General features: G+C 37.6%; 4 protein-coding genes and 3 long non-coding RNA genes across 7 annotated transcripts; all 7 read right to left on the reverse strand.

Moving 5' to 3' along the window:
* Positions 1-4,177: 4,177 nt before the first annotated feature.
* LOC139143143 (uncharacterized) lies at positions 4,178-5,496 on the reverse strand. The gene is made up of 3 exons (XR_011554545.1): positions 4,969-5,496; positions 4,596-4,742; positions 4,178-4,362 (listed from the first exon to the last, which is right to left on the reverse strand). It is a non-coding gene; the product is annotated as an uncharacterized lncRNA (long non-coding RNA).
* An 863-nt stretch (positions 5,497-6,359) lies between these two features.
* On the reverse strand, positions 6,360-142,655 carry LOC139144197 (fibrillin-1-like). The gene is made up of 21 exons (XM_070714847.1): positions 142,412-142,655; positions 138,763-138,890; positions 96,191-96,319; positions 95,585-95,685; positions 94,881-94,976; positions 94,081-94,203; positions 90,497-90,622; positions 90,019-90,141; positions 18,444-18,566; positions 17,555-17,680; positions 17,248-17,370; positions 13,281-13,397; positions 12,974-13,096; positions 12,729-12,848; positions 12,235-12,357; positions 11,986-12,105; positions 11,699-11,821; positions 11,394-11,516; positions 10,735-10,854; positions 7,077-7,222; positions 6,360-6,606 (listed from the first exon to the last, which is right to left on the reverse strand). The coding sequence occupies exons 2-21, from the start codon at positions 138,834-138,836 to the stop codon at positions 6,481-6,483; spliced, it is 2,385 nt and encodes a 794-aa protein (XP_070570948.1). The 5' UTR covers positions 138,837-138,890; positions 142,412-142,655; the 3' UTR covers positions 6,360-6,480.
* Positions 57,214-66,044, reverse strand: LOC139144202 (uncharacterized). The gene is made up of 5 exons (XR_011554784.1): positions 65,614-66,044; positions 63,063-63,178; positions 61,820-62,059; positions 58,789-58,933; positions 57,214-58,223 (listed from the first exon to the last, which is right to left on the reverse strand). It is a non-coding gene; the product is annotated as an uncharacterized lncRNA (long non-coding RNA).
* LOC139144195 (uncharacterized) lies at positions 68,303-78,452 on the reverse strand. The gene is made up of 7 exons (XM_070714846.1): positions 77,488-78,452; positions 76,530-76,686; positions 71,652-75,479; positions 71,181-71,341; positions 70,785-70,870; positions 70,518-70,602; positions 68,303-69,998 (listed from the first exon to the last, which is right to left on the reverse strand). Exons 1-4 carry the CDS (start codon positions 78,268-78,270, stop codon positions 71,217-71,219), a joined length of 4,893 nt encoding a protein of 1,630 aa, XP_070570947.1. The 5' UTR covers positions 78,271-78,452; the 3' UTR covers positions 68,303-69,998; positions 70,518-70,602; positions 70,785-70,870; positions 71,181-71,216.
* Positions 86,822-89,093, reverse strand: LOC139144203 (uncharacterized). Its single transcript, XR_011554785.1, has 3 exons — positions 88,985-89,093; positions 88,311-88,435; positions 86,822-86,944 (listed from the first exon to the last, which is right to left on the reverse strand). It is a non-coding gene; the product is annotated as an uncharacterized lncRNA (long non-coding RNA).
* On the reverse strand, positions 119,852-132,833 carry LOC139143187 (matrilin-2-like). The gene is made up of 11 exons (XM_070713319.1): positions 132,752-132,833; positions 131,167-131,292; positions 130,860-130,982; positions 127,590-127,625; positions 127,087-127,158; positions 126,288-126,407; positions 126,000-126,122; positions 125,696-125,818; positions 125,036-125,155; positions 121,366-121,511; positions 119,852-120,895 (listed from the first exon to the last, which is right to left on the reverse strand). The coding sequence occupies exons 1-11, from the start codon at positions 132,831-132,833 to the stop codon at positions 120,770-120,772; spliced, it is 1,197 nt and encodes a 398-aa protein (XP_070569420.1). The 3' UTR covers positions 119,852-120,769.
* Positions 142,656-150,151: 7,496 nt separating the features above from the next.
* Positions 150,152-167,705, reverse strand: LOC139144522 (matrilin-2-like). Its single transcript, XM_070715220.1, has 17 exons — positions 167,702-167,705; positions 167,394-167,516; positions 166,717-166,842; positions 165,220-165,342; positions 164,525-164,641; positions 164,205-164,327; positions 163,967-164,086; positions 163,668-163,790; positions 163,379-163,500; positions 161,914-162,033; positions 160,070-161,442; positions 158,753-158,908; positions 152,574-156,389; positions 152,128-152,289; positions 151,731-151,816; positions 151,465-151,548; positions 150,152-150,945 (listed from the first exon to the last, which is right to left on the reverse strand). Exons 1-9 carry the CDS (start codon positions 167,703-167,705, stop codon positions 163,403-163,405), a joined length of 957 nt encoding a protein of 318 aa, XP_070571321.1. The 3' UTR covers positions 150,152-150,945; positions 151,465-151,548; positions 151,731-151,816; positions 152,128-152,289; positions 152,574-156,389; positions 158,753-158,908; positions 160,070-161,442; positions 161,914-162,033; positions 163,379-163,402.
* Between the last annotated feature and the right edge of the window lie 43,600 nt (positions 167,706-211,305).

Below are 211,305 nucleotides of genomic sequence, written 5' to 3' on the forward strand. Positions count from 1 at the left end.
GAAATGGCAAGACGTTTAGTTCGAGAAATGGAAAGTCACCGTACGTGTACTTTGTTAGCGATCATTTCTGTGTCACTATCAAACAAAAGTGCCCTTATTGAAAGTTGTCCAAAAATTGCAAGTTTGTAAGGTTCTTGCTCATTCGATCTCCTCATACACATTTTCGTTTGTTCCGTCGTAACTCGCGTCTGTTTGTCCACGCTGCTCAAATAAATTGGTGTTACTCGGATATAGATACTCTGCGTTTTCATCATTTGGTACACTCGCCCCTGGCATGTCATCTTCTTTCGTCTTTTCAGTGGGAGTAGAAATGCGTCTTTTCCACAGCCAGTAAATCATCACACCTAGATTGAATCAAATTCAAATCCCCGGATAGAGGTTGAATTTCCTCATACACTGATGATGTTTGGTCATTCACAACTAATACACGTTTTCGGAGGATTATTGTACGTAGCTCACAATTTTGTATTTATAGTTTCAACAGTGTTTCTAGAAGATATATTATCAAGGACTTTTACTAAAACAGCAAACACAGAGTTACGATCCTGTAAACATACTGAAACCTGCGAAAAACAATCCTATGGGCATGTAGGATATCAGCACGGTGTGTGCATGCCACTGAAGTATTGTTTACTCTCTTCCAATCACAATCATCCCTTTTCAGTGTATCATCAGTACTCTATTTCTATATTTCAGTTCTTTAACATACTCATGTGCCATGTATCGTATGACCATTTTGACGTCATACATTGAGTAAATAAGTAACTGTTCTGTGATGCATATCAATGAGAAGGAGATATTTATTAAATGAAACTTTTCATAGTAAAGTCTCACATGGATCTTAATCTTTTGTAGATGTCTATAAACGTCGTCGCTAGTAGTGCACTCACCGATGATAACAGCAAGGACGATTGCAATGCTTACAGCTATGACTGCGTAGAGCCAACCACTGAGGGACGATGACTGTTCTGATATCTAGATAGAGTAAAGTCGATTAAAAATGATTATTCGTTTAATTTGACGACATCCTCACTCATGATTCTCCACGTTGTATTTTTATTTGGTCCTACCATACAATAATGCTTCTTTGTGATCACAACTGCAGTATCAAATGCTACCCTTACAATTTTGTATTTAACATTTAATTCCATACTCACCAGTGAAACCGTAACTGGAGTTTTGTCTGATGTCACCACTGTACCTGCCCCTTGTATTATTGTCGTTGGAACGGGCTCGTCAACAACTGTAACAAATAAATAATGATGAATATTTATGATCCATAACAGTTAGTCAACCATGCGGTCTTGTTTGTCTCTCAACTTGAACATCATGATTGCTAAAGTTACAACGGTATGAAGATGGGAGGCAAGTATTCCAGCTATTCTACTGTAAATAAGAGTACATTTACAAATTGTCACACAATAGGACAATATGTGGTCAACTCTTGAAAGAATGGTAAATAATATTCTCTTTTAATAGGAACGCATTCTGGAAGGCAATTTACAATAGAACTTTGTGGCAGTCACAATTTACATTCTACTTCTTGAAGTAAGTCAATTTCAATTTGAGCACCTTCCTTCAGTTTAGTTTAATTTTGTGTTTTATAATGATAAATGATTTTGCATGTCACCATCAAATACAAGACTCCTGTTTTAACAACAAGGTATGATTATTTATTTATTTATTCATTTTTTGTGACACAAACATGAATGCAGCATTTACCCTCCATAATTCACTACAGTGACTAGGAAGTAGGTGAGGGTCACACAAAAGCATTTTGAATCTCTATTGAATCCGTTTTTTGTAAAAATATCACAAATGTATCCTCGACAGGACATATTGTAAGTTGTACAAACTGTTTAGGGTGACAGTATACAGTGTGCTGAATTAATACCTAATTACCGTAAATATTTGATGTCGTTTGCCACTGCAAAGTGATGAAATGAAAAGAAACTTATGTGGCTTAATAATGTGATTACGTTTTGCTCTGATGTGAAATGTACTTATTATCTCATTAGGGCCCAGGGCCCTGAGCAATAAAACGTAGTGGTTAAGTTTGCTATAGCCTCTTAGCACCTACCCTCAAAATTCCAAATTAGGCTTTGTACTCAAATCACTTTTTATCAGAAGTCAAAACATGATATTATTTTTCCATCATTTTTGCTATAAATATCACCAAGCAATTACAATTAATGATATATTATTGGTGAGCAAACAATTAAAGGGACAAAGTCGGCCAATTTTCATGAAGTTTGTTTGTTACGAGATACTACTTATATTGTTTGACATGTTGAAATATACTGAATGAATGGTTGACCATGCATATATTCAAACCAGTATCAGACAAATTGAATGAAACCATGGCGAAAATGAATTAATGGCGACACAATCAATTCACTATCGCGGTGGTTTCATGTACATGTCTGGAACCGGGTCGAATATAGACATGTTCACCCATTCATTCAGTATCTTTCAACATGTCATACAATATAGTAACTCGTATCAAGCAAAATTCATGAAAAATGGCCAACTTTGTCCTTTTAACATTTTCTTTATCAGAAATTCAATGACAAAGGGTTGAAACGATGGCGGTACTTAAAGAATATTCACAATCATTCACAAAGGATAATTCATTATTGAAGGCAAATAAAAACACGTTTACAAATATGGTTTCCACTGAAATACATAACTTGACAATGTCACTGACTGGTTTTACAACAATCTCCTGGACCCAATAACCATTTTAGTAACTGCGCTAATTCAGTGTTATTTGTGACGGTCCTTCTATCAATTAACAACGAGGACGCTTTGGCAATGGTGTTTCATCTATTGCCTCTTCATGTTGTCTTCTTTGTCTCCCTGTGTTACCAATGATACATTTTAAATGATGCGACTTCTGGAGGCGAATGCTGTTCTCCTTATAGCCATATCAAAGGCCTGCACAGTGGGATCATTCTGTGCCTGTGCTTGCTAAAATGTTAATCTAGTGGGTCCTAGCAGAACCTTTCGCTTAGAATGAACGTCACACCCTGACCAAGTAGAAATCTTGAGACACCAAGAAAGGAATTGACTGCAGAAATAATAATAATAGTAAATTTTAGTTGTTTGGCAGAATGACCTACAAATCAAGTAATTCTACCAGTATTTAGGTATAAAAAGATATTCTTAAAAAGACCTTGTTTGGGAAGTGACCATTGTTGCTATAAAAATTATTAAAGTCCTGACATTCAATTTTCAACCTAAAGGATGCTGACATACCAATTGCATTGATAAAGTAAACAATGAGCGTTTTATCTTGCTTCAGGGAGTGTAACAGAAACCAAAAATGGCACACAGAACAAAAATAGTGAAAAAAATAGCTACAAGTTCCATCTAGTACAGCTTTCTTAATTTCAACTTACCTGGCATCTGTAACCCATCAACAGTCTGCTTGCTGATACACATCGCATTTCTCAGTTGCATTGTGGGAAAATTTCCCCACTTCTCCACCACTGACTGCTCCCCATCATCGAAGTAACCAAGGAAAGGCCAAAATCAATCAATCAATCAATCAATCAATCAATCAATCAAACAATAAATTGTGCTGTTCCGATAACATGGTTTATAATTAAAAATAGGGTAGGTAGGTCGGCAGGGATTTTTCTATTCCAAAATATTTTTATTTTTAAATATGCACTTTTCAGGGGTTCAGGGCGATCAAGCACTGGCCACAACATTTCCAGAAAAACGTATCATACATATAAAAGGAATAAAAACATAAAAGACGTCCTCGTTCAAGCAAAAGTAACGAACATGTGATTTTACGGGTTTTTCTTTCTTTTTTTTTACCTTCAGTGTCTATGTAGCTCTAAAAAGTTTAGGGTTGGCAGGCAAAAAATAGGGTAGGTCGGGTTATCAGAACAGCACAATTTTTTTTCTTTGGCCTAATCATTACGTAGACATTGCAGTATGACATAAATGCATTTTAATCATGCAATCAGGCAAAAAATCCACAGCACAAATAGTACACAGACCTGACCCATCGTTCATATTCATTTACATTTTATGCAATTGTGCGTATAACATGTGACGTACCAAGGTGCAATGGGCTGGAGGATATTTTGTTCATTGACTTCATAATAGTTTCAACATAAAGAGTGTCACACAACCGATGCTGAACCACTGTATTTACCTCAAACTGTGACATCATTTGGATCAGTACGAGGCTTCAAGTTTGGTTGGCTCTTGCGGTGATGGTCTTCACAATTCCTAACATTGTAGGCAGTCAAAGAGGAGATCCATGAATCTTATAAATTTCCCAGTCTGATATGCTTCAGGAGTTCCGAACAATTCAATAGCATAAGCTGCAGTCTCACTTAGAAGCTTAAATTAAAAATTGGGACAGTACTTTGGTTACAATCATATTATTATCATACGCCCTGGGATGAACGGTTATTGTCAATTACTGTCAGAAAAACGTAATTCAGATCAAGACGCTTGTCAAAGCTGTATACCTAAAGTGAGGAGGTACTGTGATGCAAAGTGTAATTATAACCACAGTGCCGTGGAGTAACCGTGCTATAACACATGCTACCTAAAGTATGTTGTGTACTTACTTGAGCTGCAAGGTTGACACTCATGATTTAGAGTGATGTCAATTCATTGTGTTAATACCAAATCTTGTGCAGCATATGTATATCTCTGTTTTGATCTTCGGCCACTACTTGAGTCAGATGACGCCACAATATGGGATTACCATTATTCTGCAAGAAAGAAATATTTTTGGGTTACCACAGTTATATGTTCAGTTAAAGCAATGTAAATACAATGCCTATGTTTCATTAACCAATAACTTGTTGATGTTAAAGTGGTATAAATTTGTACTAAATCAAAAACCCTCCACACAGGAATAAACACATCTAGCAAATTCTCTACACCATAGGGGACCTTGACTCCATACATAGTATACTGCTAAATAATTTCACTTACCCACAAGCTGCGTGATTTCCGATGAACTTCTCAGTTGGCAAAGCAATTTCTTGCAGTCTTTATCAAATTTGGCCCATCCGAGAAGAAATAGACCATTCTTCCTTCATTACAAGCCTTGTATAAAAGCATGTTGTTTGGTGCACCAGAAACTCTATGCATTTTATAGAACCTCTGTGCCATGTGGCCCCATTACTAATTGATGCTATTACACCAAGGCCGCACGTTAGTTCTAAATGCCCGATGACTTGCCTTATGGTTGGGAAGATGTTGTGTTCGGTGCAACCTGTTGTTGGGTAATAAACAACACTAGCACAAAAGCTGGTGAAATTCCACGCACCATAAATACCAGTACGTGAGTTGCAAGTGAATGCAGCCTTCCTTCCTCATTCTGTTTTGCTAGATTTATCAACTCTTCATTTACTTTTCCCAAATTAACAAAACCTATAAACTCTCCAGTGTGCTTGTCAAAGACCGGCATGATTTTGATTTCATTATAAAGTAATACAACACATTTCTGATGTTCTTCAATTTGATATACTTTACTTTCAATAAGTATTTCGTCAATTACTCTGGGGTTGACACCAATTTCTGGTTGATGTAGTTAGTGTAGTCATTAAGTGTTCGATTAGATGGAATATTAAAAACCTGAATTCTTTAGTGTTTCATACGCTGCAGCTGAAGCAAACTTCACAGAAAGGCGCCACCTAATAATTATTGTATGCCAGCGCATTTGCCTTAGGTCAGTTTATCTGGCTTGCTATACTTGCTCTTCCCAGAATAAGCGTTGGAAAGTATTTTCCTTGAATTCTTCACAAACTTCTTTTGATTTTTCTCCCGGTATGGCTGTGAAACTTCAGCAAGCCTCTTGTCTAGGGGTACACCTAGATTCATTAATTGGCTGCTGAAACACTGTTGAGATTTCTTGAATAAAGTCCTTTCTTTTTGTAGGCCATTTGGTCGCTCCTTAAGTTCTTTGCATGAGAGATATCTCATATTGGTATTACTGGATGGACAAGATCTGTCATAGTCTACTTGATGTGTCTTTCTGTGCCATGTAGCTCTGAGATTATTGCGATATGACTTGCAGCTACAGCTGCATCTATTGTTCTCAGTGACAATGCCATAAGTCTTGCTTCTTATAGTCTTATAATACGATGCACCATCCCGTGATTTTCCACCAGAAGTTCCCTTCGATGAAAGCTGGTACATCAGAGTCCTCTTGAAAAGATACACGGGTCACATCTGTTTTGCTACGTACGGATCATCTCGAGAATTTTGTGTCAAAGTTGCTACAGCATATATTGCTTCCACTTGCAAATTCACACCATCTGTTTAGCATGGAAGATCAAGCAAACAGGAAAAACGCTTGGAAATGTCTGTTACACTGTTTCCATGTGTAGTAACTGTCCACTGCAAAGTGTTTAAGACTGTAACTATTTGCGCAACCTTGTATACTGCTTGTTTTAATGTATCATCGGCAATTTCTTTCACACTGATAAATGCAAGCGAGGATTAGTTGAGCGTGGAAGTCCACAAATCTGGAACATTCACAACATGTTGGTTATGGCAGAGATGTTCGAACGTGAAGGGCGGATCTGCATCACAATTGCCAGGTACTTTCTTGGAGTCATAATATTTCTGAAAAAGGTGGAAAAAATATACACAGGAGAATACTTTAATGGCGTACCATAAAATATGTTGTGAGCCAAAAAGCTGGTAATCAACTTCCTTTCACTTTATACTACTAACAAGGATTGAGAAAACACTTAAAAAGAAAGTTTAGAATATACTTCAAGGTTTTTTATTTATATACTCGTCAATCAGAGCCCATGTGGATAATTTACAAAACTGTACCATAAAATTTTTATTATAGACACAAATCATTGAAATTCAAAATTGCTGTTGCAATTATCCTTCTTATTCTATGCATTCAAGTGTGTAGAGGAGCTATGATTTAATAACATTTTCATTCTCAGAATGAAATTGCAAACTTTCTGTACTAGTGCTGCACTTCACGTTTTACATATTACATCCTGTTACATCAATGATTACACTTGGGACCGAATTTTACGATTTGGCCGTCTGACATATGATAACAACAAGCTCACCTCCTTTGTGAATGATTCTTCCTTTTCAAGGATGTGGCGTACCCTTTTGGCCTCCGAAATAGATTGAGCTTGCGAGGCATTCTGCCAGACGATGTGAGCGTGTAACTCAAACACTCCTGTAGGGCTTCCACGGACGTACCCAGAGTCTGAAAACGTAAACAAAAGACACAAACAAAATCACCACCCCGAAATTCACGGCTTTTGAAAGAAAAAAACTTCAGAATAAGGGACTAACAAATCACAAAATATCATAAATTTATTCTTTAATGAGTGAAATATACTCAGTTTGAATAGATTCAAACATGACAGGGAAGAAACTTCGTAGGCCTAACCGAAGAACCAACCTGCTTGATCAGATTTTCAAAACGGTGTCGCGACAAACATAACAGCATTCCAAAACATCACCGATAGATTTGAACTCGAGTAATATTAGAGAAAATTGAGTATAGAAAAATAAGATTTTAGGAAGATAAACCCCGCAAACTATATTTCACAGGATATTATACTTGTTGGTAGGTAATTTTCGTGTTCAAAAAACCGCACGACCGATCTATAGGGGCCGCCACCTTTAGTTTTAGCAACAAATGAATCGTCGAAAACTCGCGCGCTTTCTAACACAGGGCAGAGTAAATGACACGAAAATGGTTAATACCAATTTTCTAAACCACATGGCTAATTGAATACGTTAAATGCATTTCGATTCTGCTTATTCTGCAAATGTAAGGGAGGGTAAGTCTCGTACCACAAACAACAGATAAAGGGAAACAGACTAGAAACCGCGCAGGCCGTTTGATGTCAAAGTCGTCTCGATCCACTATGACCTTTTCATATTAAAATGAGCTTCACAGGTGTCAGACTTTTGCTAGATTTCGTGCGTGGTTGATAACTGTACTAGATTATGCGAAAAGTAGAACAATATTTCCCATTCGCTAATAACAGCGACTCACGTGACCAGACAAGCAGCACGTAGTAAGACGCAGATACAGGAAAACCGTCAGTTTGAAATGAGCTAGCTTTTAGTCTCCCGGAAGTTGTTAATTGCGCATGTCCGCACATAGTGCGTCCTTTTTTGTCACGGGCTTTTTAGTCTAGTTTGGTAGCTGCCAATATTTCAATACTTGTAAGTATGGTTTATTAATCCTTGGTAAAAATCTAGCCACGTTCGCATCTTGCAGCTGTGGTAATTTTAGCTTTACTTTCAAGTAAAATTGAACAGCCATTGACAGCGCCCCATGGTTCATTTCGAAATTCCATATATGGCGGTTTCCCATTATCTACTCTTTGTGCTTGTCACTGAGGCGGGGACCAGGCAAGATTTCCCAGAGTCGATGGCGTCGTGTTGCCTGTCGCGCAGCAACCAATTTTACTTTGTGTGCTTTCAGGGCAGAAACACTGCTTCACGCCAGCAGTTTCGTAAACACTTCCTCCCATGACGAACTTGTACAATACGATATGACTGACCATAAACCATTGAGTAAAATCTAACAGTATCTATAAAAGACATTCAAATTTGGTTCAAACACACTTATTATGTAATCATAAGAACGTGTGAGGAGTTTTTAAAACTCACCTTCCCGAGCTTAAACCTTTTCTCATTTTCGCCAGCACTCTAATTCTGCTCAACATTACAAGACAACAATACCAACTTTGCCAAGCATACTTTCGCTGAAAAATTGGCAAAAAATCCGTAAACTACCGAAGGGTGCAGGTTCGGCACTCTTCGGAAAACAGAGTCGAGAGCTACCTTAGGCGAGGCGTACATGGAGACGATTATGCAACCACTTCACACCTTGAACAATACCCGTTTCTAGTCATTTTCTCTTTGACTGTTCACAAAGTGTTTTTTCCAACATAGCAAAGTCAATTTGGTGGGAAAAGATTCGACGGAAAAAACTGCAAATCATCGACAAAAATCAAAGAAGAAAATACTCACCGTAAACACAAGTACTTATAGGTGTATCGGAAATCTTGGCTATGGTAACAAAATAACTCCAGGAGCGAAGGAAACGGCTATGAATAAAACATACTCCGCAGGGCAAGTGTCACCAAACGCTACTGTGATGGCGTCCCCGAGCGAGCGTCACATTCGCAACATACCTAAGGTACAGCCATTATAACTTCTTAAAACGATAGCCCACATGCCGCGTCTACAGACCGTTGGTGGAGGGACTGTGGTGTATCGAACACTTTTATATTAAAAACCCAATGGCTGCGAATCTTATGCATTATTTTGATAATTTTACTTTTCAAACCAAAGTTGGCTTGTGTAAATATGCTAACTGAAGGACATGTATAGTAGGCTCACGTATCGTTGATTTGGACCATACCTATGCGATTTAATAGGTTATAATAAACGCGTGCCGCACTCATAAAATGGCGCTCCCAAGAAAAGTACACAAAATGCAGTATTTCCTGCATATACACATCGTGATCATAAGAGAAACAAGCTTGGTGCCATTTACTTAAATGAACAACACACGATGGCCAACATGATGTTGTTGTAATCTTTATTTTCTCTGTCAATTGATTATTTTTTGAAAATGGCGGGAAATCTAAAATGATGTTAAAACGTTTGACTTTGTATACCAGTTTCGACAGCAAAGACAGTGTCATACACTTTTCAGTCTGTAATTGCTCTTATTCAAAGGGAACTCTTGGAAAACTGAAGATATTTTGAGATCAGTTTATCATACCTTCGCAGCTATTGAGGCTCTAAGTTTGGCTTTAAAGAATACGCTGTCTATCACACATTGGACATCAAACTGGTTCGCGGTTGGCATAAAAAATCACTATGATATCGTTAACATATATGAACCGGCAATACAGCAAATATCCAAATAAGCGTCAAATGATCCAGCAAATAATAGGTTATATATAATATGACAATATAGTCACGTGGCATAGTTGAGTGACGGGTAGCTATGGATTTATCTTTGATACGTACACTCAGGGTAGAACGTTGGAGTAGAAGAGACGGCTACAGGTACACAGAAATACTCTAATTCGTCGAATTTATCATCTGAGTAATACACAAGTTACATGGTATACTTCGATGACTACGCTAGTCTATCATAGTTGTTGGGTCATGGTCGTCTGTCGTCTCGAGGTGTCTCAAAGCGATCTTCGCAAGTTATTCGTCTGACACACTAAAATGCACAGGTTATGTTGAGTGAGAATCTGCATACGGTCATGACTTTGGTAGGCATCTATAATTAACGAAACAATTTGGCAAGGCGATAGGCAGGAAGGTCGTTCCCATCAAAGTAGAATGTCAAACAGGATGAAAGTATCTATCACCGTAGCATCCGGTCAATGCTGATGACTTAAGCAGTTGTTCAAATAATCGGCCACTTCAAAGGTCACGAAAATAAACAAGGAAAGATCATTCTCACGATGCACCACGTGCAGGGGGTCACTGTTAGTCAGTTCATTGTCAGTCGTTACAACTTAATTAAAGATTAAAGTTCTAAGCATTCGTCGGGCTATATCACAATATGGAGAAGTCCAATCAGCTTGTTTCGGCACATTCAAACCCTTCAAGAAGCCGAAATTCAAAGAGAATAGATCACATTGAGGGTAAGAATTAAACACTGGAATGAGAAGTTTGTCAGCCATAATATTTTATCAGCATATTGAACAAGAAGTCTACATCATTTACCTTGACATGTGATTCCATCGGAATGAAGGATGTAACCAACATCACAGCTGCAACTGTACCCACCGATGAAGTTTTGACATGTTTGGTCACATGGATTGGACACCAAACATTCGTCAATATCTTAGAAGATACGAAGATTACGAAAGTCAGGTCAGGTTAGGGAAGTTAATGAACATTTAGAAACTGAATTGGGAGTCTGTAAGAACGACTTATCTTAACGTTCAAACAATGTCTTGGAAGGTCGCTAGAAGCGGAGAAGAGATGTTGTATTTCTCATACGAATATCGATGAAAGCCACCATCACGACTTTGATGCCACATAATACTAATCTATCTGTCTGAAAACATAGCTACATCCTTTTACCACTTTAGTTATAGATATATTTTAGCATACGCACAGTACGCTTTCGTTTTAGACAAAACTTATTGTTGTGAAGTCAAAATATCGGTATTTGTTTTATTATGCAGCGTAGTATTTGTCCCAACTTTGAGATTACTACAGTCGATCACATTGATCGATATATTTTAAAGTACGGAAGTACGGAAACGGGTTGGAATTAAAAAGCAAAAAACATCTTCCTGTATTGGACTATGTCTAGTCAAAATCCCTTTATTATTTAGTTATTCAACAATGAATCTAATGTCAGTTCAAAAGTTTACCTTGACAATTTTTCCCGTTGGACGATAACTCATATCCATCAGGACATGAGCAAACAATTTGACCATGGACGCTTGTACAAATGTGTTGGCAGCCGTGAGAATCGCTTTCGCATGCGTCGAACTCTAAGTAACGAATTCGAAGAGATAACACAACAAATATGAAGGCGTTAGTCTACATGTAAACAAGTTGCAATGGGTTTATTCAGCCCCAGGTTCAGTAATTGATTAAGAATACATTATCCTAAAATATTAAGTTCTAAATGTGGAAAGATTATGATTTAAGAACTTATGAAAATATCACCAACCTATGCAGGATTTTCCATTGGAATCGAGAAAAAGTCCAGCTCGGCAACTACACTGGAAGCTGCCATCGGTATTCGTGCAGTATTGATCACAATCCGACGACCCGTCAGTACACTCATCATTATCTGTTATGAAGGTCAGTACAAACAAATGCTTAATGTGTGATTGGATAAATGATGTCTTGTAAGAATGATATTCCTCCTGGCGTGTTGACTTAAAAATAATGAATATGAACAGCATTGTAAAATCATTGCTTTAAGAAAGGGAAATGTATTAAGCTGATACCTACCGACACATTGACCTGCCGTGTCTTTGACGAAACCCTGAAAACACGTACATTCAAAGCTGCCCTCTACATTTCTGCATTCTTGGAAACAATGTCCATTATCAACTAAACATTCGTCCAAGTCTGAAAAAGGAAGGGAATTTGAAACATGACATTACACGTTTGGGTAATGGGTACAGTGGCGAAACCTCTATTCAATGTCGCCATTTTGTCTAAGCAGAACACACTGGGCATTTGGGTCAAAGAACTTACCGATGCAGGTCTTGCCATCGTTGCTTAATATAAAACCATTGTTGCAATCGCAAATATAACTTCCGATTGTGTTCTGACATGACTGATCACATCCACCATTATCCATCGTGCACTCGTTGTCATCTACAATACATAAGACACACAAAATTACCAACATAGGCATGTTAATCGTTTGTAAGGTGTTTTGAATCTATTTGTAAAAAGGTTTTTGAAATTAGAATGTACAGGATTTGCCATTGGAATCGAGAAAACGTTAAGCTTCTAAACTACACTGGAAGCTACCATCGGTATTCGTGCAGTATTGATCACAGTTGGATGACCCGTCAGTACACTCATTAACATCTATTACCAAGGTAAGTAAAAATGCTTAATGCGTGATTGGATAAAATGTTGCGATTTTTTTGATATCTAGTAAGAATGTATTTTTCTTTCTGGCGTGTTGACTTAAAAATAACAGCATTGTAAAAAGGGCAATGTACTAAACTGATACCTACCGATACATTGACCTGCCGTGTCTTTAATGAAACCCTGAAAACACGTACATTCATAGCTGCCCTCTACATTTGTACATTCTTGGGAACAATGTCCATTATCAACTAAACATTCGTCCAAGTCTGAAAAAGGAAGGGAATTTGAAACATGACATTACGCGTATGGGTAATGGGTACAGTGGCGAAACCTCTATTCAATGTCGCCATTTTGTCTACGCAGAACACATCATTTAGGTCAAAGAACTTACCAATGCAGGTCTTTCCGTCGATGCTCAATATAAAACCATTGCTGCAATCGCAAAGAAAACTTCCGATTGTGTTCTGACATGACTGATCACATCCACCATTATCCATCGTGCACTCGTTGTCATCTACAATACATAAGACACACAAAATTACTAACATAGGCATGTTAATCGTTTGTAAGGTGTTCTGAATCTATTTGTAAAAAAGTTTTTGAAATTAGAATCTATTTGTTGATTTTGAAACTTTGAAATTACATTTATTCAACAACTGAATAGGGATTTACACTAAGGAAATTTGACAGTAACTCACCGGAACACGATATTCCATCAGGCTGGAGGGAATAACCTGTGTCACAAAGACAAATACGTGTACCGGGAAGATTGATACAGGTGTGGTCGCAGTTATGTCCCTCACAATGATCAACAACTATAGGAAAAAGTGGAAGACCTTTAATCATTAATCACGATTAGCCAAAAAATAGCTAATGATACGTATGTTGCTACCTAACTTTACAATGCCTTTAGATGGATAATTAAGCAGAAGTAAAGTTTGTTACAAATTTTTATATTTTTAGATGCTCCTTGTGATTGTGAGTAGACAATAAATGCGATGAAAAAATGAGTGCTCCATCTTACTTTCGGGATTCATTAAAAAAAAGCACCCTATCCGTTGTTTTATGCAGCTCACACATTGCTGTATGATATCTCAGCCTTCAAAGAAGTGGAAGCTGATGATAGCTGAACCATTGTCATTCCTTTTCACTTACATTTCTTGGTCATTTTCTGCAAGTAACTTTCAGATGTATGGAGATACAATTGACGGAAGACGAGTCGTTTTTCAATTGTGTTGAGAAAAACAGCCGACTTAACGATTTGCCTTCCTTTGTAAAGAAATGGTATATCTGGTATGGTGACACAGCTTTTTGTTACAATATAACATAGGGTTCAGCCCTTTTCTTCGTACCGGGGATTACTATTAGAAATTTCCGTACGCGTCTGAAGATGCACAGTCAACGCTTACATGGTCAATAACATTACTGATTCATGATTAATAATGAGGAGGAATCAAATAGAATTAATTGTTACTTGCTACATACATTAGTAGGACCACTGTGCGTTGCGTAAAAATAAAATTTATTTTAACACCCGTTTTTCCCTCTAATGTAAACAGTAAACATTTCAAACACGCTGTGTCAGACCCGGCTGGTATAGATTTTTCGTCTATTAAATCTGTCAGAACGTTGAACATAAACTGACAATTTTACAATGACAATCCATTATGTTTTGTGAGGGGCGTATTATGCCATTATTATCGTTGCGATGTCAACCGTACTTCCAAACTTCCGATTGCAAGCTGAAAACCATCGTCCAGTCACTGTCCCTCAACACAAAAAGGGACTGTGGTTCATTCTAAAAACTATCAATTTTTGTATCCAGTTATTGCCATATAGGGTGCTCTAATTTTAATTCCAAGTATTCTTAGCGTTTGTCCTCGTTCATATAAAACCGCTGGGATAATATTATATCCCTATATCGCCAAGTGATGCGCCAAAACAGTATCGATAAGAGCATGAAGTTTAGCAGATCATCGTGCAGTTTGTTTATATCAAAGCACTCCGGGGTGTCTTATAGACAAGCAGACGCTGTTCATGCACAAAACCCTTGAACAGATAGCAACCAGATAAAGTGACATTTTTGAGTTTGGTAAAGGAGACAAGTCCGGTAGTCAAGGTTAAGCCTTTATTAAAAAACCAACGTTTCGACCACACACAGGAGGTCTTCTTCAGGGTCTAAAATAATAACATGAGCGGTATAAAAAGGATTAAAAATAAAAACGATCATTTTTGTCAACCAATGCATAGCCACTGTAGAATTGTTTGAGTAATTTTCACCAACTTTACCTTAAAATTTAGAAAAAGTGCTCAGAAAAAACATGGGAAGGTACAGTAATGAAGGTAAAGTACATACATATTACGATCAAAAGAGTTTTTCTTTTTGTTTCGTTTGGTTGTACAAAATATGCCGTCATCCTTGTCATTCCCGGCCACTATCTAACAAAATTGTAATTTACGCCCAGCATTGTGAAATAATGGTGACAACCCACTTCTTCATTTCTGAAGGTCTCCCTAAAAACTGACTGGTACTAATTAGCACACATTTGGACCAAACACCTTACAACACTTTTGTATCAACTTAAAAATAGTTCCATCAGCAGAAAATAACACAGGTTGCTGTTACTCACTCCATTAAGAAGAAAGTCGCAGTAGCTATTTCTTGAAAATTTTTAAGTCAAATGGTGTTAAAGAAGTTTATTTTTCCGACAGGAATGATTTGTCTTTATGTTGTTGTCTTTAAATAAAGTTGCAATGGAGCTTCTCACATGCGTTAGGAGCTCGGCAGCGGTAGTGTGACTATATGAGACTGTTGGCTCTGGGACCTTGTTTTGGCACTGTTTTGTATAAACGAACGTAGCACAATTAGATATTTATCAGATTATCATGTTTTACCAAATTTGGTGCCGTAATTTTAGAGTTATATACCTAATTACAAAGTTCATTTAATATGCAAATGGATCCTTAATTACCTGCACACAAATTAATGCTTTTTACAACACAGTTAGATATTTGTCGGATCATTATCTGCAGCAGATTTCATCAAATTTGGTGCATTTATTTCGGAGTTATATGACTAATTACAAAATGAGCGATTTATCAACTTGACACTGCCCAAAGCTTCCAAGTACAATTAAATATATATCAGATCAGTATCTGTTGCATATATCATCGAATTTGGTGCAGTAATTTCAGAGTTATGTCACTAATTACAAGAGTTCATTAAATGTGCAAATGAGCAGATAATTGACATGACAATAACAGTATCGTCATAATGTTATGAGATTGTCATCTGTGAAGAGTTTCATGAAATTTTATGCAGAATTTCTTGATATATATCGACACTGTCATTACTGTCGACGTCTCCATAGAAAAACAATTATATGAAAAAATGATAGTTCATAACTTCATTATTATGCGAGCAACACTAACCAAAATCTAATCAGTTCTTGCAATTAGCATATGGCACCTGTCTACCAAATCTGACTTGAATCTGTTCAGCCTTTTTTGAGTTATCGTGTAAACAGACAGATAGACAGACACACACACCGACGGACGGACAGACAGACAGACAGACAGACAGACATCGCTATGAAATAAGCTCACGTGTGTGAACACGTGAGCTAAACTCGGTGGTGTTAACTCTTGTGATATCCTGCGGTTGTAGCTGACTCAAGATACTTATTAAGACCATATTGTTTATTAATTGGTAAAGTGCAAAGCAGATTTGTTCGAAAAGATAAACAATTATGCCGTATGTTGTGGGTTCGAATCCGATTGAAAACTATCCGTATTTTCTATCCTGGGTTGGTAACACTGCTGGTGGACAGAATTGTCCCCGAGGTTATCGTTCGCCCAGTTAAAGCGATGAAATTCGTTTCTTCGCTTCGATGTAGTGTGTATGTGCGATGTATGATAGTGAGCATGCGTGCGTGAGTGCTTCACGAACTCTACAACGTGTTGAGCGGTCTCAGTCTGAAAAATGTAACAACTTAGCCGGCTATTGAACCACTCTTTTTTGGGAGTGGAGATTTAGCCGAGTGGTTCTGTCTCTGGCCTCTCAGCTAGGCGACTGATGCCGTATGTTGTGGGTTCGAATCCGATTGAAAACTATCCGTATTTTCTACCCTGGGTTGGTAACACTGCTGGTGGACAGAATTGTCCCCGAGGTTATCGTTCGCCCAGTTAAAGCGATGAAATTCGTTTCTCGCTTCGATGTAGTGTGTATGTGCGATGTATGATAGTGAGCATGCGTGCGTGAGTGCTTCACGAACTCTACAACGTGTTGAGCGGTCTCAGTCAGAAAAAATGTAACAACTTAGCCGGCTATTGAACCACTCTTTTTGGGAGTGGAGATTTAGCCGACTGGTTCTGTCTCTGGCCTCTCAGCTAGGCGACTGATGCCGTATGTTGTGGGTTCGAATCCGATTGAAAACTATCCGTATTGAAATAATATCTTGGCAAGGATTTCAGCGATTTGGTTTGAAAGATAGTGACACAGAGCTTGGTGTAACATCATTCAGTTTACATTATTCAATAGAAACTCTTGCAAACATGGTCCGACATGGTCCGAATTGGTGTAAGGTCTTTTGTTCCATAGTCCAAAATTCCTCTGTCTCGTATCAAGGAGTAACCATTGCTAAAATTTGCACAGACTCAACTTACCAACACAGGTTTTATTGTCAGACGCCAAGACAAAATTCTCGAAACAAGAACAAGTGTAGCCACCAACGGTGTTAGTACAGATGTGGTTGCATCCGTGATTGATATAGATACATTCATCTATATCTGAAAAATGAAAAGAAGGTATATACTAAGCATCTATGTCACGGCATGGATACTGGTACTGTAACTGTTTGTTTCATATTACTGTACAGTGCTTATGTTACCTTACCAGACCTTAGAGTACGTGACCTTAATTTGAAGAGAGAAATAAAGATATGCAAAAACATCCGAAGCATAAAACTTTTACCTATGCAACTCTGAGCATCGATGGAATCCACTACAAAGCCAACGTGACACTGGCAACGATAAGCCCCCTCAGTGTTGACACAGATATGTTCACATCCTCCATTTCCGAGCTTACACTCGTCAACATCTGTTTGGACGAAGTAAGCATTGAGAATGATGTTATGCAATGCACATGCAGGTTATGTTGTCGGGCTTCTATCTGCATCTTTACAAGGACTGCACTAGTATAGTGTAAATGAGCCACAGGTTATGCTTTATACATTATATCATATCTGAACCGAAGAGGTTTTCCAGCGAAATAATTTTACATGTTTTTCCAGCGAAATAAATTATCATGTTTTTTCAGCAAAATGAAAAGTAAAGGTTATTCTCGTATGGCGATATATGGTAAGATTAACTTATCAGCGATTGACAATAAAGTACAGTTAACACGATTGGAACTAACTTGGGATAATTGGATTTTCATATTTTGCAAATAATGGAATATTACAAATTACTTGTAAAAAAGTGTGTAATACAAAAGGAAAAGAAGATGTTATATCATTTGAAGATTAAATCGACATTACTTCACCATCCAATTATCCCAAATTAGTTCCAATCGTGTTAGCGCATATTAAATGTCTTCAGACGACCACAAAAATTCATTTTTGAACAGAAAGGAGACTTACATGCGCTATGAAACCTTTTGATCTGGTCAATATCTACGTGTACTGTAAATTTCTTTCAACGTTACCTTGTCATGTATGCTAGCATAATATATTATTCCAGATTTGAAAATAGTTTATTTACAAAGACGGGAATTCTTGTTTTTCATGGCGAGTCCTTCGCGTATCGCTAAATTTATATGTCAGTGGAAATCGTTGAATTGGTGATAATATCTATATTCTCACCTTGGCATGTTTGCCCATCACTCTGAAGGAGAAAGCCGTCGTCACACGTACAATAGTAACTTCCTAATGTATTATGGCAGCTATGGTTGCATCCATCCATGTTCTTCCAACATTCATTGGTGTCTTTAAGAAATGACAGTATGTAGTTTCATAGATACAAAAATTATATCATTAAGGCCAAAATTTGGCTATACTTTTTTGTTTCACAAATCTTTCATATAATAAAAGAAAGTTAGTATATTTTTCTAATGCTTGGGCCTCAGCCCTTTACATGATAGAATTTTTATACATTTACCCAGACGGAAATTTCCAATCGAAAAAAACCCAGTAATCTTCATGTATTTCCTTCATGAAAATGTCTCATCTTTTGCAAGATTTTCGTACAAAGACAGTATTGAGAATGATGTTACTCAGTGCGTATGCAGGGTAATCTTTTTGTACAAAAACACAAACTCTTGTACATCCCTGTTGCCTAAGTGATTGTGCCCACATGCATCATAAGTTCTTCGCATTTCAAGTCAGTTAACATTTTCATTTACATGTATGATATTAATCAAGAATGATGGCGTGATTTAACTTATCATGTCATCGATTAGACGTGAGCGCATAGCGTTGCTGTGTTGATTCTTCTAAATGAGAGAGAGAGAGTGTGTGTGTGTGTGAGTGAGTGTGAGAGAGACCCTATTTACCTTCACATGACGAATTGTCGACAGCAAGCTGATATCCAGTACGACAGAAACACTCAGAGCCACCGCCATATAGTTTTGACATTCATGCTCGCAACCACCGTTGTCTATTTCACACTCATTGATGTCTAGTAGAAAAAATGAACCGAGTAATTTCTGGTTTCTTGAATATGAACCTTTCTATTGAAATCAATGAGAGCTAACTGCTTAAGTTTTATTTTTACCAACAATTTGAATTATTTAATATACAGCCTTTCGTGCATGAGGGTGACTTTGATTCAACAACACTCTTACATGGACAATAATGACACAGCATTGCCACGATTTAACGACTACAATATATATTACTCAAAATCAAAATACTGTTGTAAGATGAGAAAGGGCAGCATTTCATTCTCTCGGGGTTAAAAGCACGCACTCGGTAAATACCTGCATATTATCCAATTCGTTGTCGACTTTGCTCAAGTATGTGTAGACTTAGAGTATTGAGTGGAGTGATTACAAAACAAACCTTCACATGAAGTTCCATCCCCTTCCAGGTTATATCCATCGTAACACGAACAGTAAAAACTTCCAATTGTGTTGTGGCAGTTTTGCTGACATCCACCGTTCGTGAAGAGACATTCATTGATACCATCTGAAGTAAATGGTTTTAAACAAACGAGAACAATGGTATTGGAACAAATTTCTTAGTTCATTTGATCCTCAAAACACTTCTGCAGTAAATGTTGGCCAACGAAAATCAGGGTTTTTTAAAATGTTTTTTATTGTTTTACTTTAATTGTAGTGTATTTTACGTCCGGTTTTGCATTTGTTCGTTGTGAAGTGTGTTATGGGGGACTGACCTTTTTTGGTGATTTGCACCTCCTTTGGTCACCCAATCCTATGTAGACCCTTATTTCAGTTTACGTTGGATAAATTTAATAAATGAATAAAAATAGACTAACAAAAAGTACGGAGGATGCATACAATTAATCTTACCATCGCAATGGTGTCCATCAAGGTTCAAGGTAAAGCCTGCACCACATGTGCAATAATAACTTCCGTCCGTATTGGCACATGTCTGGTCACATCCTCCATTATCATGGTTACATTCATTCACATCTAATTGGGTAAAGAATAAATATTCATAGTTCAAATTGCATAAGGTTTGAAGACCTTACTCTGTAGAGATTAAGTGCTTCGGTCTCGGCTGAAATCCTACAAGGGCAAGGCGTTTGATCTTACTACCGATGAATGAACAGAACAAGCTCAGCGCCTGCAAAGGTGTGTACTAAGAAGGAGATTGCATTTTCGAAATTGCCATGAACATTTCAGTAGAACTCTAACTGGTCAAACAAGGTCAGCTTAGAGATATCTTTGGTTCATAGTACATGTAGCTTTTGTGTGGTCGATAGTGGGGTCGATATCATTTACACAAACCTTATCCTGAGTGTAGTAAAGAGAAGGAAATACAATCTGCTATTCCGTATCGGCTACTTTTTTCTCGGAAAATATCACTTCTTCTTCTCCCTCCCATTCCCCCTCCCCTTTAGTCGATTCAGGTTTAGAATTTTACCTTATAATTTTAAGCATGGGTCTAGACTGCAATCGTACATGGATTTTATTCCACCATAGGGAAGGAAAATCTCATCCACAATATTTTCAAACGTTTGTAAAATGTGTAAACAAATCTAGATAGGCGTAACGAGGTCAGCATAGGAATATCTTGAGTTATGGTATGCAACAACTTGGATGTGGTCAATGGATGGGTAGTTTTTTAGAATGTCAATCATATAACTCACCTGTAGAACATGTAGTATCGCTGTAACCAGGGGGACACTCACAAGTATCCGGTGCTACACAAGTACCACCATTTACACATTGTATCTGACATATAGCTGCAAAGTTTGAAGTTGAGATTTAAAGTATAAATTTACGGTAGCGTAAGTGAACAAACTTTTCCAAGTTGGAAATTAAGTAAGATTTCAATAACACCTAGATCGTGAGGATGTTTGCGCTGACAGGACGTAGTCTGCACGAAAGATGCTTTTGACGCAAACTTAAATAGTAGGAAATCACACTGTACTAAGTATACAATGATGCACCTGATCATGTATTTTAGAATAATATTTAAAATCATTTTATTAATTTACAAGGCATTGCAAGGCAAATCACCTCAGTACATCACAGATATGACTGATATCAAACGTAATTCTGTGTATAATTTAAGAAAAATATCTGTCAGAATTAATCTGTGCCTCGTTCTTTCAATGAGATGAATAATAGGGCATTTACTATTTGAGGACCCAAGCTTTGGAATTCTATTCTCAAACAACGAAAATGTTTGAACAACTTAGAGCAGTTTAAGCTGTATTTTAGCTCACGTGTGTAAACACTTGGGCTAATGTCATAGCGATGTCTGTCTGTCCGTGTGTGTGTGTGTTAGTGTGTGTGTGTGTGTGTGTGGTGTGTGTGTGTGTGTCTGTCTGTTTACACGATAACTCTAAAACGCCTGGATGGATTCAAGTCAGATTTGTAACACAGGTACCATATGCTACTTGCAAGAACTGATTAGATTTTGGTTAGTGTGGCTTGCATATTAATGAAGTTATCAATATAGTTTTTTTCTGTACAATGGTATCCCTATGGAGACGATAATGACAGTGTAGACATATATCAAGAAATACTGCACAAACTTTCATGAAACCTTTCACAGATTATGATGATGATACTGTGAGTGTCATGTCAATTATCTCCTCATTTGCATATTTAATGAACTTTTGTTATTAGTGATATAACTCTGAAATTTCTGCACCAAACTTGATGATACTTGCAACAAATATTGATCTGATATATATCTGATTATACTTAGAAGCATTTGGCAGTGTCAAGTTAATAAATAGCTCATTTGCATATTTTATAAAGGTTTGTAATTAGTCATATAACTCCAATATAACTTCACCAAATGTGATGAAATCTGCTGCAGATACTGATCCGACAGATATCTAATTGTGGTGTAGAGCATTTAGTTGTGTGAAGTTAATTAAGGGTTCATTTGCATATTTAATGAACTTTGTAATTAGTGATATTACTCCAAAATTAAAGCGTTAAATTTGATGAAACTTGCTACAGATGTTGATCTGATAAATATCAAATTGTACTGAGAAGCATTGAGCAGTGTCAAGTTAATAATTAGCTCATTTGCATATTTCATGAAGTCTTATAATTAGTCATATAAATCCGAAATAACTGCATCAAATGTGATGAAAACTGCTGCACATACTGATACGACAGATATCTAACTGTATTGTAAAGCATTTAGTAGTGTAAAGTTAATTAAGGGTTCATTTGCATATTTAATAAACTTTGTAATTAGGTATATAACTCTGAAATTTCGGCACCAAAATTTGGTGAAACGTGCTACAGATATTGATTTGATAAATATTTAATTGTGCTATGAATCATTGAACAGTGTCAAGTTAATTTAGGGTTTATTTGCATATTTAATGAACTTTGTAATTAGTGACATTACTCTAAAATTACAGCATTAAATTAAATAAAATGTGCTACAAATGTTGATCTGATGGATATCTAATTGTCCCATAAAGCATTGAGCAGTGTCAAGTTAATTAACAGCTCATTTGCATATTAGATAAAGTTTTGTAATTAGTGATCAAACTCTGAGAGTACTGTGCGAAGTTGAAAAAAACCTGCTACATATAGTGATAACATATATCTCATTGTTCTGTGAAGCGCACTACTATTAACGAACCTGTTGTAAAACACGTGAGCATATTCAGTTCATATCTGGTTTAAAAAAATACTACAATCCGCAGGTTTTTACATACTTGTTGTGGTTTTTGTAATTTCTGGAGTTTTTAACTTCATTATGTTACTGAGTTTTTAATACGACTTTTATAACTTTGGATTTTAACTTGTTGTATTTGTACAGCACTTTTGAATATCGTTGATAGAAAAGGCGCTTTAGAAAATAAATAAATAAATGTAAATGTAAATGTTGTCAACTGTGCAACACATACGTGTTCCGCAAACATTCGACACCATGTTCGTCCATCCAGGACAGCAATCGTATTCGGTATGTTGGGTATATGATGTTCTGTACACAGTAGCATATATTAACCTGCAAAAACAAGTATTCAATCAATTGACAGTTTTTTTAAAATCTGGAACTCTCATATAATAGTAAAACATACATGAATGAAGTCCATTGATATTTTGTTCCTCTATATTAAAGTGGTCGATATTTGACGTGGAGATATTGATAAAACATTTCTTCAAAAAAGTAAAAGTTTGAATTCCGATGGCCCACCTAAATTCAGCTTCCGAACATCGAACGTTCGACATTGGGCCATTGTCAACAAAGCTATGAAGTACGAGTCTACGCTAACGCTGCTGTACGCCACAGTACCACTCGCGTCGGTGATCGGTCATGCCCCCTAGGGGAAAGCCGAGTCTAACTGACTCTGAGAAAAAACGGAAAACAAAGTTTGATTCCACCAGAATTCGCATAGGTGACTAGCACAGTTACGTGCGGTTGATACATAGCGGCCGCCGAGTGGTATGCATAGACGCATACCACGCGCGCGGCGTACTGTGTGGCAGACGACAAAATGTAGTCATCGGAGGCGGCTAATATTTGACACGTAAAAACTGATGTTTATGTGGTATTGGTTAAAAATATAGTACAACTGATTTAGAATAATGAAAACGACAAAAACTAATGAGAAGTTTTACAAAACTTACCTGAGGTAATGGCATAATGCTGTATATAAAGTCTTTGCAGTGTGAAGTAAATTAATTGCGTCGTTCGAACTTATTGTAGACTCCCTAGAATATCGTCAATCAGCACAACAACAAACCTTCGGGGGATTTCGGGTCAAAATCAGAAACGATCGTAAAACTTCGGGATGTGAAAAATACGCTCGGGAAATGACATGTTTTTATCGATATCTCGCGATCCGCGCGCAGTCGCCACGTCAAATATCGACCGTTGGCATTAAAAAATATGTTTTAAAAATGTTACCAAGTGGGAGTGCCTCTTTAATAGGTATCGTCATATTTATTGTCACACTGAAACCAAATGTCATACAGTTGTCACTAATTATGCATCGATTTTAGTTTCGTACTCCCTCTGTCTCTCACTCTCTCTCAAGTTCGAGATGTCGCAAATGTTGCAAGTTTAAATGTTTTGTGATATTCATCTCAAAACCAATCTACGAAATAAAGTTTTCTGTGTGATTAAGGTTAAATAAATATATCACCGAAATATGGAACTACAACAGCAGATAAGATCATTGCAATATCTTTCCAGTCTGCCAGAGAAGAGGAAGGCTGATATTAAGTTCAACTTTCCATCAAGAAATGACCGATTATAACAAAAAATTACAACTATAGTGCCCGTCTCACAACAATTTGTTTTAATTTGACCATTTCTATTCGTCACAACGAACCTGTATCTGGTACAGCGCCACCAACCAAACAATTTGCATTTAACTTTGTATCGCTCAGATGTTGTTCTAAGTATTGCCCTTTGTGTAGTTCGGAGTACTGTACGGGAACACACGTGTGTTATCGGGTCCCTGTAACAAAAAGAAGATTACAAATTCCATGAGTGAGCAGCATTGTCCATCAAACAGAGTTACTTTTTACATCATAGAATCTGATGTTAGCTCCTGTTCATATTAAATCTCTTGGCATGAATTTATCAATTAACTCTTCACAGAACTAGTACACTGGAGATTCAAAATTGACCGCAATGTACAAAAAGAGAAGTGGCAAATAAAAGAACACATACAGACTGTGTAAACTTCTAGGAATTGATGTAAGGTCTGATATTGACAACAACCGGTATTGTGAGAATATCTATTTTGGCATTCTAGACCTTCATTTCAACGATGGGGAAATGTTACAACAGACGAAGCGATACTCACGATTGTAAAAAATTGAACTTGAATATCAAGATTGTGGCCACTATTGTGAAGCACAGATATAATGACATCATGGTGACGACAAGATGCCCGAATCGGTGTTTCCAGAAATTCTTACAGGAAATATACTTCAGGAAAAAAGAAGATTATATCATACAATATGTACATTCTGGGCACTGTGATCAATGACTTTATGATTAAGTGCAGCGAATAACTGAAGTTAAGTTAAAGTAAACGTACCGTATTTGTTAAAGTGCTGTTTTTCCAACTCAAAGAAACTGTCAAGAAAGTTTAAGTGTAAAAGCAACGCCGAGCATAACATATTTCTCCCAGCCCGGATATTTTCCCACCGCGAACATTATTATATATGAACAGTATTTCAAACAAATTTTATTTGTATTTACACTTGCAGTTGTAGCAAAGTGCAAATAAAATCGCTCAAAAGCGTGTACAGGCATGCGCAGATTAGTTGAGTTGTTGTTATATTCTCTACTTTCGTTTTGTAATCCAAGTGCTACCTGTCTTATGTGGTCCGACATACAAAAACACGCCCCCCGCCGTTGCCCCTTGCATTTAAGTTAGTGGACTCTCTATTTGATGTCTTTTCATTTTTCCTACTGTTCGTTTCACGCCCTTTGGCTTTCTACTGTCTAGCTGATGATTTGTAGCTTGCAACTTCGATTGTCATGATTGTGACTCCAGGGACTTTGATGAACTGCAAGAATAGTGATATGGATATCATCAGCTGGTATTTAAAGTAATTACACATGCCTAAGTGGAGACGTTGAGCTGAAGTATATACTATGTGGATGGCAAAATACGAACAGATTTAATTAGTCTGTAATTGGGCGAGTAGTAAGCCCTGAGTGCTCCACACAAAGGCAATTTAGGAGTGCATTTGGCAGGTTGCCAACAGTAAACAATAAAACATGTTTGGCAGCTGTGAGTCATGGATTACCTGCACATGTCACATTCTCACCTACGGAATAAACACGAGCATGCGTACTCTAACATAGCTTGACCTCCTAATGTTCAGCAATGCTACTCACTGTTTGGTCGAGCCTAAAGTATAGGTATGGTCCATTTAGTACAGTGGAATTTGATTGAGTGTCCGGTTTGCCTTGCAGAGCTCGACGAGTCTACATTGTGCTTATCATTAGAAAAGTAAACATTTGCAACAAATTTAGTCTTCGTCTTTGGTTGGTGTTAGATTACAGCGCGCGGCAAACGTTTCCCATACACTCACGATCACTGCAGTCGTTTCAGCATGTCACTCACAACAAGCTTAACACTGCACTACATGCACACCACCAGTTTCTTTTAGGTGTTTACTTTTAAATTGGGAACTTTATGAAGAAACAAGTAAATTCTTTTTAAAAACAAAACTTTTCTTCTCCTCTCGATGTCAGCAATCACGACAACAGTTCCTTCAGCATGCAGTCTGTAGCATTGCCAGTGCAGTCTACTCTATCAACAAGTTTGACACGATACAACACTGAATATTGTCAACCAGAAAATGCTAAACACTCCTAAATGAAACTTTCATCCCCCTTTCTCTTTTGTCTCAGCTAAATGAAACTCTCTCAATTGACACTTCTCTGACCTACAAAATAGACTTGAAGAAAAGTGTTGATTTTGCACATGCAAGTGCAATTCAATCAACACAGTATATTTTGTGCCATTGAATAACACACCCAGTGTTTCTGAAATAATTCACTGTATTTTGGCACTTAATTTCCCGGACGGCATCATACACTGCAACGGGTTAGCATGGAGGGGACGGTGATATCTCTCTGCCTTCAAAATATTCTTTACCTTGCTAAAGAAATACAATGTTCTACTATAATAAACACTGCATAAAAACCCTATAATACTTACTGTATTAACATGGATTATTGCCTGTATTTTAGCTGGAGAGTGCCTATACAGATGAATACAGTCAAGAATCCATTTCTTGTATTCAGCAAGCCTGTATTCATGTGGATTCATGTGAATTCACGTGTATTATACTTTAATACAGGTAACTCATTAATGTGAATTTATCTGAATTATCGGGTTTTCATGCAGTGAAAACGCCCAGAGTCAGTCCGGTTGATGTTGAGGACTTTCCTCGAGATATAGATCCGACACTCGAAAAATATGCCAGTGAGTTTTGTCTGAGTTTTACAAATCAAAGTACACAAACAGCTGAAAGAAAACTTTGATGATGTGCTATAGCTATAGTGCGGTGTCAAGCTTGTTGTGCATGAGTGGCATGCTGAAACGACTGTCATGATTGTAGACTAGTCAGTGTATGGGAAACGTTCGCCGCGCGCTGTATAATCTAACATCAAAGACTCAATTTGTTGCAAATGTTTACTTTTCTAATGATAAGCAACATGTAGACTTGTCGAGCTCTGCAAGGCAAAACGGACACTCGATCAAATTCCACTGTAATTAATACGAGTCGGTTCTCCTTGGTTGCAGCCCGCTGCTCAAATATATACATTCAAGATGAAATTTTCCGCATGGTTTTGAAATTTGGAATGTGAAAACAGACGATCAAGGTCAATATGCAAAGACAAACATACAGTATCAGACTGTGAAGCCCTTAAAGGTAGGGGAATCGATCCCGGGGATCGAGTTTGTTCTAGTCTGTAAGAGGATTATGAAGGTGTCATAGCCTTTTGTGTTCCATTGAAATTGTAATCTAGTAAGTAAATTTTCTTGGCAAGACAATTTGACGCCTGAACCATGCCTTTAAGAGCCCCTGAGATCTGTTAATCAGGCTTGTTACAGGTCTTTCACAAAAAAACTACACTAAAACATTCAGACAAGTAAATATTACGAGACACCCTTGAGTCATTCAAATAGAAAAGCATTTTCTCAAAACAACCCCATAATTATATCACACAATCAACAGGATTCTATTCACAGGTAAGTCTAAGGTGCAGGTTTCACTTCTCCTCAGACTTCTCGTTCGCCTTTCATAACAAAGCCCGTGTCGATATATTTATTACGGAAATTTTCTGTTACTTCAAAAGTCTTCATTCACAAATTTTGCTGGAAACCATTTATTAAAGTCCGGTGTCAAAGTACCCTTTATTTGTTTGAGAGATCTCTAAAAGGCTCACGTTGTCAGTTACACGTGGTGTGATGTTCAAATTGTTGGTTATGCTACCTGAGTGACACTGTATAGAAAATGACTTCCACTTTGGTAACATTTGTATTTCTACACTTCTTCTTTTCTTTTCCAAGAAAGGGTTTAGAAAGTTGTTTTACATTATATTCTACTTGCTTTAATTTTTGCTTTCACCTGTCATATTGATTACAAACAATTATTTGCCACAAGCAATTAAATAAAATTGCCTTGCATTAGATGTCTATAAACATTATTGATTTTGATGATTACACCCACATTTGTGAGTTCACAGACCATTTCACAATGTCTTTAAAGGAAAGAGCTTGGCAAACAAAGTCTCCTTCGTATTTCGTCTCAAATATTTCTCTGATTTTATATCCCTTCTAATTTATATAATCACAGCCGTAGACTTTCAGATAAATTACACCTTACACCGTTGTTGTGCAGCGATTATTCTAACTCTCTGCACAAACCATACTTGTTTGTGAGAAAAACATGTGTCTTTTTTGAAGTAACTGTTGAACATATATTCGCAAATGTCGTCAGAGATTGTAACAATTTTAACATCATGACATATTATGGCTTAAAATAGTCATGAAAATTTGATCACATATTCCTAAGTTACTTGTACCGTAATACTTTTGACTATATTGCTTTCACTTTCGATTCTTCCTTTAGACGTCTACTTGAGAATAGGCAACGATCGCATTTACTTCGGCCCTTAACCTTCCACCGACCACTTGAATTCTTCAAAACAGAGTTCCTTAATGATACTTTCTCAATGTTATGATATATATATATATATATATATATATATATATATATATATATATATATTTATCACATGAACTGGCCCGTATCTCCACCTGTGTGACGTACACCAGCACAGATAAGAAATCCATATTACCCCTGTTGTACGTCATCAACCGGAACTTTTTTCCTACAATATTGTACCGTTCGTACGTGCATGTCGCGACACAGACCGATTTGTCGTGATCGATGCCGTGCTCTCATGGCATTTTGACAAAAAGGTGACCCAAAAATCCAGATATGGAACATAGAAGGCATGCCCAACGAAATTTCGAGTCGCTAAAGCTTTAGCTATTCCCAAGAATCGAATGAGGATACCGTCGATCGTTTGGCTCAGTAACGTCACGGCTCCAGTCGCAAGGCTCAATGTGGACGTCGTCGTACCTGGCGATCGCCAAGCGACGTCGTACCTGGCGATCCCGGTTGGCGATAAACCCGAAAGATACACCTCAACGAAAGTTCAACTTAATAAATGAATACCGTATAAACTTCGGGAAAGCGACATAGAAGGCACAAGTATCGACGAACAACGATAAATTTCCTTCATCACACAAATTATTCCGTTGTTTCTCGATCGGAATCAAACCTGCAGCGTAAGGCTGTAGTGAAGACATAAGCTGTCGACCTGTAGCCTACAGCGCTGTAGAATCCTATGTATTTCGAAAGTTGATGACTCGGACAACACTCACAACAGAACAAAGTTCCCGTCAAGTAACAAAATTGGGAAGTACCTATGGGTGATATATGTGTCACAGCAAATATTAAAGTCCGTATGACGAAAACGTTGACGACTGAGATGGCCACCGGCGGAGACCGGTGACGGCAGTGCCCCGGCCCACTACACAAGCGTACACTGTGTGTGTCATCGATCTGAAACTTTCGGGCTCGCCAAGGCCGTAAACTTGTGATATTTTAAAAGCCACAGCATCTCTAAGAATGATAACTACTGTTTCGATCGTGCCGTTGCATTCACTTTATAAATATAATTGTAAATATTCTAAATAACCCAAAATACTATCGTTATCCGTCGCTAGCGCGGTGAAAGCTATGTCCGCCGATGGCAGACTTGCCTTGGCATCGGTCCAGCGCGAGACAATGATTGACACGCGCACGTGACCGAATCGGAATGTCTGATTGGTGGAGACACCATTCCATGTATCAAATATTTAGCTTAATGGGATTTATGAATGAAAGTATACCTGTAAACATTTGCACATCTCCTGGGTGACTGACCGCTTTACTTTAATGTAACTAATCCGCGTAAATAAAACACAAAATCGCGATAAAGATCATGCAGTTTGTTACAATAATTTTGATCCATCCACATCAAAGAAAAATAAGAAGACTGTTCATGTGATAAATATATAATCCCATGGAATTTTTCTCTGTTTGACGTCATCGTATACTCGTGTTTTTCGCGGAGCCGCACAACTTCTCGCCTTCGGCTCGAAGTTGTACGGCTCCGCGAAAAACACTCGTATACATACCATCGGATTATAATATTATATATATATATATAATATATCAGGTGTGTTTAAATTGTCCATATTTTCCCCGTAATGATAAAAACTTGTCGAACTCCACTAGATGAGGGCACCTTCTAATTATATGATTAATTCCTTTTTTATTTTTCTTCTCAGGCCTGAAGTTTATATTTGGCGAAAATGATCATGATAACAACAAGTGATTTCCACATGACTGACAAAGTAGTGCAAACACGCGTTTCTTCCGTCCTTACCTTTCACGCTGGAAGAATCATTGACTACTGGCTCCTCCACTCAACTGAACCTGATAAAGGCGTCGATGACGTAACAGTGGAATTGGAAGGAACTTTACAGCGTGGCGTACTTCGTACTTGAAACTCTTCTTCACTTTGGTTTGACTATAACTCTCCGTTTTTTCCAACTATAGGAGTTCAACGAAAGAACTCTGGTGAGCTCAGATGCCCGATCCCGGGACGTGGTGGATCATGTGACTAAAAGCGATCATACAAAGGCACCTGAACACACATTGCGAGAAAACATGAGGCATCCATATTGTTCTTACTACTTTGAGTAACACTGCAGTGACATCCTCATGTGTATGGCTGTACAATAGCCGCTATACAATAGCGGCCGGTACTTCCCCTTCTAATTTTGGCAATGTCTTCATCGTATATAACACAGTCATAGCATAGCAGCTTTTCACTTCAATTGGAGTCGGTTGGCACCGTTTCATTTCAAGTAACCTTGAAAATCTCCACTGGACGTTGAAATATCGTTACTTATATGACAGCAAAAGCTGTAGCGGTAACATACTATTATTTATCAGATAAACAGAGATAAAAAAATGAAAGATGGAAATATTGATAGTCATACTATAAAATATTAATTTATAAATATGTATAAAGGGTTGCTATGGCAGCAGCCGTACTCTTTGACTATGAAATTGAGAGGGCTGAATCATATGTGTACTAGCCATTATCACAGACGCTCTTGTTGTATCATTACATATGAATAAGACCGAAACTTCATACCGGCCACCTATCGGTGTAACTTAAAGAATTGAAGAAGTATCTATATTCAGTGGATCGAATAGAAGTAACTAACATTACCGTGGAATCTGAGGGCGCTCTTTAAAACTTAAATCGTGCGCAAAGTCACTCGGACTAAAAGACTTTTTAAATATTATTTGGCCTACACGTTGTTGGGGCCATTTTGAAGCTTATGGAGTAAACAAATACGTTTCCACCAGCTTAGTTTTGTGAAACTCGGGAATTTATTTTTCCTATAGAAATAACACGGCAATGGCGGGCATTTTGAATTTGAAATAAATGTAATTCTTGGGTGATTTGCTTCTCTAGCGCCAAAATTTGCACGGTGATCCCTAATTTTTAAACTTGATTTGAAAGAGAACAGTGGAAAGTTTGCTTTAAAAAGTTCGAGCAAATGGTGGTTTCAATCAGGTTCGAACTCACAACGCACGGCACCCAGTCACCTAGCGGAGAAGTCACAGACAAACCGCTCGGCCAAATCCCCCATCTCAAAAAGACTGGTTCAATAACCGAGCTTAGTTGTCAAAATGTTTCTGAATGCGAGTTTGTAAGGTACTCACGCTCGTACGCTCACTATCACATATCGCACACAAACTTTTATCGAAGCGAAGCAATGAATACATCGCTTAAACTTGGGGAAAGAAAGACGGACTACCTCAATTGCAAATCTGCACGTCGTGTAAGTATGTTCTACACACCCAGACCTAAATGTTCGTAATGACCTCCGTCAGAGATCGCTCACTTGGTTAACCTGAAGATCTGAATGCCAATCAAGTCTTATGACAGGGATGCATGTTACGGTGCTGTAAATTCAACTAAAGTTATTATGATTTCAAAATTACAGCAATACATGTGCACAGCATTTTCATCGTTTTAAAGTGCACATTGTCATGTGGCGGAGTCGAGCGTTAATGGGTCGTAGGTATACTGTTCGTGGTGGTTGTTGCTATCCCGGTTGCTCGTACGAGGGACTGGTAATAGCGTACATGCATGCGAGTGGGTACACCATTATTGGATAGTTTAATCACGATTCTTCTACATGGTTGCAATGTCAAGAAAGGTTGGCTGTCTACGTGGACGTAGTCCATCACAGTCAAACAGACTGGGTTTCGCTGAAGTCTGAACGTCATAACAAGGAAAACCTTCAATTCAGCAGCATTGACAATCCAACGACACAAAGTTCAAAGTCAGCAAAACTGAACGAGACAAAAAGAGTACTCAGAGGGTAAAAAGTTCGTTACATCTATGTCCACTTCAAGACACAGTGTTTTTTCACGTGTTCACACACGTGAGCAAATGTCCTTGTGAAGCCTGTCTGTCTGTCTATTGGCGTAATATCTCAAGAACTGCTTATCGGATTAGAATCAAATCTAGGACATAGGTTCTGTTCAAGGATGCAAGATGTGATTAGTTTTTGGTAGGTGTGGCTTGCATATTGTATATTCATTTGCATAGTTAATGATTTTAGGAAAAAAACAGACAAAAAGTCAGAAAGGTTGAACAGAATTGGATTAGATGCTCATGACACATGGATTAATCAGCCATGAAAGTCATAAAGGGGTGACATGAAAGTTAATTGCTCATTTGTTCATTTGCATACTTGATATACTAGACTAATTAGGGATTACATCTGAACTGACTTGATCAAAATTGGTGATACATGAGGGTACATAAATCGTCATTGACCTGATCAAAGTTGACGAAACTTGCTATGTTCTTTAAAGTACTATGATACAACATTATTTGAAGTCATAAAGCATTTTTACATCAGCAATTTCCTTATTTCCATATGGAATGAACTTTCCTAATTAGGGATATATTTCATGACTAACAAGACCAACGTTGACGAAACTTGCTAAGTACATGATAGTAGGTCAAAACAATATTGAAAGGTATTAGCATTTTCACTTCGGCTAGTCAACTATTTGTATATTGAATGAACTTTCCCTACAAGGATATATATATATATATATATATATATATATATATATATATATATATATATATATATATATATATATATATTATATATTTCTTTATTTTTTTTATTTCAGTCATAATGACTTCCACAGCCAAGGCATTGAACGGGAGACTGTTAGAAAAAAAACAGATACATGGTTAGAGCACAGAGATAAGTTATACAAACTTTAACAAATGCTGAGGAAGCAATGTTTTGAAATATTTTTAAACCCGTCTAAACTTACAAAAAAGAAAAAAGGAGATATTCATCTTAGTAGTTTAAAAGCAAATTGTATCGGCATTTAAATTTGCTAAAAAGGGAATCACGAGCACAATTGACTCTACCGAATGGTATACGAAATAAAGGAGTATGCCTTTGTACCTTGGTACATGAAGATCAAAAACGGCAGTTAAAGCAGTGACATTAAGTTTTGCATTTGTGCATGATGTATAAAAGCATATTATCAAAATTGTCCTATATTTTGAATTTACTTCTAGTGAAGAGTACATTGATTTCTGTTGAGTTCAGCTACATGTAATCATTTCTCTTTGAACTGTTATTAGGCATTAATCATCCAGTTACATATTTTCATGTCCGAAGAGCATGCACATCAAATATTTGGTATTTGGTGAGGGGGGGGGGGGGGCATGAGTCTTATACAATTTCAATTTTCGAAAGACAAAGTTTACAGAATAACTCATGAACAGTCGAAATAAACAGTGAAGAATAGGAGATGACCCTTGTAATCAAGGTGATTCAAAATTAGCATAAAAGTGAAACTATTCAGAGAACGGGAATTTCCCTTCCGAGAAACGTAAACATCAGAACTTTGTGGCGATAATGCAGACCTTTACTACGCACTAACGACGACATTAAAGATGAGGCCAGCTTCAGTGTTTCCTGACAAAATTCGACCGTGAGTTAGTGGTAACCATCGAATTGAACGACCGTATACATTGAAAGCATGCTCAATACAGGTCCCCTGGCAAAATGATCCAAAGTATGATTTGAACTAGAAGTGCTCCAGTTTTGCACTCATTGTTCACAAATTTTGTTTGTAATCACGACATAAAGTAATTTTTCTCAAATTTTTGTATTCAGCTAGAGACGATTTTTACATGCTATCCTGCAGCAATGTAAATAAGATTCCAATTCTTTTTGAGCCGCAAATAAAGCATTTAGTTATTAAAAAAAAACGATTTTAACAGAATATTGTGAGAGAGAGGTAGCATAATGATCTTCAGTTTCTCACTTAGGTTTGATAATCGTGTGTTTTGTTTGCAAATCGGTAGTTTTGAAACCTTACGATTCGGTACACAATATTTCAAGTGTAGTCATCACTACTGTAGTTTAGTGGAGAACGAGGTCAAAAAATAACAAACAAACAAACAAACAAACAAACAGAACAATCCGACAGCATTACACCATAAAATGCTACGGAAATGTGTTTTAAGACACAAGCAGGGATACGTGACCATATTAGTCCGACTTTTCATCGAAGCAAAGGTACCAGTGTTATGTGCATTTTTGATGAATTTTACCATCACAGATTTTGACAGTGAAACGTTCTGTATCAGGTATCGTATTATGTAAAATAGTTTTTGCGATAACGATAGATTAGGTTAAGTAGCGAACTTTTCTAAACATAAGCTTACACTATTGCTTAAATTTTTTAAGTCGCTCTTATTCAAGATCAACAATAAATACGGGTAGTCCCCCGCAAACTGTAAGTTTAGAGAAGAAAATTATCGAAAATTTTTCCAATATTTTCACTTAAAATTGTTGCTATACATGTACGGTTAAGTTTTTTGCGATGTACTCCTAAAAGACGGCGAAAACTCCCTTTAATGAGAGTCCCTCTGCAATGCCATATGAGTGACTGTGATTCACTATAAAAGCTTACAAATATATATTAAGTACATAACATAGGATGCTGCCTATATGTCCGTCCCTAGGGTGGGTAGGTGTTGTGTTGTATCGATTTGCTAATAAAGGTTTATTCTACCAACCTTTGGTGCTTTGGTGTAAACTTAGCACTGCCCGTGACAAGCTTCCGTAAACGTCTTATCAGCATGCTGCATCTATTATCAAAAGAGGTCGATCGCCTAATGCGTCAAAATAAGCAAGGGTAAATTACTAATCTGTGGACGCTATCACTAGATTATCACCGGATTAAGTTTGACAAAGTCAACAACAACGCGCCAGCAAGGTATAACAGAAGATACCTTGCTGGCGCGTTGTTGTTGTTGACTTTGTCAAAGTTAATCCGGTGATAATCTAGTGACACCGTCCACAGATTAGTAATTTATCCTTGCTTACTTTGGCGCATTAGGCAAGCAAAAGCATCAGATTATAGACGCAACACAGTGACAAAATTTATCGTAAGCTTTCGACTTGATTCAGGTTGGTGAAATAATCTTAGACTTTTGTAATAGTTTCTCTTGTGTCTCTCCTACTTCATACAAACCTATTTAGACTTTGGCAGCCTAGGCCAGGTTTTCCTTTCGATTAATTGAACGCGTTACCTTTGAGTCTGCGCAGTAGTTAGTTTCTGCCGGATTTACCGACTTGGACTTCTTGCACAGCACCGGCTGGACGGACTGTGTACACAGTGACGTAAAGCAAATACAAAATGATTGACAACCCTCCCCAGTCATTCTGGCGTCCACTTCTACATCGAGTACATTACAAGCTAAGCAAATGTGGCATAGAGTTCGCACATTGACCGCGTTTTAAAACTGATCGGTTGACCATTGCAAATCATGCGAGATTACAAGAGAAAAGTTGTCGGAAGTTATAGTCTGGGAAATTAGAAGCCAAGAAGTTGAACGAAAGAGGACTGATCAAACAGACTGAAAGCTATGTAGGCTGCATCAGCGACCAGATAGTTGATATGACTTGTGTAGTGGAAGGCTGGTTTGATTGCATTTTCGCTGATGAACAGAGGCTGTGCTGACTTTGGTGGGACTGATCACACTCAACATTTTATCAACAACGCCATGTGAATTTTATGCACATATCTTCAGGGATCGAGACGTAACTCCTCCCAATATGCAAAATACGATGATGTCATCTTAGGAATAATAGATCATAAATACAAACGTCATCTCATCAATAATTTATAGCAATGCAGATTGTGCAAAGAAAGCCAAGTCTGTGATTCCGGGAGAAACTCCCTGTATAGCGTTCACCACACTCATGAGTTTCACATGAAAACAGAACACAAAATTTAATCATCTCGTTCATCCCACTCAAACATTCACAAATCACAGACGTGAACAAAGTCTACGTAAGCTTGTCAAAGGACAAATACGTGACACGGCGAAGGAGAAAAGGAAATTGTTAGTGTTACGAACCAGTGCTAACATAAAACCAAGACACCAAAGGTTTGCAGTATTCTTTATTGGCAATACATACCACAGCCAAACGTATTAAAATAAAATAAACAATGGGAAGAAAAACCCCGTACCCCTGTCCTGAGCCCAAAACACCCCTACCCCTGTCCCTTTGGACGAACATTTTGTGCAACCCCCTATGCACATTACAAGCAGCAGACTTAAATGTATTAATTGTGATTTCTTTGCGTCAGAATAACGTTCTCCAGATGCCTAAATCGTTATTTTTGTGCCATATATTATTTGTAAGAATATATACGAAATGCCGTTCAGTAGATCTTTCAACTTTCGTTGAAAACGACAAAAAAACTTTGAAAGACGCCCAAGTTAAAATGTATAAATGTCAATTGATCATTTATAATAACCGACAACGTATTATCACAACCTTGGTATCTTTTTTATTTCTCGGTTGATATCGCTTTACATTCTCTGATTATCATTAAAATACCGTCAATGTAGAATAATTAATTGACTATGAGTCATCGATTCTACGCATCACAAAAAATTGTGTCGATAGAATACGATTCGTAATGTCTATAGAGTATAGACTACGTAAAACAGTAAGAGCCGAAGTTTGTACCTAGAAGGCGTTTCCGTTTCGTCAATAACGTTATCTATTGGCCCTTTGTCCAGTGATGTCATTCAAAGGATAGCTGGTACCATGCATGTTCCGCAAAATTTCAAAACACCTGAGATTTTTAAACAAAAAAATCTGTATTTCGAGAAATGTTGAAGAAAATTTAACCACAGTACATCCCCAAATTACACAAAATCCAGGAGAGGAGAAAATTTCAAAATATAGTTACATCGATTTCAACGTTACATAGAGCAAATAGACTGTTGTTCATTGTTGTTGTATGTACCAGCTTACCATCACTAAAGGTTTCTATGATGACATCATGCAAAATCATTCTCATACACATTCCCCTGAATATCCATATATGGTATACGGGTATAATGGCAAAGACGACATAATATCAATATAAGGCTCTGCATATTACAAATAAAGGGAAAAGATGTCCGATAACTGTTTTCCATCAGTTAAATCCACGACGTCAAAATAAAACTACATATACATTGGACGCCACACAATGTTTCACCTAATGAGACTGTTTTTATTAATTTTTTTGCGAAAGCGGTAAAGGACGTGACAATATGACCAAAATTATGTTTATTTAGATGACTAAATGTCGAACATTGATACGCATGCAATTTCAATAACGTGAATGTCATTGTTGACCATTAATTGCATAAGGTCAAGCAGAGTATAAACAAGGTGGATAATTAATAATAATAATAATAATAATAATAATAATAATAATAATAATAATAATAATAATAATAATAACAAGGCAGTATTGCTGAAGGCAATGAGTACTTGGGCCGTGATAAAGTAATTTTGAGGACAATATATACTAGTATTCAAATATGGTCTTGAATTTCCTCCTGTCAATTAGGCATTTAACTGGTTATTGAACGAAGCAATGGCATGACAACGGAAAATATGTCTAGCAACTTTTGTGGAGTTTGAGGCAGGGTTCTTTATTTATAGTGGAAATTGCTTAAACTCCTTAAATATTCAAATTACAGCAAATTTCTTTTGTTCTCGATGGTAGATGTCTAATACATATTAGTATGTGCACAAATAACATGGTGTTTGTTTAACTATATTTTGGAGGAGATTTCAGAATCCGATCGTGACCAATCCCTTACAAAGTCTAATGGTGCGTCCCTAAGCGAATTGTTCTGGCATTGGGAAGCAAACTCAACATTACAGGATTTTATTAGAGCCAGTTAAAGGGCCTGAGAGGTAACTGCAAAATTTAACCAACCTCAAGTTACCATTTAATTTTCGCAGATATTCATTGCTATCTATAAATTTTGCTTATGGCAGAATAGGCGAAACAAAGGAAAGATTTTTGTTAATTCTGCCATTTTCCAAAGCTTGCCATACTATTTGAAAAAAGGGTATAAATGGAGTGGATTCCTGTCCCATCCTGAAGTAGGTTGCACCATGTTGTATTTGTAAGATGGAAGATTGCACGTGCACCATTTTTGGTGTTTATCATAATTGTATGGCAGTACTGTGGCCATATTTGGGAGGAGAACCGGTTGCCTTACAGAAATCTATCCATGTAGTTCAACTCAATGGATAATTATACTTATAAACATCGCAGAGTCAGAACATTTCCATGAACTAACTTTAATATAATAATAAAATCAAAAAATATTCTCAAAAGTTGTGCAAAATTTGCATCAACTTAATGAGTGTTTGATATAACCTACTAATCTATGAACTGCTAGACAAACTTTTGAACTGTTAATCAAGTGTCAAACATAGCACCAGAAATCGAAGCACAATCTGGAAACCTTTTTGAAAATAACACAACTTGCGAGTTTTTTCCTGAGGTAACATTAAAAACACAACTGAATTAACTATATTATCAAACAACATGTGCAATTATTACACGTAACTCTCTTGACAATTGGGTTTGGAAAAAATACAAGATTTGTCCACTAAACGAGTGGTAACCTACACATGTATGAAACTATTGGACACGTTTATCAAACATTCATTATCTATACAAGTTGAATAGTTGTTTGAATGGAAATTGTCAGTGAAACATGGTTAATTTGCCATTCTATATGAACAATGAGAGGAAGTGAAAAACACAACATAATTGGCTTTTAAGGTTATTTTTATGACAATTAGCAAAATGTCACCACAACAGATTACACTGCATTTTTACAATTGGTAGACTTGCTTTGTTTAACACTGCAGGATTACCGATTAATATACTGTCAGGAAATGGCCGAGTTAGCACTAATTTGGTGTATCCAGACGCAGATTCTGAAGTGATTGCATGCATGCAAGCTGTTGTAAAACGATTCATTGACAATGACATAGTCCCCACTTGTAATAGGAGTATTAGTCTTGATGGGGCAGGGAAATGTGGTCATTAAGAAGTATCACTGAAGTGTACATGTTGAGATCTACGGGCACGTAGGTCTATGTTGTTGTTCCCAATTTGAAACATCAGGCATGTCTAAGTTCTGGTTCTAAATCGGGAAAAAAGATCAGACCTCTAGCTGTATTGGCCAGCCAAGAAATACATATGTGCATAATAAATGAGGTACAAGATGTGACATCTTAGGGTCTAATATCTTATCAAAATTGAAGGGTATAGAACTTGTGGTTACTGAGTTATGCATATATATGTATAATCAAGCTCAAAGGTCATCAACACTGGACAAAATGCTTGATATGCGTTTAGCATATTTACGTATATTGACGTATATGGAACACAATACTAATTGCATATGCAGCGTATATATTTTTGTATATGGAACATTCCAATATGTTGATATGCGTATCGTATTTCTATGAAGATCATGAGTATACGTAATGCAGATCTTTGCACACTAAGTGTACACTGTAGTTTTGCATTTTATTAGCATACGTACTGTATACTTAATGTATTTAACACATGTACAGAATCAGTATATGTGTATATATTGTTGTATATCAAGCATTTTGCCCAGTGCAAGGTCACGTGACATTTTGAAAAAAAAACATTGTATTGCTAATTAATCCCTATATGCCAAAATCAGACCTCTAGCTCTATTCGCTTGCCCAGAATTAGATATGTGCATAATTAATGAGGTAAAGCGTGTGTTGGCATAAGGTCTCCCATCCTACTAAATATAAAGAACATAGCACTTGTGGTTACTTATTTATTGGCATAAACGTATATTTAAGGTAAAAGGTCTTCGAGGTCACATGACATTTTGTCAAAAAATTTCTACCCTATAGTTATCCCTATATACCAAAAATCGGACATCCAGCTCTATTGGCTTGCTCAGAATTAGATATGTGCATAATTAATGAAGAACAATATGTGGCGTCATCAGGTGTCCCATCATACCAAATATGAAGGGTGTAGCACTTGTGGTTACTGAGTTGTGGACAAATATATATATTTGAGGTCAAAGGTCATTGAGGTCACGTGACATTTTGTCAAAATAATTGTATTGCTAAGTTATTCCTATATACCAAAAATCAGACCTCTAGCTCTATTGGCTCGCTCAAAATTAGATATGCGCATAATTAATGAGGTACAATATGTGGTGTCATAAGGTGTCCCATCTTACCTAATATGAAGGGTGTAGCACTTGTGGTTACCGAGTTGTGGACAAATATGTATATTTGAGGTCAAAGGTCATTGAGGTCACGTGACGTTTTGTCAAACAAATTATATTGTTAACTTATCCCTATATACCAAAAATCAGACCTGTAGCTCTATTGGCTCGCTCAAAATTAGATATGCGCATAATTAATGGTGTACAATATGTGGCGTCATAAGGTGTCCCATCATACCAAATATGAAAGGTTTAGCACTTGTGGTTACTGAGTTATGGACAATAATGTATATTTGAGGTCAAAGGTCACCAAGGTCACATGATATTTTGTCAAAATTCTGAGATATCTGCGTGAACCAATGGACTCACTGATGGACTCACGGACGGATATGACCCAATCTATAAGCCCCCTGGACTTCATCCGTGGAGACAAAAAACTGTGTCACTGCATCCTTTAGGCAATATGAATACGATGAGAAACTAAATTTTTATTTTTCTTGGCCTTATACATGGGAGTCTATGGAGAACTGCCTTATACATGGGAGTCTATGGAGGTGTAAACTAAAAAGTCCTCTAACACGGCCAAATTCGATCGCATTGTGAAACAAATCGACGTGCATCTGTATGGGGTTGGGTACTATTCTTGTGCAAAGTTTGAAAGAAATTGACCAGGGCATGTCTGAGATATCTGCGTGAACGGACGGACGGGTGGACTGACATGACCAAACCTATAACTCCCCAAGGACTTCGTCTGTGGGCACTAAAAACAACGCAACAGTTATTACAGCTACACCGGCGGTAGGTTCATATCCAGAGCCCCGAACGGTCTGCCGCCGTCGCTTGAAAACAATCTCATAAACCTGGCCATATGGGCAACTGTGTATGGGCAGCTGGATGCTTGACTTCCCGGAGGCGAGCTGTCACGTTCAAGCTCAGGATTATTTTTGTCGATCAAATTTCAGTAAATTTACCTTACCTAGATAAAATTTTGTCTAAAGGCTGAAATTTCGCCGAAGTTTGACAAAATTACATCGATTTTTCAGGTTCATATCCGACATTTTTGAGTTTTGAGTGCAGACAGAAATAAGTTTTGAGGCAACATGGCTGCGACCCCATGTTGACCCCTAGCCCTGCGTACGATGCTATGTGCTACAGCTAAGACACAGCATCGTACGCAGGGCTAGCGAGAGAGTAGCCGACATCGACGGTTATTTACGAGAAGTGAATAAAAGACTGTCATTTTTGGGTATACACTGCAAGATCCGAGGTGCAAACTTTTTATAGACTACCCCTTCGCTACGTATTTAGGTGTTGCGAGTGTAGCGAAGGCTAGGAAAAGAAGTCTATTACAGTGAAATATATCAATGCGCAGCCTATTTTAGATGGGACTATTTTCACATAGAGAGTCTGGTATGGAACAGCTCGGTCTTGCCATCGATTTACATATCGTGAATAATTATGCCTTTAAGAAGAGAAAGAAAGTTGAGAGTAGTAAAAGAGAGAGGGTCATCGGAACTTCGTTTAAAGGACCAGGGACCCCTACAAATAATATAAGAACTATACTAGGGTACGTTGGTGATTGATGATAATTTTCAAGATATGTTGAGGTGATGCATGTAGATATTAAGTATGGAATAGAACAGTAAAGTTGTAAAAGAGCAGTCGCGTCGTTACTCGCCAGAGAGACACCAATCTTGTAGCGTAGTTAAGAACGTGTAGCGAGGTGTAACCAAGTCTAGGAGTAAAATTTTGTGAAAATTGGAGAAGGGGGTGTAGCGGACGTAACGAAGTGTAGCGAGGTGTTAGGGGCTGTAAGATGGTCACTTTTTATACTCGCCAGAGAGACACCCATCTTGTAGCGTAGTTAAGAACGTGTAGCGAGGTGTAACCAAGTCTAGGAGTAAATTTTGTGAAAATTGGAGAAGGGGGTGTAGCGGACGTAACGAAGTGTAGCGAGGTGTAATAGGCTGTAAGATGGTCACTTTTTACTCGCCAGAGAGACACCCATCTTGTAGCGTAGTTAAGAACGTGTAGCGAGGTGTAACCAAGTCTAGGAGTAAAATTTTGTGAAAATTGGAGAAGGGGGTGTAGCGGACGTAACGAAGTGTAGCGAGGTGTAATAGGCGTTTAAGATGGTCACTTTTTACTCGCCAGAGAGACAACTAGAGTGTAGCGTGTTACGACGTGTAACCGAGACTAGAAGTGTTTTTCTTTTTGAAAATTGGAGAAGGGTTAAGTGTTTTGTAACCTATTCTAGAGATTTATTTTTCCCAAAATTGGAGAAGGGGTGAGCGTGTGTGGATGTTTTCTTCATGATAATTCAAGTAACCAAACAAAAGGTTGCAGAGTGTTTTTATAAATTCTTAAGAAATTACTCGAGCATTTTCCGCCTGAAATTGTCATAGTCTTTCCAAATTGGCGCAAAGGAATTAATTATTTACCCTCGCGATACGTTATCGTTTTTCGACACGATAAAACCTGCGCAATTCTTCTCGAATTGGAACTTATAATACTGGCGTCACTAAATACCAGCAGTGTTTCGACAACATTGTCTTACTGGTTTACACATTTACAAATTCAGCCGGTAACCTATCTCTCTCGTGTAAGTATTCTGCGTAATATTTTCCGTTGTATTTCAACCACTTCTATGTAATATTCAGCTGTTATTAACATTGTATTGTTATATCAACTTATCGTTCTGGTGTTTGTTACCGACATGCCCAAGATACTGTCTAAATGGACATACACACACTATAACCAGGACTAACTCAGGCAAGGGACACAGGACTCAATCACGCAGCTAGACACTCACAGGCAGACTCATTGACTGGTGTATCAGTAGCTGGGCCGTGAGGCCTAGGAATGGTTCCGTATTCAATAACAAGATCATGGACGTACTACAGACTAAGACATCAATAAAAAGTTTCACATACTATTTTCTCATGTTTCTAGTAACGAGATCGACAGTGACAGGATCTTTCTTTGTCATGACAACATCCGAAAACAAGTAAGTCTTTTGACCGCAAATGAAAAATGTTGTGACTGATTCTGAGGCAGTTCACTGCTAAATTTCAAAACGAACAAATACGTGTTGGAAAACACTCGAAGCTCCGTGTACACACAATAGATAATTCTTGCATAGTAAAAATACGTAGTTTCGAATTCATTCATATTCTTCAACAAAAACAATCTTCGTCAAAGTAGGTTGTCAGTTATAAATTCCCGCACAAACGTGTCAGGGGTTGCTGGGCAAGCCTGAATGTCACGAATTTGAAGAAATTTTCGTATTATGTTGGGCCGGGCTAATTTATGTTTTTAGTGTACGTCAGGGGTTTCATCAAGAGCCGGCAGCCGGCGAAATTGACCGGTTACTCTTACGATTTCGCCGGCTACCTTTTTGGAAATTTGAACTCTTTCATTATAGCTAAAATATGTTTTTACCTTCTGAAATGATACGGACAAGTTTCATAAGATGTGTAATCAAACTTTTCAACGGCTTTTATGTGAAACAAAATTTAGAAGACGAGCGACTACTACGATCGCTTTGTACTACGATGCAGCACGGTCTTGCGTATACTGCCTCAATAAAAATCGGAATTGCAATTGACGATTCTATTGGCTACCTGAATTGCTGATTCCTATTTGGTGACCTTTATATACGCTAATGAAAACGTGCATACTACACCTGTCGGCCGTCGTTAGCTCAACTCAAAATGGTCGATGAACAAATGAAGACGGAAGCGATCGCAAGGTCAAGCTTCGCTGTACGATCCTCGGTTTTGAAGTGGACAAAGAAACAAGAGAAGGATAATACGTGGATTTAAACTGTTTTCGTAGGCAATGACCTGATTTTTTTCACGAAAATCTTTTTAGTAAGCCGATGGGCGATGCACTGCGGTTGGCGTAATTGTGAAGGAGTATAGCCAGCAGGACGTATGATATGTACTGACTGCTCTTCGGTCTATCGACGCCAATAAGAACGTCGCGCAGAGTGGTTACAATGCGATCAGACCTCTAAATTCACTTCAAAAGATTTCGTCAAGTTCAATCCAAATGTGCGCTTCTGCATGAACGTACAAATTTTCATATCCTATATTAAGGTTCTTACTTTGCATACCCATATAGTCAAATAACCCTGAGGATCTTGGATTCTATTTGCGAAATATGGTAATGATTGTCATTTTTTTATCATTATTCGTTATATAAATTATCCTTTTTACCTCCACTTTTTCATCTACAGATTCCATACCAAACATCAGGGTTCTTAATTTTAAGCATAACATTATGCATTAATAAGTTTCTAATTTACTGTGCTTAAAATATGAGTTTTTCATCCAGGATGGCATCAACAAGGGGAATGTTTCCCCTTTACCAGAAAATTTCGGGGGCATTTCACCAGTTCATGTGTTCTACTTGTACCTCTAAGGTGTGACTGACACCATTTCATGGCAAGAGGGGGGGGGGGAGTGGTCCCCTTGTCAAATTAATTGGGGGGTGCCAACATTTCAACAGAGGGGGAATTCCCTATCCCCTATCTAGATGTAACACTGTATAATATCATCTACATATCAAATTTATATCATTAATAATGGTGAATTATTATAGTTTACCTCCTAAAAGCATAGAGGCTCTAAGACTTCAGTTTTCTTTGTTCAAATTATCGTCAACATTACCACATTTTATCATTTTTAATTATGAATTATCATATTTAGGCCTAATCTCCCAGGAAAATGGCTTTTATGATATGAACACAAATTGCCCTGGAGCACTGCTGACAATTCCCCCGAAAATACTATATAGAAATTCAAGTGACTGTAAGCTGTAAAAGTAAATTTTTAGCTCATATTTCAGGGTTTCCAGCCTTCGGCCGGGAGGGGGAACACCCCTCCCGGACCCTCCCCCGATGACGACTGCTTTGTGGTCATGGCAGCTGCAAGCCGCCTACTTTTCCATTCTAGCCCCCAACTTCAAAACTTCATGAAACCCCTGAGGTAGGCTGTAGGTGTTATTCATGCTCGGAAAAGCACGTTTCGTACATCGGGTAAATATCGGACATGATGTCGCTTGAAAGATGTGTGGTTCCATGGCCATGCTTGTTAATCATATGTGTGTTACAAATGCTAGCAATGTTCACCAAAGGTGAAATAGTCTGTAAAACCTACGACCAAATCTGATAAGTAGAAGTGCCGGTCAATTTTAATTATACTGGCCGTCAGCGACAAATAAGGGACAGAAACTACGGGGCGTGGATGTGGGCCGGTGTTTTTCGAAACACCGCTACATCAAAAATAGTGGCCCTTCAAAATTTCTTGCACACAAAATTAGTGAACATCCCCTTATCCGTGCATGAAAATCAGTGACCCTCCCCTGTTACTCGAAGCATTTAGGGGTGGACCATTTGTTATCCTTGGGGGTCTGAAAGATTGGGGACATTATTGTTTTTTTTCTACATGTTCCACTGGATTTTTTTCCCTTGTGAATTCTGGCATTTTTTTTTGGGGGGGGGCATTCTTCCTTCACAGAAATGTTGTAATGCAGCGATGTTGCAAAATCAATCTGTTTGTCTTACATCAACGGACTTGTACAGAAAAAGGGACCGGTCCCCCTATTCCAACTTTCGAAAACAGGATGACCCCCATTCAAACTTTCGAAAACAGGGTCCCCCTGCGCGCGACAAAGGTAAAACAAAAATTGGAATTAAATTGAATAATCCAGTGTGTATTTATATGATTATATATATATATATATATATATATATATATAATATTACAAATGTATACAATGTGCCCTCCCGGTTATCACCATAATGGCTTTTATATATATATATATATATATATACTTCTTTAGTTCAAGATCACTGGAGTGCTCAATACTAGAGTAGAGCTAAATACATAACTCAGTTGATCAGGGTAATCTAAAAAATTACATTTCCACTACAAATTTGTTTCGTATAGGCTTCAGAGCCGCCTACACTCATCGGGTGGTTGTGATCGACTTAAACGTTTGGGCTGCTGATTGCATATGTTGTTAGGCGACAAAAAATGCAATCTGTGCCTCCACGAGAAATTCATACTCCTCAGATATCCAAAAATGTGCTCCCTCAACAATAGAAACGAATTAGTATCGACCTGCAGACACAGGAGAAAATTTCTCCTGTGCAGTCACTAATTATGCACCCTTTTGCAACAAACAGTGCCAACAAAAACAAAAGATATTGTTCCCCACCTAACAACATATGCAATCAGCAGCCCAAACGTTTCAGTCGATCACGACCACCCGATGAGTGTAGGCGGCTCTGAAACCTATACGAAACAAATTTGTAGTGCCTGTAATTTTTTAGATTATCCTGATCAACTCAGTTGTGTATATATATATATATATATATATATATATATATATATATATATATATATATATTATGAATGTTTAAAATATACCAAAAAAATTATATATATATATATGTATGTATATATACATATATATATATATATATATATATATAATATATTTTTGGTATATTTTAAACACTCAGTCATACTGTATTTTAATGGAATTGTAGTCATGTCAGTTGTAAGATACGAACTTAAAAGTGTCCATTCTAAAGTTTGAATACAGTATATTGAATGAGCTGTGAATGTACTCCACTCTTTTTATGCATAACCAGATGTCCAGAACTGTTGTAAGAAAATGTGATTGTGAAATATTAGTGCATGTTGCCTTCTAATACTGAATTCTCACAGAGAACAGAAAAGTATCAGGAACTTGTCATGCTTTTCATATGACCAGCAGATTTCATAATGATCAGTACACTGCGCAAAACAGACTTTCACTTTACAGACATCAAGATATTTCTGACATATATCTCTGATATGTTAATTTACTGCGACCGAAAGGGGCGCCGAAAAATATTAAACATCCAGATATCTCTGATATACATAATATCTGATATATGAAAGTCACGCAGCTGAAGGGGATGCTGAAAAGTATATTTTATATTTAAAGAAATGCGCCCGAAGGGCGCGCCGAAAAATTTTAAACATACAGATATCTCAGATGTATGTATGTCTGATATATTACGTTTTGCACTAGGACGGGGATCTGAAAAATATGTCTTATTATCATTAAAGTTACGCGACCGAAGGGCGCGCCGAACGATGCAACTGAATAATGAAATTTGTGGCTGACACAATGCATTTTATGTAATTATGAGCCTTGTCGAAATTAAAAAACACACTGACACCCTACCCCCCCCCATTGGGCATTTCAAAACATGGTGACCCCCTATCACCAAAGTCAAAAACAGGGTATGAAATTGAATGATGAAATTCATGGCTAGCACGATGCATTTGATGCATTTTAGGCAAGTATGAGCCCGCGTCATATTTAAAAAACACTGACCCCCAATAATATTGGGCATTTAAAATACATGTAGGTGACCCCTTCACCAAAGTAAAAAAACAGGGAGACCCCATGAATCCACCGGTCACCTAGGCCAAAGAAACTGACCAGTCCCTCATTCCGCTAATTTTAAAAGTATCCCCGAAAGTATCTTGTGCGAATTATCATATCCAAGCCCTCCCCCAGTATATTTGGTCACAGTGCAAATTCGAAAGAGTTATTTCTGCCATAGTAATGAAAAGATACTGGGCCACGCCCCAAATGAAATGGGAAAATTGGACATTTGGTATATTGGAAATTGAAAAACGGAAATGTGCATTGTGGGAAATTGAGTTTGTCAGAGAGAATTTGAATGGGCGCAAAGTTCCATCCTCTGTATACACACCCACGGCTCGAAATAAACGTTTTCGCCTGGTAGTCCACCATGGGCTACCATTTCAGGGCTCGAAATTAGCGGTAGTCCCGCGTCCACAGACTACCAACTTTTCCCTGGGGCAACCAAAATCCATGAAATGGTAGCCCATACGGACTACCAAAAGCCGGGACATAAAATTCAGCCAGTATTTGGCGTGCAATGGCCAATATCTGAACTGACGTACTTGAGTGACAGGCACTGGAAGTGATGGTCAATGAAAACGCATTTTCATTGCAATTGGATCATAATGTATCAATCACAGACAATATGTCTCCTCCCAACAGAAAGCCCATGGTCTATTTTAGCACTGCTACAGTATATCTAGTCTCGACGTGCTGAGAAAGTCGTGGTCGTTGTCATGATGACTATCAAAATTTCATACAACTCTGAGAATGAAACAAGTTGTCAATAGATTACCAAGCTTTGAGTATCACTGTTGTCCATTAGGCCAAAATAATAAAGATCGTTTCTGTCAGCTGGTCACCGCGTGCGTCATTTCAGAACCTGCGCGTCATGGCTTTTTTTGTTGGGGGGGGGGGGGGTTGTTACATAGTGATCAGTACAGCTATCCTTGATATCCCTGTTTGCATGTCCAAAATGCTAAACAGAAAACGGAAGTATTATGCAGCCAATGATAAATTACTAGAAATTCACTTCATGGGCAGAATCTTGCAAAATCGCTTTTTCTTGTCTGGTTAGTGAAAAACAATATCCCTGAACTAAAATATGCATGGGCTACCAGCCATTGTCACTTGGTTACCAACTTCAGAAAATGGTAACCCAAGTGGAATACCAGGGAAACGTTAATTTTGAGCCGTGCATTTCATGGATTTTGGTAGCCCCAGGGAAAAGTTGGTAGTCTGTGGACGCGAAACTGCCGCTAATTTCGAGCCCTGACACCTATACATATGTAGTATACATACCCGTTTCCTATATTCAATCTCAGCCCAAAGATTTTAAATTTAGAAATAGGCCTAAGAGTTTATAATCAAGATGATAAAACCATTAGAAAATTGAAAATATAGTTACATTTTGATTTTCTTTTTTGAACATGCAAATTGGTTTATTGGTTGGAGGAAACGTGCCATGGATTATAATACTTGACGATGACAGTTTTGTTTTAACATCTTCTGAAATTCTGTCATTTGTCTTGTCAGTGTGATCTGTCCATGTCGCATGCAATCATACCAGCGTATTATTTATTGGTCAACATACAAGAATGATATGCATGTATCGACAGAGTGTCTTCACTTATCTAAAATCAGTGAACAATTCAAAAAGCAAAATGTAACTGAAAATTAATTTTAAGAGGCTTTTGGAAAGACAAGAAGGGTGCATGGAAATGAAAAAGTTACATCCCAAAAGGTTCTTGCTGATACTGATAGATTTTTTTTCTTCCACATTAGCTTGCCAGTTTTTTTTTACAGAACTCATCTAAGGCAGAATTTTTTTCCCCTTGTATCTGCTGGGATTTTTTTTTCTCGAAAATCTTCCAGACCCCCAGGATATCAAATGGTCAACCCCTTAGTAAAAATGTCGGGCCCGACAGACACATCTCTGCGACATTAGCCCACAGGTGTGAACATGTTAGCTGAAATTGTTAAAAACTATCAAAGGTGCCAAGTCATGCTCTGCACAGTTCGAGCAAGATTGTTTTTAAGGTGTTTCGGACACTAGTAACGATACACGACGACACTGCACAATGTGGATCATATATAGACACGCTCATGAGTAGGCTAAAATAGCCGGTATCAACAAGCTAAATGTTAGTGATTTCGGGACTCTAATATCGATAAGACAGTACTACACTCTTAAAATATCTCGACAGCCCGGGTCTGCGAAATCCGCGATGTTTACTCGATAAATTTCGGCAATTGCGGGATTCTAATATCGATACCGGACGGTACTAGATTAATTTGCATTCAATTTATGTCTCCTCACGCCGGTGACTGCTGATCTAGGCCTATATGCCTTTATTGTGTATCTCGTTTACTCGCCTTGACATGCTGAGAAGTACTGGGAATCTTCAAGTAATGACTACACGAGACGTTCAGAGTTCGCTGGTACTATAGACTTTATTTTTCGGTAGATAAGCTTGGCAGTTGCAATCGCCCAAGATGCGCTTCTGCCATAATCAAAATGTCTTGGGTCCGCTGTGTTCCTCTTTCCAATGTTCGTTGAATTGTCTTATAATATGCCTTTAAACATTTTTAAGGCGTGGCTTTGACCTTATAGGTATGAATTATGGATAAAATGGTACATCCAATCATGAATACAAATCTAACAGTTAATGTTCAAACGTCACTTTTACATGTTGCAAAACCCATCATGTGAAATTCCCGTGTTCCTATTTTCATCACTTAAACATATAACACGATTGGAACTAATTTAGGATAATTGGATGGTGAAGTAAGGTCGTTTTAACCTGAAATGTAAGCTCAATTGTTTTTCTTTTTACGTTACACACTTGTTTTATGAGTAATTACAACATTCAGCTATATGGCATCTAATACTTTTGAGAAATTTGAAAATAAGTTAAACAAATTATCCCAAATTAGTTCCAATCGTTTACAAAGGTGACAATTGCAATGTCATTTGAACTACTGGAGGAATCAATTACATCTTACATCTGTAAGGAAGCTTCAAGTATACATCAGTGTACAGCTGATACAATGTCAATACTACCAACTGGGGATGAGATCTGATTATGATCCCATGAAGCTTCAAGTATACACATAGATGTATACTTACAATTTTCTTGAAAAAAATAATGCTTTCTATGATAATATATGAATAATATCTCTGACACATTGAAATTGGTGGGATTCAAGTTGATGACCTTGCCATTTGGCACGGAGTATTAATGTGATATTCACGATGGCTTACATCTATTTGAATATATTCCAATACATTGTACAAAACACAAGAGACACACACAGATCATCCCACAATATGACAGAGACAGAAATACATGTAATGTTGTATAAAAGCATGTTAGGAACTTTTATTTACCATTAAAATATCTGTATTACATTGTAAAAGAGTGATACACAATCAACCAAGTGTTCTTACATATGCAGGCCTTGGAAAACAATAACATATATTTTACTTAATTACAAAGGTGACAATTGCAATGTCATTTGAACTACTGGAGGAATCAATTACATCTTACATCTGTAAGGAAGCTTCAAGTATACATCAGTGTACAGCTGATACAATGTCAATACTACCAACTGGGGATGAGATCTGATTATGATCCCATGTAAATCAGCATGCAGTATTGTGATAAAAGTCTTTACTGTGTAACAAGAGAATTTCACAATACACAGCTTTAATACTTGGCTGCATATTTTTACAGGCATACCAATGAGCACATAAAGCCTAAGACTGATCATTGTACATAATCTGAAATATTCTGAGGAAAATGATGCATCATACCTATAGCTGCATAAAACAGGTTCACAAAGTTTTCAACAACTCAAACATGTTGTTTTTAACCAACTGTACTGGGGTCCACTTGACCTATTCAAAGTATAGGTTGAAATGTTTAGGGGAAGAAGAGTTATGCCAAAAAGTGACCTAGCGGCTGACAGAGTCCTGCTGTGGTGTGCAGAGAATAACTATGTGTGAGACAAATGTGTTGATGAATAATGTACTTGTCGGTTTCAGTGAGTGTTTTTCCAAGAATTTTGGAAAGGTGGGACACCCTAATCCATGATGGTTAAAATAGGGGGTCACCGAGTGAGTGAAGCAAAGCAAAGTCACTGAAGGGAAAAGTACTAGGGGCGTTTTCCAATTGATAATCAATGTCATGAATACATTCATTTCAAAACAACATGGAAACTATCTTTTAATGGTTTGTGACATATTGGTATCATTAAAAGTTTTTATTTGTAAGCAAGCGTAATGGCAGCTGATAAAGCTCAGCTGTGTTATGTAGAGACTACCTATTTCTGACACTTATGATGAAGAGGGTGGAAATCTTTGATAGCTCATTTAAGGACAGCTGTAAAAATACACAATGTCACAATAAGATCATCCGTAAGAACATGTCTGCCAAATATTAAAGCTATCAGATGAGCAGTTTTTGAGAAACAAAGTTTTTCACAAAAATGGCAAAACGGCCCCAAATAATACATGTTTGAGTCATGGCTAAGGACATGAAAAAATTGTAACAAAATGGTCGCCATGCGGCAATATTGGATCATATTGTAACACAAATTGATGTGCATATGTGTGATATAGGTCAATGTCCTTGTACCAACTTTGAATAAAATTGATGTTGAAAGTGCCCGATTTTTGGCTCCGTACATGAAATAATTATAATCAAAGTGAGACTTGAGTGGACACCGTGGGTCATCAGTATGTATTAGGGAGATGGTGCAGTGGCAAAGAATGTGAAATTTTCAGAAGAGTTACTTTCAGAATGTGCTTAGGAATACAATTCAGAATAACATTCAGACACTCACTATGTGAGATAATATTCTGTATATTCCAGAAGAGTCCTTTCAGAATGTGCTTTAGAATACAATTCAGAATAATATTCAGACACTCACTATGTGAGATAATATTCTGTATATTCTAGAAGTAACAAGTCATTGACAATGACATAGTCCCCACTTGTAATAGGAGTATTAGTCTTGATGGGGCAGGGAAATGAGGTCATTAAGAAGTATCACTGGAGTGTATATGTTCAGATCTATGGACACATAGGTCTATGTCATTGTTCCCATTTTGAAACAAGAGGCATGTCTAAGTTATGGTTCTAAATCGGGAAAAAAGATCAGACCTCCAGCTGTATTGGCCTGCCAAGAAATACATATGTGCATAATAAATGAGGTACAAGATGTGACATCTTAAGGTCTACTATCCTATCAAATTGAAGCGTAAAGAACTTGTGGTTACTGAGTTATGCATATATATGCATATTCAAGGTCAAAGGTCATCAAGGTCACGTGACATTTTGCGAAAAAAAACCATTGTATTGCTAATTAATCCATATATGCCAAAATTCAGACCTCTAGCTCTATTGGCTTGCCCACAATTATATATGGGCATAATTAATGAGGTAAAGCATGTGTTGTCATAAGGTCTCCCATCCTACTAAATATAAAGGACATAGCACTTGTGGTTACTTATTTATTGACATAATCGTGTATTTTAGGTAAAAGGTTATCGAGGACACATGACATTTTGTCAAAAATTTCTATCCTATAGTCTGTCCCTATATACTAAAAATCATACATTTACCTCTATTGGCTTGCTCAAAATTAGATATGCACATAATTAATGAGGTACAATATGTGGCGTCATAAGGTGTCCCATCATACCAAATATGAAGGGTGTAGCACTTGTGGTTCCTGAGTTATGGACAAATATGTATATTTGAGGTCAAAGGTCATTGAGGTCACGTGACATTTTTTCAAAAAAAATTGTATTGCTAAGTTATCCCTACATACCAAAAATCAGACCTCTAGCTCTATTGGCTCGCTCAAAATTAGATATGTGCATAATTAACGAGGAACAATATGTGGCGTCATAAGGTGTCCCATCATACCATATATGAAAGGTTTAGCACTTGTGGTTACCGAGTTATGGACAAATATGTATATTTGAGGTCAAAGGTCACGTGACATTTTGTCAAAGCGTATGAGATATCTGCATGAACGGATGGACTCACATGGATGACTAACGGACTGACATGACCCAATCTATGAGCCCCCTGGACTTTATCTGTGGGGACTAAAAACTGTGTCACTGCATCCTTTTTGCAATATGAATACGATGAGAAACTAAATTTTTATTTTTCTTGGCCTTATACATGGGAGTCTATGGACTGCCTTATACATGGGAGTCTATGGACTGCCTTATACATGGGAGTCTATGGACTGCCTTATACATGGGAGTCTATGGACTTCCTTATACATGGAGTCTATGGACTGCCGTATACATGGGAGTCTATGGACTGCCTTAAACATGGGAGTCTATGGACTGCCTTATACATGGGAGTCTATGGAGGTGAAAACTAAAAAGTCCTCTAACACGGCCAAATTTGATCGCATTGTGAAACAAATCAACGTGCATCTGTATGAGGTAGAGTACTATCCTTTTACCAAGTTTGAACGAAATCGCTCCAGGCGTCTCTGAGATATCTGCGTGAACGAAAAAAGTCATAAAATATGCAAATGAGCAATTAATTAATAAGCCACACCCACCAAAATCTAATCAGATCTAAGTCTCATCATGATAATACCAAATACCAAATTGCATGACATTGGACCTAAGGGTTCTTAAGTTATGAGTGGAACAAAATCTGTCTACGGACGGACGGACGGACAGACGGACGGACAGACGGACGGACAGCGGACACACACAGACATTGTGGCGACATAGGACACCTTTGGTGCTTCGCACCACGGTGTCCAATAACAAAATGGCTGTCATGCCGGCATATTGGATCATTTCGTGAAACAAATTGACGTGCATATGTATGATATAGGTCAATGTCCTTGTACCAACTTTGAATAAAATCGGTTGAGATGTGCCTGAGTTATGGCTCTGCACATAAAAAAATCGTAACAAAATGGCCGCATGGCAGCCATATTGGATCATATCACAAAACAAATCAATTTGCATATGTATGATTTATGAAGTAATCCTTGTACCAAGTGTGAGTGAAATCGCTCCAGGCATCTCTGAGATATCTGCGTGAATGGACGCACGCATGCATGGACAGACGGATGCACGGACATGGCCAAACCTATAAGTCCCCCGGACGGTGTCCATGGGGACTAAAAAAATGACAAGAATTGCCTCAAAATACAAATTTGCATATTTCACTAAAATTTGAACAATTAACCTAACTGAGGTCACCCCAAGTGAAATGCATATAAAATTTCAAAGCAATCAGATAAGCAACTTCAGAGAAATAGATTTTGTGACCAAAACAGCAAAAAAATACCTAAAATATAGAAATATGCAAATTCTGCACGAGTATCAAATTTCAAAGCAACCAGACAATTTATGTGATTTCAGAGAAGAGCGCAATTGTGATGGATGACGGACGGACGGATGATGGACGGAGGGAGAGATGGGCAATGACGTAATCTTGATAAGCTCCGCATTGCTGACAGCAGAGCTAAAAGGCTGACAAACAACAATACATATCCACTCATTAGATTAGCTCTGCTTTGCTGATAGTGAAGCTTAAAAGCAAATTCACCCCAAAAATGCTAAAAGTTGACGGATGACCAACAACAACACACACCTACCAGGGTACACAAGATAGGCTCATTCACACTAACTGCAGAGCTAAAATAGAAAACAGTTTGATTCCCTGTCTGTTCTTTTAAAGTTATATCCATTAGAATACAAATAAACAAGTGATGATTACATATATAAATCTCTATTTTTCATAAGCTTGTCTGACTGCTAAAGGTGAATTTTGTTGAAATATTTTCACTTATTGCAACATACACCTTCGAGAAAATGGGACAGGCAACTGCTGTGGTTTCTTTGTGTAATCTTAGTAATATTGAAATATATTAAGTTTATTTGCCAAGCGGTCCCAAACAACAATACTTGGTACTTAACATTGAATCTCATGAACGATCAAACTGATGTTCTGAATATGTACACTGTGCTCTGGCATAGCGCGTTGCGAGTAATGAGGGTCGATGATTGCAAGCAATAGTTTTTATCTCCAAAGCCAACTTCAGATGTAGTTTTGAGCTTTTTTTCTTGATAATGGAATGTGACTTGGTGTGCTGTATTCATAAGTTAGTCCCATTTGCAATAATCTGCAACATTCTCTGTATCCTTTTGTCCACAAGTTGACATTGCCTGAAATCCATATCGCACAAGCTTGAAGATATATCTCCTAGGGAGCCATCATTAGTTACAGCCTGGGGTCAGATGAATGTGAAGGGGTCACCAAAATATTGAAAGCTATAAGGGGGGTTATTCAAAATGTTGAGAGAAAGAAGGGGGGTTATTCAATTTTTGGTGCAAATGTATTGAAACACCTCTCAGATTGCCTACTTCACACATCAATTTCTACAATTTTTACTCAGTAAAATTACACATTGAAAATACCTCTTAGATTACACCAAACTGCACCAATGCACACTACAATTTCTCAAACTTTTCCATGCAAGGGAGGGGAGCAAGCCAAGCGGACACTTTCCCCATCAGCCCTGCATGTTCTTCAATCTGTACTTTCAAGTCTACCCTGTCGGATATCCTAGTGAGGACCCTGTTATGATACCCATACATACACAAAACTGTATGTGGTTGTATACTGGTTATAGTGTAACCTTTGACATCTATGTTTTGTTGTGACTTTGAATTTCATTTGTTGGTTTCACCTTGTTCAACGTCATGAGATAACCAATGATTATCTCGCAGGGTACACAAGGATTTGAATGGTCTTTCCTCTTGCTGTATTTATGTAAATTGTAGAAATACATGTATTGAAATTTAACTTTTCAAAATTGAGTGTGGGGGTCAGTCAAAATTTCCATGTAAGGGAGGGGGGGGGTTACTCAAATTCATCATGGTTTGGGGGGTACTCAAAATTTAGAGTTTCCGACGAAATTCCTCCAACATCTCCTCTCCGACCTGTACTCCGTAAATAATGACAGCTCCCCATGAAATTTGGGCTCCAATAGCTGTAATTTTTGATGAATTTTTCACAATTTCTTTTGATATCAACTCCAGTTTTTTGTTCTTCTTCTGGAAGCTCATTGGGAAACAAAGTGTATCATACATGTGCACATTGCAATGTTATTGACAAGTATATGTAAATCTGGGTCCTGATTGACATGTACACCCTCTGGAGCAGAAAAAGAAGTTATAATGGAATGTTTATAAACAATCATCACAAGTGACAACTAGCTACAGGTCCGTTACTATACTACAGAGATCACCATGATACTGAGGGGAGGCATGAAATAATAATTGTCTTTTCTCAGTGCTCTGAAAGTTGAATTTTTCCTCTCTATGAGCTGGATATATAATTATATAATTATATATCCAGGTATATAATATTATACCTTCAACAGTTCTGTACTAGCTGTATCTGATGATGCTTAGTATTGAGGGTTTTGTCTGTTAAGTTGGCCACTCTTTATCTGTGGTAGGTGCTATGGTTTAGGAGCCTCTGATCCTAACATACACAAATCTGTGTGCTGAGCAGTGTAAGGGTGCACGTCTCTCCACCATACTGACTAATAGGAAATCCTCTACCAAATGGAGGTGCAATCCCACTGTCTTCATCTTGAGACAACTGTCCCTGGTGGTTGGTTCCTTTCTTTGAATGGTAAAATGCTGCCTTATAGTCGGTTTTGGATTTATCCTGCTTCCTCTTCTGCATGGATATACACACCTGTTCCCTAACATAGTAATAATATAAACTCATGGAAGATAATCATGGACAAATCATGGAAGATAATAATTTCTCTTCACAAAAAGTTAGTTTATTTGTGTGTCACATATCCAAGAATTCTTGTGTAAAGGACCAATAAATTTATTTTTCTCTCCGCTATATGCATGTTTCTCTAACCTAGACATCTAAACCATACTTTTTTCCTTCTTGCTCATGTCATATGTAATACAATGTAGATTGGCAACAACCAATGTCCTGCACAGTTTAAGAATGAGGATTGCTGTCACATGCATGTTGTGTATATTCAGGATGAATTAGTGTAAAACTGATGTACCTACATAGTTGCAGCTGGCAATGTCAATTAAAATACAGAATGTATCACTAATATTTTTGTGAACCTGTGATTCTAAATAGTATTCTTGTAATTGTAAACATGCTAGACATGTGTATAGCTATAAAGACAACTAACATAAAACACTTTGTGCAAGTTACAAGATACCAGTTCCAGCACATCTTTGCAACAGCCACTTGTGTATATATACTGTGGTGCAAGGACTAAAATGGAAATTTACCTGTTTTTTGATCATTTCCATTCATCTTTCGTAATAATGTCATGATCCAAGTCCAATCCCAAGCCCTCCACTTTGTCTTTAATGCTCTTTGTCAAGGTCAATGGTATTTCTCATCCTTGATATTGCGCAGCATGCACTGCTGATCCTGAATTGTAAACACATAGACTCGTGATTACTTATAACTCTTTAAATAACAATGATAACCGGAATGATTAAAATACATTTGGTGATGGGATGTACTACAATGAATTGCAAACACTCTGTATGTCCTTAACCCTAATGATGATAAGCATTAGACACATGTAAACATTCTAAATCACGTGTGCATACCAGATGTATTCTCTCATTGGAATATACTTCATCATAACAGTTTTATGGATCCTACGAATGAAGCTACATGTATTGAATGTCTAGTCATGTGCATTTATCATATCATCTGCATTTCACTAGGCAATTCATAGAGTGCCAAGTGGCAAGAAAATTTTTTAGCAAATTCAGCTAAATAAGAGAAAATAACTTACCAAAAATGTGTAAGCAATGATTATCACAACAAAGTTACTGATTAAATAGTATGGTAGAGGTGTAATACATTTGATCTACTCAAGAGGGTATTTAAAAAAAGGACTACAAATGTGTATGACAACAGCAGTGTTTCCGCTGCCATTCGCAAGAGCGTGAAATGGCAAATGAAATGTCTGCAGATTGGGAAATATTTTCAACTATCCTTCGCCAAACTGGTCTGTGCTATTTTTCAGGGGGCTGATCGAGAGTGCAGTTAAAGCCGCACTTTTCAATCCCAGGTTCTCGCATTAGTGGAGTTCTTCTCCCAGTCAAACACTTGGCCAGTACGATGTTTGATTTCTATAACATTAATTACACAAACTGATCTCAACCTTTTATCACCTTTTGCTAATCCTGCAAACAGAGTTTATACAAGCGTTTGATTGACGGTCAGTTTAAATCGCCAACAGTCACAACAAACACTCGAATTTCCTAAAAAATTGTCTTCTAGTCGCGTTAGACTTTTAATATAACCACAGAGTCCGATCGGCAGCAACTTCACGCTGACCGCTTGGCAGTCTGTCTGCCTTCTTGTGGCCGGGGAAAACTAAAAAGTGGCATTTTCTGGAGCGTGTAACCTTGTGTTGACTGTTTGGTGTCCACTAACACAATGAACGCTGCTATAGCTTTGCGTCCTTTTAAAGGGAGGCTCCACCTTTAAAAGGCAGAGAGATTTTTTAACATCCCTGGCTGGTCATTCTTTCCTTGCTTTAGTGTGCAGTCTCAGAAAACTATTATAATCAGTAACTTATGAAGTTATATGCCATGCTTTCAGATGGCTGCATGCAATGACCTTGTTATTTTATGACAAGTGCTTTGTAAACAATGCTTTAACATAGTCAGGAAATACTGATTGCAGTATATTTTCAAAAACTAAGCAGACAACAGCAGCCAATGACAGCAAGGGTGGTGAATAAAATGAAACCAGTGTTTCAAAAACGTCACCGTAGGACACTACTGCAGCAAACTCAGAGGCAGCTATTAATGAGCACAGTGTGGTAAACTGTCAATTGGATGACGTCCTGAGCCAAACTTCATGCAAATGTTATAACCTATGCAAATACAATGACCAGCCTATCCACAAACAATTACTCAGCATCGCAGGTGACTCTGGACTATCCAGAATACACATACAGGTACCTGCTATGGAAGATGACCCAGGCCTATCCTGAATACAACAGGTACACATTTTTGAAAATGACCTGGGCCTATCCTGAATACGATACAGGTACAGACTGTTTGTATTAATGATAGGCCTTAGTCATCTCCCATTTTGTATTCTATATAGGCCAGCTGATTTATCATACATGTACATACTGTGTGCATATATGTGTATTGGCTTAGGCCATCCTCCATTGCATATATTATGTGTATTGTGGATATATGTCTGTGCCATCTTCCATACCATGTGAATGCATTTGGATTGAGGATAGGCCCGGGTTATCTTCCATACTGTGTACATGTATTTGTGGATATAGGCTGGGGTCACCTCCTGCCATGATGTGTACACGTACTGAGTAACACTGTATTGTGGATAGGCATTGGTCATAATATTTGCATGAAGATATGCCCAGGATGTTGTCCTGTTGAATGTTTACTACGCTGAACAACAAGCAGCACACTGCGACATGCTAAGTCGTGTTCGAGTACAATTAAGCAAAAAAGATAATTGCACAGGTTGTCCGCAGAGTTGCAGGGTAGTAGTAGTTACAAAAAAGAAAGTGTACCAGGAATAGTTTGTTGAATTTCCATGACTAGTGTTTTAATAAGAGAAGAGTCAGCTTTTTTTTCTGTAAGACATATAAAGTGGCCAGACAGGATATTTTAAAATACATGTATACACCCAGTTTGATTTTGAAACTATTAAGCATTTACTGCTTGGAGTACACCTTCTTTAAGTGAACAGTTGGTTTAATAATCAGACTCTGTGATTGGAGAACTGAAAGCACTTGATGATTGAGGCAGAAGCTATGGATCTTTCAAAGGAAACATCTTGAAGTTACCCTGTCAATGATGCAATACTTGTAATACATCTTGATACATTTACAAAAGTGCAAAATTAAGTCACATAAGTGTGTGGCACACAGGAAATAAAATTTGTTGTGAATGTTATTAAGAAAGCAGTTTGTTCCATAAAAAATAGTTGTTTATTTTCATTGCCACTAATTATCAGTCGGTCAGGATGAGTCCTACTTAAATTTTTAAATCACAAATGTCCAATGGACCTGGTAATGTATTACCTTGAATAGAAATGATTATTGGACCAGTTTAATGTCATCTTGCCACTGTAGCAACTGATAGGACCCACCTGAGTATATATATACAACTGTCAGTTGGATAAAAATCATAAATGCAATTACATGTAATTTTGATGGCTATAGTTCTGGCTAATCAATTTTGGTCTCAATTAGCCAGAATGGTTTAAGGGAAAATTTACCCAGTGGAAACACTGAACAGTGTAAGTACAAACCTGTGCCACAGCAAGGACCCATTGTCTTAGGAAAATAAATATATTGATGAAAGATTCCCTCAATTCCACAGGTTTTTGCTCTGCATTGATGACAACACCATCATCTCTGTTCAGTGTTGGCTCTCTGCATAGCCACACACTGTGTATATGCTTTGCAATGGAGGATGGTATTGTCACTATGTTGCTTTTCACCTGGTTGTCATTGCCCAGTATGCACTGCCTCAGCAAGGGATCTTGAATCTGATTGGGTGAAAAGAAACATTAACTTGAATCATGCAATGTAAATATTATCTCCTGCAAATTGCTGACATTAGTTTACATCAGTTCATTCTAAAACATGGCTTTTTATATGCAAGATAAGACAACTTGATTGTTTATGACTTCTGTAATTTTAATTAAACCTTCCATCACTGGTATAACTTTGCCCTAAACCCATTGTAATCACTGGTGATTGTGGACCTTTTAAAGGAAACAGGTACATAATGTAGGTCAAGACGTGTATTCAAGCAAGTAGCAATATCTTTATATATTTATTTCAAAGAAAGACCAACAGGAACAAGTCACATTAACAGGCTCCATAAAATAAACATAATAATATGAATGCATGAAGTACAATAAACAATAAACAACAAACAACAAACTATATGAAACCATTAAAAATGTACAAATTTAAGCATGGCATTCTGACCAAGCATCTGAAACTTTGACAAGATAAAGTGTTGTCAATGGCAGGGTTGGAAATGCACGATTCATTTAAAGTAGCCATACATCTTTGAAGAGCCAAGTACCTAAAAACATCGAGTTTTATACTGCGAGTTCTTGTACATGTAGTTTACTGAGAAACATCAAAATTAATATGAAACATGATTGGGACAATCATACATATTATTCACATATTTGTATAAAAATATAAATAATCTCCAATGATAAAGAGGCTAAAGGTTAAAACGCTTGCAGAATTATCCATTATTATTTCAGCTGTAAGGATGCTATGTTTGAAACAGAAGAACTTCATGAATTTCATTTGCACTTGCTCTATTTTGTCCTGTTGAATTTTTTGCCAAGGAGATCACACTACAGACGCATATTCTGAAATACTTACATGTATTAAAGTTACGTAGAGAGCATTGAGGGAGTTGATGTTGAAGAAAGTATTACAATTCCGCCAAATAAAACCGAGCATGTGAAAAGCTTAACTGATAACGAACGAGACATGTGCAGGAAATTGAAAATCAAATCTTACCTGATGAAGGATTTTGTCAAAGAGCAGTTATCAATCTTTGATTCTTGTTCCTTCTAAGTTTCACATACATGTACCTCTGAGGCTTTACGACCAGGTTACGCGAGGTATACTAACAGCTGTAGGCAAATGTCAACGAATACAATGAATTAGAATCTTGCAGATAGTCCTATTTCTCACCGTCTGTACAATGGATACTCAACTTTCTAATCATAGAAGCTATGATATATGGGTCAAAAGATCAGTAAAATCATACACTCATTCATTATGTATTACCATGCTATAGACATCTCATTTAATTGGTGGAGCAGAACCATGTGACTGACCACAAATACACAGTATGTAATGGTTTGTTTTGATGTCCATGAATATAAATAATGCTGCTAACATTGTGACTTTTCATCAAAAATGTAAATTGTCAATTGTACAAAGATCATAATCAATCACAAAAACAAAATGAAGCACTTGTGGCCCAAGTTATACATTTTTTAAAAATCTCCAGATTTGACAAATTTTTAGGGTGGCCATGACTGTGCATTGCTTATTACATGCCTTGATGTGAGTGCAAATCAATGAATTGATTGAAAAGGAACATCCGGGGAGTTAGGGGGTCGGTGAACGATGTACTGACTGGTTTCCATGGTTACCAAGGCCAGTGAAGCCCTACAATGTTTTCGACATCTAAGTAGACCCTGAATGATAGATGTAAAATATACATGTGCACACTTCTATTTTGACCTTCGTTAAAATCCGTTGATGCTGGTCAATAATGGTAAAACTGTTTGAAAATGTCCAGCATATAACTAAATGTCATACAGCATTTATAACCAGAGGCATGTAATAAAAATATTGTTGCCTGAATACATGGGTTTATGTGCCCTCGCAGCAGGAAACGATTTGCCATCCTGGTGTCTGGCAAATTGTCACCTGTTCTCTGGCACATAAACCCATGTATTCAGGCAATATTGCACAAGTTCTGGGGCTCCGTTGTCTTTCACATGGGAAATTTTTGTAAATCTTGATGATTTTCTAGGGTTTGTTGGTAATATCATGGAAATAACAGGCTCTGCCCCGACCATTAACGTTTATCTATAGGCTTTGGCAAGACTGAAAGCCAAATAAGCTTGCTCGCTAAGCCTTGTAAATTCTTGACTTTCCTCTCGCCCTTGGCCATAAATGAATAATAATGGTCAGAGCATCACCCATTATTTCTATAACATTAATTACATTAATCATAATTAATATTGTTAAAATATCTGTGATAAGGCATTTATGTACAAGAAATTAAATTTTGGAATTTCACCAAATGCACTACATGGATTATATGTGGCCTCTGTTCATTTACCTGCCAGCCTTTCCCCTGAACCGGAAGTTTACAAGGTCCCGTTCGATTGATTTCCCTGAACGCTACATGTAAACAATAATTGTAGAGCGGACTTTCAGACCTTCAGAATGAAAATGATTATCAAATCTGTGACTCCATGAAAGTTAAATATGCAATAATTTGCAAAGTTAAATATTAACTATGCACACACCGGAGTTTTTATACACCAGTTTAGCATGGAGCCAGAAATGGTATTTGTTCCTAGCTCCATGAGTGTAGGTAAGGAAACTGTGAACACACACTCATGCTTACGATCCATGATACTGTACAGCATGTAAACCATTTTACTTGACAAAAATTCGTCAGTGCATGCACTGTCCGAACATAAAGCATACGGGCTCGGCACAGCTGCTTCCGATCCCGTGAGAACAAGCTTGATCTCACCATGGAGGTAATCTCTCCTTCTACCTCCATGATCTCACAGTGTGACCTCTATCCGTATGATACCTCCTGGCCGCTGATGCCATATCGTTTTAATCAAACATCTCTGTACAGTACACTGAATCGCCAGCGTATGTAATGCAATTCAGCTCCCGTACGTATGTACGTGTACGTGTTCCACATATGAAAAAAATCTAAGACACGAACACGAAAAAGAACGTGTGTGACTAAGCAAGTACACTACGTAGCCCTGCGTACAGGTCTGTATTCCCGGCGTTACGGCCTCCGCCACGCCTGAGACCTGTACGCACGGCGATACTTATACAGTGAATCATCAGGTTACCTCAGCTGACGAAAGGGGTAAAACCCCCAGCTCTGCGTGGCAGCAGGGCAATGTTTTACCGGCGTTATAAGGCGGGAGGCCGTATAACCCCGGTAAAACACAGTCCTGCCACGCACAGCTAATATACCCATGCCGTGAATAACCTGCGGTTTCGTGCAACGTTCACTCTTTCGATCCTCGGCGGTTCTAGCGTATGACCATATGTTGACACAACTGTCACACCACATATGATCGACTATACACCGAAATCAGTGCAATGAATATATCAAATTCAGTCAATTCGAGTATAATATGATCGAGCGTACCTCTGCGTGGCAGGGCTGTGAGTCAGTGTGTTCACCGTCCCTCCACCCACGAGGGACGGTGGTGTGTTGAACACACAGTCGACTCGTGGCACGCACGCACAGCTACTAACATATTTTAATTGGCAGTACAGAAGTACTTACGTGGGAGGATGGACTTCACAACTCGAGCAAATAAGTTATCATCAGAGCTGTTACCCTACAACGGTGAGACTTGGCTTGAGTACGATGTAGCCTATACGGCGCCGCGTTGAGTTAACTTTCGCCGAGGCCAAGGGTTTCATTCTGCATCCACAGTACCGGTCACCGCGCCGACCGTGTGCGGTCAGCGAAACATAGGTCCGCTTTACACATGTATATCCTTCCATGACAAGCAATCAAGTACGCCATTCTCAGCTTTATTTCGACAATACGTCAACGAAACTGAATGTTCAAATTTTACAGAATGCTTTATACAATACAAACCAACACTTCTAACACATTAAGCTTTCAATTGTAGTGTTAATTTAGCTTCGCTACACTTCGCGACACTTGTTCTCATTTGCATACAACTTTGTATATCGCTTCTTGCACTAGATGTTTTTGAGAGCGAGTAGCTGAGGTAGGCTGGGATACGACTTGGGCCCAAGAACGCTGAATTTCGGCAGTAATTGGCTTTTTTACGTCAAGTCCAAAAATGGATTTGAAGTCACCGACCCTACGTACGGGTCTTTGCAGGGCTGTGGTGAGCGGCGCGATGTAGGGCTAGTTAATTGGGCTAGTTGACCCCAAGTGAAAATAAATGTGTTCGCGATCAAATCTTCCTATATTTTTTTCAGAATTTTCGACAAAATCATTGCTTCTTACATCTTTTGTAAAATATAAAATACTAAAATAAAAATGCGATGTGCCATGTCTCCTGATTTCTAAGATATCGTTTGTTGACCGTTCGACGGAATACTCATTTCGCAAATTCAACACTGACCGCCAAATAATCTTAATGAGATGAGATCATTCTAGACATCCTCCAAATTATCCAACCATTCGCGTTAGAGTTCAGCTCGCTTAGAGTATCATAACATTCTTCGGCCTTCTTTTAGATCGACCCTAATCTCTCCCATTTAGGAAATAAATACACAAGCTACCTTGACAAAACTTCGTGCACCATCCAGGACCAAACGCACTACAAATCTGTCTTGACGTCATCATCTCCTTACATGGTAATCGGCATACCGTATTTTTTAGCAAAGGAGACACAGAATATGTCGGAGTATTCAGTTTCAAAACGTATTACATCGTGTGATGTTGTCAAAAAAGGTAATGTTACTGCAGTGGTATAAATTACAAAACACAAAAGTTCAAATCAGTTTATTTTGAACTGGCTTTACCCAACATTTCATATTGTTTCTTATGCCAGATTTGACCACGTGCTTACTGGCGACCCCTTTACATGCAAATTTTGTGTCAAATGGTGTGTTCTCCTGGAAAAACAAACGTACGATTTCTAAATGAAGGAGGCGAAATTTGCCCTCAAAACTCGAAACCACCCCTTTATGGGGTTTACTAAGCTATTTTGAACGAGCTTCTCGAATCTGCAGCTCTATTTCGAAATGATGGTCTGGTTTTCTCAGCTCAAGGATAAGTGTTCTCCATCGCTGTGGGCATTACTATTCTCAACTGGGGGTACAGTTTCCAGTCGTAATGTTTTTCATTGTGTCCGGGATATAAAACCTTTCCTTTTCACAGATTTACTTTGATTAACACTAGTCCACATCTTGTCAGCGATTAAACATGTTTCAAGTGTAAATGTTAAATTCTGGTCTCGAGCCCTCTTGTTCGACCAAACTGAAATTACCCCTCCCACTTTGGCTCGTCCAGTGGGTGTTGCAAGGGTCGTGCCATCGCCTAGGAAACGGAGGGTGCATTAATTGTTGCATTTCGATGCACATTTTGATTATATTCAGAAGATTTTGTGGCAAAAACTCAGATAGAGAAGCATTAATATTCACATCTCACTTATTCAAGACTGGCTGAGAGCAGCACTTCCATTCAGTTAACATCATTACGCCATTTATTATGCCAAGAAAGATGAAGCCAAGACATTTTGCCCTCCCTGGTCTCAGCCAGAAATGGTTATACCTTACAGAGTTTTTTCCCACGGAATGAAAACAAATGTACTTGGGCTGAGGCCCAAGTACAATAATAATAATAATATTGGGTTCTTATATAGCGCACATATCCACAAGTACATGTGATCAAGGCGCTTTTACAATTATTATTACCCCTGGTCACTGGACCTAATATGATACCACTCAACTCCCTGTGGAGCAAACAACAGCTCACATGTGCAGCCAATAAGCGCAGCAGAGCTAAACACACACATTACAACCACTGTCCTACCAGGTACCCATCACTCCTGGGTGGGGAGAAGCAATGAGGAATAAAGTGCCTTGCCCAAGGACACAACACCACAGCCATGCCGGGGCTCGAACTCGCCATCCTTTGATCTTGAGTCCACTGCTCTAGCCACTGGCCCATGATGCCTCCAGTCGGGAATGTGTATGAGAATGATTTTGCGTGATGTCATCATAGAAACCTTTAGTGATGGTAAGCTGGTATATACAACAAGGATGAATTAACGTCGATCATCGATTTGAATTTTGTCACTTGTGGCACACAGTTAGATCAAGGCAATTTAAAAATATTTGTGACTCTTTATCGTATTTCAAATTTAGCTCGATCAAGTAATGGTAATATGCATTAGCTTGGTAACACAATAAGCCTTTCACAATGTGTCAAAAAAGTCATTTTCCATGTAATATTCTCCCCATTTACCAGTATCACACCAATGATGAACGTCTCCATCCATTTTTAGTTTAATATAAAAGTAAAGCATAAAAGATGTTTCATGTATCATACCCAAATTGGAATTACAAAAGAACTTAAGAAGTTTGCAAGAACGATATAAAATATATAAGCTATTCAATGACGTTTGCAATAAGATATGCATTTTTTCACTGAGGGGCGAGTTGGGAAACAATAAAATCCATTGACATAATGTAATACAGATATCACAGTAATTTCAAGAATATAATTACAGATTCCGAAATCAAAGGCCTACAACAACATATTTTTCTGAGGTTTTGAAAACAAAATATTCTCCCTCTGGCAAAACAGCCACGCTCTTTCGGTTTTGGTTTCCCTTTGTGCAATTAAAATAGGTTCAAAATACGATCTATCTGGGTAGTATAATGTTAATATCATTCGGTTTAAAGAAGGCTCAAAATACAACTTAATTAAGTAGTATATTGCAAATGATATTAGAGGTTAATACAAACTGTGTAAAAACTAAATTTTCCCACAACCCGTATTTTGTCATAAACGTCGTAAAAGGGTAGTTACTGTGTATTCTAATGTGATGAACAAAAACTGTGTTTTTCATTATAATGGAAAATAGACTTGACAAAAATGACTTAGTGACCCCCCCTCCAAATGAAAACCCTAGAAGATAACAATCTTAGCGATGGGAATGGTAATAAAAATGTGTTAAGTAGTCACGAAAATTTATAATATGTCAGATGTTAGCGTATTACATGAATTCTGTCCAAGTCTTGTATATTATTACTGTAGTCCCTCTGGGAAAAGAGGATGTTCTCCATATTACGTCTCACCGGTAGATGGATGTGGTTTTATTTGGTCATCGTCACTCAAGGAGAAAGAACTGAAATTGTCAATTACACGTTTATGACGGCCAATGAGAAAATATGTATTTGAATGTTTCTCCTGTCGAAAAAGTTTCATAAAGATTAATAAAAATATACGTAACTCTTTGAATGTTGAGTGACGATATAGGAGGACGTCATCGCTGACGATTGTTATGAAGTAAAGTATTTTTCCAGTTAGTACTGATTCGTCATCTGATTCATCTAAAGTATATTGATCAACTCAGTGTTATGGTTTGTGTTTTGTGTACACAGCTTCAAAACAACAAGTCAACACTTCACGTCAAACATCACAACAGAAACTACAAGTCATTTGAGACCTGAAGAGCTTGGCAATCGGCAATTAACAATTCAAATAGTGAAAGGCGTTTGCCTTTATTTTAGATAGCTCCAGGGGACTTATTTCCGCATACAAGTATGATTCATTCTAATCATGACAGAAATGAAATGGCGAGACGTTTCACTTCGGGAAATGGAAAGTCATCGTACGTGTACTTTGTTAGCGATCATTTTCTGTGTCACTATCAAACAAAAGTGCCCTTATTGCAAGTTGTCCAAAACCTACAATTGTGCAGGAGTTTGCTCAATCCATCGTCACATACAGATTTTCATTTGTTCTGTCGTCTCTCTGCGTGTCTGTTTGTCCACACTGCTGTTGTTGTTCAGATGCAGTCGTATAGATTGGGTTTCCAAATGCATAGGTGTTCATCTGAGACAGACACTCTGTGTTTCTATCATTTGGTACACTCCTCATTATCATCATATCTTCTTTCGTCTTTTCAGTGGGAGTAGAAATGCGTCTTTTCCACAGCCAGTATATCATCACACCTAGGATGAATCAAATTCAAAGTCCCCAGTTGACTTTCTTCATACACTGATGGTGCTTGGTCATTCATAAGACTGTAGATACATGTTTGACATTCCCGTTTTTGCTGCAATTTTGTATTTATAGTTTCAACAGCCTTTCTAGAAGATCAAGGACATTTTTACTAAAACAGAAAACACGATCCTGTAAACATACTGAAACCTGCGAACAACAAAACCTATGGGCATGTTGGATATCATCACGGTTTGTGTATGCCAATGAAGTATTATTAACGCGCTTCCAATCACAATCGTCCGTCCTCAGTCTATCATTAGTAATCTATTTCTATGTCAGTACTTTAGTACACACATGTGCCATGTGACCATTTTGAAGTCATACATTGAGTACATCAGTAACTGTTCTGTGATGTATATCAATGAGAAGGAGATATTATTAAATGAAATTTTCCTTAGTACCGTCTCACATGGATCATAATCTTTTGTAGATGTCTATAAACGTCGTGGCTAGTTTTATGCACTTACCGCCGAGAACAGCCAGAGCGAACAGAATGCTTACAGCTATGGCTGCATAGTGCCCACCACTGAGGGACGATGACTGCTCTGATATCTAGATAGAGTAAAGTCAATTAAAAGATGATTATTCGTTTAACTTGACGAGATCCTCACTCATGATTCTCTACGTTGTATTTTATTTGGCCTTACCATACAATAATGCTTCTTTGTGATCGCAACTGCAGTACCGAATGCTACCCTTACAATTTTGTATTTAACATTTCATTCCATACTCACCAAAGAATCGTTAAGTGGAGTTTTGTCTGATGTCACAACTGTTGCTGCCCCCTGCATTAATGTAGTTGGAACGGGCTCGTCAATACCTGTAGCAATAAATAATTATGAATATTAATGATCCACAACAGACGATCAACCAAGAAGTCTTGTGTGTCCCTTAACTTGAACATCACGCTTGCTAAAGCTACGACGGTATCAAGATGGGAGGCGAGACAGTATTATAGCTATTCATGACACGCACTGCAACCTCTAAATGAGTGTACGTTTAAAATCGTCATAGAATGAGACAAGAAGTGGTCAAGTTTTGAAAGGATGGTAAAGAAGGTACGCCAATATTTTTTTTGATAGGAACTTATCCTGTTGTCACAAGCATGGCAATTAATATAGTGCACGTACAAGATTTTGCTTCTTTTGTGCCGGTAGTCTCAGTGGTTAAACCGGTCCACACGATTCACAGTGGTCGTTCCCTACGCTTGGCTGGTACGATCCAACTGGGCATCTCAAGCACGAATTTGACATATGAGTGGACGAACGGTAGTATCCTGGCTTACACTCGGCTGAGAGAGAGAGAGAGAGAGAGAGAGAGAGAGAGAGAGAGAGAGAGAGAGAGAGAGAGAGAGAGAGAAGAGAGAGAGAGAGACCCATATTATTTACCTTTCAATTATTGTCACTTTACAATTTACGTCAGTTAGCGATTTTATAAACAAATTTTGAGATCTCATGTGTAACTCAACTCCTCTCTTTCTTATATTATTTACGCATGTTTTGCTCTCGTGAAAGTATTAAAACGCAAATATTTTATCATGCGTTAAGTTATCGTGGATATGTTTCGACCACACAGAAGGGCAGGTTTTACATGTAACTTACCACATAGAAAGTCGAATTCGTCACTAATTCCTTGGCCTCTAGGACAAGTTGCCTGTGGTCCCTTGGTCCATAGTGTTCCACTTTTCATGTTAATCAAGAAGGCACCTATTTGAAATAAAACTATCTCATCCAAAGCGGCAATTTCAAGCCTTTCTTGCAGTAGGTCAACTTCTTCCTTCGATTGACTGTCCAGCATTTCAGTTTCATTTCTGAACTGCATGCCAGTGGTATAATCAGTATAGTTCATTCCATAAACCTTGATCTTGACGACCCCATGAAGTTGATCCGTTGTGATGGAGTATTCCACCTTACTTATTTGAACTCGTTGCGGAGGTACCATAAGCAGTTGACTGAGTCTCTCTTGTAGCTTCTCTCGCAGCCTTCTCTCAGTAATTTCCTCATTTTCGTCATCAGTTTTTACCATTCCGTCAGGAAGTTCATCGTCAAATATTGACTGGTAGAAGCCAAATATCGCTTCAATCACAGGCACGCCAATTGATACTCGCCGGACTGTTAGCTTAGCTTCCTGTGAAGTAAAGTTTCCTACAATGTTGCTGGCAGTGCACGAGTATTTACCAGCACTTGTTACCTGTGGTTTACTCAGAATCAATGCCCTTGTTCCATTTGCGAGGATTTCCTTAATGGTGCTAGTGTCAGGGGTGAAATGCCACACCACCATTGGTTCTGGGTTACCACTTACATTACATATAAACTTAAAATTAGGTTCCATGCCTTGAAGAATGATGCTTTCCGATGGATGCACGGTGGCAACAGGATGTTCAAATACATCAACAAATGCTTCATCAGACAGAATAGTACTTATGTGATTCTTTGCGGCACACTGATAGCGCCCTCTATCATCTCTATTAACATCGTCAATTGTCAGGTCATTGATATCAAGATTGGGTAAAATATTGCCATCTTTATACCAGTAATACCTTGGTTCGGGATCCCCACTTGCATTGCAATGTAAAGTCAAAGTTTGTCCGGACAGGACACTTTGATTCAATGGGTGTTGCCAGATCTCTGGGGGAGACGCACAGAAAACTTTCAATTCAACTGTTTCCTCCAAGGCAGATTTTACAGTTTGTGAAACTTCTACTGCATCATCAAGTCTGAGTGTGTTGTTCATCAAAAGGGAATTAAAATGGTCTTCAGCGCTTGTGAGAAGAGACCTCATCGATTCAGCTTCTGGCAACTCAACAGCTCCATACATGTCAGCTAGTTCATGGAAAGTATATGCTACACAGTCTTCGAAAGATGCACATTGATCATTCTCGAATGTTTCTCGTGTAACATTTTCCACAGCAGACTTCCAAGGCCCAAGAATTTGGTATTGGGAAGACATTGACATCCCCGCCATACCTGCATCTTTTAGCATTTCTAGTGCCTTCATCGATTCATTTATCACAGGGTTCTCCAACATGTTCATGTCTCTCAGATGGGACATGATTTCTTCTTCAGTCATATTGGAATTAAGCGTGGCCTCCGTCATATTGTAACCGAAGGATGCTGTTGTCATATTCAAATCAGACATAGTCATCGACGCACCCGACATATCGCCTAACATTTCATCCGTCTCTGTGAGAGTCAATGATGCATTGCCTCTGTCATATTCTGATAACATAGAAACTTCATGGAGAACATCGACAGCTTCGATCAGAAATCCTATGAGTTCTGTGAAACGAGAACACTTCTTGGCAAACATGGCTAATCTGAGTTTGTTTTCATCAGTCCCCGACACATGTGGCATGTCGTTATCTCTCATAAATTCAGATTCAGCGGTTGTCACGTCAGTGGCAACGGAATCATGTGAACCGAAATTATCTAGTGACCGTCGCCGCCTATGTGGTAGTAGCAGCTCACCCAGTAGTTTCACAATTCGTACTGCTGCATTCCAGATGCTTTCAAGTAGGTTTTTGAAATCAATTACAACCTCTACCTCTTGCATACCCTGTCTGAAAAGGTCTACCTCTATTTTAACTTTAAACACAAAGACATCTGCTGTTGAAGCTGTTATTTCAAAACTGGCTCTCTTTAAGTCTACAATCGCACCTAAACCAAACTCAATGATGAAATTGAAAACCTCGACACCAACTTCGACAGCTTCCTTGACGACTTCAATGGCTGCTTTTGCCCCTTCGAGAAGGAAATGGGCTGCACTGACAGAAGCTTTGAGAACATCTAATCCTGCTTTGGCTACATCAAGAACTATTCGTGACTCGTCTACAACTATTTCTGCAACCTGCACAACAAATTTTGCGGCATCCAATGCATGGGGCGCTACACCGAGAACACCATCTGCTATTTTCAACCCAACAAATGCTAGACCTCTGATAACGTGACATCCCGCATTTCCAAGAACACAGATAGGGTCATATATCTGTATTGCACATTTATCTGTCTTCAAGCAAGGAAGAGTGATTCCCCAGGCACCACGACACTTTCCCGCTTTTAATCCTGGAAGGCAAGATCGCCTGCAAGACTTTATTGTGCATATATTGTCAACCTTGTTTATTTTATCTCTGACTGAATCTCGTACACTCTCTACTCTATCTCTGGAATCTTCGAGATCCAGCTGTGCTTGTCTTAATTTCAAAACTGCGTCATCAAATGCACCATTTGCTTCATCAACTTCAGATTTCTTTTCATCGAGCCATTGCTGTACCCTTTGTAGGGCCGATTGTTTTTCAGAGACCATCCCCTGTGCTTGAGTCAATCGACGTTTCGCCTGCTTACCAAAGTTATCAGCTGCTGCGGTCAAGGCTTCAGTCATTCTCATCGGAAAGCTTTGCGTCCCAAATCCGAACTCGCCCCCAACTGTCCATTCTTGATCAGACCAGGCCACAAATATTGTCGCTTGTGCGTAGATGTATGCATAACACACATCCCACACATTACCATCTACCTGGTATCGCACGACACTTGGGCCAATGATAACAGTAGTCTCTTTAGACACTCCAAGTACATTTACGAACCAAAAGAATCGAAAGAGAAAATTGTTACCTGCCAAAGAAATTGCAAACTCTCCACCTGCACCCTTTGAGGCTTCTACAAAGAAAGACTTTGTCTCGATCTCCTTCTGCAACACAATCAAACCTCGCACAGCACGACCTTCACCCAAAAAGTCATAAACCTCACTAAACCTGCTACAGCGTCCGAGGTTTTCAGACAATACGAACTCTACTTCAACAGCACCTATTATCAATGATTCTATATTTAGCTCTCCCTCGAATCTCAATCCAAATCCTGAAACAGGGTTTGGTATGTTTAACAATTGTAAGACATAGTTATGCATTGATGATTCAACCTTGTCTTTTACAACTCTCAAGGAACGTTCAATGTCAACAATTGAATCTCTGTAGTGTCCAGTTGTTTGTGATTTCAGTGATTGAAGTACTCCCTGCATGGTCGTAATGTATCTCTTGATCGGTGACAAAATATTTGGTATGTCAGCACTGCCTTGGGCAATAGCGACGCTTGCATTTTGTATTTTCAAAATCAAGGTTTCGGTCATTTCTCTGAGATTTCTGAAATCTGTTTGATATCCAGCGTCTGTAACTTGGTCAATTTCACTCTGAAAGTAAGTGATATTTTCAGAGAGAAGCTGGGCTGCAGGCAAAGCATCTTGGATAATCTGCAACATTGGATATTTTGACATGGTGTTCATTTTCTGTGTGACGTCATAGTTTATGAATAAGAAAGCTTCTGCATGTGCAGAAAAAAGTTCATCGAGAAATTCGTTTCCAAATGGGCTAACATGTAACCACACGTTAGCAAAAAATCCTGGAGGATCAGCATCAGGCCCACACCATTCACGATTGGTTCCTGTGACAGAATGAACATCAACACTTAAAATGACTTGAAACATGTAATGAAGTATACAAATGTGCTCTTTGGAAATTAGTGTTCGATGCTAAAAGCAGAGCGTTATAATACAAAAGATAAAGTACGTCAAGTACAAAGTAATAATACCTGTTACTTAAGTTTCATGCATCCTACAATCTTCGGACAGAACTAAAATATCCCTAACCCGACACTTTTTATATGGGTGGGACGTACCATTGTTTTCCTAGATGGCGTTGAAATTCGATAAATAATATTAGTTTTGGTGGTGACATTTTGAAACCTAGTCAGAGCGTTTGTTTGATAGCGTAGATTTTTCAGCATTGATTATGTGAAGCTTTTCTGATATTCAAAGCTTACATCGCTTGCTTGTGTTAGAGTAACTAAAGATCTGGCTGCACATTATCAACGGTGAGAAATGTACGCTATTAAAAATGCTTTGACTTGGTTTCAAAATGTCGCCACCAAAACAAATGTTATTTATCAACTTTCAATGCCACCTAGGAAAACAATACAATGGTACGTCCCAATCATTTAAAAGAGTGATGGGCTAAAGACATTTTAGTTCTGTCTTAAGATTGCAAGATGCATAAAACGTAAGTGTAACAGAGATTATTACTTAGTACTTGAAGTAATTTGCCTTATATATATATATATATATATATATATATATATATATATATATATATATATATATATATATATATACATACATACATGTGTGTGTGTGTGTGTGTACAAAAACAGCTGATGCAATTCTTGTTGTTGTTATATTCAAAGGACACTGATATTTGCAGCGTATGACGTTAAGCTCCAATGTTATAACTTCTTCAGTTACATGTATCTCAGTAGAGTAATAAGGTGAATTGATCTCCCAGTATTTGGAAATGCCATGACAAAATTGAATGCGCTCTAATTCACGTACAAATGAATTTGATACGGTGATAGGCGATCACATGTGCTCAAAGAAGTATACACGATTGCTCAATGGGTTAAAAATGCTCTTTAACATTAAAAATGATTTGTCCATACCTCCTAGTGAAAGATAGGCAGTTGCACCGGCTGATACAATACCAGTAAGCTGTAATGTTACAGGTAAACCAAGAACTTGGAATGATAATTCAATATCAATCTGACTTTCAAAGGACACCAATGCATCAATTCTCGTCTGATAGAGATGGCTCAACACCTGTCAATAAAAATAAAAATGTATGAACCGAATTTCGATTAATGCTGATTTCTTCATATATTACGAACAAGACAAAGTTGTGTGTTTTTGAACTTTCTTGTTTTAAAGTGATGGTCATAATAACAAATGCACCAAAATGGTTGTGCTACTGACTCTTACATGGATTAAAGCCGCCTTTTTCCTAATAGGGGGATATGTTCTGTAACAGAGCGATGGCAGACTACTTCTAAAGGTAAAAATGCGTGTAAGTATATAGCGTTGTCGAGTTATACAGAGAAAAACAAATATAGTCCTAAGAATGACTAAACGTTGTTAGATATTTGTCTTTACGTCTTGTGTGGACAATATGAATATGCAATTCAGAAGATGCGATCGGGGAATAATTTACATAGATGGCAACGCAATACTCATATAACTGTCGAATAAGTTTAGATTAGAGAAATTCATAATCGCAAAATGAGAGACATGCTGTCGTATATCAACATATGTTTACTAACAAAGAAACAGTGTACCGTCGAGATAAATACACATAAATACGATTGGAATTAAGTTTGGATAATTGGATTTCCATATTTTTAAAATTTCTCAATAGTGTAAGGCGCTCTTTAGCTGATTGTTGCAATTTTACAAATTACTCATAAAAGAATTGTGTAACTTAGAAAGTAAAGCAGATGAGCTTACATTTGCAGATCAAACAAACATAACTTCACCATCCAATTATCCCAAATTATCTAGTTCCAATCGTGTTCTAAGTATTGTTTTACCCTGGCCCTTGATTTTTCCATCTAGTCTATAAAATACCTGATCTAGATCTTGCACGGCCAGCATGAATACCAAGCGTCCATTTATTGACACGTCAAATAAATCTCCTGTGCTACCAATGAGAGTGTCTCTTGATATTTGTGCTTCGAGCCATAAGTTGTACCCATCAGGTTGAGAGTAAGTGAATGAATGGTCGCCATTCCACAGTGTGATCTCTGTGTCGTCTTTTCGAAGTTTTCCCTCAGAGGAAAATCCTAGTCCAACAGTTTCTACATCAAAACCATTTGACTGCAACACTCGAACTATTTCAAGACGTTTAAGGCCTTGTGTGGAACCTGGTGGAAACATCATTATGGCCGTGTTGGGATCACACAGACTGATCAGCAAACATAACGCCTGATCAGGATCGTTTGATTCCGGTAGTGCTATCTTGTCACCAAGTACTGACAGCTGTGTCTGCCTATTAAATGTAAATGCTGAATACAGATCATCGTCGAATATTGGGGCACCATTGCAGGGACTCATTGAGTTAATGTCTGAACCTTTCAGAACTTTCGAGGTTATTTTGCTCTGGGAAGTCAGTCCGTATTCGGTATATATCAAGGAGATCCAATTGGGCAGATGGCGATCCATGGAATTCAGGTAGGTACTACTGAACGAACTAGTCTGTACGAACTCCTGCATATCAAAGATAGTTATTGGGATGTCATTACACTGTGCATGATCGGATACACCCGTGCCCATATCAGGGGTCATTCGTGAGGGCACGCTTGATAAGTGGAAAGTCCCGTCGCTAGATTTTACAACCTGAACACCCTTCATTGAAAGTGGGACAGAAAATTCGGCGTGGTTGACGAAGGCGATACCATACGTGAATAAAACGTGGTCATTTCCTTTGAGTTGGTACCATTGCAATGTTGATGACAGAGACAGTGAAATTTGAGGATTGTCGGGACACTGTGATAGCTGTTCGGTATGACATCCCTTCGGTATGGTGTAGTCGTCAATAGGCAAACTTTTCAAAACTGTTTTGTACATCAACCGATAGTGGTGGTGGTTGTTTGAAATCAGTAGCACTTGATCCGGATAGATGAAAGTCTGCCGACACGACTCCAGATTTCTTTGGTGTTATTGTTACTTCCATAGAGGTCATTTGTTTCGTCACAACCGCACTTGGCGGGTTAACAATCAAGTCATCGCTCGACACTGTAACGACCAGATCCTGTGATGGTTTAGCTTGTAGAGTGACAGGCTGTGATACGCCTATCTTCAGAGAGTCTAAACCTGAGAATATTACCAAACCAACGTCGCATCTTTCACCCTCGAAACCAGTTCCCGTGCAATTGCACATCACTGCGTTAAAAACAGAGGGGAAACACTTCCCGCCATTCAAGCAAGGGTTTCTGTCGCAGATATCTGAAAACGATAAGAAACCGGAAAGACTGTAAGTAAACCAATGTAAATATGTTATTGAACGCCATCAATTAAGTTCGGCTTTAAAGAACACACTGTATGTCACGTGTTGAACATCGGACTGGTTCGCTGTTTTGGCATATAAAATCACGATGATATTGTAAATATACATGAACGCCTAATACAGCAAATAACCAAAGGGCTTTCACTAATTCAAGCAAAGTTTAGATTATGTGATATGACAATATAGTAAAGTCCAATGAGCAACGCCAGTTGCAATGGGAATGAGAAGTCTACATTACTTACCTTGACATGTGGTCCCATCAGAATGAAGGTTGTATCCAACATCACAGCTGCATCGGTAGCCACCGACGAAGTTTTGACAGGTTTGATCACACGGATTAGACACCAAACACTCGTCAACATCTTAGACAATATAAAGATTACGACGGTCAGGTTAAGTTTGGGAAGTGTAATGAAAATCGGGAGACTGAAATTGGGAGACTCTATTGAAAAATTGCGAATCACAGTTACTATTAAGAACGACTTGTCTCAACGTTCAAATAATGTCCTTGCAGGTAACCAGAGGTGGCGGAGAAATGTGAATGAAGTCACCACAGTCCTTCCATCACGACTTTGATGGCTCACAACATCAATATATTTGCTTTGTTTACAACGCACCAGAAAATTCCAAACATAAGTCTGAATCATTTTTCGAACGTTTAGAACAGTTGATCACAAAATATAGCTGTTCTGGATCTGTCATGATTTTAGGGGATTTTAACGCCAGAGTAGGATTACTGCCAGATTTTATTGACAATGATTTCTCAAATCATATACCAGTTCCACCAGGATATTCTGTTGATACACATGTTAATCGCTGCAATATGGATAAGATCGAAAATAAGTATGGTAGAAACCTCATAGATTTATGTAAAACCACAAATACAAGAATTATGAATGGCAGACTACCTGGAGATATTTGTGGAAAATTTACATGTTACCACTGGAATGGAAACAGTGTAGTAGATTATGGTCTTGCAACAACAGACATCATCGATAACTTTGAGTATTTTAAAATACACAATTTCACAATTTTCTCAGATCACTGTCAAATTTCTACTCTTCTCAAACTAACAAATTTTAATCCAAGCAGTGTTAAAGATACTGTGAATTTGTTACAAATGCCCCAAAATGGAAATGGGATAAGTTATGTGTTTTTAATTACACGGATAGATTAGCATCAGATGAGCAACAAAAAGATTTTGCAGAATTTTGAATACTAATATTGGTAATAACAAATCTGACATTAACTCAGCCACTAAGCATTTTAATGACATCTTAGATAAAGCCTGCAGTGGAATTTTTAATAGACAAAAGCAGAGAAAGAAAAATTTAAAGAGAAAGAAATCAAAATGGTTTGACAAAAACTGTGATGCAGCAAAAAGGGACCTAATAGCAACAGCAAAACTATTAAAAAAGCTCCATATGACAGTCAGTTAAAAATTATCTATTACACAAAGAAAAAGAAGTTTAAAAAACTTGATAAAAATAAGAAATTGCAATTCTGGCAAAACAACTTAGACAAACTAAACAGTCTACATGCCAACAATTCACATGATATGTGGAAATTGATCAAGTACTTAAAAAATAATGATAAAGATAATAATACTGGAGATTGTGTCTCAGCAGCAACATGGATGGACTTTTACAAAATTCTTGTTCAATTGAAAATGACAAGTATAATGATTTCCAACAGCAAATTATTGATAGTTTAACATCTGAAGAAACTAAGAATCAGGCTAATCAGCAGCTGGATAAGTCACTAACAACTAATGACGTGTTATCAGCAATTAGAAATTTAAAAAGTTAAAAAGCAGTAGGGATTGATGGGTTTTGTATAGAGTTGTTAAAACATGGTTCCCCCTTTCTCTGTAAACCCTTAGCTAAATTATTTAATGCAGTTCTAGATACATCCAACTTTCCAGACATCTGGAATACAAGCATTATGACACACTTATTTAAAAAAGGAGATAAATATGACCCGAAAAATTATAGGGGCATTTCTGTCGGAAGTAGTGTAGTTTTTTCTTACATTCTAAATGAAAGGCTAAATAGTTTTTTAGATGACAATCATATTATACATAATAATCAAGCTGGATTTCGCAAAAACCATCGAACAATAGATCACATATTTACCCTGAAGACAATAATACATAAATATATTAACAATAAGCTGAACATTTATGTTTGTTTTGTTGACTTTGCTAAGGCTTTCGACTCGGTATGGAGAGTTGGTCTTTTCCATAAACTTCTCAAAAATAACATTAATGGCAAATTATACAGACTTATAAAACACATGTACACCAACACAAAAATACACATCAAAACAAATAATTTTATCTCGCCCAGCCTGAAAGTTGAAAAAGGAGTAAAACAGGGCTGTGTTCTAAGTCCTAGTCTGTTCAATTTATATGTCAATGACTTGAAAACAAATCTAGACGAAGTAAATACTCAACCACCAGTGTTGAATAATACCCCAGTTACTCATTTTTTACGCTGATGACCTAGTCTTAATCTCTACTTCAAAAGAAGGTCTGCAAAGGGAGTTAAATACACTACACACATTTTGCTCCAATTGGAAACTTGATGTTAATTTACAGAAAACCCAAGCAATTAATTTTAGTAAATCTCCTTTGGTAGATAAACACTTATTTAACTATGGTAGTACATGCATCAAATCTGTTAAGAGCTATACATACTTAGGACTGACAATTAAATCAAACGGTAGTTTTAGTGACACAATTACAATTTGGCTGATAAAGCAGCAAAATCTTTGTATAGTTTAAAAAGGGTTTTATTGCACAACAAAAGATAAATTTTCCCTACATCTATTCAATGTTTTCATTAAACCGGTTTTACTGTATGGCTCAGAGATTTGGGGACAAGATTTCATGGATTACAAGAAGTGGGATAAATCAGCAATTGAAAAAACTCACCTCAAATTTTGTAAGAACATTTTACAGTGTAATAGACAAGCTTGTAATGCCGCTGTGAGGGGTGAACTAGGACAATTCCCACTTCTACTTGAGATCAAACTTAATATTGTTAAACACTGGCTTCATATCGTACAACTGCCACATTGTAATCTTGCTAAAGAAGCTTTTCTGGAGCAAATGGTAAACAACACTAACAATAGATCCTGGTTTAACTGTTTAAGTGCTTTAATTAAAGACAATGGAATGGACTTTCTCCTTGATAAAGCTCCATCACTTAAACACCACAAAGTTATAACTGGATTAATGAAAACACATTTAAAGGGCCATTATTTGTAACTTTTGACCATTTTTTTACCTCGGAAAATTCCAAGTTGGAGGCTCATATTTGTTGCAAAATGTTGTTTTACGAAGAAACAAACATGATTAGTGATGTTACAGCCACATAAAACTGCTAATTTTTGTTCAAACGTGTTGCCCTTCCGAGCTCGTTTGTTGACGTCTGGCGTGCTCAGCGTGCTGGTGGGGAGAACGCAGATATGGTGACGCCGCGATCACGCCAGATGTACAAGTTCACGTTTATTGTCGGATCAAAACAACATTGCGTCGTGGATTGCCAGACATCTGGCTACGCAACGTGCTCGGACAATGGACTACGACGTAAGTACCGGGCATAAGTAATGAATATTTATTTTGAAATTGCTGTAAATAACTCGCGCAGGTGCAGAAGAATGCCTACGTTGCAATTCGCGTGTCAACAGTTTGTATTTTCTGTCCGGACAAAAATTGAAATTTTCGTTGTAAAATCACATGTTATTTAGTTGTAGGGCACGTAATGTTTCCGAATAATATGCGATTCTCTGTTATTTGACAGCTATTCAACATGAGCCAGTGATCATTTCAATCAAAACTAACGGAAAAATCGCCAGAAGATACAGCTAATGGAACTTTAACAAACAAGTCTTTTGGAAAAAGTTGATCACTGATGAAAATAGTAAACTAAGCATGTATGCCAAAATAAAACGTAATTTTAGATTAGAACCCTACTTAACACAGTTGCAAGGTGAGAAAAGAAAATTGCTCACCAAACTTCGCATTAGCAATCATGATCTAGCAATTGAAAAAGGGAGACACACTGTTCCAAAAACCCCAATTACTGAAAGATACTGCAATCAGTGTAACACCAACAGTATTGAAGATGAAACACACTTTTTATTAGTCTGTCAGAAATACAAAGTCCAAAGAAAGTACTTTTTCAGTAAAATCAATTTCCCAAACGACGATACTGAAAATCAGCTTATTTCTCTACTAACAAAACAAGAGTTATCTTTTAATGAACAACTTGCTGATTATATTTTTACTTTATATAAACAAAGAAATACCTAGTTATATTTATTATTAGCTACTATTATTATACTGTAATACTTTATCTTTATTGATGAAAATTTTAACTTATTTTTGTATCACACTTTTATTGCCACAAATGTGATGTAAATCCTATATTTACAAGCAAGCAATAAAAATATTATTATTATTATTATTATATATTTGCCTGAAAACATGTCTTCAGCCTATACCAATTTACATATTGATATATTACAGCAGATGCAAAGTACGCTTTTCGTTTATGAAAAAAAAACTACTGTTGAAGAAGTCAAAATAAAATTGTTATTTATTTTATCGTGCAGCATAGCTATGGCCAAACTTTAAGATTTCTATAGGCGATAAGATTGACAGACGTACTATAGAGTATCGAAGTATGGAAACGGGTTGCATGATAAAGCGAAAAATATCTTCCTGTGTTAGACCGAATCTTGTCAAAATTCCTTTCTCAAGTTATTGAACAATGAAACTATTGTCAGTTTTATGTTAAAAATTTACCTTGACAGTGCTTCCCATTGGAAGTCAACTCATATCCATCTTGACATGAACAAATAACTTGACCACGGACGCTCGTACAAATGTGTTGGCAGCCGTGAAAACCGCTTGCGCATGCGTCGAAGTCTATGTAGCAAAGAGATAACACAATAAACACCAAGGCGTTAGTCTAATTGAAAAAAAAAGTTCGATGGTCTTTGTTCAGCCCCGGATGTAGTATTTATTTAAGAATATATAATCGTTACATATGAAGTTTTAAATGTTGTAGATTATAATTGCATAAGTGAGAACATTACCAACCTGAGCAGGTTTTTCCATTGGAATCCAGGAAAAGTCCAGCTTCGCAACTACACTGGAAGCTACCTTCGGTATTGGTACAGTATTGATCACAATCCGATGATCCGTCAGTGCACTCATCAATATCTGTTATAAAGGTCAGTACAAACAAATGCTTAATGTGTGATCGGATAAAATGCTGCGTTGTTGTTGATGTCTTGTAAGAATGATTTTTCCTGCAGGCGTGTCTAACTCTAACGTACAAAACACTCAGGATATGAACCACATTGTGAAGTCATTGCTTTAAGGAGAACTGATACCTACCGACACATTGGCCTGCCGTGTTTTTTATGAAACCCTGAAAACATGTACATTCAAAGCTGCCGGCGACATTTGTGCACTCTTGGGAACAATGTCCATTATCAACTAAACATTCGTCCAAGTCTGAAATGGAAGGATATTTGAAAGATGAAATGAGACGTATGGGTATCTGTGGTGAAGCTTCTATTCAATGTCGCCATTTTGTCTACGTAGAACACAGTATTTAGGTCAAAGAACTTACCGATACAGGTCTTGCCATCGTTGCTCAATGTAAAACCATTGTTGCAATCGCAAATGAAACTTCCGATGGTGTTCTGACATGACTGATCACATCCACCATTATCCATCGTACATTCGTCGTCATCTACCGTAAAGATATGATAATAGACACAGAATTACAAACATAGACAGATATTGTTTCGAATCTATTTCTAAGATAAATATTTTGGAATTAGAATTTATATGTTGATTTTGAAACTTTGAAATTACATTTATTCAACAAATGAATGAGGATTTACACTAAGGGAAGACGAGATGGTAACTCACCAGAACACGACATTCTATCAGGCTGGAGAAAATAACCTGTGTCACAATAACAAATATGTGTGCCGGGAACACTGACACAGGTATGGTCGCAGGTATGTCCTTCACACTGATCAACAACTAAAGGAGAAAATTGACGAGGAGTCCTATGATTAGCCAAAACACGATTAGCCTTAAGGCCATTGTCTGGGCTATTTTAAAACACTAACCGTGTAGTACCTTGTTTTCAGATTTTGTCATCTTTTGTTGCAGTAGATGGTAAAATGCAGTGCAGGGGGAAAACCGGATATTCGGTTGGCATGGCGACAATTTCAGGGTTAAAAATATGAGGAAATTTGTGGCAAAGATATCTATTGAACGAAAAGTCATACAACAACCGAATTTTTTCTGTAGCATTCAGATGTATATGTATTACAATATGAACCTAAATCTATGACTGTATAAGATGTCAATATAAATTAAATCATAGTCATCTCGGTAAGATTGAAAAATTAATAATTTCACAACTTTCCGTCAAGTTTCTACTATGACATGATTGGATGACCTTGTTTTTTGAGGTTTATTTTGTAAAGTATTTAATTTCACATATGTTGGCTGATTTTCATTGCATTCCAACCATTCTTTCAAGAGTTATTACTGCCACAAGAAACGAATGCAGTACAAAACACAATTGTTAGGAGTATTGGATTGAAATGTTTACAACATAAAGGTGATACTCATACTTCATGCAAAGTTTACGACCTCAAAATAGGGTATTCGACAAGTTTAAATTGTCAGTTAGAATTCTATTTACAAAAGCCTGGTTGTAATTGCTTTCTAAGTGAAAAATGAACTGTTAATTATCAAAAAAACATTGATTTTATAATCAGCATGATAATGAAATTCATGTGAGATTCTTTACTTGTTACGTATATGGACACCATAACGTCTAATATGGTTTGTTTTCTGGTTTAATTGCTATACCTGAATGAAAATCTTCATATGCCTAACAGTAATCCACACAAAATATAAAACAGAATCATTTGTTGCAAATTTCTTCCCGATTACTCACTGATCTGGCTTTTTTAGACTGCAATTAGTCTCAAACTCACAATTTCCACAACGCCATATTTTTACCTCTGAAAAAGCTGCTTCAATAAGCAAGCAAATGGTCACTACTTCATACATGATGCCATAACTCAACAAAGTTTTTAGGCAACCAAAAATAGCGATTTACCTGTTTTGAATATATAATTAGACTAAATAAAATTTGACCAGGAATCAGTGGGAAAAAAACGCGATTTTTCTCGATTTTAGTTAATATTTTTTGAAGAATGATATAGTTTATTTGAAAGTATACATGTCGAGGGTGACAATGAAGGAAAAAATAAAATTTGATTTTTTGAGCATTTTGACCGACAGTAGCCCAGACGATGGCCTTAAAATAGCTTATGGTACGCTACACAATTTCGTAATGTGCATTGCAGATGTTCCTCGTCACGGTGTGTGGACAAGAAATGCGATGAAAAAATGAATGTTCCATCTTACTTTTTGAGATTCATTTTATTGAAAGCATTCTACCCTTTGTTTATGTAGATCATCTTGCTATTGATTCATCCTTCAAAGAAGTGGAAGCTGACGGTAGCTGAATCATTCTCATTTCTTTTCAGCTCAAATTTCTGGTCATTTCTCGTCACGTTATTCGTCCAATCAAGATGGAGACGTGGTAAAGTTCAAAACAGATTTACGCGAATTGTTAAATAATTCAAGAAAATAAAATCTTGGCAAGGATTTCAGCGATTTGGTTTGAAAGATAGTGATACACAATTTAGTGTAACATCATTCAGGTTACATTATTCAAAGGAAACTCTTGCCAAGGACTTGGTCCAAAATTGGTCCGAAATACCGCCGTCTCGTATCAAGGAGTAACTATGGCTAAAATGCACGTTTATAGAGATCCAACTTACCAACACAGGTTTTATTGTCAGAGGCTAAGACGAAATTCTTGAAACAAGAACAAGTGTAGCCCCCTACGGTGTTAGTACACATGTGGTTGCATCCGTGATTGATATCGATACATTCATCTATATCTGAAGAATGAAAAGACAATTATGGTAAGGAATCATGTCACGTCATGTATACTGGTACACTGGATACACTGTTTGTTTAATGTGACTGTACTATTGTTATGTAGGTCATTTTCCCCCACACTCATCATGACCTGAGTTAATTAGTCTAGAACATTCTCAAGGTCACTGCCCTTAATGACCTCACAACCTTGAATTCAATTAGTCATGTTTGGAATGTTCTGGAAATTTAGTTAGTTGTGTAAGAGAGATAATTTTAGAACAGTAATTAGCATGTCAATAAAAGTTCTAGATTGTTCTTATATGCTCTTATGTAAGCACATGGGTATAAATAGGGATGTGCACAGCTTCCAGTCAGACTTTTGGGATTGTGTCTCTTGCGTGTTACTTCAAGTCTTTGGAAACTCCAGCAGTATTAATTTTCAAGACTTTTCAAGACCTTCACTGCCACGCTGGATTTATACTGTTGACTTTGTGCAACTTCAAGCCTGCAAGCCAAAGGACTGTTCATTCATCGGACTGACTGTTACAACTCTGAGACTGGAGCTTTGCCGTCCCAGCTGAGATAAGTAGCCTGTACACTTTTACAGTTTGCATTCTATCCCTGACTTAACAATTAGTTTTAATTTTCGTAATAAATTTCGTTTTATTCGGAAACTGTTGAGTTCACCTTTTGTTCGTTTTCTACCCGTAACACTATGCTTATCTTACACTACCGCTCTGAAGAGTATGCAGCCTACAATTTGAAGAGAGAAATCAAGCTATGCAATGACATCGGAAGAACAATACTTTACTTTACTTTTCTTTACTTTATTGCTCAACAACACACTCAAGGAGTGCGGTAAGGCAAAAATTACAAAACTCAGCAACACTGGATGAAGCTGCTGCTGGGGAGGAACCAACGTACAAGAAATAAATTTGGCAAGAGGTAGTTTGTTTTCGTGAGTAAAGATATACATGAACTTTTCTCTATCATTCAAATCAAGAAAGCCAGGATTATACAAACTAGTGGATGAAAATAGACTATTTCGATAAGCTCTGTAATTTGGACATTCTATTACAAAGTGAAATTAATCCTCAATTAAACACTTACAATGCTTGCAGAATCTTTCATTTGCAGGAACTTTTTGAATTGACCTTCTACCCAGTTCTATTTGTAGGTTGTGATCCGAAATTCTTAGTTTTGTCAGCCACTTCCTATAGGTAAAAGATCTTATATCTAGCAAGTAACTTTCAAATTCAAATTTTGTCTTAAATAGTCTGTAAGTTCGGAGCTTATTCCTCTGCATTCACACTTCCTTGTATCATTATGAATGTTTCTCAACCATGTTTGTTCATACATTCACATAAACTATCATATACTCCTTACCTATGCAATTCTGAGCATCGATGGAATCGACTACATAGCCAATGTGACACTGGCAACGATAACCCCCTCGGTGTTGACACAGATATGTTCACATCCTCCATTTCCGAGCTGACACTCGTCGACATCTGATTTTTATGTCAAAAGTAAGTATGGAGAATGATATCACTCAATGCAAACGCTAACATCCAGCGTGAAATAATGGCATGCTGTTGTGCTTCTATCAATATCTTTACAAGCACTGCGTTATCAAAACTGTTAATTAGTCACACGTTATGCTTCTTAACAGCATTGTATCATATCTCAATCGAATAGGCAATATAACTTGGCTTTCAAGAGAATTTAAATTTAAAAATTAAAGGTAATATACGGTAAGATTAATTTATCAGCGATTGGCAACAAAGTAATCTTGCACATATCTTCACTCGACCGCAAAATCACAAATTTTGAACAGGACAAAGACTCAAAATATGGAACCGTCTGATCTGGTCCTATATACATTTCTGTTTATCTCTTTCAACGTAATATATGCTAGCATGATATGATATTCTAGATTATGCAAAACGATTTTTTTACAATGACGGGAATTCTTGTTTTTCTTGGCGAGTCCTTCAGGCATCGTTAACTAAGTATATCGGTGGAAATCGTGGAATTGTCAATAATTTCTGTATCCTCACCTTGACATGTGAGACCATCACTCTGAAGGAGAAAGCCGTCGTCACACGTACAATAGTAACTTCCTAATGTATTATGGCAGTTTTGGTTGCATCCATCGATGTCCTTCCATTCATTGGTGTCTTTAAGAAATGACAATATGTAGTGTCATAAATACAACAATTAAATCGTACAAGCCAATCTGTTGGCGATATTTTCAGTTTTATACCATATCCATCTAAAACAAGAATGTTAGATTATTTTAACGCCCAGGCTTCAGTCCTTTACATGATTGAATTTTTGTACATTTACTCAGAAGGAACTTACCCATGGAAAAAGAAAAAGTAATTTTAACGCATTTCCTTCATGAAATTATCTTGTTTCTTATAAGATTTTTGTACAAACACAATTTATTTATTTATTTTGGATGTTTATGTGCCCAGACCTTAGAAATAAAATAACATTCGTGCGTTGGAGAAAAATGGCGATATTTTGTGCTATTTCTTCTTCACTGTCTTAATCATACTAAGGATTAACAGTTAGAAATAATATTTCTCCTTCACTATTGAAGTACTTGATTCTTACGGTATGGTGGAATCTGAGATGTAGAGAGATTGTTTGAGTACAATGATGTCCATTTTCCAATGTCAAATCATGACTTTAAAATCTGAGTCTTGCCAGGTCGACTTTGAACTTAAAACTTATATTAATACCAAAAACTTCAGGCAAAGAATAAAAATTCAGGATCGCGCATTTATTTGAATCTTATGTAGGCTTATAAGTATAGATTGTCACATAATGATGAGGCTAGCCATTCTTACTTGTAACAATTTTGTTGTCTTATATTTTATGTTCTTATGTGGAATAATATTTTAAAAATCCACAACCTGCTTCTCAAACCAAACTAAACCAAAAACATTTTAGACCATTCTAATTCTACTTAATATGAGAGATGATTCTACTTAATATCAGAGAGAGAGAGAGAGAGAGAGAGAGAGAGAGAGAGAGAGAGAGAGAGAGAGAGAGAGAGAGTGGATGTGTGATAAACCATATTTACCTTCACACGACGAATCGTCGGCGGCAAGCTGGTATCCAGTACGGCAGAAACACTCAAAGCCACCGCCATAGTTTTCACATTCGTGCTCGCAACCACCGTTGGCTGTTTCACATTCATTGATGTCTGGGAGATACAGTGAAGTGTGAAATTAGTTTATTGAGTAAGAACCTCTCTACGAAAGAAATGAAAACTTAATGCTAGTCATTGGCAACCAATGCTTCAACACCTTTACTCGAACAGTAATGACACAGAATTGCCAATATTTAACGACTGCAATATACTTTACCTAATATATGAAAGTAATATTGTAAGCTGAGAAAGGACTAAATAATTTTCTAGAGTGCATTTATTTGAGTACAGCATTTCATTCTTTCGAAGTTGAGGGCACTCATTCAGTTTACCTTACTCAATTCGTTGTAGTCATTGTTGAAGTGTGTACAGAATTTAGAGTATTGAATGGAGTTATGATAAAACAAACCTTCACATGAAGTGCCATCCCCTTCCAGGTTATATCCATCGTAACACGAACAGTAAAAACTTCCAATTGTGTTGTGGCAGTTTTGCTGACATCCACCGTTCGCCAAAAGACATTCGTTGATACCGTCTAAAGAAAAAGGTTTTAAGCAAACGAGAACAATTATTCTCTTTATTTATTTTACATAATAGAATTGCCCAGCTACAGGCTGAAATCGAGTTTAAGTTACCGAATTAGGCTTGAAATATTCTATTGGGTCCTAAATAGATAAAATAAAAATCCAGTGCGATTGGATAAAATCAAACATATTTAAAACGCAAACAATAATGTGAAAAACCAAACAACAAAGAATAAAGGAAAACAATTTATTCATCTACATTTTAGCTGATAAACATTGTAATCAAGCAATAAAAATTGCATGATAAGGGCTACAACAAATGGCATCCGATAGCAAATTCGAGGAACTTGAAGCACGCATAGGAAACATTCTTTGCCCTATCCCAATACGGAATTGAAGGAGTAACACTTGACGTGTAGAAACAGAGCGTGTCTGGTAACTAGAAACATCATTTAATAGAAAAATTTTATCAGATAGATAAGTTGACGGAGTATGTATTAGACATTGTCTACAGGCTTAAACAAGTGTTAAACAAAAAAGTGAGTGGTTTCACAGAAAAAAAAACATTGGCTGCTTCAAAACTTGAATCGTTTGAGGTACTTAGATCAGCATTAAGAAATCCAAGCGCTCTTTCCATGCATCTTGTATACTCTCACAGTGTATTTTAAGGTTTTATTTCCCCAGACTACACAGTGGCAATATATAGCAGATTGAATTAAAACATAGAACTTTTCTGAGGTGAAAAAGGTGAATTTATACAATCTTTGAAGTAAACATACCCTCTTGCTCAGAGTGCGAAATAAAGCTTCAATATGTTTGTCCGAAAAGCAATAACATTTTCTGACGTAAAATCTAAAATCTTCTCGAAAGAAACAGAGCTCTCGCTGTCATTAATGGCAAGATCGAGTCTATCACCTAACAGTGTCTGCATATTTTAATTTTTGACGAACTTCAACCAACTTGTATTTCCTTTGGCCTTTATTGTTAACCGTGCCATTGCCATTTGCCCAGCCATAGCCGAAGTGGCGTCTTTTTGGAGCGACTGGTCAGCATTTGCAACGGAAATTTCTCAGTCGTTCGAATTTAAATTCAGAATTCCTTGGGGAGTCCCTGCTAATGGTCACCTTAAACAAGCATTTATTCAGCAAAAAGCGTAGTTTAGGCGTTTTGTTTTAAGGGAAACTCAGAAACATTTACAGGAAGCGTTTTTCGGGCACAGCTTTTGGACAAATCTGATTAGAGAACACTTCCTGACAGAACGAACACACGTTCCAAACGACAAATAAGCTTGTCGATCGAATATATCGGAGACTTTTCACTGATACGCATAATTTTGTAATGATATAAAGGTCGCTTCTTGTCTTTTCTCTATCATTAAATACCTTCTGTTCTCAAAATCATTCATGAACTATATGGTATGATAACAGAATACCCTTTCAAACGAAATCTCTATGTGTCATTTATAGGTCGTACAGCTTTTTGGAGCAACAATCCGATCAGTACATACCTAATACAGAACATAGCTGAAATCATATCATCAATAATTAGTATTTATAGCGGATTTTGTGTACTAGACTGATGTTTACGACACTGACTAGGAAATACTGCACCGTCGTGTCAATTTTGTCATACTATCACACAACAACAAAAGAACAACAAGAACAACAACAATAACAACAACATCAGGCTGGATGGTTGGTTCGCCGAGTAAGAACTTTGGCGTTTTTAGCTACTATAGACTATAGTCTATAGAAGCTATTGGGATGGGTATCCGTCCGGCGTCCGTCGTCAGTCTGTATGTTATGTAGTATGTATGTATGTATGTATGTATGTTGTATGTATGTATGTATGTATGTATGTATATGTATGTATGTATGTATGTATGTATGTATGTATGTATGTATGTATGTATGTATGTATGTATGTATGTATGTATGTATGTATGTATGTATGTATGTATGTATGTATGTATGTATGTATGTATGTATGTATGTATGTCCGTTTGTGAGGCGTCCGTCCACTCAAATATCTTGAGAACCGCAGTACTTACTGATTTGATATTTGTTGAGTAGATGAAAAATATGATTTTGAGAAACTAGTTTTTTTAATTTTTTGATATTGTTGAAAATAGGCAAATTAATGCCAAAAAAGGTGTTTTTTGGTAAAAATCTTCTCTTCATAACCGCTGGTCAGACAGCTTTGTTATTTGGTATACAGTTTCCCTCGGGATAACCCAACTTAGATTTGTTCAAATTGTGATGAAATATGCAAATGTGTATTTTTAAGGAATTTTTTTGTCATTTTGGTCAAAGTTTGACTTACATTGTATGTAATTCTTGTACTGTATAAACCCTATCAATTCACCCAGAAAAAAATAATTAATATAATTTTAAATAATTGAATTAATTAGGAAATCATCAAAGCCAAAATAATTTTAGTGTGGAATTATCAGAAAGTTCAACTTTTTTTGACAGTTCATCGCGAATTGAGGATTAAAACATGTAAAGGCAACTTTCCTGAATCCCAACTTTGATATATTCTGAACCACCATTTATGTTATCTAAAAGAAATTGCTCATAATAGTTTGTCATGATAGGGTGGTCAAATAAATAGAGATAGAGAAAGTTCTAATTTCCATTTATGGTTGACTTGGTAAGGATAAAATAAGATTACTTTTTGAGGAAAAAAATAGAGTGGTCAATTAAAAGAGTGGTCAAAGTGATAGGGTTTTTATGGTAAAGCTTGGCTGTAAGATTCCTCGTGCTATTTATAGCACTTATGCATCTGTGTAAACAGTGCAATGAAAGTGTAACATGATTCCTTATAATGCTTTTGATGACCTTGAACTTCTTAAGTTTCAAACATTTGTCTCTTCAGTGTGCTTCTCTGAGTACGTACAGTCTCAACTTATTCAACAGAACTTACTTACAATGTTAATTTGAAAGTTAAAATGTGCTTGGTTAGTAGGATGAAAATACTGATATTAAAAGATAACAAGCTCAAGATTCTTTATAACCTGACAGATATGCTGTTTTTTATGACGTAAATCTTGATTTAAGCAAGTCTTGTTTACTTTAATTAGAATGTAATTAACTCTCGTTTATTATAGACTAATATAGTCTGATGAAATATGCAAATCTGTATTTTTACAGAATTTTTTTCCATTTTTGGTCAGGCCATCCTGAAATGAGCTATCAAAGATATCCACCTTCTTCATCAATACATGTGTCACAAAAGGTTATTCTCTACATAACACAGCAGAGCGCTGTCAACTGTTGAGTCGCTTGTTTTTTCAAACCGCTGGTCAGACAGCTTTAATATTTGGTTAACAGGTCCCTAGGATGACCTTAGTGAGATGATTTCATACAGTCAGGAAATACTAATTTTGTATCCATGTCTATAGTAGCTTCAGGGACTTTGGCCCTATGTTTGTATTAGATGTGTGGAAAATGCATAAAATTAATCCTACCATCGCAGTGGTGTCCATCCAGGGTCAAGGTAAAGCCTGAACGACATGTGCAGTAATAACTTCCGTCCGTATTGACACATGTCTGATCACATCCGCCGTTATCATGGTCACATTCATTCACATCTAATTGGGTAATAAACAGATATTCATCGTTCATATAGCATAAAGTATGAAGCTCTTACTCTGTAGAGATTAAGTGCATCGGTCTCGGTTGAAATTCTACAAGGTGGTTTATCGTACCAGCGGGAATGAAAGAACAAATCCAGTATTTCCATAGCTTTGTACAACTATGAAACAAACAATGAGAAGATTGTGTTTTCGACTTTGCGATATACACTTCAGTCCAGCACTATGTGGTCTAACAAGGTCAGCTGACAGATATCTTTAGTTCACAGTACATACAGATTTTCCGAAGCCGATGCAGGGGTAGACGTCAGTAACACGTTAATCAAGAGTGTGATTTAGGGCAAGAAATACTAAATTTCTAAAAATGAACACTTCCACTTCTCCCTCCCATTCCATCTCTCCACTTCTTCGTAGATTTAGCTTTTGGATTTTTCATCTAATTTTGAGCATTGGTCTCGGCTGAAATTCCGCATGGAATTTATTCCACCACATGGAAGTAAAAGTTCATCCACAGTATTTTCACACGCTTGTACAATTCTACACGGCTGAAGAGGGAATTTTATTTTTGAACATGTAATCCATAACGAGGTCGCAATAGGAATATCTTAAGTCATAGCATGTAATACAACTATTGTGTAGTCAATGGATCGATAAGAGTTATTTATATAACTCACCTGCAGAACATGTAGTACCGGTGTAACCAGGAGAACACTCACAAGTATCCGGTGCTACACAAGTACCACCATTTACGCATTGTCTCTGGCATATAGCTGAAAAGTGGTTACGAAGCTAATTACTAGAGATGGTATGTATGTATGTATGTATGTATGTATGTATGTATGTATGTATGTATGTTATGTATGTATGTATGTATGTATATGTATGTATGTATGTATGTATGTATGTATGTATGTATGTATGTATGTATGTATGTATGTATGTATGTATGTATGTATGTATGTATGTATGTATGTATGTATGTATGTACGTACGTACGTACGTACGTACGCACGCACGCACGCACGCACGCACGCACGCACGCACGCACGCATGCATGCATGTATGTATGTACTTTAAGATGGATGGATCGATGGATGCAAGCAGGTAGGCCTATGCATACTTCATACATGTACGTACGTACGTTTGTATGCGTGCGTGCATACTTGATGGAAGTTTGTCCGAATTAAAGTTTGCATATACGGAAACGTATGGGAACAAACTTTTCTTTAAAGTAAAATTTCAAGGACACCTATATTTTACAGGGCTCAGCCTACAAGTAAGACAACTATGACGCAAACTGAAATGGTAAGAAATCACACTGTGTATACAATGATGCATATGGTAATAAGTAGCCTGTTGTCAACTGTACAACACTTACGTGTTAGGCAAACATTCGACACCATATTCGTCCATCCTGGACAGCAATAATAGTCGGTATGTTGGATGTATGACGTTCTGTACACAGTAGCATATTTTAATCTGCAAATACAAAAATCAATTAAATTTTCATTTTCTTTGTCAATCAGGAACTGTCACGTAAACTAAACAGAGTCAAGGATTCCTGCGGAATGCCAAGTCCGATTCCACCTTTTCATAGCATCATCATAAGTGGTATTACTCTGAAACCAAAGGTCATACATTTATCACTTAAACATCGGTTTTTAATAGCCCCTGTTTCAAATTAGAGATATCGCAATAGTTGGCGAAAGAAGACAAAGTTGCAATTTCTTATTCCTTTGTAATGGCAACTTCTCAAAGCTCATATACGAAAAATTCTCTTTGCGATCAGCGTCAAATGATGGTACAACATCTGATAGCATCATTTCGTTATCTGTCCAGTCTGTCAGAGGAGCGGAACGTTTATTATTAATTAAAAGTTTCTATTAAAAATAATTGATTCAAAAGTTAAGAAGTAGAACAATAATGTCCGTTACACAACATTTTGTTTGAATGTGGCCATTCTGTAGAGTGTGTCATCACATACCTATATTTGGTACAGCGCCACCAACCAAACAATTTGCATTTAACTTTGTATCGCTCGGATGTTGTTCTAGGTATTGCCCTTTGTAAAGTTCGGAGTACTGTACGGGAACACACGTGTGTTATCGGGTCCCTGTAAGAAAAAGAAAATTACGAACATCATGAGTGAGCAGCATTGTCCATCAAACAGAGTTACTTTTTCGTGACAGAGTCTGGCGTTAGTTCTTGTTCAGATTACATCCCTTGACATGACTTTCTTTATGAACACTTCACTGAACTAGTACACCGTCGATTCAAAATTGACCGTTCGTAATGACAAAAACAGAAGTAGCAAATAAAAGAACACATATAGACTCTGTAAACTTCTTGGAATAGATATAAAGTCTGATATTGACAACAACTGGTATTTTGAGAATAGCAATGTTGGCATTCTAGACCTTCATTTACAACAATAGTGAAATATTAAACAGAAGAAGCTATACTCACGATAGTACAAAATTGAACTTGCGAATCAAGATTGTGGCTGCTGTTATGAAACACAGATCTAATAACCTCATGGTGACGTCAAGATGTCCGAATCGATATCAGGGTTTACCGAAATCCGTACATGGAATATACTGCAGGAAGGAAGGTAATATCATACGATATGCTTATTCTGGATATCAATGACGTCTGAACCTTGACGTAAAGGTCCTATATTTGCGCAAATGGTGTTTATCTCAAACTCAAACAAACTGTCAAGTTTTAGGTGTAAGTTCTTTGTCAGCTTTACCTTTGAGCAAAATTGACTAAATGTGCACAACTTTCAAAGGAGAACAAACTACTAACATCAAACAAACAGTCGAATGTAAACAGCCACTAATGTCTGAACCAGGGATTGAGAACTGCCTCTTTAAGTGGAAACGTAAAGCCGAGCTTGGATAGTTTTCAGTCGCATTTGAAATCAATGGAAAGTAATTCTAACAAATATTACTTGCGTTTGCACTTGCAGTTGTTGCAAAGTGCAACTTAATTCGCTCAAAAGCGTGTACAGCGCATGCGCAGAGCAGTTGCTCTGCTGAAATATTATCTACTTTCGTTTCGTAATTCAACCGTACCTGTGCTCATTTTGTGGCCAGACAAACAAACACGCCCACGCAGCTGCTACATATACAAAATAATTCATACAAAAGTGAGTTGACCAGGAGGAAGATTTGCTATTCTGACTATTAACGTGATGACATGATCGGTCGGAGCTCCAATTACCGAAATTCCACTCCGATACAAGGTCTATAATGCAATACATTTTTATGTTTCCTATTAAACATGAACAGCACTATCTCACCCGGAGGAATTAATGCAGTGTTGTCCTTATATTTAAAAGTAGCCAGGTAATTTGAGAAAGTAGACGAGTGGACTGCGAGGGAGCGTAGCGAACGAGGAGGGGGAGAGCGCGAGAGGGGGTGTCGCCCCTCTCGCAAGGCGAAAAATGAAATTTTGGAGTGGAAATGGTATTCTCTGGTGGCATCTGAGGTGACATTTGACTAATTCATTGAACATTTAGCTGAGACTGCAATTTGTGTGTCTTTGACGTGGCTCACATACAACAAAACAAACATGATTTTGTTTTGTTTGTATTATTTATGACATACCATTACTTATGGTTTTATTTGCAGTAAAGTCACCTGCAGTCTACTCATTTCATTGCTCATTTCGCATTCTTCATTACTAGTAAGTATAACCCTGGACTCACTAAAAAATGTTAAAATTTCAGACAACTAGAAGAAAAAAGAAGTTTTCCAGTTGCAATTACGGCAATTTAGGGGGTAAAATATGTAATTACATCATCATTTTTTAAGATTTCTCAACCAAATCAAACTAGAATATTGTTTTTGTCAGATGAAAAACATTTTAAGAATTAGATTTTATCTGACATCGACTTTTTGACGTGGTCCTTTAATAACATACTCTATAAATGAACCTATCTAAAATGACACCCAATAAAATGAAATATCCTGACATACCCTTAATTTAACAGTGTGTATACACGTAGACACTTATAGCGTATCAAAGGCTGTCAGAGAGAACAGCGTAAAACGGTCGGAACACAACTGCCTGTGACTGTGTAATTAACGATCGGCAACACACATGCCTGTGACTATAATCAATGGAAATAAAATATCCATTCAAATAAACAGTTGGTTCTAAAATAATTTCAATTCTAGCTCATTTTTTTACAATCTAGGAAATGCATCGGTATTGCTCTGAGAAAAACTTGATTTGTTGAGAAGATTATCATACTCGTAGTGACGTTAGCAGCCAAGGCGGCGGCGAAAACTAGCTTGCCAATCTCGTGAACTTCAAATCGGCGATCAAAATTACATCTTTTCGGTGCCTTTCTCTCACAAAGTCAGCGAAATTGAAGTTTTTCATACATAAACTAAATGTATCGTTGGAATCAAGTATACCTTTTGAACGGACTTTCTTCGGAAAAAAAAATATTCCATCGGCAAGGTGCCAGTGGCCGACGCCACATTTCTTTTTGACGCCAACTTTAAAGATGACCTTCATACTAATCAAATCAGTCACGCTGCTCGGTCAAAGCCAACACCATAGGCGCGTCCATCAGCCCGTCACACTATTCAACAAGTAAAAGATCGGGCTCAAAAAGCCACAATAATGGGTATTAAGAAACAGTTTTTTGTTTGTGCAGTTCCAAGTTGGGAAAGGGGTCGCGAAACTTCTATTCGTACGTGTGCCGTCTAACAGCTGGCAGTGCAATCCCGAAATCAATAAGTCTATAAAAATAATCGAATTACGTTAAAAGTAGCCGGGAAAAAACGCAAACAGGCGGTTATTTACCCGGCTTCTAAGGACAACACTGTTAATGACATGTAATATATCGCAATGGTAGGTCAGGAGAAGTCGCTAGTTTGTTCATTTCACCTTTCTACCGAGGTGGCGCTCTTTGCTTGTCCTCTGTCTATCTGATGGTCTGCAGTTTGGATCATCATGATCGCGATTCCATGGACTTTGATGAAACTTCATTGATAGTGATATGGATAAGTGAACTTTGTCATAAGCTAGTATTTTAAGTCATGATACACGTCTAAAGTGGGGATATTTAAGTGAAGTATATACTACATGTATATGGATTGCAAAATACAAACTGATTTAACTAGTCTGTGATCCTGACAGGCAAGTAGTAAGTACGACCTGAGTTCTCCTCAACAAGGCAAATTAGGACTACACGCTTGGCAGCTGTAAGTCATGAATTACCTGTACATGCCACCTTGTCACCTACGAAAGAAAAACGAGCATTCGTACTCTTACATGTACAGAGCCCCTGTGACATAGTTTGACCTCAAAGTGTTGCAACAATACTACTCATTGTTTGGTCGAGCCATTGAAATTTTAAGTGTGTATGGGCTCTTTAGTAATAAATGCGGGTCAGTTCTCCTTGATTAAGCCCGTCGCTCAAGTATACATTCAAATGAAAGCTTCAAACCCTTTTCCCGCATGGTTTGTTTATTGAAACTTGGAACATGCAAACATGCAATCAAGGTCAACTTGAAAAAGTAAAACATCGAGAATCACATTGTGACATTCTTAAAAGCGTCTGAGATCAGTTTACCAAGTTTTGTCAAACGTCGTCTACAAAAGCTGTACCAAAACGTTCCAACAAAATAAATAATGCGAAAAAAGACACCCATTGAGTCATTCAAATAGCATTTTCTCAAAACAACCCCATAATTATAATATTATATCATACAAATGAATAGGCTTTAATTCACAGGTATGTCTACGGTGCAGGTTTCACTTCTCCACAGATTTCTCGTTCGCCTTTCATAACAAAGCCCGTGTCGATATATTTATGACGGAAATTGTCTTTCATTTCAAAAGTCTTCATTCACTAATTTTGTTTAAAACCATTCATTAAGTCCGGTGTCAGAGTACCCATTATTTGTTTGAGAGATCTTTAAAATGCTCAGGTTGTCAGTTACACTTGGTTTGGTGTCCTAATCGTTGGTTGACCTAGTACCTGAGATGCACTGTATAGAGAACAACTTCCACTTTGGTAACATTGGTATATCTACACTTTTTCTTTCCAAGAAAGGGTTTAGAAAGGTGTTGTGTATTATATTTTATTTGTTTTACTTTATTCAATGCCGCTGAGGCATTTCGTGCCATGGCTTCTTCATGCTTTTGCAAGGTTAAAATTTTTCTAGTCCCCCCATTGTACAGTGAGTGGGGAGTCTCCCAGCCTGAAATTGTTTCAGACGTTTTGCTTTCTTTGCAGTTTTAAGTTTCTTAGGAATTTGTGTGACAAAATGTCAATTCCCTTAAATGCTGGATTTTATGCTTGGTGTCAATATGATACCTCATAAAAATCAAAGATTTTAAACAGAATTCGTCGAATCCCTTCTTAGAGGTGATCCCGTTCAGTCTATTCATTACCGACTATTTTCAACCATAGTTCACAACACAGACGCCAGAAAATTCAGAGAAAACATTTGAAGTAGCTGTATTCAAAAGAACTACTACCTAAAGTCAACTATGATGTGTAAATATTTTTGTCACAACAACAAAAAATGTAGGGAAAACTCTGAAATAAATGACTGGTGCACATTTCATAAGTGCGACAAAAACTGACTTTGGCGGTCAAAGGGTTAAAATCAAACAACTTATGACTATGACTCTTAAAAACTTCTCTTAGTAGAATTTCAATTCATCAAATATCAAGCAAAAGACGTTAAATGTGGTAATGAAGTTCGATGCTTAATCAAGTCTGTAAAAAGATCATTGATTTAATGATAACCTCCACATCTGCGAGTTCAAAAACAATAACGCAGCGTCTTTAAAGGTAAACGGTTCATTGGTACATGACATTGTACATAACCTCATCTTTAGTAGTTCGTTCCAAATATTTCTCGTATTGTTCTTCTATTCAATTTTAAACATTCAGTACCAAAGAGTACTTGGTAAATACAATGCCATCTTGCAGGTTGATGTAAAGCTATGGAATTATTGTAACTCACTGTGCAATCCGTACTTGTTCCTAAAATAATACCTGTCTTTTTATAAAGTTGTGCAATTATTCGCAAGTGTTGTCAGAAAATGTAGCAATGATACATCTTGACACATAATTGGCTTAAAATCATCAAGAAAATTTGATCACCATATTCCTTAAGGACTGATATCACCATGCATTTTACGATATTTCTCTTTCACTTTCGCTTTTTTTCTTGAGAATAAGCAGCGATCCAATGTATTCTTACCCTTAATTTCGCCCCGGTAACTTCGATTTTCCGAAAACGGAATTCCTTGCATGATACAATTTCTCAAGTTTTTATATTTTTATATTAAGTGTTTTACATTTCTCTGTTTTTGGAATGTACGAAGCAGGTTCGACTTTCAGTATGTCTACTGCTGAGGACACCTTCTAGTAATATAATGAATTCTCCTTTTATTGTTAGACTTACTCTAGAATTAAATATTCGGCGAAAATGATCATGATAACAATAAGTGATAATTAACGCGGTTTTCCGTCCTTAACTTTCACGCGGGACGAATTACTAGCTACTCCGCTGAACTGAACTTGATAAAAGCGTCGGATGACCAAACAGCGGAGCTGGAAGGAACCTTACAGCTTAGCGAGAACGTTCGTTCTTGTATCTTTTCTTTACTTGGGTCTGATTATAACTCTTGGGGCTTCCCCAAGATTTTTACAGTTCCTCAGAAGTTATTTTTAAATGATAGAGAATATTCAAGTCGGAGATTGCCTGGGAAGTTCTTGCTTACCCTGCAAAGCAAAGTTATGGGGTTTTTTAGGGGGGATTTGTTTGACAAAACGTACATTAGATTTATTTTTGGGACGGATGAAGCTCGGCATATAAAAAATCGAATAACCTTCTCCTTTCCATATCTCGCCGCTATCTATATGTCTCAGACAACACAAACACCAGTTTAATTTAAAGTACGAAATAGTACGTACACATTTTCCTAAACTAGGTGCACGCTTTTATCGATAATTTATATGTTAATGTCGAGAAGCATATTTTTCAACACTCTGAGCTTTCATTTGCGTGTTAAGGGACTTCCTCGATCATTCTTTGATGTGTTCCTGAAGAAAATTACTTTCGTTTTGTTGTCCTCTCTTCTCTCCCATATGTTTCGTTTTATATACTTGAGTTGATGGCATCAAGTGTCGACGTCGTAATTACCGTTTTGAATGTTGTCCGTGGTCAAAGCTAACGATCAAAGCACTTCAAAGCTAGCGATCCATTCGTGTACAATAAATTGGGGAAAATGATATAGTACGGAAACGATCCCTGCTTGGCCCATTTGACGTCCCAGGCATGTAGGATTAATTGCATGCATGAGAGAAAATGCCGAGAGAGTTTGACCGGTTGACCTCGCTGTTAATTTTATGCAGGAAATTACAATAACAATGCTTGGTCGAATGACGAAGTGCTTTGAGGGTGGGATCACCAGTGGTATATGGGGAGGAGTACCTTCCCGATGGTGATAAGTAGTGCAGATTACCGTCGCCTAGGTGACAGGCGTATACGCGTGCCAAAAGACACCTATGGTTGATTTCCTGTTGACCAGTCGGATGGCAGAGTTGCAAATACCTGGACTGAACCATTTGGTTTTTTGTGGGTGTCGGTGGTACTTTGACAATATAAGTAAAGATGCACATATATTGAGTTTATTGTCTTGTTTATGAGCGGCCAGTATTTCAAACAGCATAAATTATGTGCATTTGCCCTTGAAGGAATAAATAATTTTCGAATAAAACATCGCGAATGTAACTACATTCCTTAAGCTCGACGTACACTTAAGTGCCCCAAAGAACCATGAAATCGCCCGACTTTCGATTGAAGAGATGAGTTTTGCCAAACCGCGTATACAGAAAAAGTGGCAGATGACTTTATTTTTAGAATCATAGACAGTATAGCGAGATGTAAAAAATGTGAAACAGGCTCCCCACCTAACTATCCTAAATGTTTTTGTGTCGAGTTTGTGTTTGATTCGTTTCGAAAATGTGTTCCTACATTCTTATCCGATTGTTTGTGTTAATGAAATGTTTGTTTCGCTTTGGATATTTGTAGAGAAGTTTGGATTAGTGTGTACGGTAATGTTTTGTTTGTGTGGGCAAAGCTTATGGCGAGACGCAGCCGGACCTATGTTGTTACAAAAGTTGATAGAGTCGCCCTTTGACGCTTGCGTTTCGAAACCCGAGTGTGGTTTCTATCAGTCGCAGTGTAGATTCTTTCCTTAGTTTGTGTTTGTGAAAATTATTTTAATGCATTTTAGTGGTCTTGCTTTCGGATTAGCGGGGCAAGTATATTAATTTTGGTCACGTTGTGAGTCCGTTTGGTGGTTCGGTTGTTTGTTCTATATTTCTTTACTTCGGTAAATTTTGTTTTGACTGGTGTGTCTTTTAGATTTTTGCGGAGGTTTGTGAATTTTTAGGCAATAAGTACCACTGCGGGGTACGGATTTTATGTTTATTGGATCAAGATACTTACAAGTATCCTGGTTGATGTGCTTGTTCTCGTACATTTTAATTAATAGTTCGTTTACTTTGTTTACTGTTTGTTCTGGCTTGTTGTGTATAATACTGAGTGTTACGTAATTGCCTTTCGCATTCGAGTACGTAATCGTTTGTGTTGACAATAACGAAGAACCGACCCTTGTCGAAGAGTTATTTTCCCAAAATTTGTCCAATGTTTGCAAGCTGGTTTATCGCGATTCTTTTGGCACGCGACATGTTTTGTTTCCTTGTTTGAAAGGGTATCTCTAGAAGTGCGAGTTTAGAAGCTTCAGATAGCTTTCAAGTTTTTGTTTTTTGTTGTTCGTGGAGTCCAATTTGACTTTTCTTTGAATTGGTGTTGTTGCGATGTTTGTGTCTCACGATGTAGCGTAGTCACATTATACGACTTTATTTGTTGAAATCCTGAGGTGGTTTTATTCTGTTTGGTTTTGTTGGTGTCCGAATGAATTTTAAGGCTTTTGCCTAGTACTATTTTTCGGAGTTTCATAGTTTGAGCGATGATAGGTTGTTGTTGAATTTCATGTTGTTGTCGGCTTTTCTTTGGAAATAGCTGATTTATTTCCACGGCCATGTTTTCTGTTACGTTACTGTGATTGTTTATTTTGTATTTAATGTTCTGTTTCAGTTGTTTGTTATGTGTACGATTTTTGTTATTTCTTTTAAGTGTTTGTATGTTCTATGTCATTTTATCGTATTTTTTGGTAGTTCCCTTTTTGGAGTATTTGGTGGCCCTGAAAAGGGCCGCTTGGTATGGGTTTTTGTTAGCGCTTGGCGCGTTTGTTTTGGCGATGAGCCTAGCTTTTTTATGCTTCTTTTCGCCGATTCGATGTGCTTGGTGAGTAGGTGCTTGCCGCCTTCTTGTCACTGTGTGTGCGTACATGGACAGTCTGCATAGCCCTTGAATGTGGTCTCGATTTTGATCAAACTTACAATTTAGGAGTATATATCAAAACTGATAAATGATTTATGTGATTACTGTAGCTATAGATAGGCTATATTCAGGACGGGCAGCGCCCGGGGGCAGCGACGGGCAGTAATTAGTAGGCAAAACAGGTGGTTTTCACCGTGGGCAGAACTCGGTGCAATGATACTGAACTAAGCCTGTCACCTTGAAGGTGAAACAAGGACTTCAAACACACGACGGTACAAGCAACACCACAAGTGAAACGTACACATAGAAATACACGCGTTCCTACGTTGTGCCCACCCGGGCCACGCGATTAAAATATGACTGATACTGCTGGATAGTGTTAATTGGGTCGGTAAACAGTCAATTAATAGTTTAATTGACTACCTGGGTGATTGGCAGGTCGTGTCCAACGACGCATATGCAAAGCAGGCCAAAAGACAAAAGCCCCAAAGTTATTGACAGCTGGCCAGGGGTCACCATGAATACGTAATGAAGCTTCACTACGCAGAAACTGCGTAGTCAAGCCCTTCTTAACCGGTCAAACTCTCTCGGCATTTTCCGGCACGGTTATTACGTAAATACTTCAACGGATGCACTCGGGAATTAGCATCCTTGGCGTTCCAGTGTCTCATGATTAAGCGAGGTCATGGAAGGGAAGTCATTACTTTCAACCGCCAATTCCGTTCTAAGCCCATTTATTTACCTAGTTTTTAAAGTGGTGCAATAGTCCTCGGTGATGAAACTGGTTTTTTTTTGGTTTTTAATAATCTTAAATTATGTACTTTGAGACAAATGAAAAAACAACGAATCGAAGTGAATTGAAAAATAATCTCAACGATACACCGCATGAGAAAGTGTAGCACTACTGAAGAAATAATTGCCAAATCATATACATATTTTTTTCTGTGAAACGCAACGCATGTTATCCTTTAAATTTTTGCATTACTTGTATTAAATGGAAGTTAACTTGTATCACCCTGTAACTCTCAAAATAAAATAAGTCATTTTTCAACGTCATTGTAACAGACAGAACGAGTAGTTCCAAGGTAAACTACTGACCACAGGGAATCGTTGCCCGTCAATAAGGGACAAAAGCTGGATTACGAAAGAATGGGTCAACATTCAATTTTGTCTTATTCAGTTTATCATTTGTCCAAAAAAGAAAAAAATATAGAAAACCTAGATTTGGAATCAAATATAGGATAGAAATGAATAAGGGATTGATTAGTCTGAGAGCTTCTTTGTTCAATTTAGAATGATACATGAACCTAGAATATTGGCCATAGACCCAGACACGTGCATGCTCATGTTTAATGATAAATTTGAAGGTTGTCGATGTTTTTTTTTTGGTGTGAGGAAGCTACAATGTACAACTCGACAGGATTAAAACAACTACAGGTATGATCTGAAGGTACGATATTGCAGGCATGGCCAGCCATGCCATCTTGATCTCTCTTCATAGGGCCAGTTGCCTCCATTATCGTTCTTTTTATGTAGCACATCGTAGACTAACTGAACGATGATAGTATCTCTATCATCAAGGATATGTTTAAAAAGCTGGTGGAAGGCCTTATGTACAGTGCTTCGAAATCAAGACGAAAAAATTAAATTGCTTTCACTTTAAAGTGTGTGTGGAGTGGCGTATATTGTTTACTTTTCGCAGGTGTGCAAACTCGATTTTTCTCGTCTTGTATAAAGTAATTCTGCAGTTCTCTGGCTCTTTTACCTACAAACGTTCTGTTGTATCCCGAAGCCATTGGTAAGTAAAAGAGTATAATTGATTGTGGACAGATCCCTTGATTAGCTGTATGTGGATGGAATATGACGCTTGTAGCTCAAAAATTCTTATACCTTGTGACCCTTGCATGTATAATTGAGACACATATAGCAGTAAGCTTCTGTTTCTTTTTTCGATGTTTTGTATAATTCTACACGTAAATAATGTAACTAATGTAACTACGTGACGACATATTCTTCCTTAGATCGATCATGTCAATGTAGAACTCTGAAGCATTGAACAAGCTGTGCCATGGCACCATGTCACTTTCACTTTGAAGGCCTACAAAATAAACAGAGGTACATCTTGCCTACCTGTTGAAACGTCTTTAACGTCACTGTTCGAAGGACAAGTGAACACCTATCGGCAATAGTTTTCAGACCTGGGAAGTGAACCTGCAATGTCTAGGTTACATCAGGTGACCTTAATGCTTACGCACAGTCTCTGATGGTTGCTGTTGGGTCTTGCGATGCCAACACAAGTGCATGCTGACGCGTAATGCTTGCATTAAGTATTTGCTATACGGGGAATTCCTCGAATCGGACAAAAGGTCAGGGCGGGGCATCGGGGCTGCGCAGTACACCTGAAGATAAGGTGAAAGGGGGTTTGTACTTGGCATTTTCTGTTCACTGAAATTTTGAACAATATCTTGAAACGTTCTTTGAGCACCATTTGTGACAGATACATGAACCTGTATGTCACTTGTTTGTTTGGAATAGAAGTGCTTTCGTACTGTCAGCCTGCGATAGAAAACGGTTTCCATAGCAACCATGATTGATGTGTGAGACAAAGAGTCATTAGACATTTCATCGATTTGCAACATAGTTGTGTATCTACAGTTGTTAAAACGCCATGGAAGTGTTCACTACTGTTGTCGTCCTGACATAAATTAAGCGTAATTTCGGGTGAACTTTCATGTCTCAATATGAACTAAAAATATTTCACGTCTCAATATGCAATACACAACCAGATCGGTCGATTAAATTTTCAACGTTTTCTAGGATAGACTCGGAGACACACAAACAATATCTCCTACCGTGAATTGGAAGTATTTCATGTACATTTACCATAGATATCGAATTCTCATGTGTTTTGTTTGACTGGGAGCAACAGGGATCTTTATCAAGCAAGTGGTAAAATTGAGACGGCTGAAAGGCAAGCTGTTTATTCACTTGTGATCACGTTATAATGATGTGATGGGAAATGAACGTGTTAAGTCTATGACTCACACCATACAAATATTCTCTTAGCAACTTAATTATTTTTTTTATGTTCTGTGCCATAGCTCTTGTCAACGCATGCGTACTGACACGCAGTGTAACACGGTGTAAAGAAATACGAACAAAGGCGATGTATGGCTTTACAATAGTTCGATGGCGGTAATTCCCAGTCTAATTTTAGCAGTGCCGTCAACGTCTAAGAACGAGGTCACCATACTGGGACGAGATATTTAGTAAAACACAGTTGTAGCATAGCAACCTATCACTTCAAATGGAGTTGATTGGCACATCATTGAATAATCTAATAACACTCTGAAACAACCAAGTTTCGCATACTATCGGTTTCATGTCATCTCTGAGATATATGATAGGGTATTTATGTCAACATGAACAAATGGTATAGCGATTTTGTAGTTCTGTATTTTATTCGAAACGCAAAATTAGAGAGAGTATCCTTCCTAGTGAAATTGGATAAATGCTAAGAAGTTAGAAACATACGAAACGTTGAAACTTTATGCATGGTGGGATGATAATGCAAATGTATTCATAAGATAGCTTTCAAAATCACTGTAGAAATTGAGGTAACACTTAGACAGAAATGTATTCATAGACACGGGGAGTGTATTTTCACCATTTCCAGTGCAACTGCGGAAAATGTTCAATTTAACCTGTATGGTCTCAGTGTTGATCCTAAAAATCTCCATCTGACGTTGAAATATCGTTACTTATGACAGCAAAAGTTGAAAAAATGGTACACTTTTATTCATCCTCAGATAAACAGAGATGGAAAATTGAAAGATGAAAATATTGAAAGTCATACTGCAAAGCAGGGTTGATATGGCAGCAGCCGAACTCTTTGACTGCGAAATTGAGGGCGGACCATTTAAGTAAAAATCTGAATCATATGTGTACTAGCCATTGTTACTACATTTGAATGAGGCCTAGACTGAATAATACGGGTTACCGATCGGTGTAACTCAAAGAAGTGAAAAGGTAATCTATAATCAGTGGAGCAAATGGAAGTAACTCATATTACTCTGGAACCTGAGGGCGCTCCGTAAAACTTAAATCATGCGCAAATTCACCCATAGACAGATATTCGGACTCTCAAACATGAAATATTCTTTTGGCCTACCCTTGTAGGAGATAATTTTGAAGCTGGAAGAGTAGATAGTATTTCCACAAGGTTAGTACTGTTAGTACTGTTAGTACTGTTAAAATCAGGAATTATATTTTGCTTACAGAGAACCTAAGCGATCTTCTCTTAAACCCAACGTCTGTACACCCTACCAAACTGTGTAAATCTAGTCGATGGAAGGACAGCCAATTTAAGCAATTTACAAGAAAGGCATTAGGAAGTCACCCTAAAATATCGTCTCTCCGGCTAACTTGTAATGAACTGTATATTCATTTCATCAGATAACGAAAACAAAACAAATAACAAAGACAATGGAGAATTTGATCGTTTTTTCATATGAGGAAGAACAAAAAACCCAAAATTATTTGTCATTTTTCGATATCTTGCATCTTTTAAAAGAGAAAAATTGCCATTTGATTACCTTGTAGCAGTCGGATCACAACTATTGAGGGAACACCATTATACGTTACTCGTAACAAAATGATGGGCGGTCTGAATCCAACACGATAAAACTTTGTTGAAGCATACGTAAGCTTACACCTTTCAATGCAGTCAATATAGGGCGTTTTCGTTTCACTGATAATTGCTTACAGTCAAAGGCTCAATGTAATCTCTGTGAGCGCTCCAGTACAAGTTACATACAAAAGCATGATGACCAAAGCCCAACGGAACAATATGCAGTACGTCTCATGCGGTTCTCGGACAGTAGTGCCGATTTCCATAGTTACCATGGGTTGTTCGCCCTCTACCGATATCCCCACCCGCTCTCTGAGCTGCGGAGCATTGATATTGAAGTTCAAGCACAGGATCATTAGGCAATATCAGTCATAGAAAGAGTGTAAAATAATTAATTCATAAATTTATGATTTGAATAGTTTTGGTAAAAATTAAATGTTTCAGTCATTATTGTATACTTGCACAAATAACCTACTTACTGCACTCGAATCTTGAATGATGATCGGTTTCCATGCCAAATTCGCGCAGTTATATCACAGATCCTGCTATTAATAATTTTATGATTCTGAATATTCTTGAAAAAAAAAATATTCCTGTCATTATTGTATACTTACAAACGCACCCTATAACACTCCAATCCTAAATGATGATCAGTATTTATGTCAAATTCACGCAGTTGTAGCACAGACCCTCAGAAATATGGCCAATATAGTTACACTACAACAGCATCGCTCAGTAACTTGATGTGCGGTCTCAGTTTTGCCTAAGCAGACTCTCTAAACAGTATATAGGAAGGGGGCCGACTCTGACCGTCCAAGCAGTGCACATGCCTTCAAATAACTCACAATTCCTTTCTTGCTGCTTGTTGATTTCAAAAATTCCTACCACACTAGGACAAGTCATTAGGTCAGGCAGCGAACTGGCCTGGTTTTAGACCCTAGGCCGTGCGACATGTAAAGCCTGGGGCATCGAGAAATAATGCACTGTTGAGAATCCAGGCCATTTTCAGAGCCTACCCACTCAACAGGCAACGTATCTGATTTGCTTAGATTCAAAATTGGCGCGTCACACTCACATGACGTTGGTGAGGGGTGTATTGATCATTAGCATTTATTAGGTATGCTGACATCATTGAAAAAACAGCCAATAACCCCTGAATCGTGTAGCCAATTCAAGAGTTATAATAATCAATCTACCCCTCACCAAAGTCTGGCAAACAAACGATCAGCCTTCAATAGTTTTATAACGTGCGTGCTCTTTATAAATATTAAATAACATTTTTAAAAGCGTTTTCAGTAAAATTAGGGAAAATATTTGGACAACTGATATCCTTATAAAGGTGGATGTTTTTAATTGAGCCATGTCAACAATTTAAGGAGAAATGTACCTTTGAAGTAAATTACACTTAGTCAGTTGATTACCTGCCGATTTTACGATTGATACTCGTGACCGGTTGATGGTAACACTGTTCATCGAATTCGAAAACTCCTTTGCTGTTGGAGGGTGCATGGGGTAGGTAATATACATTTCGAGAATACTTTCCTACGAACCAGACTTGTACATGAAAAACAACCACTTATGAGTTTCCATTAACAGCATATGACACTCAGTGACTGTCACACGGTACGACCATCTCGATAGCTTTCAATATCGCAACGGACATAATCGTGATGTCAAGGCCAGTATTTCAAGTTCTAATTGTAACTGGCGCTCATCCGTAGAGATATGCCATACCTTGAATTATCACTAACTGTCTTTGATGGTCGACAGTCAAATCAAAAGAGGATCCCTCTATCATGCGAGTTCGTTCACTCCCGCAAAAGAAGACATTGCATACGTCTATTACATGCTGATAAGAGTCACAAACTTTAAGAGTTACCGAAGTTCAAGGTTAACGTACGTAGAGAATTTTTAAAGTTGTCACAAGAAGTCAGTTTACACCCTGTGTTCGACAGGAGACATTGGTGATAAAATGCGTGTATGATAAACTGTACTCATGGCAAGAAGAATGGATTGTATTGTTTTGTCATTTAAAAAACTCAAATTGGGCCAACGTAAATGCCTTTTGAAGAACACTTGAATTTCCTGCTGCCAGGATAAAATTTATTAAAGTTTTAAGTAAAAGAACTGATCAAGATTAATTAACCGAAATGACAACGATAGTTTGACGCTGAACTTATCAGGGATTTTAACATCGTCCTTGATTCAAGCATTACTTGCAATGACCGCATCGATCTCAATTTGGAGTAAACGTACTTTGGTTTTATGAAGCATCATTAAGTCTTATTTTGATGATTCTATCTTTATTCATTAATTTGGTATACATTATGTGAACATGGAAAAGAACTTCTTGCTTTTAACTGTCAATTGCAAATAAGGACATCCTACATGGAAAGAGTTTCCGGCTTATTGCCAAACATAGTAAGCTTTCCCACACAGTTTTCGATTACTTTTTGCCAAAGTAAGTATGATAATGAGCATTTAAGTAATGAAAGCAGAGCAAAATATAAACTTCATCACCCCCAAAAGAATAAAAGCAGCAGTCTTATAAATGAGAACAAAAATTGTACACTATACCAACAACAGAAATCAACCAATAAATAATATAATTTTAATAAAAAATAATTTTAATAATAGTAATGACCAAAGACTATACTGCTTTGCAGACTCGGGAGCTCCAAGTGTCTATGTATCATAGTGGGCCTGTGCGGGTATTGAACTGTATTCATTCGACCTCGCCCTGGTTCCAAAGGCTTGGATTTTACCACTGCGCCACAATGGTTCAACCCACCTCCACCCTTGATCTTTCACAATTTGATAAATTTTGACAAATTAATGCTTGCATTTAATTCCACTATTCGACTCGTACGGTATAATGATGGTAAAGTTTGATTTATCGCAAATCAAGTTGAAGACATTTAGCCTTAGAGAAGTTGTTGCATAAAATGTAATGTCTTGCTGCTTTCGTGAATATATCAGGCGTCTTTGCAACTATCAGTGTCGGTAATGCAAGACACTAGCCGCCGTTTCCATCTTCAATGGTAAACATTACTGCGATAGGTTGTTTTCCTAAATTCAATCAGTAGTATATAGTATCAGCTTTCGAAGACTATAAGTCTCCTTCATCAGATACTATAGAAGCAGAGACCCTCTTGTTTGTATCCCCATGCAAGTGCATGGAGCTAGCTCCATGGATAGAGTAACCCTGCTCCATGCAAAAACTGAATCACAGGACTGTGGCCAAATCCAAAGTGCACAGAAAATTATTCACTGTGAAAACACATGTAGAGAGGAGAACAAAAGGGCACATGGGGTGTGAAACACAATAAAGAAAGTGTTAAAATGAGCATAACAACGCCAACAAGTAAAACTGCGCACCAGAAAAATACAGTCATCTCGCTTGTACCTCAATCTTTGTAGTGTGCAAGAAAGAAAAAATAAGTCCCTATACCGACTAGATTCTCAGTTCTAAATTTTTTCATGCTGTCGACGATCGCTAAATTGACTTTTTTGTCTTTCCATCCGACCAGTGCCGAATGAATATCTCTTATCATACAGTCAAACAAGTTGTCTTGACCCCCCTCCCTTTCCACAACCTTTTTTAAAGAAATGCCTTGATAACTTAATTCTGCACACATCTTTAACTGTTTATCACACACCACAGTCTGGAGAAGTACCTATATTACGCTATTCAAGTCAGCAATAGACTAAAAAACTATCGTATCAAATTTGTCATTCTTTCCTAAAACGCTATCACTCCTCACTTCCAAGTCGCTAGTGGAACCTTTGCAATCTAACCACAGAAAGTTTCACAGTACTGAGACTGCTCTACTCAAAGTTCAAAATGATATTTGCTGGCCTTGTGATTCCAGAAACTAAGGTTTACTTGTCCTTTTCGATTTATCAGCTGTTTTTGACACAATTGACCAAGAACTGCGGCTACTGAAGTGAATTTCACAGCGTGGTGGTATAACACTTACATGGTTTAAATCCTTCTCACTTACAGATACCAGTCTGTGACCAGAGAAGGTGCTAACAGTAAGGTTAGGTGGCCTGATCCCGTTCATCATTTACATACCCCACCTTAGTAGTGCATTCTTTATTGTCATAGATTTTATTACGGACAACATCGTCCATACATGTCAGTATAGAAAACTGTTATAGATACTGAAGATGAGTCAAACATAAAGTAGTTTGTTCAATAGCTTGCCCATTTCAGACTTGTAATTCAATAGTTCGATACAAAACGCACAATAATGTTGGTACACACAGAAAGTCTTCGACCCAGACTCTGTGTTTGACTTCTCATTAGGGCATGAAAATTAAGATTTCATTGATTATAAACACTACTTGTATTCTCGAATTATGAGAATAGTTACACACCGTTATCATAGGCGACTTTAAATTTTCTCATCAATCTTACGGAATAATTTAACCACAGTGGCCCAGTAAAACTGATAGCCATAAGTTTTAGATAGAACACACTAAACGTGAAAGTGTCCTTAGAACTTTCTCATCAGCGTATTAGCTGACGAAAGAAACACTTTTTCATCTCCGCTCAATGCCGTCATAATCTTGAAACGGATTGGTAGACACGAATCCTGTTTTTCTCTTTACAGTGAATGTTTATCTAACTCCATTCAGACATATTAAGGACAAACGCGATGAATCTAGGAATGCACATACATTACACAGATACTTAATTTATTGTCAAGAAGGATTTATGAGGCATATGTCGTCTGTGTACATTAAAAATATTTATGAAAATACTTCCAATATGGCGACTTAATTTCGAATTTAGAGAACAGAACACCAAAATAATCGATGTAAACATTAAATAGCTTTAGCCTATAGTGTTATAAAAATAGACAGGAATCTTAAATTATATATCAACTTTTAAAAAGTATCACATGTTAAAGCTGTCAAATGCCTTTTTAATTTACTCTGTAATTTATGTACTTTTGAGCTCCAATGAAAATTACTCTCGCAAGTAATCCGCCGCCGCTCAATAAAAGAGTAAATAAATAAATAAATAAATAAATAAATAAATAAATAAATAAATAAATAAATAAATAAATAAATAAATAAATAAATAAATAACAGTTGTATCACAGGCCATCCTATTGTCAGCGATATACGAGGGTTAAAATCATTGGCAACTTGAAATACACCGCTGGACATCGGAATGGAAGGTCACGTTTTAAGCAATACAGTGATCAGAAAGCAATCTGACGTAGAAATTATTGCATATTTATACCTAGTGCCCTGCACTCCTCAAGTCGAGTATCCCAGCACTGCTTGCTGCACCGCGGCCATGATACGCCCCGCGTACGCGTGGTGAGGCATTTTGGAGTATAAAAACGGAAAAGTGAAGGACCAAGTGCGGGACACTCACACTGTATAAAATGAGACTTTGCAGGGCTTCCTCAGTGCGTAAAATATGGCACTCTGAGGGAAGCTCACGAAAAGTGTAAAATATTGGACTCTGAGGGACTGAGAGCCCTCAACGATATGAATGGGGCAAAATCATCACATACAAGCACACCCGTACTAGCTAGCCATTCGGACTTGTTTGATCGATGAAAGCCTGCAAAGATATGTCAATCATATGAAAGAGCACAAGAGGTTGCATGTAAACTATGCTGAATTTCTGCCGTCAGCACCAAGTGTCCTGAGTAGGACTGGTCGACCAGCGAGGCGTTCGGGTCCGACAAGTCACGGTTATCTTCGGCTCGGTTGGTAAAGTTTACGAATATTCTTTTTGCAAAGAAAATAAATTTCTTTACAGTTCATTCTTCATGATGTTTTGTCTGACGTGGCGCTGGAATTGCCACCGTTTGTGGCCCTCCTCCTGGCGAGAAACAGTATACCATCACAAGCAGCTCGTGCGTCGAACTTGAAGTTCATCGAAATGCTTGTAAAATCTATATGGAGACACAAATCGTCAGCTAAACTGGACCATAGAGCTAAAAAGGAAGGATGATTTTTTATCTCCATGTGTCGACTATCCTCGGTGAGCAGACTTATAGCACAGCTTAACTCGTAACTAATGGTATCTTTCAAGTTCTTAGAGAGGCTAAGACAAGCTCTTGGCAGTACTAGGCAGTCTTCACTAAGCAGTACGAGTATAAAGTATAAAGTAGTGTTGCAGACACACTCTGTTTCTACGTTATTTATAAGTGTTTTGATGATTTGTCCCGCATTTTCAAGCATAACAGGTCATATCCTATGCTTTCTGGAGCCCTGAGAACTTGGCATACCTTGTTTCCGTTCATTACAAGGCGTAAAATGTTGCAAGGTTCTTTGGACATAGCATATAAACTGCTGTGCTGATATTTCTGTGACTTAACCATGGCATTCGAGACATTTTTGACTGATAATGGGGTTAAACATTGCGGTTTGCTTTTTTTTCGGCTAAACTTTGGTGGTTTGACAGACAGGTTTATCGTCGCGTTGCTATGGTTACTTGAAGTCATGTGTTTGTTCTCAACAACGTACGTACTGAGAAAATCAGAAAATGGCGGGTACGCAAAACCAGAGTCGAATCATTTGTTTCTTTCCGCATACGGTGAACACAGCAGTAACTCTCCGACAAATGTCCTGACGTGACCTCGTCATCTACTGTAATCCCCCGGGCTTTAATCCTAGTCATTTGCACATCAACTTAATAAAACTCAGCTGACGAAAGACTATATTCGCCTTGCAATTGGCTGATGAAGTATGAGATGTTCTGCAATCTACATCGTGACAGAAAGAAATGTAATGCGTTTACAGAGAAATCTGGTTGTGTAAACTTTCTTAGTTCAACATTAGTTAAACATTCCATACTTGCTGATCACAACAGTTGTCGAAGAAATTGCGCTGCGGCAAAATTTTGGATCCCGAAATCTGAAAATTATACAGCGACCATATCCAGCCATGAAGTCAGTGTGTTGGCTCGCAAAAGACGATATGGCAATGGCAATGTCGCAATACGAATCACTGTTTTAAACTCTTTAAACTCTAGAGAGTGAATATATTGCAATCTACGATCAGGCCAGAATGCTACGTATACTTCACGTAAGACGGGGAAGAAATGCGGGATGCAATATGATCGGCTATAAAACAACACGCAGTAAACCAGCTCCGTGGAAGTGAATTCATCATTGTCCTCTTGGTAAAAAGCATAGATATTTCTGTGGTGAAGAAACTGATCATTTATGTCAGTCATCAACGATTATTTTACTCTACGTATCTAACTCTCAGACACATAACTTCGGTAGCATCCAGGTGAGGGACACCAAGGCTTAGAAAACCACCTCACATTTTCAAGAAAAAGTCTTTGCTTGTGGCAATGAACACTAGTTTCACAGTTTCTTTTGAGCAATTTATTTGCTTCGGAAGCAACGGTACGAATGTAAAGACCGGTTAGAACATAGTTTTAGTACTGTGAAGTGAAATAAATCTTCACATTATTTGGCGTTATGCATATGTCCGGGTGCCGATAACGTAATTTACTTGAAGAAATACCGACAAACTAAAACTGAGATATATGAGACATTGACATTGATAGACATTAGGGACATTCAATTGCCCTGATTTGCTTGTAAAAAGCCATATTATGTGTGTCATAACTTGCAACCGTGATTCAATTGTATATTTACCCGGCATTAAATCGTATTTACTTACGATGAGTCTATTTGCATATCTTGTGGTCGGAAATAATAATTTCGTTCTCTTTAATGTGTTTATTTATTTATTGATCTGTTTATTTATTGAAATTTGAATTTTTCTATTGATACAGTGTCCAGTTAAAAAACTATGACGACCCCTAACATTTGAAGTCTCGGGACACAATGTCCCAAACTTTGTGAAAGCTGACTGCGACACTGCCTATAAAGCCCATACAAGAGCAACACGCAAATAGTACACTTCGATGAATTTTCACATAGTACATGTAGTTTCAATGATCAACAGTGGTAAATTTGCAATTTTTATCAAGAACGATCCCCTGCTGGTGCCCGATCGTACTCAACATCGATCATGATTTGTCGACATAGTGATTTTTTGCTATTCCCATCCGGTTGAGAGCGCCAGTTCCTCAGAGTCCCCAATTTCACACTCTGTGTGAGGTTCCCCCAGAGTCCGGTATTTCACACACTGAGGGATGTCCCGGATGTTTCGCTAAGGGTCCATATTATGCAGTCTGCGTGTCCCTCACTTGGTCCATCACTTGTCCGTTTTGATACTCCTAAATACCTGGCGTTTCACGCTGGGGGACTTGACAACTCCATGAGTGGAATCTACTTTTTATTATGGTACATTAAAGACAATCACCGTGATTTATGGCCTTTCTCGATACGACGGATCGAAACGAAATCAACATAGCACCTAGCTAGGGAATTCTGGACGTAAAATTGAAACCCTGGCTGAACTTCTTTTCGTATTCGATTTTAGAATACCGATCAGTATCACTTCCGCTTTTGCTCACTATATGAACAACGTCGACAGAATTACGTTTGTTGACATCGGTATTTTATGATAATATTCTTTCATCTTCGATAACTATCAGATTTTATGAACAAAATAAGTACTTAAAAGTTTGCTCAACATCGAAACATAAAGGGTTCAAAAAATGAGCGCTAGGCACTTTGGTTATTGGTTAGGTTTTGGAGATAGGCGTTGCTATTAGCTGTCACATGTCAACCTAAGCCCTAATTTGCAGATGTGCGAGATGACCTCAAAAAGGCAAATGTTGTACTTTTGATCACCGAACGAGCCAGGTCCCCGGCAAAGAAATGACAGCCGATAATGAGGAACAGAAGTTACCGAAACACGATGACTCGGGCAATGATTTAAAGATTTTTTCATGGGATGTCCGATGTTTATCGAATAAGATTGACCACATTATAGACTCTTGTTAAACTTCGTTACGGAATGTGATCCCTTTTCTCTTGATGTACTTTGTATTGCTGAAAGTTTTCTTGCTGAACTTTTTTCTATAGTTCTGATGTTGATAATTACAATTAAGAAAGTAAACTCGGACAGCGTTGATAATTCAGGCAGTTGTAGATACGTAGTTTCTTTCTCATTGGTTAAGTTCATCATCCACCAAGCTCTATATTTGATGTGTATTTGTTAGTTGTTCCGAACACGGAGAAAGGCTTTCCCGAGGTAAATAAATTATCATGTGTGGTGATTTCAATGTAGATCTTCTTCTGAACTGAATTCTGAGCATTTTATTTTTTGTTCCCTTATTTTATTTGACGTGATACAGTTAGTTGATGGCGTAACTCGCCTCTCATCAAATGCTTGTCTGGACCATACTTATGTCACAAATTCTGAAAATTTTGCAAAGAGCTGTATTTCCGATGTCAGTCTTTCTGAACACTACCCTGTCTGTACCTGTCGTAAATTAAGTGGTCATACCAAAAATTCTGACATTCATATCCAAGTTAGCTACATATCTTTTGAACATTTCGATAAAAAGAATTTCCACATGACTTACGGAAAGTATGTAAGAGATGTCAACAGCGCTTTTGATAAATAATTCTGTATTTGGATGAAGTTTGTGAGGAGGTACTGTGATGCAAAGTGTAATTATAACCACAGTGCCGTGGAGTAACCGTGCTATAACACATGCTACCTAAAGTATGTTGTGTACTTACTTGAGCTGCAAGGTTGACACTCATGATTTAGAGTGATGTCAATTCTATGTGTTAATACCAATTCTTGTGCAGCATATGTATATCTCTGTTTTGATCTTCGGCCACTACTTGAGTCAGATGACGCCACAATATGGGATTACCATTATTCTGCAAGAAAGAAATATTTTTGGGTTACCACAGTTATATGTTCAGTTTAAATCAATGTAAAATACAATGCCTATATTTCATTAACCAATAACTTGTTGATGTTAAAGTGGTATAAATTTGTACTAAATCAAAAACCCTCCACACAGGAATAAACACATCTAGCAAATTCTCATACACCATAGGGGACCTTGACTCCATACATAGTATACTGCTAAATAATTTCACTTACCCACAAGCTGCGTGATTTCCGATGAACTTCTCAGTTGGCAAAGCAATTTCTTGCAGTCTTTATCAAATTTGGCCCATCCGAGAAGAAATAGACCATTCTTCCTTCATTACAAGCCTTGTATAAAAGCATGTTGTTTGGTGCACCAGAAACTATATGCATTTTATAGAACCTTCTGTGCCATGTGGCCCCATTACTAATTGATGCTATTACTCCAAGGCCGCACGTTAGTTCTAAATAATGCCCGATGACTTGCCTTATGGTTGGGAAGATGTTGTGTTCGGTGCAACCTGTTGTTGGGTAATAAACAACACTAGCACAAAAGCTGGTTGAAATTCCACGCACCATAAATACCAGTACGTGAGTTGCAAGTGAATGCAGCCTTCCTTCCTCATTCTGTTTTGCTAGATTTATCAACTCTTCATTTACTTTTCCCAAATTAACAAAACCTATAAACTCTCCAGTGTGCTTGTCAAAGACCGGCATGATTTTGATTTCATTATAAAGTAATACAACACATTTCTGATGTTCTTCAATTTGATATACTTTACTTTCAATAAGTATTTCGTCAATTACTCTGGGGTTGACACCAATTTCTGGTTGATGTAGTTAGTGTAGTCATTAAGTGTTCGATTAGATGGAATATTAAAAAACCTGAATTCTTTAGTGTTTCATACGCTGCAGCTGAAGCAAACTTCACAGAAAGGCGCCACCTAATAATTATTGTATGCCAGCGCATTTGCCTTAGGTCAGTTTATCTGGCTTGCTATACTTGCTCTTCCCAGAATAAGCGTTGGAAAGTATTTTCCTTGAATTCTTCACAAACTTCTTTTGATTTTTCTCCCGGTATGGCTGTGAAACTTCAGCAAGCCTCTTGTCTAGGGGTACACCTAGATTCATTAATTGGCTGCTGAAACGCTGTTGAGATTTCTTGAATAAAGTCCTTTCTTTTGTAGGCCATTTGGTCGCTCCTTAAGTTCTTTGCATGAGAGATATCTCATATTGGTATTACTGGATGGACAAGATCTGTCATAGTCTACTTGATGTGTCTTTCTGTGCCATGTAGCTCTGAGATTATTGCGATATGACTTGCAGCTACAGCTGCATCTATTGTTCTCAGTGACAATGCCATAAGTCTTGCTTCTTATAGTCTTATAATACGATGCACCATCCCGTGATTTTCCACCAGAAGTTCCCTTCGATGAAAGCTGGTACATCAGAGTCCTCTTGAAAAGATACACGGGTCACATCTGTTTTGCTACGTACGGATCATCTCGATGAATTTTGTGTCAAAGTTGCTACAGCATATATTGCTTCCACTTGCAAATTCACACCATCTGTTTAGCATGGAAGATCAAGCAAAACAGGAAAAACGCTTGGAAATGTCTGTTACACTGTTTCCATGTGTAGTAACTGTCCACTGCAAAGTGTTTAAGACTGTAACTATTTGCGCAACCTTGTATACTGCTTGTTTTAATGTATCATCGGCAATTTCTTTCACACTGATAAATGCAAGCGAGGATTAGTTGAGCGTGGAAGTCCACAAATCTGGAACATTCACAACATGTTGGTTATGGCAGAGATGTTCGAACGTGAAGGGCGGATCTGCATCACAATTGCCAGGTACTTTCTTGGAGTCATAATATTTCTGAAAAAGGTGAAAAAATATACACAGGAGAATACTTTAATGGCGTACCATAAAATATGTTGTGAGCCAAAAAGCTGGTAATCAACTTCCTTTCACTTTATACTACTAACAAGGATTGAGAAAACACTTAAAAAGAAAGTTTAGAATATACTTCAAGGTTTTTTATTTATATACTCGTCAATCAGAGCCCATGTGGATAATTTACAAAACTGTACCATAAAATTTTTTATTATAGACACAAATCATTGAAATTCAAAATTGCTGTTGCAATTATCCTTCTTATTCTATGCATTCAAGTCTGTAGAGGAGCTATGATTTAATAACACTTTCATTCTTAGAATGAAATTGCAAACTTTCTGTACTAGTGCTACACTGCACGTTTTACATATTACATCCTGTTACATCAATGATTACACTGGGGACCGAATTTTACGTTTTGGCCGTCTGACATATGATAACAACAAGCTCACCTCCTTTGTGAATGATTCTTCCTTTTCAAGGATGTGGCGTACCCTTTTGGCCTCCGAAATAGATTGAGCTTGCGAGGCATTCTGCCAGACGATGTGAGCGTGTAACTCAAACACTCCTGTAGGGCTTCCACGGACGTACCCAGAGTCTGAAAACGTAAACAAAAGACACAAACAAAATCACCACCCCGAAATTCACGGCTTTTGAAAGAAAAAAACTTCAGAATAAGGGACTAACAAATCACAAAATATCATAAATTTATTCTTTAATGAGTGAAATATACTCAGTTTGAATAGATTCAAACATGACAGGGAAGAAAACTTCGTAGGCCTAACCGAAGAACCAACCTGCTTGATCAGATTTTCAAAACGGTGTCGCGACAAACATAACAGCATTCCAAAACATCACCGATAGATTTGAACTCGAGTAATATTAGAGAAAATTGAGTATAGAAAAATAAGATTTTAGGAAGATAAACCCCGCAAACTATATTTCACAGGATATTATACTTGTTGGTAGGTAATTTTCGGTGTTCAAAAACCGCACGACCGATCTATAGGGCCGCCACCTTTAGTTTTAGCAACAAATGAATCGTCGAAAACTCGCGCGCTTTCTAACACAGGGCAGAGTAAATGACACGAAAATGGTTAATACCAATTTTCTAAACCACATGGCTAATTGAATACGTTCAATGCATTTCGATTTCTGCTTATTCTGCAAATGTAAGGGAGGGTAAGTCTCGTACCACAAACAACAGATAAAGGGAAACAGACTAGAAACGCGGCAGGCCGTTTGATGTCAAAGTCGTCTCCATCCACTATGACCTTTTCATATTAAAATGAGCTTTACAGGTGTCAGACTTTTGCTAGATTTCGTGCGTGGTTGATAACTGTACTAGATTATGCGAAAAGTAGAACAATATTTCCCATTCGCTAATAACAGCGACTCACGTGACCAGACAAGCAGCACGTAGTAAGACGCAGATACAGGAAAACCGTCAGTTTGAAATGAGCTAGCTTTTAGTCTCCCGGAAGTTGTTAATTGCGCATGTCCGCACATAGTGCGTCCTTTTTTGTCGCGCGCTTTTTTGCCTAGTTTGGTATCTGCAAATATTTCAATACTTGTAAGTATGGTTATTACATCCTTGGTAAAAATCTAGCCACGTTCGCATCTTGCAGCTGTGGTAATTTTAGCTTTACTTTCAAGTAAAATTGAACAGCCATTGACAGCGCCCCATGGTTCATTTCGAAATTCCATATATGGCGGTTTCCCATTATCTACCTCTTTGTGCTTGTCACTGAGGCGGGGACCAGGCAAGATTTCCCAGAGTCGATGGCGTCGTGTTGCCTGTCGCGCAGCAACCATTTTACTTTGTGTGCTTTCAGGGCAGAAACACTGCTTCACGCCAGCAGTTTCGTAAACACTTCCTCCCATGACGAACTTGTACAATACGATATGACTGACCATAAACCATTGAGTAAAATCTAACAGTATCTATAAAAGACATTCAAATTTGGTTCAAACACACTTATTATGTAATCATAAGAACGTGTGAGGAGTTTTTAAAACTCACCTTCCCGAAGCTTACACCTTTTCTCATTTTCGCCAGCACTCTAATTCTGCTCAACATTACAAGACAACAATACCAACTTTGCCAAGCATACTTTCGCTGAAAAACTGGCAAATAATCCGGGAACTACCGAAGGGTGCAGGTTCGGAACTCTTCGAAAACAGAGTCGAGAGCTACCTTAGGCGAGGCGTACATGGATACGATTACGCAACCACTTCACACCTTGAACAATACCCGTTTCTAGTCATTTTCTCTTTGACTGTTCACAAAGTGTTTTTTCCAACATAGCAAAGTCAATTTGGTGGGAAAAGATTCGACGGAAAAAACTGCAAATCATCGACAAAAATCAAAGAAGAAAATACTCACCGTAAACACAAGTACTTATAGGTGTATCGGAAATCTTGGCTATGGTAACAAAATAACTCCAGGAGCGAAGGAAACGGCTATGAATAAAATATACTCCCAGGAAAGTGTCACCAAACGCTATTGTGATGGCGTCCCCGAGCGAACGTCACATCCGCAACATACATAAGGTACAGCCATTATAACTTCTTAAAACGATAGCCCACATGCCGCGTTTCCAGACCGTTGGTTGGAGGGACTGTGGTGTATCGAACACTTTTATATTAAAACCCCAATGGCTGCGAATCTTATGCATTATTTTGATAATTTTACTTTTCAAACCAAAGTTGGCTTGTGTAAATATGCTAACTGAAGGACATGTATAGTAGGCTCACGTATCGTTGATTTGGACCATACCTATGCGATTTAATAGGTTATAATAAACGCGTGCCGCACTCATAAAATGGCGCTCCCAAAGAAAAGTACACAAAATGCAGTATTTCCTGCATATACACATCGTGATCATAAGAGAAACAAGCTTGGTGCCATTTACTTAAATGAACAACACACGATGGCCAACATGATGTTGTTGTAATCTTTATTTTCTCTGTCAATTGATTATTTTTTGAAAATGGCGGGAAATCTAAAATGATGTTAAAACGTTTGACTTTGTATACCAGTTTCGACAGCAAAGACAGTGTCATACACTTTTTCAGTCTGTAATTGCTCTTATTCAAAGGGAACTCTTGGAAAACTGAAGATATTTTGAGATCAGTTTATCATACCTTCGCAGCTATTGAGGCTCTAAGTTTGGCTTTAAAGAATACGCTGTCTATCACACATTGGACATCAACTGGTTCGCGGTTGGCATAAAAAATCACTATGATATCGTTAACATATATGAACCGGCAATACAGCAAATATCCAAATAAGCGTCAAATGATCCAGCAAATAATAGGTTATATATAATATGACAATATAGTCACGTGGCATAGTTGAGTGACGGGTAGCTATGGATTTATCTTTGATACGTACACTCAGGGTAGAACGTTGGAGTAGAAGAGACGGCTACAGGTACACAGAAATACTCTAATTCGTCGAACTTTATCATCTGAGTAATACACAAGTTACATGGTATACTTCGATGACTACGCTAGTCTATCAATAGTTGTTGGGTCATGGTCGTCTGTCGTCTCGAGGTGTCTCAAAGCGATCTTCGCAAGTTATTCGTCTGACACACTAAAATGCACAGGTTATGTTGAGTGAGAATCTGCATACGGTCATGACTTTGGTAGGCATCTATAATTAACGAAACAATTTGGCAAGGCGAAAGGCAGTAAGGTCGCCCCATCAAAGTAAAATGTCAAACAGGGTGAAAGTATCTCTCAAGCCGAGCATGGGGGTCCTGCGGTCATTGCTAATGACTTAAGCAGTTGAAACAATAATAGGCTACTTCAAAGGTCACGAAAATAAATAAGGGAGATCATTCTCACGATGCACCACGTGCAGAGGGTTACTGTCGGTCAGTTCATTGTCAGTCGTTACAATTAAATTCAAGGGTAAAATTCTAAGCACTCGTCGGGCTATATCACAATATGGAGAAGTCAAATCAGCTTGTTTCTGGCACATTCAAACCCTTCAAGAAGCCGAAATTCAAAGAGAATAGATCACATTGAGGGTAAGAATTAAACACTGGAATGAGAAGTTTGTCAGCCATAATATTTTATCAGCATATTGAACAAGAAGTCTACATCATTTACCTTGACATGTGATTCCATCGGAATGAAGGATGTAACCAACATCACAGCTGCAACTGTACCCACCGATGAAGTTTTGACATGTTTGGTCACATGGATTGGACACCAAACATTCGTCAATATCTTAGAAGATACGAAGATTACGAAAGTCAGGTCAGGTTAGGGAACTTAATGAACATTTAGAAACTGAATTTGGGAGTCTGTAAGAACGACTTATCTTAACGTTCAAACAATGTCTTGGAAGGTCGCCAGAAGCGGAGAAGAGATGTTGTATTTCTCATACGAATATCGATGAAAGCCACCATCACGACTTTGATGCCACATAATACTAATCTATCTGTCTGAAAACATAGCTACATCCTTTTACCACTTTAGTTATAGATATATTTTAGCATACGCACAGTACGCTTTTCGTTTTAGACAAAACTTATTGTTGTGAAGTCAAAATATCGGTATTTGTTTTATTATGCAGCGTAGTATTTGTCCCAACTTTGAGATTACTACAGTCGATCACATTGATCGATATATTTTAAAGTACGGAAGTACGGAAACGGGTTGGAATTAAAAAGCAAAAAACATCTTCCTGTATTGACTATGTCTAGTCAAAATCCCTTTATTATTTAGTTATTCAACAATGAATCTAATGTCAGTTCAAAAGTTTACCTTGACAATTTTTCCCGTTGGACGATAACTCATATCCATCAGGACATGAGCAAACAATTTGACCATGGACGCTTGTACAAATGTGTTGGCAGCCGTGAGAATCGCTTTCGCATGCGTCGAACTCTAAGTAACGAATTCGAAGAGATAACACAACAAATATGAAGGCGTTAGTCTACATGTAAACAAGTTGCAATGGGTTTATTCAGCCCCAGGTTCAGTAATGGTTAAGAATACATTATCCTAAAATATTAAGTTCTAAATGTGGAAAGATTATGATTTAAGAACTTATGAAAATATCACCAACCTATGCAGGATTTTCCATTGGAATCGAGAAAAAGTCCAGCTCGGCAACTACACTGGAAGCTGCCATCGGTATTCGTGCAGTATTGATCACAATCCGACGACCCGTCAGTACACTCATCATTATCTGTTATGAAGGTCAGTACAAACAAATGCTTAATGTGTGATTGGATAAATGATGTCTTGTAAGAATGATATTTCCTCCTGGCGTGTTGACTTAAAAATAATGAATATGAACAGCATTGTAAAATCATTGCTTTAAGAAAGGGAAATGTATTAAGCTGATACCTACCGACACATTGACCTGCCGTGTCTTTGACGAAACCCTGAAAACACGTACATTCAAAGCTGCCCTCTACATTTCTGCATTCTTGGAAACAATGTCCATTATCAACTAAACATTCGTCCAAGTCTGAAAAAGGAAGGGAATTTGAAACATGACATTACACGTTTGGGTAATGGGTACAGTGCGAAACCTCTATTCAATGTCGCCATTTTGTCTAAGCAGAACACACTGGGCATTTGGGTCAAAGAACTTACCGATGCAGGTCTTGCCATCGTTGCTTAATATAAACCATTGTTGCAATCGCAAATATAACTTCCGATTGTGTTCTGACATGACTGATCACATCCACCATTATCCATCGTGCACTCGTTGTCATCTACAATACATAAGACACACAAAATTACCAACATAGGCATGTTAATCGTTTGTAAGGTGTTTTGAATCTATTTGTAAAAAGGTTTTTGAAATTAGAATGTACAGGATTTGCCATTGGAATCGAGAAAACGTTAAGCTTCTAAACTACACTGGAAGCTACCATCGGTATTCGTGCAGTATTGATCACAGTTGGATGACCCGTCAGTACACTCATTAACATCTATTACCAAGGTAAGTAAAAATGCTTAATGCGTGATTGATAAAATGTTGCGATTTTTTTGATATCTAGTAAGAATGTATTTTTCTTTCTGGCGTGTTGACTTAAAAATAATGAGAATATGAACAGCATTGTAAAAAGCGCAATGAACTAAACTGATACCTACCGATACATTGACCTGCCGTGTCTTTAATGAAACCTGAAAACACGTACATTCAAAGCTGCCCTCTACATTTGTACATTCTTGGGAACAATGACCATTATCAACTAAACATTCGTCCAAGTCTGAAAAAGGAAGGGAATTTGAAACATGACATTACACGTATGGGTAATGGGTACAGTGGCGAAACCTCTATTCAATGTCGCCATTTTGTCTACGCAGAACACACCATTTAGGTCAAAGAACTTACCGATGCAGGTCTTTCCGTCGATGCTCAATATAAAACCATTGCTGCAATCGCAAATATAACTTCCGATTGTGTTCTGACATGACTGATCACATCCACCTTATCCATCGTGCACTCGTTGTCATCTACAATACATAAGACACACAAAATTACTAACATAGGCATGTTAATCGTTTGTAAGGTGTTCTGAATCTATTTGTAAAAAAGTTTTTGAAATTAGAATCTATTTGTTGATTTTGAAACTTTGAAATTACATTTATTCAACAACTGAATAGGGATTTACACTAAGGAAATTTGACAGTAACTCACCGGAACACGATATTCCATGAGGCTGGAGGGAATAACCTGTGTCACAAAGACAAATACGTGTACCGGAACATTGATACAGGTGTGGTCGCAGTTATGTCCCTCACAATGATCAACAACTATAGGAAAAAGTGGAAGACCTTTAATCATTAATCACGATTGGCCAAAAAAATAGCTAATGATACGTATGTTGCTACATAACTTTACAATGCCTTTAAGATGGATAATTAAGCAGAAGTAAAGTTTGTTACAAATTTTTATATTTTTAGATGTTCCTTGTGATTGTGAGTAGACAAAAAATGCGATGAAAAAATGAGTGCTCCATCTTACTTTTCGGGATTCATTAAAAAAAGCACCCTATCCGTTGTTTTATGCAGCTCACACATTGCTGTATGATATCTCAGCCTTCAAAGAAGTGGAAGCTGATGATAGCTGAATCATTGTCATTCCTTCTCATTTTACATTTCTGGGTCATTTTCTGCAAGTAAATTTCAGATGTATGAAGATACAATTGAAGGAAGACGAGTCTTTTTTCAATTGTGCTGAGAAAAACAGCCGACTTAACGATTTGCCTTCCTTTGTAAAGAAATGGTATATCTGGTATGGTGACACAGCTTTTTGTTACAATATACATAGGGTTCAGCCCTTTTCTTCGTACCGGGATTACTATTAGAAATTTCCGTACGCGTCTGAAGATGCACAGTCAACGCTTACATGGTCAATAACATTACTGATTCATGATTAATAATGAGGAGGAATCAAATAGAATTAATTGTTACTTGCTACATACATTAGTAGGACCACTGTGCGTTGCGTAAAATAAAATTTATTTTAAACACCCGTTTTTCCCTCTAATGTAAACAGTAAACATTTCAAACACGCTGTGACAGACCCGGCTGGTAAAGATTTTTCTGTCTATTAAATCTGTCAGAACGTTGAACATAAACTGACAATTTTTACAATGACAATCCATTATGTTTTGTGAGGGGCGTATTATGCCATTATTATCGTTGCGATGTCAACCGTACTTCCAAACTTCCGATTGCAAGCTGAAAACCATCGTCCAGTCACTGTCCCTCAACACAAAAAGGGACTGTGGTTCATTCTAAAAACTATCAATTTTTTGTATCCAGTTATTGCCATATAGGGTGCTCTAATTTTAATTCCAAGTATTCTTAGCGTTTGTCCTCGTTCATATAAAACCGCTGGGATAATATTATATCCCTATATCGCCAAGTGATGCGCCAAAACAGTATCGATAAGAGCATGAAGTTTAGCAGATCATCGTGCAGTTTGTTTATATCAAAGCACTCCGGGGTGTCTTATAGACAAGCAGACGCTGTTCATGCACAAAACCCTTGAACAGATAGCAACCAGATAAAGTGACATTTTTGAGTTTGGTAAAGGAGACAAGTCCGGTAGTCTAAGGTTAGCCTTTATTAAAAAACCAACGTTTCGACCACACACAGGAGGTCTTCTTCAGGGTCTAAAATAATAACATGAGCGGATAAAAAGGATTAAAAATAAAAACGATCATTTTTGTCAACCAATGCATAGCCACTGTAGAATTGTTTGAGTAATTTTCACCAACTTTACCTTAAAATTTAGAAAAAGTGCTCAGAAAAAACATGGGAAGGTACAGTAATGAAGGTAAAGTACATACATATTACGATCAAAAGAGTTTTTCTTTTTGTTTCGTTTGGTTGTACAAAATATGCCGTCATCCTTGTCATTCCCGGCCACTATCTAACAAAATTGTAATTTACGCCCAGCATTGTGAAATAATGGTGACAACCCACTTCTTCATTTCTGAAGGTCTCCTAAAAACTGACTGGTACTAATTAGCACACATTTGGACCAAACACCTTACAACACTTTTGTATCAACTTAAAAATAGTTCCATCAGCAGAAAATAACACAGGTTGCTGTTACTCACTCCATTAAGAAGAAAGTCGCAGTAGCTATTTCTTGAAAATTTTTAAGTCAAATGGTGTTAAAGAAGTTTATTTTTCCGACAGGAATGATTTTGTCTTTATGTTGTTGTCTTTAAATAAAGTTGCAATGGAGCTTCTCACATGCGTTAGGAGCTCGGCAGCGGTAGTGTGACTATATGAGACTGTTGGCTCTGGGACCTTTGTTTTGGCACTGTTTTATATAAACGAACGTAGCACAATTAGATATTTATCAGATTATCATGTTTTACCAAATTTGGTGCCGTAATTTTAGAGTTATATACCCAATTACAAATTCATTTAATATGCAAATGGATCCTTAATTACCTGCACACAAATTAATGCTTTTTACAACACAGTTAGATATTTGTCGGATCATTATCTGCAGCAGATTTCATCAAATTTGGTGCATTTATTTCGGAGTTATATGACTAATTTCAAAATGAGCGATTTATCAACTTGACACTGCCCAAAGCTTCCAAGTACAATTAAATATATATGATCAGTATTTGTTGCATATATCATCGAATTTGGTGCAGTAATTTCAGAGTTATGTCACTAATTACAAGAGTTCATTAAATGTGCAAATGAGCAGATAATTGACATGACAATAACAGTATCGTCATAATGTTATGAGATTGTCATCTGTGAAGAGTTTCATGAAATTTTATGCAGAATTTCTTGATATATATCGACACTGTCATTACTGTCGACGTCTCCATAGAAAAACAATTATATGAAAAAATGATAGTTCATAACTTCATTATTATGCGAGCAACACTAACCAAAATCTAATCAGTTCTTGCAATTAGCATATGGCACCTGTCTACCAAATCTGACTTGAATCTGTTCAGCCTTTTTTGAGTTATCGTGTAAACAGACAGATAGACAGACACACACACCGACGACGGCAGACAGACAGACAGACAGACAGACATCGCTATGAAATAAGCTCACGTGTGTGAACACGTGAGCTAAACTCGGTGGTGTTAACTCTTGTGATATCCTGCGGTTGTAGCTGACTCAAGATACTTATTAAGACCATATTGTTTATTAATTGGTAAAGTGCAAAGCAGATTTGTTCGAAAAGATAAACAATTATTGAAATAATATCTTGGCAAGGATTTCAGCGATTTGGTTTGAAAGATAGTGACACAGAGCTTGGTGTAACATCATTCAGTTTACATTATTCAATAGAAACTCTTGCAAACATGGTCCGACATGGTCCGAATTGGTGTAAGGTCTTTTGTTCCATAGTCCAAAATTCCTCTGTCTCGTATCAAGGAGTAACCATTGCTAAATTTGCACAGACTCAACTTACCAACACAGGTTTTATTGTCAGACGCCAAGACAAAATTCTCGAAACAAGAACAAGTGTAGCCACCAACGGTGTTAGTACAGATGTGGTTGCATCCGTGATTGATATAGATACATTCATCTATATCTGAAAAATGAAAAGAAGGTATATACTAAGCATCTATGTCACGGCATGGATACTGGTACTGTAACTGTTTGTTTCATATTACTGTACAGTGCTTATGTTACCTTACCAGACCTTAGAGTACGTGACCTTAATTTGAAGAGAGAAATAAAGATATGCAAAAACATCCGAAGCATAAAACTTTTACCTATGCAACTCTGAGCATCGATGGAATCCACTACAAAGCCAACGTGACACTGGCAACGATAAGCCCCCTCAGTGTTGACACAGATATGTTCACATCCTCCATTTCCGAGCTTACACTCGTCAACATCTGTTTGGACGAAGTAAGCATTGAGAATGATGTTATGCAATGCACATGCAGGTTATGTTGTCGGGCTTCTATCTGCATCTTTACAAGGACTGCACTAGTATAGTGTAAATGAGCCACAGGTTATGCTTTATACATTATATCATATCTGAACCGAAGAGGTTTTCCAGCGAAATAATTTTACATGTTTTCCAGCGAAATAATTTTACATGTTTTTCCAGCGAAATAAATTATCATGTTTTTTCAGCAAAATGAAAAGTAAAGGTTATTCTCGTATGGCGATATATGGTAAGATTAACTTATCAGCGATTGACAATAAAGTACAGTTAACACGATTGGAACTAACTTGGGATAATTGGATTTTCATATTTTGCAAATAATGGAATATTACAAATTACTTGTAAAAAGTGTGTAATACAAAAGGAAAAGAAGATGTTATATCATTTGAAGATTAAATCGACATTACTTCACCATCCAATTATCCCAAATTAGTTCCAATCGTGTTAGCTGCATATTAAATGTCTTCAGACGACCACAAAAATTCATTTTTGAACAGAAAGGAGACTTACATGCGCTATGAAACCTTTTGATCTGGTCAATATCTACGTGTACTGTAAATTTCTTTCAACGTTACCTTGTCATGTATGCTAGCATAATATATTATTCCAGATTTTGAAAATAGTTTATTTACAAAGACGGAATTCTTGTTTTTCATGGCGAGTCCTTCGCGTATCGCTAAATTATATGTCAGTGGAAATCGTTGAATTGGTGATAATATCTATATTCTCACCTTGGCATGTTTGCCCATCACTATGAAGGAGAAAGCCGTCGTCACACGTACAATGGTAACTTCCTAATGTATTATGGCAGCTATGGTTGCAACCATCCATGTTCTTCCAACATTCATTGATGTCTTTAAGAAATGACAGTATGTAGTTTCATAGATACAAAAATTATATCATTAAGGCCAAAATTTGGCTATACTTTTTTGTTTCACAAATTTTTCATTTGATAAAAGAAATTTAGTATATTTTTTTAATGCTTGGGCCTGAGCCCTTTACATGATAGAATTTTTATACATTTACCCAGACGGAAATTTCCAATCGAAAACACTGAAATCTTCATGTATTTCCTTCATGAAAATGTCTCATCTTTTGCAAGATTTTCGTTCAAAGACAATATTGAGAATGATGTTCTCAGTGCATATGCAGGGTAATCTTTTGTACTAAAACACAAACTCTTGTACATCCCTGTTGCCCAAGTGATTGTGCCCACATGCATCAAAAGTTCTTTGCATTTCAAGTCAGTTAACATGTTTCATTTACATGTATGATATAAATATGATGGCGTGATTTAACTTATCATGTCATCGATTAAGCGTGAAAGAACAGCGTTGCTGTGTTGATTCTTCTAAATGAGAGAGAGAGAGTGTGTGTGTGTGTGTGAGAGAGACCCTATTTACCTTCACATGACGAATTGTCGACAGCAAGCTGATATCCAGTACGACAGAAACACTCAGAGCCACCGCCATATAGTTTTGACATTCATGCTCGCAACCACCGTTGTCTATTTCACACTCATTGATGTCTAGTAGAAAAAATGAACCGAGTAATTTCTGGTTTCTTGAATATGAACCTTTCTATTGAAATCAATGAGAGCTAACTGCTTAAGTTTTATTTTTTTTTTACCAATAATTTAAATTATTTAATATACAGCCTTTCGTGCATGGGGTGACTTTGATTCGACAACACTGTTACGTGGACAATAATGACACAGCATTTCCATGATTAAACGACTACAATATATATTACTCAAAATCAAAATACTGATGTAAGATGAGAAAGGACAGCATTTCATTCTCTCGGGGTTAAAAGCACGCACTCGGTAAATACCTGCACATCACCACATTCGTTGTCGACTTTGCTCAAGTTTGTGTAGACTTTAGAGTATTGAGTGGAGTAATGAGAAAACAAACCTTCACATGAAGTTCCATCCCCTTCCAGGTTATATCCATCGTAACACGAACAGTAAAAACTTCCGACTGTGTTGTGGCAGTTTTGCTGACATCCACCGTTCGCCAAAAGACATTCATTGATACCATCTGAAGTAAATGGTTTTAAACAAACGAGAACAATGGTATTGGAACAAATTTCTTAGTTCATTGATCCTCAAAACACTTCTGCAGTAAATGTTGGCCAACGAAAATCAGGGTTTTTTAAAATGTTTTTTATTGTTTTTACTTTAATTTTAGTGTATTTTACGTCCGGTTTTGCATTTGTTCGTTGTGAAGTGTGATATGGGGGACTGACCTTGTATCGGTGATTTGCACCTCCTTTGGTCACCCAATCCTATGTAGACCCTTATTTCAGTTTACGTTGGATAAATCTTAATAAATGAATAAAAATAGACTAACAAAAAGTACGGAGGATGCATACAATTAATCTTACCATGGCAATGGTGTCCATCGAGGGTCAAGGTAAAGCCTGCACCACATGTGCAATAATAACTTCCGTCCGTATTGGCACATGTCTGGTCACATCCTCCATTATCATGGTTACATTCATTCACATCTAATTGGGTAAAGAAAAAATATTCATAGTTCAAATTGCATAAGGTTTGAAGACCTTACTCTGTAGAGATTAAGTGCTTCGGTCTCGGCTGAAATCCTACAAGGGCAAGGCGTTTGATCTTACTACCGATGAATGAACAGAACAAGCTCAGCGCCTGCAAAGGTGTGTACTAAGAAGGAGATTGCGTTTTCGAAATTGCCATGAACATTTCAGTAAACTCTAACTGGTCAACAAGGTCAGCTTAGAGATATCTTTAGTTCATAGTACATGCAGCTTTTGTGTGGTCGATAGAGGGGTCGATATCATTTACACAAACCTTATCCTGAGTGTAGTAAAGAGAAGGAAATACAATAGGCTATTCCGTATCGGCTACTTTTTTCTCGAAATATACCACTTCCTCTTCTCCCTCCCATTCCCTCTTTCCTTTAGTCGATTTGATTTAGTAGTTTAGAATTATACCTTATGATTTTAAGCATGGGCTAGACTGCAAACGTACATGGATTTTATTCCACCATAGGGAAGGAAAATCTCATCCACAATATTTTCAAACGTTTGTAAAATGTGTAAACAAATCTAGATAGGCGTAACGAGGTCAGCATAGGAATATCTTGAGTTATGGTATGCAACAACTTGGATGTGGTCAATGGATGGGTAGTTTTTTTAGAATGTCAATCATATAACTCACCTGTAGAACATGTAGTATCGCTGTAACCAGGAGGACACTCACAAGTATCCGGTGCTACACAAGTACCACCATTTACACATTGTATCTGACATATAGCTGCAAAGTTTGAAGTTGAGATTTAAAGTATAAATTTACGGTAGCGTAAGTGAACAAACTTTTCAAGTTGGAAATTAAGTAAGATTTCAATAACACCTAGATCGTGAGGATGTTTGCGCTGACAGGACGTAGTCTGCACGAAAGATGCTTTTGACGCAAACTTAAATAGTAGGAAATCACACTGTACTAAGTATACAATGATGCACCTGATCATGTATTTTAGAATAATATTTAAAATCATTTTATTAATTTACAAGGCATTGCAAGGCAAATCACCTCAGTACATCACAGATATGACTGATATCAAACGTAATTCTGTGTATAATTAAGAAAAATATCTGTCAGAATTAATCTGTGCCTCGTTCTTTCAATAAGATGAATAATAGGGCATTTACTATTTGAGGACCCAAGCTTTGGAATTCTATTCTCAAACAACGAAAATGTTTGAACAACTTAGAGCAGTTTAAGCTGTATTTTAGCTCACGTGTGTAAACACTTGGGCTTATGTCATAGCGATGTCTGTCTGTCCGTGTGTGTGTGTGTTAGTGTGTGTGTGTGTGTGTGTGTGTCTGTCTGTCTGTCTGTCTGTTTACACGATAACTCTAAAACGCCTGGATGGATTCAAGTCAGATTTGTAACACAGGTATCATATGCTACTTGCAAGAACTGATTAGATTTTGGTTAGTGTGGCTTGCATATTAATGAAGTAATGCAATATAGTTTTTTTCCGTACAATGGTATCCCTATGGAGACGATAATGACAGTGTAGACATATATCAAGAAATACTGCACAAACTTTCATGAAACCTTTCACAGATGACAATCTAAGAACATTATGATGATACTGTGAGTGTCATGTCAATTATCTTCTCATTTGCATATTTAATGAACTTTTGTTATTAGTGAGATAACTGTGAAATTCCTGCACCAAACTTGATGATACTTGCAACAAATATTGATCTGATAAATATAAAATTGTACTGAGAAGCATTTTGCAGTGTCAAGTTAACAAATAGGTCATTTGCATATTTATAAAGGTTTGTAATTAGTGATATAACTCCAAAATAACTTCACCAAATGTGATGAAATCTGCTGCAGATACTGATCCGACAGATATCTAATTGTGGTGTAGAGCATTTAGTTATGTGAAGTTAATTAAGGGTTCATTTGCATATTTAATGAACTTTGTAATTAGTGATATTACTCCAAAATTAAAGCGTTAAATTCGATGAAACTTGCTACAGATGTTGATCTGATAAATATAAAATTGTACTGAGAAGCATTGAGCAGTGTCAAGTTAATAATTAGCTCATTTGCATATTTCATGAAGTCTTATAATTAGTCATATAAATCCGAAATAACTGCATCAAATGTGATGAAAACTGCTGCACATACTGATACGACAGATATCTAACTGTATTGTAAAGCATTTAGTAGTGTAAAGTTAATTAAGGGTTCATTTGCATATTTAATAAACTTTGTAATTAGGTATATAACTCTGAAATTTCGGCACCAAAATTTTGTGAAACGTGCTACAGATATTGATTTGATAAATATTTAATTGTGCTATGAATCATTGAACAGTGTCAAGTTAATTTAGGGTTTATTTGCATATTTAATGAACTTTGTAATTAGTGACATTACTCTAAAATTACAGCATTAAATTAAATAAAATGTGCTACAAATGTTGATCTGATGGATTTCTAATTGTCCCATAAAGCATTGAGCAGTGTCAAGTTAATTAACAGCTCATTTGCATATTAGATAAAGTTTTGTAATTAGTGATCAAACTCTGAGAGTACTGTGCGAAGTTGAAAAAAAACCTGCTACATATAGTGATAACATATATCTCATTGTTCTGTGAAGCGCACTACTATTAACGAACCTGTTGTAAAACATGTGAGCATATTCAGTTCATATCTGGCTTAAAAAATACTACAATCCGCAGGTTTTTACATGTTAATACTTGTTGTGGTTTTTGTAATTGTCTGGAGTTTTTAACTTCATTATTTTACTGAGTTTTAATACGACTTTTATAACTTTGGATATTAACTTGTTGTACTTGTACAGCACTTTTGAATATCGTTGATAAAAGGCGCTTTAGAAAATAAATAAATAATATAAATGTAAATGTAAATGTTGTCAACTGTGCAACACATACGTGTTCGGCAAACATTCGACACCATGTTCGTCCATCCAGGACAACAATCGTATTTGGTGTGTTGGGTGTATGATGTTCTGTACACAGTAGCATATATTGACCTGCAAAAACAAGTATTCAATCAATTGACACAGTTTTTTAAAATTTGGAACTGTCATATAATAGTACAAAATACAGGATGACTTCGCAATGTATGAAGTCCATTGATACTTTGTTCCTCTATATTAAAGTGGCACTCCCACTTGGTAACATTTTAAAAACACATTTTTAATGTCAACGGTCGATATTTGACGTGGAGATATTGATAAAAACATTTCTTCAACAAAGTAAAAGTTTTGAATTCCGGTGGCCCACCTAAATTCAGCTTCCGAACATCGAACGTTCGGCATTGGCCATTGTCAACTAAGCTATGAAGTACGAGTCTACGCTAACGCTGCTGTACGCCACAGTACCACTCGCGTCGGTGATCGGTCATGCCCCTAGGGGAAAGCCGAGTCTAACTGACTCTGAGAAAAAACGGAAAACAAAGTTTGATTCCACCAGAATTCGCATAGGTGACTAGCACAGTTACGTGCGGTTGATACATAGCGGCCGCCGAGTGGTATGCATAGACGCATACCACGCGCGCGGCGTACTGTGTGGCAGACGACAAAATGTAGTCATCGGAGGCGGCTAATATTTGACACATAAAAACTGATGTTTATGTGGTATTGGTTAAAAATATAGTACAACTGATTTAGTATAATGAAAACGACAAAAACTAAGGAGAAGTTTTACAAAACTTACCTGAGGTAATGGCATAATGCTGTATATAAAGTCTTTGCAGTGGGAAGTAAATTAATTGCGTCGTTCGAACTTATTGTAGACTCCCTAGAATATCGTCAATCAGCACAACAACAAACCTTCGGGGGATTTCGGTTCAAAATCAGAAACGATCGTAAAACTTCGGGATGTGAAAAATACGCTCGGGAAATGACATGTTTTTATCGATATCTCGCGATCCGCGCGCAGTCGCCACGTCAAATATCGACCGTTGGCATTAAAAAATGTGTTTTAAAAATGTTACCAAGTGGGAGTGCCTCTTTAATAGGTATCGTCATATTTATTGTCACACTGAAACCAAATGTCATACAGTTGTCACTTATGCATCGATTTTAGTTTCGTACTCCCTCTGTCTCTCACTCTCTCTCAAGTTCGAGATGTCACAAATGTTGCAAGTTTTAATTGTTTCGTGATATTCATCTCAAAACCAATCTACGAAATAAAGTTTTCTGTGTGATTAAGGTTAAATAAATATATCACCGAAATATGGAACTACAACAGCAGATAAGATCATTGCAATATCTTTCCAGTCTGCCAGAGAAGAGGAAGGCTGATATTAAGTTCAACTTTCCATCAAGAAATGACCGATTATAACAAAAAATTACAACTATAGTGCCCGTCTCACAACAATTTGTTTTAATTTGACCATTTCTATTCGTCACAACGAACCTGTATCTGGTACAGCGCCACCAACCAAACATTTTGCATTTGACTTTGTATTGCTCAGATGTTGTTCTAGGTATTGCCCTTTGTATAGTTCGGAGTACTGTACGGGAACACAGTGTGTTGTCGGGTCCCTGTAACAAAAGAATGTTATGAGTGAGCAGCATTGTCCATCAAACAGAGTTACTTTTTACATCATAGAATCTGATGTTAGCTCCTGTTCATATTAAATCTCTTGGCATGAATTTATCAATTAACTCTTCACAGAACTAGTACACTGGAGATTCAAAATTGACCGCAATGTACAAAAAGAGAAGTGGCAAATAAAAGAACACATACAGACTGTGTAAACTTCTAGGAATTGATGTAAGGTCTGATATTGACAACAACCGGTATTGTATGAATATCTATTTTGGCATTCTAGACCTTCATTTACAACGACGGTGAAATGTTACAACAGACGAAGCGATACTCACGATTGTACAAAATTGAACTTGAATATCAAGATTGTGGCTGCCGCTATTGTGAAGCACAGATATAATGACATCATGGTGACGACAAGATGCCCGAATCGGTGTTTCCAGAAATTCTTACAGGAAATATACTTCAGGAAAAAAGAAGATAATATCATACAATATGTACATTCTGGGTACTGTGATCAATAACTTTATGATTAAGTGCAGTGAATAACTGAAGTTAAGTTAAAGTAAACGTACCGTATTTGCCAAAATGCGGTTTTTCCAACTCAAAGAAACTGTCAAGAAAGTTTAAGTGTAAAAGCAACGCCGAGCATAACATATTTCTCCCTGCCCAGATATTTTCCCACCGCGGTGGAAATTAATGAACAGTATTTCAAACAATTTTACTTGTATTTACACTTGCAGTTGTAGCAAAGTGCAACTAAAATCGCTCAAAAGCGTGTACAGGGCATGCGCAGAGTTGAGTTGTTGTTATATTCTCTACTTTCGTTTGTAATCCAACTGCTACCTGTCTTATGTGGTCCGACATACAAAAACACGCCCCCGCCGTTGCCCCTTGCATTTAAGTTAGTGGACTCTCTATTTGATGTCTTTTCATTTTTCCTACTGTTCGTTTCACGCCCTTTGGCTTTCTACTGTCTAGCTGATGATTTGTAGCTTTGCAACTTCGATTGTCATGATTGTGACTCCAGGGACTTTGATGAACTGCAAGAATAGTGATATGGATGTCATCAGCTGGTATTTAAAGCAATTGCACATGCCTAAGTAGAGACGTTGAGCTGAAGTATAATACTATGTGGATGGCAAAATACAAACAGATTTAATTAGTCTGTAATTGGGCGAGTAGTAAGCCCTGAGTGCTCCACACAAAGGCAATTTACGAGTGCATTTAGCAGGTTGCCAACAGTGAACAATAAAACATGTTTGGCAGCTGTAGGTCATGAATTGCCTGTACATGTCACATTCTCACCTACGGAATAAAAACGAGCCTGCGTACTCTAACATGTACAGAGCCCCTGTGACATAGCTTGACCTCATAATGTTTAGCAATGCTACTCATAGTTTGGTCGAGCCTAATGTAGGTATGGTCCATTTAGTAGTAAATACGAGTCTGTTCTCCTTGGGTGCAGCCCGCTGCACAACTATATACATTCAAGATGAAATTTTCCGCATGGTTTGTTTATTGAAATTTGGAATGTGAAAACAGACGATCAAGGTCAATATGCAAAGGCAAACATAGAGAATCAGACTGTGAAACCCTTAAAGGTAGGGGAATAGATCCCAGGGATTGAGTTTGTTCTAGCCCCTGAGATCTGTTAATCAGGCTTGTTACAGGTCTTTCACAAAAAAACTACACTAAAACATTCAGACAAGTAATATTACGAGACACCCTTTGAGTCATTCAAATAAAAAGCATTTTCTCAAAACAACCCCATAATTATATCACACAATCAACAGGATTCTATTCACAGGTAAGTCTAAGGTGCAGGTTTCACTTCTCCTCAGACTTCTCGTTCGCCTTTCATAACAAAGCCAGTGTCGATATATTTATTACGGAAATTGTCTTTCATTTCAAAAGTCTTCATTCACTAATTTTGCTTAAATCTATCCATTAAAGTCCGGTGTCAGAGTACCCATTATTTGTTTGAGAGATCTCTAAAAGGCTCAGGTTGTCAGTTACACTTGGTTTGGTGTCCTAATCGTTGGTTGACCTAGTACTGAGTGACACTATATAGAAAATGACTTCCACTTTGGTAACATTTGTATTTCTATACACTTCTCCTTTTCTTTTCCAAGAAAGGTTTAGAAAGTTGTTTTGTATTATGTTCTATTTGCTTCAATTTTTGCTTTCACCTGTCATTTTAATTACAAACAATTATTTGCCAACAAGCAATTAATAAAATTGCCTTGCATTAGATGTCTATAAAATGATTGATTTGAGGATTACACCCACATCTGTGAGTTCACAAATCATTTCACAGTGTCTTTAAAGGAAAGAGATTCTTGGCACGCAAAGTCACCTTCGTATTTCGTCTCAAATATTTCTCTGACTGTTTATGCTTTTTAATTTATATAATCACTATCCTAGACTTTTAGATAAATTACATCTTACACGTTGTTGTGCAGCGATTATTCTAACTCTCTGCACAAACCATACTTGTTTGTGAGAAAAACATGTGTCTTTTTTGAAGTAACTGTTGAACATATATTCGCAAATGTCGTCAGAGATTGTAACAATTTTAACATCATGACATATTATTGGCTTAAATAGTCATGAAATTTGATCACCATATTCCTTAGTTACTTGTACCGTAATACTTTTGACTATATTGCTTTCACTTTCGATTCTTCCTTTAGACGTCTACTTGAGAATAGGCAACGATCGCATTTACTTCGGCCCTTAACCTTCCACCGACCACTTGAATTCTTCAAAACAGAGTTCCTTTAATGACACTTTCTCAATGTTATGATTTATCACATGCACAAGCCAAGTTTGTCGTCTCCGAACAAAAAATACGGGATTTATTCTCTGGTCGTTCTACGTCACGACAACCCGCGACTATGTCATCAATTTTGGTGCGTCGGACCTTTTTTTTGTCGATCTTCGGTGTGCTCGTAAATATGTAAACAAACAACATGGTGGCTAATGTTTCTCCCACGATCAAATGTCATGTAATGAAATCGATATTTTCACAGACTACGACATTACTAATCCGAAAAATGTAAACACAAGAGTGTATCGCCTATATATTCCGAAGGAATTACGTGAATAATTTGCGGAAACAACGAACTCGAAGCTGGTCGCGTATACCATGGGTTCCGTACGCATTGCAAACACGGTCAGGCGCGACGTTTACAGTGTTCGCGCCGTCGAGATTCAGTCGATATTGTTCCCGAAAAATAGCGTATCTTCGTCTGTGATAAATTTCTAGGACTATGCTATCTTTGAAATAGAGTATAACTTTGCGGAAGGTAGCCTAATGTAGACCGAGAGCTGTCATTTGCTCCACACACGAACGAACGTGAGCGCAAAGCACACGACGGACGACTGGAAATGATTGACAACTTGTGCACGGCGTACTGATATTATTCCTAAAGTAGTTCAAAAGTTTAAACGCGGAATCGTCATGGGAAAACTTATTTTACTTTGCAAAAAATAACGAATTCTTGGCTTGTGCATGTGATAAGTATATTATTCCCTAATATTTTTCTTCGTTCAGCTCGGAAAATACTCGTGACGTAATGACCGTGTCACCACTCGTCTTCGACTCGTGGTGACACGGTCATTACGTCACTCGTATTTTCCGAGCTGAACAAAGAAAAATATTAGGGAATAATATCTAAATATATATATATATATATATATATATATATATATATATATATTATATATATATATATATATATATATATATATATATATATATATATATATATCAGTGTTTTAAATTTCCATATTTTCCCGTAATGTATAAAACTTGTCGAACTCCACTAGATGAGGACATGTTCTAATTATATGATTAATTGCTTTTTTATTTTTTTTTCTCACCCTGAAGTTTAAATTTGACGAAAATGATCATGATAACTATACGTGATTTGCAAATGACTGACAAAGTTGTGCAAAACGCGTTTCTTCCGTCCTTACCTTTCACGCTGGAAGAATCATTGACTACTGGCTTCTCCACAGTGACTGAACTGAACTTGATAAAAGAGTCGATGACCAAACAGCGGAGCTGGAAGGAACTTTACAGCTTGGCGAGAACGTTCGTACTTGAAAGCCTTCTTCACTTGGGTTCAACTACGACTCTCCGTTTTTCCACCTGTAGGAGTTCCAACGAAAGAACTCTGGTGAGCTCAGGTGTCCAATCACGGGACGTGGTGGATTATGTGACTAATAATACAAAGGCACCTGAACATATATTGTGACAAAACTGGGGGCGTCCATATTGTTCTTATTACTTTGAGTAACACTGCAGTGACACGGTGATGTGTATGGCTGTACAATAGCCGCTATACAATAGCGGCCGGTACTTCCCCTTCTAATTTTGGCAATGTCTTCATCGTATAAAGTGCGACCATAACACAGTCGTAGCATTGCAACTTTTCACTTCAATTGGAGTCGGTTGGCACGTTGTCATTTAAGTTACCTTGAAAATCTCCACTGAACGTTAAAATATCGCTACTTATATGACAGCAAAAGCTGTAATGGTAATATACTTTTATTTATCAGATAAACAGAGATGAAAAAATGAAAGATGGAAATATCGATAGTCATACTGCAAAATAGTAATTTATAGATATGTATTAAGGGTTGCTATGGCAGCAGCCGTACTCTTTGACTATGAAATTGAGAGGGCGAATCATGTAAGTAAAAATCTGAATCATATGTGTACTAGCCATTATCACAGACGCTCTTGTTGTATCATTACATATGAATAAGACCGAAACTTCATACCGGCCACCTATCGGTGTAACTTAAAGAATTGAAGAAGTATCTATATTCAGTGGATCGAATAGAAGTAACTAACATTACCGTGGAATCTAGGGCGCTCTTTAAAACTTAAATCGTGCGCAAAGTCACTCGGACTAAAAGACTTTTTAAATATTATTTTGGCCTACACGTTGTTAGGGCCATTTCGAAGCTTATGGAGTAAAGAAATATAAGTTTCCACTAGCTTAGTTTTGTGAAAGTAGGGAATTTATTTTTCCTATAGAAATAATACGGCAATGGCGGGTATTTTGAATTTGAAATAAGGTAATGTAATAATTGGGCGATTTGCTTCTCTAGTACCAAATTTGCACGGTGATCCCTAATTTTTAATCTTGATTTGAAAGAGAACGGTGGAAAGTTCGCTTAAGGAAAGTTTGAGCAAATATGGTGGTGTCAATCATGTTTGAACTCACAACGTATGGCACCCAGTTACCTAGCGGAGAAGCTACAGACAAATCCCCAATCTCAAAAAGATTGGTTTAATATCCGAGCTTAGTTGTCACAATTTTCTGACTGCCACCCATCCACACGCTGTAGAGTTTGTGAAATACCCACGCTCGTACGCTCACTATCACACATCGCACACAAACTTTTATCGAAGCGAAGAAATGAATACATCGCTTAAACTGGGTGAAAGACAGACGTTTAGGAATAGCACGGACTACCTCAATTGCAAATCTGCACGTCGTGTAAGTATGTTCTACACACCCAGACCTTAATGTTCGTAATGACCTCCGTCAGAGATCGCTCACTTGGTAACCTGAAGATCTGAATGCCAATCAAGTCTTATGACAGGATGCATGTTACGGTGCTGTAAATTCAACAAAAGTTATTATGATTTCAAAATTACAGCAATACATGTGCACAGCATTTTCATCGTTTTAAGGTGCATATTGTCATGTGGCGTGGGTCAAGTATTAGTGGGTCGTAGTGGTTCGTGGTGGTTGTTGCTATCCCGGTTGCTCGAACAAGGGACTGGTAATAGCGTACATACATGCGAGTGGGTACACCATTATTGGATAGTTTAATCACGATTCTTCTACATGATTACAATATCTAGAAAGGTTGGGTGTCTACATAGACGTGGTCCATCACAGTCAAACAGACTGGGCTCCGCTGAAGTCTGAACGTCAAAACAAGGAAAACCTTCAATTCAGCAGCCTTGACAATTTAACGACACAAAGTTCAAAGTCAGCAAAACTGAACGAGACAAAAAGAATACTCAGAGGGTAAAAAGTTCGTTACATCTATGTCCACTTCAAGACACAGTGTTTTTTCACGTGTTCACACACGTGAGCAAATGTCCTTGTGAAGCCTGTCTGTCTGTCTATTTGCGTAATATCTCAAGAACTGCTCATCGGATCAGAATCAAATCTAGGACATAGGTTCTGTTCGAGGATGCAAGATCTGAATAGTTTTTGGTAGTTGTGGCTTGCATATTGCATATTCATTTGTATAGTTAAGGATTTAGGAAAAGACAGACAAAAAGTCAGAACGGCTTTATTTTTTATTTCAGTCATAATGACTTCCACAGCCGAGGCATTGAACGGGAGACTGTTAGAAAAATACAGATACATGGTTAGAGCACAGAGATAAGTTATACAAACTTTTAACAAATGCTGAGAAAGCAATGTTTTGAAATATTTTTAAACCCATCTAAACTTACGAAAAAAGATATATTCATTGTAGTCGTTTAAAAGCACATTAAAGTGTATCGGAATACTGTTAAAACGGGAATCACGAAAACAATTGACTCTACCGAATGGTACATGAAACAAGGGAGTATGCCTTTGTACCTCGGTGCATGAAGACCAAAAAAGAAAGTTAAAGCAGTGACATTAAACTTTGCATTTATGCATGATGTATAAAAGCATATATCAAAAAAGTCCTATAGTTTTGAATTTGAATTAGTGTTGTGCACATTTTTTTCTGTTGAGTTCAGCTGTATGTGATCGCTTCTCTATGAACTCACATTATGCATTAATGACCCAGTTACACATAATCATGTCCGAAGAGCATGCACATCAAATATTTGGTATTTGGTGGGGGGCATGAGTTTTATACAATTTCAATTTTCAAGGACAAAGTTTACAGAATTACTCATGAACAGTAATCCGAGAAACGTAAACATTAGAACCTTTGTGGAGGTAATGCAGACCTTTACAACGCACTAACGACGACATTAAAGATGAGGCCAGCTTCAGTGTTTCCTGACAAAATTTCGACCGTGAGTTAGTGGTAACCATCGAATTGAACGACCGTATACGTTGAAAGCATGCTCAATACAGGTCCCCTGGCAAAATGATCCAAGTATGATTTGAACTAGAAGTGCGCCAGTTTTGCACTCATTGTACACAAATTTTGTTTGTAAACACTACATTAAAAACTTTGAAAAGTCAACAACAACGCGCCAGCAAGGTATCTTCTACTATACCTTACTGGTGCGTTCGTTGTTGACTTTTTCAAAGTTAATCCGATGATAATCTAGTGACAGCGTCCACAGATTAGTAATTTACCCTTGCTTGATTTGGCACATTAGGCAATCAAACTCTTCAGATAATAGACTCAATACAGTGACAAAATTTCGCGTAAGCTTCGTTCAAGTCGGTGAATTTCTAAAAATCTTTTGTAATAGATTCTCTTGTGTCTCTCCTATTTCATACAAACCTATTTGGACTTTGGCAGCCTGGGCCAGGTTTTCCTTGCGATTAATTGAACGCGTTACCTGTGAGTCTGCGCAGTAGTGAGTTAGTTTCTGTCGGATTCACCGACTTTACTTGGACTTTTTGCACAGTACCGTGGCTACACGGACTGTGTACACAGTGACGTAAAGCAAATACAAAATGATTTACAACCATCCCCCAGTTATTCTGGCATCAGCTTCTATATCGAGTACGTTACACGCTTAGCTCTAAATGTGGCCTAAAGTTCGCACATCGACTGCGTTTTAAAACTGATCGGTTGATCATCGCAAATCATGCCAGATTACAAGAGCAAAGTTGTCGGAACTTATAGTCAGGGAAATTAGAAGCCAAGAAGTTGATCGAAAGAAGGCGGATCGGACAGGCTGGAAGCTGTAGGCTACATCAGCGACCAGAATAGTTGATATGACTTGCGTAGTGGAAGGCTGGTTCGATTACGTTTTCGCTGACGAACAGAGGCCATGCTGACTGTGGTGGGACTGATCGCACTCGACGTTTTATCAAGAACGTCATGTGAGTTTTATGCACATATCTTTGGCGATCGAGACGTAACTCCTCCCAATATGCAAAATACGATGATGTCATCTTAGGAACAATAGATCAGTAAATACAAACGTCATCTCATCAATAATCTAGGGCAATGCAGATCGTGCAAGAAATTAAAGTCAAGTCAGTCCGGTAGAAACACCCTGTATAGCGTTCACCTCACTCATTGCATTCACCCCACTCAAGTATTTCACATGAAAACAACACAAATTATCTCGTTCACTCCACTCAAACATTCATAAATCACACACTTTACCAAGTCTACTTAAGCTTGTCAAAGGACAAATACGTGTCAAGGCGAAGGAAAAAAGAAACTTTTAGTGTTACGAACCAGTGCTAACATAAGACCAATGACAGCAAAGGTTGGCAGTATTCTTTATGGCAATACATATCACAACCAAACGTATTAAAATAAAATAAACCATGGGAAGAAGACCCCCCTACCCCATCCCCGCCCCTGCCCCTTGGGACGGACATTTTGTGCAACCCCCCCTATGTACATTACAAGCAGCAGACTTAAACGTATTAATTGTGATTTCTTTGCGTCAGAATAACGTTCTCCAGATGCCTAAATCGTTATTTTTGTGCCATATATTATTTGTAAGAATATATACGAAATGCCGTTCAGTAGATCTTTCAACTTTCGTTGAAAACGACAAAAAAACTTTGAAAGACGCCCAAGTTAAAATGTATAAATGTCAATTGATCATTTATAATAACCGACAACGTATTATCACAACCTTGGTATCTTTTTTATTTCTCGGTTGATATCGCTTTACATTCTCTGATTATCATTAAAATACCGTCAATGTAGAATAACTAAATAACTATGAGTCACCAATTCTATGCATCACAAAATAATGTGTCGACAGAATACGATGCGTAATATCTGTAGAGTATATATAGACTACGTAAAACAGTTAGAGCCGAAGTTCGTACCTAGAAGGAGTTTCCGTTTCGTCAATAACGCTATGGGCCTATTGTCCAGCGATGTCATTCAAAGGATAGCTGGTACCATGCATGTTCCGCAAAATTTCAAAACACCTGAGATTTTTAAACAAAACAAACCTTATTTGGAGAAATGTTGAAGAAAATTTAACCACAGAACATTGAACAGAACATTGGACAGAACAAGAACTTGCTGTAACATGACACATCTGTGTCATGTTACAGCAAGATCTTGACAAATTGCACAATGGTGTAACAACTGGAAACTGTAACCTAATATCAGTAAATGTAAATTATCAGTTTTACACTAAGAAAAGAATCATTTCCTCTCTTGATTACTCCATCAATGGTACCCCTCTTCAACGGGTCTCTGTTGTCAAGGATTTGGGCATTTACCTTACTTCCAAACTTAATTATACTTTTCACATCAATAACATTGTTTCTAGAGCCTTCAAATCTCTTGGTTTTATTAAGCGTCTCTGCCAGCCATTCAATTACATTTCAGCAATTATTTCTCTGTATTTTGTTTATGTAAGATCTATTCTAGAGTATGGCTCTGTTGTGTGGTCACCCCACCAGCAGGGCCGGTCAGAAAAAATCGAGAGAGTACAAATTAAATTTGTGAAATACATTTGTCGCAAACTCAATGTTCACTGCAGTAAATCCAGCTACCCATTTTATTGCAGAATTCTGAACATTCCTAAGTTACACAATAGAAACTAACCCTTGACATGTGCTTTTTGTACAAAATAATTCATTCACATTATGATGCTCCAGATATCTAAATCAAATCTGCTTTTATGCCCCCAGTAGAAATTTACGCAGGAAACCCCTTTTTAAACCAGACTTGTGTTCTGTTAATTGCAGAAAATTCTCGACAATGCCCAGTGCATGTCTGTTTTTAATGATATCTCTTTTAAATGTAATATAGATTTTTTTCTACGCTGTGTACGTTTTAAAACTATTTTATCCAGTCATTTTAACAGTTCTCCTTTTTGATTCGTGTATGTTTTTTTTCAATTTAATGTATCGTGCTACTTTTATGGTTGTCTTGTACATTGTCTTGTGATTGTGTGACTTTTTTGTTTCGCAGATCTGTTAGTGGGTTTTCCCGTTGATCTGTGTATCAAATAAAATAAAAATAAAATAAACATAAATCCCGTAATTACACAAAATCCAGGAGAGGAGAAAATTTCAAAATATAGTTACATCGATTTCAACGTTACATAGAGCAAAGAGACTGTTGTTCATTGTTGTTGTATATACCAGCTTACCATCACTAAAGGTTTCTATGATGACATCACGCAAAATCATTCTCATACACATTACCCTGAATATCAATATATGTTACACGAGTGTAATGGCAAAGTCGACAAAGATCAATATAAGGCTCTGCATATTACAAACAAATGGGAAAGATGTCCAATGACTGTTTGGAAAACCATCAGTTAAATCCAAAATCATGACGTCAAAATAAAACTACATAAACATTAGACACCTGCTTTCATTATTTTTTTGCGAAAGCGGCAAAGGACGTGACAATATGACCAAAATTATGTTTATTTAGATGACTAAATGTCGAACATTGATACGCATGCAATTTCAATAACGTGAATGTCATTGTTGACCATTAATTGCATAAGGTCAAGCAGAGTATAAACAAGGTGGATAATTAACGTCGATCATCGATTTGAATTTTGTCACTTGTGGCACACAGTTAGATCAAGGCAATTTAAAAATATTTGTGACTCTTTATCGTATTTCAAATTTAGCTCGATCAAGTAATGGTAATATGCATTAGCTTGGTAACACAATAAGCCTTTCACAATGTGTCAAAAAAGTCATTTTCCATTAACATTCACAAATCACAGACTTTACCAAGTCTACTTAAGCTTGTCAAGGACAAATACGTGTCACGGCGAAGGAGAAAAAGAAATTGTTAGTGTTACGAACCAGTGCTAACATAAGACCAATGACAGCAAAGTTTGCAGTATTCTTTACTGGCAATACATATCATAGTCCAAACGTATTAAAATAAAATAAACATGGGAAGAAGAACCCCGTACCCCTGTCCTGAGCCCAAGACACCCTCTCCCCAACCCCTCCCTGGGGACGGACATTTTGTGCAATCCCCTATGTATATTACAAGCAGCAGACTTAAACGTACTAATTGTGATTTCGTTGAGTCAGAATAACTCTCTCTAGATGCCTAAATCGTTGCTTTTGTGCCATATATTATTTGTAGGAATATATATACGAAATGCCGATCAGTAGATCTTTCAACTTTCGTTGAAAACGAAAAGAACTTTGAAAGACGCCCAAGTTAAAATATATAAACGTCAATTGATAATTTATAATAACCGACAACCGACAACGTATTGTCACAACCTTGGTATCTTTTTTATTTCTCGGTTGATATCGCTTTACATTCTCTGATTATCATTAAAATACCGTCAATGTAGAATAACTAAATAACTATGAGTCACCAATTCTATGCATCACAAAATAATGTGTCGACAGAATACGATGCGTAATATCTGTAGAGTATATATAGACTACGTAAAACAGTTAGAGCCGAAGTTCGTACCTAGAAGGAGTTTCCGTTTCGTCAATAACGCTATGGGCCTATTGTCCAGCGATGTCATTCAAAGGATAGCTGGTACCATGCATGTTCCGCAAAATTTCAAAACACCTGAGATTTTTAAACAAAAAATCTTTATTTGGAGAAATGTTGAAGAAAATTTAACCACAGTACATCCCCAAATTACACAAAATCCAGGAGAGGAGAAAATTTCAAAATATAGTTACATCGATTTCAACGTTACATAGAGCAAATAGACTGTTGTTCATTGTTGTTGTATGTACCAGCTTACCATCACTAAAGGTTTCTATGATGACATCATGCAAAATCATTCTCATACACATTCCCCTGAATATCCATATATGGTATACGGGTATAATGGCAAAGACGACATAATATCAATATAAGGCTCTGCATATTACAAACAAATGGGAAAGATGTCCAATGACTGTTGTGAAAACCATCAGTTAAATCCAAAATCATGACATCAAAATAAAACTACATAACATTTTATGCTTTACTTTTATATTAAACTAAAAATGGTTTCACTTCGAGAAATAGAAAGTTATCGTACGTGTACTTTGTTAGTGATCATTTTGTGTGTCACTATCAACAAAAGTGCCCTTATTGCGAGTTGTCCAAAACCTACAATTGTGCAGGAGTTTGCTCAATCCATGGTCACATACAGATTTCATTTGTTCTGTCGTCTCTCTGCGTGTCTGTTTGTCCACACTGCTGTTGTTGTTCAGATGCAGTCGTATAGATTGGGTTTCCAAATGCATAGGTATTCATCTGAGACAGACACTCTGTGTTTCTATAATTTGGTACACTCGTCATTATCATCATATCTTCTTTCGTCTTTTCAGTGGGAGTAGAAATGCGTCTTTTCCAAAGTCGGTATATCATCACACCTAGGATGAATCAAATTCAAAGTCCCCAGTTGACTTTTGTCATACACAGATAATGCTTGGTCATTCACATGACTGTAGATACATGTTTGACATTCGCGTTTTCACTGCAATTTTGTATTTATAGTTTCAACAGCCTTTCTAGAAGATCAAGGACATTTTTACTAAAACAGAAAACACGATCTTGTAAACATACTGAAACCTGCGAACAACAAACCTATGGGCATGTTGGATATCATCACGGTTTGTGTATGCCAATGAAGTATTATTAACGCGCTTCCAATCACAATCGTCCGTCCTCAGTCTATCATTAGTAATCTATTTCTGTGTCAGTACTTTAGTACACACATGTGCCATGTGACCATTTTGAAGTCATACATTGAGTACATCAGTAACTGTTCTGTGATGTCTATCAATGAGAAGGAGATATTTATTAAATGAAACTTTCCTTAGTACAGTCTCACATGGATCATAATCTTTTGTAGATGTCTATAAACGTCGTGGCTAGTTTTATGCACTTACCGCCGAGAACAGCCAGGGCGAACAGAATGCTTACAGCTATGGCTGCATAGTGCCCACACTGAGGGACGATGACTGCTCTGATATCTAGATAGAGTAAAGTCGATTAAAAGATGATTATTCGTTTAACTTGACGAGATCCTCACTCATGATTCTCTACGTTATTTTTATTTGGCCCTACCATACAATAATGCTTCTTTGTGATCGCAACTGCAGTACCAAATGCTACCCTTACAATTTTGTATTTAACATTTAATTCCCATACTCACCAAAGAATCGTTAAGTGGAGTTTTGTCTGATGTCACAACTGTTGCTGCCCCCTGCATTAATGTAGTTGGAACGGGCTCGTCAATACCTGTAGCAAATAAATAATTATGAATATTAATGATCCACAACAGACGGTCAACCAAGAAGTCTTGTGTGTCCCTTAACTTGAACATCACGCTTGCTAAAGCTACGACGGTATCAAGATGGGAGGCGAGACAGTATTCTAGCTATTCATGACACGCACTGCAACCTCTAAATGAGTGTACGTTTAAAATCGTCATAGAATGAGACAAGAGTGGTCAAGTTTTAAAAGGATGGTAAAGAAGGTATGCCAATATTTTTTTTTGATAGGAACTTATCCTGTTGTCACAAGCATGGCAATTAATATAGTGCACGTACAAGATTTTGCTTCTTTTGTGCCGGTAGTCTCAGTGGTTAAACCAGGTCCACACGATTCACAGTGGTCGTTCCCTACGCTTGGCTGGTACGATCCAACTGGGCATCTCAAGCACGAATTTGACATATGAGTGGACGAACGGTAGTATCCTGGCTTACACTCGGCTGAGAGAGAGAGAGAGAGAGAGAGAGAGAGAGAGAGAGAGAGAGAGAGAGAGAGACCCATAATTATTTACCTTTCAATTATTGTCACTTTACAATTTACGTAAGTTAGCGATTTTATAAACAAATTTTGAGATCTCATATGTAACTCAACTCCTCTCTTTCTTATATTATTTACGCATGTTTTGCTCTCGTGAAAGTATTAAAACGCAAATATTTTATCGTTCGTTAAATTATAGTGGATATGTTTCGACCACTCAGAAGGGCAGGTCTTACATGTAACTTACCACATAGAAAGTCGAATTCGTCACTAATTCCTTGGCCTCCAGGACAGGTTAACTGTGGTCCCTTGGTCCATAGTGTTCCACTTTTCATGTTAATCAAGAAGGCACCTATTTGAAATAAAACTATCTCATCCAAAGCGGCAATTTCAAGCCTTTCTTGCATTAGGTCAACTTCTTCTTCGATTGACTGTACAGTATTTCAGTTTCATTTCTCAACTGCATGCCAGTGGTATAATCAGTATAGTTCATTCCATAAATCTTGATCTTGACGACCCCATGAAGTTGATCCGTTGTGATGGAGTATTCCACCTTATTTATTTGAAGTCGTTGTGAAGGTACCATAAGCAGTTGACTGAGGCTCTCTTTCAGCTTCTCTCGCAGCCTTGCCTCTGTAATGTCATCATGTTTGTCATCAGTTTTCACCATTACGTCAGGAAGTTCATCTTCAAATATGGACTGGTAGAAGCCAAATATCGCTTCACTCACAGGCACGCCAATTGATACTCGCCGGACTGTTAGCTTAGCTTCCTGTGAAGTAAAGTTTCCGACGATGTTGCTGGCAGTGCACGAGTATTTACCAGAACTTGTTACCTGTGGTTACTCAGAGTCAATGTCCTTGTTCCATTTGCGACGATTTCCTTAATGGTGCTAGTGTCAGGAGTGAAATGCCACACCACCATTGGTTCTGGGTTACCACTAACATTACATATAAACTTAAAATTAGGTTCCATGCCTTGAAGAATAATGTTTTCCGATGGATGCACGGTGGCAACAGGATGTTCAAATACATCAACAAATGCTTCATCGGACAGAATAGTACTTATGTGATTCTTTGCGGCACACTGATAACGCCCTGTATCATCTCTATTAACATCGTCAATTGTCAGGTCATTGATATCAAGATTGGGTAAAATATTGCCATCTTTATACCAGTAGTACCTTGGTTCGGGATCCCCACTTGCATTGCAATGTAAAGTCAAAGTTTGTCCGGACAGGACACTTTGATTCAATGGGTGTTGCCAGATCTCTGGGGGAGACGCACAGAAAACTTTCAGTTCAACTGTTTCCTCCAAGGCAGATTTTACAGTTTGTGAAACTTCTACTGCATCATCAAGTCTGAGTGTGTTGTTCATCAAAAGGGAATTAAAATGGTCTTCAGCGCTTGTGAGAAGAGACCTCATCGTTTCAGCTTCTGGCAACTCAACAGCTCCGTACATGTCAGCTAGTTCATGGAAAGTATATGCTACACAGCTTCGAAAGATGCACATTGATCATGTTCGAATGTTTCTCGCGTAACATTTTCCACAGCAGACTTCCAAGGCCCAAGAATTTGGTATTGGGAAGACATTGACATCCCCGCCATACCTGTATCTTTTAACATTTCTAATGCCTTCATTGATTCATTTATCACTGGGTTCTCCAACATGTTCATGTCTCTCAGATGGGACATGATTTCTTCTTCAGTCATATTGGAATTGAGAGTGGCCTCCGTCATATTGTAACCAAAGGATGCTGTTGTCATATTCAAATCAGACATGGTGATCGACGCACCCGACATATCGCCTAACATTTCATCTGTCTCTGTGAGAGTCAATGATGCATTGCCTCTGTCATATTCGGATAACATAGAAACTTCATGGAGAACATCGACAGCTTCGATCAGAAATCCTATGAGCTCTGTGAAACGAGAACACTTCTTGGCAAACATGGCTAATCTGAGTTTGTTTTCATCAGTCCCCGACACATGTGGCATGTGGTTATCTCTCATGAATTCAGATTCAGCGGTTGTTACGTCAGTGGCATGTGAACCCAAATTATCTAGTGACCGTCGCCTCCTATGTGGTAGTAGCAGCTCACCCAGTAGTTTCACAATTCTTAATGCTGCATTCGAGATGCTTTCAGATAGGTTTTTGAAATCAATTACCACCTCTACCTCTTGCATACCCTGTCTGAAAAGGTCTACCTCTATTTTAACTTTAAATACGAAGACGTCAGCCGTTGAAACTGTTATTTCAAAACTGGCTCTCTTTAAGTCTACAATCGAACCCAAACCAAACTCAATGATGAAATTGAAAACCTCGACACCAACTTTGACAGCGTCCTTAACGAGCTCAATTGCTACTTTTGCTCCTTCGAGAAGGAAATCGGCTGCACTGACAGACGCTTTCAGAATATCTAATCCTGCTTTGGCTACATCGAGAACAATTCGTGACTCGTCTACAACTATTTCTGCAGTCTGCACAACAAATTTTGCGGCATCCAATGCACGGAGCGCTACACCGAGAACACCATCTGCTATTTTCAACCCAACAAATGCTAGACCTCTGATAACGTGACATCCCGCATTTCCAAGAACACAGATAGGGTCATATATCTGTATTGCACATTTATCTGTCTTCAAGCAAGGAAGAGTGATTCCCCAGGCACCACGACACTTTCCCGTTTTTAGTCCTGGAAGGCAAGATCGCGGCAAGACTTTATTGTGCATATATTGTCAACGTTGTTTATTTTATCTCTGACTGAATCTCGTACACTCTCCACTCTACTATCTCTGGCATCTTCGAGATTCCGCTGTGCTTTTCTTAATTTCAAAACTGCGTTATCAAATGCAACATTTGCTTCATCAACTTCAGATTTCTTTTCATCGAACCATTGCTGTGCCCTTTGTAGGGCTGATTGTCCTGCAGAGATCGTCTCCTGTGCTTTAGTCAATCGACGATTGCCTGCTTACCAAAGTTATCAGCTGCTTTGGTCAAGGCTTCAGTCATTCTCATCGGAAAGCTTTGCATCCCAATCCAAACTCGCCCCCAACTGTCCATTCTTGATCAGACCAGGACACAAATATTGTCGCTTGTGCGTAGATGGATGCATAACACACATCCCACACATTACCATCAACCTGGTATCGCACAACACTTGGCCAATGATAACAGTAGTCTCTTTAGACACTCCAAGTACATTTACGAACCAAAAGAATCGAAAGAGAAAATTGTTATCTGTCAAAGACATTGCAAACTCTCCACCCGCACCCTTGGAGGCTTTTACAAACTTATACTTTGTGTTGAACCTCCTCTTCAACGCAATCAAACCTCGCAAAGCACGACCTTCACCCAACAAGTCATAAACATCACTAAACCTGCTACAGCGTCCGACGTTTTCAGATAATACGAACTCTACTTCAACAGCACCTACTTTTAATGATTTTATTTTTAGCTCTCCCTCGAATCTCAATCCAAATCCTGAAACAGGCTTTGGTATGTTCAATACTTGTAAGACATAGTTATGCATTGATGATTCAACTCTGTCTTTTACAACTCTCAAGGAACGTTCAATGTCAACAATTGCATCTCTGTAGAGCCCAGTTGTTTGTGATTTCAAGGATTGAAGTACTCCCTGCATGGTCGTAATGTATCTCTTGATCGGTGACAAAATATTTGGTATGTCAGCAGTACTGCCTTGGGCAATAGCGACGCTTGCATTTTGTATTTTCAAAATCAAGGTTTCGGTCATTTCTCTGAGATTTGTGAAATCTCTTTGATATCCAGGGTCTGTTTCTTCGTTTATTTCACTCTGAAAGTTTCTGATAGTGCAGAGAGTAGCCGGGCTTCAGGCAAAGCGTCTTGGATAATCTGCAACATTGGATATTTTGACATGGTGTTCATTTCCTTGGTGACGTCATAGTTTATGAATAAATACCTGCTCCATGTGCCGAAAAAAGTTTATCGAAAAATTCGTTTCCGAATGGGCTAACATGTAACCACACGTTAGCAAAAAATCCTGGAGGATCGGCATCAGGACCACACCATTCACGATCGGTTCCTGTGACAGAATGAACATCAACACTTAAAATGACTAGAAACATGTAAACTAAGTGACATGTGCAGTGTGCAGACAAGGCTGCTACTGTCAACGTTCTTCACGTATTCTCATTATATATATATATATATATATATATATATATATATATATATATATATATATATATATATATATATATATATATATATATATATATATATATATATATATCTATATCAAGTACAAAGTAATAATATATGTTACTTAAGTTTAATGCACCCTTCAATGTCCGGACGTAACTAAAATGTCCGTACCCAAGACATTTTTTCATATGGTTGGGACGTGCTATTGTATTGTTTTCCAGATTCAGATTTTCGATAAATAATATTTGTTTTGGTGGTGACATTTTGAAACTAAGTAAGAGCATTTGTTTGATAGCGTAGATTTGTCAACATTGATAATGTGCAGCTTTCTGATATACAAAGATTACATCGCTTGCTTGTGTTAGAGTAATTCGATCCTTTATCAATAATTGATTATGACACGTCAAAGACCTTGTCATCGTTCTAAACAGCGCCAAAAACGTTGATAGTTCAGTGTTGCTCTTATACGTTTTGTTACAGAAATATTGCATGATGATTAGTGAAGCGAGTCTTGCCGGTGTTATAAGCAAGACCGATGTACACCTTCACCTTGTTGAATCCCATTGACAATTAGGCATTATAAATGATACCTTTGACCCAGCAATCACCTTATAACGCAGGGCTCGAAATTAACTTTTTCCCTCAGCCAGGTAGTCCACTTGGGCTACCATTTTGGAAGTAGGTAGCCCAGTAACAATGGCTGGTATCCCATGCATATTTTAGTTTAGGGAAGTTTTTCATTGATCAAAGAAGAAAAGATATTTTCAAGATTGTGCCCATGAAATGAATTGTTAGTCATTTGATGTGAATACTTGCACACCTTTATTACCCTAGAGAAACTGGTATAATTGACGACAGTGACACTAAAATGTTTGGCGACCTATCATTGTATTGACAACCCGTTTCATTCTCAGAGTTGTATGTCAAATTTGATAGTCGTCATGACAATGACCATCACCTTCTCAGCAGGGCTAAAAAAGATCACGAGTTTTCTGTAGTAGAGAGAAGTTTGTGATTGATACACTTTGATAAAATGCAATGAAAATACGTTTTCATTGGCCATTATTTTCTGTGCCTGTCATCCAGGTACATCAGTTGAGATATGAAAACTTTGTTACAAAGTTCCATCGCAAGGTCGTCCGTGTAATTAGCAACGCAAAGTAGAAGTCTGACCTTACTGTATCCAGCTGGGTTTGACTACATTTTGCTCGTCCAAAAGTGAAAGACCGGACATGGCACGCCAAGTACTGACTGAATTTCATGTCCCAGGCTTTGGAAGTCCATGAGGGTTACCATTTGATGGACTTTGGTAGCCCCAGGGAAAAGTTGGTAGTCTGTGGACGTGGGACTACCGCTAATTTCGAGCCCTGTAATGGGCATGAAGACTTATCCTGGCAATTGCAAGCAGCTTGTGGATCTTTAGGCTGGCAGCCAGCAGGAAGTCAGCCTAAAGATCTGGCTGCACATTATCAAACGTGAGAAATGTACGCTATTGAAAACGCCTTGACGTGGTTTCAAAATGTCGACACCAAAAGAAATATTATTTATCAACTTTAAATGCCACCTACGAAAACAATACAATGGTACGTTCCAATCATATAAAAGAGTGATGGGCTAAAGACATTTTAGTTCTGTCTTAAGATTGCAAGATGCATAAAACGTAAGTGTAACAGACATTATTACTTAGTACTTGAAGTAATTTGTATATATATATATATATATATATATATATATATATATATATATATATATATATATATATATATATATATTACATATATATTATATATATATATATATATATATATATATATATATATATATATATATATATATATATATATATATATATATATTATATATATATATATAAGGGATGCTGGAGAATTGATTTTACAATTTCATCTGTGTGTGTGTGTGTGTGTGTGTGTGTGTGTGTGTGTGTGTACAAACAGGTTGATACATGCAATTCTTGTTGTTATATTCAAGGGGCACTGATATTTGCAGCGTATGACGTTAAGCTCAAATGTTATAACTTCTTCAGTTACATGTATCTCAGTAGAGGAATAAGGTGAACCGATCTCCCAGTATTTGTAAATGACATCAAAAATTAAATGCACTCTAGTTCACATACAAATGAATTAGATACTGTGATAGGCGATCACATGTGCTCAAAGATGTATACACGATTGCTCAAAGGATTAAAAATGCTCTTTAACATTCAAAATGTTTTATCCATACCTCCTAGTGAAAGATAGGCAGTTGCACGGCTGATACAATACCAGTAAGCTGTAATGTTACAGGCAAACCAAGAGCTTGGAATGATAATTCAATATCAATCTGACTTTCAAAGGACACCAATGCATCAATTCTCGTCTGATAGAGATGGCTCAGCACCTGTCAGTAAATAAATAAAAAATGAATGAACCGAATTTCGATGAATGCTGACTTCTTCATATATTAAGAACAAGACAAAATTGTCTGTTTGTGAACTGCCTTGTTTAATAAAGTGAGGGTTATACTAACAAATGCACCATATGGTTATGCTACTGACTCTTACATTGATTAGAGCTGCCTTTGTCCTCATACAGGGATATGTTCTGTAACACAGCGATGGCAGACTACTTCTAAAGGTAAAAATGCGTGTAAGTATAAGCGTTGTCGAGTAATATAGAGAAAAACATATATAGTCCTAAGAGTGACCAAACGTTGTTAGATAATCGCAATCATACCAATCCATAATCCAATAACACCAGGTCAAAATTGTAAGACAATAGTTGTAAACATAGACACAAAACAGCACAGAACAGACAGTAAATAGACGGTACACAAACAAAGTCAAATTCATGAAAGAAAGATATATGGACCTCTGGCCAAAAGACCAAGAAGTGATGTCAGGTGTTTCGAAAATAGTAAGCGCATCCTGCCCCACATGTGGCACCCGCCATATATCAATCTGTAAGTCAGATAGGTGGTGGTCACTAACTAAGGCCCCACGTCACCGATGCCACAGTGATCATTTGTCGAAGAGAGATATTGTATTTATCTACCAGCTTGCGATACCTGCCAAAAAAGCGTTTGAATGTAGAGACAAGTCTTGCTCTGGTGTAACCTTGATTTAACAGCTTGTAAGAGAGATGGCCATGTCTCTCTACAAAATCACCATATGAACTGCATGCTCTTGCATATCGAATAAGCTGGGAAATGTATACCCCATAAGCAGGTGAGAGTGGAATATTACTTATTAGGTGTGGAAAATTGATTATACTAAAGTTGAAATCATCTCTCTTGTCATATAGCCTAGTAGAAAGGTGACCATTAGAGTCAAATTCAAGTAAAATGTCCAGATATCGGGGAATTATTTACATAGATGACATCACAATGGTCATATAACTGTCGAATAAGTTCAGATGAGAGAAATTCATAATTGCAAAATGAGAGACATGCTGTCAGATATGAACATATGTTTACTAACAAAGAAACAGTGTAACGTCCAGATAAATACACATAGTATAGTTTTAACCTGGCCCTTGTTTTTTTATCTTGACTATAAAATACCTGATCTAAATCTTGCACGGCCAGCATGAATACTAAGCGTCCATTTATTGACACGTTGAATAAATCTCCTGTGCTACCAGTGAGAGTGTCCCTTGATATTTGTGCTTCAAGCCATAAGTTGTACCCATCAGGCTGAGAGTAAGTGAATGAATGGTCGCCATTCCACAGTGTGATCTCTGTGTCGTCTTTTCGAAGTTTTCCCTCAGAGGAAAACCCTAGCCCACAGTTTCTACATCAAAACCATTTGACTGCAACACTCGAACTATTTCAAGACGTTTAAGACCTTGTGTGGAATCTGGTGGAAACATCATTATAGCTGTGTTTGGATCACACAGACTGATAAGCAAACATAACGCCTGATCAGGATCGTTTGATTCCGGTAGTGCTATCTTGTCACCAAGTACTGACAGCTGTGTCTGCCTGTTAAATGTAAACGCTGAATACAGATCATCCTCGACTATTGGCGCACCATGGCAGGGACTCATTAAGTTAATGTCGGAACCTTTCAGAACTTTCGAGGTTATACTGCTCTGGGAAGCCAGTCCGTATTCGGTATATATCCACGAGATCCAATTGGGCAGATGACGATCCATGGAATTCAGGTAGGTACTGCTGAACGAACTAGTCTGTACGAACTCCTGCATATCGAAGGTAGTTACTGGAATCTCATACACTGTGCATGATCGGATACACCCATGCCCATATCAGGGGTCATTCGTGAGGGCACGCTGGATAAGCGGAAAGTCCCGTCGCTAGATTTTACAACCTGAACGCCTTTCATTGAAAGTGGAATAGAAAAGTCGGCGTGGTTGACGAAGGCGATACCATATGTGAAGAAAACGTGATCATTTCTTTGAGTTGGTACCATTGCGATGTTGATGACAGAAATGGTGAAATTTGAGGATTTCGGGACACTGTGATAGCTGTTCGGTATGACATCCCTTCGGTATGGTGTAGTCGTCAATGGCAAACTTTTCAAAACTGTTTTGTACATCAACCGATAGTGGTGGTGTGTGTTTTGAAATCAGTAGCACTTGATCCGGACAGGTGAAAGTCTGCCGACACAACTCCAGATTTCTTTGGTGTTATTGTTACTTCCACAGAGGTCATTTGTTTTGTCACAACCACACTTGGTGGGTTAACAATCAAGTCATCGCTCGACACTGTAACGACCAGATCCTGTGATGGTTTAGCTTGTAGAGTGACAGGCTTTGACACGCCTATCTTCAGAGAGTCTAAACCTGAGAATATTACCAAACCAACGTCGCATCTTTCACCCTCGAAGCCAGTTCCCGTGCAATTGCACATCGGTCCAATAAAAACAGAGGGGAAACACTTTCCGCCATTCAAGCAAGGGTTTCTGTCGCAGATATCTGAAAACGATCAGAAACGGGAAAGATTGTAAGTAAACCGATGCCATATGTCATAGACTTATTGCATCGACAAATATGCAAAGAGATGCATCCATTGAACGTAATCAATTAAGTTCGACTTTAAACAACACACTGTTTGTCACATATTGAACATCGGCCTGGTTCACTGTTTGGCATAAAAAACACGATGATATTGTAAATATACATGATCGCCTAATACAGCAAATAACACGGGGACTTTCATTAATTCAAGCAAACTTTAGATTATATGACATGACAATATAGTAAAGTCCAATGAACTTGTTTCAGGCCCTTGCAATCCCTGAAAAAGCACACATTCAAAAAGCATTGATCACATTGAGGTGAAGAATTACGGACTTGAATGGATATTTGGCAGAAAGAGTATTTTAGTTGCCTTATATAATTAATTAGCGCCAGCTGCAATGGGAATGACAAGTCTATATTACTTACCTTGACATGTGGTTCCGTCGGAATGAAGGATGTATCCAACATCACAGCTGCAATTGTAGCCACCGATGAAGTTTTGACAGGTTTGATCACACGGATTGGACACCAAACACTCGTCAACATCTGAGAAAATAATGAAGATTAGGACGGTCAGGTTAAGTTTGGGAAGTGTAATGAAAATTTGGAGACTGAAATTGGGAGACTCTATTGAAAAATTGCGAATCACAGTTACTTTTAAGAACGACTTGTCTCAACGTTCAAACGATGTCCTGGCAGGTAACCAGAGGTGCGGAGAAATGTGAATGATGCCACCACAGTCCTTCCATCCCGACTTTGATGGCACTTAAGGTGAAGGGCGACGAATTCGGACGCGCACACGCTTTAGAACGTTTGTGCCCAGATATAACTCCAGCCTGCCGCAAATGGGTTATTTTGTAGCGCATGTATTTAACATCACCTGTCATTGTTGAAATTGCGCTTTTACCTAATTTTTGACCCAGTGTCTTAGAAATGCATGTGACCTATAACCTTGTCATATTTCGACCCCCTTGGAAGCTGGTTTTTATTCAATATGAGCGAAAAATTAACATTGCTCTCCCATTTATATGGCGCAAATTACCCATTCACCTGGAGATATTGTAAAAAGTAGCGTGGTGACACCCTTTTATTAAAAGTGTAAACTAAATGCTATTGTGTCAGGAGTTTATTCGCCAAGTTTGGTCAAAATGACACCATTCAAAGCGACAGGAAGAAAGTTCGAAAATTATATAGTGATATAATTTCGATATCGTCATTTTGTAATCGATACTTATGTTAAAAATTTCTTCACAAACATCATGAAACTATACATTCAATAAATATGGATCTTAAGTCATGGTATTTATTAAAATAACTCAATTGCTAAGCGTTTTATAATTGCTTTCTTTAGTTTAAGTGAATTATATCATTTTTATTTATTTCTAACGACGCCATTTTAACGTCCGTTTCCATGGAAACAAGCGCGGTGACCCCCATTTTTTATTTCATTTTTGCACTTGCACAACTTCCAAGAATATTTGTGCAAAGTTTCAAGAAAATGACACCACAACTTAATTTTGACGTAATTCGTAGTACTTCACCTTAACATAAATATATTTGCCTGAAAACATGTCTTCGGCCTGTGCCAATTTAGATATTGATATATTATAGCAGAGGCAAAGTACGCTTTTCGTTTAAGAAAAAAAAACTACTGTTGAAGAAGTCAAAATGAAATAATTATTTATTTTATCGTGCAGCATAGCTATGGCCAAACTTTAAGATTTCTATAGGCGATAACATTGACAGACGGTACTATAGAGTATCGAAGTATGGAAACAGGTTGCATGAAAAAGCGAAAAATATCTTCCTGTGTTAGACTGAGTCTTGTCAACATTCCATTCTAAGTCATTCAACAATGAATCCATTGTCAGTTTTTATGTTAAAAATTTACCTTGACAGTGTTTCCCATTGGAAATCAACTCATATCCATCATGACATGAGCAAATAACTTGACCACGGACGCTCGTACAAGTGTGTGGCAGCCGTGTAAACCGCTTGCGCATGCGTCGGAGTCTATGTAGCAAAGAATAACACAATAAATACCAAGGCGTTAGTCTAATTTAAAATTAAAGTTCGATGGTCTTTGTTCAGCCCGCATTAGTATTTGTTTAGGAATATATTATCCTTACATATGAAAAATGTTGTAAGATTATTATTGCATAATTGAGAACATTACTAACCTGAGCAGGTTTTTCCATTGGAATCGAGGAAAAGTCCAGTTTCGCAACTACACTGGAAGCTACCTTCGGTATTCGTACAGTATTGATCACAATCCGAAGACCCGTCAGTACACTCATCAATATCTGTTATGAAGGTCAATACAAACAAATGCTTAATGTGTGATTGGATAAAATGCTGCGTTGTTAATGATGTTTTGTAAGAATGATTTTTCCTCCAGGCTTGTCTTACTCTGATGTACAAAACACTCAGGATATGAACCACATTGCGAAGTCATTGCTTTAAGGAGAACGATACCTACCGACACATCGACCTGCCGTGTCTTTTATGAAACCCTGAAAACACGTACATTCAAAGCTGCCGGCGACATTTGTACATTCTTGGGAACAATGTCCATTATCAACTAAGCATTCGTCCAAGTCTGAAATGGAAGGATGTTTGAAAGATGAAATGAGACGTATGGGTATCTGTGGTGAAGCTTCTATTCAATGTCACCATTATGTCTACGTAGAACACAGTATTTAGGTCAAAGAACTTACCGATGCAGGTCTTGCCATCGTTGCTCAATGTAAAACCATTGTTGCAATCGCAAATGAAACTTCCGATGGTGTTCTGACATGACTGATCACATCCACCATTATCCATCGTGCACTCGTCGTCATCTACCGTGAAGATATGATAATAGACACAGAATTACTTACATAGACAGACATGTTGATCCTCAGTAAACTGTTTCGAATCTATTTCTAAGATATGTTTAGGAATTAGAATTTATATGTTGATTTTGAAATTTTGAAATTACATTTATTGTACAACAGAATGAGGGTTTACACAGAAGAAAGACAAGATGGTAACTCACCAGAACACGACATTCTATCAGGCTGGAGAAAATAACCTGTGTCACAATAACAAATATGTGTGCCGGGAACACTGACACAGGTATGGTCGCAGGTATGTCCTTCACACTGATCAACAACTAAAGGAGAAAATTGACGAGGAGTCCTATGATTAGCAAAAACGAGATTAGCCTTAAAATAGCTTATGGTACGCTACACAATTTCGTAATGTGCATTGCAGATGTTCCTCGTCACGGTGTGTGGACAATAAATGCGATGAAAAAAATGAGTGTTCCATCTTACTTTTTGAGATTCATTTTATTGAAAAGCATTCTACCCTATGTTTATGCAGATCACCTTGGTATAGATTCATCCTTCAGTGGAAGCTGATGGTAGCTGAATCATTGTCATTTCTTTTCAGCTCAGATTTCTGGGTCATTTCTCGTCACGTTATTCGTCCAATCAAGATAGAGACGTGGTAAAGTGCAAAACAGATTTACGCGAATTGTTAAATAATTCAAGAAAATAAAATCTTGGCAAGGATTTCAGCGATTTGGTTTGAAAGATAGTGATACACAATTAGTGTAACATCATTCAGGTTACATTATTCAAAGGAAACTCTTGCCAAGGACTTGGTCCAAAATTGGTCCGAAATACCGCCGTCTCGTATCAAGGAGTAACTATGGCTAAAATGCACGTTTATAGAGATCCAACTTACCAACACAGGTTTTATTGTCAGAGGCTAAGACGAAATTCTTGAAACAAGAACAAGTGTAGCCCCCTACGGTGTTAGTACACATGTGGTTGCATCCGTGATTGATATCGATACATTCATCTATATCTGAAGAATGAAAAGACAATTATGGTAAGGAATCATGTCACGTCATGTATACTGGTACACTGGATACACTGTTTGTTTAGTGTGACTGTACTATTGTTATGTAGGTCATTTTCCCCCACACTCATCATGACCTGAGTTCAATTAGTCTAGAACATTCTCAAGGTCACTGCCCTTAATGACCTCACAACCTTGAATTCAATTAGTCATGTTTGGAATGTTCTGGAAATTTAGTAAGTTGTGTAAGAGAGATAATTTTAGAACAGTAATTAGCATGTCAATAAAAGTTCTAGATTGTTCTTATATGCTCTTATGTAAGCACATGGGTATAAATAGGGATGTGCACAGCTTCCAGTCAGACTTTTGGGATTGTGTCTCTTGCGTGTTACTTCAAGTCTTTGGAAACTCCAGCAGTATTAATTTTCAAGACTTTTCAAGACCTTCACTGCCACGCTGGATTTATACTGTTGACTTTGTGCAACTTCAAGCCTGCAAGCCAAAGGACTGTTCTAAGGACTGTTCAGACTGACTGTTACAACTCTGAGACTGGAGCTTTGCCGTCCAAGCTGAGATAAGTAGCCTGTACACTTTTACAGTTTCATTCTATCCCTGACTTAACAATTAGTTTTGTTTTTGTTAATAAATTTCGTTTTATACGGAAACTGCTGAGTTCATCTTTTGTTCGTTTTCTACACGTAACACTATGCTTACGTTACACTACCGCTCTGAAGAGTATGCAGCCTACAATTTGAAGAGAGAAATCAAGCTATGCAATGACATCGGAAGAACAATACTTTACTTTACTTTTCTTTACTTTATTGCTCAACAACACACTCAAGGAGTGCGGTAAGGCAAAAATTACAAAACTCAGCAAACACTGGATGAAGCTGCTGCTGGGGGAGGAACTAACGTACAAGAAATAAATTTGGCAAGAGGTAGTTTGTTTTCGTGAGTAAAGATATACATGAACTTTTCTCTATCATTCAAATCAAGAAAGCCAGGATTATACAAACTAGTGGATGAAAATAGACTATTTCGATAAGCTCTGTATTTTGGACATTCTATTACAAAGTGAAATTAATCTTCAATTAAAACTTACAATGCTTGCAGAATCTTTCATTTGCAGGAACTTTTTGAATTGACCTTCTACCCAGTTCTATTTGTAGGTTGTGATCCGAAATTCTTAGTTTTGTCAGCCACTTCCTATAGGTAAAAGATCTTATATCTAGCAAGTAACTTTCAAATTCAAATTTTGTCTTAAATAGTCTGTAAGTTCGGAGCTTATTCCTCTGCATTCCACACTTCCTTGTATCATTATGAATGTTTCTCAACCATGTTTGTTCATACATTTCACATAAACCATTATATACTCCTTACCTATGCAATTCTGAGCATCGATGGAATCGACTACATAGCCAATGTGACACTGGCAACGATAAGCCCCCTCGGTGTTGACACAGATATGTTCACATCCTCCATTTCCGAGCTGACACTCGTCGACATCTGATTTTTATGTCAAAAGTAAGTATGGAGAATGATATCACTCAATGCAAACGCTAACATCCAGCGTGAAATAATGGCATGCTGTTGTGCTTCTATCAATATCTTTACAAGCACTGCGTTATCAAAACTGTTAATTAGTCACACGTTATGCTTCTTAACAGCATTGTATCATATCTCAATCGAATAGGCAATATAACTTGGCTTTCAAGAGAATTTAAATTTAAAAATTAAAGGTAATATACGGTAAGATTAATTTATCAGCGATTGGCAACAAAGTAATCTTGCACATATCTTCACTCGACCGCAAAATCACAAATTTTGAACAGGACAAAGACTCAAAATATGGAACCGTCTGATCTGGTCCATATCAACATTTTCTGTATATCTCTTTCAACGTTATATATGCTAGCATGATATGTTTTTCTAGATTATGTAAAACGAGTTTTTACAATGACGGGAATTCTTGTTTTTCTTGGCGAATCCTTCAGGCATCGTTAACTTAAGTATATCGGTGAAAATCATGGAATTGTTAATAATTTCTGTATTCTCACCTTGACATGAGAGACCATCACTCTGAAGAAGAAAGCCGTCGTCACACGTACAATGGTAACTTCCTAATGTATTATGGCAGTTTTGGTTGCATCCATCGATGCCCTTCCAACATTCATTGATGTCTTTAAGAAAAGGACAATATGTAGTGTCATAAATACAATAATCATATCGTACAGGCCAATCTGTTGGCGATATTTTCAGTTTCATACCATATCAATCTAAAAGAGGAATGTTAGATTTTTTTAACGCCCAGGCTTCAGTCCTTTACATGATTGAATTTTTGTACATTTACTCAGAAGGAACTAACCCATGGAAAAAGAAAAAGTAATTTTAACGCATTCCTTCATGAAATTATCTTGTTTCTTATAAGATTTTGTACAAACACAATTTATTTATTTATTTTGGATGTTTATGTGCCCAGACCTTAGAAATAAAATAACATTCGTGCGTTGGAGAAAAATGGCGATATTTTGTGCTATTTCTTCTTCACTGTCTTAATCATACTAAGGATTAACAGTTAGAAATAATATTTCTCCTTCACTATTGAAGTACTTGATTCTTACGGTATGGTGGAATCTGAGATGTAGAGAGATTGTTTGAGTACAATGATGTCCATTTTCCAATGTCAAATCATGACTTTAAAATCTGAGTCTTGGCAGGTCGACTTTGAACTTAAAACTTATATTAATACCAAAAACTTCAGGACAAAGAATAAAAATTCAGGATCGCGCATTTATTTGAATCTTATGTAGGCTTATAAGTATAGATTGTCACATAATGATGAGGCTAGCCATTCTTACTTGTAACAATTTTGTTGTCTTATATTTTATGTTCTTATGTGGAATAATATTTTAAAAATCCACAACCTGCTTCTCAAACCAAACTAAACCAAAAACATTTTAGACCATTCTAATTCTACTTAATATGAGAGATGATTCTACTTAATATCAGAGAGAGAGAGAGAGAGAGAGGAGAGAGAGAGGAAGAGAGAGAGAGAGAGAGAGAGAGAGAGAGAGAGAGAGAGAGAGAGAGAGAGAGAGAGTGAGAGAGAGAGAGAGAGAGAGAGAGGATGTGTGATAAACCATATTTACCTTCACACGACGAATCGTCGGCGGCAAGCTGGTATCCAGTACGCAGAAACACTCAAAGCCACCGCCATAGTTTTCACATTCGTGCTCGCAACCACCGTTGGCTGTTTCACATTCATTGATGTCTGGGAGATACAGTGAAGTGTGAAATTAGTTTATTGAGTAAGAACCTCTCTACGAAAGAAATGAAAACTTAATGCTAGTCATTGGCAACCAATGCTTCAACACCTTTACTCGAACAGTAATGACACAGAATTGCCAATATTTAACGACTGCAATATACTTTACCTAATATATGAAAGTAATATTGTAAGCTGAGAAAGGACTAAATAATTTCTAGAGTGCATTTATTTGAGTACAGCATTTCATTCTTTCGAGATTGAGGGCACTCATTCAGTTTACCTTACTCAATTCGTTGTAGTCATTGTTGAAGTGTGTACAGAATTTAGAGTATTGGATGGAGTTATGATAAAACAAACCTTCACATGAAGTGCCATCCCCTTCCAGGTTATATCCATCGTAACACGAACAGTAAAAACTTCCAATTGTGTTGTGGCAGTTTTGCTGACATCCACCGTTCGCCAAAAGACATTCGTTGATACCGTCTAAAGAAAAAGGTTTAAGCAAACGAGAACAATTATTCTCTTTATTTATTTTCCATAATAGAATTGCCCAGCTACAGGCTGAAATCGAGTTTAAGTTACCAAATTAGGCTTGAAACATTCTATTGGGTCCTAAATAGATAAAATAAAAATCCAGTGCGATTGGATAAAATCAAACATATTTAAAACGCAAACAATAATGTGAAAAACCAAACAACAAAGAATAAAGGAAAACAAATTTTTCATCTAATTTAGCTAATAAAACATTGTAATCAAGCAATAAAAATTGCATGATAAGGCCTACAACAAATGGCATCTGGTAGCAAATTCGAGGAACTTGAAGCACTCATAGGAAACGTTCTTTGCCCTATCCCAATACGGAATTGAAGGAGTAACACTTGACGTGTAGAAACAGAGCGTGTCTGGTAACTAGAAACATCATTTAATAGAAAAATTTTATCAGATAGATAAGTTGATGGAGTATGTATTAGACATTTGTCTACAGGCTTAAGCAGGTGTGAAACAAAAAAGTGAGTGGTTTGACTGAAAAAGAAACATTGGCTGCTTCAAAACTTGAATCGTTTGAGGTACTTAGATCAGCATTAAGAAATCCAAGCGCTCTTTCCATGCATCTTGTATACTCTTACAGTGTATTTTAGGGTTTATTTCCCCAAACTACACAGCGGCAATAAATAGCAGATTTTATTAAAACGTAATACAGAACTTTTCTGAGGTGAATAAAATAAATTTATACAATCGCCGAAGTAAACACGCTCTCTTGCTCAGAGTGCGAAATAAATCTTCAATAGTTTGTCCGAAAAGAAATAAAATTTTCTAACGTAAAATCTAAAATCTTCTCAAAAGAAGCAGAGCTGTCACTGTCATTAATGGCAAGATCGAGTCTATCTCCTACAGTGTCTGCATATTTTAATTTTTGACGAACTTCAACCAACATGTATTTCGTTTTGCCTTCATAGTTAAATGTGCCATTGCCATTTGCCTAGCTGTGGAAACGCAGCTATCTGTTGGCGGGGTAGCGTACGTCGCTATGCGGATCATCAAAGGGTCAAGCCGTCCGTCGCAGGGTTGACCTTTTGATGCTACCATTTGCCCAGCCATAGCCGAAGTGGCGTATTTTTGGAGCGACTGATCAGCATTTGCAACGGAAATTTCTCAGTCGTCCGAATTTAAATTAAGAATTTCTTGGGAGAGTCACTGCTAATGGTCACCTTAAACAAGCATTTATTTTTAAAAAGCGTAGTTTAGGCGTTTTGTTTTAAGGGAAACTCAGAAACATTTACAGGAAGCGTTTTTCGGGCACAGCTTTTGGACAAATCTGATTAGAGAACACTTCCTGACAGAACGAACAAATATTCCAAACGACAAATATGTACCTGTCAGCTGAAATACTTGTCGATCGTATATCTCAGAGACTTTTCACTGATACGCAATAATTTTGTAATGATATAAAGGTCGCTTCTTGTCTTTTCTATATCATTAAATACCTTCTGTTCTCAAAACCATTCATGAACTGTATGGTATGATAACAAGAATATCTTTATCAAACGAAATCTCTATGTGTAATATATCATAGGTCGTACAGCTTTTTGGAGCAACAATCCGATCAGTACATACCTGATACAGAACATAGCTGAAATCATATCATCAATTAACTGATATTTATAGCGGATTTGTGGACTAGGCTGATGTTTACGACACTGACTAGGAAATACATTGCACCGTCGTGTCAATTTTGTCGTACTATCACACAGCAACAATAAGAACAACAAGAACAACAGCAATAACAACAGCATCAGGCTGGATGGTTCGTTCGCCGAGTAAGAACCTTTGGCGTTTTTGTATTAGATGTATGGAAAATGCATAAAATTGACCTTACCATCGCAATGGTGTCCATCAAGGGTCAAGGTAAAGCCTGCACGACATGTGCAATAATATCTTCCGTCCGTATTGACACATGTCTGGTCACATCCGCCATTATCATGGTCACATTCATTCACATCTAATTGGGTAAAGAACAGATGTTCATCGTTCATATGGCATAAAGTATGAAGCCCTTACTCTATAGAGATTAAGTGCATCAGTCTCGGCTGAAATTCTACAAGATGGTTTATCTTACTAGCTGGGAATGAACAGAACAAATCCGGTATTTTCATAGCTTTGTACAACTATGAAACAAACAATGAGAAGATTGTGTTTTCGAATTTGCGATATACACTTCAGTTCAGCTCTATTTGGTCTAACAAGGTCAGCTGACAGATATCTTTAGTTCACTATGAACATACAGATTTTTCGAAGCCGATGCAGGGGTAGACGTCATTAACACGTTAATCAAGAGTGTGTTTAAGGGCAAGAAATGCTTTTCCAAAAAATGAACACTTCCACTTCTCCCTCCCATTCCATATTTCCACTTCTTCGTAGATTTAGCTTTTGAATTTTTCATCTAATTTGAGCATTGGTCTCGGCTGAAATCCCGCATGGAATTTATTCAACCACATGAAAGTAAAAGTTCATCTACAGTATTTTCACGTTTGTATAATTTCTACACAGCTAAAAAGGGGATTTTATTTTCGAACATGTAATCGACATTCTCCTTTAGCTCTAGTCCGTCATGACGAGGTCGGCATAAAATATCTTGAGTCATAGCATGTAATATATCTAATGTGTACTCAATGGATAGATAATTTGTGGAAATGTCATTCATATAACTCACCTGTAGAACATGTAGTATCGCTGTAACCAGGCGGACACTCACAAGTATCCGGTGCTACACAAGTACCACCATTTAAGCATTGTCTTTGGCATATGGCTGAAAAGTGGTTATGAAGCTGATTAGTAGAGATCGTATGTATGTATGTATGTATGTATGTATGTATGTATGTATGTATGTATGTATGTATGTATGTATGTATGTATGTATGTATGTATGTATGTATGTATGTATGTATGTATGTATGTATGTATGTATGTATGTATGTATGTATGTATGCATGCGTGTGTGTGTGTGTGTGTACTTTTAGATAGATGGATCGATGGATGCAAGCATGTATGTATACATTCATACATGTACTACGTACGTTTGTATGCGTGCGTGCAAACTTGATGGAAGTTTGTCCGAATTAAAGTTTACATACACGGAAACGTATGGGAACAAACTTTTCTTTAAAGTAAGATTTCAAGGACACCTATATTTTACAGGGCTCAGCTACAAGTAAGACAACGATGACGCAAACTGAAATGGTAAGAAATCACACCGTGCGTGTACAATGACGCATCTGGTAATAAGTCGCCTGTTGTCAACTGTACAACACTTACGTGTTAGGCAAACATTCGACACCATATTCGTCCATCCTGGACAGCAATAGTGGTCGGTATGTTGGATATATGACGTTCTGTACACAGTAGTATATTTTAACCTTCAAATACAAAAATCAATTAAATTTTCATTTTCTTTGTCAATCAGGAACTGTCACGTAAACTAAACAGAGTCAAGGATTCCTGCGCAATGCCAAGTCAGATTCCACTTTATTCATAGGCATCGTCATAAGTATTATTACTCTAAAGCCAAAGGTCATACATTTATCACTTATACATCGGTGTAATAGCTCCTGTTTCAAATTAGAGATATCGCGATAGTTGGCGAGAGAGGACAAAGTTGCAATTTCTCATTGCTTAGTTATGGCAACCTTATGAAAGCTCATATATGAACAAAATTATCTTTGCGATCAGCGTCAAATGATGGTACAACAGTTTATAAGCATCATTTCGCTATCTGTCCAGTCTGTCAGAGGAGCGGAACGTTTATTATTAATTCAAAGTTTCTATTAAAAATGATCGATTCAAAAGTTAAAAAGTAGATCAATAATGTCAGTCACACAACATTTTGTTTGAATGTGGCCATTCTGTAGAGTGTGTCATCACATACCTATATTTGGTACAGCGCCACCAACCAAACAATTTGCATTTAACTTTGTATCGCTCGGATGTTGTTCTAGGTATTGCCCTTTGTAAAGTTCGGAGTACTGTACGGGAACACACGTGTGTTACCGGGTCCCTGTCACAAAAAGAAGATTACGAATGTCATGAGTGAGCAGCATTGTCCATCAAACAGAGTTACTTTTTACGTGACAGAATCTGGCATTAGTTCTTGTTCAGATTACATCCCTTGACATGACTTTCTTAATGAACACTTCACTGAACTAGTACACTGTCGATTCAAAATTGGCCGTTCGTTATGAACAAAAACAGACGTAGCAAATAAAGGAACACATATAGACTCTGGAAGCTTCTTGGAATAGATATAAAGTATAATATTGACAACAACTGGTATTTTGAAAATAGTAATGTTTGCATTCTAGACCTTCATTCACAACAATAGTGAAACATTAAAATAGACGAAGCTATACTCACGATCGTACAAAATTGAACTTGCATATCAAGATTGTGGCTGCTGTTATGAAACAAAGATCTAATAACCTCATGGTGACGTCAAGATGAATCGATATCAGGGTTTACCGAAATCCGTACATGGAATATACTGCAGGAAGGAAGATAAATAATATCATACGATATGCTCATTCTGGATATCAATGACGTCTGAACCTTAACGTAAAGGTCCTGTATTTGCGCAAATGGTGTTTATCTCAAACTCAAACAAACTGTCAAGTTTTCGGTGTAAGTTCTTTGTCAGCTTTACCTTTGAGCAAAATTGACTAAATGTGCACAACTTTCAAAGGAGAACAAACTACTGAAAATCATACAAACAGTCGATGTAAACAGCCACTAATGTCTGAACCAGGGATTGAGAACTACCTCTTTAAGAGGAAACGCAAACGCCGAGCTTGGATAATTTACAGTCGCATTTGAAATCAATGGAAAGTAATATTACTTGCGTTTGCACTTGCAGTTGTTGCAAAGTGCAACTTAATTCGCTCAAAAGCGTGTACAGCGCATGCGCAGAGCAGTTGCTCTGCTGAAATATTATCTACTTTCGTTTCGTAATTCAACCGTACCTGTGCTCATTTTGTGGCCAGACAAACAAACACGCCCACGCAGCTGCTACATATACAAAATAATTCATACAATGTTGACAGGAAGAAGATTTACTATTCTGACTGTTAACATGATGACATGATCGGTCGAAGCTTTAATTACCGAAATTCCACTCCGATACAAGGTCTATAATGCAATACATTTTTATGTTTCCTATTAAACATGCACAGCACTATCTCACCCGGAGGAATTCATGCAGTGTTGTTCTTATATTTAAAAGTAGCTAGGTAATTTAAGAGAGTAGACGGTGGGACTGCCAGGGAGTGAAGCGACCAAGGAGGGGGGAGAGCGCGAGAGGGGGGGCTCACAAGGCGACAAATGAAATTTTGGAGTGGAAATGGTGTTCTCTGGTGGCATCTGAGGTGACATTTGACTAATTCATTGAACATTTAGCTGAGACTGAAACAGTACTTTTGTTGTGTGTCTTAGACGTGGCTCACATACAACAAAACAGACATGATTTTGTTTTGTTTGTATTATTTATGACATATCGGTACTTGTGGTTTTATTTGCAGTAAAGTCACCTGCAGTCTGCTCATTTCATTGCTCATTTCCCATTCTTCATTACTAGTAAGTATAACCCTGGACTCACTAAAAAACGTTAAAATTATAATCAGAAAGAATATATGATAAGTACAATCTACGTTAAATTAATACTAGTAAGTATTCACCATCTGGCCTACCTATATAACTGTTTTCATGATGATATTTAAAAAAATGATATTCAATTCAATCAGAAAAGAGTTAATTAACTTAGGGACCACGTCAAAAGATGGATGTCGGATAAAAAACTCAATTCTTTCAAACTTCATTGATGAATATTTATCAGATGTTCCCATTATTTCTTTACTGTGATAATTCCAATCATACTTAAAACACAATCAGGATGGAAAATAAAAAATAATGACAGTATTCTAATGAAAAACACATTTACTTTTGTTAAAAAACAATCGGTAAGATAATTCACTGTAATGTAAACACACGCACCGATATAAAAATGTCTATTTCAGACAACTAGAAGAAAAAGAAGTTTTCCAGTTGCAATTACGGCAATGTAAGGAGCAAAAATATGTAATTACATCATCATTTTTTAAGAATTCTCAACCAAATCAAACTAGAATATTGTTTTTGTCGGATGAAAACCTTTTTAAAGAATTTAGATTTTATCCGACATCGATCTTTTGACGTGGTCCTTTAGTAACATACTCTATCGATGAACCTTATTATCTAAAAATGACACCCAATAAAATGAAATATCCTGACATACCCTTAATTTAAACAGTGCGTATACATGCAGAAACGTATAGCGTATCGGAGGCTGTCAGAGAGAGAGAACAGCATAAAACTGTTGGAAACACAACTGCCTGTGACTGTGTGATTAACGATCGGCAACACACAGGCCTGTGACCGTGGATTCTAGTACGTAAAAATAGCCAATGGAAATAAAATATCCATTCAAATTGTGATATAACCGAGGTTACGTTGGTATTGTCGGTATGTGGTAGCGTGTCGGGGCCGGCAAGGCTAGTATTCCAATGATGAAGGGATGTAAAGACGACTGGAAACAGCGAGTACAATATAATCTAAGATGCTACTTTATTACACTAAGCTCTAAGCTACGTACATAGAGTGATGGTAAGCTGGAGACTGGCTTGAGTACACGTGGGCCAAGAGAGATATACATGCCCTCATGAATAGTAATGACAGCTCATGAATAACAATCACATGACACTACGTCACATTCCTCCCTCCTTATTTTGATGGAGACAGGGAGTCTACATCACTAGTACGGCAAAATAATTCAGAAAATCAGCAAAAATCAAAATGAAATAATACAATGCTAATACTACTGAATCTAAAGGAAAGTACATGACAAAAAAAACAATACTGACTAAGTCGGGTACAGCAACCTGGGCAAACACCATTACCATAAGGATTGAAAATTCAACACGCATTTTCCAAAACAGTGTATATCAGGTCACTACAACCCTTTCACTACATCATTCATGCACCTTCACACACTACCGTACATCCGAGCTCCACATTCGCGACAATGCGTCTGCATTTGTATTTTCGCTGCCCTTTTTGTACTCAATCTTAAATTGATGCTCTTGCAGTATTAAACTCCATCGCAACAACCTACGATTTTTACTACACATTTGACTAACCAAACCAATGGATTGTGATCTGTTTGAACTGTAAACTCTCTCCCGTACAAGTAAGGATTCAAAGCTTCCACAGCCTAAACAATGGCTAAACACTCTCTTTCTATAGTTGGGTAATTTCTCTCCCTGGGGAGGAGTTTTCGGCTAATATACTGAACCGGATGTTCCTCTCCCTTGTCATCATACTGACACAAAACCGCACCAATACCATGGTCAGACGCGTCTGTCTGCACCACAAACGGCTTATTATAATCTGGAACCGCCAAAACTGGTGATGATGCTAAAGCGTCTTTCAGCTTCTGGAAAGCATCAACACAGCTCTGAGTCCATTGAACATTGGCTGGGCTATTTTTACATGTCAGCTCAGTCAATGGGGTCGCAATGTCAGAGAAATTTGGGATAAACTTCCTGTAGTATCCTGCTAATCCTAAAAATGATCTGACATCACGCTTTGTCACTGGTGTTGGATAATTTACAACAGCATTAACCTTATCTGCCATAGGTTTTATTTTTCCACTTCCAGCACCGTAACCAATGAAAGAAACCTCACTGCCACCAAGATAGCATTTCGTTGGTCTAGCAGTTAGTTTACAACTACGTAACCTCTCAAATATGCTATGCAGGTGTTTAACATGATCTTCCCATGAATGATCATGTGGACCCAAGTCATCCATATATGCTTTTTCTCTGGGCTGATTAAATGTCTTATCCATTAACCTCTGAAAAGTTGCTGGCGCATTTTTCATCCCAAATGGCATAACAGTAAACTCATACAGTCCAAAAGGAGTGATAAAGGCAGACTTCTCCCGAGCACGTTTGCTCAAGGGAATTTGCCAATATCCCTTCGTGAGATCGATCGTCGATATATAATTCGATCCGCCGATTTCCTCAATCAATTCGTCTGGTCTAGGCATCGGATATGCGTCAGATACCGTGACCTTATTCAGACCTCTATAGTCAACGCAGAATCGAATTCCGCCCTGTTTTTTCTTGACTAAAACAAGAGGCAAGGCATAGGGACTCTTTGATTCAGTGATAATTCCAGCTTTCAGCATTTTCTGCAGTTCCTCTTTAACTGTCTGTTTAGCTGCCTGCGGTAGACGATATGGTTTCTGACAAATTGGCGTTTCGTCAGTAGTTATCACATCGTGTTCTACCTGATCAGTACAACCGGGCACGTCAGTTAAAACATCACTGTACTCTTGCAGTAAGCGTAACAGTTCCGCACGCTGATCCGCAGTTACCGAATCCGCAATTACTACATCTCTCCAAGTCTCTGTGCTCTGATCCTCCGGTGTGTAGTACACAGAGTTTTCTATGTCCTTGTCGCACACAGCATCAACAGTATCAACAAAATACACCGGTTTATTTCTTTCTTTCCATGCTCTCAGCATGTTGATATGATAAACCCGCTTTGGTTTTCTACGGCCACCTCGCTCAATTTCGTAATCAACGTTTGAGACTTTCCTCACCACAGTAAATGGTCCTTGCCACTGAGCACTCAACTTATGCGTGGAGGAAGGTAAGAGTACAAGTACTTTATCACCGTTCTTAAAAGAATGTTTCCTTGCTCCCCTATCGTACCACCGTTTTTGTCGTGCTTGGGCTTTTTCCATGTTCTTTTTGACAATTTTACTCATGTCGGCAAGCCTTTCTCGCATCGTTATTACGTATTGCGCCAAGTTTTCCTCCTGTGAACTTTTCTCAGTCCACTGATCCTTGATCACAGCGAGTGGTCCTCTTATACTTCGACCATACATTAGCTCGAAAGGTGAGAAACCGGTACTCGCTTGCGGTACTTCTCTATACGCAAAAAGAAGGTACGGCAAATATCGGTCCCACTCCTTCGGGTCTTCCACTATGAAACGTTACAACATTGCCTTGAGTGTTTGTTAAAACGTTCAGTCAATCCATTGCATTGTGCGTGATATGGGGACGTTCGAATTTTTGAGATCTTCAACTTCGCACACATATCAGTCATAAGGCGTGACATGAAGTTTGTACCCTGATCTGTCTAAATTTCACCATGATAGTCCCATCCGACTAAAAACTTCGATCAACGCTGTCGCAACAGTCTCGGCTTCCTGGTCTGGCATAGCCAAAGCCTCTGGATACCGAGTTGCATAATCCACGATGACTAAAATAAACTTATTTCCGCGTCGAGTTCTTTTCAAGGGACCCACAATATCCATTGCAATCAACTCAAACGGTATATTTATAATAGGCATCGAAACAAGAGGCGCTTTCTCAGACGCTCTCCGTCTTGCAGATTTTTGACATGGACTACAAGTCCTGCAGTATTCTGCAACATCCTTGAAAATACCGGGCCAATAATAGTATTGTAGCAGCCTTTGTTTAGTCTTTTCAATGCCAAGGTGTCCTGACAGAGGTATGTCATGCGACACTCTTAGCAATGCATTGCGACATTCCGCCGGTACTACAATTTGTCTAACTTCACGCACCTTATGTGAAGAAATCCACTTACGATACAATAATTTCTCATGCCAGAAAAATCCAGTTTGATTTTCCGACGATTGATTTGCATCTGCATGCTCTCGCACCTTTGCAAGAGTAGGATCGGCCGATTGAAGTTCTCTTAACTTATCTCGATCTAATCTTAATATTTCAGCATATTCCTGCTCACATTTCATTCCAGTGGAAATATTCTTGGACACTTTCGAAGTGACGTCATCATTTTCCTCGTCATTACTGATGTCACTCATCAAACAGCTCGTCAAGGGCTGATGCATCATGAGAGGTATCCTTACACTCACTCCAACTGTTTACATCATCCACTTTCCAATCGTTTAAATTGTCCTCATCAAACAATCTAGGGATACCTAGTGAATCATCGTGTTCGTCATGTGACCCATTTACCTCTTGGATTTCATTGACCTCGTCAATGTGTTTTGAAGCACTGTTACTTTCATCAGATGATTCTACTTCCTCATTGAAGTCATCATCACTTTGTTCCGCTTCACTGAGAGTCGGCAATTCCTCAACAGGTATTGCTCTCACGCCAGACGCCATTTCATTTTGCTTAACTATAGCCTCGCGCTCGTCCTGCGCTTTCTTTTGACGTCTTGTGACCACTTACGCATGGCGATCCTGAGAGGCAACGCGTTCTCACCTAGCAGAATGTCCTTAGGTATACGTTTTCATACTCCAGTACATAAAGGTCCAGTGGAAATTTCACTTTCAAAGTGGGCTTTGACGACAGGAGCCTTGAACACTGTTTCGTCTGTAAAACTAGTATTCTCTCAAGGTAAAGAGTGAGACTGTTGTACAACCTCTGACTTTACCAAGGTTTGACAACAACCCGTATCCCTCTGTATACTCACTGGTTTACCGTCTAAACACCCAACGTAAGTATTTCTCCCAAGTAGATAGTTATTACCAAATTAACCCCAAATATCATAGCCTTTGTCATCCTGACTTTTGACATGGCCAACGACTTTGTCTTTGCTGAACCTGCATTTTATCAGACTTTTGTTCGGGACAATTTCTTGCCAAATGACCAGTTTTCCCACAAGTATAACACGCAGCTGAGGGCTTTGACTTCTCACCGCTCTGGGATGAGTTATCAAACTTCTTTCCCTCACCCTTTTGCTGCTTATTTTTATTGTTAAAACTTTTGAAACCCCGCTTCCGCTCAGTCTGATTGCTAGCAGTGCCAGAATGTGCAGATTTATATGTTTCACCAAGTTTTACCAACTCCTTATAGTTTTCAGGATCTCTTTCCTTCAAATATGTTTGCATTTGCTTGGGCACGCCTTCAACTAATTGCTCCATTATAAATAGTTCACGTACCCATTCATATTTTTCTTCACCACTTAAAGACGGAACCCCACTTGTTTCCATCCAGCGGTCAAAAGTATCGGCAACAATATCACCCCACATACAGAATGTCTCCTCATCTGTATGTTTGCAAGCTCTGAATTTAACTCTGTATGACTCTCTGGTGAGCTCATACTTCCTAAGTATAGCAACTTTGACCTTATCATAATCTAGGGCATCATCTTCTCTCAACCTAGAATATGCCTCCTGGGCCTTACCTACAAGAGTCGGAGCTAATTTCTTTGGCCAAATCCGCTTAGGCCAACTGTACGTTCGAGCTAGCCTCTCGAATGTACGCAAATGTGTGTCCACATTGTCACCTTCCTTGAACTGAGGGAGCTTAGCAGTCCAATCATTGAACTCACGATCCGTATCATGCGACTTTGCTTTCGCTTGTTGTACATCTAATTCTTTCATTTTCAAATCGTGTTCGCGCTGTTCCCTTTCTGCCTTTAGTTCAATTTCTCGTTTTGCTTTTTCCAGCTCAAATCTTTGTTTTTCTGCATCCAGACGCATGCGTTCTCTCTCTAAATGCTGCGTGTGATTTGCCTGCTCTTGTTTATACAGATTCAATTTGAGCTGAAGAATTTCTTTTTGATGCAACAGGTTTTCAGCTAATTCTTTTCCACTTAAACCACTTGTTGCGCCATAATCATCGACAGGCTCTTTTTTAACTTTAGGGTCTTGGCTTTCTGTCATACTGGGAAAGCTTACTTCACCCTCCGATACTTCACCCTCCGTATCGGACATACTCATTCATTCACTAGCACACGGCTGTAGTAAGAGATATACACTTACCTGGTCACCCCTAGAATGCAATGGTATCAACCACAAGTGTGTTGACCCCACCCAGTCAGTGTAAATTTCTTAATTGAATGCAACTGAATGATAGTATTTCCCACGGCTTCTTATCTTTGTTTTTCACTGCTAATGAAAAGATACTCAAGTGCACAATCACAGAAATGCAAATTTCTTGTCGTACGATTTACACAGGTACTTAGTTAAGGGGCGTTCACCCCAGAAAAACAACCTATCTTTAGATCGTTAAGACTTTGTTTCAATAAGTGTTTATATAAGTACTTACACTCTTTTGCGTCACAGATGTGTCTTCCCGCCTATACTGAAAGATTAACTAAACACTGAAACAAAAAGATTGTGAAAATTCTCTGCACACAGAAATTTTCAAGAAATTTCAAAGTCATAAAAAAGCAAGTCCGGTTGCTTCATTGACAGTGTCCACGGCAAGGTTCAATTAAGTTCACTTCACACAAAAGTTCCTTTGTCTTCTTTAATTGTCCCCAGTCTTCTGTGAACTTGCTTCTGCTGGCTTATGGTTGAGTTCTCTTCAAGTTGACACTGCGCACAAAATCCAACTTCTCGTCTCTCGTCTATCAGCTACGTCCACACGGCGACCAGTATTAAGTTGATCAGCAAATTCAGTTCCACTGGAATATCTCAGGTATCGGAGATTCTGCTATGATGGTATGTCCACATACCAATGCATACATAAAAATGACGACAGTCGATCTCCCCCTGCAGATAACTTTCCAAAGTTCCGGCAGATATTTAACTTGCTGCTTGTAGCAAAGTCAGGTTACAACAACCATAGAAGCTAGCGTTCATTCCGAGTCTCTCAGCTTTTAGTAGCACAGAGTTATTTGTCAAAATTCAGAGTGTGCCTTACACACGGCTTATAGTGTCTTTAAAGTACTCACGGGTTAAGCTTTGTTACAACCAGGTTTCCTCCAAGTCCGTCTTGAGAATGTGAGTTAGAATTCCACCAGCTCCGAGGTTACGTTGGTATTGTCGGTTATGTGGTAGCGTGTCGGGGCCGGCAAGGCTAGTATTCCAATGATGAAGGGATGTAAAGACGACTGGAAACAGCGAGTACAATATAATCTAAGATGCTACTTTATTACACTAAGCTCTAAGCTACGTACATAGAGTGATGGTAAGCTGGAGACTGGCTTGAGTACACGTGGGCCAAGAGAGATATACATGCCCTCATGAATAGTAATGACAGCTCATGAATAACAATCACATGACACTACGTCACACAAATAAACAGTTGGTTCTAAAATAAATTTCAATTCTAGGTCATTTTTTTTAAATCTAGGAAATGCATTGGTATTGCTTGATAATAACTTGATTTGTTGAGAAGATTATCATACTCGTAGTGACGTTGGCAGCCGGCGCGGCGGCGAAAAGCTAGCTTGCCAGTCTCATGAACTTCAAATCGTCGATCAAAATTACTTTTTTCGGTGCCTTTCTCTCACAAATTCAGCGAAATTGAAGTTTTTCATACATAAACTAAATGTATCGTTGGAATCAAGTATACCTTTTGAACGGGCTTTCTTCGGGAAAAAAATATTCCATCGGCAAGGTGCCAGTGGCCGATGCCACATTTCTTTTTGACGCCAACTTTAAAGATGACCTTCATACTAATCAAACCAATCACGCTGCTCGGTCAAAGCCAACACCATAGGCGCGTCCATCAGCCCGTCACACTATTCAACAAGTAAAAGATCGGGTCAAAAAGCCACAAATGGGTATTTAGAAACTGGTTTATGTTTGTGCAGTTCCAAGTGGGAAAGGGGTCACGAAACTTCTATTCGTACGTGTGCCGTCTAACACCTAGCAGTGCAATCCCGAAATCAATAAGTCTATAAAAATAATCGAATTACGTTAAAAGTAGCCGGGAAAAAAAATGCAAACAGGCGGGTTATTTACCCGGCGACCGGCTTCTAAGGACAACACTGTTAATGACATGTAATATATCGCAATGATAGGTCAGGAGACACTCAAGTCTCTAGTTTGTTTATTCCACCTTTCTACCGAGGTGGCGCACTGTGCTTGTCCTCTGTCTGTCTGATGGTCTGCAATTTGGATCATCATGATCGCGATTCCAGGCACTTTGATGAAACTTCATTGATAGCGATATGGATAAGTGAACTTTGTCATAAGCTAGTATTTTAAGTCATGATACACGTCTAAAATGGGGACATTTAGTGAAGTATATACTATATGGATTGCAAATACAAACTGATTTAACTAGTCTTTGATCAGGCAAGTAGTAAGTACGACCTGAGTTCTGCACAACAAGGCAAATTAGGACTACATACTTGGCAGCTGTAAGTCATGAATTACCTGTACATGCCACCTTGTCACCTACGAAATAAATAACGAGCATTCGTACTCTTACATGTACAGAGCCCCTGTGACATAGTTTGACCTCAAAGTGTTGCAACAATACTACTCATTATTTGGTCGAGCCATTGAAATTTTAAGTGTGTATGGGCCCTTCAGTAATAAATGCGGGTCAGTTCTCCTTGATTAAGCCCGTCGCTCAAGTATACATTCAATATGAAAGCTTCAAATCCTTTTTCCCGCATGGTTTGTTTATTGAAACTTGGAACATGCAAACATGCAATCAAGGTCAACATACAAAAGTAAAACATCGAGAATCAGATTGTGACATTCTTAAAAGCATCTGAGATCTGTTTACCAGGTTTGTCAAAGGTCGTTTACAAAAACTGCACTAAAATGTTCAGACAAGCAATTAATACGAGACACCCTTTGAGTCATTCGAAGAGACTAGCATTTTCTCAAAACAACCTCATAATTATATCACACAATGAATAGGCTATTATTCAAAGGTAAGTCTAAGGTGCAGGTTTCACTTCTCCTCAGACGTCGCGTTAGCCTTTCATAACAAAGCCCGTGTCGATATATTTATGACGGAAACTTTCTTTCATTTCAAAAGTCTTCATACGCTAATTTTGTTTAAAACCATTCATTGAAGTCCGGTGTCAAAGTACCCATTATTTGTTTGAGAAATCTTTAAAAGGCTCAGGTTGTCAGTTACACTTGGTTTGGTGTCCTAATCGTTGGTTGACCTAGTACCTGAGAGGCACTGTATAGAGAACAACTTCCACTTTGGTAACATTGGTATATCTACACTTCTTCTTTTCTTTCCAAGAAAGGGTTTAGAAAGGTGTTGTGTATTATATTTTGTTTGTTTACTTTAATTCAATGCCGCTGAGGCATTTCGTGCCATGGCTTCTGCTTTTGCAAGGTTCAGATTTTTCTAGTCCTCCATTATACAGTGAGTGGGGAGTCTCCCAGTTTGAAATAGTTTCAGACATTTTACTTTCTTTGCAGTTTTAAGTTTCTTAGGAATGTGTGTGACAAAATGTCCGTTACCTTCAATCCTGGATTTTCTGCTTGGTGTCAATATGATACCTCAACAAAATCAAAGATTTTAAACAGAATTCGTCGAATCCCTTCAGGCTCAGCCTATTCATTACCGATTATTTTCAACCATTAGTTCACAACACAGACGCCAGAAAATTCAGAGAAAACATATGAAGTAGCTGTATTCAAAAGAACTAATACCTAAAGTCAACTATGATATGTAAATATTTTGTCACAACAACAAAAAATGTAGGCAAAACTCTGAAATAAAATGACTGGTGCACATTTCATAAATGCGACAAAAACTGACTTTGGCGCTCAAAGGGTTTAATCAAACAACTTATGACAATGACTCTAAAAAACTTCTCTTAAGTAGAATTTCAATTCATCAAATATCAAACAAAAGACGTTAAATGTGGTAATGAAGTTCGATGCTTAATCAAGTCTTAAAAAATCATTGATTTAATGATAACCTCCACATCTGCGAGTTCAAAAACAATAACGCAGCGTCTTTAAAGGTACACGGTTCATTGGTACATGTACACAACCTCATCTTTAGTAGTTCGTCCCAAATATTTCTCGTATTGTTCTCGATTCAATTTTAAACATTCAGTACGAAAGAGTACTTGGTAAAATACAATGCCATCTTGCAGGTTGATGTAAAGCTATGGAATTATTGTAACTCACTGTGCAATCCGTACTTGTTCCTAAAATAACATCTGTCTTTTCATAAAGTTGTACAATTATTCGCAAGTGTTGTCAGAAAATGTAGCAATGATACATCTTGACACATAATTGGCTTAAAATCATCAAGAAAATTTGATCACCATATTCCTTAAGGACTGATATCACCATGCATTTTACGATATTTCTTTCACTTTCGCTTTTTTCTTGAGAATAAGCAGCGATCCCATGTATTTTACCCTTATAATTTCGTCCCGGTAACTTCGATTTTCCAAAAACGGAATTCCTTACATGATACATGATTCATTGTTACATTTTCTGACATCATTTGCGGATGTCAGAAAATGTAACAATGATAACATCTTGACACATAATTTGCTTAAAATCATCAAGAAAATTTGATCACCATATTCCTTAAGGACTGATATCACCATGCATTTTACGATATTTCTTTCACTTTCGCTTTTTTCCTTGAGAATAAGCAGCGATCCCATGTATTCTTACCCTTAATTTCGCCCCCGGTAACTTCGATTTTCCAAAAACGGAATTCCTTACATGATACAATTTGTCAAATTATTATAATTTTTTATTAAGTGTTTTACATTTCCCTGTTTTAGGAATGTATAAAGCAGGTTCAACTTTTCAGTGTGTCTACTGCTAAGGACACATTCTAGTAATATAATTAATTCTCCTTTTATTGTTGGACTTACTATGGAATTAAATATTTGACGAAAATGATCATGATAACAATAAGTGATCACGATATGACTAATAAAACTGTAAGAAACGCGGTTTTCTGTCCTTACGCGGGGAGAATTACTGGCTATTCCGCTGAACTGAACTTGATAAAAGCGTCGGATGACCAAACACTACGGCCCAAAGGCGCCCCATTTCGTATGGTATTAGAGTCCCGAATTTTCGCCACACATACGTGGAGTGCGCATTCACAGAGTAAATTTCACCTCCCGCGTCATGTTGAAAATTTCGCCGTATTCCTTGCTGCACAGCTAAATATTAATGTAAGAGTAACAGGTCCTATTTCCCGTATATGCTGCCCTTACAATTATAATATTTTGGGAGAATTTCACATGGGAATTCCAAAAATACGTAAGCGATAACAGCCATATGCAAAATTACGTAAAAACACAGTCAACAGCAAAACGATCTTCAACTCGTCATTTCATAAAAATAAGAGGGAAACTCAAAAAAATAAAACCATAGAGTTTTAGTTACCCTTCATGATATCTGTCATACCAAATATTATAAAAACTAACAGCGAAATGAAAAAGTTAAACCAACGGTTTTTCAGGTGTATTTTTCATTTTACGATGTGTCTAATCAGCTCGATTTCCCATAGAAAACAATGGCGTTTAATGTACTGTACAGACCGTACAACTCTCGCTCGTTCAAATTTCTCAATTCTGAACCAATGATAGTGAAAAATGGCACAGTGTTTCTTTGATTTATATACAAAATTCCTGTCGTTTTAGTTTTTAGAATTTCTCGACGAAACATGTTTAGTTGCATTTTATTTTTCGATCGCTGAATTTTTGCTCTTGCCCTCAATAAAATGGCGACCTTACGGCGTTGCATATGCAGAATCATAGACTCTCGAGAAAAACGGGACAGGCAACTCCGATAGAGAACAAAGGGTCTATGGGATTAGCAGCGTCTGATCTATCTTGGAATAATTTAGAGGTGTTAATGGGTCGGGGAAGGAATGAAGCTGGGCCCGATCGATTGCACAACGTCCGGTTCATAGACACGTGCATGCGGGTATACGGTAATAATGTTTTCGGATTACAAGTTATTCCGGATTACCCGCAAGTCCATTTTTAGAAATAAAAGTGTTACAACTATTTTGAGAAGAATTCGTCAAAATGGTTTTAAAGTACTTTTTACATATTGGTAGCGAGATTCGATGCAACTAGAAGTCTGCAGGGAGTCAGTATGTTGCTGTAAAGTGACAAAGTTTCGAATAGAAATCCGAAACACATACCGCTGCAGTTCCAGACTTAACAGCCGTTGACATCACAGAGTTGTTTACATTCCGCAATCGTCCGTGTATCTCCGAATTTTCCCTCGTTTTTGCAGTTTTTTAACCGTCGGAATATTTTCTGTGCGAGGAGTGCTCCATGATTCGGTAAAGTATGTATGTTATCTACTGAAATGTTGTTGTTTGAAAACTGTGAACGGCCAAATTTAAGAGGACAACGTTCAGCTTTGTGTAAATGCATGTCTACCTTACCGCTTCTGACTCCATCAACCGATGGATAGTCCCGATTTATCGCGAAGTTTCTCCTGACAGCGAAAGTCATGCTTACAAATGTATTTTCTAGTACTTTGCGGATGTAAACATGTGTAGCTTATCCGAACTTTGGTGTTTCTTTAGGCTAAAACAGTACCAAAATGTTAGAGGTCGTTTTTGAGCTCCGATGGAGTAGTCATTTTTTGTGTTCCCTGATTTTTGTCAAATGTTGCGTGACAGATGAAATAAAGGTCAGATTTTCGTTTCGCAGGACTGGGGAAGTGTAAACCTGTCTAACTTATAAATGTTTGTTGTTATCGGAGATTTTTATGGTAGGGAATGTAAACTTATATTGTCGATATCTAGCAAGAGTTTTCTGTAGCGTCTATGGCTAAATGTACACTGTTTTTATCGTCTGGTTTTTTCCCGTTGGCTTCGGCTTGAATCCAAAATGTGATCTTCATCGTTACCAGAACATTCACAATGACTAGTATCAAAAAACCCTCAAAATTCTCTGTGTCATTACTCGGAACGTGCCATGCAAGAGCAAAGTGTACATATTCAGAAAGTCAGTTTGATCGTTAATGAGATTCAGTGTTAAGTACGAAGTATTGTTGTCGGGGACCGCTTGGCAAATAAACTTTAATGTATTCAAAGATAGATCGCACAAAGAAACCTCAGCAGTTGCCTGTCCCGTTTTTCTCGAGATTCTATGGCAGAATCAAGTCTTATATTGACGCATTTTAATCGGTTAGTGTCTCTTAAATTGACAGACCAAATACCTGTCAGGTTGTTGTAATTTACACCAAATTCTGGCGAATATCAACTATGAAAATTCCAGTAAACTGCAAAAAAAAACACAGAACAGAGGCGAACCGGCACAGAGTCTCCACTGTAATCGTGCAGTAAACGTTACGATCGATATTCTTTTGTCCGAAATTGTTACATTGTTGTCTCACTCACTCGCGTGTAGTTCCCCGTTGGCAATGGCGCCAAACTACGCCGAAGTGCTCCAAAATGTGCTGAAACGTACGTTAAAACTATCACCAAAACTGAAAAAAGTGTCGTCGATATTCTTTCAGTACAGGAAACAAACGGATACCTTTATGTTAAAGTGTATAAGTCAATATACGGGTAATTGTGGAAATGTTGATGACGTGACCTCAACACACGATCACCCGGCACAAGCGGCGCCCAAACAGATTTTCGATCGATAATCTATTGAAAATAAATTGATACAATGTTCGCCGTTGTCAATAGCTACCGGCTGAAAGCGCTGTTCCGTAAAAATAATGCTTCACGGAATACCGTACACTGAGGCATACTTTTGGGCCATAGTGAAACAGCGGAGTTGGAAGGAACCTTACGCTTAGCGAGAACGTTCGTTCTTGTATCTTTTCTTTACTTGGGTCTGATTATAACTCTCGGGGCTTCCCCACTGATAGGAGTCCCAAAGGAAGAAGTCTGGTGAGCTCAGATGCTCCAATCACGGGACATGGTGCATTATGTGACTAAAAGCTATAATACAAAGGCGGCTGAATTACCACCATGAGAAAACAGCTAGGGGGCTTCCATGTCGTTCTTATTATTTTAAGTAACACTGGACTGTATTTGCAAGGAACAGATGAGAAAGGTGTTTGCATTATATCATTTCATGTGTTTTCAGTTATTAAATGCCACGATCGCATTTCGCCTCATGGCTTCTGGCTTTGATAAGTTAGATTTTTACAGTTCCTCAGAAGTTATTTTTAAATGATAGAGGATATTCAAGTCGGAGATTGTCTTTGAAGTTCTTGCTTACCCTGCATATCAAAGCTATGGGTTTTTCAGGGGGGGGATTTGTTTGACAAAACGTACAGATTTTATTTGTGGGACGGATGAAGCTCGGCATATAAAATCGAATAACCTTCTCCTTTCCATATCTCGCCGCTATCTATATGTCTCAGACAACACAAACACCAGTTTAATTTAAAGTACGAAATAGTACGTAAACATTTTCCCAAACTAGGTGCACGCTTTTATCGATAGTTAATATGTTAATGCCGAGAAGCATATTTTCAACACTCTGAGCTTTCATTTGCGTGTTAAGGGACTTCCTCGATCATTCTTTGAAGTAATGTGTTCCTGAAGAGAATTACTTTCGTTTCGTTGTCCTCTCTCCTCTCCCATATGTTTCGTTTTATATACTTGAGTTGATGGCATCAAGTGTCATTATTACCGTGCATTTTGAATGTTGTCCGTGGTCAAAGCTAACGATCAAAGCACTTCAAAGCTAGCGATCCATTCGTGTACAAAAAAAATGGGAAAATGACATAGTACGGAAACGGTCTCTGCTTGGCCCATTTGACGTCCCAGTCATGAAGGATTATAATTGCACGGTTATTACGTAAATACTTCAGCGGATGCACTCGGGAATTAGCATCCTTGGCGTTCCAGTGTCTCGCGGTTAGGCGAGGCCATTGAAGGGAGGTCAATACTTTCAACCGCCAATTCCGTTCTAAGCTCATTTATTTAACTAGTTTTAAAGTGGTTCAATAGTCCTTGGTGATGAAAGAGTGTTTTTTTTGTTTTTAATGATCTTAAATTATGTACTTGGAGACAAACGAAAAAAACAACGAATCGAAGTGAATTGATAATCTTAAAGATACACCACATGAGAAAGTGTAGCACTACTGAAGAAATAATTGCCAAATCATATATATTTTTTCTATAAAGCGCAACGCACATTATCCTTTAAATTTTTGCATTACTTGTATTAAATGGAAGTTAACTTGTATCACCCTGTAACTCTAAATAAAAATAGCGTCAATGACACTCTAGCTCCCATCCTGGACTATTTAGTGTTTGTTCTCTGGTCAGATATTTGAACATGAGTGAAAGGGATAAAGTGCATGAAGTGAAAATACTTAAATGAAATGTACTGGAGACAGTGAAATATGTTTAATGTAATTATTCAGAATATAAAATGGAAAAAATACAGAATTAGATGTATCGAATACTGTGATACAACCATTATTCAACAAGTCATTTACAATGACATAGTCCCCACTTGTAATAGGAGTATTAGTCTTGATGGGGCAGGAAAATGTGGTCATTAAGAAGTATCACTGGAGTGTATATGTTGAGATCTATGGGCACTTAGGTCTATGTTGTTGTTCCCAATTTGAAACACATGAGGCATGTCTAAGTTATGGTTCTAAATCGGGAAAAAAGATCAGACCTCTAGCAGTATTGGCCAGCCAAGAAATACATATGCGCATTTTAAACGAGGTACAAGATGTGACATCTTAAGGTCTAATATCCTATCAAAATTGGAGGGTATAGAACTTGTGGTTACTGAAATATGCATATATATGTATAATCAAGGTCAAAGGTCATCGAGGTCACATGACATTTTGAAAAAAAAAATCATATTGCTAATTAATCCCTATATGCCAAAAAATCAGATCTCTAGCTCTATTCGCTTGCCCAGAATTAGATGTGTACATATTAATGAGGTAAAGCGTGTGTTGTCATAAGGTCTCCCATCCTACTAAATACAAAGGACATAGCACTTGTGGTTACTTATTTATTGACATAAACATATATTTTAGGTAAAAGGTCATCGAGGTCACATGACATTTGGTCAAAAATTTCTCTCCTATAGTTATCCCTATATACCAAAATCAGACATCCAGCTCTATTGGCTCGCTCAGAATGAGATATGCGCATAATTATTGAGGTACAGTATGTGGCGTCATAAGGTGTCCAATCATACCAACATGAAGGGGTGTAGCACTTGTGGTTACCGAGTTAGGGAAAAATATGTATATTTGAGGTCAAAGGTCACGAGGTCACGTGACATTTTGTCAAAAAATTGTTTTGCTAGTTATCCCTATATACCAAAAATCAGACCTCTAGCTCTATTGGCTCGCTCAAAATTAGATATGTGCATAATAATGAGGTACAATATGTGGCGTCATAAGGTGTCCCATCATACCATACATTAAGGCTGTAGCACTTGTGGTTACTGAGTTATGGACAAATATGTATATTTGAGGTCAAAGGTCACCGAGGTCACGTGACATTTTGTCAAAAAATTGTATTCCTAAGTTATCCCTATATACCAAAAATCAGACCTCTAGCTCTATTGGCTCGCTCAAAATTAGATATGTGCATAATTAATGAGGTACAATATGTGGCGTCATAAGGTGTCCCATCATACCATACATGAAGGCTGTAGCACTTGTGGTTACTGAGTTATGGACAAATATGTATATTTGAGGTCAAAGGTCACCAAGGTCACGTGACATTTTGTCAAAAAAATTGTTTTGCTAAGTTATCCCTATATACCAAAAATCAGACCTCTAGCTCTATTGGCTCGCTCAAAATTAGATATGTGCATAATTAATGAGGTACAATAAGTGGCGTCATAAGCTGTCCCATCATACCATATATGAAGGGTGGTAGCACTTGTGGTTACTGAGTTATGGACAAATATGTATATTTGAGATCAAAGGTCATCAAGGTCACATGACATTTTGTCAAAATATCCGAGATATCTGTGAACGGAGGGACTCACGGATGGACGAACAGACGGACATGACCCAATCTATAAGCTCACTGGACTTCATCCGTGGGGACTAAAAATTGTGTCACTGCATCCTTTTTGCAATATGAATACGATGAGAAACTAAATTTTTATTTTTCGTGGCCTTATACATGGGAGTCTATGGAGATCTGCCTTATACATGGGAGTCTATGGACGTGTAAACTAAAAATATGCAAATTTCACCACGATTTGCCCAAATTTGGGAAAGGTCACTCCTATGCACTTCCATACCAAGTTTCAAATCAATCGGACTTGTGGTTTCAGAGCAGGAGATTTTTTGACCAAAAATGGGAGAAAATTACAAAAAAATTCATGAAAAATAGCAAGTCCAAGATACTGACCCAAGATGTGCACAATCATTTCATGTCAGCCCAAAGTACTTACATGCTAATTTTCATGTAATCTGCTCAGTGGTTATTGAGTTTTTTCAATTTTGACTGTTTTTACATTTTTTCACTTAATTTGCATATTTTTGGCAATGACAACTTCATTTGAACAAAATCTTATCTACAGCCCATCATCCATGTACACACCAAATATCAAGATGAAATGTACAGCGGTTTTGGAGTTTTTGATGTTGACGGACAGACATACAGACATACAGACATACAGACATACAGACACACAGACATACAGACATACAGACATACAGACATACATACATACAGACATTTCCCTAGCCTATAAGAATAGCTTCCATTGCCATATATACATATGGCTATGGGAGCTAATAAAATAAGAAATTTTTCAACGTCATTGTAACAGACAAAACGAGTAGTTTCAAGGTAAACTACTGACCAGGGAATCATTGCCCGTCAAAAGCTGGATTACGTTAAGGAATGGGTCAACATTCAATTTTGTCTCATTCAGTTGATCATTTTCCAAAAAAGGAAAAAAATATAGAAAACCTAGATTTGGAATCAAATGAATACAAATACATAGGATACATACATACATGTATACATACATGTATGGATATACATGTAGGATACAAATGAATAAGTGATTGATTAGTGTGAGAGCTTCTTGTTCAATTTAGAATGATACATGAACCTAGAATATTGGCCATAGACCCAGACACGTCCGTGCTCAGGTTTAATGATAAATTTGAAGGTTGTCGATGCCATGGTGTCTTTTGGTGTGAGGAATCTTCAATGCACAACTCGATATGATTAAAACAACTACAGGTATGATCTGTTGATACGATATTGCAGGGCATGGCTAGCCATCTTGACTTCTCTTCATAGGACCACATCGTTATTTTTATGTAGCACATCGTAGACTAACTGAACAATGATAGTATCTCTATCATCAAGGATATGTTTACAGAGCTGGTGCAAGGCCTTATATACAGTGCTTCGAAATCAAGACGAAAAAAATAAATTACTTTCACTTTAAAGCGTGTGTGTGGAGGGACGTATATTGTTTACTTTTCGCTCGTGTGCAAACTCGATTTTTCTCGTCTTGTGTAAAGTAATTCTGTAGTTCTCTTTTAACTACATTTCGTTGTATCTTGAAGCCATTGGTAAGTAAAAGAGTACAATTGATTGCAGACAGATCCCTTGATTAGCTGTATGTGGATGGAATATGGCGCCTGTAGCTCAAAAAATTCTTATACCTTGTGACCCTTGCATGCATAATTGAGACACATATAGCAGAAAGCTTATGTTTCTTTTTTCGATGTTTTGTATAATTCTACACGTAAATAATGTAACTGTTTAATTAACACTACGTGACGACATATTCTTCCTTAAGATTGATCATGTCAACGTAGAACTCGGAAGCATAGAACAAGCCGTGTCATGGCACCATGTCACTTTCACTTTGAAGGCCTACAAAATAAACAGAGGTACATCTTGCCTACCTGTTGAAACGTCTGTGTCGTCACCGTTCCGGGGACAAGTGAACACCTATCGGCAATAGTTTTCAGACCTGGGAAGTGAACCTGCAATGTCTAGGTTACATCAGGTGACCTTAATGCTTACGCACAGTCTCTGATGGTTGCTGTTGGGTCTTGCGATGCCAACACAAGTGCATGCTGACGCGTAATGCTTGCATTAAGTATTTGCTATACGGGGAATTCCTCGAATCGGACAAAAGGTCAGGGCGGGGCATCGGGGCTGCGCAGTACACCTGGAGATAGGTGAAATGAGGTTTGTACTGGGCATTTTCTGTTCGCTGAAATTTTTAATAATATCTTGAAACGTTCTCTGAGCACCATTTGTGGCAGATACATTGACCTGTAAGTCACTTGTTTGTTTGAATAGCTGTGCTTTCGTACCGTCAGCCTGCGAGAGAAAACAGTTTCCATAGCAACCATGATTGATATGTGACACAAAGAGTCATTAGACATTTAATCGATTTGCAACATAGTTGTGTATCTACAGTTGTGAAACCGCCACGGTAAGTGTTCTCTACTGTTGTCGTCCTGACCTAAATTAAGCGTAATTTAGGGTGAACTGTCATGTCTCTATATGAACTTATGAACTTTAATGTCTCAATATGCAATACACAACCAGATTGGTCGATTACATTTTCAGCGTTTTCTAGGATAGACTCGGGGACACGTCAACAATATCTCCTACCGTGGAAATATTTCATGTACATTTACCATAGATATCAAATTCTCAGGTGTTTTACTTGATGGGAGTAACAGGACTCTTTATCAAGCAAGTGGTATTATTGAGACGGCTTATTCACTTGTGATGACGTTACAATGATGTGATGGGAAATAAACGTGTTAAGTCTATAACTCACACAATACAAATATTCCTTAGCAACTGAATTATTTTTTTTTCATGTTCTACGCAGTAGCGTTGTGTCAACGCATGCGTACTGACAGGCAGTGGAACACGGTGTAAAGAAATAAGAAGAAAGGCGACCTTATAGTGTATGGCTTTACAATAGCCGCTATTCGATGGCGGTAATTCCCAGTCTAATTTAGCAGTGCCGTCAACGTCAAAGAACGACGTCACTATACTAAAACACATAGTAGTGTAACGGCCTTCCCTGTAGCCTCACGTGGCCAAGGCGCGTGAAGGTTATTTGACTCAGATCGTATGAGAAGCAGTTAAAGGGGAAGTTCACCCAAGGATGATTTTACATATGTGGTAGCTCTGTAGTCATTTACCCAAGAAAAGCTATTTTCACCATTTATAACTCGCCTGATTTACTACGAAAATGATTAAAAATAGTATAGGAAGTTGCCCATGTAATTTGAATCATGGGAAAAAGCCCCAAGCTTGGAGCTTGCATCATGTGATGTGGAAGGGACCATCTTCAGAGTGGTATGGCCCCCACATGTCCACTCACGGTAATACAGTAGTAAACAGCAACACAAAATCTGACAGTGGACAGTTTATTATAAGGGATTCACCATTTATGCAAGGATACTCAGTATAAACAAAAGTTATGTAAATACGCACAGCCTGTTTTAAGCATGAGTGAGTGGACAATGCCATACCCATGGGAAAATGGTGGCCTTCCCAATCACATGATGCAAGCTCCAAGCTTGGCGACTTTTTTCCCATGATTCAAATTACATGGGCAACTTCCTGTACTATTTCTGTCGGTTTTTGTAAAAATCGTGCCAGTTATAAATGGCGAAAATAGCTTTTCCCTGGTAAGTGACCACAAAGCTAGCACATATGTAAAAATCATCCTTGGTGAACTTCCCCTTTAAGAGATAGTGTTGTCATAATCTTCCGAATTGGCTCACAGAATAGTAATATTCCACGCTCACGATACATTAGCGTTCTTGGACACGATTGATCAAGCTGTATCGTTTCTTTGTTTGGACTCTAACAATGCTGGCGCCACGAAATACCCAGCACAGTATCGTCAACATGATCTAACCTTTTACACATTTGAAACAATTACCCATTAGGCCAGAGAAAAAAAAAATCTTGTTCATCGGATTTTTTGGACCAAGTCCCAGGAGCGGCGAGCGAAATTTTTTTTTTATTTTTTTTTAGGCCGAAGGTAAACGCGGTTCTCTGCCATTTTTGCACAGATGCAGACAAGGCAAGATAATTGTTTCCCTTTTTACCAGAAATATCTCAGACAAGAAACACTGATACTGGTAACTGAATTCAATACTATATTTCCCAACAATAACATAGGCCATTACATTCACAGTTAGTGTTTGCACAACATATTCTGAGTATTTCAACATTCTCTCAGAATAAAACTGAAATGTACAGCAAATCACTGAAATCCAACAATTCAGTATTGTCCTTTAATATTGTCCTGGTGGGACCTAGCATCTGAGTTTTTTCATTTTACTTTGGCCCCATGTTTTGGCCTCTTTACCACTGTCTTTACACATTTACACAATGGTCTAACAACACTGTACTGTGATCGGAGTGAAGTTATATAGTCATCATTCAGATCGTACTTTAACATCGACGCAACCATGTGTTTTGTCATTGCCGTAAATTTTTATACTTTCGATGCAATTTTCATTCAATCGGACGCACCGTCCATCTGCTGTCACGATCTTGTTGAATAAATCGCCAAACGTATTAATATCAGGACAAACACTGAATACTAGTAGCGTCTTGGAACTAACTGTTGGCCATCACGTCGAATGTTGGCGATCAAATTAATACTCACGATGTGACATGTACGAACCTTTACAAAACGAGGAAATTTCTGGCCAAATCGACCCACTTTGCGTCGTGATTCGCCAAATTCAGACGTCACAACAACGTGTTGGCGGTCAACTACGTCGGAAGTCTCATTCAAAATCCCGTGCCCGCGAAAACCCGACAAAGTGTAGGGCGCCACCAGCGGCAGTACTAAAAATATTTGTAATGCGGAAGTAAGAATTTGCCGCGATCGAAAAAAAAAAAAATTCCAAATAGCCAAAGTAGAAGCGGCGATTCCGATGAACAATTATTTTTCTTCCTGGCCGTAACTTATATTTTTCTCATGGAGGTATTCTGCGTACTACCCCCATGTTCTATTGTGTTTCAACCAATCGTAATATTGAGCCGTTGTTATCATTTTAATTTATTCAAAGCGTGGGTTGAAACAAAAGAATTGTAGCGAAACCACGCACGGGCAAGTGATAATTTCTACTTTCATTAGGGATTTTACATGAAATTGATAGATAGCTACAATAATGATAAATTATATATCAAAAGAAAGTTCTCTTCAAGACCAATTGATTGCATTTTGTTTGATGAAAATTGGTTCAGTACGTGCAGAGATATGTCCTGTTGAATTTGAAAAAATCAGCTTCCTATTTAGAAATTATGCCATGGTAGACACCTGTAGTTTTCATTACAACCAGGTGACCCCATATTGAACATTGTTTGAGGAAACTAGAATTGCAATTTCTAGTGCTTTTTGCAATAACTCAAGCATTTCTTATTGAAAATTGATGAATTTTTTTGTGGATATTGCTGATGAAATGTTCAATGGTTTTTAATTTTTATAAATGAAAAATATTATTAAGAATGCTGTTTACAAGGTAAACAAATAAACAATACCTGTAAACAATCAAATGATACCTGTGACATTGATCACTGTATGCATTATGTATTGTGAACATCAACAGAAATATGATAATCATATTCCATCATATATTACTTTGCATATATGAAAAAAGTTATTTAGATTTATGTTTACAAGGTAAACAAATAAACAAGTCACAATACCTGTACACAATCAAATGATACCTGTGACATTTTAGAACTTGATTTAAATTTAACAAAATATTTTTTTATATTTTTTTTTAATTTGAACTTCGGAATTTTTTTAATTTTTTTTTTTTGTGATTACAACTTTTATTAAATGATTATGAAATATGTCTGATTAATGTAGATTTTAAGTTTAACAATTACAGAGAACTTTTCCAAAAAGTAAAAAAACTTCGTTCTCAACCCTTTTTCTATGCCGTAAAACAGCAACACGCATTTATAGAATGAACAACTGCATTAAACTGGATGCAAAATTACGCTGCCCCGGAAATACCATAGACCCTCGAAGTCAGCGGTCCGAAATACAAACCAGTATAAAAACCAACTTTTCCAAAGTCCGGAACACCATCAATGAGGAAAGAACAAATTAATAATCTACGGCCTTGTTCTTCAGAGAGAACCAAAATAGTCCCCTTCTCGGGAACTAAAGATCGAAACTAAAATTTCAGTATAGTATCGGCAAAGTGCGGTACACGTGAGCAGTTCAGTATGGTATCGGCAAAGTGCGGTGCACGTGCGTATGCCTACACTGCAGTGCTGGCTTGACAACTTCTCAGTGTCTATCGAAAAATATCACCCGGAAATCAAACTACTTCGAACAAGATAACGTTTGACAGGGTAAAGTATGTAAATATATCTCTAGATCCTTGCGTTTGATAAGAAATCAGACAAATCTAGCTGCAAAATCGTGAACGTCGGAACTCCAGCTTAGACCAGCCGACCCAATATGTTGCGGAGTTTTCACACTGTTTCTCTATCATTATCCTTCTTCTTCATGCTTGAATGATCGGAATAAATAAAATAAATGGTTTATATACCTAACCTAGCCTCTGTGACTCTTATTTATTTTACACTCCATTACAAGGACGTATATCTCTCATACACACATGCTGTAATTAATTAGTCAACACAACTAATTATGCTAATCCGTGGACTTATCAGAGGTTGGTCAACATCGGAAAGATAGTGATGTAATGAAAAAGGAGCCCGTTTTAGTAACCGTTCCTATCTTTCGCGATGTTGACCAACCCGTAAAATCCCTGATAAGTCCACGGATTAGCATAATTAGTTGTGTTGACTAATTAATTACAGCATGTGGTGTATGAGAGATATACGTCCTTGTAATGGAGTGTAAAATAAATAAAGAGTCACAGAAGCTAGGTTAGGTTATATAAACCATTATTTTATTTATTCCGATCATTCAGAGCATGAAGAAAGAAGAGAAAATTGATAGAGAGAAACAGTGTGAAAAACTCAGAACCTATTGGGTCGCCTGTGACAGAACATGCGGCGAAGCGCTGATTACTTGTATGTGATTCCTGGGAGTGCCCGGGTGTAAAGTTGGGGTGAAACCATACTCGCTAAAAAGGGCCTTAAGCATCATTTTTCGCATCGTCAGACTTGTAATTATTGCAGAATTACAATTAATATTTATCAAAAATTAATTTTTGGCCGAACGTTTAGGAAATCAAGATTTTCTTTCAAAAAAAACACAAAGAAAACACAAAGTTTGATCATTTGATTGAGTTTTTCTCGGCCGATTTTAACGTTCGCCCTCTCAAAATGAAGCCATGATCTCGTCTTTCGTACACCCCTAAAAGATAGTGATGCGATTCAGAATAAGTCATGCTGGAGAGCCTGTCAAGAGGTATATATTCGATCTCTTTCGCGGGACATTGAGAGACCACGGCACAACGCTCATAATGGACGCCAAAATCGCCGGTAAGCGTGAGTTGTAGTCGTGCTGCTTTGCCATTATCGTAGTACAAAAGTGAAAATTTCCCAAAATGAAGTTAAAAAATAATCTTCAACACTACAGTTTCATTTCTCTGATTATCTGGTCTATTTAAGAATTAACACAAAAGTTCGGACTAGACCTGCATCGAACGCGTACATTCAACACGAATGTCATGTGACCTAAAATCCCTACTTTGTAATCTTTTCTAATGTCGGTAAATCAAAGCATTTTCTTTATTATATTCTTTATGGCGTCGGCATCCGACATAGCCAAGATACTGTAAAATTAGACACACTAACATCAGAGGAGAAGGGGGAGAACTCAAGGACCGATAACCACGGTCACTCTCTTGTGGCGTGACCGAGACCGGACATTCACTCAGAAACTAGAACTTTGACCGAAACCAGGAACTCGGACTCAGACAGACTCATGTATCAGTGGCTGGGCCGAGAGGTCCAGTTATGGTTCGTATTCAATAAATATGTTCCAGTTCTACATCAGCACTCGTCGTCAGATCCAGCTTCTTTCCTTCACGTTATGGAAGTACTTGATTCTTTATGTTGACGACTTAATATCATTTATTCATCCAGATAGCGTACTCCAAGCGATCATCAAATCAGGTCTAAAACTCAAGGCAGAAAAGTGTCACTTTGCCTGCAAAGAAGTGAAATTTCTAGGACATGTCACGGGGAACTCGCTCGTCGGCAAAGTGTTCGGCGCTCGGCAATGGTGACTTTCGTGCTTCGGGAATTAATCGTAGAGCTTCTCGCTTGGCGATGAGAGGTGACTGACGACCAAAGTCAGTCTTCGCACCGGGTTTGGTATCTCCACCATGTCATAACATGAAGGAAAGAAGCTGGATCCGACGACGAGTGCTGATGTATAACTGGAACATATTTATTGAATACGGAACCATAACTGGACCTCTCGGCCCAGCCGCTGATACATGAGTCTGTCTGAGTCCGAGTTCCTGGTTTCGGTCAAAGTTCTAGTTTCTGAGTGAATGTCCGGTCTCGGTCACTCCACAAGAGAGTGACCGTGGTTATCGGTCCTTGAGTTCTCCCCCTTCTCCTCTGAGTTAGTGTGTCTATTTATACAGTATCTTGGCTATGTCGGATGCCGACGCCATAAAGAATATAATAAGAAAATGCTTTGATTTACCGACATTAGAAAAGATTACAAAAGTAGAAATTATCACTTGCCCGTGCGTGGCTTGCTACAATTCTTTTGTTTCAAACCCACGCTATGAATAAATTAAAATGATAACAACGGCTCAATATTACGATTGGTTGAAACACATTAGAACATGGGGGTAGTAAGCAGAATACCTCCATGAGAAAATAAGTTACTGGGTAATTGTTTTAAATGTGTAAAAGGGCGAGATCATGTTGACGATACTGTGCTGGTATTTCGTGGCGCCAGCATTGTTAGAGTCCAAACAAAGAAACGATACAGCTTGATCAATCGTGTCCAAGAACGCTAATGTATCGTGAGCGTGGAATATTACTATTCTGTGAGCCAATTCGGAAGATTATGACATGGGCCAATTTCGAAATAGAAAATGATCGCATTTTCAAAATAATACGTCCGTCCCCCCTTAGTTGAGGATATAACAAAGTACATTTCTTTAAAAGAAAGTCTGAAACACGTGTGATTTATAATCATAAAATGCATGACCGCTATTAACCTTAAAAATAATCCTCGCGTCTTTGGCGGGTAATAATTGGGCTCGTCTGGCCCCGAAGAATAATAGTAAAGAGCGTGTAGGCATTCGGATGGCGGACTTTGTGCGTCTTCTTGTAACCATGTCTTGGTTTGCCGTCAGCATTATAATAAACAAAGCCTGTTCGTAAATCTTACTTACAAGAAAAACACGCTGGCTTAGCGTAAAACGGAAATAGAGACCAAGCATCGGTGTTCCAAAAATCTTTGCAAAAATGGCTTTTAAATAGATCCTCATTTGTACGGAAACGTATGATTTAAAGTGTATGAAATGATATTTTGTTGGACTAAACACTGATAAAGTTTTGAGAGAAGCAAAAAAAAAGAACATTTTCAGATTTGGGCATTCAGCGAAAGTAAAACAATTGACTTTCATGCAAAGGGTAATTTGCATAACTAAAGGCACGAGTTGACATTTAGATGCAACATTAAAAGAAATACACAACGGAAACTAGAATGTCGACGAAACAATATACTATACAACAAAATGTAGACAAAATTCCTATTGCGATATCATACTTAATCGTGAAACATAGAATTTTGCTTCTGAGGGTGTGACATCAGGCAGTATGATGGAGCCGGCCGTTACCCGCACACTACGAGATCTCACACAATAAAATCATAGCAAATGTCAATGTGTCACTCTTGCCGCTGATAAAAACACTTAAGAAAAGTTACAGTTATAACAAAAATACAAGTATAAATGCTTTTGTATAATATAGTTCGTTCTTTCCTGTTCAGTCCATATTTCTTTAGTTACTAGTTACTTTCTTCTCATGGTTAATGATTTCTTAGCGCACCTAGAAAATGTCTTTACGTTTTTGTCCGTAAGTTAATCTTTAATTTCTTGAGGTATCTTGAGTTCAGTTTCTTTTTCTGGCGCTTGTATAGTTCGTTTCAATTTGTCGTTGTTCTGTCAAAACTGTTTGGTTTGTAGAGTTACCGAGGTTGGTTAATTTCCTTTCAGTAATTCTATTCAGCGATCTCGTCGTTTGAAAATTTTCTCACAGTGATTTCATACAAACGCAGGTTTCCAAATGGCAATATAATCGAAAAATCGAAAGCTAAGAATCGTACTCAAAAATTACCTTCTTCCCAACCCGCTTGTATTTGCGTTATAATATTTCAGTATTCCATCCCGCGTGTTTTTGGGCTCGAAGATTTGCTATGTATTGTTTTGACGTAGGTATGCGATTAACGAGCCTTTTAAAAATAAAAAAAAATCAGAGAGCATATTCTAGTCTTCACATTAATCGAAAATACAATCATTTAAACAAACGTAACATTCTAAATTTTAAACTTACTGATCGCGTCATAGAATTACTGCATGGAGATTGTTCATCGTTGATTATGGGTGGCCCGTTTCTTCGTCACAGGAAGAGTGGAGTCCTCGTGTTCAAGATGTCTTTCATCGGGGAATTGCTCGATGTGAATCTTCAAGTTGATAGTTTCTTGAGAGCAGATCGCAGAGGATTTACTCACACGGGGAACTCGCTCGTCGGCAAAGTGTTCGGCGCTCGGCAATGGTGACTTTCTGCTTCGGGGAATTAAAGGGGAAGTTCACCAAGGATGATTTTTACATATGTGCTAGCTTTGTGGTCACTTACCAGGGAAAAGCTATTTTCGCCATTTATAACTGGCACGATTTTTACAAAAACCGACAGAAATAGTACAGGAAGTTGCCCATGTAATTTGAATCATGGGAAAAAAGCGCCAAGCTTGGAGCTGCATCATGTGATATGGAAGGCACCATTTTCCCATGGGTATGGCATTGTCCACTCACTCATGCTTAAACCAGGCTGTGCGTATTTACATAACTTTTGTTTATACTGAGTATCCTTGCATAAATGGTGAATCCCTTATAATAAACTGTCCACTGTCAGATTTTGTGTTGCTGTTTACTACTGTATTACCGTGAGTGGACAATGTGGGGGCCATACCATCTGAAGATGGTCCCTTCCACATCACATGATGCAAGCTCCAAGCTTGGGGCTTTTTTCCCATGATTCAAATTACATGGGCAACTTCCTATACTATTTTATCATTTTCGTAGTAAATCAGGCGAGTTATAAATGGTGTGAAAATAGCTTTTCTTGGGTAAATGATACAGAGCTACCACATATGTAAAAATCATCCTTGGTGAACTTCCCCTTTAATCGTAGAGCTTCTCGCTTGGCGACGAGAGGTGACTGACGACCCAAAGTCAGTCTTCGCACCGGGTTTGGTATCTCCACCAGTCATAACATGAAGGAAAGAAGCTGGATCTGACGACGAGTGCTGATGTAGAACTGGAACATATTTATTGAATACTTAACCATAACTGGACCTCTCGGCCCAGCTGCTGATACATGAGTCTGTCTGAGTCCGAGTTCCTGGTTCGGTCAAAGTTCTAGTTTCTGAGTCCGGTCTCGGTCACTCCACAAGAGAGTGACCGTGGGTATCGGTCCTTGAGTTCTCCCCCTTCTCCTCTGAGTTAGTGTGTCTATTTATACAGTATCTTGGCTATGTCGGATGCCGACGCCATAAAGAATATAATAAGAAAATGCTTTGATTTACCGACATTATCACTTGCCCGTGCGTGGCTTGCCTACAATTCTGTTGTTTCAAACCCACGCTTTGAATAAATTAAAATGATAACAAACGGCTCAATATTACGATTGGTTTGAAACACAATAGAACATGGGCGTAGTACGCAGAATACCTCCATGAGAAAAATAAGTTACTGGGTAATTGTTTCAAATGTGTAAAAGGGCGAGATCATGTTGACGATACTGTGCTGGTATTTCGTGGCGCCAGCATTGTTAGAGTCCAAACAAAGAAACGATACAGCTTGATCAATCGTGTCCAAGAACGCTAATGTATCGTGAGCTTGGAATATTACTATTCTGTGAGCCAATACTTTTAATTAATTATTAGAGAACGGGATATTCCTAGTGTGATCTTATTTAATCTTAAGATACAATCAAAGACTGGCGGGAAAATTACCACGTGATAACCATTGTAATTATGTAAGATTTAGAGACGTATTTAACTTTGTAGAGAACTTAGACCAGATGATTAGAGATCAGACCTTTGACGACGGACGATACGATCGCCATCTTGTAATAAAAGAACAAGGTTGTGTTCCAATCTACATCTTGGTGTGTCAGTTTCTATTACTGAAAGCATTACGATATCCAGACTGGTACCTCAACTCGTAATTCCCCCAAACTACACTGTAAAAATAGCGGACGCCAGACGCGTCTTTACGCGTTCAAAATGTAGATGTCGGTGTTCAAACTTGAACGGCTGTGTTCATATTGTTAACACTGGTGTTCATATTATTAACAATGATGTTCTAAACCTGAACACTTAGTGTTAAGAACCATCTCCTTCAAGTGTTTAAAAACTCAGCATTACAGAAATTTTGTAATACTGTAAAACAATTAACAATCTTTAGTGGCTTTTACTTAACTATGGCTATAGTAAATTTACTACTGCATCGCTGTTAGGCAAAAGTACACGGATTTTTATGTAACGAATTTCCACTAAGTAAAAAATATCTCCGGTCTAAAATTACTGAAAGCATGTTTTTTCTAAAAAAGAAATTATACAAAATAATTTTACATGTTTATTACGGGTTGCAATTTTGAAATTTGGAAAAGAAAATCAGAAAACACCATGAACGTTTAAATTTGAACATCGACGTGCAAGAGGCGTTCCACTCCTTAACATTTGGTGTTCAAGTTTGGTGCCTCTTCTTATCCCGTCATGCATCAAAACGGAAGTTGCTACATTTTTCTTGGAAACGCACGCTGTAAGTCGTGATCGTGCGGAAGCAACACCAGAAAGGGTAAGCTTTCTCTCCAAAATATAAAAGGTGTTGAATTTTGAAGCATCTGTATTATTATCCTTTGAAATTATTTGTGTCGTACTTTGGAATAGCTAAAATACGTGAAAAAACCTTTTTTTTCTTTCAGTGGCTGGTATACCATACACTAGCTGTGAATACGCAGCGGTGTTTTTGGCCAGAGCGTATCGATCGCACTCGGGTCAAGGGTCATCACGGCAAAACTGTGGCGATGGCATGGCCCTTGACCCGGGCGCGATCGATATGCCACACACCGCTGCGTAATCACAGCTAACACATGTCTTTTAGTAATCACAATCGCATATAAAACATTAGTTAAACATCGCAGAGTGTACACTATATTGTTTCAGCATATGAGAGTTGGCCTTTTTTTACTTTTCATCAGTTGATGACAAGAAGAAGCCAATATTTTGTAACAGTATCGAAAAGAGGCACTGTATACCAAAGTCATCCCTTTCTTAACCTAATAAGGCCACCCTGTCTTCCATTTAACGTCTCATGTCGCCATATTACCTATTGTTGCATTATTTTCAGGATGTGAAAAGTTGGATTTACCTGGTAATCGAAGAGTTATTACAGAAACTGATGGGATAGAAATTGAAGAAGATGAGTGTACAAGTAGTTGCCTGGAAACAAGCTTGAAAACCTCAGTTCATCTTTAATGTAGATTTAAACTTCCGAGGGTCAGTAACTGAATTTTGATAAGTTTCTGTATTTTTGTTCTGAATTTATATAAGCTTTGGTAGAAGCTATGATCAACTAAATGTTACTGGAGAATAAGTTTTAAAATACGTGTAGTCTCCCTTATCATATGCAATGGTGGAATGAAGAATTAAAGCAGAAAGCGACAGAAAATTCAGAGTCAAAAATGTACACTCTTCTGAATTTCTGAATTTTCTGAAATTTTCACTCTGAATTTTCTGTCGCTTTCTGCTTCAATTCTTCATTGCACCCTTGCATCTGATGAAGGACACGTCACGTCTTTGAAGGCTTATGCTCCAGTAACATTTAGTTGATCATAGCCTGCTACCACTCTTAGATTATTTTGTACTGTAGATCAACACGTCTTTTGTTCTCGATTTTGTTACTTTTTTAGCTTAGCTTTTAGCGACGCAGAGCTTATCTAATAGGTGAATGTGAGGCATCGTCCTCAAATTTTTACATCCCAAGCTTTTCAAGTTTTCTTCAAAACGGCTAGTACGATTCCTTTAATATTTGGAGTACAGGTTTCTAGAGATTACCCTAATCATATATATCAAAGTTATGGTGAAATACGCAAATTTGTAGTTTTGAGGCGAATTTTGCTATTTTTTGGCAAAAATCTTCTTCTTTCTTACTGGTGGTTCGAAGTCTTCAATATTTGGTAAACATGTCCCTTAGAATGACCTTCGTAAAATTTGTGCTAGTTGTGATGAAATATTCAAATTTTTATTTTTCATGGCAATTTTTTTCCTTTTTGGTCAAAAAATCTTTAAAAATCTTCTTCAAAACTACTTAATGAACAGCTTTGATATTTTTGACATAAGTCTCTGCGGATAGCTTTTTCAGATTGTTCAAATGATGCAGAAATATGCAAATTTGTATTTTGAGACATAAAAACATTTCAGACATTTTTAAGACATAGGGAATTATCAGAATGTGATATATTCAAGTTATGATGAAATCTGCAAGTTGTTATTTTGGGGTCAATTTTTACGATTTTTCGTCAAAAATTTTATCTTGAAAATTACCCGTCTGATAGCTTTGATATTTGCTACACCTGTTTTAGGGGATGATCTCAATTTGATATGTCCAAATCATGGTGAAATCTTCAATTGTGTATTTTTTGCTGCTATTTTCTCATTTTTTGGTGAGGCCATCCCGAAGTGAGCTGTCAGAGATCCTTTACATAATACTGCGAGCTCTTTCGACGTCTAAGTCGCTTGTTGGATTGCTATATTGGTGTTGAAATGGCTAACATTTAGGTTGTTGCCATTGGTTTTAGATTGCAGTTTCCTTTTACAAGTGAATTTTAGTAAGGACTGAAATTTCCAGGTTCAACAGCAAATGCTTCTTGACATACAGAACAAAACTTATGAAACGAAGTCAAAATTAGTCAATGTGTTTTTAATTTCTGAAAAGTAGAGTTTTGAAATGTCACTGATTTATTTCAGAGTTTATTTAAAGGTATTACAAACAAACAAATCTTTCGTTCATGATGGACTTTGTTGGACAAGGAAATGCGGGTTTTACACCTCCAAGGACTCCTTTAGGCACTTTCTGCATGTTGTGTCTTACTGTGACACTTTGTGACAACTTGACATGTTGTGTTTACTTTAGTGTAGACAACTATGTACCATGTGCATCAGAGAAGCCTTGACTTACCTTTTTCCAAGTTTGCAATTGTCTATACAAGAGGAAATGAATTAAACTATCTTACAAAAACGGAGTAAACATTTCATACGAATACGCGTTTTCAACACAATAAGTAGCCAAATTTTGAGCTTTTTCAAAACAGATATTTTTGTACGTTTTTCAAGTATGAACATATAACGTAATCCACAATATTGAAGTTAAACCTGTTTTGTCATTACTTTGTTCATATATTTTGAAAACGATCGACAGTGTTTATAAAGATTTTCTTTTGTTTATGTTTTGATAGGAAGGTGTTTACACCGTTGGTGTTTCCTCTGACAAACTTTACAAAGTGGCCATGTTTATTTCCCTTTTACACTAAATAATTGTATTTTACTCAACTAATTTTTGTGTATTTTAGAATAAAAATAATTTTACTGAATATCAGTGGTCCGTTATGTTATTTCCAGGCTTGAACACCCCTGAACGCCAAAATGTTAATGTGTTCAACAAGTGCATATCATGTGTTCAATCCTTTAACACACTTATCGTTTGAACGGCGTCCATGCGTTCAAAAGTGTTACAGGCCCTTTGAACGCGTAAATGCGTTCAATTTTTTGAACACATTTCTAATCGCAATCATACCAATCCATAATCCAATAACAATGAGGTCAAAAATGTAAGACAATAGTTGTAAAAATAGACACAAAAACAGCACAGAAACAGACAGAAATAGACGGTACAACAAAGTCAAATTCATGAAAGAAAGATATATGGACCTCTGGCCAAAAGACCAAGAAGTGATGTCAGGTGTTTCGAAAATAGTAAGCGCATCCTGCCCCACATGTGGCACCCGCCATATATCAATCTGTAAGTCAGATAGGTAGTGGTCACTAACTAAGGCCCAATGTCACCGATGCCATCAGTGATCATTTGTCGAAGAGAGATAGTTGTATTATCTACCAGCTTGCGATACCTGCCAAAAAAAGCGTTTGCAATGGAGATACAAGTCTTGCTCTGGTGTAACTTGATTTAACAGTTGAAAGAGAGATGGCCATGTCTCTCTACAAAATCACCATATGAACTGATGCTCTTGCATATCGTATAAGCTGGGAAATGTATACCCCATAAGCAGGTGGAGAGTGGAATATTACTGATGAGGTGTGGGAAATTAATTATACTAAAGTTGAAATCATCTCTCTTGTCTATAGCCTAGTAGAAAGAAAGGTGACCAGTGAGTCAAATTCAAGTAAATGTCCAGATATGAAGCAGAAGAGGCCGTTTCTGTAGTTTCTTTAATCTCAATTCTGGAGGATAAATCATAGCGAGATATTTATGAATTCAGAGCTATTCAATGAAATAACATCGTCTATGTATCTAAATGGTAGGTTGAAAGTAGAGCTACAGAGAAGACATGTGCAAACGTGTGTTCAGATATGGAACCACCATGTGTTCAATATAATGTCTGATGAACACATAGGTGGTCAAAATCTGCACACGTGTGTTCAAAAAATTGAACGTTGGTTGAACCACGTAGTTTAAATTTCTGAACGTCTGGACGCGTTCCAAAAAGTGTTTACAATCCTGAACACTTAACTTTACAGTGTACGCGCGTGACAGTTAGCATAGCAATGTATCACTCAAATGGAGTTAATTGAATAATCTAATAACACTGTGAAACAATCAAAGTTTCGCTATTATCGGTTTCATGTCATCTCTGAGATATATGATAGGGTATTTATGTCAACATGAACAAATGGTATAGCGATTTTGTCGTTCTGTATTTTATTCGAAAAGCAAAATTTAAGAGAGTATCCTTCCTAGTGAAATTGGATAAATGCTAAGAAGTTTGAAACATACGAAACGTTGAAACTTTATGCATGGTTGGATGATGACGCAAATGTAATCATAAGATAGCTTTCAAAATCACCGTAGAAATTGAGGTAACACTTAGACAGAAATGTATTCATAGACACGGGAAGTGTATTTTCACCATTTCCAGTGCAACTGCGGAAAATGTTCAATTTAACCTGTATGGTCTCAGTATTGATCTTGAAAATCTCCATCTAACGTTAAAAGATCTTTACTTATGACAGCAAAAGTTGAAAAAATGATACACTTTTATTCATCATTAGATAAACAGAGATGAAAAATTGAAAGATGAAAATATTGAAAGTCATACTGCAAAATATTAATTTGTAAATATATACCCAAGGTTGATATGGCAGCAGCCGAACTCTTTGACTGCGAAATTGAGGGCGGACCATTTAAGTAAAAATCTGAATCATATGTGTACTAGCCATTGTCACTACATTTGAATGGTGCCTAGACTGAAATAATACGGGTTACCGATCGGTGTTACTCGAAGTGAAAAGGTAATCTATAATCAGTTGATCAAATGGAAGTAACTCACATTACTCTGGAACCTGAGGGCGCTCCGTAAAACTTAAATCGTGCGCAAATTCACCCATAGACAGATATTGGGACTCTCAAAATGAAATATTCTCTTGGCCTACCCTTGTGGATTTAATTTTGAAGCTGGGAGAGTAAATAGTATTTTTCACAAGTTAGTACTGTTAAAATCAGGAATTATTTTTGCTTACAGAGATAACATGGCGATCTTTGAATTTGAAATATCTGAAAATGTTCGTAATTTGTTTTAGTATCAAAGTTTACACGATGATCCCTGAATTTTTCATCATGCTTTTGAAAGAGAATGGCGGAAAGTTTGCTCGAGAAAAATCGAGCAGACGTATAAGACTAGCACTTTTGAGAGGCGAACCAAGTACTTACATTGCCAATCGGCACGTCGCGTAAATATGCTATATACAACCTCATATGTTCGTATTATATCTCCCGTCGGAGATCGAACTTGGTAAACTGAGGATCTCTCTCTCTCTCCTCTCTCTCTCCTCTCTCCTCTCTCTCTCTCTCTCTCTCTCTCTGTATAACAGTATCGCAGGACAGGACATCCCCGTGCGTTGTGCAACGGATAAAAAATAAAACGTTGAAAAAGAAGCACACTGACACACTTTGTTATTTCGTCCAGACTAAGGTGTATTTGCGTACCACTTCCGCTCTATAGCCATAGCTTCAGGTACATCTAAAGAGAGTGATGAAATGCACGGAACTCACCGTTGGGGACACAATAAACTTCATCAAAGTTTTAGTGCCTGAAACCAATGCATCTATCAAATAACGGTCTACTTTCACGCTGACGTAATGTAAATATACTAAAACCAGTAATCACATCGTGCCTTGCTACAAATAGAACAAGTTCAAAGTTTCATCAAACCAGTCTGACACGAGCAAAGATAGCGATGGCTCCGTATGTATGGTCTGCTCGCTTACGCACGAGCAAGTCATCGTGTTGAACCAAGCACATTAAAGGGAGGACTCTATCAACACAGGAGAGTAAAACAAAAAATCAATGCAGCTGAGCTTACTTCTGGGATCAACCCTCGAGTCGTTTTCTAACGACATCCTCCTCATGGTCTATGAAAAGAGCAACTAAAGCATCTCCTCCTTACAAAATCATAGCTGGTTATGTAACTCTGACCAACATGTGAAGGAGTAAGCATTCCGTCAATATCCGGACCGACAACCTAAAATCCGGTGAGTTAAGGGACGAAACCATTAGATCTTGGGCAAGGGTGGTCAAAAACAAAAAAAAAATTCAGAGCAGAAAGTTAGGAAAAAAATTTTCAAATAGTTTAAAAACAAAAAATAAGAATACAAATGCATAAAAAAAAAATCTGCAAAAGTCTTTAAAATCTTGATTTTTTTTAGATTTTACCGACAGGAAGCAGCTTTCTGTATTTTTAGTACATCCTCCAGGCACATTTTTAATTTTATTGTATACATTTAGAGTGACTGTATCCCTTATACTGGAAGTTGTGATCATCTTATCTTTTCAGGACTTTTGTATTCTGATCACTTGAAAATTATAAAATTATAGAGCCTGTTTTCTACTTGTTTCATGCGTACAAACCAAGCAGGTACACTAGGTAAAACATTGAAACTATGGTATGGTTGTCAAGACAGAAAGTTATATTTGCCTTTTAAGATCAAGGTGAACAGATG

Source organism: Ptychodera flava, chromosome 11 (assembly GCF_041260155.1).
Source record: "Ptychodera flava strain L36383 chromosome 11, AS_Pfla_20210202, whole genome shotgun sequence".
NCBI lineage: Eukaryota > Metazoa > Hemichordata > Enteropneusta > Ptychoderidae > Ptychodera > Ptychodera flava.

Coding starts and splice junctions, on each gene's coding strand:
- LOC139144195 (XM_070714846.1), bottom strand. CDS start 78,270: ATGAAGGGTGTTCAGGTTGTAAAATCTAGCGACGGGACTTTCCACTTA. Junction 76,687..77,487: donor CCGTGCAAGATCTAGATCAG/GTATTTTATAGA, acceptor TTTTATTGACAG/GTGTTGAGCCATCTCTATCA. Junction 71,342..71,651: donor CGAATTCGACTTTCTATGTG/GTAAGTTACATG, acceptor TCTCTCTCTCAG/CCGAGTGTAAGCCAGGATAC.
- LOC139143187 (XM_070713319.1), bottom strand. CDS start 132,833: ATGTCAAAACTATATGGCGGTGGCTCTGAGTGTTTCTGTCGTACTGGA. Junction 130,983..131,166: donor CGATGCTCAGAGTTGCATAG/GTAAAAGTTTTA, acceptor TTCATTTTTCAG/ATATAGATGAATGTATCTAT. Junction 126,123..126,287: donor CACGGCAGGTCAATGTGTCG/GTAGGTATCAGC, acceptor CCTTCATAACAG/ATAATGATGAGTGTACTGAC.
- LOC139144197 (XM_070714847.1), bottom strand. CDS start 138,836: ATGATGTCATTATATCTGTGCTTCACAATAGCGGCAGCCACAATCTTG. Junction 12,849..12,973: donor CGACGGAAAGACCTGCATTG/GTAAGTTCTTTG, acceptor TTCCTTTTTCAG/ACTTGGACGAATGTTTAGTT. Junction 6,607..7,076: donor AAGAATCATTCACAAAGGAG/GTGAGCTTGTTG, acceptor CACCTTTTTCAG/AAATATTATGACTCCAAGAA.
- LOC139144522 (XM_070715220.1), bottom strand. Junction 163,791..163,966: donor CACGGCAGGTCGATGTGTCG/GTAGGTATCGTT, acceptor CCTTCATAACAG/ATATTGATGAGTGTACTGAC. Junction 163,501..163,667: donor CAATGGAAAAACCTGCTCAG/GTTAGTAATGTT, acceptor TTTGCTACATAG/ACTCCGACGCATGCGCAAGC.